This window comes from Tachysurus vachellii, chromosome 21 (genome assembly GCF_030014155.1).
Source record: "Tachysurus vachellii isolate PV-2020 chromosome 21, HZAU_Pvac_v1, whole genome shotgun sequence".
Classification (NCBI taxonomy): Eukaryota; Metazoa; Chordata; class Actinopteri; order Siluriformes; family Bagridae; genus Tachysurus; species Tachysurus vachellii.
Genome location: NC_083480.1, coordinates 10,588,055 through 10,833,220, shown reverse-complemented (window position 1 = coordinate 10,833,220; position 245,166 = coordinate 10,588,055). Strand labels below are relative to the sequence as shown.

General features: G+C 36.9%; 6 protein-coding genes and 1 long non-coding RNA gene across 8 annotated transcripts; 3 read left to right on the top strand and 4 right to left on the bottom strand.

Moving 5' to 3' along the window:
• Nucleotides 1-20,040: 20,040 nt before the first annotated feature.
• vps50 (VPS50 EARP/GARPII complex subunit) lies at nucleotides 20,041-147,385 on the bottom strand. Its single transcript, XM_060897438.1, has 28 exons — nucleotides 147,252-147,385; nucleotides 146,483-146,551; nucleotides 135,091-135,213; nucleotides 134,362-134,433; nucleotides 127,020-127,073; nucleotides 118,665-118,735; nucleotides 118,430-118,547; nucleotides 118,312-118,347; nucleotides 117,919-118,001; nucleotides 111,587-111,629; nucleotides 108,922-109,020; nucleotides 104,715-104,855; nucleotides 93,353-93,488; nucleotides 79,797-79,888; nucleotides 79,613-79,707; nucleotides 79,106-79,204; nucleotides 74,922-75,012; nucleotides 73,010-73,186; nucleotides 70,029-70,147; nucleotides 63,731-63,837; nucleotides 62,579-62,700; nucleotides 59,558-59,638; nucleotides 38,153-38,301; nucleotides 31,275-31,371; nucleotides 29,629-29,787; nucleotides 26,079-26,200; nucleotides 22,402-22,591; nucleotides 20,041-20,967 (listed from the first exon to the last, which is right to left on the bottom strand). The coding sequence occupies exons 1-28, from the start codon at nucleotides 147,282-147,284 to the stop codon at nucleotides 20,848-20,850; spliced, it is 2,898 nt and encodes a 965-aa protein (XP_060753421.1). The 5' UTR covers nucleotides 147,285-147,385; the 3' UTR covers nucleotides 20,041-20,847.
• A 6,186-nt stretch (nucleotides 147,386-153,571) lies between these two features.
• On the bottom strand, nucleotides 153,572-161,989 carry hepacam2 (HEPACAM family member 2). The gene is made up of 9 exons (XM_060897057.1): nucleotides 161,835-161,989; nucleotides 158,865-159,215; nucleotides 158,337-158,621; nucleotides 156,673-156,972; nucleotides 156,014-156,139; nucleotides 155,713-155,734; nucleotides 155,581-155,615; nucleotides 154,822-154,895; nucleotides 153,572-154,377 (listed from the first exon to the last, which is right to left on the bottom strand). Exons 1-9 carry the CDS (start codon nucleotides 161,959-161,961, stop codon nucleotides 154,267-154,269), a joined length of 1,431 nt encoding a protein of 476 aa, XP_060753040.1. The 5' UTR covers nucleotides 161,962-161,989; the 3' UTR covers nucleotides 153,572-154,266.
• A 501-nt stretch (nucleotides 161,990-162,490) lies between these two features.
• fam133b (family with sequence similarity 133 member B) lies at nucleotides 162,491-172,441 on the bottom strand. Its single transcript, XM_060897058.1, has 11 exons — nucleotides 172,309-172,441; nucleotides 168,487-168,584; nucleotides 168,007-168,085; nucleotides 167,780-167,908; nucleotides 167,645-167,677; nucleotides 167,406-167,480; nucleotides 167,196-167,285; nucleotides 166,315-166,368; nucleotides 166,197-166,238; nucleotides 166,034-166,084; nucleotides 162,491-164,940 (listed from the first exon to the last, which is right to left on the bottom strand). The coding sequence occupies exons 1-11, from the start codon at nucleotides 172,330-172,332 to the stop codon at nucleotides 164,860-164,862; spliced, it is 756 nt and encodes a 251-aa protein (XP_060753041.1). The 5' UTR covers nucleotides 172,333-172,441; the 3' UTR covers nucleotides 162,491-164,859.
• Nucleotides 172,442-174,489: 2,048 nt separating this feature from the next.
• On the bottom strand, nucleotides 174,490-214,982 carry cdk6 (cyclin dependent kinase 6). Of its 2 annotated transcripts, none has more exons than XM_060896918.1 (8): nucleotides 214,909-214,982; nucleotides 204,381-204,749; nucleotides 202,520-202,655; nucleotides 198,053-198,220; nucleotides 186,061-186,170; nucleotides 181,024-181,074; nucleotides 180,606-180,741; nucleotides 174,490-180,264 (listed from the first exon to the last, which is right to left on the bottom strand). In XM_060896918.1, exons 2-8 carry the CDS (start codon nucleotides 204,599-204,601, stop codon nucleotides 180,115-180,117), a joined length of 972 nt encoding a protein of 323 aa, XP_060752901.1. In that variant the 5' UTR covers nucleotides 204,602-204,749; nucleotides 214,909-214,982; the 3' UTR covers nucleotides 174,490-180,114. The 2 variants fall into 2 exon arrangements, with proteins under 2 accessions (XP_060752901.1, XP_060752900.1); XM_060896917.1 differs by lacking the exon at nucleotides 214,909-214,982 and adding an exon at nucleotides 205,517-206,138.
• Nucleotides 214,983-226,239: 11,257 nt separating this feature from the next.
• LOC132837506 (progranulin-like) lies at nucleotides 226,240-230,927 on the top strand. The gene is made up of 8 exons (XM_060857211.1): nucleotides 226,240-226,379; nucleotides 226,586-226,720; nucleotides 227,008-227,163; nucleotides 227,238-227,375; nucleotides 228,856-229,011; nucleotides 229,088-229,225; nucleotides 230,223-230,450; nucleotides 230,570-230,927. The coding sequence occupies exons 2-8, from the start codon at nucleotides 226,586-226,588 to the stop codon at nucleotides 230,696-230,698; spliced, it is 1,080 nt and encodes a 359-aa protein (XP_060713194.1). The 5' UTR covers nucleotides 226,240-226,379; the 3' UTR covers nucleotides 230,699-230,927.
• Nucleotides 230,928-236,125: 5,198 nt separating this feature from the next.
• Nucleotides 236,126-239,287, top strand: LOC132837493 (progranulin-like). Its single transcript, XM_060857185.1, has 5 exons — nucleotides 236,126-236,249; nucleotides 236,616-236,750; nucleotides 236,949-237,227; nucleotides 237,302-237,439; nucleotides 238,445-239,287. The coding sequence occupies exons 2-5, from the start codon at nucleotides 236,616-236,618 to the stop codon at nucleotides 238,457-238,459; spliced, it is 567 nt and encodes a 188-aa protein (XP_060713168.1). The 5' UTR covers nucleotides 236,126-236,249; the 3' UTR covers nucleotides 238,460-239,287.
• A 2,892-nt stretch (nucleotides 239,288-242,179) lies between these two features.
• On the top strand, nucleotides 242,180-243,475 carry LOC132837494 (uncharacterized). The gene is made up of 3 exons (XR_009647540.1): nucleotides 242,180-242,308; nucleotides 242,383-242,520; nucleotides 243,157-243,475. It is a non-coding gene; the product is annotated as an uncharacterized LOC132837494 (long non-coding RNA).
• Nucleotides 243,476-245,166: the final 1,691 nt, after the last annotated feature.

Below are 245,166 nucleotides of genomic sequence, written 5' to 3'. Positions count from 1 at the left end.
CTTAGCAGCAAGAACTGCAATCAAGCGATAGCGATAACTTGCAATGAGTCTGTTACAGCGCTGTGGAGGAATATTTTGGTCCATTCATCTTTGCAGAATTGTTGTAATTCAGCCACATTGGAGGGTTTTCGAGCATAAACCGCCTTTTTAAGGTCATCCCACAGCATCTCAATAGGATTCAGGTCAGGACTTTGACTAGGCCACTCCAAAGTCTATGTTTTGTTTTTCTTCAGCCATTCAGAGGCAGATTTGCTGGTGTGTTTTGGATTATTGTCCTGCTGCAGAACCCAAGTTCACTTCAGCTTGAGGTCACGAACAAATGGCAGCACATTGTCCTTCAGGATTTTTTGGTAGACATCAGAATTCATGGTTCCATTTATCACAGCAAGTCTTCCAGTTCCTGAAGCAGCAAAACAGCCCCAGACCTTCACACCACCACCACCATATTTTACTGTTGGTATGATGTTCTTTTTCTGAAATGCAGTGTTACTTTTACATCAGATGTATTGGCAAACACACCTTCCAAAAAGTTCAACTTTTGTCTCGTCAGTCCACAGAGTATTTTCCTAAAAGTCTTGGGGATCATCAAGATTTTTCTGGCAAAACTGAGGCAAGCCTTTATGTTCTTTTTGCTCAGCAATGGTTGTTGTCTTGGAACCATGCAGGCCATTTTTGCCCAGTCTCTTTCTTATGGTGGAGTCATGAGCACTGACCTTACCTGAGGCAAGTGAGGCCTGCAGTTCTTTGGATGTAGTTGTGGGGTCTTTTGAGTTATCGCTGTGCTCTTGGGGTAATTTTGGTCGGCCAGCCACTACTGGGAAGGTTCACCCCTGTTCCATGTTTTCGCCATTTATGGATAATGGCTCTCACTGTGGTTCGCTGGAGTCCCAAAGCTTTAGAAATGGCTTCATAACCTTTTCCAGACTGATAGATCTCAATTATTTTCTTTCTTTTTCATATGTTCCTGAATTTTGAGGATCGTTTGGTCCACTTCACTTTGTCAGTCAGGTCTTATTTAAGTGATTTCTTGATTGCGAGCAGGTGTGGCAGTAATCAGGCCTGGATGTGGCTAGAGAAATTGAACTCAGATGTGATAAACCAGAGTTAAGTTATGCTTTATTTTATGTATTAACAGGGGGAGCTTTGTCAGCTGCTGATAATAAGACTGCTAAGAATACTGATGATAATGATATAATTATAAACTTTAATAACTGTAATAACTTTATTATAGTAAAAGTATAATACTGTTATCATAATTATTATTAGTTGTATATAATTAGCATAATATTACTAACAATCCTGCTCTTCTAATGCAAGCAATAACATTAATAACCTAATTTATCACTCCTCTGCTAATTTTGTTAGTAGCTAAAGATTCGGTCACTTTCTTGTGTTTTTTTGTGTTTGCTGATCCTCTTTACTTATAAAATCTAAAAACCCTGATCATGACAATAGTGCAGTACAGTATTTCTAATAATATTTCTAATAAAATTTTGACAAATATTCAAATATTATCATTTTAATATAACACTAATTCAAATAAGTTAGTCAACATAAACAATTTTGTATATTTTTGTACATTTAAAAAAAAAATTAATTAACATCTCATAATTAGGGTTGGGTATCAAAAGAAATTTTCCGGTTCCAATACCGGTTCCATTTCTGCCTTACGATTCCCGGTTCTGATTCCGATTCCATAATAAAAGAAATGTGAAAAATAATGCACAATACTTAAACAATTCCATTTGTGTTTATTAATCACTCTTTAAATATTTTAAACAAAGCGTTTCAATTCATATCAATTTAAATGTAAGTAAATCCAACATCAAATTTAACATCCAGAATTACAACTTAGCAAAACAGTTATCAATTTTTCTGAAGAAAAATCAACATGTCTGCTTTCTCTGGGAGAAGACGAGACCTTTCCTGGCTTATTGTATCTCCAACTGTGAAGAAAACCCTCTCGGAGGGGGCAGATTTGCTTCATTGTTATAGCTTTGGAAATGAATCCAAACTTTAGACTTTTTTTTTAGACATGTTTAACCAGGGGCAGTTCTAGACCTTTTTTAGGGTGGCTCCAGCCCCCTTGTCTGTGATCTCAGCCACCCAAAAACTATAAGTATAATTTTTTTCTTTCAAAAATAAAAAATAGAAATTACGTTAAAATGCAGGACATGTTTTCGATTGGAAAGAAAATTATTTATCAGTTTGATCCAAGAGCGATTTTTTTTTCTTTGCTTTTACGCGCGTGCGTTGTAGTCATTCAAAAGTGCGTCATCAGCTGTCTGCTTTATTTGAACGGAGAAGCTCAGGCACGCGCAGCGTGCACGCGCAGTCAGAGCTGGAGGCGTTTATCTATAACGTTAATCAGCGGTTAAACCGCAAAGACGGCAACCAAAAGCAGTGAAATGTCACTATTCTCATTACCAGAGTTGTAGCACAAACAAAATATTAATGCAAACAATCCATTCAATACTAAATAAAAATAACATTTATTGATTTGGTCTTTGTGAATATTAGTTTATTAATGACTGCATTCATTAGACACACTGTTTGTAGACACACACATGAACTGATTTGATTAAAATCTGGCATCATTACATTATGCATAAAATTTTGGTGTCCACTTTTGCCATTAAATAATACCATAACTTTTGGCTTACTATGTAGTCATATAATATATAATATAAAACTCTTCCTGTTTCAAATTCTCACTGAGGGCTAAAACTACGGTGGCCGGGAAGTGCAAAACAAATTAACAAAACCCAAACCAAATTAACAAAACCCAAACCAAATTAACAAAACCGAAAACACATTAACAAAACCCAAACCAAATTAACAAAACCCAAACCAAATTAACAAAATCCAAACCAAATTAACAAAACCCAAACCAAATTAACAAAATCCAAACCAAATTAACAAAACCAAAAACACATTAACAAGTCAGACAACCCGGAAGCGGTTGGTATAATTTGTTAATGGAAACTTACCATCATCAGACGAGACACCTTTCATTCACCTGTATATCTTTAATGACAGTCGTCTTGTCCAATGATCGGTAAGTTTCCATTCACAAACTATACCTACCGCTTCCGGGTTGTCTGAATCGGTGCATGAAACACATTAACAAATCAGAAAACACATTAACAAATCAGAAAACACATTAACAAATCTGAAAACACATTAACAAATCAAAAAACACATTAACAAATCAGAAAACACATTAACAAATCTGAAAACACATTAACAAATCAGAAAGCAAATGAACAAATCAGAAAACACAACGACATTTCAGACAACCCGGAAGCGGTTGGTATAGTTTGTGATTGGACAAGACACCTGTCACTCAAAGTATACATGAAGTTCAACAGTCTGCCACAGGGAAAAGTTGGAATGGATTGATGGAATGGATTACTGTGGATTAATTCTGTTATTTTCTTGAACGGAGAACTTTATTTAAACGGAGAACTTTACACATTACACATAAGATTCCATACCTGTATATCTTGAGTGACAGGTGTCTTGTCCAATGATCGGTAAGTTTCCATTCAAAAACGATACACTACCGTTTCTGGGTTGTCTGACTTGTCGTTGTGTTTTCGAATTTGTTAATGTGTTTTCTGATTTGTTAATTTGGTTTGGGTTTTGTTAGTGTTTTCGGTTTTGTTAATTTGGTTTGGGTTTTGTTAATTTGGTTTGGGTTTTGTTAATTTGGTTTGGGTTTTGTTAATGTGTTTTCGGTTTTGTTAATTTGGTTTGGGTTTTGTTAATGTGTTTTCGGTTTTGTTAATTTGGTTTGGGTTTTGTTAATGTGTTTTCGGTTTTGTTAATTTGGTTTGGGTTTTGTTAATTTGGTTTGGGTTTTGTTAATGTGTTTTCGGTTTTGTTAATTTGGTTTGGGTTTTGTTAATGTGTTTTCGGTTTTGTTAATTTGGTTTGGGTTTTGTTAATTTGGTTTGGGTTTTGTTAATGTGTTTTCGGTTTTGTTAATTTGGTTTGGGTTTTGTTAATGTGTTTTCGGTTTTGTTAATTTGGTTTGGGTTTTGTTAATGTGATTTCGGTTTTGTTAATGTGTTTTCGGTTTTGTTAATTTGGTTTGGGTTTTGTTAATGTGATTTCGGTTTTGTTAATTTGGTTTGGGTTTTGTTAATGTGTTTTCGGTTTTGTTAATGTGTTTTTGGTTTTGTTAATTTGTTTTGCACTTCCCGGCCACCGTATAAAACCCCTAAAGATGAGACCCTAGAACAGCCCCTGTGTTTAACACACAGCGTACCTCAGCAGCGCGAGTGACTGATTTCTGTGGTAAGCTGCGTTAATTTGGTTGCGTGACTGTAAACAGTGTAAACAATTAATATTCATGAGGTAAGACATGGCTATTTAAAGTGACCGCTCCCAGCGCTTTGCCCGTCATCGCATCGGAACCGCGTTTGGAACCGAAACTTAAATATTCCGCGCGGTTCCGGTTCCTGTTAAAAAACAGAACCGGTTCTGAATTAGAACCGGTTCTCGGTTCCCAACCCTATAATACATTCAAATGACCAAACTAAAAAGCAGGTAAGTAAGAAAAGGTAAGCGTGGCACTGGTGCCAGTTTACAGTACAAACACACTTACAGCACAAACACAGACTCACAGATTAGCTTGGTTTACTGTCTGTGTGTTGTGTCTAATGCTCTAACCATTTTTCATGATCGAACCTGGCACCCAGGACCAACTTCTATTTTTCGAAACGTAGCACTGCTTACACACATATCCACTTATACTCCTTTTCATCTGTGTTATTATGAAATTTACAAGGCAAATCAATTTTCAGAAATTCAGTAAGTAAGTGGACTCTTAGAAACCCCTCTTGTATGCCTGATGCAATAGTAGCAATGCTTCTCTTACATCATTACGTCTCCTCTCCATCCTTTCGCATGCGCACTTAATGTGGGTGCTTTTACCTGTTTATGCATAATTTAGCATAAAATAATGTAATTAGTTATACAGACAGCAGGAAGGAGGGATAGGGAAGGATCTGCTCATGGGTCACGGCTGTTAAACCGTTTAGTCACACTGAGTCTTGGAGACAGATGTGAAGCAGTGATAACTGAATACCATTTATATCCAGAGGGTGCAGAATAACCCCTGGTTATAATAACAGGAAGCATTCAGCTGATTGACAAAGCAGATTATCTGGGCTAATTCTGACACCAGATTAATCTAATCCTGATGTGGTAGGTGTTACATAGAATACTGTAGCTGGGCAAATACAGATCACACTAAAACTACAGGATGTTGTGTAGTTATGCAATTTTTTTCAACATTACATCAATACAACATTGAAAAAATAAATCTTTTCAATATTTTCCCGTGACTAAAGAAATGCCTATATTGAACAAATAAACTATACAAACCCAATTGTAACTAATTACCAATCTGTAATGCTAGGATAAACAGTAATGTAGCTTTACACTGTAAAATTTCCCCCCTGATCTTCCTGTTGCAGACAAACATCACACTTCATAAAAGAATTCTTTGGTTATAGGGATTGGTGGTCATAGAATGCATAATATGATGTACTCACCGATGTTCGATCGATTGCAACCAAAGACAATCGGAAACAAAGCCATGGCATTGTCATAAATGATTTATTAAGGTCTCAGAGTGTGACTGCTCCAATGACACTCATCTATAATCCACCAATAAGCAAAGCATGATGCAAAACTCAGGGTAGTTTAGCTAGTCCTTTCTCTAAAGTTTCTTTGTTGTCTCCTGAGACAATATCTATTGTTAACTGAGTTTAACTATGGCAGTGGAATTGGTGAAACAAAAAATAAGTCTTAAAAGTAGAGTGGACACTACATGAAAATAATTAGAGGATGAATTACAGATCCAAGCTAGATAATAAGCACATAAACACTGGAAAGTTACTTCCCATATAACATACCTTCATTTTGTCATGCTGCATTGCTCTGCTTGACCAGTTTTATCCTCTATAAATTCAGATAATAAATTCAGAAAATCTTGTGAACTATAATATTGGACTAGTATAAGGACTAATATAAGGACTAGTTGGAAATGCTTGATGACTTTACATGGTTTTATTGTTCACTTGAAAAGTTTCTACAGTCTTCTGGAACTCTATGTACTTTTTCTGGCAAGTGCCAGCAGTTCTTTCGTGTGTTGGTGCTTACATAACAATTGGTGCAACAGACTTTGACAATTATAAATGACTGTACTGACAGACATTCTCTTTCAAAATGTAAGAAATTTTTGGTAAGACGAGGAACGTAGGTCAAGCAATTTACCACATGCTTAGCGTTATTCTCTCAGGATTGAATTATCAGAAGCAAACAGAAAGTGAGTGTGGGCTTTTTTTGTTAGATGAATAAATTATGCTAAATTAAGCTGAGGCAGAGCTATAAATAAGAATATAACATGCCCTCAGAACAGCAGTGAGTTGTTTAATGTTTTTGCTAACGCTATTGAGGTGAAATTCTACTCTTCTAGTCTACTTCTCCATGAGGCACAAAAATGTTGAAACAGTTAATTAGTTAAATTGTTATTATATGGAGTCATACTTCATTTTGTCCCAGTCTCCTAGTGTGATTTCCTTTGGAACTAGTTGAGTATCCTACTGGTTTGATTAGGGATTTGATTCTGTTGACTGTGTCTTTAGAACAGGCATTTGACTTATTGTTTATAGCATCATGTAGCTGCAAATTTCACAGTTTTATAAATTCTTAAATTAATAATTCCTTGTTGCAAATTGTTGAACATTCCAAACCTCCTGTATTTTATGGCAGGATTTTCAACTGCTTAGTAAAGATGGATAAGAGACAAAAATTAAAAATCAGTAGCGATGTCTGAGGCTTGCAGGCTAAATAAATACTGCTGAGTATTAACTATCCATCCTCTGATGCCCCATGATCACAGTAGGGAGTAACATGGAATAGAACTTGACTTGACTGAGGAGCCCTTAAGTGAGGAAAAGGGAAGTAATCCTTTGCTGCAGTGTTGCATCAGGAACAGATATAGGGGAAAAATATTGGTTGCTCTTTCACCTGGAATGGGAAAAGTTAAAGATAAAGAAGAGAATGCAGCAGGTATCAGAAGAAATGCTTATTAACAGCAATGCAGCAGCACAATGAAGTGTAGATTTTAAATAGGAGATTAGCATAGCTGCCTCGTGTACACAGACATAACAGGACATACTACATGTCACACTTAAGCCCAAGAAAAGGAGTTTGTTTTTAAGACTGCCTTAGTGAAACTCAATCTGAATGTTACACTCAACACTGGTGATCAGATATCTGATCCATTCCAGAGTATAGTGGCCCAAGTGAGTAACTGAGTCACCCTACAACATATCAATTGATTAAAGAGTCCTTATACTCATGCAAAGGCAGAACAAGTTGTGAGATCAGTGCCTCTAATATAGACACGATGATCTCACTAGTGGTACAGGATAATACAACTTTTGATGTGGGTTGAATATTCTGCTCATGCAAATATATTCTTCTGTGGCTAATCCAGCATCCTGCTAAAGGTATTATTTCCATAGTATAGAAACCTATTAAGTTTCTCACCTTATACAGACAATACTTGTACTCTACCACCAGGGCTTTTTAGTCACTCAGGTTGACAGAAAGGACAGAGGATCCAATATGAAAAAGTGGGGTCACGGACACTCTCACAAAGTGGTGACTTTGCTGTTAATACTTGTCAAGGAAAAGAGTAAATGGGAATGCCCCATGATTTCCAAGGGAAACCACACAGTCCTCTGGTCAGTTGTACAGTGCATGTAAATTTCCGTTTTCAACACCGATATCATGAAAATATGATATCTAAATATTATCTAATTCTTTTCTGGCTAAAGTTTGCAAAATGTAGCTAAATTAATACAATGACCATTGTACATAAATATGAAAAATAAAATGAAAAATAAACAAATAATACATAAACAATTACTATTATTAACACTAGGCATGCTGTGATTTAGATTTGCATCACATTATGATTTAGCTTGGCTTGATTATAAACCCAAGGTAAAGCAGCTACGCGTTCTTGATTTGGCATAATGACATATTGCTACAGTGATGAATTAACTGTGAGCTGGAAAGTGAAATTTAATATCTGAGTTTGAGACACTACTAGGTCTAAGTACATAGAAAGGTTCTGATCTTACTATTTTAAATTTAGCAGATGAATTTAAACCAGGTTTAAAAGAATATAATGTGAAATAGAACAGAATATTTACTGTATATTAAAAAATATATAATAATGTTTATCAAATTAAGCAGAATTTAAGAACTGTTACTAAATCATGTCATTTTTTATTAGAATGTTTCAGTTGTTTATTTGTGGAATGTTTTTTGGGGAATGTTTTAGGCACAATTCAAAATGTGTTATTATAAAACAATACAGTTTTTTAGGATTTCGTTCATCAGAGTTAATTTATTTTTAGTATTTGTTGATAGAATAAAAATGCAGCTTTGAAAATAACTTAAATGCTTCCTGCAGTGTGAGATGGTTCGGTGAAATCTACAGAAGCTTTACAAAAGAAAGCTCTCTGTCCTTAACTACTGTACAACAATAAAGTCTCACACTTACATATATTTTGGTTGGTTGGGAAATTCATTAATATTTGAAAACATTCTTGATTTTTGTGGTTATGATGACCAAGTATTATCTGTTAGTATAATATCACATATATAATATAACATTTGTTTCTTTTACTACATCTATTTCTGTAGTATTTAATCTATTGAATATAGAAAACTCAATCTATAGAAAAATCTTTTCTTTTATTTATTTGCTTATTTATTTTAAACAAAACAATCTTAGGTTCTTTGGGTGATTATAGATAACATAGAATACTTTTTGTTTGTTTGTTTATTGTTTTGTCGACACATTTTCTTAAAAAGATCAATGTCCTATCATAGTCCATATTTATGAAACTCCATCTAAAATTTGTTTTGTTGTAGACATAAAACAACTTAGTGCTTTTTTTTTGAGACAATAAATTAAATCTTCCTGAATATGTTGCATAATACAGTAAAATACAGTTCTGAAAAATGTAACACAGGGACTCAGAATACATCAGCTATTAGATTTTAGCTTTGGGCTTAAGTGAGTGTTTAAAGAACAGAGTCAGCTCTGTTGAGAACTCCTGGCTTGGTAACTAGACCATCTGCCTTCAGGTTTGTGCAAAAAACCTAATAATAATTATAATAAAAACAATTATGAAACAATTTACAGTTAATAAAAAATGCATATAAGAGACTGACAGGAGAACTTAGCTTTACAGCCATAAACACATTGACATTCATATTTATACATGAATTTCATCATATATACATTATGTGTACATAATGTATTATATAATGTAATATTCATTCATTCATCTTCTACCGCTTATCCGAACTACCTCGGGTCACGGGGAGCCTGTGCCTATCTCAGGCGTCATCGGGCATCAAGGCAGGATACACCCTGGACGGAGTGCCAACCCATTGCAGGGCACACACACACACTCTCATTCACTCACACACTCACATACTAGGGACAATTATCCAGAGATGCCAATCAACCTACCATGCATGTCTTTGGACCGGGGGAGGAAACCGGAGTACCCGGAGGAAACCCCCGAGGCACGGGGAGAACATGCAAACTCCACACACACAAGGTGGAGGCGGGAATCGAACCCCGACCTTGGAGGTGTGAGGCGAACGTGCTAACCACTAAGCCACCGTGCCCCCTATAATGTAATATAATTAATATAATTATATATAGTAATATAATTATATATTATGTATTATATAATGTATTATACTTTGAGACTTTTGAAAGAACTTCATAAAGTGACAAAAATGTTAGAAATAAAAACTTAATTGTTTTTATTTTATTTATAATGGTATGTATATAATAATATTCAGATGCCAAAATAGTTCATTGATGTCCTTTGCCTCTTAAATGATTTTCTATGGATCTAAAGATTTTCTCTTAAAGGATGTCTACGATTTGCTTCTTCTGTAAATTACTATTCAAATGTCATGGTGCTACAATAATATTTTATCTGTAATGTAATTCATGGTAATGAACAAATCAAGGGGCTCAAAAAGCCATTGAAATGCAGTTCGAAAAATTGAGTCAGCTTATGAGGATTTATATTAATCACATCCAGTGACTGGATATTAGTATGGTGGAAAATCTCTTACTGCCCTGAGGAAACCATGGCCCCTCACCAACAGCAGTCAGTGCAGATAAAGTCAGAAAGAGAAGCAAACTGATAGAGAAACATACAGAAGGATAGAAGGTTGCAGCAATAAAAATCCTGACTATATGTTGGATTGCAGTGGGAAGAGCTTGAGTAGTGTGTTGCACCATCTTGGACAGAAGCCTTCAAACATAATGGACTGCAGTATTAGTTTTTTCTCTGACATTTCTTTAAACTACTCAGATTTTTATGAATACTTACAAAACACTCTGACCATAGAAATTGAATAAGCATATGCAGATATAAACTGGGGGAAAATGTGCAGGGCCAATAATGTCAAATCAGCATTCTCTATACAGGAAGGAAGGAAATAAGAGAGAAACAAACATTTAAGAGCGCCGTAGTACAGGACAAACATATGATAACAATGTTTAGATTTTGGTTCTGCTGTTATGATTGTAGCACATTTTTTTCATGTACAACAATTTCAGAAAAACAGTCATTTAGAGAAGAATTAACATCTAATCAGGCTCTATGTGTCATTAAAAAAAAACGCACAGTATCAAATGGTCTAAAAGTGATCTCATGATCTAAGTGATTTTGAAAAAAATTACTGAGTCACAGATGAATGACTGCTTGTCTCTTTGTGTTCCAGAAGGAGCAATCACAAAAGTAACATCTGTATTTAGATCTATGAGATATTCTTTAGTACATAAGCTAGAAAATTGTGGTCAAAAGCACACAAGTCAAAGACACTGATGCATGAGTGAAGGAGACTGATATTATAATAGGATTGCAATGTATCACACATCACAACAAAAATGAATAGCCTCTCTAGATTCCAGTAATGAAAAGCAAATCAGCATGGCATAAAAAGATGTTAGTGAGAAAAGTGATACGGTGAGAGGAGTTACCATTCATTCTATTCTGATCAAGGGCATGAGTGTTTGTGTGGTGTACACAGACAGAACAGTACACATGCTCCTTTAAAGTCAAGAGTCACTGCAAATCAATAAAAAGTTCTTCTTATTGATCACTTTTATCCTGTGATGGAACATTTTTCTTCTGATGCAAGTGGTCTCTTCAAGGTTGTCTCAGGATAAAGACAGGCCCTCTACATGCACAAGTCCTGGTTACACTCAATGAATGGCCTGATGAGGATGAGATTGGTGTAAATTACTGTATATGCTTTGGCTTACACCATCACTAGATCTCAACCCAAATGAACAGCTATGAGATATTTTAGAGAGATGTGTTAGACACTCTTGACCACCGTCAATAAAACACTAATTGAAGAATTCATCCATTCATTTGGTCTTAAACTTGGCTTGGATTTGTTCCCTTCAAAACTCACACTTGTATTGATCTTGACTAGTTCTGCTATTCATCTGTATAACAGTGATCTTGACTACAACCCTAGTACATACTATGTTTAATAAACAGTGTGTTAAAATAAAGAAAAAATGAAAGAAAAATGTGACAAGGTATTTATCAGTACTTAAGGTGTTTCGTTTGTATCATCTTTTATAATATCTCAACATTCTAAATACACTTTTTTTGTTATTTTGAAAGAATCAAAATGCATGTGCAGCATTTTAAGCTTGTTTTTCTGAAGAGAAGAATTTTAGGCTGAAAAGGTCAGATGGAGATTTGTTTTGGTGAAGTGTCATCACTTTTATTATGGGTTTCTCTCTATGAGAGAGTTTGGGCTCTACAGTTATTCCTAGGGTCTCTCATCGTCATTCAGCAAAGTAACAGGTTGAATAGAAACTTTATCAATGTACAGATGAGGTCAGATTTTTTGAAATTCTTTTTAAGAAAACTTGGCAGAGAAAGTCACAGCTCCTTTCAGCTTTAATATCAGGTTATTACTGTAACTTAAACACACAGAATGCCAAATAGTATATAACCCTATCTTTCCATTTGAGAGGTGCTCTAACAGCAAAACCTTCATTTTCTCTCTACTTCACCTTTTTGTCCTCCCTGGAGTAACAGACAGGGTCATGGCTATTCTATACAACATGCAGAAAACATGGAAAAGTTGTGTAACTAACAGAAACAAAAAGGCAAACAGATCTCTAAAAAGAGCTCCTATTTGCCAAATTGTTCAGCTGTGACCCTAGAACAATGCCAAGTCAGTTCTTCCGAAGACCATTTGTGCTGGAACATCACTCACTCCTGCATCTCATGGGTCCAAATCATTAACACGTGCTACATTTCCTTGTGTCAACACACATCCCAGACAAGGTTGACATGAGGTAATTATGTGACAGTTCACAATACACTTTTAATTTATCTCAGATATAGAAATGCAAATCTATTAAAAAGGGATTATTCTTAAAATGTATCTAATTTTTATCAAAAGTAAGAAGTAAAAATAACTGTAAGTCTATTTGAATACGAAAACAATGTTTTTGGTATTTGTAGGGATAAATATTTTCCCCTTTTGACCTTGTTGATACTATCCAAAGGGCATTATTGATTTATAAACCAGGCAAAGTAGCAGGTTGAATAGAAACTTTATCAATGTACAGATGAGGTCAGATTTTTTGAAATTTTTTTTAAGAAAACTTGGCAGAGAAAGTCACAGGACACAGGACATGTAGCTGAGACTAGAGATGTGCATCGAGATTGAGATCTCATAGGACACATCAACACTGTATTAGCTGAGTATGGAATATCAGTCAGATATGAGGCTTGTGGAACAAATAAAGTCCATTAGCATTGACGAGATACATTTATAACTTTATCATTTATAACTAACTACATTTATAACTAAATCAAATTCCTTAGAATATATTGCAAATGAGAAAAAAAACACGTCTTGTGCAACCAATTATGAACTCGAGATGCGTTCAATTTAGATTAAGAACTTTAGATGAGTTTGACAGAGACAGATTTTATAGCCCATCCTGAACATTTCTACATCATCTCTACATTCTACATCTGGAATTTCTATATCTGTCCCCACAGAGTTTACAGAGGCATAATGTTCAAGGGGAAAAACCTCACATTAGACCATGTCCACTTCAGATTTAAATCTGGAAACAGACGCAGTACCACTAAACAGATACAGATGTAATATCTTTAATATAAAATAATGCTAGTTTTGTTTGTCATACAGTTTTTTTTCTGCAAACAATTTACTTTAGGTCTATAATGCTACTTCACACCAACATACGCCCTACTGTAAATAAACATTAAACTGCATACGCATTTATACATCATAATGAACGAGTTTTATATATTTGTCTATGACATTAATTAAATTGTATTATTTATAAGATAACTTTCTAAGAACATGAAAAGAACATGGGGATAAAAAAGGGATTATTCTTAAAATGTATCTAAAATGATTATTCTTGTTAAGATTTTTTTTCTAAAATCTTTTCATGTGTGATTAATAATTACTTTTCACCTCGAAAGACAAAATATGTTTTGCTCCTCCAAATGAACACAGCATAAATCCAAAATTACTTTATATATATTCTCAATATATGTTCTTGCCAATAAAATCAGGAAAAGCATTTTAAAAGAAAAATCGATTGCAAAAAAGATCTAGTCCATGGTGTAATGTTAAGGGTAATAAAAATGCAGTGAGGCCAAGAACATGAGCGTGTCAGAACTACCCTGAAGGAACAAAATGTGTTTTCCCTTTCAAAATCTGATTATTATTTGTAAACCTTATAAAACTGTGTAAGGTCAGACTGTAAACTTTACTGTTCTTCATAAATTGTGTTATCCAACACACACTTTCAGAATACCACACTGTCCAAGTCAGTTCTGCAAGTGTTGCAATACCATCTGGGTCAATAAAATTTGCTATAATAGTGAGTTTGACACACCAGTAAATACGACTTCATAACTTCACAATTTCTGATGCCATTGCAACATGAATATCATTATTACCAAAATGGAGAGAGGTGGGTTTCCAGATCACTTGGCTTCCATGTTTGACAGTTAAAATGGCTTAGTAATGCAACAAGTAGGTATTTAATCTGCATATAATTATAACCATGACAGATTTTACAGGTCTCCGTTTTGCAGACTTACCAGTCCTGGTTACTGAGATCTCTCAGCTAAGGCTGTTCAAGAGGAAAAAGGCCATTATTAGCTCTTGTGCCTGCCAAGTCCTAGTCACAGGAGGCCATGAATCACACCAAAACAAAACCAAACACCAGTTATATCTAAATGGTTTTGAGATCAAGAATAAACATGTAGGTTCCCAGCTGAAAGACAGATTACATTTTCCATTCTGCTTTTAGCATAGCAGCAGATAAATCCAGGAATACCTGAAACTCATAAAGTTTAATCACTCGGCCAGTCCACCTATTGTAGATGCACAGGGGTATGCTCAGGAAACGCTGATAAAATATTTATAATTAGATCCTACACTAACACAGCAACTTCTGATTTTTGTATAAAAGGGGGATATTTTTCTATTACACAAATCATGTTCTGTAAATTCTGCTTGCTGTTTAGAAATTGACATAAAGATGAATGTATTTTGTACATAAATATGTATAACAAAGTGGTTTTGAACTGAGGTGAATTGTAGCTGTGTGCTGAGTATAACTGCAATGTACTTTTAATACACCAAAGATTTTGTGCCCATTGATTTGTCATTAAAAAAAGATTAATAGGAACTAAAAGAAAAATGATAATGATTTCCTAAATGCATTTATACTTTACTTAAACTGTAGGAATTCTAAGGTAAAAAATAATAATTTGTCCTGTTTTCCTTATTATTGAACATGCTCTTGTGAACTAAATTGAAAGTGCAATTAATAGCAACATCACATCAATAAAAAAGACCAAAAACCCTTTGCACTAGGCTGTTTCAATCACCCGTGTTTTTTTTTTTTTTTTTTTTTTTAGAATTTACTATAATTTTTTGATATAACATTAAAAAAAAAAAAAACATCCAAGTTTCCCAAGTGATTCTGCATGTTTTGCCTTTAGAAGATAAGGAGAGTGATTGGTTGACTGATCAAGTGATTGACAGGTTCATGTGTCAGAGTGTCAGCTCATCCCAGTAATGATTTATCACACAGATGACGAATGAAGGAAATGTTGTCAGACTCCTCAAGCCATCAAGTCTTTCTGCCTGATGGATTTACACAAGTGCCGTTCCTCAGCCCAAGAGACCAAATGTTCAGGTAAAAAGCCAAGAGCATGCACTGGCAAACCAATCTCTAACCATGAGAATGTCTTGTGTCCTTGATTCACACACGTGATGTTGAAAACTAGACCTAGAAAATAACACAAGCACATTTTGTATTACAATTATTTAATATACAAACTATAATACTAATATAAATCTAATGAAATTGTCAATCTCAGTTATGTCATTACATTGTTAGTTGACTAAACACGCATTCCGTTAAGATCTAATTTCCTTTAATGGCACATTATAAAGTCCATCTCATAATTTTCAAAGAAATTTTACAAAATCTACAAATTTATAAATGCCTACATATGTTAAACCACAAAACCAGTAATTTCATACATTAATATATCAGCAACAAAAATTTTAATCTCCTATCTTCTAGCTTCTTCTTATACGCAGAATTGTACAGTATAACAGTCACAGAGCAGACAAGAGAAAAAGGGGATATATATACGTACACACATGTAGGAAATTTAATGTGCCATGAGATGTAATGAGTCTACAACACTGAGGATCTGTACTGTAGAGATTACAGTTCATCCACACCATAACCCCTCAGTTGGTGTTTTGATATTTTTGTCACATGAAATGTCTCTTACTTTATAGTTTATATATTACAAATGTACCAAATGTGTACTACACCAATTGCAAATTTATATTCTGTGTTATTTTATATCCGATCTTAAATAAACTATTCTGGCTCCAGCAAGACTAAAAACCTTCTCCCAAAACTACTGACTGGACCTCAGTGCCCTTATAGCCAGTTATACAGTAGCCTTGCTAACACATCAGTTTAAAGACTCTTTGGAATCAAAGAATCATACAGTTTGGAATCTGGCACCGTGAAGGTGGTGCATCCTGTCAGTACAATTCCAGAGACTTTCCTTTGCCTCTTCTCTGTGTAATAAATATATTACAGACATTACAGAAAAAAAATAACGTGTGAATTTGATACATTTTCATTGCCTCACATGAAAATCATTATTATGCAGTGAACACTGTGATCTGAATTAGCTGCTTGGCAGACAGAGACAAAATGTTCCAAAAGCATGTGGTTCTCAATCATTGTTGAGATAAATTAAATGATCTTTTTCAGCCTACACAGAAACAGATGGTGCAAAAACAATGTGAGAAGTAAACAAAGTGTAGCTGTCCAAAACTCACAGGGATAAAACATTGTCTCTTTGATCATGCGTGCAAGACTGAGTGAGAGTAAGAGATAAGGCTCTGGCAGTCAATGCCTTTATACTGGCCATGGCAGGAATCAAAACACTGCATAGACACTGCAGCCAGCAGCATGCTTTATCTGTGTACATACGTTCATATACGACAAGGTTATACTCCTCCTCCTCATCATAACTACAACAATAACAAGTTAGTAGTAGTTGTTGTTATTATTTATTTTTTCAAAGTAGTTTTGAAAGCCTCAGGTTGGCCGGACACTCAGTCATGTCTTTAGACACTCTCCTGCAGGACCATTAAAAAGCCATAAAAATGCCTCCTGCTCTGTGACTCATTATCAAATCAATACAACCTCTCCATTTTCCACATAGCACTTAAAACTCACTGCAGGAACGCTATACCAGCTCAACAAGAAAAAGAAAAGCTAATTAACTAAGATTCATGTAACTTAAGGATTTGGAGAAATCTCTATTGTAAGCAACACCCAGAAGACGGTTTTGAAACTTCCCCATGGGGATTAATCTAATAGCTGCAAGTCAATACACACTCGTCGAAGATTCAAGTATGAAAGACTTTGTGAACAAAAATGTCTCAGGATGATTTAATTATCTGCTGTTTTGTTGTCTTCTAAGAAAATAATAAGGTAGTTTGAGAGATTTTCCTAGTGATAGTCATGAGCAGAGACTTGAGATAGAATTGCTGTCCACCGACATCTAAAGCAGTTACATAAGAAAAAAAGGTTGAATAACAAAAACTAAAGCTAACTGTTTTTGCAACGAATAACAAACAATATTTTTCATGTTTGCTGTGGCTTTATGGCAGGCACGCTGTAGTACCTTAGAGGTTCATGGCAAATGTCGGATCTCCTTATCTTATCTCTAAGGTCCAGAAACCTTGTGAAGGAAGCCCATTTCTCCACTTATATCCATGACCTCATTCTTTCGGGTCACTACTCAAAGCTCATGACCAAAGGTGAGGGCAAGGACATAGATTGATAGCTTCACCGTTAGGCTCAACTCTCTCTTCATCATGACAGACCACTACAATGTCCACATAGCTGCTCATGCTGTACAGATCCATCTTTCAATCTCTTTCTCTACTTTACCATCACTAGTAAACAAGATCCCAAGATACTTAAACTCTTCTGCTTGAGGTTGTATATCATTCCCAACCTGGAGGGAACAACCACTCTTTTCATGCTGAGAGCCTTGGCTTCAGATGAGGTGCTGACCCTCATCATGTCCAAACTGAATGATTTCCAAGATTGTTTCCTCCTCAGTTGCCTTTATTTAGCCATTTTTTAATGCAGTGTATTCTTTAATATGCTAAATGTGCATTAGGTGATCTTGGCAAGAACTGTGGTAGAAAATATAGAAGAGAGAGACAAGTGTGTTGACAAACAGTAAAACTTTTTTGTTTTTTTGTTGACTTAAATCTACTCTTTCTATCTAGCATCTTATCTATTCTGCTATTTTTTTAATGTTATTCCGGCTTGCATTTGTTCATCTTTGACTTAGGAACAGTTAATGCATATACATCTCTTGGTAATATAGTAAAATTTGCTGCCTTCAAGGCCTGTCTCAAACCATCTGAATAAATGTACCTTCAGGGAGAACTGATAAAAAAAGGGCTACGAGGACAAGGTTGATCTAAAGAGAAAAAGGAGTCAGGTTGAGGTTTTATCTCTATTGTACCCATCAAATTATTCTGCATTTTTTCCACACATTTTTTTCACATTTTCTCCCTAATTCTGTCACTGCCAATTCCCACAAACCAGTTAGCCCCTATCACAAACCCCCTATCACATAGCAATTATCAGCTTGTGACATTGAAACCTAGAACATTCTTCTTTCAAGACATACAAAGCCAGCCATCCGCATCTATCTTAAACTGCTGCTTGTGCTGCATCACAGAACAGCAAAACACTCTTTGAGGAAAACGCTATCTGCCCCATATACATTAGCTCACAAAGTACCCATGACTGGCTTCTGTTGCTGTGATTGACAGGAGAGAGAGAATGGACAATTTTGCTGTCTTGCTCTCTTAGCTAAGGATGGCTGTGACATACAAATGTTTTAACGCAGATTATTTTAGACTTTTATAGAAATAAACAATTTAACATTTAACTAATTTAACTAATTCACACTAGAGGTATAAAGAAGTGGGGCTGGGGCTGATTTTTTTTCTAGCCTAAAGGGTAGATTCATGCAGCCCATCAGTGACCGTCATGGCAGATGAATACAATCATTGGTGTAATGGATATGAGTCAGGTGGATTTTTTTTCCTACAGAAAGAATACAGAGAAAATAAATTTTGACAAATTAAGTAAGAATTACACAAAAATACAGATGACAGAACCTTATGTTATGCGTATAGATTATGCTATAGATTAAAGGCTTACAGATTTCTGTTTGCCTTGTTTGGGATTCAGAGAACATTAATAACTTGAAACACTTAAAAATCTAAATGAAAGAAATTGATCATGACCAGCTGGTGCCTTGTATGCTAATAAATCTGTAAACATTGCAAAACTTGAGACATCTTCAGGAAAGCTGCCTTTTCCTTGGACATACTCAATCTGTGCTAAAGACTATCCAACATAGTTAAAAAGTGTGACATAGTAAACCTTTCTAATACCTTCTACTGCTAAAATCCTGATGGATTTACTGACACCTATTTGCATTAAACAGCAGGGGATTTTATCTAAATTATGCAAATTACACACAGGTAACATGATCAAGAAGTAAACCTGTACATCGCACTTGTATCCGGAATTGTTGCTACTAAAGCACAAATCTTAGTGGGATTTTTTTTTTAAATATGTTAATTATAGGTTGACGTCCACACAGGTTAATGGAGGTTGTCCATTCATCCATTCATTAAGCTTTTGGATAATTGCAAGCTTTGGTTGTGGCCTTTGGTTTCTTAGGTTTACCATGATGAGGTACATTATTTGAGAGACTCAATAATGCTGCTTCTTCCACTTCATTCTGCTCAATGCTCACAGGATTAAATATTTTAATTTATCCAAACCGGAGAAAGTGCTAGAGGCTGACTGCACTACATATACTGGTGTTTAATTATTATTTTTTTAAAAACATTTCATTTAAAAGCCAGTTGACCTGCTCTGCAGATAGAGCTCTTTCAAGTAAAGCTGATGTTCCTGAGGGAGATGTTAGTGCTGCGCTGAGCAGCTAGTAGTGTGTTAGTGGAACTTTATCAGCATGTTAGTAAAGCCTTTGAAGTCCAGCAGGGTTTCCTGACTGGATTTGGTACACAATGACACACAGGCCTAATTGATTATTTCCTATGTCCCCTCTCAGCAACCTCCAAATGTGATTATGTGAAAGATTAGGAAAAATGAGCAAGTTAAAAACAGGTCACTAGACACACCGGTGAAAAGCAGAAAAAAAACATTCAGTCACAGGCTCCACACTAGACACAAAAAAATTAACATAATTTAACAAAATTACAGACTTGCACAAGCACTCATTCAGAATGTTAGTGTATTTATTTTAGGGCCTTGGGTTTCATATTGTTACAGTAAAGTAATAATGTACATAAAGTAATATTCTGGTTCAGACAATTACACACTAACTCGTTTTAGATTTTATGCTTTGACGTTGTTTTTATGAACGCTGTAACACCCAGTAGCTGGAATAAATATGATGGTGCTTTGACATTCACATGTACAATATAAACTATATGTCACAAATCGTACGCTAAGTCATTCAACCAAATGTTTTTTTTTTCCCCAAAATACATATTTAATGAAAAAAAATTCTAAATGTCAATCTACCAATCATGTTCAATTGGTATAAATAATAAAATCAATATTTTTTAAAATGAACAAGCAAAGAACATACAACTTGGTGTAACAGGATTAAACAGACATGAGTCATGACACCACATGATGAAAACCTCAATTTTGTCCCATTTAGCAGATGAAATGCTTCATTACCTGTTCTAAAATGTCCATGTAGCGTATTTGAAAGATTAGACCAACATCTATAGATGGAGTGTTTCAGTTTTCAGAAATTTTTCATATTAAAGCATATTACTGTTGGAAAAGATTTGTGAACTGTCCAGGAGTTCCCTACATGTCATGTCTCACTCTTTAACACACTCAACAAACCGATGAACAAGTGATGTACATTGATGTACCGTAACATTAAAGAACATACACACAGAAATGTACAGAGGCAGCAAACGTATGTCAGAAGTGAAATACTGCATACTCTGTAGTTGTAGCAGATTTCCATTGTGATCATGCTTTCAACCTGGGTGGCCTGCTTTCATTTATCTTTTTGGACGGTCAATGTCATCAATAGCTGCCAGGAGTTTCTGCCTGGCCTTTTTGTTGATGTGGGAGCCGAGGCAGACGTTGACCAGGTTGGCCAGCTGCTTCATGGAGTATTCCTGCTCAAACACAAACACAGCATGAAAGAACAAATACACTTCACAGTGGTGAAGACCTTTACTCACAAGACAGAGAAAACTTTACATAAATTCTGCAATTATATGCTGTTTTTAACTCAAACTCAATGCTTTTCAGGTTTTGACAACCACAATTAGTGATTCATAAGCTGGATATAATTATGAATAGTTAGTTATGGTAGTTCCCAGAATATCTAAGTCCACTAAAGGTAGTAGAGCGTTTTCTTATTTAGCTCCCAAACTCTGGAATAGTCTTCCTGATAGTGTTCGGGGCTCAGACACACTTTCCCAGTTCAAAAGCAGATTAAAATCTCATCTCTTTAGTTAGGCATACATATAACACATCCCATAATCTTGTGCACTATTAATTAGACTTGCACATTTTTATGAACAGCAGATACGTTAATCCCTCTCCACTGTTTCTCTCTTTTCACCCATCCCGAGGCATCCAGAAATTGTACCAGCTCCGATCGTCTTCCGTGCGATGAAGATCTCGGACCTCCACTGAGATGATCCCGACTCTGAGAATCCTGAGACATCTACAGATCTAACAGCTCCAGTTGGACTCTGTGATACTAAGAGGAGATCTGAACTCCATGTGATCCTTACACCAATACAGCATTTGTTTGACTGTATATTTGTAATCACACCCTCTAGTGTCACCCATATGAGGATGGGCTCCCCTTTGAGTCTGGTTCCTCTCAAGGTTTCTTCCTTCCATTCTAGAGAGTTTTCCCTTGCCTCTGCTGCCTGCGTCACCTCAGACTTGCTCATTGGGGATAAATACATATACTTACATACATACACACTGAACTATATATATCTTGAATTTTTATTACTGTATATTAATTCTTTATACTTCTCCTTATGTTTACCTTCTGTTCTATGTTTATGTTCTGTAAAGCTGCTTTGAGACAATGTCCATTGTAAAAAGCGCTATACAAATAAACTTGAATTGAATGAATATGATTATGAATTATCATATGTAAATATGAAATTACTTCTGTAGTTTGTGTAAGAGTTTTCTTTCTAATGCTAAGTGCCAACATTTCCAGGTACTACAGTTTGCTATATTGATGCATGAAAATGATCTGCACCCAACCCTGGAATTCACTACACGTTTCATGTTACAATTTTAGCATTATTTAAAAATATTCACTACACTTTTTCTGTGCATGACATGAAATATCTCACATAGAAGAATTAAAGTCTGGTTATTAGTGTGGGATTCTACTGTCAGACCACAAACCAACGATCCTGAATGAATGCTGACGAAGAATCCACACTGGCCATTTATAAAAACACACATACATAATATTCCTGCTAATCTAATTATAAAAAAATCTTCAGTCCAAAACATCTCTCTCACACACACACACACACACAGTTGGAATTAAAAAAAGAAACTGTGCTTACCCTGTGGTTCTTAATAAACTGCTCCATGTCATTCTCAGTCAAGTAATAGGCTTTAATGTAGGTCTCGACAAACTCCTTATCTGGGATAGGTCTGAGGTCGGTGAGCTTCTCCAGCTTCATGAGGAACTGCTGGAAGTCTAGCTGCATCAGTGCTCGGCCCTCGTTACTGCATTTTTTCACATTAGCATAGCTGCCAGATATCAGAAGAGAGAATTGTGAGCTTCACACACACATACTGGACAACTCAATTCATTTATTAACCTGTTAACATTTTCATAGTGACAAGTAATGCACATTTTACTAAAATCCCCAGAGAGAGAGAAAATGTTGATAGTAAACTTGACGCTTTAACATTCTCACTTCAAAATGTGAATATCTGGAACAAAAAAACCTGTGTGTAAAAAAATATCTAACACAAAAACAAACTAGGGATTTTATACCGAAATTCATTAGATTACTTTACATATTGACAGGGGTGGAAAATATCAATAGTTTTATACTTATATAATAACAAATTAGACTAACACTGAGTCCAGCAAATACGAATTTGCTTGGCAGAATTTACTAATGGTAAATTTTATTTTTTTACAAATGCTGTAGTGAATGAGCAATGTTTTTAGGCAAAATGGTCTATCTGCTTTAAAAACTAAAAACATTTAAACAGCTTTAGATAAGTAATAAAAGTTACAGCACTTTTTACAGGAAAATAGGACAAACAATGTCATCAGTTAAAAACATCTTAACTAGAAAAGTCCACACAAAAGCTAAAAAATGCTTGAAATTCTCTTTGTGAACATACTTAGAGCTGCAAAATTTCTACGATTCATACAAACATGAAGATCTTTGGCAAAACAGTAAACAAAAAGTATCATATTCTCAGTGGGTTGTGATGGAATGTTTGTATCTGAGAATAGGTTTCATGTCATCTGAACTGTATTTAAAGTGCAACACTTGCAGGAGAGCCACAAAGCAACGTTTGACTACTGCTTGTGGACATTTAATCATACCATGTTTGTAAATGTGAGCTTCTCTGGTCTGTAAATATTAAGATTCAAGATCACAATGAGATTGAGTAACAGACACCAGAAGGGTTCAAACAAAACAAAGTATTTCTGTAGTCCATATGTTACTAAAAATGTGTAGTGCTTCCTCACAAAGCATGCACACGCACACAAACACACACACACACACACGCACGCACACGCACGCACACGCACACGCACGCACGCACACACGCACACACAGAGCCTGGTAGGTTAAAACCATCTGATAGCTAGTGTAATTTCCAAGGTGCACTATACCTGTGGACTGTCACACAATGCTAGAATGAAACATACCAAGTACAAGTTCTTTACTTCTCATATCTCTACATCCTGTCAGTGGGCAGCTGTGTGGATTTGCTGAGAAAGTAAATAAGCACGAGTCCTCTCAGATACAGAAAGACACACAGACTCAGTGGACAGTGAACAGTGGTTAAAGCTGTCAATGGAGCAGAACAGCTGCCTGGGAATTATTGCAGAGATACACACCAAGACAGCAGGTCTGTTGTAGACAGATGGATAAAAACACTCAAAAAACAAAGTACTAAAATAAAATATACAAAGCTATGTGGGTCTCCTGCACTTTCCTCAGTTAACCCCCTCCCTCCTAGCCCCCCCAAAAATAATACTTGTGCACTTTTTGGAATGTGCTGTGTACAAAATGGTGGATAAAACACAATTAATTCAGAACCGGAGCCAATTCAATTATGCTTGGGTGAAGCAAATTTGAGCGCAAGAAGCTTGAAGCAAACTTTGGCCCAAACATTCCAACATAACAGACCACAGGAAGACACACCGAGCTTCCAATTATTCATTTTTATGCTTTTCATTTCCTCAGGAAACTATGCAGTTCTTCCCCTCTCCATGCTCTCATTGGGCCTTATTCATCAATCTTTGAGATAAGAATAGTGTAAATGACTCTGTAAGTCAAACAGAGCTAAAAATGTTCTTTACATGCTAATGTTCTTTAACAAAAGCTGATTTTCTTTGGATTTTCTTGTTAATGTTGATAAATGACAATCATCTGTAAAATATTTGGATCTTAAACAATACAGCTGCTTTAAGACAAAAGTACTTTATTTAAAAATATCATTTAGAAGTTTATCCACTTCTTAAAGCTGCTCTCGATAAGGAAATCCACCAAATGACAAAAATGTCAATTCCATCTGAAAAAATATGGAGAGAAATTAGGTGAGATGTGCATTTGGTGTAATCCATCCTCTCTACTGGGGAAGACCAAACCATAAGTAAAGCAAATGGAACCAAATAAGATTTCTTCCTCTAGAGGAAATGAAATAGTCATACCGGTCTCTAAATATTGGTGCCAAAGGGCATCATGAATGCGTATACATGTATATACATGATATAAACATAAACCTAGTTTTTATCCAGCTTGACATATGGATTCAAAGACCAATTGTCAATACACATCAATAATGTAGTGGGAACGTTTTACTGTGGTAAATGCTTTATTTTGATTCTTACCTCTCTACAACCTACAATTTTAAGTAATTTAGATATAAAAAAAGTGTAAAGTGTTGAGGAGTGTGTAGCTTGTTATTGCCCCAGTTGCCGAACCACTCATTGGGCATAAAAACAGGGTGTGTCTTTGACAAGTAGATGCTTAAAATATATATATATATATATATATATATATATATATATATATATATATATATATATATATATATATATATATATATTTATATATATTTATATATATTTATATATAAATAAATTTCATTATTTATATATAAATAGCAATTACAAAAGAAGCTGTCTGAGAGATAGGAGAGGGGGAATATAGTAGATGTTTTACATTCATCACTGCTCCAGAGGCAGGCAAAGTCTGAAATAGCATTTACAAAAAAAACACCCAAAGGGCAAGCGCCTCATACTAAGACACAAACATCACCTGAAAAGAAAATGCTGAATCAAAATCTAGATGAATGCAGCAGCTCAAACCTTTCCACCACTTAAAGACAGTGTATCTATACAGTAAATAAAAGGTTCCACAGGTGAAACGGTATACGCTTTACTTTACAAACAAGAGATAATTAAATTCAGCAACAGGCCTTTTCCCCTCTCAGTATTTTCTAGTATATAGATGGTATAACAAAGACAGCAATCATTCTCTCACTGGCCTTTCTTTCTCTTTTGTGAGGAAGATAAGACTAAAAATATTGCTTGTTGTGTTACTCTGACATGAAAATCTTCCCTGAAAGTCGGGTGTTGGAGGGATAGCAGGCCCACTTTGCCTTGTCAATAACAGAAACAATAGTCAATAATGGGTGTTTGTGAGCTCATGTATGTAGAAGATGTACAAAATAATTTCTGACAAGAGTTTGTCTTGGAGGAAGCCTTTTAAAATAAATACTTTTAGAGAGTTACATTACATGTGAGCATCCACCATACAAGTCTGTACTGGTGAATCACCAATATATCTCTAGCATAGTCTTATAGAAACATGTTAGAATCAGACCAATTACATAAACCTTTGACTAACTGCATTTAGCACTACTGACTTGGTAGTCAAACTGATTTGACCAGAAAAAAAATTAACATTACAGTGATAAAACAGCTTAGTGCTGTAGATGCCTCCATATTCCTGTTGTCAGGGTAGATGTGACTACTCACCCCTCCACTAGTGTTCGGTTAGCCAGACGGATACAGTGCTCCCAGAGGACGTTTGAAACAGGTAGGGGGATCTGCACTTGTTTGGAAACATCACCAAGCCTTTTATTGAACTCCTCAAATTCCTATAACACAGAAACAGAGTACTCAGACAAATTTCCATCACTGCAACCTTTATCTGCTGTTTAACAACTTCCATCTGTCCTGTGGATTCAAACTTGATTCATTTCTGGATTTCAATGATATGCACTGTTATACTGAATCAGCAGAAGAAATCAATGACTTTGCTATTCTGCCCACAATATTAAATCATTTTTCTAGCATGAGAGATCATGTCCTCTTTATTTCTGTTGTAATGTACAGTCAGGTTCTGTCATATAAACCATGCAGCGTCCTCTGTAATGCAGTAAAGCTTTATGCTTTACTATTACTCAGAGAGATATTGTTTCAGCTTCAGTCTCTCTCTCTGTCTTGGCATTTGAAGTGACAACAAAATCCTATACACCTGTTTCTTTCTGTGAGACATTCTGTATATCTTAAAATGTTGTGGTGTAAAAGTGGTTTATAGTGGTGTAAAAACATCACACTATTACCATATTTATCACATTACAGTTAATATATTGAACAAGACATTATTTTGAGTATTAAGGTTTAATCATTATTAGCCATTAAAAAAATCTAAGAGGTTTATTCATGGAACACAGACTATAATCTAATACTTGCTGATATTAGATTTGTAAACTCATGCACACATCACCTGAACACAACTGGTCCCTTAACTAAAGACACTTCTAGATAACTAGAGATGTTAAAGTTATTTTCAATATTGAGTTCATACAGCCATTATCCTATTGTATTGATCAGTTAAATGAAAATAAGTAGTGCTTATTAAATAGGTGTATAAATACTATATATAAAACTAATTATGTGTGTAAGCTGAGATGCTTTTCTGCTCAACACGGCTGGTATGAGTGCTTTTATGAGTTACAAGCTACTATATCCTTCCTGGCAGCTCAAACCAATCTGGCCGTTTTCCTCTGTCCTCTCGTATTAACAAGACTGGAACCATCTGGCACCAGTAACCATGCCAAGGTTAAAGTCAAAGATCACTTTTTTTGAGGTTTGATCATTAACTGAAGCTCTTGATCTGTATCTCTATTTTATGCATCGTGCTACTGCTGCTACCATTGGCTAAGTAGGCAACTGCACGAATGTGTAAGTGTACAGATTTTCCTATTAAAGTGGACAGTGACTGAATTTCTGCACTATGGGTGTAAATGGAATTAATTTAAAAGTTAAAGGAATCTGCAGCAGAACCCCCGGTGTATGTTTGAGGACATATGCAAATTTACTAAAGGGTACATAAATATAAATATTTGCAAATAAGCTTTGTTTATAATTTCAGTTGTCAAACTCCATCTGTTGTATGTAGATCTCCATCCTGATATATGCTACAGCCATGCAAATGACCTACTACCTGCTGATCCAAAAATCCATCCAGGTTAATGAATTAAATAAATATTGCATGCTTTTACAAATTTACCTTTCTGAAACTCTGAAAGTTCTGATCTGTCAAATAATTGATCTCTGTGACCTTTAAATCTAGATCCATTTCAAAGGCACTGAAATCATGGCCGGAAAAAAAAAACAGTAAAAACTAAAGACAGAGACTTCATCTAAATTACAATTTCACTTTCAGTTTTTTGTTTTTTAAACATTGTTTTAATTAATTTAACTAATATTAAAATGTCTAAAAAGAGTAACAAGTAAGTAAGAACATTTTAACAATAACGATAATAACATAATAGAAATAATAATAATAATAATAATAATAATAATAATAATAATAAGACTTGTATATCTTCTTGCTGTAATCATTTTTAACCCTCTGCTGAGTGCCAGTTATACGCAAATATCAGTTCATATGGAGCAACTCTATTCCTGGTGGGTAGATGGGGTTGGGGTTTAATGTGAAATCAAATGATACAGTTAATACTTAAATGTTTGGGCAATATGTTGCTCTTCATTCAACAATCTGGTCCATAAATCTTATGTATGTTACTTTACATTACTGCAGTTTAGCAAGTAGTATATGTTAAATCTTGCCATTAATACTTGATGTACTGAATGGATCATTATGTGCCATTTTAAAATAGCAAGTAACGAACGGTAAAGAAGGACAATCACCAGGATTCTCCAGATGCTGCATTTTAAGGGTATTTTAATCATGCAAAATGTACTTATGCGTAAAATGCTCCAATTTTAACATATCTTGAAATAGAATAATAATGTTGTAGAGTAATCAAGAAAAAAACCCTGAATTGACTGAAGTAAAAAAAGGCTGTAGAATAGCTGACATGTGCTTCCAAGTCGATTCTATCCATGATAAAATGTAATTTGGATTAATAAGTATTTGACCTTTACCTTTGTGTGCAGTAAAAACAAGTACTTGAGAATGTTCAGTAATCCTATAATCAGTGCTCCAGTATCTTATATTTTAGCACAGCAGGAAAACAAGGGGGGAAAAATAATATAATACTGAACGCGCGTACATTGACCAGATCCCCAGTTTCTTTCTCTGTGTGAATAACACATACATAACAAAAACATTTTCTACTCCTGATGGTTCTGAAGTTTTACTTCCTGATCCGAAATATTTCCCTTTTCTTCCTGTGGTAAAGGTCATTCATGACATTTGACAAACTGGAGTCTTTTTGTTGTCTTTGTACTGTATTCCACTGATCTCCGTTTATCTCAACACTGCTGGGCATATAATCCCGATTAATTCAATCAGTTCTGTTTTTACTATATTTCTTCTTAGTATTTTATCTTATTAGCTCAAAAACATTTAAAATCTCTGTCAGCTATACAGCATGTGTAAGGGCTCTACTCTGTTTTGATGACATGACCGAACAGGATCATCACAGACGTTTACACAGCAGGTATTATATTACGAGCTGAAATGATTTCCAAAAGTGGTCACTGTAGGAAGAAAGCCATGGAAAGGTTAAGACCCAGCCTAAATAAAAACATTTCTGTATGTTTTCTTAAAGCAGAGACTTCAACGTACATTGTTTACTGAATTCAGCCAAAGCAACATCCGATGGGTTTTTCAGAAAAAACAAAAACAAAGAGAGAAAAAAAAAAAAAGAATCGACATCTTGTGTATAAGCACCAGTAAATCTAAACATGCTTCTATTGATGTCAGCTGCTCTATAAGTGGTGACATTTGGTTTTGTGGTTTATTAAAAACAAACCAATTAGTTTATGCAAATCCTTCTCATACCTTTCTGCTTTCAATCACGACACAATTGTGATGATTCACAGTAAGCTACTGTGTAAATTAATCTTGTCATGAATAATTACAGGAAACAGACAAGATTTTGTTTCGTTTTTACTCGGTTACACATAACCTTTAACAAAGCGGCTTTAACCTGTCCATGACCCTTGTGATTATGTCTGAAAATGAAGAAATGGGTTCTGGCTGTGAGAAAGTAAGACAATGTACTCATCAAGTCACATAAAACCCATTCAGCACCACACAACACATTACCTTTAAAAGCACATCCACATAGACGTTGTGCTGTGACATTATCTCTTTAATGTCCCATTTCACTCCTGCCATCAGCAGCAGCATCTGCTCATAATCAATGGCTTTAGCTGCCACTATCCAGTAAGTGGGCTTGCGAAGCTCGCTGGCTGTGGACACCGTCTGCAGGAGAGCACAGTATTCAATACAACCACACATACACACCAGCGATATAAATGACTTTCCACAGAAAAATCACCAGTGACTATGAAATTAGACGTGTGCTAAGGAGACAGTTACATAAAGTGTAAACTGAATTGTTCATTTCATAGGCGAGAGCATGAAGTAATTATGAAATAGCTGGCGATCAATCAGGTTCTGACACAATCTTGGACACTTTATAAGTTTGCATACAGATTCACTACATCTGGATAACAGAGAGCTGAGGTTAATGAGTTACACATGAGGTAAACAACACGAAAGCACGGAGGCTAATATCTGGTGTGAGCAGCACTAAATAATAAGCAGCTTATACAAATTATGAATAAATAAAACAGCCCACTCATACTATTTATAGGCTCACTTTACCGGTCAAAGTTTACTGCAATAAAACCAGTGATAAGTGAAAGTAACTGAAAAGGTATCTTCTAAATCACACATCCTTTTCTTTTCGGAGAACTGGCTTTCCTGGTGGGTGAATTTTATTTGTATTAATTCTGAGCACTATTTTAGCTGAAAAAGCGTAAAAACATGTTTTCCTTATCTTCGTCCCAAAAAGTCAAAAACAGTAAATACTTTGGCTAAACCACAGTGTGTCAACTCTGTAACTAATCTATAATATTTATTCACATTTGTTCTTATTTAAATAAGAACTAAGAAATATGTAAGAAATAAGAAATAAGGAACGAGTACATCAGAGGGACAGCCCATGTTGGACGTTTGGGGGACAAAGTTAGGGAGGCGAGATTAAGATGGTTTGGACATGTTCAGAGGAGGGAGAGTGAGTATATTGGTAGAAGAATGTTGGACATGGAGCTGCCAGGCAGGAGGCAAAGAGGAAGGCCAAAGAGGAGGTATATGGATGTAATTAATGAGGATTTGAAGCTAGTGGGTGCAAGTGTTGAGGATGCAGAAGATAGGGTTAGATGGAGAGAGATGATTCGCTGTGGCGACCCCTGAAGGGAAAAGCCGAAAGAAGAAGAAGTTCTTATTTAAATATATTTTTAAATGTTATTGTTTATAAATAAAACTGTAATATGCAGTCTTTTGTACTATATGTGAAGACATTGGAATACAAAGAGCAGAAGCACATACACAAGCACACAAGCAATAAAAATCGTGAATTTCAGCAATAGGTTGGTGAAATGATGCTACATAGTGAGGTTATGAAGATCATTTTGTTAAGGGCTAAACTAAAACTGCTTCCAGAAAATCATTGCTATATTTATCATCAAAGTGGAAAGGAAGAATAAGAGCAAGACTTAGCGGTAGCAACTCAAAGCTCTGATAACATGCCTCGTCACCACGCACTGAGGCACCACCACTGGCCCCACATCACCCAGCCAGGTACACCTTTGAAAGGTTGAAAGGCAACCTTGAGACAATTGAAAGGTTTTTGATGAGGGGGACAGAAAAGGGCAAGCCCATAAATAGAGCTGAGGGTGGCTGACCTGGGAGTAGAACTGCTGCAGGAAAGGTTTCTTGGCTGGAGGCATCATGGTGTCCAGATGAGGCTGGAGGAGCTCAAACTGCTCTGCCAGGAACACACTGCAGGGGGACAGAGGGTCATATCACTAGCTTTTCTTATGTGTCATTTAGAGGCTGCACACAGGGCTTACAGCTGGGTTCAGCTACGTTCAGGTCTAATTCACCAGCTGAAGTATGACTCCACATTCCACAAACAGATTTTTACTAGATATGTAATTTTTTTTTTCTGTGACTCATTTTCAGGTTCATACTAAGGTGAAGAATAGAAGAGTTTGAAATTGTGTAGTAATATGCTTGCAAATGTATGTCTACTGAAAATACATATCTTACACTAGGTCAGTAATATCAGCAAACGAAACATAGAGAAGCATCATGGTCCTTTCAGTGATGCTTTATGAATAAAACAAATGAATATATTAGGGAATTAAATAAATGAATGCAGGAATGAAAACGATTACGGAATGAAGAAATAAATGATAGTATGGATTAAAATCTTTATTTTACGAGTGTTTAAATTATAAATGAAAACATTGTGCACTTACTGGAACATTTCAAGTGTTTATAATGTATTCCTTACAAACTATAATAGTATTCTAAGAAAAATGCTGCTTGGCTTTAGAGACTCATTTGTTTGTTGTTTTGTAGTTCATTTGTTTATATTTGTTAATTGTATTTCCTTAATCAAAATGAATTATGCAATTTAGAAAATACTTTGAACAAACAGACAAGTCATTAGACTAAATAATGCACTAATCACTAATTCAGTGATTTCTGTCTTGGCATGGCTGGAAACTACACAAACAATTATAGATGCTGAAAGAAACACTACTTTTATAATTCATATATGCTGGTTAATATATATGTATATAACATAAGTGTCTACACATACAGTCCTACTTAACCTCACATTCAGCTCAGCAAACATTTCAAATTGTTGGTCAAGGGAAACGTTAACAGTTTAAAAGGAGCATAGTTGTAATACAAGGTCAAGTGCAAAGGCATGCAATGCTTAAAATAACACTAGAAGAAATCGAATTCTTACACTTCAAACAGCCTTTGGTACAGCAACTGGCTGTGAAGATTAACATTTTTGTACAGTGATTTGCATACAGCTGCGGCTCTACCAGTCACTTGCTCTTAAAAATGAAATAAAATTAATAAAAAAGACTGACATAAGGTCACTTTGTTTCTCTATTTTCAGAGCTTGAAGTGCATTCCCTGCAGCCTGGTATAAGGTCGGTAAATGCTGATGTGTTTGACTCAGAGCCAGCAACAATACAGAGCATATCCTGAACTTGTCAGCGGGAATGCATATAAATAAACTGCTGTCAAGCTAAAAGGATATACACAAAGACAAAGAAAAGGACACAAGCGCAAAAACCCACACATTAAAACCATCATCACCCTGTTACTCTAATACAAAGTTGAAAAAAAAAAGTCACTGTCATCAAAATCAGCCACTCTAATACAGTCATTATAGTATACAGACAATCATTCATTCATTCATCTTCTACCGCTTATCCGAACTACCTCGGGTCACGGGGAGCCTGTGCCTATCTCAGGCATCATTGGGCATCAAGGCAGGATACACCCTGGACGGAGTGCCAACCCATCGCAGGGCACACACACACACTCTCATTCACTCACGCAATCACACACTACGGACAATTTTTCCAGAGACGCCAATCAACCTACCATGCATGTCTTTGGACCGGAGGAGGAAACCGGTGTACCCCAGAGGAAACCCCCGAGGCACGGGGAGAACATGCAAACTCCACACACACAAGGCAGAGGCGGAAATTGAACCCCGACCCTGGAGGTGTGAGGTGCCCCCTATACAGACAATCAAAACAGTCAAATTTCTATTAAAGACATTTTCGACAGCTGATATACTGACGGCACCTCAGGAGTCCACCAGTGTAAAATGCTGTGCCTGGAACTGTCTACACTAGTCTGCAAATGAGCCTTTCCTTTGCTCACACATGCACTGTGCATGACCATGTCCCTGTCGGGTACAAACAAGTTTCCAGAGAAACAGAGCTGCATGAAACAACATGATGTAGAAATGTTATATTTGTGTCTGTCTTGGAAAACCTGTCAGATGTCATTCTGTCTGAATACAGGCAAAAGAGATGGTGGGGGGAAAGGGTTATGACCAGAATTAGCTTTTTCTGCCAATAACATTGATGACACAGATGTATATTTTTAATGCTTTCTGCCTGCAAGTAAGGAAAAAACAGCTATAAAAACAGTCAGCCTGAAAATAAAAAAGTGAAAGTGAAATGTGAAAAAAGCTTATAGATTCAATATGACTCTGACTCTACTGGTCTAAATAACAGCAGTTAAATAATCTACCCTGCGTAGATAAACAAAGTTACCTATTTTAAAATGATATTAAAAAAAGAGAAATTTAGCCCACAGGACAAATTTTGCTGAATTAATCAGTGATTATTTTAGCACAAAACTACTATTCAAGTCAAGAGTGATGCTGAGGGTCGAGTTTGTAAATGTAACATGTACCAAAAGAATTAGAGGATCAAAGTGATTACTTATTTTCCATAATTTTGTAGTAGTAATATAGGATTTTCTATTTCTATTTTATTAAGCACATATTTAATTAAATAGAAATTAAAATCAATACATTGTGGGGATAAGTCTCTTTCAGTAGAATTGGAACTCAATCATTACAAAAGTAATAATTTCCCTTTTTGCACGAATAAAAACACAATCTTTAAAAGCAATGATTTTCTTTTGCTTGAATTTAATGCTTCCTTGTATTTAAGATATTGTATCTGAAAAAACAGAGACTTAGTTCAGTTCAGACAAGCCTTTTATACTTTTCATTAGCTTAATAGCTTTTCCATGAACATCTCATGAAGCATTTTCAAAAAGTGAACACACAAACTAAACAAAACAAAAAAAAAACATGCAATGAAAATAAGTGAAAAAACACACATTATGATTCTAGAATTTTCTTCATTGAGCAGCTTAATCGCTTAAAATTAGTCAAAATCAGTCTAAGTCTTATGAAATGGCATGAAAACCTTAAACACGCTTAAACTCTTAAAGTATTTTTTGTGAGCAGTGCTCTTTTGAAAAGTCTATTGTATTCTGGAAAGCAGTAATCACAAGAAAATATTGTTGTGCTACTACTACTAGTAGTAGCTACTGATACTACTGTGCTAAGGACATCATTACCTAAAAAACATCATTGAAGAAAATCAGACTAATGGGCAGAAGAAATATAGCTTATAGCAGAAAAATTCACAAATTTCACATTATGAGATTGATGTTAGTAACTCACTTTAAATTTGTTACTGGCTTCAAATATTATGAACTAATTTTATTTGTTATATTAATTTGTTGCCTGTAAGCAATCATTTATTTATATTTCATAAATAGAAAAAGAGTTGTGCAATGACGCAAAACAAAATCCATTACAAGCTACAGTAAACACAGAAAATAATTTCAGATGCAAACAGGGAATGTAAACACATTCTCACATGGATGTTAAAAGAAACGTGGAGCATTTTATATAAAAAAAAATTGGTATATCCAAAAACAGAATTAAAGCTGGAAATCAATTAAGCTGAGATGAGGTGAAATTGGAAACTGTAATTTTAAGTTATTTAGGGCATCCTGGTATAAATATGGTGTTTAGACATTAATGACTAGCCCATTTCCTGCCCTCATCTTTGTCACCTCTTATCTTGATCCCTGCGCAGCCTTTCTGGCCTTCATTGATTATTCCATTAAGCATGAGAGAGTGTAGTACTGGAGCTCACCTCTTCTGAAATGGACCCTGTGGTAATGGAACTATTAAACGCTGCACATTCTGGGCATGTGCATGCTTCACATAGAGGGCTATGAGGAATATCAACTACCACCTCTGTTGTGTGCCACTACCAAGCAAATGGGAACAGGGTTGCGACCATTGTAAGGAAAGCCACAAAGAATTTCCTTCACAGCTTTCCCATAAACTGCTGGATGTCTGATTGAAAGCTTTAAGCCTGGCATGCACTGAACGCCATCTGGCATCCTAGATGTCCAGATCTCTGAGCTCTGGATTAAGGATGCAGCTCCAGCAGCTCTTCAGTCATGCAGCTCCATGAATTTTTTTGAGTGTATGTATGACAGAGGAAGTGGGGGGGAAGAGAGAGTGAGACAAAGATAAGGGATGAGAAAAGAAAAATGCAGGAAGAAAAAACTGCAGCTGAAAGTCGGGTAAGGGATTTCAAAGTAAACGGTGATTTAACAGTTCAGAAGTCATCCAGAGTTTGGTCCTCATTTAGATTAGTGGAGATGCAGACATCAGAATACAAAACATTTGACCACTTAATGGATAAAACTGAGGAAGAAGGAAAAAAAAAAAACATACTTAACAATTTGGCGAGTAATCTGGGATTTTACTCAAGGAATATATGACCACAGTTACCTACATGAGGGGGAGGTTTGTCTCAGAGGACTTGCCCCAATTCCTTTCTGTAACCACTAGAAGAAAAATGACAGATCTGACTGGCTCTGTGAAGAACATTTCATTCATATATAACTTACTTGTCTAAAAATCTTTAATGCTCATTGAGCTCTTTTTAATCCTCATGCTGGATTCAGGAGGATGTTAGAACAAACTGAAACTATTTCTAAATATACCATCTGATGTGTGCACAACTCCCCAACAAACAGTAAAGGAGAGAATTAAGATCTGATTAGTGAATACATTTAGACATTTAGAGTGTATATTTTTATGTGCTTATGTGGTGTCACTCATCATGCATTTTTAAATGTTAACACTTGATGAATAGAAACCTATCTTGAAAAAAAAAAGAATGAAAGATTTTATAGCATTTTAGCAAGCTGGAATAAAAGAAGTTTAAACATTGTTCCAAAAACAATAAAAGAACTATTGTAGTCATTTTTGAAGTACTATAAGAAATGAAAGTCTTATCTTCTACTCTGTGTTAGTGTTTAGTTCAGGATTTAGGATCAGGATGGGTTTAGACCAGGACTCTCAAATTAAATTTTTTTGTTCCATGGAAAACATAATACTCAACATTCGAACTATGGAAAGTCTAAAGCCAGAGTGCGTAAAAAGTCAATGAAAGGAGGAGATGGAAGTTTCATGGTTTGGGATGACAATTTTTTAAAATATATATTTTACAGGCAAGTGTGTCTGTAACTTGTCAGGACTCACTCACTCACTCACTCACACACATCTACTACCGCTTATCAGAACTACCTCGGGTCACGGGGAGCCTGTGCCTATCTCAGGCGTCATCGGGCATCAAGGTAGGATACACTTGATGTGCCAACCCATCACAGGGCACACACACTCTCATTCACTCACACACTACGGACAATTTTCCAGAGATGCCAATCAACCTACCATGCATGTCTTTGGACCGGGGGAGGAAACCGGAGTACCCGGAGGAAACCCCCGAGGCACGGGGAGAACATGCAAACTCCACACACACAAGGCGGAGGCGGGAATCGAACCCCGACCCTGGAGGTGAGAGGCGAACGTGCTAATCACTAAAGACTCAGATATGGTAATTCAGGAGATTAACTAACAGACATTAAAAAATGAAATCACTTTTTTTAAAGATGTGCACTGGTCCTGAATAACAACAGGAGGCGCTTACTATAAGGAAAGGGGCTAGCTACAAAAAGGTGTGCTTAAAAAAGGTACAAAATACAAACAGCATGAACCTTTCAAAAAACACAGGCACTCTGTGAATAGAAGATTTTTCCTCCAATGTAAAGCAGAAAGTAGCATGCAAATCACGAGCATTTGATTTTTATCCTACAGCATGTGATAAGAGCACTTACAGACATAAACATGACTGCTGTTCATGTTTTATACTCCACATAATATATATGTGGGCAAAACATTTTCTGTAATAAAATCACAAATCCTCACAACAATTCAGGAGTCCAGGGACATCACTCCTTCAAATTAGAATTATTACATTTAAGAGAATTGTCAGGCATTCAGCAGAAAGAACTTAAATCTTAATTACTGATTACTGGTGCTTATCAAATAGACTTCTTATTTATTTATTTGAATTAATATATAGAATCTGCAGCCTCTGACTACATGTTTTCCCTTCATCTGTCACCCAACAAGAAAAGTGTAGACACCCCTGGACTACATGACAGGTGAGAAGAGGAGGAAAGTCTTTTACAAAATCACTGCTGCAGCTGAGTACGTTTCAAAATGGCTATGAATGAAGAGTAAAATGTTCTTTTCAGTAGCATATTTCCACTTGAACACAATTCATGGTCTGATTAGTCAGCCTGCTCTAGCCAAGACCCCAAATATATAGAGAGCACAGGAAACATCACTGAGGTGTATAAGAGCATCACAACACGTTTTCACAATGTACTGATTCAGTGCCCCAAATTTTATAGTTTTTAATCTCTTACAAGTTAAATGTTACACTGTTTGGCCTCTTAGGGACAAGCCAGAGGAATTTTTTCAAAGTAAATCAGTTTAGCTTTGCACATCAGTTTAGCATCAGGTTAATGCGCCTGGAAACCTGACGAAAACAAACAAGGAAACAAAAAAATCAACAATACAAAAGTCAAAATCTCAGATTATTGAGATTATAATAAACTATCAGATTATTATTTTTATTGATGTGTGAATGTTAAATTGCTTGGATTTGAGAACTAGGTCATCATAGAGACAAACGTGTGATGTGGAACGTGGAACCTTATATCTCTTTTACAATCAAGTAAAAAATGAATAGCATAGAAAATTTCAAAATAAAAGGAGACTATACCCCTTGTCTAGAAGGTAAATGTTTGGATGAATATAATGCAAAACAAGAGATGTTCTTACAGTGACTCTGTGGCGACTACACGCTCTGCCAGTCCATACAGCGTGCTACTGGCTGTCAGAACCACCAGCTGGCTCAGGTGAGGGCTCGGCACCTTCTCCTTTCGGTCCTCAGAGGATCCATGGGTGGCTGCGTTCTCTCCTCCTGCCTCCTACACACACACACACACGCACACACACCAAAAATCATGCTTTCCTCACAGCTAAATTTTCTGTCAAAACTAAATAAAAAATTAAGTAGAAAATCAACAGAAGCAAAATACATAAATACATAAAACAGAAACTTTACAGCAAAACAGAAGGCCACACATCATCTCTTAAAATTTTCTTGGAGCTAACAAAAAAGTTCTGTGCCAAAAATGAATTTAATACACTGTCAGGCTGCAACAACGTAAGCTACACTTAACCACGTCATTACAGCCATGTGCAAAACTAGAAGTAAATTGAACATGATTGAACATAATTCCCAGGATTATCACTACTACTGGGCTTAAATCCAAATCACACATTAAAACACATTACTGAAGGAAAATAGATAGTTTATTTAAATCAGCGCGTTTTTCTCGCTGATCTAAACGGCAGCAGAAATGGACTAAATTCTGCTGACATTATGGAGCACTGCATTGACGTCACAAAATTTAATGACATAATTTAAAAGCCGTAAATTAGAGCTTGCTTTTCCTCCTTCTCTCCCGTGGAAAGCTGCAAAATTGCAAGAAGCTTCAGAAGTATGGTTACGAAGCAGGAACCTGCACTGATGACTCAGATAGTGCTCAGTACATGAACATACATGGGCTCAAGGGCAACTCGATGCATTCATTTATAATTACTCATTAATGCAAATAAACCGGAAATTTTATTTCACTTTTCTGAGGGTGCTGAAGAATTACACAAAGGTGCCAATACTGCTAAGACGAAAATTCTAGTAGGGAGATAAAAAACATTATTTTACCACAAAAACCCTCTTTGATAACAGTAAAAATGTGGCCAGAGTTCACAGCCCTCCCACGTCGTTTAGCGAAACTGAGATGCACAAATTAAAGACCTTCCAGATAAAGCAGGACTGAAGGGAAAATAACTGCTATCTGAAACATACGTGTTCTTTCATAACCCTTGTCCTTTTCCCTTGAGTTATCTGGCTTTGCTGCCATGTGAATTCATGTTTGGTCTGACTTCTAAAAAACACCAGAAAAGCATAGTTTTCCATGTAGTTCCCACAGTATCTAAGCATTTCCTGGTCTTGCTCTTAGCTGATAGGAGTTAAACCAATGTGGTCTTTTGCTGTTGAAGCCCATCTTCCTCAGTTTATGTAATTTGAGGTGCTTTTCTACTCACCATGGTTGTAAAAAGTGATCTTTTATACGCTATATAATTTATATCCTTCCTGTTGTCTTGCACCTGTATGGTCATTCTCTTTTGACCTCACCCATTAACAAGTGGTTTCCATCAGCAGAACTGCTGCTCACTAGATGTTTTATGCACCACTCTGTGTAAAATTCTATATGCTGCAGTCTCTGAAAAATGCAAATCAACCTGCCTGTAGACCGTCCTGTACATGCTGACCGACCCAGAAAGATATTTTTCACTACTGCCAGAAGAATTCTTCAGGACGCGAATAAAAACTTTCGAGAGAAATACAGGCTGCTCTGAAAAAAGTGCTGGTGTTGTTTCAAGGAGCACATTAAGGAGGTACTTAAATACAAATGACCTGCATGGTCGAGCCGTTACTGCACCCATGCCATAAAAAGGCCCGCCTTGAGTACACCAGACAGCACCTAGACAAGACTCTCAGCTTCTGGAACAGTGCCATTTGAATTTTATAGTCACAACCATAAACTCTATGTTTGGAGATGAGTCAAAAAGGCCTATGGTGAAAAGTAAACCATCCCCACTGTAAAGCATGGTGGTGGATCTCTTATGTTTTGGGGCTGTGTGAGCTCCAGTGGCACAGGGAAGTTAGAGAAAATTGATGGCAAGATGAATTCAGAATGTTAATAGAAAATACTGCCATAAAATTTGCATTCTACAGCACGAAAGCCGCACATGGGATGCTGACATATGACAATAATTCAAAGCACAAGGCAAGGTTGACCCTCCAATGGCTACAGCAGAAAAGGGTGAAGGTTGTGAAGCAGTCATCACAGTCTTCTGCCCTCAAAATATCATTGAGTCACTTTGGGGAGATCTCAAACGTGTATATTGTACAAGACAACCAAAAAAACAGTCTTGGCAAGAAGAATAAGTAGCTATACCACATGAGAGATTTAAGGACCTCATGCACAATTATTACAAAAGACTGCATGCCCTCATTGATGCTAAAGGGGCCAATACACGATACTAAGAACTAAAAGGTATGCAAACTTTTGAACAGAGATTATTTAATTTTCTTTTTTATGATGTTTTGTTTAATGATTATTCTATTCTGTTATTCCTTACATATTAACTTGAGACCTAGACATCTTGCAAAATATCCCAAAAATTCAAATTTATATACAGTACATTATGTGTGTGTGTGTATACACACACACACACACACACACACACACACACACAATGTGATTACGTGATAATGTTTGGAAGGAAGAAGACTAGAGAACTGTCAATAACAAAGTGAGAATTTATGTTACATACAGATGCATGACCAATTGAAGGAAAAATGGAAGTAAATAATTGCAGGTTATTTCATGCAGGTGCACCATGCAGCCTAGAGAAAATGGTGAAGAAGCTCAACTAAACTCAATTTTGGATCAAAGTGACAAGAGGAAAAGAACTACGTGATTATGAAAGACAGTTCATTATTGGGGCAGCGACATCAGTCACAAAGAACATATTGGGAAGGACCTCAGCAAACAGGGCTGGAAGTTACAGACAAAAACACATTTTCAATGATGTGTAGGAAAAACAGAAGACTTGTACTTCAGATTACTGACAACATGAGGGTGTGATCCTACTGTTAAGCAAGAACTTAGGACATTAAAGCCCCATAGTGTGTGCAGTGAAAAAACACCTTAATGTTAAATGATCGCATATTTCAAGTTCAGTGTTGGAAAAAGAGGTGCTGGTGTATAAAGATGTGGACAAATGGATCAAGTGATGGTATTTTAGATGGTAGTAAAAGTGAAACCCTAAAGTGAAACTTTACCCTAAAAAAACCCTAAAGTGAAAAAATCTTATTTATCTTTGCAAGTTTTGTGTCTACATGACCCCTCAGAAGAGTCATAAAAAATCAATACAAAGTTCCTCTGACTTTTAGCCCATGATGGAACATAATGCTGATTGGATCACTCTGTCCCAAACCATAGGTCATAAGGATCCATGGTATGGCCTTCACAGTGGGTTGAACTCAACACAGTTGAAAACTTGTGAGAGATTTTGAACCGAGTGCATTTCAAAACACAATCCACCATTATCAAAACCCACATCATCATCAAACCACAAAACATCATAAAAAATCTTTTGGAAAATTGTTGTTCATCACTTGAGATCTAAATTACCGTACTAAGACACTTTATTTCCGATTTTCCTTTGTCTGTATATTTTGTACTTAAATGTATAATTTGTGCCTCAAAAAATGGAATTACTAGAAATTAATAGAAAAAAAGAAAATATAACAAAAAACCGTCAAATCTATGATGTCTATGATCCAATATTAATACAGACGATATACTCATGTGAATCATTATTATTCTATTAACACTCATAACTCTTAACAAAAAGACCATCCATATTTTATTTTAATAGAAAACTCTGTGTATGTATGTTGATTCATTTCTGAAATCCTAAAGTGTCTTAAATCTCAAAACGATGGGAACATTTTAGTGTGTCCATAATTTCAAGTGTACTGGTTATAAACGCATTCCACCACAAACCGTACTTGTCCTCACACACAATTTATGCACTACCACTCACACTTGGACAACTTCTTATCCGTCATAAGAAGGATAAGAAGTTGACAGATGCCATTGTAACCCAAAAGCAGGAAGTAATGAAGAATGACAGAAGTGAAACTAAGCAAAATGCTGGGTATATGATAAAAAATAAAAATAAATAAATAAATAAATAACAGAAGGAAAATACCACTGACCCAACAGGATAAATAAGGTACAACACTCAACATAACACAACAAAACTTAATATATATTTTAAAGGCTGGAAGGGATAAGGGTCTGAAAGGAAGACCTCAAGGATCTCTGATTGATTGCTGCTGCTTCGCTTGTATTGCTAATTTCAAAGCTGTTAAATGTCAAATAGAAGCACTTTAGGAATCAATGAAGTGATGCAAGCGGTGGTATGCTTTCTCTTTCGTTCCACTGAGTGACCTGGCAGCAGCAGGACAATAAGCACTGATTAAACTTGATGTATAGTGAAGTGCACAAGTCACGGTAGGAAGGAATGAATGCATGAATGATTTTCTTTAGGTCACAAAAAAGAGTATTTTGAAATGGCAATGGTTCTTAGACAGAGAAAGCTGCCTCTGAACAGAAAGGCCAAAGATTTTTGTATGCTTTTAACATATGGATATAGCTGACAATAACCATTAAAAAAAGACTATTAGTATGATGTGGGATTTTGTTGTTTAATTAAAGAGAACTGACAGCCAAGACAACTGAATAGCAAAAAATGCAGCAAATATTAGCTTTCAGGAAAGGAGAGCTGTGTGTCAGCCTTCTAACTGTTTAAGTCAACACAAAGCACTGGACAATGTGCTCTGATGGAAGCAAACTAAAGTCAATTAAAGTTACATTTAATTTGAATAAAGATGTACTAGATTTAAAATATCATTTCCAGTAAAAATTTTGGATTAGATCCACTAGGTCTTATGTAGGTTTAGGGTTTCCTTTAAAATGTACACTAAGCTTTACAGAACCACGTAACTGCTGCTTGAGCAATTTTCCAATTATCGACAGTGCAGGTATATTAACATTGACATCACATAGGTGACACAGATCATTTTATAGGTAGGGGAGATAGACATATATATATATATATATATATATATATATATATATATATATATATATATATATATATATATAGATAGGATACATGCTCATATCAGCACAGATTTACACTCATGCATGACTCTTTATCTATCGCAGCAGATGACAAGGTTCGTAGTGTAGCGTCTAGGTTTCTACGTCTTTGGGGAAAAAGCTGAATTGTAGAGACCAAAATGGGTTCTGTCCTGCAGGATGAATATGAAAAGTGAAATAAGACAAAAACATAAATATAGACCTCGGGATATGGCTTATTTAAACATGTATGCTACATTTTGTTCAATCCAGATTACCACCAGCACCAGTGGTAGGCATCTGATGATAAACCTTTTACATGTATCTTCTTTTCTTCTTGATCCATGAAAGACAATGCATATGTTAAAGGACATAAAGAGGATGACTTAAATGACTCCTATTATATTAAACCAAAACAGATGGATTCAGATCTAATCTAACAAATCTGTACAAAGCCTTTCATGCTCTATGGAGAATTACGTAAACGTAATGTGAACAGAAGACAGTTTAGTGTTAATGGAAGTCATCCAGAGAACCCATTAGCTTTCTTCCTGAACCTTTAAACATAACCAAAATCTAAAGATTTTGTAGAATAAATCTCATTAACTTTCCACTTTAATAAATAAACTGGACGTTAAATATTTGTAACATTCATTTATCATCTTGTCTATATCACTATTAGAAAATAATGATAGACAATCCATAGAATCCTTACAAGATATTAAGCTAAACATTTTCTCTAGTAAGAATTTACTTCGGTTCCATGTGGTTGAATTGAACATTAACATTATCATGATTAGTTTCAGTATATGCAACATGATCTGAGTGATTTTATTCAGAGCTTTGAATATACACAAACACCACGCTCTGGCCTGAGTTACAGTTCCCATCTGTGGCAACATCCTCATGAGATTTCACAGTGGTTTATTTAATACTATGTGAATTGATCACGCTTAGTCTACATCATTCAGTTTACTGCTTAGAAACTTGTTTAAATGAAGTTTAGGATAATCAACTAAATCACTTTTTGTTAAGAAACCATGTTTTTATGTAAACTATATAAGTATTTTTTTTTTAAATCTGACTCATTCCTTTTTTCAGTGAATATCTTATTGCTTAATGAGTATTATTAAGATTAAGATTAATCAGAATCAGAATCAGATTTATTGGTCAGGTGTGTTGACACACACAAGGAATTTGGTTCCAGCAGTTTGTGACTCTCAAAGGTACAGACATAAATAACACTATACTATACAAGATGAATGTACTAGGTTTAATGAACAACGGCATGAGAAACAACTGGGTTTAAACATTAATGGACATTCATAATAAATGATCTAAACTACTTTCATTTCAAGTGAAAGCAGTGCATCGGCATGGAGCTTGTAGACAAAAAATATTTCAAAAAATAGAAAAAAAATCTAATCGGGTAAAAAGTTAGACACTTTCATTTGACAGCCTTGAAATAGCAAACACCAAAACCAAAACCAATGTCAACGTATTAAGCCTGAAAATTATACTCAAAATTGCTTAACCTGGTGCAACGTTGTTTTATGTTATCCTGGACATGAAAACCAGAGAAAATAGAAATGTTAACCAGATAATCAGCTGTAAGCAGGGATTATAAGTGTGAGTAAAAGTTATCCTGATACAAAGACTAAAATCACAGAATAAATATTTCTCCCTCTTTTTTTTATCCTTCACTAAGCTTTTCCTTACAGTGTTTCTTTAAAAGTTTTTTGATCTAGAATATGAATGCAGAATAATAAATTATAGATTATGTACAATATTCGCAGTAGTGGTAAGAAAGAGCAAATTTCAGCAAATCAATAAAAACTTACATCTGTGAATGTGTTATTAGATAATAAATGATTTGGAGGAAAACGCTGATTCTGTAACTCTGACAATTCTTGCGTTCCAGAAATGCCATTTGCTGTCAGAAGTTTTCTCTAAAATAATCTGGATTAAGTAAAACACATAATATTATTTATTTATTTATTTATTTTTATCAGCAGCTTTTCTTTTTTTTAAATCTGAATCCAATATCAGAATCATTCTAAAAAGAAATCCTGATTTTGTATTTTTAAATGTATTTAGTATTATTTAATTCTTCTTCTTCTTATTATTATTACTAAAAATACATTAATATAAGGTAAACTGGGAAATTATTTCATAAAATGACACACTGAAATATAAAAAAAACAACAAGAAAACAAAATCCCATTTCTCCTATAGTATATGTAAGCGACAACCAGGAGAATCCATCCATTAAATAACCACATAAACAACTAATTCTGTGATTAACTCTAATCTCTTTTAAAAGATAAGCACAGTTTCAGGGCATGTAATTATTGCATGGGGAACTCAAAGCGAAAAGGAGGAGCAAAATATGTTATAGTGTGTTTGCACTATTCATATGTCCCTGGCCCCTTTCTTTTAGTAGTACAATAAAACGGTGCTTAAACTCAAGCTCTTATGAATTATTGTGTTATTTGTAACACATCAGCATTTAATTTGGATAAAAAGGGCTTAACTATTGACAAAAAGCTACATGGGTTTATAATTTTATCTCAACATCTGATAACAGGATTCTAGATGATAATTTCCTGTATCGGTTAAATAACAAAAGAATTTTAAACAGATTTTCATCCTTTACTAGAGACTTCAAAATGCCTCAATGTAAAAGAAATGGCAACACACAATCAGCCCTGATGGAAATGCCCTTTTAAATTTATGCAAAACTACTGTGAATAAAAACAGAAAGACTGTCAAGAGTAGACATGTTTGAATCCAGCTTTTCACGTGTATGCTGTTCTGCAGATAACAAATAAATAGCATATATAAAAACAGTAAAAAAATGAAAGGAATAGAAATACTAAGCCTAAACAACTGAGTTTGTTAAAGTGCGTGCACACTTTTAATGTTGAGTAACAGCATGTTTAAACACAACAGTAAATACAAATGTATACTGTTATGGCAGTTAAATCAGTCAAGTGGAAAAATGATGTATGTCTCAATCTATGAGAAAACCAGGGGATGGGATGAATTTTCTGAATCTGAAAATAAATCTCCAATTTATCAGCTAAGGTCAATATATTCAGCACATCCTTCATAATCATCATTCAAATAGACTCGAATTCCAGGTTAAGATGCCATGCAGTTTTCATTCATCATTAAATTATGCACTGAGAAAAGACAAGAAGAGTAACAGCAAAGGCCAGCATAACCTAATCCTCCGTCTTTCATTTAGCAAGTGTGTACCTGCCCTTCCTTTACCATATTACCACAGAAAGGTCAAACAGGAAAACAATCATTCTGTTCAGAAAAAAGTCTATGAATGGCGCAACATGAACAAATGTCGTTCTTTTGGCAACTAGAGCAAATGTTATAAAGCACAATGAAGTTAATAAAAAAGGCTATAAATGGCTCCGACTTGGAATTAATTGAATCAGAACTGAATCAGAGTTCATGAATAGGTTCATTTTCAGAAAAGAAAAGAAAAGAAAAAAGAAAAGTTCTATGGATGGATGGATGGACACATAAAAGTGTTAAGTTTCATATAGTTCACAATCTGTGTGCTATATGCCCTAATATACAAAACATATCACAAAACGTACAAAAATAATATTGAAATATCACTACATAACAAATTGTCTACAAATATAAATAATCTAATAACCAACAATCTGATTTGTGTGAAATTCCATGTTGGTTCTGCTTTCTATTTCTGTGTGATGAACATAGTGTTTAGGTTTCATGATGGTAGTGTAATGCTAGAAAATAGCTGCTGAAGGCGAAAGCCATGTATTTAAAGCGAATGAGTAATCAGTGTAAAACTAGATTTGTAAAGTTCGTCGCGACAAACTTTGATGTTGGCTTTGACGGTGCAAGTATTCGCAAAGGCCGGTGCTTTTTGGAGGCGAGTGGACATAAGGGTCAGTGTTACTTTTGGAGGCAAGTGGACAGAAAGATTGTGAAAGCTACTGGACCGCTAGGGTGCCAATACTTCTGGAGGCGAGCAGACATGAGCATGTGACGTGATCCGAATACCCGTGAGGCAGTTCCCCTCATTGTGCTGAGTGTTTTGATATGTCACATGTCCATGTTATAAAAGGTTTTTTGATTTTGCGGCTGATTTTTTTGATCATGGAGGAGTTACTCTTGATAAATTTTTATCTAAGCTTAAATAGAAAAACAGAATGTTGGCTTCTACAAAGCCAACATAATAAATTACAATGATGCTCTACACAGCATGATCAGATTTACTGTTTGTGGATGGGCCCCTAAAACTGTAATTAATAAAAACTGTTATTATTCCACTAACTTTTGGATTCTGGTTTGAGTGAGTGAGTGAGTGAGTGAGTGAGTGAGTGAGTGAGTGAGTGTGTGAGTGAGTGAGTGTGTGAGTGAGTGAGTGTGTGAGTGAGTGAGTGCGTGAGTGAGTGAGTGCGTGAGTGAGTGAGTGCGTGAGTGAGTGAGTGCATGAGTGAGTGAGCGCGTGAGTGAGTGAGCGCGTGAGTGAGTGAGTGCGTGAGTGAGTGCGTGAGTGAGTGAGTGCGTGAGTGAGTGAGTGCGTGAGTGAGTGAGTGCGTGCGTGAGTGAGTGAGTGCGTGAGTGAGTGAGTGCGTGAGTGAGTGAGTGCGTGAGTGAGTGAGTGCGTGAGTGCATGAGTGAGTGAGTGCATGAGTGAGTGAGTGCATGAGTGAGTGAGTGCATGAGTGAGTGCGTGCATGAGTGCGTGAGTGAGTGAGTGCGTGAGTGAGTGCGTGAGTGCGTGCGTGAGTGAGTGCGTGCGTGAGTGAGTGAGTGCGTGAGTGAGTGCGTGAGTGAGTGCGTGAGTGAGTGCGTGAGTGAGTGCGTGAGTGAGTGCATGAGTGAGTGCGTGCATGAGTGAGTGCGTGCGTGAGTGAGTGAGTGCGTGAGTGAGTGAGTGCGTGAGTGAGTGCGTGAGTGAGTGCATGAGTGAGTGAGTGCGTGAGTGAGTGCGTGAGTGAGTGCGTGAGTGAGTGCGTGAGTGAGTGCGTGAGTGAGTGAGTGCATGAGTGAGTGAGTGCATGAGTGAGTGCGTGCATGAGTGAGTGAGTGCGTGAGTGAGTGAGTGCGTGTGTGAGTGAATGAGTGCGTGAGTGAGTGAGTGCGTGCGCGAGTACATGAGTGTGTGCGTGAGTGCGTGTGTGAGTGCGTGTGTGCGTGAGTGAGTGCGTGAGTGAGTGAGTGTGCGTGAGTGAGTGAGTGTGCGTGAGTGAGTGAGTGTGCGTGAGTGAGTTGCTTGAGTGAGTGGGTGCGTGAGTGAGTACGAGTGAGTGAGTACGAGTGAGTGAGTACGAGTGAGTGAGTACGAGTGAGTGTGCGTGAGTGTGCGAGTGAGTGTGCGTGAGTGAGTGCGTGAGTGTGTGCGTGCGTGAGTGAGTACATGAGTGAGTGAGAGTGTGCGTGAGTGAGTGCGTGAGTGAGTGCATGCGTGAGTGAGTGCGTGCGTGTGTGAATGTGTGAGTGAGTGCTTGTGTGAGTGAGTGAGTGCGTGCGTGAGTGAGCGAGTGCGTGAGTGAGCGAGTGTGTGAGTGAGTGCGTGAGTAAGTGCTTGCGTGAGTGAGTGAGTGCGTGCGTGAGTGTGTGCATGCGTGAGTGAATGCATGCATGAGTGAGTGCATGCATGAGTGAGTGAGCGAGTGCGTGAGTGAGAGCGTGCGTGCGTCAGTGAGTGCATGCGGGAGTGAGTGAGTGAGTGCGTGTGTGAATGTGTGAGTGAGTGCATGTGTGAGTGAGTGAGTGCGTGCGTGAGTGTGTGCATGCGTGAGTGAATGCATGCATGAGTGAGTGCATGCATGAGTGAGTGAGCGAGTGCGTGAGTGAGTGAGTGCATGCGTGAGTGAGTGCATGCGTGAGTGAGTGCATGCGTGAGTGAGTGCATGCGTGAGTGCGTGCATGCGTGAGTGCGTGCATGCGTGAGTGAGCGAGTGAGTGAGTGAGCGAGTGCGTGAGTGCATGCGTGAGTGAGTGCGCGAATGAGTGCATGTGTGAGTGAGTGAGTGAGTGAGTGCGTGAGTGCATGAGTGAGTGAGTGCGTGAGTGAGTGAATGTGTGAGTGTGTGCATGAGTGAGTGAGTGCATGCGTGAGTGAGTGCATGCGTGAGTGAGCGAGTGCGTGAGTGAGTGAGCGAGTGCGTGAGTGCATGCGTGAGTGAGTGCGCGAATGAGTGCATGTGTGAGTGAGTGAGTGAGTGAGTGAGTGCGTGAGTGCATGAGTGAGTGAGTGTGTGAGTGTGTGCATGAGTGAGTGAGTACGTGAGTGCATGAGTGAGTGAGTGAGTGTGTGAGTGCATGAGTGAGTGAGTACGTGAGTGCATGAGTGAGTGAGTGTGTGAGTGCATGAGTGAGTGAGTACGTGAGTGCATGAGTGAGTGAGTGCATGAGTGAGTGAGTACGTGAGTGCATGAGTGAGTGAGTGAGTGAGTGTGTGAGTGCATGAGTGAGCATTTTAGAAACAGACAAAGAGCCATCAAGGAGGATAATTACAGCCTTAGAGCACAAACACAAGAGAACGTTAAAAAATAAAAAAAAAACCATCATTGTGACCTTTTATAAAACAAATGCGGATAGTTTGGCATATAAGAAAATCTACTCTTAGGACTTATAGTTAATCAGCAGAGTGCAGATTAACATTAATTTATACATGAAATCTATCAAGATCTTAAATAACTGGTTCTTAGAATTCACATAATGAATGAGGGTGATTAGTTTTCTACAAAGCAGATCAGTCAGTAGATTTGGCTGTAACTGAATAACTCATTTTAATATGCTATTATTAATAGTAACTGTTCAGGGATGTGTGTGGTGGACATTCCAGGTAAGACTAAAGCTAACAAAAAATGCTGCTGTGCTATTTTACAAAAAAAAGCATTGTAAATATTGTGACAATTTTGCTGAAGAGTTAGTTATTTAACATACATGGAAGGGGTCTCCAGTGACAGCACTTTATTATAGAGAACAAGCTTTCTACAGTTTTCAGGACAAAAGATTTTGGACTTTATGATTGAGGTTTTTAATTTTACAAACTTTAATAGATAAAAAATAAAAAAATAAATAAAAAGAGGCTGCTGAAGGGGCAGCTTTTTGTTAGCTGCAGTAACAAGTGATAACAGGAACAAAAATGTCGTGAGGTTCATGTCATGTTCCATAAAAACACACCATGTTGTTCAATAAAAAAATTAGAAATTGGAATCTTTAACCCACTGCTGTAGTTTAAAAGAGAAAAAAGTCTTGCTGCTATAGGAGATTAATCCACTTCGCATGATGGTAACCATGGTCCACATTACACCAACCAACCAATGATTATATTCCTATAACAGTGCACCCCATTGTCTTTTATTCCATAAACAGTAACAATTAAGAAAATTATTTAACAATAACTGTTAAAATGGACCTCAATGCAAAACAGCATTTTAATGTCACTAGTTTATGGAATAAAGTATTAGTAAAGTATGGCAAGGATTTCAGAAAGCAACGGTTTCCAATATGTGAGTCTAACTGCCTCCATAATCCAGTTTCACTGTCTGTTCTCTTTCCCATTGCTCTGAATCCAGATTTTCCTGCAGCCTTCCATTTTAATCCCCTAGGTAAATGTCTTAGTCCTTGTTCCACCCTCGCTTACAAAGCTACTTACTTCAACCACTAAAGTTCCTCCTGCTGTGGGTGGAACCAGAAACATCAGCAAAACCTCTTTGCAGTGTGATAATCAAGGGATTTTTACATACTTTATGAACGTAATGATGTCTTACAGTTATAGTTAAAATTCTTTGTTGTGCACAGAAAAAATAAACAGGTTTGAGGAAAGTAAGAATGTGAGTTAGTTTCCACCAAATAGGAAGAACGTGCTCCAATTTCCTAAAGTAGTGTAAGAGAGATTCTAGTGCTTAGTTTCAAGGCATGTGCATCAAAGGCTTCGGGATCATCTGCTTTAATGACTGCAAATGCAGCAAGTGCTTTAAAACCAGCAGGAACATTATGGCTGAAAGAAGCTCGAGGCAAACCTCACAGAAAGTCTGGGACACTACAATCTTCAGACTAAACACGTCCCAAAAATTACTCTTTTCAGTTCTTACAAAGCTAAACAATGAGTCAAATTTCAAGCGTTTGTTACCAGTGGACAATGTAGAGGTTATTACTGTTGTTGTAGTTATATGTACAGTAGTTATTGTACTTGGAAAGCAAATGGAAAAGCTAAATTCGTACATTGGTGTCATTCTCCTTTTCTCAAACTGATAGAAATATTAAATTCCATTTTCTTCTTTCCTATCTAGTTCTCCAAAAGTTAACTCTACTGAAGCCAAACCTTAGTGTTCCAATACAATCCTTTTTAGCAGCTTTACTAAAACGTATAGGAATATATGATGACCTACTGTAAGTAACTATAACTCTTTCAGTTTCTCTCTTTCAGTATTATTTAATTCTTCTCAAACTGTTACCACTAAGTCGGAAGCGCACAGTTTCCTAGAACTTATATGCATATGTATCTTATATGCATCATTAAAATTTTCCCCTCACTGGGACTAGAGGTTCCAGGTTAGAGGTTGTGAATCATAAAGATATGGCTTAACCTGGGTTAAATAATTAATAACTAATGGTTATATTGAATGTAAGGGCCAAAAATTATTTAACAAAATACATATGCTAGTTGTGTGCTGAAGGGTGTAAGCTCCCATTTTAAATAGTGCACTCAGTGGCAAAGTTAAGTAGAACCCAAAAAAATGAGAACACAAATTAACCTGAAGTTGAAGTTTTCTCATGGTAACGCTACGTTAACCCTGTGAAACGCCTTCTGGAGCCTGATGATAGCCATGCTTTTTGTATGATCGATAGATATCAGAAGTGCTAATAAACATTATTTAATTAATTTGTCAGAATTTAAGCTGGCTAACAAAACTATTTTAGTCTTTTTTTTTTTTTGGTCGTTGTGATTATTATTATAACTAATAATAATTAATGTAAAACTGAAAAAAGGCAAGTTAAAGTTTGGGTCAGTGTCATTTTCTCTACCTGAAATAACAGATGCTTCGAGACTTTGTTTTAATGTTTCTGAAGCCGAATATCTGCTTTCCAAAACAATGCAATAGAATAGCCTTGCTAATAAAATATAAAGGTATATATGGTATCTCTCTCATAAATCTCTATAACGCTATACATTTAGTTTACTTCAAATCTTTACAACAGACCGTAAATAAAGGGGGCCTTGAATTTTTACCATGAGGGTATCAAAGAAATTCTGCCCGCAAAACTAACATTGTGATTCTCCTGGCTTAGAGAGCTGAACCCCATCATAGTGTCATCTGTATAAATTCATCTGCTACACAGAATTTATTTGGCAGACTGCGTTGGTCTGTACTGCTGAAATATGATTGTTGCTCTTGGCTTTTATCTCGGTAGTAGCAGCTGATTTGTTGTGAGCTGGGGGTTCTGCTAAATTCCTTCACTGAGCCCTCAGACAATCCAGTGTAGAACTGGAGAGCAGTACATGCCTGTACACCTACACATGCAGACAAGCTCCCCCAGGCATGGCTGAATTCATGATGACAGAAAACCGTGACAAGGTCAGTGGCTGCCGAGTTGAAATAAATAAAATCACGTCCATTAATTTTAAATTTTTAATCTTTTCTTGCTGCAATCTTAGCGTGATTATTATTTTTTCCACTCCAGAGGTTTATCCAGTGCTGACAAATAACAAGGTAGGCAATTTACCACCACATGAAATTCTCCACTGGCTTCATCATCCTTCGGATATAGTTAAAATGTGTTTCTCATTAGGTGGGTGTCAAATCGAATTAGAAACTCCATTCGCTTCCTGGATGTCATGTTAGTCTTTAAATTGGCTTAGCCAGATGTCAGAGGACCCCAAACCCAACAGCATTGCTCACGTTTAGCTTCCTAGAGGGAGAAGTGCTCTGAAACTTTAGAGAGAAGGGAGGAAATTAAATCAGTGGTTCTGGAGCCAATAATGAAAGATTCTTTATTCAGACTGTGAAAAGAAAAGCAGCATGAGATCAGAATCAGTGAATTCCAATTGGACAGAGCCATACCCTGTGCTTTTCCATCAGCAGCAAGTAACTCTAAGAGATTGCATGAATTCCACATATGAACTGAGCTTAGCATGCCATTCAGGAGCTGTGCATACAGAGGGATTTCTATAAAACTGAAAGCTTCAATTTTTTCAACTTATCTTCTGTAAAAGCTGCAGTGGCTACACTACAGTTCATATTCTTATTCAGTCCATATTCTCTTCCGATATATTAAAAGTTCTTTCAAATGTCAATCAAAAAGTCTTCTTAAAATGTATTTACAAAACTGTCTGAGAGAAACTACTGCTGTTGCTTAACAATAAGGGAAATTCAGTTAGTAATGCTTATTATTATTTGCATGGCTAATTATCAGCACAAACGTCAGCTTATGACTGTCGCGTATTATAAATTAATTAAAAGACAGTTATTTATAGATCATTTCTTCCAATTTAGTCATACCAGATTCCCTTTCACAAGCTAGTTACTCCTGCTAGCGTAAAAAGGCAAAATTGATACCACAGAGATTTGCACCTCTGACCACTGAATTGCTGATCATGCAATATCACAGGACACTCTGCCTGCCCTCCTGCATATACTGTACAGAGCTCAGGGATGTGGATTATTGGTTAGTGTAGTGCTAATCAATAGGAGATCCCCCTCATTCACCTAAGCCAGGGCTGATCTTGCTCTCTTGGACTCCTGACTGTGCATAACGGTGGCATTACAGGGACTCAAACTCGCAGTCATGGTCTTTTGGGGTGTATACTTTATTGCTGCACCATTCTGAAGTCACCATGGTAACCATGGCTTTGTAGTAAGGATGTAACCAAATATGAATGACTCAGATTACACATATTATATGTATAAATCACAATACAGATAGCAGAAGGAGGCAAACTCTTCATGCACACACAAAACAAATGCGCTGGGTTTTATTTTAACCCTCTACAAACACAATACCACCAACGGGAAGGCCTGCATCACCCTTCTTGTAGTCGACTGGTCTGATTTTATTACGACACGTTTTGCGTTTCAATTTTATTGTAAAGCTCTGAGCATATGCCTTGGCCTGTTTTTATTTAATAAATTGTGATTCAGTAGATTGAGTATTGACAAGTTTGCTAGCACAAAAGTGTTGTGAGAATTACTATTATCCTGTTGAAGTCATAAATAAGTGTCCTAAGAGTGGTGATCTGTGATGACATTTAAAAACAAAATAAGGGTGGATTAAAAAAAGGACATCCTGCATAACTCTCATTTTTACTCACTGCAGGGTGATGAATATACATCCTGAGTTTCAGATAATACATTAGATATACAGAGCAACAGAGCACTATCATTCTAAACAACAAACACACATTGTTTGCACAGTGATTTACAGCACAGCAGGTTGAGATGTTACACTGCATCACAACAAAGTTAATCAATAGACAGCAGTCGGCCCAGAGGAGCTCCCTAAACCACCCACAGACTGGAACCACTAGCTGCTTGATGTTGGATGGAATGTGGCAGGTAGAATATGCTAATAATCCTGGTGTGTTTTTGTCTTAGTTTTTGCATGAGACAAGCGGCAGAAAAGAAAAGTCAGACATTCTCTATGAAATACTCAGACTGAGTACCGGCAAGTAAATATGCAAGCCTAAAAATATAAAAGATCAAGTATTCTGAAAAGAACCCTCTCTAACTTTTCACGAAGACACTAAGTAATGGTATTCTCAAAAATAGATTCTCACCACATAATTATAGGAGTGCCAAAAAATTTGACTGGATGTTAGAACACTGCAGAGCTAAATCTAATTGAGTAAAATAGAAATCGCCGCACATTAGGTTATAAAATCGTTTTCACAAAGGGTGCCAATAATTCTGTAGATTTGCTATGTCATTGAAATGCAACGATCCTCTCAAGGTAAAAAGAATAGACATGGCAAACAGGATGATTAAGAGATGGGGAAAAGTTTCCAGAGGCTGAGGCTTTATCTTAGGTGATGAATGATTTAAGGAGCTGAGCAGAAATAGCTGTGTGTGGGAGGACGAACTAAACGCTTTGTCTCAAACATTTTTTCCTTCTATTTCAAAAAAAAAAAAAAAAAAAAAAGGAAGCCCTGGCTTTTCTAGGAAAAGCATGAAGAGCTCCACTAGCAAGATTCGCCATAATGGCAATAATGCTTTAAAAAGAATTTAATTCTGCAGAACATTAATACAGACCCTCATCTGTATGATCTCCACTACAAAGCTCCATCATTAAGCCTGTGTTAGTGGCCAGGTCGCTCTGGCTGAGTGTTCACACGGGAAAAGCTCTCCAGCTCTTATCTTTATGTTGCTACCAGTGGTAATTACGTGTGATATAATGGCTGGGAGTATATACTGATGTAGGTGTGCAGACAGGGCCGTTGTAGTAGGAATACACTGCTTTGAAAGAGGGATGTGCTCTTACTGAGCTGCAAAAGCTGCTCTTTACAGCTGAGCTTATTCGTGTGAAATCATAATTCAACAAGAACTTTCAAAGAGTTTCTAATATATTTTTTACAATTAAATGTAACAGTGGACTTGATACAATAGGCTCAAGTGGTATAACTTTATCCCTCAGTGCCTTCTCGATTGTCCTTTCGGTAGTTATGCAGTTGACTTGACCTTTCTTTAGATATGATGACTGAAAACATTTTACACAGACGTCTGGATAGCAGATCTTTCTTTGTTGTGCAGATCTTTCAAAACAAAAAATTGTTTTGTATTTTGAGGATTGAGTAGGAAACCGACCACAAAAGAATCTATTCTCATTAAAATGTTTACTGATAATCAAGTGCACGTCACTATATACTACTTCTTCAACAAGCAGCAGTATAGCAGATGCTTCCTGTTGTGCTGCTTTGTAGCTACCTCAGTTGCGGGACAACTCAAAGGGGATCAAGAATTGCGAAAGAAATGTTCATTAATAGTTACTAATAAATTCATTAACAGTTAAAAGAGCTTAAGTTACTAATAAATTCATTAATAGTTAAAAGAGCTTACCCTCCCTATAACGACAGCTTATTTGTTTCCTAATGATGAAACACGAGATCTTTTTCACCCAAGCTCACATGAAGAGCAATCAGAAATTTGGGGGAAAGTAAATAAAATAAAAGCAATCTGCTATGATGAAGATTGACTGATATACAACAATCAATTCTTTGTGAAATTACTGCAAAGTTTCTCATAAATAATTCCTTTTAACAGTCTACAAAAACGAGGATCAAGTGAATTATAGCAGCACTACTTGCGTAGGATGTGATCATTTTCCACAACAAGAATAGTAGCTGTTGTACTGCTGTTATATCCATTAAAGTCAAAATCGCCGGATAACTCACTGAATGTTTTTACAGTTCTCACCGTAGTATGACGGCCCTGAAGTCACACTTACACAAAGCAAAACTCAATGTAGCTAATGAAGCTCTGACTCACAAAAGTGTTTTTTTTGATGAATTTAGACAGACTTTCCAGAGCAGATATCGAACTCTGCTGTTCATAAAATGAATGAGGTCACGTCACTGTGTTGCCTCTGTGTCGAAAACAAACAAGCTACAGCTATTCATATTCAGAAGATGATGTATTCTGATCAAGCTTAAAGATCCAGATTCAGACATAGAATACTAATAGAGACAATACTAATACAAACAGACATAATGCAATGTTACTATTAAAATGGACCAAAGCAAAGCAACACCATAGACATGAATGAGGAAGGAATAATTCCTTCAGTTAGAGAGAGGGATGCAAAATCTTTCAACAGATGTCATTTAGTTTCCAACAATGAATTTCTTCAAATATCCATTTGTATCTTTCATGTTCTTGGGGTACTAAAGAAACATCTCCAAGAGTCATTTGCATGTAATGATACTGCTTGAGGTTTTGCTGAAACAAAAATAATTCTGAACTCAAGCAGTATGAGTAAACAGTACTTGTCAAAATGTACTGAACATTTCCTAAAATCCAATTGAATATTAATCTATTATTAGATGCAATGATTAAAGCCTTATACTGTATTATTATTTTAATAAATAAATAAAGGTTTAAATAATTAAAAAAAAAAAAAAAGATATACCAATTGAACAAGAGCTTGCAATAAGCAAACATGTCTGGAAATTATATTTGGTTTACCATAATCTTATAATAGGAAACATTAGAAAGATTTGATTATATTCAAGATATTTTTTTTAAGATGTGCATGAAGCTAAAAGAAAAAATAATCTTCCAGACTCCAAATATTCATCCATATAAATGTATCCCAAATCTTCAGGAACAGAGAAAAAAAAAAACAGCATCTAACATCCCAACACACCCTAAAAGCTTTACACATAAGGAAAAAAGTCAGAGAGTGAGAGAGTCCAGTTGAGATATGGTTGATGAAGTAACTCATTCTGACTGGATTTAACCACAGACACTCCCATACTGCTTGCCGGTGAGGAGAGTTCTCTGCAAGAACCAACTGCTTGGTATGTTTACTTGCTGTAGCGGTATGTTTAATAAGGTGGAAACCTAAAGCTGAAAGTGTTCCATCACTCAATGTTCTTGCTCAATCTATCAAGATGGCTGCCTTAAACTTCTGGCTTAGTCATGGATCCTTGTTTATTTCTTAGTCGGAATGTTTTGTCTAACTTTTCACTTCGTGTTTTGCTTTCTTTAGTGAAGCTTAACCTCATAGCCACTTCACAAATAAATCTCTTTATTCATATCAGGAATTAAACTCACAGAGCAAGATCTCATTAACTGGAAAAATAATCTACAAAAAATATACATTCAAAAAAGCAGAAATAATCTGTAGTAATAAAAGCACATGGATTTTACACAAGAATTAAAAAGACTAATAAAATAACATATAAAATAAAATCTCTTTTTTAAATGGATTCAGTGGGAAAAGACAAAAAGTCAGTGCAAATGAAAGAGGCACTGCAGAGACACTGACAATATGGTGAAAATATGATATAACGAACACATATTTCTTCCATTCTGTAACGCATTTAAAGCAAGTGAAGAAAGATATTCAGACCAAAAAAAACACAGCTGGTTTTATCCATTGAGATTTGTCTGGATTGTAAAGCTAACATATCAGACAGAGCCACATGCTAAGAAGAGAGAGAAATGGGGGGAAAAAAACAGGTAGCTGGGAAAGAAAAGCTTTTTCAGGAGAGACGTTTCCACACTATTGGATTAATCTCAGTAAAATGTAAGTGCCTGTTAAAGTTGTGTCATCGAGTGCCTGTTAAAGTTAAAGTCCTCTTTTATGGCTATTAACATCATATGTATGTAAGTTTTATGCACTGTAATGAATCTGTAATGAATTACTATTAGTATTATGAATAACAATTAGCATCATCATCATTTTCTATTTATTTATTTATTAATTAAATACTTTGCCTATTAGTAATAGTGTTATGTGGTGTCAATTTGTGCAGTTGTGTAGCAGGCATGTAACATTAAAATAAAAATAATAATTATTTTTATTTATAGCTGTTTATATCTTCTCCTTTAACTGCTCTACTCTGCTCTTATTAAGCGTCATCTGTTATGTGCTATGATGCATGTGTGTAGTGTTGTCATTATTATGATGATTACTTTTATTAAACCAGGGGCATGAACTGACAAGGTAGATATATATTTTTTATTTCAGGATCTTTTTTAAAGTGTTAATTGCCCCTAACTTATATCGAAACTCATATTGATTGATGCCAGAAACCCATTCAATAGCACCATATGACCCAATCGAACGATACAAAATGAAAGAAATGAAATGAAAGCTGTGAAACCCAACCTCGATCAGTCTTAGGACTGGACAGTGTGTGAGGTAGAAGATGGCTGATTCTATACATTTAATGAGTGTGTATCAGTACTGAAGGTTTCTGTTCAGTGTGTGTGCTGTATTAAAGGTGGCAGGTCATCGCACCCAGACAGCCTAATGGGGGCCACATTGGAAAGCATAGGACATGGATTTAAAAAAAAAAAGAGCGAGGCTATTTAAGTGTGCATGGGGCGATTAACTCACCTGGGGTTGCTGGCTGACGGCTAGGGGTCATGAGATGATAGAGAATCATGATGGATTATGGAGGACTGGGCTTAATGCACACTACCATTTCCACTCAGTTTCACAGTCAGAGTTTTATATATTTATATATGAAGTGGAAAGCAGGGCAAAGAGAGTGAGAGAAAGAGTAAGGAAAGAGAAAGAATCAAACAAAGAAATGACTGTGAGAAAAACAGAAGATGGATCACAACAGATTTGTTACTGGCACAAATGAGTAGAAAGCCAGTGAAGAATGAGAAATAAATAGACGGAGAGAAAAACAGGGGCATATTTTAAGAATTTTTTTTACCATGTCTATGAGACTCTCCTGGATGCGGTTGAGTGTCGTCCTCAGTCTACTGCTAATCAGCCCCAGTCCGGATGATTCATACTGCAGCAAAGAGACAAGAACAACACACAGTCAGGATCCTGCTTTACTTTTCTACAACACACACACCATGGAAAGTCATTCACACTCCTGGTCAAATGCAGTCACTTTTTACAATTAGAGAACCAAGCCCACACACATGCAGAAAAGGATACAGAGATATTAGGAACTCTTTCTCACGATTAATCATCCTAAGGAACTACAGCACAGTTTTACTCAGATCATGGTGTGTGTGCATGAATTAATGCAGTGATCTGTGATCTGCCAAACCAAAACTGACCGCAGCCTGATTGTATGGAAACATGTCAGGGAAAACTTTGGGGTAATTTGGAAATTTCGGGGGAACCACACAAATCATGTTCAAGAAAAACCATCTACATACTGTAACACAGAGAACCAAACACAGACAGGATCAAAAGGCGATTTATTTTTCGCCTGCCAAATGGAAATGTTTTCACCACAAGATTTGTTTTATTACGGACTACCCATTCTTTTCACTGCTCAAACTGAAGACAGTAGCACTCTTTAAAGAGGACAGACAAAACATATCGAGACATAAATCTCACTACTCGTATGTTTATCCTATCATACAGATCATCTGCACAACACTTGAGCAAAGGCTAAGATTAAACAGCTTTAATGCTTATACTGTAATATCAGTAATTTAAGTAGTTTCACATTTAACATAACAAATCCAAGTGGGTAAATATAAACCCATGAAAATATTAAACTAGATTCGGGGATCTGGGAGAGAGAGACAAAGACAGAGAAAGAGAGAGAGAGAGAAAAAGAGGGAGAGAAAGAGAGAGAGAGAGAGAGAGAGAGAGCGATCTTTATACTAAAAGTTCTAAACCAATAAGTGCAGAAATATAAGCTAAAGTAAACCATTAGTAATAGAACAAACCATCAAACAAACAAATGAATGAATAAATGAATGTTGCTGAATACATGGACAGGAGAGTCACACTACAGTACACTCTTACCCAGCAGCCCAGTCTCGGAGCGGCCGAACGGCTGCCTGAGGTGGGTGTGGATGGAGAAGGAGCATGCTTGAAAAAAAATGATGTAGGACAAAATAAATCATCCAAAAGCAATTCAATTGCACTATTAAGCCGCACACAAAGGTCAGTTCTTTGGAATCACACATAAAAGACGTCCTTGGTTTTTAATATAACTACTGATATAGACAGCCACTACAGCCATACAAACAAAAGCAGTCTTTTTATTTCAATGCAGAGTCCTGAATGTGAGGTGGTCAATTATATCACAGCCTTCACTTAATGCTTAAATTAACAATCTGAAAAAGAGCCATTTGTTACTGAATCAGCTGCTCTATCAGTAGAGGTGGAATGACTCTGCTCAGCCTGGCATTTTGCCTGTCTGCGAGGCCTTTCATCACCCCAGAGGTGACTCATTTTCCCCAGTGTCTCAGTGCCTCTCCATATCTTTCTCTTCCCCATTCTTTCCACTCAGTGCCTTGGGGCAAGTTATTAACTTTAAACAGGCAATCTTCAGTGGCGAGGTTGATGCGATGGCGTGCGCTACAGCCCGCATTGTGGTGGTGCACAAATATTACTGTAACTCATTTCTCACGGAAATCACCCTCTGAAGTTTGTACGTGTATAGAGTCAGTTGGCTTACATACAAATGCGCAGATTAGTTCAGATGTGTGGTAAATATAAAGATTTAGCTCTGTTGCTTCAATGGGGAAAGATGTTACATTTACACTTTACATTTAAGGCATTTTGGCTTAAATTTATCCAGAGCATGGTATGGTGGACCTGGGATTCGAACTCACAACCTTCCAATCAGCCTTAACACCTTAACCACTAAGCTACGTACCACATTACCCATGTGGTATCCAAGATTTACTTTATAACAGAATCTGAAGTTCTTCAATCTACAGGCTGGTCTGCTTTTATTTTGGTCCAGAATTCTTAATTAACTCACACACATCTTCAGGTTCGAAATACCTGCTCTCAGTGGGAAATATTTAATACTGTTGTCTATCCATTGCGCTGAACTCCTTGGCCCTCCACTTGGAAACTCCTTTGTTGTAAAGCTGCCATGCATTCTGGATCTGGGGCTCTAGATCATTTGTATCAATGTTTCCATTAATTCTAAACTGGATTTCAACAACATTGCTTGGAAATGTTCTTTTGTTTTTGTCCTTTTCTTCCGATTAAACAATGGAGCTAGAAATGTCCTTCAAATCAGCAGACAAAAAAAAACACAACACCAACTAACAGACTAGCAAACAAAATACCCCACAAATATTTCAGTATAAACATGTCATTGTTGCCATTTTCCATTAAAGCTCCACATACAGATAGACACAAACTATTCTCTTAAATTCATGTCCTAAAAAAAAATGTAAAAAAATAATTATATAATTTACATTTCCAGCAGTGGCTGCCTGGTGGACTTGGGTTTCGAACTCAAAACCTTCCAATTTTTAGTCCAACACCTTAACTAGTCTACAACATCCCCATATATCAGACTAATTATTGTATTTTTAAGCAGGACATCATGAAACTAATCTCTTTGGACAGTAACGTCTCTCAGATGACAAAAAAAAAGTATAAATACTCCAGGAGGTACTATAACGGATTTTAAAATGAAAAGATTTTCCCTTTAAAAAAGTAAAGCAGACTTCGAGACCCTCATCCGTATCCCACTTCAATATTCCTACCAGGTCACATAAAGCTCAGTTTGCTCTGATAATAATAGCAGTAATTATGATCTGTAGGACACCCACGAGAAAACGCACTGCTCCGACAGATTCATAAACATGCTGTTATATTCTCTTATGCATCAAGGAAAAGGGAAAACAGAAAAACAACCTAAAAAAACAGTTTTCTGGATATAACTACTGAAAAAAACATGAACGCTCAGAGCACAGCTTAACGTTGCTTAACCTAGAGATGGGTTAACTGATCATACCATGTCGTTCCGGCCGAAGAAGGTGTACACGGCGTACAGGTAATAATCGAACAGCTGTGACACGCAGTGGATGACGTCAAATGCAATGGGTTTTAAAATGTTCATCATCTGCATGTATTTACCTGCCAAAGACAACAAGAACAATAGTCAGATCAAGAGTCTATTAAAGCTAACTGGAAACTGTAAGATTCATTGATCAATTATTTAAAAAGGACCAAGAAATATCAAGTAGTTATCAGATACTTCAATGTTTGATAAGCTGGTATATTATATAGCTAGGGATCTAAGTTATGCTAGTAATATAAAAATACAGAATATACTGTGACTATACTGTGAGGTTATAAATACACTCTTACAGCAAGCTCACATTTTAATAATTTCAGAAATGCACACAAGTCAATCATAATGAGATCTAAAGTTGCAGGTGGATTAGTCGTTATTGGTTGGACATTGACTTTCCGTGCATTCTGAGGCAGAGCAATTGAATTTACGTACAAAATAATCAAGTATACGTAAAATGGTAATATAGTTAGGACTGAATAAGAACGAATTTATATTAAAAAAACTCGCTGTGTTTATGCTGAGGAGGGCTTTTAATTTGTTTGTTCGGTTTTTTTTTGTTCTCAAGAGAGGCTTCATTCTAAAAAAAACAGGGGAACACACAATCTGCTTATAATTTAGAATGTAATTGTCAAGAATTAGTGAGAAAAATTCCCGTTTTCCTAAAAAACAACTGCAGATTACAGAACCTTTTTTTTCTTTAAAATAAAAAAAGGTTTTTCCAGTTTATTTTTGGGTTACAAAAACACCAAACATTGACATTTACAGAGAAAAGCAACTAAAACAGTAAAAAAAAAGACACCTTCGATATTAATTTAAACCATTTGTTTCTACTAAAGAGCTGGAAACTAATGGAGTCAAAACTGCCACGTTGGCTGATGCATTAGACAAATTATGATTGCTATAAATAGTCTGAAAGAGACGAGGAGGCAAATGCAAAACGGATCTAATGGCAAGGAGCAGAGGCGATGCACACACCTCTGCCATTAGCTTATTAATTGATCTGCAAATCGAGGTCACTTGCATTTGGTCACTGTTCTTTTCTGTTCTGTTTCCTTTAAGTGAACAAAATGTTAAAGGTCAACTACTTACCGACCAGACGGATCACGTTAAGAGTGGTGTTGGTCAGGATGGGGGCGTTGACTTTGTTCAGACTGTAGTCAGATCTTTTTCTGCTGCGGAGAGTCTCTCTGGACACGCTGATCACACACACAATATGGTTTTATTAAAAAATTAATAAATAACTGCATGAAACACATTATTATAAGGTTTCGTATAATGAAGAAAGACGCCTTTCTAAAACCACAACGGCTGATATAGTATATAAATACACACTCGGACCAGTTTTCCAGCCATAACATTAATTCCACTGAGAGGTAAAGTGAATAATATTGATTATCTGGTATTACAATGTAATGTATTAGGCAGCAGCAAGAAATAAAACATTCAGTTCTCAAGTCTTCTCTCATGGCAGTGGCCACATCACTTTTATATAATATTAATAATAATAAGTAATAAATAATATTATGTCCTGCAAGATGTTCAGAAACTGTTTGAGGAACATGACAGGAGTTAGGTGTTGAATTTGCCTCCAAATTCCCCACATCTCATTCCGATTGAGCTTCTGTGGGAGGTGCTAGACACAAATGTACGATCCGTGAAGACTCCACCTCAAACCTTACACAACAAAAGATCTGCTGCTAATGTCATGTCGAGTAAGGATAAGAACTTCCTGGTCAAGGCTGCAGTGGATCCAGAAACTCATCCACACACTCATTTACACCTAGTGCCAATTTACTGTATTCAATCCACCTAATGACAATAAAGCAAAATGTAAAAGACAGACGAAACCCACATTGACACAGAGAAGATGCATAGAACCTCCATTCAGACAGTAATCTGAGCTCAGGACAGATTAGAGAAGGCTGGAGCTGCGAAGCGTAACGATACTCACTGCACCATCATGTCCCCTGCTTCATTAGTGGCTATAAAATAAATGGGGCATTTTGCACTGCTTGTATTGTATGTATGCTGTGAACATAAAAAATGATTCCCCTATCATGCAGTAAAGGATTCAAAGCATTTTAAATGCGTATTGATCGGATTACAATGGACTGCTCTAATATGGGAATTTTGTCCTACTTCAAAACAAGCTTCTTCATTACACACACTGTTCATAGTAATAAGTTTACAGATACTTACCTGTTATTATGTGGATGGAGCTTAAATAAGATGCGATTAAATCTAACAATCTTCCCAGCAGTAGCATTTATAGTAGTACAGTGCATCCAGAAAGTATTCACAACACTTCACTTTCTCTATATTTTATGTTATAGCCTTAGTGTTAAATCTTTGCAAGTTTATTTATTTAAAAAAAATTAATAAAAAATCACGTACATAAGTATTCAAAGCCTTCGTTCAATACTTTGTTGAAGCACCTTTGGCATCGAATACAGCCTAAAAAATCTTTTTCAGTATGATGCTACAAGCTTGGCTCACCTACTTATGGGCAGTTTCTTTTTTTGTGATTGTTGCAGACAAAAAATCCAGCTTTTTTCAAAGATTGTAATTTTTTTGGTGCTTTTTGTGGAAAACTAATCAGCAAAACTGTAATCAAAGTATCCTTCTTTTTAATTCCTACCAGTGTAGATACGTATAGAATTACTTTCTATGACTGCTGTACTCGCGTTGGATCGCTGTACACACGTGGATCGAAGATGGATTTGGCTCAATGCACGTTTGCGATGACGTGACATGACGCATCTTGGAGAAAATCTGCAGTCATTTCTAAAGATTTTCTTCATTTCTGCGAATACAAAATCCTGGAGGGACTAAGATTCTTGTCTGTAACACATCACAACATGGATTTGATTACTAACTACTTTGGAGGAAAGTGCAGATGGTTTAAGCCAAGAGAGACAGCATGTTCAATGTTGCACTGCTGAGCGCTGCTTATTTAAAGATTTCCGTAAAAATGGTAAATATAAGGATTATACTTTTAGAAATGTTCAGAAGAAAAAGCTGTTTACTGTGGTGAGATACATTTTGGATATATTGCATTGGTCAATAAGTTGCATTTCCTCCTAGCATCGATTTACCTCTTGGCTTTAACAGACTTTGAAATAAAGTAAAGCTTTACAAAAGATTGCCACTAGACTCGTACTGTATATTTACTGTGGATCATTTTCAACTTATATCCTCTCTTTCACTTCAGGGTTTATTTAATGATTCATCTTGGTGCGACTTAAGGTTTGAAGATCTGGCACATTCTCTTTGAGCTACCATCATGAAGAGCTGAGAAAGCTGAGCTAGAAGGTCAAATGTAACTGCTTGAGCCTCTTGACTACATAAAGAGCAAAATTTTAACAACACTATCTACATCACTAGCCTCTGGATGACTGGATGAACCTCGTGAAGAAATCACCTCCGCTGTATAGAGGTGCCAAATAAATTTTATTGGTATAGCTCTTTTAACAACGGACATTGTGCCAGCCACCTCACAAAAAATATAAAAATATTAAATAAAAATGAGAAATTTTAAAGCTAATTTTTGTACTTATCCCTAATGAGCAATCCTTAAATGATACTAAGTGGTGTGCTAGTCTGCAAAAACCAGACATATCAAAATCTTTTATACAAACTCAGAGTTTATAGTATACAGAAGCTATAATCATACAAGGTACATGACTTATGTTTTATGATTACAGCAACAGCATGATGCTGTCACTTTGAAAGCTGAAATGCTGCCATAACAAAGTTAGCTAGCTAGTTAGCTAAATGGAGACAACTCCTCTGTAAAAATATGACCAAGATATCCAGCATTAGCTAGCTAGTTTGTTGATTTATGTCTTAGCCGAGCTGCGTAGGTTTGTTAAAGCTAGTTAAACAACAAGCTAGAAATTCTCACTCACTCATCTTCTACCGCTTATCCGAACTACCTTGGGTCACGGGGAGCCTGTGCCCATCTCAGGCGTCATCGGGCATCAAGGCAGGATACACCCTGGACGGAGTGCCAACCCATCGCAGGGCACACACACACTCTCATTCACTCACACAATCACACACTACAGACAATTTTCCAGAGATGCCAATCAACCTACCATGCATGTCTTTGGACCGGGGGAGGAAACCGGAGTACCCGGAGGAAACCCCCGAGGCACGGGGAGAACATGCAAACTCCACACACACAAGGTGGAGGCGGGAATCGAACCCCCAACCCTGGAGGTGTGAGGCGAACGTGCTAACCACTAAGCCACCGTGCCCCCGCTAGAAATTCTGTGAAATAGAATAGAATAATCCTTCCTAACATCCTGTACCTACAACTGTGTTCTGTTAGCTTGGACCAATCCTTGAGTCTTTTCTAAAATACGCTACAGTAGTTACAAAACATTACTTGTGTTTAAGAATAAAATAAGAGTTTAATTCACCAAGAGATCCTGTTTTATTACATAATGCATAAATCTTAAATATTCTTTAAAATACAGAGAATTCATCAGGCTGTTGGAGAGGTTTTAGTAATTAACATGTTACTCTATCCTGCATTGTCACTGATTGAATACATGTCATACAGGAAACAATTGAGCTGCAAGCATACTAAGCATTACATTTATAATCCCTCTGCAGCTGTCTGTCTCATATAATAACCCCTAAGTGTGCCAAGTCAAGTGTGATTGTGCTGGAGGAAGATGTGGCAGTCAGAGCAGTGGAGGAAACACAGATAGAAAATTCATCAGTGTTCACAACATAATGACTACTTTAATTATTCACAGTGATTGGAGATGTAGATCACTGTCATCTTAGAAGAGTGCTTTTAAAGGAATCGCATGGAGAGCAAGTAGAAAATAGCACTACACTCAGCCAAGGGTTTTACAGAAGGACCTGTGGTGCCATGTAATAAAAATGGTATATATTAATAAAGCTTCAAAATACTGAATAAAGGGCTGAATATTTACCTAAATGAGCAATTGTTAAAACTTTGTAAAAAAGTTCTTGCTTTGTAATTATGGTTTATTGTATATATTCAATTTATATTCACTTAAATGATATTATATAGAGTAATTAAATTAAATTCTATATTTATATTTTACACAAATACTTTGTTTATAACATGTCCACATATCCACCCGCCAAGAAATCTACAACGACCCATACATCTATCCATCCAACCAGCCCATACATCCAACCAAGCAGCCCATCCATCCACACATACCCCACACACATCCAACCAACCAATAATCCATCTGTTTATGTCAACACACAATCAGCCAAACATACACCCTCCTGCTTGCCCACACACCCAACCATACATCCATGTCCACACACAATCAGCCTAACACACGCCATCCTGCTCTCCCATACATCCAACCAACCGACCAACCATCCATCCATCTAACCACCCACACATCCAACCAACCAACCATCTTCATCCATCTATCTATCCATACATCCATGCCCACCCATCTATTCATCCATCTATCTAAAACTAAAACTGAACGTAAGGGAGGAAAACCTACACGAATTTGCAAAACTATTGCATTTTTTAAAATGTGATTGCATAAGTATTGAACCTGGTTGTTATGAAGCCACTTAGCTCTATTGCACATAATTAGATGAACATACAGTAGTCGATCTGTGTGGAATTAAAGTGGCACATTATCTCAATATAAAGACACCTTTTCAAATCACTTGTTGCTGAAAGGCAAAAGAGACTTGATAGAGAACATAGCTCTTTGTTTCCATGATACTTTTAGTCTAGCCATCAAAACAAACCTGGAATAAAGTTCTGGAAATGTTATATTCGGTTGAAAAAAAAAAATCTAATTTTTGAAGCTTTAGGAGGAACTCGTGCTAAAGTACAATTTGTTTTAATTTATTTCCACATTTTTCCATTTCTGATATTCAGCTTGATTTGACATTTTCTTCCCTCTATATGGTTTCTTTAGGAATTGAAATTGAATACCACATGGTTACCTAACTTGCTAATTATATTGAGTGACAGCTTCGTAGTGCTTATCTAGTGCACTGTATTCAAAATAAAACACTATTTGTGATTTAATCAAAGGAAATGAGTGAATGTGTTTTTCTGTATATATGTATTAACATCCTCTGGTAAGATGCACTCAAAAACAACTCGAGAACGAAAGTACAGACACTTCTGTGTTGTTTCTTTTTTCTGTTCACTCATTGAAGCATATGGCACTGCCACACACACGTTTTACCCTGCAATTAAATTAAACCACTTTACTATATTTCTACTATATTATGTAATAAATATAGATGTAAATGCAATACTAATCATAATAGTTCTTTTTTTGGAAATTTTAAAATAAGCAGCACTCAGCAGTGCGATGTATTAAATGTACTAAAAGGTTAAAACAAACAGTTTAAATAAATTAAACCACTTAGTTTCTTGAATTAAGTTATAATAAGTAATAAGTTAATAAATTAATTAAGAATTTTTATAGTCTATTGCCATTTATAGCATATCATTTTCCAACTGTTTAATGAAGATAACATCCCAAATTGACTTTAAGATGAAGCTGACTGGGTTTAAAAAGTCTCCTTTTTCAGTTGCTTCCCAGGCTTTCAGAATTAAATAAGGAAATGAGAAGGCATTAGCACGATCGCTAATTCTTCTCCTTCTTTCTTCTTCTACTAATTGTGGGGTCTAAAAAGTCCATAATAATCATTTAATTATTCACAAAACAGACATTTAGCTCTAACAGATTATTTAATATTCTACAGACCATTTTCTCTGAAAGTTAATGCACACACTAACGTCCTCAGGATACTTAACATTGCTTGTGGGATGTGTGGAGAGATGAATCAACCAACTGTGTTTTTGCAGTGGCCGTCATTTAGCACTGCAGGTGACGCTATTATAATTTCATTAATACTTCAGAAAGAAGATTGGCCATTGCAGTAAGCTGACAGCATCCACATGCAGTGAAATTAAGGCAGAGGACACAGATCAGGTAGCTGGTATGCATGCGTTACATTTTCACAGTGCGACTCATTCATTTCCGATTCCAGGTTTATGGAATAGAAATGGGACCCAATTCCAGCAATATGCAAAATGCATGAACAAGTGCTCAAACCTTTATTCTCAAAAGCTTGTTAAAATTTACAGATGTTCAGAAGGTCATGGGTTCATGCCCCATCACTGTCTAGATGCCAATGCTGGGTCCTTGAGCAAGGCCCTTAACCCATTCTGCCTTCTGTCTGAAACCACAAAGTACCTTGCTTGTTTTGGCCAATCACAGTGTTGGTGGAGTAACTTAATGAACCAGTCCCATTAGTTTAAACTCAAGAGATGTGTCACTCCGCAGTGTGTGTCTGTGGAGATGGGGCTGGATTTGGCTGGAAGGTGCCACTTACAGTATATACTGACCTCTTGTTGGGTATGTCTCCAGTCTGCTCATCTACAAAGTCCTGCTTCAGTTCGTCTGCCACATCACTGTCACTGTCATAGTCCTGATATACATTCTTCTCCAGCTCTTCAGACTCGTACTGACGTGGAGGAGAGAGGAAAGAAAGAAGAAAGAGCAGTGTGAGGTCAGAAAGAGCAACAGGAAGTCAAGAGTTTAGCGAGAGCTTGGTTAACTCTAGAAAGCATCACACAAAATCTACACAAGGGAGGTCAAAATGACCTGGACTGATATCAATGGTTCCATTCAAATAAAAGACGAAAAGATCTACAATGTAATGAAATGTCACAATCACATATATTTGTTCACTTCTATGATTGGAGATACTATGATTGAAGAGTTTACAGAGAACACTGTGAAAACCCCAAAACATGCAGTAAGCAGCACTTCTTCGGTTCTTCAGCTCAAAGTGTATTATGATGAGAGAGATCAGAGGAGAATATCTGGTTCAAGCCAGAGTAACTCAACCACTTTTTACAACCATGGAGAGCATGACAGCATCTCAGAATGCACAACATGCCAATCCTTTAGACGGATGAGCTTCAACAACAAAAGATCACCTCAGATTCCTTTATTGTCAGCCAAGATCCGAAATCATTGTCTACAGTGGCTATTAGTTATAGCCTTTATTACTAAGGAGAGGTAAAAGGATGTTTGAACCTATGACTAAAAAAATATAATGAGGCTTACTGAGGCTTAATGAGGAATATTTTTGAAGAATGCTTGGAATTTCAGGGACTTGCTAGCCACTAAGCCACCGTACCCCCATATTTATATATATATATAAATATATATATATATATATATATATATATATATATATATATATATATATATATATATATATATAATTAAAAAAATATTCTTATATGTTATTCAAAGCCTCTTACAGACACCTGGATTAAATGTAAGAACTTTAAAATGACTCAATATGTCACTTGTGGAATTATGGCATATTTACATCAAATATGATGCAACCGTGTCACCAAAATGGAAAAGAAAAAAAAGACAGTTATTCTGGGTGACACTGACTCTTAAAATAAGGCAATAACACCTACTCACAAAGCAGCAAGAACAGGCTCTAGTCATTCTCTGTCAGAATGACTACCGGTGAAATTGCACGACTACAAAAAGTGCTGCTTTATTCCAGAACAAACGTCAAACTTCTAAACTGATTATTTATTATTGCACTTCCCACTTCAGCACTGATTTAGTCCACTTCAGCACAATGTTCACTGACTAGGTGTGCACATGAGATTTTCCAATCACAATAATCTCCCTGACCTTTTAAGCTTTATCACAACATCAATATTATCACAATATTATATTCAAAAACTGCTACCTTGCCAGAAATGTCTCCATTTCAGCGAAGGGCAGATGTGACTAAGACGTTCTTAGTAGCAACACCATCTCACTATCTTTGTCTCTCTGTCTATTTGCCTATCTATCTATAGAAAATGAGTAATAATATTTTCTGATGTTCAACAGACAGACAGACAGGCAGACCGACAGACAGACCGACAGACAGACCGACAGACAGACAGACAGACAGACAGAGTGAGAGAGAGAGAGAGAGAGAGAGAGAGAGAGAGAGAACATTGTTTACAGATTTTTAACAATGTACAATTTTAAGATTAGTAAATAAATTCAAATCAGTTGCATCCAGTCAGTCTGTAATAATAAAATATATTGAAAGACATTACAAAAAGCTTGACATTAAAAAAGGACATCATGGAGGCTGATCCAAGTGCTTTCATTGATTTAATTTGGTTTATGATCTCATTTTGATCTGTTATATCATCATTTATGAAAAGTGTAAGATTTTAGTGTACACATTAAAAAGAAAATTCACTTGAATTTCAGGATAAATTTTTCTTCTGATTTGAATATTTAATTTCTAGATTTTGTATAGCAAAGAAAGTATAAACTATTAACAAGTGTTTCATTCTTATTAATACTTCAAATCCTGATTACTGCATGAAGCTGTAGAAAATATGAACACTTCCTGCTGGATCAACAGCAAGCTCTTATATAACATGAATCTAAACTCGTGAACTTCAGGTGTTCACAGACTACAGTAATCAAAACTGTCTGGTTTTTGTCATTTTATATTACTCTATGCTGTCTCAAAATAAAATCAAGGTAAAAAACATTTTTTCCATGGCATACGCTAGCAACAGAATAAAATGTTCTTGTGTGATTTGTTTTAAAATGTCAAGTGCATTTGAGTGACGATAAACTCCATGCAGACACGACACCTCCATAAAGCTGATCCAACATGACGGGTAGAGAGACTATAAAACACTTAACACCATTAATTATGGCCATTTATTTCTACAGCTTACTGTGGTTCGGATGAAGTTATTGAAGAATAAATAAGCTTGATAGAAAGTGGCATCACAAACATTTGCTGCACACAACAATAGAAAAATGTAATAAAAAAAAAAATGAATCACAGAAACACAAGATAAAGATTTTTCCTTTTTTTTTTTTTTTTTTTTTAACATTTATAAATCAACATTCTGCAAAAGGTCAGTTTTTTCCCTCACTAATTGATTTTTAAGGCAGATGTTAAGTGTACTATAAACAGGAGGCTTACAAAAACTTTCAACCAATCGTATGTTTTGTTTTCTAGTCCCTAGACCAATCATTCAGCAACAGGTTTGTGAGCATCATCAAACAATCTGTGTTTAAAAAAAAAAAAAAAAATCTATTTAAAATCGAGCCATTTTCTTAACTAGACAAGAAAACCTGAGCAATAAAACAGACCTGTGTGGCTTATTTACACCCCTATTATTAATTTTACAAAAGCTATTAAACAAATCAATAAAAATGACTGAATAATATATTTTAGTATTAAATAGTAACTACAATGAGTAATGTAGCATATAATGCATGTGTAAAAAGGTGTAACAAGCACGTAATAAGTGAATAATAAACCTACCCCATTGGAAGCCAGGACATCTTCACTCTCCTCTTCCTTATTGTCGATCTGCATCTCAAAAGGGTTTCCACCCTGAACATACTGGGCAAAGAGAGACAGCTCCTCAGAGTAACTGGAGGCTGGCTGCCTGCTCGGAGACACTGACGGCGAACGACACTGACCCATGAACTTAAACTCCTGCAACACATGAGCGTTTATATGTTTACGACAGATTTAATCAGCATTATTAACATTCGCTGCTCAACAATAAAGGTTCATATTGCAGGCTCTTTCTGTAAGCTCTATCACAGCTGACTCTACGCTCTGACCCGGGCTTCCTAACAAGAGGAAGATATGAATTTCAATGCACTGTGCTGTATATGTGACAAACATATGCAAGAAAACATTAAATATGCAAGCAGTACCTGAGAAAGGCTTTAATTCGATTAACAACGACTTTAAACCTTAACTTTTAAACAAGGGTGCATATACTAGGTGAAATTTATTGTTTGTTTCTTTTTCGACCAAAAAAGTGCCTTGTGTTTTTGAGTGACGTGACCTGTAGGCTAGTCTAATGTTAGACAGGTCAAAGGTATAATAACAGATATTGTTTCACATTAACACGCTCAAAACATTCTCCTTTATTTGTGACAGAAAGCAAAGGTGTTGCGTCAGTTATAACTATAGTGAACACAGAGTAGTAAAGTGACACGAGGGAAGAGGGCAGGGATTACAGGGAGTCAGTAAATATCAGAGATTCCCAGTCTTTGTGAATATTAACACAGTTTTATGTCAAATGCCTTATCTGTTATATTTTTATTAGAGTGAAAAAAAGACCACCGCTTCTTATTTTTCATATTTTTAAGCTTGTAGTTAAAATGGAGTTAAAAAAACCTTTAGTTTATAACGTTGTATTTATACAGACAGCAAAACCATGTTGCAAATTTATTGAAAAGGAAGATTATTTGTGATTATTAGTGAGAGAAGATTATTATATTCTACTTTCGGGGCATTTAGTATGCATCAAGCCATTAGGAGAAAAATAGCAGAATAAAGCAGAGCATTTGTAAATACTAGAGGATTGCAGACCCTGGTTTCATCTGGTCATTATCATTCACGTAAGCCAATATCCATTTCATTCATTTTCATGGTTATCTGAATAATAAAATTGTAGTATAAAAAGGCTGACGAAAAGTTTTGCAAAAATTAAAAGAAATGTGAAATTAATGCTGTATAACAAGGCAGGCCATAAAAAAGATTTTGATTTCAAACCAAAGCTTATATTGTTTTGGATTATAAATAAAAAAAAAAATCCCCACAATGATCCTTGAACAACAAATTCACATCTCTTTACTACTCCGAGTACATACGAGTTGACCAGTCAAGATTATACGTCTCACCGTTGACTAAACGCTACATCCAGTGACTGCCCCAATTCTGTGAATGTCTTCTGAATAGGCTTAAAGATTTAATCATAAGATCCTCAGGGAAGAATTTGCTTTCACTGCAGGGTGTCTGGGCATGTACAGCAAAGTGGAAATCATTTTCTCAGAGACTGACATCACTGCAACCTTGGAAGTCTCAAAAGGCTCATGTTAAAAAAAAAACTTGACACGCACATCTTCAACAGCTGAGAGAAGGAAATCATCCAAGCTGGCGTGTCTGGATACAATCCCAACAAACTCAGAAAAGAAGCCGAGCCAGTTTTCTGGAGGGAATGATAACTTAAAGTGTTGAGCTTATGTTTGTCAATAAGTAAGGTTGCCAGAGCTGTCAGTTTAATGCAATACCCCCAGAAGGTCATCAGATAGTTCATTAACATCCAAACACATACACTAAACGGTCAGTTTCACATGTAAAACACCACCTTACTGTGACCTTTGAGGTATTATCTAAGCTGAACGTCTCCCTTCACTGCTGTGCTGACACTTACATGAAGCTGAGTGATACTGAAGTTGGACTTCACAGGACACAACTCCCATGTTTCATTCTCCAGAAACATGCGTAACTCCTCCAGGCGTGTTCTAAAAGAGACAGACAGAATTAAGAGACAGATGCATTTAAACAAATTCACATCAAGATGCATGTGTTCAGTATAAAATGATGGATACAGTGCCAAAGCAGGCAAGTGCTGAAATAATGTGAACATCTTTTCTGAGAAAGAAACCAAGCACCTTTGTTAGGTTTACATATTGTGTTTCTATTAATAATGCCCAAGACAACCACCACTGTGTTTCTCATAAACATTTATATACCATTAATAAACTGGTCAAGTTTTTGGATCAAAGGCAACAGGAAATTCATCAAGTAGTCAAAATTTTGGTTAAAAAAATAAAAGTTAATCAAAATGGAGGTTGAACGCTGTACTACACAGCTGCAGAAGCATAACACAAAGTAAGAAAAGTCACAACACTGAGCAGAGGGCAGATCCATGGCACCAAACTCCATGATGTTGGTGTCAATAACCTGACAAAATCCACCACTCCAGTTTGGGTCTGGAGCGCCACCATATCCAAAAACCAGCACACAATGCTGACGCAAAAAAAAAAACAACAAACATATACAAAAAACAAATAAAGATAACAGAGGCAAAAACCCCAGACGTGACTGTTCTCATGTGCATATTGTACTCTGAACTGGAAAAAGAAAATGTCATTATAAAGATGATCACGAAATATGAAGCCTTTATAAAACGATGACCCAACATTGTAGGCTGTGGTAGGTATTACCGGAGGAATTTAATTATAAGTGTGAATACTGACATTATTTGTATGCACTGTATTAGCGGACAACTGTGAATCAGTGTGTTATGTATGACAGGAGGAAATCTGCCTGTCTATCTTCAGCTGACACAAAAGTACTGTCATAATCACCAGCTTTTCATTTTTGAATCTTTCACTGTCACTCACATTTCTGTTCTCGTAATACATGAGAATAAGTGCTGTATTAAAATAATATATTTTGTAATGCAGGGTCACATTTTTGCAGAAAAGCTTTAAATCAGCTGTAATCACAGTTTCCAGATGACTTAGCAGGTTTGGATACACCTGAAGACACCGGTGTAGAAAATGATGCAAATTATTGAACAGATTGCCAAGAAGCAAATGAATCATAAAAGTAAACAAACATGAATGAACGAACGAACGAACGGATGAATGAATGAATGAATGAATTTTTGCACCTCTGGTAGATGCCAAACTGCATTTTGTTGCTGTGTACCTGTACTATGCAATGACAATAAAGTTTGTTCTTTCTTTCTTTCTTTCTTTCTTTCTTTCTATCTATTGTATCTATCTATCTATTGTATCTATCTATCTATTGTATCTATCTATCTATCTATCTATCTATCTATCCATCTAGTGTTGATCTAAATGCTGGATTTTTAAATGGATGCAAAGTTCACAGTAGTTCTTAATTCTCTTTCTAATCGAACAATCTATTATTGGACGCTAGTCTATTTTTGTAGGAACATTGACTTTACATTTTCACGTCGCTAAACAAAACAAACTGTCATTGCTAAGTGAGGCTCGTTTATAATTACAGCGTGTTACTGCATCTCTGCAGTGTTGCTTGGAAACCATTCTGCGAAATGCTGCTGAAGAACCATATTGCTTGGCAGAATAATGATTATTTGTTAGCAAAAAATTATAATGTTGTCGGTTGTTGTGTGTTTATTTTTATGAAGCCTTGCCAGGGATAGGTACAGATTTATTAAAGCAATAAACCCCAAAAAGCCATGGTTTAGTGTGATATTGTGAGAACAGCTAAAAGGGATTCATGTGCTCTGCTCCACATCATGCTTAACAATGCCTCATAGCTGTTATAAAATCACTGTAAACAATGGCTTCTTGTGGCTTCTTGCATTATTAACCTCACAGGCTTGGTACTAAATAGATTAACCAGCACAATCTGTATACATTCTATCACGTCACATTCACACTTACTGTAACACTCTTTTAATGAAAAGAGTCTTTTGTCGTCTAGTGCCAGAAGGGAAAAGCATGGATGAAGTCCACACCGCTTGTGCCCTTAGTCAAGGCTGTATATTTGTATAAATTCACCAGTTACAAAAAAATACAAAAAAAAAAAAAAAAACTGTACTGTAAAATGGACACACCAATTAAATCGGTGCCAAGCCCTTTAGAATAAAACAACTCTTATAGATCAGTCTTAAATAATCAGCCCCTGATGAGCTGTGGAAAGAGTACAAGCTGCAAATGTTACAAGCTACATTTTTATCTAGTGCATTAGTTTATGTGTAATGAAGTGGAGGATAACTGCACAGTTGGGAGAGCGCTCATGTTTACATGATTGAGAATGACTTGCTCTGTATGTTAATTAGGTCAGTGCCCAGTCAGAATTTGTCACAAGTGAACATTAGGCCTTGCAACAGAAGCACAGAATCTTTGACATAACATTTATGAAACGCAAATGTGAGATCTCGATAAAGGACAAATCAAAACAAATGTATTAGAGGAGAGCACAAAGCACAGAAAAACAGAAGGAATCCATGTGGAGTGATTTAAGTGGTTAAGCTTTAAGAAGTGTGTTAAAGGAACACATGGATGAATATTTGCTAAGAAACATGAGGTTAGTTTCTAAGCAAAAATTGACATAGTATTAAAGTCAACTTTGCCAGATTATTGTTTGCATCCCTGATGTTTAATTATTTGAGCAGTTGCCAACTTATAAATAAAAAAAAGAATGGAAACATGTTTTACACCTGAAGGACTCCTTGCATGTAAAGGTCAATTCCTGAAGGGCACTTGGCATAAAACAGGCAGTGAGAGATTTATATTAGTCTAGATTGATAACTCTTCTGCTAGTGTCACACCTCCTGGGTTGGGGATTCGAGTCCCACCTCGACCGTGTGTGTGGAGTTTGCATATTCTCCTCTGTATCTCAGGGGTTTCCTCCAGGTACTCTGGTTTCTTCCCCAGTCCAAAGACATGCATTGTAAGCTGACTGGCATTTCTAAATTGCCCCTAGTGTGTGATTTTGCCCTGTGATAGACAGGAATTCTGTCTAGAGTGTACCCTGTCTTGAGCCCCAAATCTCCTGAGATTGTCTCCTGCGAAACAGTAGGATAAGTGATGTAGAGAATGGATGGATGGAGCGATAAATAAATGAATAAATAAAAGGGTCCTCTCAATACTTTGAAACAGGTTCCTAATCTTTACCGACAATGTCACTCATGATAGTGATTCATGCTGAAATCTACAGAAACATTCTGTCTGCTGATTAAGCAAATAAAAGAAATGCATCCAATCTTAAGCAGGAAGAATCCAGCAAAAAAAAAAAAGGACTTTAACAGGGGGAAAAGGGGATGGTTTTAAACTGGCCAAATCAATCACCAGACTTTAATCCAATTGAGCAGCATTTCACGAGCTGAAGAAGAGACAGTAAATGTCATGACTTGATCAAGCTGTTGAACTGCTGTGCTCTGTAATGAAGTGGACTTTAGCCTAATTCTTTCATTTAATTTGCAATCATAGTGTTAAACTGTCAGCAAAGCTCTACACTCACAATGAAAACCAGACTTAATTTTTGTTAGATTTCAGAACTATATATAGAAGAAAACACAAAAATGTTAGTGTGTGACGGCCATCACACATTTAAACCTTAAAGACATAACACGATTAGAATGAGATCTAACGCCAAGCTACATTGCCTGATCAAAAGAAAATATGATTCATCTGTTTTATAGTAGCGGCTCAAGTTGTTTTTTTTTTTTTTTGCACTACATGGGGCTGAGAAACTGAAAGGAGAAACCTCCCAAAACAAACAACAGCATAAAGAAACTGAGGTCTCGAACAAAGTATCATAAAAAAGAGACTGTAACGGTGCAAGTTTGGTGATGGTAGTGAGTTATGAACTTGATGCAGTTACAGCAAGAAAAAGGGGATGCAGATATTAAGTGTTCTTTACTGTAAGGCTGTCTGGTGGCAGAACTCCCAATTTTAGTGTGAGCAGAAGTATTTGAACAAAGGTGCGATTTATGGACCATCCACATACAGTAATTCAAGATAACTCCTGTGTGCACTTGCTTACTCCAGATATTCAGAAGACCTAAATGCTCGACTTAGAGAAGCAGAGACCACAGGACAGCTAGCTCACCTGTGATAGTTCTTAAAGTAGTTCACGCTCTGTCTCTTTATTGACTCCTGTAGCAGCTCAGACTTGCTGCCACAGAACTCCTCTCCCACCTGCATCAGCCTAGAGACACCGGGAATAAGAAATGTTAAAAAGTGGACTGAGTTTAGACATGAGAAACCACACAAACATGAATGGAAACAGCTCACAGCAGGCTTCAGTGCTACAAGTCCATAATAGCCTCCATAGATTTGTTTGGCTGTACATGTGACTCATGTGCTTCCTATTGCTACTAACCCATGAGCAATGTTACACAGGTCAGAAAAACAGAGCCATGGCTCCACACACTCAGTGGCCTTTTAATTAGATGCCTTGTAATGAGGCTGTCTGAAAGTCCTCCGTCGCTGTGAAACAAGCGGCTTCATTGATGCCTTATGCACCCTGCCTCTTTACTGGGTTAACACTGGCCCCAAGCAGCCAAGCAGGCCTCGTGCCAGTGCAATTAGCACTAATGAGGACGTAGCTTCCTACCTGCTAATAACATCCAGCACCACAATAAAGTCATCATACTTGAAGTTGGACATGTCTGTCCCCAATAAATAGGCTTTCACTTTCAGCTGGACGTCCTGACAAAAGAAAAATAGGTTGGTGTGAACGAAGGGTTGATGGACAAGACAGAAAAAGTGCCAAATAGGAAAATAAGTGTGTCACTGACCTGCCAAATCCGACTTAGGCCATGTTCAAGCTTTTTCTTCACATAGCTGTGGCCCACTGTAGCTTCCTCTGAGCCTTCATCACTGGTACCATCTGCAGGAACAGCACCAAAATATCTTACTGACAGATGACAAGTAAATTACAGATATATAGTATCTTACCAAGAGAAAAAGAACAATTCTACCATTTCTAAAAGGAAAGGAAGAAAGGAAGGAAGGAAGGAAGTAGTAAGTAAGTAAGGCAGGAAGGAACTAAGGAAGGAAGGAAGGAAGGAAGGAAGGAAAGAAGGAAGGAAGGAAGAAAGAGTGAAAGAGAGAGTGAGAGTGAAAGAGAGAGGGGGGGGAGGGACAAGCGAGGGAGAAGCAAAATTAAGGATGAAAGGAAGGGAGGAAGCAATGGCGGAAAGTGAAAAAATTATAGAGGAAATGGAGAAAAAGAAGGAAAGAAATATAGTAAGAATAGAAACTAAATAGAAATTCTGAAAGCAATCTATCAATTTAATCCTCCACAACTCTTACTTTTACAAACTCTTACTACTGTTTACATTAAAGAAAATAAAATGCATTAACTTGCATTAGCCCTCAAACATCAGAACTAGCATCTCACAAACAAACATGACCGTAATAATCTGTAATAACGCTGCCACTAAAAATCACAGCTCGGGCTATTAGCTAATAGCACAGAGCCCAAACAAGCCATTCTCTGACTCGCACCAGGCTGATTACAAGCACAGGATCCCAGATACCACTCAGCTATAGGAAAAGTGCCATTCCTGACAAGCTCCTGGATATGAGACAGGTGCAAGGCCATTATAGAAATTTTGTGATGGAGCTCTATATTGATGAGTGTCGCACAGAAACATGGCATTTAATCAGAACAATCAGATCTTCACTGTTTGGCAATAAGAGGAACAGCTTCATGTAACACATGAATGATGGGAAAGAAAATGTGATTTAGCACACTGCTGAGAAGAACTTCCTTTCCTTCAGCAACCAAGAACAACCCATTATGAAATGAAACGGCACCAAATAGGAATGAAATATTACGACCAAATAATGGTGGCAGTAAAAGTAAACATTTTTTCTATGTGCTGACTAGCAAAACAAAATGTCCCAACACAGGCCATAACAATATAACAACAACTTCAAGTCAATTGTTTACTTTTATAATCCAGTAGTTATTATAGTGAACTGCTTACTACAATGTCTTAAGTAAGGAATAAAACTGTAAAAGGAGAAAGTGAAAGATTTTATTTCAATTCCACTAAAAAGTCAATAAGTTAATAAAAATGAGTTTACAATGGAAAATGACCTAATACAATAAAATAACCTAAATTAACACATTTTCATGGCAGCTTGGTAAAAATATGTCTATGCTTTCCAGAAGTAAAAAAGTTATACTATTATCAGAAATAAAAAAAATGATCATAACCAGATTTCTCATCCTTTTTCCAAACCATCTGAACTTATTTTTACGAGCCATCTCACAACTGTTGCCAAAATAAGGCCATTCCTGCACTATACAGAAGCCAGTGCTGTATCACGCATGAGCTTTGACTAGCATAAAATTCCCAAGATGCTCTAGAGCTGACGCCAGGTGGACAGAGCTCCAGGCCCTCCGTGACCTTTTACTTGGACACAGCAGGCATGATTTATAAACTCTCCATCACTTCATCAGTGAGTCACAGAGGTAGAAAACGTCCAAACCGCACATAGGAAAAGAAATTTGTTAGAATTTTGCAAAACACAATTCAAGGATTTCTCTTCTGCATTTAAACAACTGCTTGCATTGCATCGCTTCACTTTGTCCGCATCCAGTTGTCTGTGCTCTGAATATTAAAATGATGCACAAAAGCATATGATTAGTTTACACAGGAACTGGTTGACACCAAGAATAACTTTAAAAACATAGATTATGAGATAGGAAGTATGAGAAGAAGGAAAGCTTTTATAAATAAACTAAGTGACATTTTCTAATCTTGGCTAAGCTGGACCCATGCAAGCACATTGCAAACAGTGTAGAAGCAAAAGGGGTCAAGAATGGAGTATAAATATGATAAAAAAATTAAAAAAAAAAAAAAAGGCAGCTTAAGCGCTTATCTTAACTAGCTTGAGTAGTTTCCTGGGAGTAGCTACAGCTGCTGATGTAGAACATTAGATTATCTGTAAGGATGTACAACTCTGCTACTGAATCAACAAACATGTAAAATTGTTTGAGGCAAGACTTCCTTAAAAACATTTATTTCACATGGTGAGGCTTCTCGGTTTCATATTCATGCTTACAGATGAGCCTTGAGATGATGCTGAAGGTGCTTCATGGTGCTGTCTACATCATTAATAATAACAGCAGCAGCTGACTGCAGCTTAATCACTGAGCTCTGCATCTCTGTTATGTAAAGCTTCAGGGGATCAAACTAAAAGCAAGGAGAATATCACTAACCTGGTCGCACTCACACACACACACACACACACACACACACACACACACACACACACACACACACACACTCTCAGACACACACGTTAAGAGAGACACACAGTCACAAACACACAAATAAGCACATGCATGCACACACTCCGACACACACACAGTCAAAAACACACAGTCCCAAGCGCACACAATCACAAACATACACACATGCATGAACACACTCTCACATACACGTTAATAGATAAAAATACAGTCATAAACACACAGGTTCGCACACGCATGCACACACACTCACAAAAACACACAAACAGTCAAACACACACACACACACACACACACACACACACACACACACACACTGTCTCTACCAAACAGCTGGATATTTCTGCTCAGAGGACAGGTCAGGTCAGGTCAGGACACCTGGACACAGCGTTCAGAGATAAACACGTGTTGAACAACAGATTAAGTAACAAACTGTACAAAAGGTGAAACTCATCCTCTTTATTCAGTTATCTAACCGTTATCGTTTAAGACAAAACGGTGTGAAATTAACGTTGTAAACTTCAGTTGAACTGAATACGGTTTTCAGTCTACACATCATGATTTATGTTACAGTGACACACTGAGCAGATATCCAGCACCACATTGCTGTTGGCTCTTATACGAGTTCAGCTTTCAGCTTAGTATAGTTAGTGTGTCAGCCCTCAGAAGCAAATATTCTTAGAGAACTCACAGCAAGGACGAAGACTGAAGGCATGGACTAAGAATATTTACCTTCGAATTAAGTCAGGAGTTCAGGTTAAAAAAGGGAGAGAATTTGCTTCTATTTATAGTCCAAATGTATTAAAGTAATATAATATCAATTTGGATTTTTGATCACCATATTCTGCACGTCACTAAAGCTGCTTTGACAGCTCATAGTCTGCTTGCCAAATCTGAATCAGAGTAAAATCTGATGTTTTTGTTTCATTTGCTATTTGATTTATGTTGATTCCTCATTTAATTTAATCAAGTAGACGTTCCCACTACTTGGGTGCCATAGTAATAACGTTTACCAGTGAGAATATTGACAATAAATCAGTTTCAGTGCTTCTAAAATGAAACATTTCAATACCTCATGACTGCTGCTACCATATTAAGTGTTCATTCAAGTATTTCTGCACGTGTACTATAGAACATACGCGATCACTGGTCTTTGCTGCTTTTGTTTATTGTCTTTTTGCAACAGGTTGCACTGACGTCCTTAGCTCTGTCTTTGTTCTATGTAGCACCATGGTGCTAAAGAAACGTTGTCTCATTTCACCGAGTATTGCGTCAGCTATATATGGTTGAAATGACAATAAAAGCTTCTTGACTCGACTTGAATTTATGCATCTTAAACGAGATGGAGGAGAAGCAGTGTGCGCTCTTTACCCTCACGTGCATGCTACTGTCTTTACTTCCATTGGTATTCGATGCCGCCAAGTCACTTTGTCTCACTGTAAGACACGCCCACTTCTAGTAACCAACATATGCTTTCATTCATGTCGTCACCAGATGCCAACAGATATCGTTGAAAATAAACAATCAGAAAGCCCTTAAATGGGTACAAAGGACTAAAAATATTTACTTTATAAATCAGTCAGTCAAAAGTATAGAGATGACTAAAGTAAACAAGCCCTTAGCGCAAAAAAAAACAAAAAAAACAAAACAAAACAGAAACAGCACCCGACGATGGTGAACACAGCCAGTGCTGATAATAATGAAGAACTAGTTTAGTTTAATAGAACTAATTTACTAATTTTCTGTGTTAAAATATCCAGCACGTACGGCGTTTCCGCTGCACTTCAGCTCGTCCTTTGGCTGAGAGTTTGCGTTTTGCTGCTCACATGCTGTTTGTTTCATGCAGTTTCTTACTGTAATGGAGCCACGCTAGAGAGAATCACGTCTCTGCGCTCTTGGATCGGTTGTTTTGGATCCACACCAGAGTGTGTTTGCTGTGTGAACATACTGCCCCAAGGTGAAAAACACTCAGTTCAATTCAGAGACATGGAAACATCCTAACAGCTTTAAGTAACTGACTTATGCTTTCTAGAGGATTTAAATAGTAACTAAATCTAAATCTAAATCCGTATCCTTGCAAAAACGTTATTTCCAAAATGTGACTCTTTTCTGTAGGGATGAGAGAGAGAGAGAGAGAGAAATAGAAATAGAGAAGGTGTGTGTCTGTGTCTCACACTGTTAGATCTGGATGATAAACACTGTTTATCTAGGGTTAGAGTCAAATTTGACCATAACCATACACAAAGTAAAGACAACAAGGCCTTGATTTACTAAAGGGCTGTGTGTGTGTGTGTGTGTGTGTGTGTGTGTGTGTGAGAGAGAGAGAGAAAGAGAAAGAGCGTAAAAAGACTCAACTTTCCGTATTTGTGACTCACTTTCTCTTCTGTGTGTTTAAAGCACTATTAAAAAAAAACTGAGCTGAATCTAAATTAAAAAAATGTGAACATTTGAAACAACCCAGAAAAAAGATGCAAGCTGATATCTCTTCACAGTTTCTGTGGGGAATTGTGTTCCTTGCATCAGCTATAAAAACCAATCTTGTCTGTTTTGCATGGTTGCCTTAATGAATATGCAGTTCAAGGCCTTTCTACCTAAAAGCTCTAAAAGCTCAAAATATAGGGGTGAGTGTATGCAAATAGATCTATTTCTCATCTGCGCTGTGGAAAAAATAGACAATTGTTCATGTAAATTAGTATGACTGAAGGGAAGCTATTAAATTTACACAAGCAAGTTTTCACTAGGTGAAGAAAAATAAAAGAACAAACAAACTGTTTTTCTTAGAGTAAAAAAAAAAACCAATGTGATCTGTTACAAGAAATCAACAATACAACAATATGGTCTTTAGATTATGAACAAAATTGTTTTAACTCTTTATTTTTGGTTGTGTGCGGCAAATTAAAAACACCATCAGCATCTACTCATGTTTATGTGTACAGTATGTGTGAATTCTTGGACCTCTGACCCTTTTTAATAAAACTCTGGCCTTCTACTCCTTTTTTTACAGAATCAACAAATGGCGTATTTTTATCACTGCGAGTCTGATATAAAATGAATCAAGACCATGGGATAACCTCATGCAGAACTTTAGTGGTTCACCTTAGAACACCTTCAAATTTCCCATTCTTACAAATAAGCACTTGGAGCATCTCCGAGGGCAGAAATGGGTTTGATATCACCGTTTACTTAGAAAAAAAAAAGGACATTTTCTCTGAATATATTGCCCCTAGTAGGTTAAGTAAAAACAAAAATACTTACAAATCACTGAGTGTCTACTTTCATATGAGACATTAAATCACCACTATGTACAGTAGTGTGACATGTAAAAGAAATTCGATGCTGAACATCGAACCCCAAAACAGACGGATTTTTCTGGCCTTTGACAAAAAGAGTTACATTTCTGAACGTCTATAAGATCCAAACTCATTGCAGGTATTAAAAACACCTAGAAGCACTTAGCACATGCAGAAACCTAACTCAATACAAATTAGCCTTATTCATTACGGTGTAGAAAACAGAGTTTATTACACTTTGTTACTGCTACGACTAGTTAAAAGTTATGATAAGCTTCATTTTTTTCTTTCACTTTTTTTAGTTAGGAAATCAGACTCATCATTCTGATTGTAAACTCCTGAGAGTAGAGAGCTCCAGAGAGCATGTCTGAGGTCGGTGCTATGATTGAGGTGCTGAGGTTAACTACTTAAAAGAAAGGAAAAAGGAAAAAGAAAAAGGTCTGATCCCTTGTGAATGAATAAGACAGTTCTCTATAAAGAGTCACCATCAGTTCAGTGTTTATAATTCAAATTTTCATTAGAAACCTGAGACCATTAAAAAAAAGAAAAGAAAAAAAAAAAAAGTATGAGGATGACGACTTCAAAAAAGGACACAAAAATGGGAATAAAGGTATACTGGACAGAAAGGAATTCCAGCCTTTCTCTTCATTTTAATGAATACAAAGAAAGCCTTCAATCTTCATCAGCAAGAGTGTAACAGTGCAAGATCTGAGAGAATTAAATAAATACATCGAAGCAAAACACTGATTAGTCCAAAATGGATAAATCTGTTTGGGGAAAAGTTCAAAAATGAACTTGTCAAACTGAACGACAGAAACATAAAAAGTCGTCAAGCAGGAAAATCTATGCACGCATCGTAACCGTGTCACTTGAAGGAGAATTTACCTTCAAGCTATGGCGAGACCCTCAAACATATCTTCACTTGATCTCTCTTTCTCCATTTCCTCTGACGACAACCTGCTGAGCGTTCCATAAAAACATCACTGAGCAATCCTAAAAACACCATCAATCTTAACTTCCAGTGGGTAATCCTGCAGAAAACAGCTCTGACAGCTAATCCACAGGATTTTATTGGATATCACATTTAACCAGTCAGGGATTTTTTTCTGAACATGGCATTGTTGCACATTATGCACCGTGCTAAATTAGACAGCAAAGTCAGTCACAGGCCAGCAAAGGCAATTTACCTGTTGACAGCACTGCCAAATGAAAGAAGGCAAGGAAAGTAGACTTAACAAGGGCAAAGATAAATGCAGCAGGCACTGGCAGGCAACGAGAAGTGTAATTGTCAATTTGACATGGGATTGATGCATTATTCAATGTTTCACAGATACAGGCAGAGGCAGATACTAACATTAAAATCTGTTATGATATTATAGGCAGCACACCAAAATTCCTGTGACAGACAGTACAGCAAAGGTTTTCTGGAAAATACTACAATCTCAAGTGTACATTGATTATATTGACGTTTATAACCATTAGGATTCATTTATTTATACTGAAAGTTGTTAAACCAAGTTTGTTCAACAGCATCATTGAGAAAGTGTGAAAAACACGAAACAGCACTGGCACAAACTTATGGCTCCAGTTACTTCAATTCAGATACGATCAGTCGGAAATGACTATGGACACAGGGCTCTCGAGTGTCACGCATTGAGAGTGACATTCACGCATTTCTGTCTTTTGTCACGCTCTCCTGCTACACACTGTATTTGTCACGCAAAAAATCTTTTTGACTATCATGTATTTAATAAGCCGCAGCGCCCAAAATGTATCAGTCCGCACCGCTGTTTCTATGGAACCGGGCAGGAATCAAGCGCGTCTCCCCTGGAGCTCTTAGTCGAACCTGACACTTATCAGCCAGTCAAAGAAAGAGGCTACACAATAGCCAATCAGATAATAGCACTATTGTATCTGCGTAAGATTTAACGCAACAACCAATGGAAAAAAAAAAGCATATCCTGGAATTGTTCAGCATCATTATCATTCACCCACAGAGAAAACCACTGGAGCTGCGAGCAACTGGAGCTCTTTGTTTCATGAGTGTCTGTAACTTAGCCAACAGTTTTACAGCCTGTTCACTGACAACACCTGCTCAGAACACGTAGTCTAGGCCAATGGTTCTCAAACTGGGGGCCCTGAGATGGTGCCATGGGGCCCCGGTTCACTGACAACACCTGCTCAGAACACGTAGTCTAGGCCAATGGTTCTCAAACTGGGGGGCCCTGAGATGGTGCCATGGGGCCCCGGTTCACTGACAACACCTGCTCAGAACACGTAGTCTAGGCCAATGGTTCTCAAACTGGGGCCCTGAGATGGTGCCGGTGATGAATATGTTAAAATGTGCTATACAAATAAAACTGATTTATTTTATTAAAATCAATGTTGCTGTTCTAAATTGACAAAGTCTAATAATGTTGAGCCTCAGAATAAAACATGAACACAGGAGGCCCGTACAAGCAGCAACACAAAATTTCTCAACATCTTTTTTTTAGAGCATGTTTATAGATGAGCTAAAAATTTCATACACAGGAGAGTACATAAATAGTACAATTTGAAGCAACTGTGGCACATGAGGCCTTTTTTACTGAATAAGGTTAGATGTGGGACACCTCCAGCAAGCAAAACTTTTAATTACAAGATGCCTGAGTTGGGGTGCTTTTATACTAGACATTTTTTCTTGAACTTCAGTGAACATCACATGTGACCCTGCAGCACATGAAGCGGCTGCACAGGAGGAATGCGAGCACTTAAAATAAAGCTCTTCTGTCACAACGAAGGGCTTTTAAAGCAGAAAAAAGTCACTTCTCAGTAAAAAGTGCAGCGCACTGCAAAAGTGCTGCAATGTTCCCTGAAGCTGGGGGAGCAAATAAAACAAACACACAGGACAAAGTGTCAGAGATAAAAGTTGTCTTGTTACATCATGTTATATATGATTTTCAACGATATAGTGAAAATTTTACTGTAATTTTATTCTTAGTCAATTTATATCTTCATTTTTTTTATTCTATTTTTATGATGGTCAAAAACAGCATTTCACTGCATGTTATGCATGTGACAAATAAAATTTGAATTTCTTCCAAAGCCAAAGCAGAGACAACCCACCTCCTCATTTCCATAAATAATATTTATTTAGCTTTTTACTGACAGTAATAAACTGAACCTACATAACAAGGTTCATTTTTTTTCCTTTTTTTTATTTTTTTTATTTTTTTTGCAATGAAAAACATGCTAAATCACACAAGTCTCCAACAAACTGTTATAGTAAAAGTCACAGCAGTCAGTTTGCTTTCAATAGGATAAGACAGGTTGGGTAATTTATTACAAATAAATAAATAATTGATTTATTTTCATATGAGAAATGGATAGAAAATGTTTTAGGCACGAGTGATTTCATTTAATTGATCATTATCACAATATGAAAGATGTGATATCTGGTTACATTTACAAAGGTTTTTTTCCCCCATATATCTACAGTAAATCCACAAACATGCTCTTCTATAAAAATAAGAAAAACTGCCATTATTCCATCTGATTGTTTTTAAAAAGCACTTTAATGAACTAAATCCTCGTTTAATAATGATTAAAACAAGCGCCTGACAATTCAAATGTGTTCAAATGTTAAATATGCATTTATTTCTCCAGTAAGACTGTAAACAAAAGACTTCATCATTCTACATTTGCATATTTTAATCAAGATTCTTCACACAGTGCACCCGAGGCCATGAAGCATCAAGAAAACTATAGAGTCAGGAATGTAATATTTTTATGAGGGGAAAAAAAGAACAATAAAGCTTGCTGCAATTTCCTTGCTGGGGAAACTTTTCAGAAGGCAGAATTTGATAAAAGCAGAGTCTTCAAACTACTTTAGAACTTTATTGCTGCTCTGCTCATCTTTCTGTGCCAGGTGATCTAAATCATGACACAAGCAAGAATCCTGAGCTTAGATCAGATAAGCCATGGCCTGACAGCTCGGCACTGTACATCTACACCCTCCCACTTTACCGTCTGCAGATTACAATGAACTGGTACTGGAGAAACATCTGCTGCTGAATTTTCTTTGCCAATAAAAAAAGGTATAAAGAATGAGCACAAGACACATGTCCCAGTAATTATTTACCTTCCTGCTGGATTCTGAGTCATTAGTAAGAGATACCATTTTACATCATTTCCTGTCATCCTTAAATCAGTAGTCTGGCCATAACATGTACTGTACATAATGTACATAATTACATACTGTATGTATTCCCTTATTTCATATATAATCTGTCAAGTAAGTTGTGTTCAGCATCCAAAGTTAACTTATCTAACTTTTCACTGCTGCTAAATTGAAATACTGGCAAATTTTCCTGCTTTCAAATGTTTTCTTCTTTCAAATTTTTTTCTACTTGAAATCTTGTTTAACCTATTAACCCTTTGTTTGAAAAAGTTTTAAAACAAAGCATTATTGTTTAGAACGGAAGACATGTTGGACAAGCAGACGGTTTAACAAACGCAGAACAATGTCTGTCTACATGTCGTAAACCTTTCTAGCTTGCTAAGTGTGATTTCATTCCACAGTGACTGTCAGGTTTAGATCAAGTTGGAAAACTTGCCATCAACTTACCAGAAACTGAATCAGATACCAGCTGTCAAAAGGCCCGTGATGGACCTGCAGCACAAAATCTTTAAATGCAAAAAATTGTGAAGCTAGAACCCAGCTCATGAGTGGGCGACGATCAAATCAGATACATATTGGTTCTTCCCAGTTCAGCACACAATTATTTTACAATCTGCTCATAGTAAAAAAGCATCATAATGGAGCTTCATGCTTCAGTGAAGGAATGATGCGTATGAAACCCATGGACACTGTGAAATGAGAAACTCCACAATTATTTTTAGATACAAGAATATCTCATGGAACTTGCTTTGTCCTCACTCGCATGCTTTATTTGATCATTTCCAGTGTTTAACACATGTTCCTAATCATCTCACAGATGTCAGTAGAAAAAAAATTAAACAACAAAAAAAACCTCCACCTGCTGTCTACATGGACACGATCCAGCTCTGTAATCCAGCTGGTATAATAACCAAACACTGTGCTAAGGCAATAACTAATATATACAAATATATAACAACCTAACCAACATGTATTACACTTCTGTTGGTGCAAAAACAATGAAGCCTGAGATCAATTTTGGATGGTCCATTACATGTAATAAACATCTCTAAGAGCAAATGCCTGCCAAATGAATGCCAATGTATTATAATATAAAAAAAGATATGAAGATAGAAATACGGATGAATATTTACATATTGCACAATAGTGTGAAACAAATAACTAATCCTGGTGGAGGTTGTAAAAGGATGCAAAAATAATTTACACACTGTATGTGAAAGCACAGTGTTGCAGAGTTTCTGTGAGGTTGTGAGTAGTGATAGTATTGAGGTAAAAAAAAGGACAATTAGAGTCACGTATCATCAGTGCTTTGTGTGGGACACTGTGTTTCCCACTGAATGTTAGTTAATACTACATGAGATTAGGAGGAGTTTTACTCAACGCCAAAGTGGCAGCAAATGCAAAAAAATTCTAATAGAGCTTTAAAAAGGGTTTTAAGGAGGTTGTTACCCAATAGTTTGTTTGTAAAAATGTATACGTACATACAATATTAAAAAGGATGAATAATAAATACATTAGCCAGCTCTCTAGAGGCCTGAAGGGCACTAGGCTAAATTATGACAGCTAAATGAACACAATAATAATTACCAAGCAACTAGCTAGTTCCAGTAATAGTGACTATAAGAAAAAAAGCAGAGTGGATGATTGTGTAACAACTTTGTAAGTCGGTACACGATCCGAAACAATGGATATAGCAGAGAGACAGCAAGATTGCTAGCAAGCGTTTCGGTTGTGAGGTACAATGTTCAGTCATTGCTTTACACGTAAGAATAATATTTGATTCCAGCTTATTTTGCCTTGATATAGTTTACTGCAAATTGCCTGCATGCTGTGCTAGCATTATAATCCTCTCATGTTCGTCTGTTTCTGCATATTAACATGTTCCCAATACAACAACGATCATCTGCTCGCACCAGAGTTACAGCATTGTGAATTGCATTATGCTTAAACATCCATTCCAAATGAAAATGCTTGCTCAAGTCACTACAGATGAGGTGTAAGTTCTGTCTGTTAAACCTGTCTGCCTGGGCAACTACACAAAGTTGGATTTGTTCTTCAGAGACGTTAAGACAACGTCGAGAAAGCAACCGGACAGGAACAGGGCTTGAGATGTGCATTACAAAGAAACAGGTTTGCAGCTGCTATGTTCTCCAGCAAAACTGTCCTCTAATAAAGGTGCAAGTACGCAGATCAGTTCAATAAGTGATGAGCAAGTCTGAGTCAATAACATTCAAGTAAAACATGTTGCTTCTCTAATACACACTGCAGTTCATACACTAGAGTGGTTCAATGACCTCAAACATGAAAGTCACAGGAAGGTGCTGAAGCAAATGCTCTAAAACAAAATGCACTCAAATCTGCCCATGTGCATACCCTCAATTACCTACTGGGCTCCCTCACCCTGTCCACCATGGGCCAGTATGAAAAGACATTTCCTAAATAAGGAGCAATGCCTCTTGCAGTTAAAAGCTAATACAGTGCCTATTAATCCATCAGCTGAAAGGTTAGTGGGTGAAACTCTATCTCTTACTGATCGCATTGATTTAGGATCACCATTAAAGGAGCCGCTGGCTCAGGTACTGATTTCCCTGCAGCCTTTTAAAAACGAATGAAGGCAGCAGTGTCAGTAGAATTAAAGAGCCGGCATTTGAAAGCGACACACCAGATGTGAAACGGTTCACTTTGCCATTGGCATAGCTAGGACAAAATCACTTTTCATGTCCATTAAACTCTTGAGCTGTACCTTGACTGAAATATACACAATGCTAGAATTTGTATAAACAAGGTAATGTATTATACTGCTGGCAAAATCTACTAGGACAAGACAAGAAAAATAACAACTTTTTATACAGTAAATAGAAGGTGTTCAACATCTTGAAAAGAAGTCTACATGTTTATATTATAATCAAAATTCATGTCCATTTAAGAATCGAAATGCAACATGTACACTTTCTGTTAGCAACGCAAATTGGAAAAGCATTAAAAATCTTAAAGTAAAAAAAAAAATGCACAAAATTTAGAACAAAACCAATTTAGATTATTTTTGAGGGTCTCTTGCTTAAAACAACTGAATCATTTTTGTCAAATACCACATTTATCTGTATTACCTTCTGAGTTGTCATGAATAAAATCTGGTACAAAAATAACTTTCAGTAAAAGCCATAGATTTGAAAGAGTAAAGTGAGCTTGAATGAATTTAGGGAATATATCTTTGAGAATCCTCCTGTATCTCATGGGAATAATGCAAGGACTCTTTCTCTTGAATTGTGATCCATTTTGATCAGATTATTATTATTATTATTATTATTATTATTATTATTATTATTATTAGACTATTATATTGTTCTCTGTATATTTGTAGAACATTAAAATTATTATTATTATTACATTTATATATGTCGTATACTTTGTTCTTTTCTTTATTTAGTTAGTTATTTTATATGTAAAGTCTTTTTAAGTCTCTCTATAATATTTCTTATAATTTCCCATCACCTTGCCTTGATATTGCCTATATCTTTTTCTTAAGCTGCTACCTCTTTGCCACTGTAACTTTGCAAATTTCCTTACTGCGGGATGAATAAAGGATTATCTTATCTTATTTTATCGACCAGGATCTCATATTAAGGTATGTGTTACCTGTGTCAGCATCCTTCACCTCCTCTTTGTCATGCTCCTCATGCCACTGCATGGTTCGGTAGTAACTGAGCATCACTTCCCACAATGCCTTGCACAGGTCAGTCAGGCAGGGGATGTAGCTGTCCGGGGTGATGTGCTGGTGAAAGAGGGAAAAAAATAAAGCATAATGCAGATTCAATCAGCCGCCAGCCACTTCAAATCTCTGGGGAAATCTTCCTAAAGCACGCCTCATAGACGGGCACACGGACAGAATGTAAACCTGCTATGCGACACTGAAGCTTGCCAGTTTATTAAATACAACTATAAATACCTAGACAACTTTTATTTTGTTTACTTTTTATCCCATATATGCTCAGTTGCCAGTTCAGATGTATTCAATAAACTCCTAAGTCTGTGTAAAAAAGATGTGCTACTGAAAGTGGAGGCAATTAGTTTCCAGATGCATGGCTGGTGCATCGACAAATCCTTGCTTGTGGGTCAATGGGCTCATGCTCAGTTGGGAATTGTTTAGTTTTTGACTCTTCTGGAACAGGGAGGTCTCAAAGGAACGACCACACACACTGTTCTGGAGGCACATTTCACAGCTCCTTGCATTCTCTATTAAAAATATCATGTAGGCCATGACAGAGGAAGAGGCTCTAACATTGCTAACTAGAAAATGCTTGCAGGCAAAAACAGGAAGAAAAAAAAAAAAACACATTTTTACTGCAGTGGACATGATAGCTCCAACAGTTTAAAATGATTGATATTTAACTGCGATCTGCAAAAATGTTAAGCTCTTTAAGTAGATAATACAGCTGATCATGGAAACATCAGGACAGGGAAAAATGTTTCCTATGCGAAAATCTGCAATTTAATAATTGGCAGTTCCTTCACAGTCTTGCTTTCTACCAGTTCATGCCAAGACATTTGCAGATTGTTTGAATTCATCTAGATCAAAATTTTCTTTAAAAAGAAAATGTCTACAACCATATTTAAATTTATGCCTTTCATATCCTGTGTCCTTTCCCCTTCAGTGAACTGACTTTTACACCAAATTTGGTTCAGTGGTCTGCACAATGTTTTTGCTGAAATGTAGAAAAGCACAGTATTCATGTGTCTCCCTTGTCACAAGCGCAAAGGGGGTCAGAAACCGTGATCAAATGGTGATTCTGCAGTGGAACTTGAAATGAAAGACATTTTTATTTCTTCCCAGCCTGTTCCTATGGTCCAATTATAAGACCACTTGTGAATAAGAACCAGTAAATAAGCTGAGCACATGAGCTAATAATATAGCATGGCGCATGAGTAGGAATGTCTCAAAATAATAAGAAAAATGATAAAGGGTTGAATTTACAGATGTCCTAAGACACACATGGCTTTACATGCTTCCTCTAGGCCAGCTTGCTCATCAAAATACTGACTGAATAATAAGAGTGCAAATAATAGCTGGAAAGATGACAATCAGTTATATCTCTAGGTAGTAGGCTTTTCTGAAAAACTGCCACAGAAACTTCATTTTTATATCTATGCATGTTATGTGAACATTTGGAAATCTAAAAATAATCATAAATGCATTGTCATATTATAATAATATTGGGTAAGTGAAAAAGAGGCAGCAGATCTGGATGGGCACATGTTCTATCCATCAAAGCCTGACTTTCAACGCCCAACATTTTAGGAGCCCTATAATAAGCATTAACATCATGAGTACTGATACATCTAAATCATACAAGTTTTTCCAAGTCTATTTTTGTCTGCAGCAACATAAGAATTCTGAGAAAAGCTGCCATACTCCCACTTGGAAAGCCCAATCTCTGGTCTGGAAGGCTTGACATAGAGTTTGTTATGTCTCAAACCACAACATGGCCGACTCATCCTTACACACATTTGTCAGCACCACTGACAGCTACATACAGGGCTTTCATCCAGTTTTTTTTTTTTTTCTCCAAGTAAGGCAGTGTATATGGAAAAGCTTGGGTGAATTACAGTCTGGGGTTGGTTTTAGAGAACAGAAACGGCACAGCAATATGGCCTCCAGCTGTGGAAAAGCTAACAACTACAAAGCTAGGAACGATTTACAGAACAGGGCTCTCCCAATGCCTTACAGGTTCGACCTGCTCTGGCTGCTTATTTATGAGTTTGCACAGACTCTATAAATTACACCCAAGGACAAATACCGGAATCTTACTTCCAAATTATTTTACTGAGAAACTGAGAAAAAAGAGCACAAAATGTATCACAGAAAGATAGAAAAACACAATTAAAACACATCAAACAGATCTGGCATCTAAAACATACTGTTACTGCAAACAGCTATAAAAATTGTCCATGACATTAACTGAGCACCTCCAAATCTTATTCAGTGTAAAACAAAACAAAAAAACTAAAGAATGAATAAAACAATCATTCATTTTAAGATTAATGTGATCTTTGACTACACACCCGGAGCCTGAGTGGTTGAAATAAATCAGATTAAGTCTGATCTGTACACAGACTGATTTCAGTGGTAATTTATCATCTGGAAGAAATTCAAGCTGCATATAAACAAGCTCACATGAGTCCAGACAGCATCAGTTATTCCACTAGATACATACTGTCCAATGCAGACAGCTATAACTTAACATGTAAGGGACAGGAGTATAAAAAAATAAACATAAGCAAAACATTTACACCAGCTAAAAAAATGCTATTTTAAGGTGACTGGTATTTTGGGGTTAATATGATTTGTTTACATATAATCTCCTTGTATTGACTAGTGGCCAAAAAGTGTCTGGGAGGTTACACTGACATTGGAGGTTACAGTGATTCTAATATTCTGAGTCAGGAAGCAAAGTTTGGCAAAAGTAAGCAAGAAAGGGAAATGATCATTGCTATCCACACAATCGATCCCTCTGCTTTGCCAGTTAACTCATTGCTCCTAAAAAATTGTTAGGCATTCATTCATTCATTCATTCATTTTCTACCGCTTATCCGAACTACCTCGGGTCACGGGGAGCCTGTGCCTATCTCAGGCGTCATCGGGCATCAAGGCAGGATACACCCTGGACGGAGTGCCAACCCATCGCAGGGCACACACACACACTCTCATTCACTCACACACTCACACACTAGGGACAATTTTCCAGAGATGCCAATCAACCTACCATGCATGTCTTTGGACCGGGGGAGGAAACTGGAGTACCCGGAGGAAACCCCCGAGGCACAGGGAGAACATGCAAACTCCACACACACAAGGCGGAGGCGGGAATCGAACCCCGACCCTGGAGGTGTGAGGCGAACGTGCTAACCACTAAGCCACCGTGCCCCCTGTTAGGCATTCGTGTTAGGAAAATAACATTCAAGTAAATGGTAAAGGTCTTGGATCTGATCTCAGAAAGCTCATCCAGGTTCAAAGACATCATCAGCGTTATATTGCATCACCTTTTGAAAACAAAGTGGATTCAACAGAGTTCTCTAGAAAAACCCCTAAAGGTCAGGTTTGAACCAGGTGCAGTCAATCCTATATTAAGCTGATTCACACTCGTTAAAATGCTTTGAAGGACAAAAGGAAAAAATAGTTCTGCTGCCATCAGCATCAGTAGAATGCAGTGCCAGCATACCAATGCACAAGCCTCTTCCATCAAAGCCAACTCTCTATAGAGCAAACTTAATGCATTTCCAATGCAGCCCTTAGGTAACATTCAGCTGGGAGAAAATCTGCTCTAGGTTCCAATAATTCCCAGGTTGCTCAAGCATCAATGTCATAGAATCTTTGGCCCCATTCAGGTGATGCCACCATGAATGGACATCCAGGGCAAATAGCATTTCACCTTTTGTCTCACGAATGACCACTCAAGTGTCTCCAGTGACCACTTGTGGTTGTTCAACTGGGAGTTCTTTTTCCAAGCAAAAAATGGAAAGAGCAGAGCTGTAGAGTGGCTCCAAACCAGATAACAAAATACATAGGGATCAGGTTTCTTATTTTTCCTCCATACTTTCCTGATAAATCAGTGGCAGCTTAAATCATCAGGGTACTGATCGGAAAGTCCTAAGTTTAAATCCCGACATCAACAAACTGCCACTACTGGGTTATGAAACCAGACCCTTAATACCCATGTTGCGCAAGTCACATCCTTCTCAAATTAAATTGGACAAAATGAGCATCAGCCAGATGTAAAATGTAAAATGAAACACACATATTCCATGTGTGAATTCTATTTAACCACCAAACATGTACTGCGTATAATAAATACTAGTACAATGTGCTACATCTGATGATACAAGTACTAGCATAGCTTTAAAGGAACTTTCTACTATCTTGAGGATTAGTTTTTTAGAGACTACTGGATAAAGGCTTCTGTTTAATGTTTAAAATGGAAAATAGCCAAATCCATTGCAGTGCACTACATCGGCAAACTGTATCTTACTGCTAAATGATTATGTAATAAAAAAAGACAGAACTGTTCATCAGCTTAACTGTCAGATGAACCCCTCTAACCTTTCGGACGTGTCCTTTGCCAAGGTCCACTGAGGAACACTGAGCTAATCAACACATCACTATCATCTACACCACCTAATTCTTAGCAACGTGATCATGCAATTAATTCTTTTTTTAAAAGCCCTGATCTTTAAGTCTAATTCAAATCCCATGACCTCGGATTTAAACCCAAAGCAGAAATGTGTCGAAATCACACATCCACCAACACTTTCCTGTGTCCCTATAGTAACTCTTTAAGATAGAAAGGTCTAATCAGGTCTATACAGAAGGGCCACGGCCTTTAACTTGCCTTACATTTTCTGCTGATGAGTTGGGGAATTAAGACTCTTTTACATGCCAGCTCTCATTCAGACTAAATCGTAACGATGCTGCACAGGTTCTCACTTATCAGCAGACATCAATGCAGCCCCATTGCTGAGCTAATGCACAGAATTAATCAAATGTTCTCTTGCCTGGTGAAGCAAACATTCCCCTGCCATATCAGGGATCAGGCAGGAGCACACGAACTATCCGAACTACCTCGGGTCACGGGGAGCCTGTGCCTATCTCAGGCGTCATCAGGCATCAAGGCAGGATACACCTTGGACGGAGTGCCAACCCATCGCAGGGCACACACACACACACTCTCATTCACTCACGCACTCACACACTACGGATAATTTTCCAGAGATGCCAATCAACCTACCATGCATGTCTTTGGACCGGGGGAGGAAACCGGAGTACCCGGAGGAAACCCCCGAGGCACGGGGAGAACATGCAAACTCCACACACACAAGGCGGAGACGGGAATCAAACCCCCAACCCTGGAGGTGTGAGGCGAACGTGCTAAACACTAAGCCATCGTGCCCCCCTTTTTAGGGAAACTATCTAAACAATATTTCAAAAACTGATAAACAGATTCTTCCTCCATATTTGTTTCTTCCACATTTGATGCTATAAGAGGTCCTGTTTTACAGACCTCTTGTTGCTTGTCTCTTCTCATCGTTGCTAGGTCTATTCAAGCTGGTGGCGAAGAAATGTAACTATCTCTGGGATTTTATTCCCATTTGAATTTGTTATGTGAGCAATTTTTGTGGACCGTGCATGCACATGCCTGGAAAGGAAATAGTGTATTTGATCTTCTGTAAAATGATCAGTAGAAATAATGAGGTGATCTAGGCTGAAACACATCCTGTGGGAAAAGAGTTTCCCAACTTTTTCTTCAGTGCAAGAACTCAAGGAAGCAGTTTTAATGTATCTCCAACAAAATCATGTACTGGCTAAATGTAAAACAATAAAATATAGAGTTTTGAAATTTAAATTTCAGTCTGAAATTTAAAAATACTTTCAGAGAAACAATGCTTCTGGGTATATTAGGTAAAGTGTGTGTGTGTTTGTGTGTGTGGATATGGATATTTGTCTGTCTGTCTACATCACACACAGCCTTATGACCAGAGATCAAAGGCTGATAAGTAAAGTCAGAGGAATATGTTTTTTTTTCTTTCTTCCTGAGATTATCTGAGCTACTAGGAGGAATATGGTAACTCACTCTTCATGATTATATTCCAGAACACACTTACAGGCGTCTTGTGTAGAATACATGCCGCTGTACACACACACACAAACAGACACACACACAGACGAAGTGTGTTTAGCATACATGTCATGTAAACATGGTTGTCATGTGAAACATCATGAAAATGCTCACATCTCTCTTACTGCACACTTATAATATATAATCATTACAGCGATCTGGCATCTTAACAGACACTGGATAGAAATCTTATTCTGTTCTTTTCAATCGGCAAATTGTTTCTTTCTTTTCTAAATGATTTTTACAGAGCACCTTATAGCCTTGAGCAGAAAATAAGAAGATCTAAGGCTCACCATGACCACGACAATTAAACTCATGGCTAAATCATTATATCGACCAAGTCTAATTGCCAGCAAATGTTCTTGCATTGACTCGATGCGATTACGCTATCAGTCCATACTGTATGTCTGTCTGACTGTCTGACATGTTGTTTTCATGGTGGCAGGAATAAAATAGAACAGAAAATAATTAAAAGTCTAAAATAACCTCACATTTGTTTGCTACTTTTATGTAAAATATATACATTTTGTTTAATTGTAGCTCTGCAAAAAATGCTCTTTTCTGTTGCATTGATATAATTAAAGGAGAAATGAAAGACTAGTCAACATCAAGAACAAAAAAATTCATCTTTTTGGTTTATCTGGTTTATTATTGGTTGAGTGTAATGTGTCTTGGCTCATTTGTCCTGATAGGAAATAGCCTAAAAGCAATTTAAATTAATTTTAGTTACTGAGTTGAGGTTTAGATGGTTTATGGTCTGTTAAATCAGTAATGAAATTGAATAAAAGGATTTATGAACGTCACATAAAATGAGTCGGAAATTTCTTTTATTACTAATTAAATTCTTCCATCCGTTCTTCAATTACACATAGCCCAAACTTGCTGTAGCTCAAGTGTGTCACTTAGTCTTACAAGTGAATTTAATAGCTGATCAGCTTTATAGTTCATTACTGTGTGATTAAATCATCACCAAGAAAACAAAATCAATATCAAAACAGCCTACTGAGAGTGAGCCTTCAATTAGAACACCAGAAATGAGTAAAGAGCATTTTATCTAAAGAAGGTAAACATGGCCCATCTTTTAAACCATAACACACACACACACACACACACACACACACACACGTGATTCTGCTATTAATCCTTGCTGTATGGATGTACTACATAATTGGCAATAAAATACTGTAATTTCATCACACCTCGTGTAATGGTGTTGCATTATGGGAAGTGAAGTCAAGAAGTTTTTATTGTTAATTCAACCATATATTGCTGAAGCAGTGCATAATAAAACTAGATTTGTAAAGTTCGTCGCTACAAACTTTCACTTACAAGCTTTGACAAAGCAAGCATTCGCAAAGGCCAGTGCTTTTTGGAGGCGACTGGATAAGGGTATGTATGACTTTTTGAAGCAAGTGGACAGAAAGCTTGTGAAAGCTAGTGGACCGCTAGGGTGCCAATACATTTGGAGGCGAGCGGATATGAGCGTGTGACTTCATCCGAATACCTGTGACGCAATTACCCTTATTGTCCTGAGTGTTTTATATATGTCACATGTCAATGTTGTGGAAATGTTTTGATTTTGCTAATTTTGGGGGCGGGTACACGTGCACGTGACATCACATGACATGAGAGACATACATGTGAGACAGTTCCCCTCATTAGGAGTGTTTTGATATGTCACATATCCGTGTTGTGCTAATTTTTTATTTTCACGTGACATCATCTGACGTCACGTGACATGAGTAGAATACACGTGATGTGAGTAGAATACCCATGACGCAGTTCCCCTCACTGATCTGAGTGTTTTGATATATCACATGTCCACTTTGTGCTAATTTTTGATTTTCACGAGACATCTCGTGACGTCAAGTGATGTGAGCAGAATACACGTGAGGCAGTTCCCCGTATCGTGCTGAGTGTTTTGATATATGACATGTCCATGTTGTGCTAATTTTTGATTTTGTTCATATTGGGGGTGGGGCTGCACGTGACGTCACGTGGTGTCGAGTGCCATCAAGAGAATACTCGGTGGGGTGCCAATACTTTTGGAGAAAAATGGCTACTGAGGGTTTAGACATTTCATGTGAATACTGCAGTCATTATTGGATTCTACTTATAACAGCATAATTAATACAGCATAGAACAGTACATGCAATTCCTAATGTTGAATAGATAGATAGATAGATAGATAGATAGATAGATAGATAGATAGATAGATAGATAGATAGATAGATTAATCGAATTTTAAGAATTCCCCATTTAAGTCTATGGGAGTTTTTGGGATATTCGATCGTCTGCTACGGGAAAACCGAAAGTTCCGTCCATACTCCGAATTAAAAGTTCGTCCAGAGTAAGATCCTAAAGAACCTGGCCGAGTTTGGTGTAAAGTGCTTGAAAACTTGCCGAGTTTTAAACCTTCAAAGTTTATAATGGGAGTCTATGGGAAAAAGATCACTCTGAGCTTCCATACCGGGAATGTCGGAATTCCGATCGCTTAGAAAAGTAATACGTAGAAAAGCAAACTTCAGACCAGGGTCTACGACATATCCGAATTTGGTGCTTGTGGCTTTAAAGCTCTAGGAGGAGTAGCAATTAATAAAAAGTTGGCTAAGAAAAATAACTCCAATAGCATAACAATGTTGGCTTCTACAAAGCCAACATAATAAAGCAACGTTTCTCCAGGATCATGAAGCTACATAAAACAACACAGAGCTAAAGACTTAAAAGTAAGTAGGAAAGGAAAGGAAAGGAAAGGAAAGGAAAGGAAAGGAAAGGAAAGGAAAGGAAAGGAAAGGAAAGGAAAGGAAAGGAAAGGAAAGGAAAGGAAAGGAAAGGAAAGGAAAGGAAAGGAAAGGAAAGGAAAGGAAAGGAAAGGAAAGGAAAGGAAAGGAAAGGAAAGGAAAGGAAAGGAAAGGAAAGGGACATTTTACACAAGTCTGTTCCAGTCTGAATTTAGTTTTCTTTTTGCTTCTCATTGCCTTTGTGAAAATGTCTACTATTATTAACAATCCAATAATCTTAGTTTTAAAATAAAGGTTAAATAACTTCTGTAATGTAACTGTTTACGTGAAGAAAGCTCAGGTGGATGTAAACGTTGTGTCGTTGTCACTACATAACATTAGACACATGATCATACTTAATAATGCTCCGATGAAACACGCTGTTACTTATGCACTGTACTGTACATCTACACTGTGAGTTAAACAGCACATTCACATGAATGAGGTAAATTCAAATGCCACAATTACAACTGAAATGTTGATCATTTTAAACCAGTAAAGGTATGTGTGAGTCAGCATGCTCTCTAACACAGCCTGTGACCTTGTTCCACCTCTAACATCAGTCACAGGACAGAAGGATGTAGGTGATGTCTGTGGAGGAGGATGACTAAGCGTAGCGTGATGACGCCTCCATTCAAAATTCATCTGCTGCTCTGCATTAGGATGCGACCTTTGGAGGATAGCAGTAACATCAAATTTTTTTAATTCTCATGATGAGGTTTGAGGTCAGTGCTGCAGAGACTATCAGTATTCCAAGTATTGTAATGTTTATTTTATATCTCTCAGCTGCCTAACAACACTGAAGTGCCCCGAATGAAGATATAAGACCAAAGGCTCACCAAGAGTTCACTTGTTTTTTTTAATATGTTTTTCAATACAAAGCATTTTTGATAAAGGGTTCAAATATCCTCCTGGGATATCAATGCTGGAAGAACACAGCAGGGTTCTTTTGCTTAGTACCATACAGTGGCTTCACTGCCAATAAAATATTTTCCTCAGCCTCAAGCAGCACCACAAACAGCAGCATCATCTTACAATAAATGCAATGGTCCTAAAATCAGATCTCATTCACGAGAAGGATACTGTATAGACAATAGAGTGCTTGTAGTGTCTGCAGCTTTCTCTAAAACAGACAAATAAGAGATCCCCCCTAATAAAACAGATTTGGGGAAGGCGATCTGAAATGGCCTAACTGCCAATTTTATTCGCAGGATTCGTTTGGTGAATTTTCAGTGAAAAATCTCAGCATTGTAAACAATTGTCACAATGCAGCGCAACTCACAAGATCACAAGTTTGAATCCCAATAATGGAATCTTCATCTGTCAATCATAACCACCCAAGTCGATAGCAGTGTGATTGTGAGCTTGCGCATGTAAGACAAAGATCTGTTCTGATAGGATGTTCTGCTGCACAGCATGACAGCAGTCAGTGGGTGATTAAATGAGTCTAAGAGGTAGGATGTGCTGTACATCACCTTTCATGATGGGTAGCTGCTTTAGGCAGGGGGAACTAAATAGTGAATGAGAATCAGCAGTCAGGCAGGAAGGTGAGCGGATGGATGGATGGATGGATGGATGGATGGATGAGGTATGGGCAAGCGAATGGTTAGACAAATGGATGGACAAGAGGATGGTTGGACAATGGTGTGGGTGGATGGATGGATGGATGGATGGATGGCGTTAGAGCTTTACCTCTGGCTATTACTAAGTTTCAGCCATACATGTTCCTGTGTAAACTGTTACTAAAGAAATGCACTAGTATTAATTCTTCATTAATCAACACCTTCATCTTTATCAAAGTTCAATGCTTTAGTATAAAGACTTTATTCCCAATATTTCACATATTGATTCTTCTTATGCAGCACATCAGTGATGCTAACACACACATTCTCACAGCACTTAATGCAAGTATTAAAGCTGTTAGTGTTTCCTGGGAGTCCTGATCACAGAAGACTTGCTTAAAAAGTGTTTTGTTTTCCAGGCATGACAGACAGACACAGCTTAATATCACTGCTGTCATTTGCTTCACCTGCTGCCTGACATTAAGCACACGTCCTGCAAAGATAAAGTAATCAAATAGCCTCATGGAGACGATGGCTGCTTTGTTTGAGATGCAGAGTCTCGTTTCAGACGAATACAAATGAGGCTTTCAGAGGCAGGGTTAAAGAGCTGAGCTGTCTGCCTTCAGAGCAGAAAAAGCCACCGATGTCTTTTGAAATGACTCTATTCCTGCATATTAACTCAGATTAATTGCTTTGTGACATGCTCATGAATGAGACTGCCTTCCCCTTCCAGAGAGCAATGTGTCGTTGTTTCTTTGTTTCACTGTGCTCGAAATATAGACAAATGTGCCACCCCGTAAGAAGGAAAATAATTTCCTGCTTGACTGAAGTACAAAAGAGTGAGGAGGTATCCATGAAAAAGCTTAACGACAGTTGAAATCATTTAGGAGATTACTTTCAACGGAGTGAAGAAGCAAATAATCTGAGCCCTTTTTCAAACACGAGGGTAGAGAAGGAAGGAGGCTGCAAGGTGCAATGTGGGTCTTACCGTGCACAGATCCTTATACTGCATCTTCTGGAATTTGGTGTCTGCGTTGCCAGCACACAGCTCCACATATCCCAGTACCACCTGGAACACAGTGTTGTGAATGGCCTGGGTAAAGTGCATGTGAAGCTGGTCCATAGCCGTCTAAAGAGGGAGAAAGGACAGAGAAAAAGAGAATAGGTTTTGTTTTTTGCAACTTTCTGATACAAGTCATCTGCACAAGTATTGTGCAGATAGAAAAAAAAAAGAATTAATAAATGTTACAATATCTTGTCCAAGTCACACCTTCACACAGTAATTTAAAAAAGGTCCAAATGCAAACAGCTGCCTTGCTGACAGGTTTGTTATTTACATTCATTCTGTCCAACGTTAATCATGGAGTTAGATGACTAGCGAGTATAATCTTTAAATCATCAGACTTCTTTAGTGAAGGTGAACATTTGATAATCTTGAGTATTTTAATTAACTGGAAGTAATTTATATATAACAATTTTCTGCAAATGATAACATGGGTTGATATACAGTAAGAGTGGATGGAAAGTAGGGAGATGTGTGGATGGAAGAGTGGATGGAAGGATGGGTGAAAGAACAGAAAGTTATTTGGAAGGAAGTGCGGATGGAAGGAAGGGAAAATTTGTGAATAGGAGGAAGAATGGATAAAAGAGTTCAAGGAAAGATGGATGGATGGGGAAATGGGTTGATAATTGATTGTATAGAAGGAAGAGTGGATGAATGGGTGGATGGCTGTATGGGAGGAAGGATGGAGGTGTGGATGAATGGATGGATGGATGGATGGATAGGTGAATGTATACACTAAGAGGGAACGATAAATACATGGGTGTATGGAACGAAGGGTGGATGGATGGCTACAGTAGATAGATAGATAGATTGGATAAGTGGGTGCATCAGTTAATGGACCGATTGCAGATTAATAATTTTCTGAAGAACAAGCAGCTTATTAAACTTGTAAGACATTTCACCTGTGATCCAAATTTACATGAGATGATAAAGTGTAAAGGTTCTGCACCATGTTACTGCATAATCTTGATCTAAATCACTTCTGCTGCATTATTGTCTGTTTTCTTTATCTTATATAGTTTATTGTCTTGTCTCTGCTGCTGTAACAATGGAATTTCCCACATAGGATTAATAAAGTCTTATCTATTTTCACTCAGTACAAGCAGATGCTGCCTATATCAAACAATTACAGCTCTATCTGCAGTGAGCTGTTGATAAATACAATCTTGAACCACGGCACTGAGTGCATTTGGGTTGCATATTCCAGATCTACTGTGACCCTGACCAAGATAAAGCACCTACTGAGGATAACTGATGTAACGTATATATGTATTGTGTGATGTGATGGAAAATGAATCTACATCAGAAAGGAAAAAAAAAAAAAGATTAACAACTGACAATAAAGCTTATAGGCCAAACCTATGTGAAATTAGAAGATTTTTTACAGCTGCAGAGAACACCCTGTATAATAAAGTACCTCCAAATACGACAAAGCAGAGAACTCCCCCTCATTGTCTGTCTCTTTCTAAGTTTAATCCACGCACTCAGTTACCCTTATTCATCAAAGAGGGAATGAGCAATGATTTAATAGCCAAAAATGTAAATGACTCTGCATCCGATACGAGAAACCTAAAACGGGCAGTGAATCAGCCTCGTCTGCAGCGAAAACCCTACCACACATTAGTTCTTTATTAACATGCCATAAGCATACAACAAAATAACATGCCTTAATTTATGCAGGTCTTGTGACAGTGAGCCAATAAAATGAAGAAAGCAAACAGCAGGCTAGAATCATCCAAGAGGGAAGGGGGAAAAAAATGCTGTAAAGGAAAATTTTCTGGTGATTTTCCGGTGAAGCCGAGTTAGAGCTGCTTGCCTCAGAGGATGGTGAGAATTAGGATTTTATTTCTGGTAGCTTCAAAACGTGTGATCTCTTTAAAACAGATAAAAAAAAAATCTAATACTAATTCTGCTTAAAGCTCAAATCTTGTTTAAGCATTTTCTTATTTCACCTGCAGGGAATTATGTGAACTCAGCATGTGGTTGTAAATACAGAGTAGCAGAAGGAATAAAAATGTAGGAAATTATCTTAGAATTTCAAAAACCTAATAATATCTAAGTCTATTTGAATTGCCTTGATATGTGAATGAATAAGTACATAACGCACCTAAGGGAGAAACAGATAAAGCCTCAACATAATCCTACTCAGATTTTACTCAGATAAAAGGTGTGTTATTCAATTTCCCTCCCCCCCAAAAACTAATAAGCTGTGTTCCGGCTGTAATAAAAGATCTCAAATGAAAAACCGGCCAAATCTTCTATGATAGCCTTCGATAAAATATCTTAAATGATGTGGACCATCAGCATTCAAAGAATCAGCACAGATTCCTGTCAAATCCAAAAGCTCTCCATCTTATGCTAGCATCCTAACAGAACTAGTTAAAGTGGCTATACTATGTTTGAATACATTTGTTATTTACCCACACAGTGCCACTTGAAAGAAAAAGCTGGTCAATTATTACCTTTATTGGTCTATATGTTCATACTACATGAGGGACCATGTACCATGAGCTATTTGGCTAATATCTCTTGTGAGGAATCTTCACACAATACAGTGTAAAATGTCTATTTGTGAAGGTACTGAGCAACCCTTGTGCACCCCAGGGAGCTGTTCTATCACTTTTACCTCTTCATTCTCTACACCGTTCAGTAAAGTCACATGCAGAGGTTCGCTGATGACTCATCCATTGTGGAGTGCATTCACAATGAAAATGATGTAGAGTGCAGGGGTTTGGTGTTGAGCTTTGTTTTGCGGTGCAGCTTAACATCAGTAAGACATGAAGGAACTGGTGGTAGATTTCCAGAAATGCAACTGACCCACTGGAAATGGTTATGAAGAAGAGAATGGCAAGAAAACTGGTGATCATGAACAGTAATGCTTATCGTCTCCATGGCATGCTTTCCAGAAACGCATTTAGCGCTTGGCTCATTTCACTGCAGAGCTCTGGAAAGCACTAGTGAGGGTCATTTCTGCCAGCTGCCATCTCTGCAATGCCTCCTCCCAAAGGGACTGGCCTCCAGCTTTGCAGAATGAATGAATAAAACGACAGGATTCATTCAAATACTTAGAAAACCTGTTACAATATTTGGTGATGCTCACATTTAAACAGATAATGAATAAAATAATAAAAACATCGTGGGTATATCTTCTGTAATATCTTAAGGCACCAGAGATATTTTCTGCCATGAAACTCTCAGCGACACTTGCCTCTAACCTCGCAGAATGACTGAATGAATAACAGGATAGAATTTATTCATATAAATAGTATCACAGATTTGGAGATCTTGCTGCATTAAAAAAAGGAATCTTCTGAAATTGTTAAGTGCCTGACAGCTCAATAGCTCTGGACTACAATGAGGAAAATGCACTATGTGACAAATTCTACAGTATACAAGAAAGTGGTCAGGCAAGACGGGCATTTTAGCACAACCTGGAACTCATTTCAGTCAGTCATTTTCTATATCCGTAGTTCAAGTGATCAAATTTTTTTTGCCTGACAACCTTGACCTACCTTGATGCACTGTCCTGGGTCTGTCCTCCTGTCTGACCCTCTATATAAATAAACTGCAGTGGACTAGTACTTGGCAGCAGATACCACTAGTACAGCTAGTATGAAGCGGTTATATAGTCACAGTCACATGCATATAGACTTTTTACAAACATTTTTTACATGGTATGACTAATAAATCCCATTTCACAATATAAACCCTATAACCTACAGCTGTGTGCACAGAAGCTGTAAACTCATCAGAACACACTAAGGAGTCATTCTCTAAAACTCCCCAAACAGCTTTCTTTCCTACTCATGAGGTGGTAAGTCATAGATGACTTTCTGCAATGTGTGGAGCTTTAATCCTGAGGATCAATGGCAGGAAAGCTAAAGCGGAGAATTCTGCTACATACCCATGACTCCATGCTGCATCAGAGAAAGCAGCGATAAAAAGAAAAGCTTTCTCAGATTCTGACTTCAATCACAGCTTTGTATGCTCTGAGGTAAAGGGAAAAAGGCAGGTATTTCAATGGCAAATAATAGCCTTAATCCAAGACGGTTTTATCTTCCCCTGTGTGACGCAGTGTGGGAGTGAGTTAGGCATAACGCTAACCCTATACCAGCTCTCATGACTTGCTCACCTGTGTCTTGCCCAATAGCGAGTACGCAAGCTGAACTCTGGTGTAGTGAGCGACGTCAAAGTTCTTGCATGTTTTCGACAGCGCTACATCCAGCTGCTCCTGCAAAGACAAGGAGAGAGAAAGAAATGTTTCAGGGGCAGAAGGAACTGAAAATCTTCTCTCCTAATAACAGTAGTCTCTGGAGAGGAGGAAAAAGATTAGGCTTTATAACTTTCTATATGTCTTTCATATCTCTGGCCCAATTGACTATTTAGTGATGAAAGCTTAGCTCCAAAGGCCCTGAAGAAAGGAAAAAAAAAAACAGCACATTTAGAAAACCTTAATTTGAAATTCAACACCTGGCCGAAATATATTAGAAATATAATATAATATAATAAAATATATATATATATATATATATATATATATATATATATATATATATATATATATATATATATATATATATATATAAAAACATACTTATTCATAAGCCCTATCTGGACAAGATTTTTTTCAAGATTGTTTCCGGATTCAGTAATAAATTATTTGGCAGCTATTAGACACTTATAAATTAGCACATTACCGTATTCTCACACTTTGCACTGAGTGCTACCTGGACAAGTGCCGTATCTAGCATGACCCTGACCAGAATAAAGCACTTACTGAAGATGATCAAATGAACATAATCATGATATGTGAACATAAGGGCGTATATAGACATAGCTGTCATTATATAAGTCAATTTAATCAGATCAGGAGACCATTTTCATGTTTTTTCCCTTCCAGCAATGATGACATTTTGACAGATAATTTGACATGCCCCATAGCAACTGCATTTACAATTATATCCTCTCGTTTTTTTCTTTATCTGCAAGAGAAAATAACTACAAACATCTTGTGATGTTGGCCTGCATAATCCCTAAAAGACCCTATCCAGACAGGCCTAAAATTAGCAGACCACAAAGATTGATGAAAACAGCAGAGAAAATGTTGCTAGAAGATTCTTTAGGGAAAAGGGTGAAAAAAGCACCGAGTACCATCTGCAAAAGTCTGAAATTCCCCACCTCCAATTCCACATGTATTCATTAATGTTTGTTTTAATTTGAACTAAAGACACCTGCAATAACTAAAGCTGATTTTTTTCCATCCAGAACTAAAAACAAAGCCACATAAATTAGCATAATTAGATTTCAGATTGGTAATTATCATCAACTGAGCTTGTATGTAAATATTAGAAACAATTATTACTAATTTGACATTTTTACCCAAACAAACACATTAATTAGAGTATTGTTCCACAAACATTCCTTGTGGAGTGATTTTTGCTAATCGACAAACACTGGTTAACAAATTGACTTGACTTATTTATTATTAACATTACCATCATGCATAGGATAGAAATGTGGAAATACAACTGAAAGTGAAATAGAGAGAAAGATGCCATCAACAAGGCTGAGCTCCTTTCATCATTTAATTCATTTAATCTTTCCTGCTCTGTCTGAAACCAAATATGAAAATTAACCAGCAGGGGTTACTCTGTGTGTGTGTGTGTGTGTGTGTGTGTGTGTGTGTGTTCGTTCCCTCTCCTATTCTTGAGCTACCGAATCCACAGAGCAAACAGTTTATTCAAGAGAACACTGTACATCTTCTTCCAAGCTGCAGGGATGCAAAGTTCTCTCTCTCTCACACACAAACACACAAACGCTAAGCACCACTCAAGCTTATATGCATACTTATACACTGGCCAGCCATAACATTAAAACCACCTGCCTAAAATGTGTATTTACTCCTTGTTCCACTGAAACAGCTCTGACTTGTTGTGGCCTGGAGTCCACAAATCCTCTGAAGGTGTGTTGTGGTATCTGGCATAAAGATGTTAGCAGCAGATCCTCTAAGCCCTGCAAGGTATGATGTGTGGCCTCCAGGAAAGTGGACAAAATGTTTGTGCAGCACATCCCACAGATGTTCGACCAGAATGAGATCTGTGAAATTTGGAGGTCAAGTCAACACCTTGAACTTTTTGTCATGTTCTTCAAACCGTTTCTGAACGTTTTTTGCAGTGTTGCAGGGCGCAACACACAGTGAATCCTGGTTCCATCACTTCCCCAGACCCATCCAAATGATGTAAATGAAAACTTGGTTCACTAGACCAGGCCACCTTCTTCCATCGCTCTGTGGTCTGATGCTCACTAGCACTATGATGTATAATATGGATCAAGCTGTGATGCACTTAGTGTTCTGACACCTTGTTATCACAACCAACATAAGTGATCCTTGGGCACCATGACCCTGTTGTGGGTTCACTGGTTGTCTCTCCTTGGATCACTTTTGATAGGTACTAACCACTGCACACTGGGACCACCTGTCTAACCATCACAATTTGGTCCTTGTCCATCACGCTCCATTTTTCTGTATCCAACATGTCAACTCCAAATCATGTTTCAACACAACTATTCACATGCTGCTGAATATATTCAACCCCTTGACAGATGCCAGTGTAATGAGATAATCAATGTTATTCCTTTTACCTGTCAGTGGTTTTAATGTTCTGGCTGACTGGTGTATGTAGGCTCAGATCTCAGAGGGTGAATATGAAATTGGAGAGGACTTTCACAGCTGAGTCCGAGTCTGTTTCTGAAATGTAGCATGTTTATAAATCAAACCTATTTTTTTTGCGACGTACCTCAATTTGTTCCAGAGTGTCTTGCAGCTTTGAGTTCAACTCACTGTGGAGAGAAAAAAATTAAATTGGGTTTAGCAATCACAACCACAAAAGAAAACCTGGCAAAAAAAAAAAATAAATAAATACAATTTTGGACCAAAACAGGATTTCAGCTTCTATCATATAACACACACCTCAACTTTAAAAAAAATCATGAATATATCAAACCAAAATGACAAATGTTTTTATATTCTTTTTAGTCTTGCCTTGGCTAGTTTAACAAATGCTCTTGCAAAAACAGCCTGAAGATGCTATAAGGCCAAAATACATCTAAATCCTTCTAAGCAGAGTGTGATTTTTTTTTTCTGTGAGTGAGTTGCCATTTTTCCTGAGCACCATGTTAACACAAATGTACAAAACATACCAACAACTTTCCCTGTAATTTGCATTAAGAAAGAAAAATAAATAAATAAATAAATAACTCCACATTACACAGCCCTTCAAATCTACTTTTCTTGCACTACCATTTTTGATGAGTTGCTATTTTATAGTAGTAGGTAAAGTAAGAACATGTTGGGTGGTTAATAATATAAGTTAATTTGCAGACAATTAAAAAGATGTTCTGTTGAAAAAATAAGTCTTTAGTTTTAGGCCCAGCATTTAGGGCATGTGAGATAGAAGAGACAAAGAGCAGGGATGCTTAAAGCCAAGTTTCCTTCTCCCACTCTAACTCACGTTAGGGCAGATGCATCAAACATGCTGAGGCGCTGATGGAGAACAGTGGCTCTGTGAAATGTAGTAGATTAGTAAAGACTACCTTCAGAATTTTAGTGCTTTAGTAGAGAAAATCTGCTGTGCCTGCCCTTCTTCCAGATCAAGTCTCAGAGTAATTACAGCGGGTAAAATAAGTATTGAACATGTCACCATTTTTCTCAGTAAATTTATTTCTAAAGGTGCTATTGACATGAAATTTTCACTAGATGTACAAAAATACTTTGTATTTTACCCGCAGTAATTATTCTTTGCAGTTCAGAAATGCATAGATAACCCATGTGTCCAATACCACTAAAGATGAGGCCTGGAATTAAAATCTACTTGCTCAAAATATGAAAAAGGAAGCAATTACAAAAGGGCAAAAGCCTTTGGCATTCAGAAAAAATTTATCTGGGAGCACAGAAGCATTCAAATGATATGAGGATGCCTTCAGTCTGATACCAACACGAGAAGCAGGAATTATTCCACTCTCCTCCTTGCAGGGTGGAAAGCATGGCACGAATACAATGGATGGTACAAATCCAGTGTTAAATCTCACTGCATATTTGAAACTTGCAGCTGGGCTAAATATTACCCTGAAGCGCTTGCTATATTTAGAGGAAGCTTTGCTGTTCTGAAAGCTGTTCTGTATTTTTATGAGCAGATCTCAACTATGGGTATATTCCAGCAGTTGTTTCACAGCTACTCTTTTACTGTCGGTGCTCTGATGTGAGAGTAACAGATGTTAAAGTCTCCCCATGTACAGGCAGAGTCATGCTACACTGGCGTGCCAATTTTGTGAAGATGGCACATTTGTTTATTCCAGAGACACGCACACACTGACACACCAGCATCTTCTGTTCATTAATGCTTTAAAGTTTTACATCTGCAGCGCATATGTATTTGGCTAAAATAAATAAATAAATAAATATATTAAGACAGAATGCTCTAAAACATGGTTCCCCTGAGCTGCAAGCGAGTCACGGTCACAGCACAGAGCAATCACAGTATGACACATTGCCCTCATTATTTCAGATGTAAAATGAGAATTGAGCTTAAAAGACGCCAATGATTAACATGTATGCATACAGCAAGTGACATTATTGTGGTGCTCATGCAGCATGCAGCATTAATAACAAACCAAGCTTTAGCTAAATTTGAAGGTTTATTAAGCAGATTATATTATTATCCTTGGTAATCCAGCAGAAGAAGCATAGCGAGAACAGGAGTTCAAGCCTCTGAAGTGTTCATTTTCAAATTGTAAAAATATTCAAATTGAAGACATTTTGAATACCTAATCATTAGAATTAAATTTTGGATAGATAATGACTTTTAAAGGACATGGATAAAGGACACTAATGCTGTCATTAGTATGTAAGCCTACTTCTTACTGGGATACAGCCTGGAATGTAGATGGACTTGGCACTCATGAGCAACTACACAGGCTAGCTCTCAATATCATTTTGCATCCAGACTGTAACGTCTGGTACATTAGCCTTATCATTAATAATATCCATTTACTTTTAGAGAAGTAAAGAATTGTTCTAAATGTTATACATTTGTTATTGTTCTTCCCTGATTCTTTCCCTCAGATATGCACAAACTTTGTTCGTTCCTTCATCCACTGATGATAGAAATGCTCAAATTCTCAGGGAATTTACAAACCTTTATTGGTATCTCTTCACCCATATATTCATCATGCAAAGCAAACACTATATAACTCATATTAGAGTACGGTGGATGCTGCGTATTTATTGTAGTGTTGCAGCAGGTACACTTGTGAAAAATAGTTGATTTTATATGAAACTCTGCATAGTTTAACATCTACATTGCAAACTATGGTGCGGAATTGCCATGTAAATAAACAACAGTTACTATTGACCATAATGTGCAACAGAGGGATAAAGTTATAAATCTATAACTTTTACTTTTATCTCTTTCATACACCTGAGAAGTTGTGGGTTAAAAACATTAGGAGCAGATGATGCAACTTTGGGAAAAATTGTCTATTAACCATCTATTAATTTATTAACCAGTGTGGTTTAAAAATACCTTCTGAATTTAAACAATGTTATCAAGTATATATAAAGTTCATTCCTAATTGAATTAATGGTTAGCATTTATAGTATTGTATCTGCAGGACCTCAGAGGTGAAGCAGCAGAGAACCATCAAGATTCAGGACGAAGCATTAAAGCATGGTCTGCCAATATAATAATAATAATAATAATAATAATAATAATAATAATAATAATAATAATAATAATAATTATTATTATTATTATTATTATTATTATTATTATTGTTATTATTATTATTATTTCCTTAAAGACATACCATGGAAGTAGCAAGCAGCCATTTAGAGAACAGCCCAGTTGCCAGAACTGCCTCTGCAGCCATGCAGTCTTATAGTCACTTATATCCCCAAAAAGAGTAAACGACAATATAAAGTCTCAAGGCAACACCGTTATTTAAAACTGATGTAGAATAGATGAATGGATACTTTTTGTAGACCTCTGATCCCAAGAGGATGGGCTCTGAAATACACAGCAGGACTGGGAAGGAGATGCTCAGAACAGCAGCAGCAGGCAAATAAAAAACCAACAGTGGAACAGGATTCCCACTGGACCGAGGCTTGAACAAAAACTACATGCCACTCCATAAACATATTCATACAGCTCTCTCTATGCTTCAGAGCAGTTTAGCTTTAAGCAGATCATCCCTGTTTACCGTCACTTTCCAGCACAATTTCAAATTCAACATTAATATTGCATATGTGGAGGCAATGATTCTCTGAAGCATAAGCTGCTTTAGGTTCTACCAAAAGGCCTGGAGCAGTAAGAAAACACAGCATCCGACACACATGGTGTAACAAAACAAAAAAAAAAAAAAAAAAGATATAAAAGGTCATGCTGATTAACACGAAGTGTGCTGGAAAAGCGTTGGTGAACATGCTGCATGATTACCATGTCTGTTATAAAATGGGTTTATCGTATACATACTGGAAAACATCCAAGATTTTGTCCATGGTAACCAGCCCCTCATTACAGACACAGCATATAGAGGTTAGGCCTAAAACTGCTAGAGCTGTGCCTAACATTTAAAATATGTATTTATATTCAAATTCAAGGTAATGCAATACTTTTGTACTTACATTTGTGAAATGGAATTTGAGACAAATGAAGACTTCAGAACCAGAGGACAATCTTTCAGTACACTAATGCTGTTATGACTATTTAAGTCTATGACTTAGGGTTTGGAAAAACAGCCTTGCATGTAGACTGACCTGGCATTCATGAGCATTAGATTATTCTGAGAAAAGTGCAGCACAAGCAGGCTGCGATATTTTCCGTTATGTGTTACCAGACCTGCCTTTTAATACCCAAAAATGATCATTTCAACGGTTGCATTTTCATTATCGGTTTACTTTGAGTTGGGTGTGAAATATTTATTAGTATTTGGTTCGATATTTGAAGGACAGACAGCAGGCAAGAGAAAAACAGCAGAAAACCTGAACTTGACTCATACAAGATGTTACTGTGAAGCACATTCAGCTCTCAGCAATGTTCCTGAATATTTTATCTTTTGTTCACAAAACAGGTTAAAATGTCCTTGCTCTCTGTCACATCTTACGTTCGACTGCATAAAGACAGACAAAGTCCAACTGCAGAAATGTGCCAAAGGCAAACCATCAGCGCATGTGGTACGAGCATAGAAGAACCCAATACATCCTACTTGATGGACAGTAAATAAGAAGAGTCATTATAAATGTAATTGTGAAATAGCACCGATATTTAGCTTCACAATTGAAGGAGACTTGTTATCAATATAGTGGACTTGCAGCCAAAGACCTTGTTATTTCTATAGTAGGCACGACATTCAGGGAAGAATGAGAGAAAAAATGATTGTTCCTCAAATAGCACCATTAGCCTTGTAGATTTAAGTGCTTTAAGCCCTCTTAAAGACATGTGTACAGTATGTGTACAGTAGATTGCACAGTGTACAGTACAATCTTCATTTTTAACTTGGCTTTATAAGAGATGCAAAACAGGACCAGGTTTCCACTGTGCCAGTCCAGTTGTCTGGAGCTGTTGAGGGATTGAAAAAAGTAGGGATGCATCAACAAGAAGACAATGCAGAAAAAAACTGACAATGAATACTTTTTCATATGTGTATTTGAGGACGATGTCCTCTCAGCAGACTGCTCGCCACACATAAGGGCATGCATTACAGTTCATTTAATTGCCGTAGAGAAAATGAACTGCCTTCTAGTTGTTACTCTATGCTGGCAACAACATCTGAGACCTCCAGTTAAAGCCATCCAAGTACAAGCAGGAAAATATTTTAATGTGCTGCATAACTTTTGAAAATGCTTTTATTTCTGACCCTTCATTATCCTCTACAGGTAATGGACACTAACTGGACTAAGTGCTTTGAAGGACAACAGTTTCCCCTCTACATAGCAGGACTTGGCTGCTAACTATCTTTTGAAAAGTGCAGGTGCTGATAAGATATATAAAAAAGAAAAGTTTGTGTGATCAGTGAAACAGGGATTTTTTCTCGTCTCGTCAGATGTGTCTATGCACTCTCATTTAAAACAGCATTTCAAGTCACAACAGCAAGGAATGATAGATGCTTTGAAAGTATTTGACTGAGTGTAACTCAGTCTGCAACTGAGTGAGTGAGTGAGTGAGTGAGTGAGTGAGTGATTAAGTAAGTAAGTAAGTGAGTGAGTGAGTGAGTGAGTGAGTGAGTAAGTAAGTAAGTGAGTGACTGAGTGAGTGAGTGATTAAGTAAGTAAGTGAGTGAGTGAGTGAGTGAGTGAGTGAGTGAGTAAGTAAGTAAGTGAGTGACTGAGTGAGTGAGTGATTAAGTAAGTAAGTAAGTAAGTGAGTGAGTGAGTGAGTGAGTGAGTGAGTGAGTGAGTGAGTGAGTAAGTAAGTAAGTAAGTGAGTGAGTAAGTGAGTGAGAGTGATTAAGTAAGTAAGTAAGTAAGTGAGTGAGTGAGTGAGTGAGTGAGTGAGTGAGTGAGTGAGTAAGTAAGTAAGTAAGTGAGTGAGTAAGTGAGTGAGAGTGATTAAGTAAGTAAGTAAGTGAGTGAGTGAGTGAGTAAGTGAGCGAGCAAGCAAGCAAGCAATCGACCGAATGAGTGAGCGACTGACTGAGTAAATGAGTTACTGACTGAATGAATGAGTAAGTGAGTGAGGGAGTAAGTGAGTCATTGTGTAAATGGCTGCCTGAGTGAATGACTGAGCGAGCAAATTAATACATGAGTGAATGAGTGAGTGAGTCAGTGACTAGGCAAGTGGTTGAGTCTGATTAAGCTAACAGAGTCAGATTCTGTGACTGTAAGCCAGGTCTGTTGTGTTTTGCATCTCCAAAAATACATTATTATTAACTTGTCCCAAAATAAAACTAACTTCTTGAATCGTAAAAAAAACTTGTAACAAAAGACCACAGTGTATAAATATGAAAATGTGCACAAGAGGCAGTAACATTGGCATAGTTTGCCATTTCAGTGCATGGAGTGGTTCATTTAAATCCGAAGAGATTCCCTCAGCATCACCGCAATGGTCCTCAAGTTAAACAGTGCTCAACATACCTTATGCAGCTGTAGTGCTTGAAAGTGCTGGCAGCCTTTTGACATTCCAAGCACAACTGGATTGCACCTGGATAGTCCTCCTCCTGCCAAAAACAAACACATTCACTATCAGTAACACAACTATACATCAACCCTGTGTAAGATCTTTCAACCCGGGCTGCAAAGCATAAACTTTAATGTATGTATGGTTAGCACTCCTATTAGAACTGAGGTGATGCTCCATAGCACAGAATGGATGTGATAATGGACTGGTTATACCCATTTACAAAATTGGGTAAATTGAGAAAACCCGTCCATTAATGGCTTTTATTAAAAATTACCTAAAATGATCTAAAAGGATTTAAGACACATTTTTGTCAATGATGATATAAGGAAAGCCTGCGTCATCCTTACCTCCAGCATCTCACTCAGTCGAACATCAGTCCTTTGCTGAGTAAAAGAATAAAAGAGTTTATTTGTCATGGATAATGGCACACAGTTAACTAGGTTCAACAAAGAACATAGTAGTTACCAGTGTCTTAATGGTTCTTAAAGACTTTAACAATCCTGTCAGCAGCTGCCTGCGTCTCTGGTTGGCCAGGAGCCCAAGACTTGCTTCGGTGAAGCCTTCTTTAGCAAAAGCAAGCTGCCTATAAACAAACAACAAAAACAATTTGTGTGTAAATGTATTAGATGTTAGCTTAGTCATAATTCTAAAGGCATTTCTTTTCTAATAGTAAGTTGGTGATGTAGGAAGTGAACCAGACCTCCGAGCATTGGTGCAGATAACTGCAGCCAACTGCAGTGTGGTTTGCAGGGATGTTACTCGCTCCAATTCCTAAATCAAATGGGGGAAAAAAATTACATTAACCCTTTTTATCAGTACACTGGCGTTCCATTGTGCCAAAGGAATGAAAATCAAATTTACATTTTCAGTCAGGATAAAATTACTTTAATTATTTTATGGCTGTAATTCAGATAAAAACTAGTGAGGAGACTGTTGGCTTTCAGGGTTAAACCTCACTAGTGTTGGACCTCACTTTCAGTGTTTTTTTTTCCTCACACTGAATTTTAGTGGTTGAAGTTAACCCCTTCAAACTTTAGATGCTCGTGAACAAGCGTATCAGAGAGTAAAATGGGTTTAATATCACCATTCAAAACAGTTGTTCTTTCACCAGACTCTTGTTTTATCTCTCTTTTGAAGTTAAGAATATAAGAAATATTAAAAATTATATTTGTTTTACCAAGAAACTGCTAAGCATTCTTAAGATTGTCCCGTTACTGACTTTAAAGGAAAGGTTTTACTAAATTTAGCTATGACACTAAAGACGCCTTCTATAAACATCGCGATACCAACAATTAAGATCTTTTTTTTTTTTGACATACCGTCAGAATCAAAATTTGACTAATCAGAAAGAGAACTGAGCAGCTCTGTGGTATAAAATAGTATAATTTAACATTAATCAATGGCAGAGTGTAAAGTCATTTAAAAAAAAAATCTAACTGTTTTGTACAGCACAAATCCAAACCAATTAATGCAACTCACGCTGCCTTCAGGTGCTTTCAGAATTGTCATGATTATGAGTTTTCCACTGGGAAGTTATATAAGCCCTCAGGTTGTAATTACGATTGATCGTTTCCATACTCGAGTTTCTAAAATGGTAGGAGTCCTAAACTTTCAACACAGCGGATGATAATATTCTGTTAACTAGCTTACTAATGATAATGGAGTTTTGGTTAAAGAAAAACCTAGCATTCGGTACAGAAACATTAATGTCTGTTATGGTGTCAAAATAAATGTAAAAGAAACAATAAGAGGAGAAATGTATGATTGAACCTGCTGTCATCTTTATTACACCTTCCCTACAACAAAGGTGAATGCAACATACTAAGTTTTTCTAATAAAATACTTTCTAATAAAGCAAATGTAATATTTTAGCCACAAAAACAATTTTTGGGCGGTAAATCCACACATACATGCTATCAAGTGACAGAGCAATGACAAGGTGCCACAGGAACATACCCATGATACCCAATTAATTGTTGAGTAGAATTTACGACTTTCTCCTTCGTCTATCCACATCAAAGAGTTCGAAAAGCTGTCAGGGCCTGAGTTGAACACACACTAAAAACCCGGTCTCTCAGTCTTAAGACAACATGCGTCAGATACGACCTTTAGTACAGTTTTAGCCTTTGGCAAGAGAGAGAGAAAGCATCATCCCACTGTCATATTAAACATAATTATTTAACACCAGAATATGAGGTGGAAAAAATTGATTCCACAGAGGACATGTGTACAATGCTTCTTTATGCTCAACATCACAAAAAGCAACATTCTTTCTTAGGAGAGCTTATGGCTGGTTATTACTAGTATCTGTGAAAACCCTGGAAGGTTCCTGATAGAACAGTGTATTCAATAACAAAACGTGTCTAGGGCACCCTAGAGGACATCAAACAGGGTTCACACACATGATCAGATGAAAAACAGAGAAAAATAAAGGCTGTGTTTGTAGTGCGTTCTGCTTGAAGCCTACACTCGTACACACAGGAGAGTGAGAAGTTAATTAGAAGTCATCAGACCTTTAACTGGCATGGGAACAATGTCATATCTAGAAATCAGACCTGAAGTAAATTCTATCAAATTTCTACCAATGGTTACATAGAGCTCAGAGTTTATTAATTTTTGTAGAATGTTATATACGATAAACATGGGTGATTAAAAACAGTGTATGGAGGTCTTTCAAACCTCTTCAAAGTTCTTATTTAGTCAGTCTAATTTATTCATTATACAGAAAAGAGTTTCATCTATTTATAATCAAATTCAAATTTCTGTCACGAATACAGTACAACTACAGTACTGTGCAAAAGTTTTAGGCAGGTTTGAAAAAATGCTGTAAACAAAGAATGCTTTCAGAAATATAAATAATGAGTGTTTATTTCTGTCAATTTACAAAATGCAAAGTGAGCAAACAAAAGAAAAATCTACTACCTTTTTCTGTTACTACCTTTTGCATGCAAACCAGCATGAAGTGATGGCACGGCCCCCACAGAGCCCTGATCTCAACAACATCGAGTGTGTCTGGGATTACATGAAGAGACAGAAGGATGTGAGAAAGCCTGTGGTTAGTTCTCCAAGATGTTTGGAACACCTACCAGCCGAGTTCCTTCAAAAAACTGTGTGCAAGCGTACCTAGAAGAATTACTGCTGTTTTGAAGGCAAAGGGTGGTGACACCAAATATTGATTTGATTTAGATTTCTCTTTTGTTCATTCACCGCATTTTGTTCATTTATGAAAATAAATGTTTAACACTTCCATTTTTTTAAAGCATTCTTTGTTTACAGCATTTTTTTTCACACCTGCCTATAACTTTTGCACAGTACTGTATACATCGTATGACGTGCTGAAATGCTTTACGAATGCCAGTCATAAAAAGCAGAATAGAAAAATAGAACAAAATAGAATCGAAATGCTTGCAATAGAAGATCTATTAAAGCAAAATTGAAAAAAATATATAGAATAAATATATAAGAAATATTTTAAAATATATACACACACAACTGTTGAGTCTGAGTGTCTGATTCCTCTCAATGTTTTTACCTCATGATGTCTCTGGTTTTTCCTTGCTACCATTGTGTCTGGTTTGCTGATCACTTATAACTCTAAATCTATATCTATAACCAGATATCTGTAAAGCTTCACATCTGGTCCTTGTGATAAATTTGTCTGCTTTAACTACCAGACAGTTATACAGTTAAACAGGAGGAAAGCTAGTGAAGAAAAAGAGCTTCAGACATTTAACACTGCTCTTAACTTGAGGCTGTTTTGATCAGTTACAAAATCTAATCAGTTCATCTGCTGGTTTCAGTGATAATCCCTCATAAATCCTTTCAGTCAAGCACTCGTTGAGATATCATGTTAAAGAGAATCTCAGACAAACGCACAGATGGACAGACAGATGCACATTCCAGTTATCATCAGTTAGTTACACAAAACATTTAAATGTAAATAATGATGTGCTTATGATCATATTTATTATACGTTTTATAAAATATGCCACATTCCTGTTTGTTTTAAAAGGTGCAATAGTCTCTTTTTCATTTTTTTCTTGTAAAAGAAATAATACAAAAACCAGAAGAACAAAATGAACACTGGCAGCTTTTTCCCCATGATGTAGTAATTTATTACTGGTGAAGGAGATGACACTAGACACAGAATTAACTATGTTGACTAAGATAAGACTGCTTTTTAACACGACGATTCAAGCAGTTAAAAGCCCTATTGTGTGTGTCACAACGTTAACAATACTAGTTTAAAAGCTCAGTAGAAAATGTCTCATGCCGACATGTGTGTGTTTATGGTGTTATAACTCAGCTTTCAAGTTAAAGTTAAAAGTCGATATACCGTAGGTTCTGTGAGGAAGCTTGGCCCAGAAATTGGCATTGGCACTTATTTAACTTCAGCTCTATAACCATTAGAGATTTAAAGTTATAAAACTGATAGTTATTCTCATGATAATATGAAAATGTAAACACCCCTTTGATAAGCAATATTAACATGTTCACATGCCAATCCACTATTAACAATAAACTCACAGGAAGGTTGCAAATTATTTGGAACGGTTTAATAGTCCTGATTAATTTGCAGTTTGAGAGCAACTTATTTAAACCAGGCTTCTTTCTGTATGTATAAATTTTGATGAGCACTTTCCTGGAGTACCCCTGAAGGACAAAGGCCATTGTCATGAAGAGTCACCAGGTCACAAGTGTCAAAACAAGTGCCTGAAAGCATCATGTGTGTATAGCTCTCCAGCAGTACTTAAACTCTGCCCTGTTTCACCATCAGACAGAGAAAACATATTTCATCTGTGACTTGGATCCTCACCATTCCATATTCTGCTTCATCAGGGTCATGTGCTCAGAAGCAGCTGTAAAAGCCAGCGTTCAATCATCTCGGCTCATACACTGACCTCAGGGCTGAAACAGCCCAGTCTAAATAACCCAGGCCACCTGTTATGTTGGCCACAGTGCAGCTAGACAGTCTTACGGTGGGCTGCGATCCTCAAAACACATCCAGGACACATCCAAAACACCTCACTGACTCAGATGCCTCAAGCTAGTCGAAAAAAAATGGCTTGGTTATCTCCTGACAAGCGAGTTGAAGAAAGAACAGCATGGAGAAAAAAAAAATGCTCCGTTACAATTTCCGAAGCAATGACTGTTCTTAAATAAATAAAATAATAATTTAAATGCAGTAAAAAATGATGTAATTAAAGCTGAACTGGTACAGGATACGACCCGACATCCATCTATAGAAGAATCCTGTAGTCATGGCATAACATTCTGTGCATTCCGTATCAAATTTAGTTTAGTTAACAGGGTACACAGAAAAGGTACACCATGTTGATGCTTTCTATTTCTATTTGTTTCCTTATCCTCTAAGCGTTACTGACATTTGAGAAAGAAAGAGTCTGAACCTGAAGTAGCCCAAAGATGGCCTCTGCCACTTATTTTCAGCCTCTTATAGAAAATGACTGGAGATTTTTTTTTTATCTATAAAAGGCAAGAAAAATGTTTGGACACTGAAAATCACAGAAAAATATAATATTTGAAAATGGATTAAAAATTGCAAGGAACGCATTGGTTACTTTTCATTCCAGAAATGAATTTCAAAGATTCAAAAAGGTTCCAGAAAACTCACTTTACATGTTTCTCCCCTAGGACCATGAATTACAAAATTGAAACATGCTCATGATTTTAGGCATGTTCCAATTTTGTAATTCATGGATCTAGGGGAGAAAAGTGTAAATGTGGGTAGCAATAGAATATTTATAGAGGGTCTGGATGGTTTTTGTTTTTTTTCAATTTTACTCAATTTTACGTATTTTTACAGTAAAAATACTATATATATATATTAAACTTTATTTTTTTCTCTTTTTTTATTACATACAAATGTATGTGAAATGAAAATAATTATAAAAGTTTACATACAGTATTATAGAATCAATATTGTTGTGTACTTAATTAAAGTTCTTAGATCAAGTTTCCAACCCCACTTTAATTGAAACATTAGAAGTCTTATTTTGTGTTTCTTTCGTTTGTTTTCAGTTTTACAGTGAAGGTTAGACTGCAATGGTACAGTTTCAGTTTTACAGTGAAGGTTAGACTGCTTAGGAAATCAATTAAAGCTTTTAGATGTTTTCACAATTTAATATAGTAAAAAGCGAGCAGCTGTTTAACAAAGCACTCGTTTTGATGATCATATTTTGATCTGATTGCCAGGAACAAGGCAAAAGCATTACTTATTTCATTAGAAGGCAAATATAATTGCTTCCTGTGCCACTACACACGAATGCACCATGTTCTAGGAGATATAAAGGATTTACAAAATAGATCACGTGAATTTCTGTAAAATCCAAGAACAAATTGTTCAGCAAGCCAAGCTGCATTGCCAATAGCAACATTATTTCTCCTCTTTTTTGTTTTTTTGGGTAAATGGAGACTGGTTTGTCTTTTACTGGGTCAGATCTAGTTTGAGAAGCACTGTGTTCATACCCAGGACAGTGTGTGTGTGTTATGTTATCATGTGATTGCTTTATTTACAGGTAAGGCTGTTCTTAGACACAGCATTAAGTAGAATGCCTAAAACCCCAGCAGTGATAAAACTGAGACATGTAAAGCGTCCACAGATGTGCGTATACCGAGAATTTTACAATTTATTTAATTTTTATAATGTATTTTACAACACGAAAGCCAATCAGAGTACATTTTATACCATTTAAACATTTGTATTTGATGAACAGCTGAGGGAGCAGGAGGAACTGAAGAACTCTCAAATTTACAACTCTGCATAGACAGCACCTAAGCACTATATACTCAGCAGAAGATAATTCATAGAATTAAAATCTAACAGTACTTAATTATAGGACAATCAGACACAACAAATCTCAGTATGCTGGTTTTCCCAATGGGCTCTTTTTGTTAGACACAAGAAATGGACCAATTAATCTGCAGGCATGTGAACTACCCACTTGCAACTTAATTCACTTGGCACATTTTCACAATGCAGTAAAAACCATTTCAAACTACACAAGGATCGAAAGGAACTGCAGCTTTCATTTATGTGTAAATAAAGCTCAGATCTCTGCTAAGGGTTGGTTATGGAGAGGAATAATATTGAAAGCTTTGCCACTTGTATTTCCATATAACTTTAAAAAGATGAGCATCAGATAAACCACTCATCCTGACAGCCAATTTCAGCAATCCGCTAATCCGTCTGTAGGAGACACAAAAAGATTAATTCCTTCCTCTCCACACCAGAATCCAGAGTCTATGGAGGAGAGCAAAAACCCCACCGTTTCTTGATCAAAGCCTGGCCAGCATGGCCGTACTAAAGTCCAGGGGAAAAAACTCCCAGAGTAATCCAGTATGGGGTGTGGGAGAGAAACAGGCTAGGGAGAGCACATGCAGCTCCTCAACTCTTTCTTCTCACACTACTTTAATCCCAAAGCACACGGAAATCATTCCTAAGATCAAAACACCTCCTCATTAACAGGTTTGTCAGTGGCACCGTCTGTGAATCACAATGAGTGAGCTTACATTTCCACAAACATCATTTCATCAGTGCAGCCTGCAGCTGTGAGACAAAAGTTGGTGAACTTTTGGACATTTCTACATAATTGAGCCCCAGATCATAATAACGTTAGTCTAAAAAGAAAAAAAACATTCAAGCTATCAGGTGATTAAAAAAAATGTAACAGGGCAAAACAAAATCTCAACAGAACAGCGATCATGTTTTGGATGGCTGGTTTAAAGAAGCTTCTTCAGATCACACCAAATCATTTCAATGGAACTTAGGACGTTCTGAAATTTCTCTTATTGGTTTAAGTTTTGGAGTGCTGTCATGTTGTATTATTTCAATGCTTTTAGATTTTCGACCACAAAGTCCTCTGTGGGTGTAATGCAGTGCCACTACCGACATCTGCATCTGTTTAGAGCCCTAAATATCTGCAGCTGTACAGAGATTTGGAATAGAAATGGACACGATTTAAACAGAACATTTTATTCTGAAAAATGAATAACTTTCTTTTTGATTTTTGGGTTTTTATTTTTTGGTATTATTAAATGTGAACGCTTCTATTACACCCATGTCAACACTGACAAAAAACATACACAAAAAGTAACAACAAAACAATGAACACTGAAAAACTAATTTTTTTAAATAATATTTGACCAGATTCAAAATGAGGTCCTGTAGGTACTATAAAATACTTATTCCATAATATTATTTTAAAAACTATATATATATATAACTATAACTATATATACATAATATGTATATATTATAGCCTAATGTGTGTATCAAATTAAATAAATTTTTATATATATATATATATATATATATATATATATATATATATATATATATATTATACACACACACACACACACACACACACATTAGGCTATAATATATACATATTATGTCAGGCTACTGGAACAAAACAAAAGAATCGATATTGGTATCCATTTAAAACATATTTGTTCATAATATATTTCTTTTTATTACATCCCTGAAGTCTGAGAAGGCTGCAATCAGGGCTGTAAAACACTTGTATGCCATAACTATTTTGTATGTTTTATTAAGATTCAGAGACTTTCTTACTAATTTGTTTCATTAATTCACTTACCGTTCGTCCACAGAACAGTAAACTGTAGTGCAGAAGAAACACTTGGTCCTGTTTAATAAGTTTAGTTCAATAAAGTTTCCCACAGGCACAACATTTGCTTTGGATTTGTTTTAAACCAATGTTTCACCTTCAAGAGACTCACTCTGTCTTCGGTCTCAACCTGTATGTTGTGTTTTGCTAATATTATAATGGATTCCATCCTTATAAGCTTCAGCAACCTGTTTCTTCTACAATCACTTTGATTTGATTAGACATACTGTACCATAACTCCACATGTAGTAATTAAATCATACATTTTTTCATTTTGAATATCAAATATGACACCAAAAATCACTGGAACTTCAAACAATTTAAAAAAAACTGACAACAAAAACAAAAACTAGAATCAAAATGAGTTTTTTTTTTAATCATTAGATAAACAAAAGAAATCTTACCTTAACATACGATGGCTGTTTTTCTAGAATAAGGTCAGCAACCTTTTTTGAAACCTATATGAAAAGAAAGCAAAGCAAAGATAAACATGGCATCCTGAAGCATTTTAACTGAGATGAACACTGTTCTTTTCACCAGAATTGTAGCATAGTAGCTCATCATCTTCCACAGGATGGGGCAACATTGGCAAAAGTATTAGCCAGACCCCAGGCCTGAGAAGCTTGAGTCCTAAAAGGAGGGTCTGGATTTTTTTTTTTTTTTTTTTTATTTAGATAATTCATACTTATATACATAATGAGTAAATACTATGAAAATATAGTACATTTTATACCACAGCACTGTAAGAGTGATTTTATTTTCTATAAACAGCAGCTCTGACATTTATAGAGACTTGTATAATAATAGATCGAAGAAATTGTTCGAAGTTATTATTTGTGCTTTTGTTCATCACAGAACAACTTCCACCTGTTGACATTGTGAACAGTTTCTATAAGCAGACGTTTATTTAACAGTTTTGTTCTACAGGATCAGCAGGCCCCTTTTTCTTGATAACATGACAAGCTGCTGATTTAGTCTTCAGTAGAAAGATAAAAGAGAAAAGGCTGATGAAAAGATAAACTGATTACAGCTGCTATGGTATAAGTGACAACCTGAACTACAGTTAACAGTCTCTCAGATGTTCTATATCATTATGTGTATTAATAAATAAAACAACTGGTAAAACTCCAATAAATGTTGTTACAGGATTCACAACGTTCAGTGTGATAACTGTGACTCCGGTTTATGTTGGGCCACATCTCATCACCAATGTGTTGATTATTTTTCTGCAACAGCACATGCCTAAGTGTTTTATACTGTACACAGAGCATAGTACAACACCTGAGATAACAAGAACAAGAAAAACAGATTATAGTGTGTTTGATCGGAGTCTCTGAAGAACATCTGTGTAGTGTCTGGTTAAGAGAATAGCTAAAATGACTAAGATAGACACTTAGCGAACGTGCTGTCTACAGGAAGAAACACAAAACAAACCATTCTCTTCTCATACATTCACTAAATATTTCCAGTTAAATGTACGCTTTACAAAACATCTATGCAGGCATGTGGCTAGAGTTCCTCCAGTGATGGTGACACTTCATTCTGACGAAGCCAGTCGAGTGTTTTCTTCCAAATCCGTCTTATTAGGCAGCATGTGCTGGTAATAAAGTTTTGGATGGATGGTCTGAACATTGAGGTAAGATGTCCTGTGGAATTGGAGATCGATGACAGGTTCACACACAAAGACGAAGTAAGCAAGCTGCCAGTTGGGCTACGGAGAGCAGGAGTGTTGATGCTGTGCAGATGACAGACTGACACGAGATGAAACATGTCAGGACAGACACCACTGCACACCGCTCACACCGAGTGAAAGGAAAGTGAGTATTATGGTGTGTGTGTGTGTGTTATATATATAATAGGAAATAGAGAGAAATCATGGCAAAAAGAAAGAGTGAGAAAGGTAAAAGTACAAGTTAATGTTCTAAGAAGAGCTGGGCGATGTGAGCCAAAAATCTTGGTATTTTTAGACTAAATGGCGATACCTTTCTCAGGTTTAAGTGGGTAAATGTTTAGTTGTAAATGAAAGACATTTGTACTAAAAAATGTCACTATAATGTGCAAGATGTTTAAAGCTGGACAATATATCAGGATGTAAAAAGAAATGGCCTATATTAAACAGAGTCTTATTTCTGAAAATACTCCTACAGATGTTTCCAACAACAATAACAGACTGATTAAAATGGAGGACAATTACAGGTTTTTCTTTCCTGCTTAACAAATCTAACAGCTGAGCAAACAACAAAACTGTAAATAGAACAGAAATAACTACAGGCTTACTTGCTCTGACAAAGCAGTTAAGTGGTAGGCTACTGGTTTACTTATATAGCACAAGTTGTAAAGGTTTTGTTTTTTTTATACTACACAGTAAATGAAGCTTGAAGCATAATGTTTGGGGGCAGAAGACTCTTCACATCTGGGGTTGTAGCAGCAGCATGAGGCTAAACACATGCTTCGTACTGCAAGCTGTTGAAAATGGTGAAATAGTTTTTAAAGCGCGTTCATTTATGGCCTTCGAGACAGATGACATTGTTTTGCTGGTCATTTTATCTTTAAAAAATCCAAAGCATCTCCATCTGATGTAAACCATGCTACAGGAGACACTGTACAGGACTATATCAAGGTCTCAGATCTCATCTGAAAATACAGGGTGGGCCACGGAAAAGTAGCCTGCTTCCGGTTTGGTGCCATTGGAGACGAGCTTCTTTTCAGTGGCCCACCCTGTATAGCCTTATAACTTAAAAATAATAAAGATATATTTACTATAAACCTTAGATTTATAAAGGGAGTATATTTTTACAACATTTTGCTCACAACTGTCATTCCCTTTAAAGAAATATAGATAAATTCCCCATAAGAACAGTCCTCTGACAAAGCTCCTCGTCAGTCGTGTCTGAATATTAATTTGTCACAGTCAAACAGGCTGAAGAATTCATACGCCGATGTTCAGAGTGTAGTAAGGGATTAATCCTAAAACTATGCTCAGCGACTTGCAGTGGAAACGGGATTAATAGCAGACTCCAGTCCTGGAGAATCACAGCATTACCACATTAGTATTCTACCACATTCCACTTTGTATAGCAGCTTTAAACAGTGGGTTTTTTTACATGACCAGCCTCAAAGTTTTCTTTCTCATGAAGTTAACTAGACAAACTAATGCAGTTCGTCATGTTGCAGAGAAACTAACAAGTGTAACTTTATGTATACTTGCGCTCAGTGTTGTGGAACAAACACAAAACAAAACTGTCTGTCCTGAAGACTGTCCTATGAAGACTGAGGTAAATCTTGAAAAACTCCTTCCTGACAAAGCACAGACCCTGGAGACCCCGTCCATTAGCATTAAATTAAGATCTCCTCACAGTCAGACATACTTTGTAATAATTTGTGGACAGAACATGAACTTTTGGAGGAAGTGCCTCAAGAAGAAGAGTGATATGTGTTTTGTAATCCGTTTACGTGGCATAATAGGTGTTAGCATGGTAAGCCGTTACTATAGAAACAACACCGTATAAGTCTGAGCGTGTTAAGGCAAACATGGGATTTGAATTCTAACCTGCACCTCAGTCAGAGTTGCTGTTATAGAAAAGTGATCAACACCTTTTGATCAAACAGAATAGAGAATTTAACAGTGCTGTTGTACAGAGAGATCAGCAAGGGAACGGTGCTTTTTAATCTGCTCTGCATCTGACAATCAAGGATGTTAATTAGAAAGCATGAGTAATTAGAAACAAATTAGACATGGCATGCACCACCACCCAGCCTGGCCTCATGGCAACAGATCTCCTGTATTATACCTGCACAAAACCTCTGCCTTCTCTTACAAATACTTATTCTAGTTTGAAGACAAACAATATAAAACTTTTCCTTAAGCATGCACACGCAAGCACACACACACACACACACACACACACACACACACACACACACACACACACACACACACACACACACACACACACACACACACACACACACACACACACACGTCAGAAGAGCACATCCATAAGTACCTGGACAATAGAAGAAACAGTTTAGAGAGAACTATTAGGTCTGCCCTTCATCATTGACTGCTAAAGGCAGTTCGATTATCTTTCACTGCTGCCTGGATTTGTGTAGTGATGTGCAAGTGTGTGTGTGTGTGTGTGTGTGTGTGTGTGTGTGTGTGTGTGTGTGTGTGTGTGTGTCAGTGATTAAAGCAGGTAGTAAAATGGGCTGAGAGCTGAGACAGTTATGGCAGGAGGGCTGCTCGGAATCGAAAACACATAACTATTTTATTCACTGCCCTTTTTCAGCTCCCCCGGTCCATCAGCTTTAATCAGTTTGCTTCACCTGTGCTAATGGCTTATTTCTCCACACAAAAGGGCAACTGAAGGCTCTGTGCAGGTGAGGTTCAGCATGCTAAATACCTGTGGTACAGTGAATGCTCTCCTTCCAGACTGTGCTTAAAGCATGTAGTTTACACTTATACTTTTATTTTTAATTTGATAATTAATTATTTAATGATGTGGAGCATTTATTCCCCTTTTTACAAAGTTTTCAAAACAAATCATTTGAAACATTCAGGGACAAAAAAAATTCTCATTCTGCCTAAAATTAACGTGTGACAAACTGCTGCCAGGGAAGCATCAGTTTTTTTGGTCCTCACTGTAAGCTTTTGTCCTCACAGTAAGCTTAAACATATCAACAGTTACACACATTTTGCAATCTGGTTCCATGGAACATCTGCATTACACATGTCCCTGTGTAAGCTCTTACTACAGAAACTACAACCTATTAGAACGAAGACACTCGTCTAAACCTTGTAGCCTGCACTAGTCAGATCTTCTGTTATAAAAAAAATGAATCAAGACAAATTGGTCCCTTTGACATGTACATAATGTTACTTTATATAAACAAAATGTTAAAAAAAAATCTGAATCATGTCAATCATTAAATTGTTATAGATAAGAACAGTTTTTGGAGAAAAGTGCCTCAAGGAAGATAAACTAAAATGAAGCAATAAATAAACATCATAAAAAAAAAAAATCCTCATCACTAATCTATTTGTGCACTGCTGTTTCTCACAGGCATGTGTGAGCCCTGGACCATCCTGAATCAATAGCAAAGCCTTATTTGTTCCTTAAAGACACATGCAGCATGAGCACACACATTAACACACACACGCACACACAAACGCACACACACGCGCACACAGCCTAGAGAGTGACGTACTGTTCTGTTAAACATTCACATGGAGTATGGAGCTTTCACTGTCAGTAACCTGAGCAGCGTGTACAAGCTACGAGTTCGAGATCCAGATGTCAGAAGACCGATCACAATATTTTGACAAAAATGTAGACGATCGTGTAAAATAATGCTTCAAGTCTATGCTGCCCCCAAGTGGCAGAGACAGGAGGAAGAAAAACTCCTGGGCTCATGATCCAGACATGGGTGTGGAACCTAGAAAACAGCTATGGCTTATTTACTGAGCAATAAGATGAGAGAATTCTGGGGTATCATGAAATATATAATTGCATTTTATACATTGTACTTCTGTACTTTAAAATTGTAAAATATACATAAAAAATATTTTATTGTTAAATATGTTGGTGTTTTTTTTTAGAAACAAAAGTGATTGAAAAAATAATCTAAATATTAAAAAATGTAAATAAAAATATGAATTTTTTAAATAATTATTCAGATTTGTTACTGTGTTTGATACACTTAATAATAATGTTTTAAATATTTACAAATATTAAAACATAATGAAGCTAAAAACTTTATTTATTAATAAGAAAAGGTATTCTAATTTTTTATTGCAGTTTTTTTTATACAAGTGACTTTACAAACTGACTAGAAGCAACTGATGGTAAAATTCTAAAATAAAATACTTTTAAATGTTTTTTTTTATTTTTATATGGTAAATAAATTAATAATAAGTAATCTAAAATACATTAAAATCTATTTTTTTATATGATTGAATTTTATCATGAATAAGCAACTATATTATTCTATTAAAAGGTATTAAAATATTGTTAGTATGAATTTGTTTACTACTTAAAAGGTATTATTATTATTATTATTATTATTATTATTACTATTATTTCTAAACTATATAATCTTGCTGTGTGCAAACATACATCTCTTAATATATATTGTGTCTTTAATTTCCTCTGAGAATCATTTTCCTTTCTTTTGTCTCACATTCCTACAGTCATATTTTATATAACTACAGGGAGACGTTTGAAAATTTATTGAAAGATCACAAAGAAACAGTGAGCTGAGGATAAACAAGCACGATGTAAAGAAGAAGATTGAGATTATGTGTAAGATAAAAGACGAAAAGTAGAAGGAAGTGAATCTCTCATGAAAGAAGACATAAAGCTCCACAGACCAAAGCACCTTGCTAATGTACCTACATTTTCAACTTTTCCATAGAAAACAGAACTGGGTTATAAAATGTAAAGTAAAATCTGGCAAATTCAACAGAATTATTATTATACAGTATTTTTTATTTTTATTTATTTTATTTTTACAATTATTGCAATATACAAAAATTAAGAGGATCTCAGGCTTTTCAAAGGTTATGACACTTATAATGATAATAGCATTTGGTTCATTTCCTCCTATTATCAATCGTTAGCATGAAATCTTGGACCCTTTTTTCTTCCTGTGTATGTTTTACGCTGCTCAAGAATTTGTGTAACACTGAAATTTTTTGTGGAATTGATGCAAATATACATAAAAAGGAGATGAAGTCATTTTAAACCACAGATACCTAGCATTCAGCAGAACTGCACACTCAACTATTCTGCTGAAATGGCAGGAAAAGGTCAAAATATCAGATCGAATGAAATAATACAGTAGCATGATCTGTTTGCTTTCCAGTGAGAAACTTAAGCCCTGCATTATATCCTGATTTTATTTCTTGCTGTAAAAGCTGCTTGATGAGCATTTGTACATAAATTGAATTGAATAACCCTGTCAGAATAATTCTGTCTCTCAGTGGTGGCTAAAGTGATTAAGGCTCTGGCTGGTTGATCAGAGGACTGAGCACTGCTAAGCTGCCACTGTTGGGCCCTTGAGCAAGGCCCTTAACCCTCCCTGCTCCAGGGGTCTGTATCATAGCTGATCCTGTGCTCTGACCCCAACTTCCAAGTTCCCCTTTTCATGTTAGGATATGCAAAGAAAGAATTTCACTGTGTTATAATGTATATGTGGCAAAATAAAGTCTTCTATTCTATTCATTATAAGCTATAATGTGTTGTTACTCTCAAGTTAAAGGATCGTTAACTCTTATTTAACATGTACTTCTGGGTTTGAAATCAAAAAATGAACAGGTGCCAAAATATTTGTGGCAGAATTCCAGCTTTGAATTACTGATATTTATATCAAGATGTGTTAAAGAGATTTGATCTAATGATCAAAAATACAGGATCACGTGAAGGAGAGACAATTAATAACTCGGAATGTCTACTCTCCGTTTGAGCCCTGGATTTCACTTGTAAACACTGTATTTGTTGTTAAACCAACATAAAGACCAGAGAGCTTTCTATGGGAGAAAAGCGAACCATGCTGAAGCTCAGAAAAGAGGGAAAGTCAATCAGAGCTACTGTACAGTACAAGCATTTGCATTACAACAATGTGCCACTAGTGTAGTGATAATCAGACACTAAACTGGGACGGCTGAGGAAAACAACAACAGTTAATTGCAGGTGTACTGTGAGAGTTGTGAAGTAAGTGTACTTAAATATACAAATATACACTTACTGCTGCTTGCTGTTTCTTCAGTTTATCTCTGTACTCTTCTAGCTCCTGCAGGTTCAGATCCGGGGGAAGTTTCTGCAAGCACACGCACGCACGCGCACACACACACGCGCGCACACACACGCGCGCACACACACGCGCGCACACACACGCGCGCACACACACGCGCGCACACACACGCGCGCACACACACGCGCGCACACACACGCACAGGGAGAGAGAGAAGTGCAGCAAATTCAGAGCATTAAATTCACAAATGTTAAGAAGTTGTTAACAATCATCCAATATTTTTGCCCAATTTTAATTCACCTCTCAATCTCTGATGTATGCACAATTTTCTGCATGATACCCAACGATTCTGAAGGGATTTTTCTACATAAATAAAAATAAACTCCAAATAAAAAAATCAGCGCAAGAAAAGAGGAATTACTTTCCCTGTGCCTGGTCTCACTCATTTATAATGCAGTTTGTGATGCAACACTAAATCTAATGAGATTTCACACCCACAATAAATGGATAATCCATCAATCCTGGATTTGCTACAATCTTCACACGAGCCCACATGCACGACTGGCCTCTCAACTCTGTGTGCATGTGAGAAATGTAGTTTCATGCTTCCAATCAACTTCAAGAAAGTTATTGCTATTCTCCTAAATTGAGAATGTGTGGTAGATTTCAGTCTCGGCAGGCGGTTCAGGGAGTTAATACAGGTGTTAAACTGAACACACCCACCTCCAGCTCGTACTGCACCATGTCAATGGAGTCGTTGGAGAAGTACACCTCATCTATGCTGTCGATGATCTCCTGCTCAGCCTGAGGATCAATAGGCTGCTCCCTCAGCTCCCTCAGCTCCTCCTGAGAGACAGCGAGCGAGAGAGAGAGAGAGAGAGAGAGAGAGAATAGATGAACCAGCACTTATAAAAAGTCAGCATTATTTTCTGGCATATGATTTCCCATGAAACTGCGGTCCAATGCACCATTTCTTTTTATAAATTCATCTGCATTTAAGACCAATGCTAAGCACTTAATACTGCTACCCTGAGGGGAAACTCCTTATGGAGCTCTATAAGGATTAACACAGGAACATCAATATTGGTAGAAAAACACCAGCAGGGTTGAGGGCTTTGCAGACTTTGAAGAATGATGCTGGGAAGCAGACATACATGATGAAACGGTAGTTTAAAAATATAATAATAATTAAATGAATAAATAATAAAACACAAGGGGCAGATTGAGATACAAATTTGCCAGATCAAACCAAGCACCTAAGAAAAGAAATAAATATTGCTAAGGCAAATTGTGATTTTTTTTTTTCGTTTACCCTCTCCGATATGACGTGAGATCACCCATCATGGCTTAATGACATAAATATACAAAATCATTATGTCTGAAGACAATTTTTAAGAAACCTCAATTCTCTGCTTTATGTTAAAAACAAATCATCTGATTAGAGTGTGTGGAGCTAGTCAAGAGAGGTAAGATGAAGCATATGTAGTATAATCTAATCACTACTGGTTAAGCAGTAAAATTCAAGGCTTTGATGCTCACATTTAAGACTTTGTCTGGATCCCTACCTGAAATGTATGCTCTCTCCCTCAACTAATGATCAGTTAACAACCAACGCCTGGTACTGATTGAGGCATGAGCTCCCTTTCCAGAACCTTTAATCTGACTGTCCCTCGGGAAGGAATTAACTTTGATCCAACAGCACAATCTGCTGCAATCTATCTTCAAAAAATTAATAAAATCCCACCTTTTCTGTGAACACTTAAACCCCAAACTCCAAAAAAATCAAGACATGGACAAGACATAAATGTCAGACTCATTACATCTTTAATGTGATCTTCCAACAAACAAAAAACCCTACAGCACCCTAATTGTATAAATCTGCACACAGTTTCATAATGAGGCTCTAACTGTCCTCAGAGTTAACCAGTAACATTCAAAATAAGGCCTGTAAGTTCATGTAATACACCTGCCATCAATTAAAGTGATTCCAGGGTTCCTACAGGTTTCTTCAAGTTAAATTCAAGTCTTTTTAAGACCTTTTTAAGACCATTTATATAAAAAATTGTGTCATAGCGCGTGATCTTCCTTTACTGAAGGCATCGCGTGTTCGCAGTATTTTGTACGGTGACCCGGGGCTGCGTTGCGTTCTCAATTATTGGTTCCGCCACTCTTTTATACTACGTCATTGAATCAAAATAATCGTGGTTGACAAATGAAACTTTTGAGGAAAATTACAATATGGAGAAGTTACATACAGCACAATTTTTAAGACCCAGACATCAAAATTCAAGACTTTTTAAAGACTTTTTAAGGTATTATTTCCAAATTAATAAATTCAATGCTTTTAAGACTTTTTAAGACCCCACGGGAACCCTGGATTCTGATAAAAAACAGATAAAAGTCAGCTGTAATATTTGATTGAATGTTGGGGGATACTGATATTTGTTCTACTGAGAGTCTTGGGCCACAAAGAGCTGCCAGAGAAACTATAAAAAAAGAATATCGGATATTAAAGGATATAAAAGTATATTGAAGGTACTGAATGTACCATGGAAAAATTCTTATAGTCTGATGAGACAAAGGTGGAATTTTATGGTCTTAATTCTAAAAGGTATATTTAGTGCAATCTCAATCTCAAGACAGAGCATCATCCAAGGAACACCATAATGACAGAGAAGCATAGTGAGAAGATACTTTGGAACAAAACCTTCTCTCCTGAAAACGAAGAGGAATCTCCCATTCCAACATGACAATGACTCAAGACGAAAATCAAACGCACACATTAAACTCAATTAAGACATGGCTTCACAAAAAAAAGCAAAGTCCTGGAAAGGTCAAGTCACAACCCAGACCTTAATCCCATTCAAAATCCAATGACCTAAAAAGGTCTGTGCACAGGAGGTCCCCTCGAAATCTGAAGAGCTTGAACATTTGTGCAAAGAAGAGTAGGATAAAAATTTGACATTCACAAAGACTTGATGCTGTAATAAAGGCAAAAGGTGCTTTCAGTAAGTATTAGTTGGGAGGAGTGTTCATACTTATTTTTATTTATTTATTTTAAATTTCCATTAATTAAATATTTCTTTTTTCTCTGGATTTTAATTTGTTAAAATATTGCATTAAAGATGTAAGAAGTCTGACATTTACATTGTTGTTATTTCTGTCTTTATATTATAAAAACCTGCAACAGTGTGAACAGAAGAATCAGTGTATGAATGGAGGATGAGCTGTATGGATATGGATATTACTAAAAACGTTAGCACGTGAAGCCCTGAGGAGGTGGCTGAAAGCCGGCATAGTCGACTGTACACAAAAGCTCTCACAATTCAACTTCCATGTAGAGGGATGTACTGTTACTAGTAACTCAACAGTGAAAGACCTGGGTGTTAAATTAGACAGCAACTTGTCTTTTAAAAATCATATCGCCCATATTACAAAAACAGCCTTCTTCCACCTTAGAAATATTGCCAAGCTGAGAAACATCCTATCTGTATCTGATGCTGAGAAGCTAGTTCATGCACACATGACCTCTAGACTGGACTATTGTAATGCATTACTAGATGGTTGTCCTGCATATTCAATAAATAGGCTACAGTTAGTCCAAAATGCAGCTGTCAGAGTTCTTAGCAGGACAAGAAAGTATGACCATATAACCCCAATTTTATCATCTCTACACTGGCTACCTGTTCAGTTTAGAATTGATTGCAAACTGCTGCTACTTACGTACGAGACTCTTAATGGTTTAGCTCCCATGTATGTAAATAGTCTTCTAACACGTTACAATCCTTCACGCTCTCTGAGATAAAAAAAAAAAAAAAAAAACTCAAGAATTCTGGCAGTTCCCAGAATATCACTGTCTACTAAAGGCGGTAGAGCGTTTACGGATTTAGCTCCCAAACTTTGGAATAGTCTTCCTGATAGTGTTTGGGCCTCAGACACACTTTCCCAGATCAAATGTAGATTAAAAACTCATCTCTTTAGTCAGGCGTACACATAATACGTCCCAAAATATTGTGCACTATTACATCAGACTTGCAGAAATTTTGAACAGCAGCTACGTTAATCCCTCTCCACTGCTTCTCTCTTTCTACCCATCCCGAGGCATCCAGAAATTGTTCCAGCTCCGACTGTCTTCCGTGCGATGAAGATTTTGGACCTCCACTGAGATGAGGCCGACTCTGAGAATCCTGAGGCATCTAGAGATCTACCAGCTCCAGTTGGACTCTGCGATACTATAGAGGAGATGTGAACTCCATGTGGTCTTTTACATCAATACAACATTTGTCAGACTGTATATTTATAAATCACACCTTCCAGTGTCACCCAGATGAGGATAAGGTTCCCCTTTGAGTCTGGTTCCTCTCAAGGTTTCTTCCTTCCATTCTAGGGAGTTTTTCCTTGCCAATGCTGCCTGAGTCACCTCAGACTTCCTCATTGGGGATAAATAAAAACATATTTAAATATATCTAATCTTAAATTTTGTATTCTATTAATCTTCATATTAATCTTTATATTAACCTTTTGTTCTATGTTTATGTTCTGTAAAGCTGCTTTGAGACAATGTCAATTATAAAAAGCGCCATACAAATAAATTTAAATTGAACTGAATTGTGTACATCACAGCTTCAGATTAAAAAGCTGTCTCCTTCTCCTTGTCCTCTTTCAGTAGAACAGAGACTGTTGATTAGCAGAAACCACTTTAATTTCTCTGCTATATATGAGGTTTTTATGGATTTTTGTGGGCATCACCAAACACAAATCAGCTTTGGCATGCACGCACATGGTAAAACACAGGTGATAAGCTGGCATCCCATCCAGGGTGTATCCCCACTTTATGCCCAGTGTTCTTGCAGTGTGTTTCCAGATCCACAATGACCCTGACTAACCCTGGATTAAGCCCTGACTAAACAGAATAAATAAACAAGGAAACAAAAATAGTGGCTTTTCATTCAGTTTCCCCCTACAGACATTTTCAGGTTTCCTGCTGTTCCTTTTATTTGACTTTTATGTAATCAGAGATTATCGATCCTCTATTCATTCCTCTATTTCCAGTCTTGTCTTTGCATCTATGTATTTTTCCATTTCTAAATGAATGGTTTAATTCCTTGTAACGATTTTCCCAAAACAACTTTATAACCTTCTCCGTGTTTATCGTTTTAAAGATTTGTCAGCTTTCTACTTTTTGTCTTTGTTTCCTGGACACCACTGTTTCATAAATTGCTAGCCAGATGTTGACTGTTTTAAGTCATTAGACACCTTAATGAAGCACGTGTAAATAGAAATGACGTTTAATTAGAGAATGTCGATGTGGTGCAAAGTTTTGAGATCGTTGTAGACTCTGTATTATTTAAGCCGTGGTGTTATGGGTTTTAACAGTAAAACACTATTCAGTGAACAGAGATTTCTGCTGTGAAGATCATTTTTCAACACAGCAGCAAACTTTTGCATTCAATTGCCTACGTTTATAACAAATGAGGCAATTTTAGCTACATTATGCTACAATGCAGCATCTGGAGCGATTTGGAAACCCGAGAGGAACTGAAAGCCTCTTGCTTTCAGTTACAACAAACATGATAGTCTGGTGTTCTAGCTGTTCCCATACTATAAAAAGGTTTAAGTGATAAGCCTGTCTATAGATATTGACTGGTGTTTATTAAAGTTCACTGGCCCATTGTAGTCTTCCTGACAGTCAAGGAGCAGCTGAGGATACAAATTGTTGATAGGTAAAAGTACTGGAACAACTTAAAATGGGAAGCTGGTCAGACAGCAGAAAGTGAACAGACAACACAAGCAAATGGATTTTTTAAAGCAAAGATGGAAAGAAAGGAAGCCAGAGCTAGCAAACAGGAACAGGGAAATTCATTTTCAAAGAGTCCAAATTGTAATTTAAAATAAGCTTCACTGTTGAGAGAAGAGAGGCGCATGTCTTTGTCAATGGAGGCCAATTTTGGAGTAATTTATAAAAGTGTGCTGAAAAAAAATGAGGAAAAAAAAAAAGCATCTGTCTAACTGCTATCTCAGTAATCTGGTGTCGCTGCCCAAGAGGAACCAGAGCATCTTTCTTTTTTTTTTTTCTTCTCCAGTATGAATGTGAAGAATTGTGAGAACAAAAAGCCCCAGGATGGTTCCTGACTGGGAGAAACAGACTGGACACAGCAATTTAAGCTCAATGTGCGAGCTACTGCAGCATCAATACCCTTGAGATTACATGAAATTGTGTTTGCATGTTCAAATACATTTTCTGCCTAAGAAACTTGAGGATGTAGAAAAAAAATTTTTTCACACCAGGTGGGAATTTGCCATATCTGAAAAGAGAATATGAAATCAGTTCCAACACTGTTGGAGTGTTATCCAGGCTTTCCATGACCATACCACTGTCTGATAACTTATTCACTTTCTCATGATGATGCACTTATTCACCTGAAAAAAAAGAAGTACGGAATGTTGGACACTTTGTGCACTCAACGCTTACAGCTTTGCCTACATAGCCGAAGAGGGGAGGGACCACCAGGTGCTGACGATGGATAAGGCTAAAAAAAACTTCAGGATGGACGACGACACTCCGGTGTTCAAGACATCTTATTAAAGTATTTTAAAGTAGCTCATGTTTTGCAAGACATAAAGAGAGTTTATGTTTTCAAATGTAAAACTGAAAGCACAAGGAAACAAAAGAAGTGATTTGGTGCTTTAAAATGAATTACATGTTACTAATAAGGTTGGCAAGATTTCTGTCCCCTTTTCCACCCCTCCACTAGTTGACTCTAGGTCATGAAAACAAACACGATAAAACACATGGACAGCTGTAGACTTTTTTTTTTTAGCTTAAGAGTATTGTTGATAGTATCCATGCTGATTCGCGCCTCATAAATTGCAGTAGGTAATGTCAAGCATGTTCAATCCGGTTGAAAAATGTACTGACATTTAAAAATGAACATATTACATTAATGATCCAGAGAGTATGATTAGTCCCTATAATATGATTAGTACTGGTGGTCAAGTGGTAGGATTTTTTGCTCTCATTGCCACGGCCTGGGTTCGATTCCCTGGCAGGGAACTAACCCAGCCACCAAGGGGTTAAATCTCAGTACCGGTACTAAGCGTGGAAAAAAAAAGGGAAGGTTGTAAGAGGAAGTTCATCTGGCCAAAAAACCTGTGCCAAATCAAATATGCGGACCAGATGACGACCATGAACAAGGGTCTGAAACAACAACAACAACAACAACAACAACATCCAGAGAGTATTATTATTCAATGGGAATTTGGGGTAGGGAAAAAATACAAAATGGTGACACTGACGGCTTCAGACTCTTTTGATGACATCACCTGGTTACAGCTAGCAGGGCGAGTGTGGGAGTGTAATTGGGGGACGCATAGGAGAGGAGGGTTTTGGTTTAATGCATTTATGTGCAGGAGTTCGGGGAGTTTGAGGAGCATGAGTCATCAGTCAGAAAGACAAAGACACTAGGAGAAAGCAGAGATGTATAAAACCTTCTGATGATTGGCTTCTGCTTAGGACTTCGAAATGGCTTTCTCCTTCAGATGTGCTATGATCTTTATAAGACTAGTGTCTTATTCGAGTTGTTTGTTTTGAAGAAAAGATGCACAAGTTAAGTTTTCCCATCAAGACAGGTTCGCAGAGGCCTAGCTCAATTTTCTTCCCCAACATTGCTGCACAAATTATAGCGTTGATGCCTCGTATTGAAACAGGGCTGTCTTTCAACGTGAATACTTGTCGTCCCTCTCTTCGCACGCACAGAGGAATTTGCACATAAAAGGCGCCGTCACATCTGTGAAGCAATCAGAGCCTAAGCTGTTAAACTCAAGTGTTATTAAATGCAGCTGATCAAAAAAAATATGTTCTGTCTCGTTTAAAAGAACAATAAACAAGCGTGTTGAAATGAGAGGCGAGGGAAAGATGACATGCTGCTCCCCCTCGTATCGCTGCTGTCGTGCTGATGCTGATACAGGCGTCTCTCTGTCACTCATTCACAGCCTCATGAGACCAAGTCACGTGGACATCTGACTGTGAAGTGCTTTTATTTTTGCTGGGTTTGGCATCTCGAGTTGCTCTGCGGAGTTTTACAATTTCAACACAGCAAATAAAAGCCATATTAGAAAACGCAACCATACATCGACGATCGAAGATACATTTATTTGTTATTCATCTGTGGATGTATATAATCATTTTTTTATATTTAACGCAGCGTTAAAAGCTTTACACAATTAAACAATGTTTAGAAAGTGACGATGCCACATGACCACAGTGCCACCTACTGGACAAAGTATGGAAAACTGGGGGGTGCGGAAGGGGTGCGGAATATAATGATTAAAGTATTGATCTAAATGTCATCATAGAACACGTTAATATTATAGGTATCGATATTTTTATAACAATTCAAAAAGACAGATGATAATATTACATTTTAAAGGAAATGGAATTTCTTTTTATTTTATTAACACTAATTTCTTTATTATATTATTTCTAAATGATTTGTTAGAGATTTTGTTTTAATGTAGTTTTCCCACAGGCTTTTTGTGCACTGTATCATAATACATATTGTGTAATAGAGAACACTCTCTTTGTTTCATCATTACTCATGACTATGACTGTACAATGAAATGAAATTTGAAGCCCTCAGGGTCAGAAAGAAAGAGCGAGCAATGTTCATAGACAAGACACAACACAGTATGAACAACTCCACATCACACACTGACTAAACAGGAGACTGTATAGAGTGTGAACTCTACGCGCCTAAGCTGTAATTAGCATGAAATGTATAGTAATATTATGTCAGGCTACAATCTCTAAAGCACAAAGAAAGAGAACTGATAAGGCACAGTCCAACAGTCAGGATTAACCAACATTTGCCGGTAGTGACAAGGCAAAAAAGAATACATACTGTTCTGACGTGTCATTCAGCTGCATTTTCTCTCTCCTGCTTCCTGGGATCCAACACTTTAGAGTCAGTGAAAATTATTCAGTAAACCTTGTTTAATAACGTTCTGATTAAAGGTTAAAAAATAAATGTACAGTAAGCAGAAACTTCTCCAGTAGCATGTTACATGTTACACAATTTGTATTTAGAATGGGACGTACTGTTCCAGCAAAATACTCAACGCTGATCGTGTGATGCGGCCTAATAAGCCTGAATACGTCCTGAAGAGATTTATTTCTATCAGACAACAGCAAACTTACCGATACGTTTCTAATCAAAGTTAATAATCACAGAAAACTGGTGAGTTTTCCCTCGGCATCGTCTCTTATTGTCTCTTTCCTGAAATTAATAAGATGTCTTTTTAATGAGAAAACAGGAAGCGACACGTCCTCTGCCATGAAGACTTTCCCAAGGTGGAAATGTTACTGATATGATCAGGACATTAACATTTCCATAAACGTCTCCTTACAGAACGATTACACATTACCATTTTACAGTTTTCTCTGTTAATAAACAGCACTTTTTTAGCCATTTATTATTAGCTTCAGATTTTCTTTCAGATGCTTTTGCCAAACACGGTCACGTGAATATGTTTGTGTAGAAACAATAACATACAATTTGGTGGCAAGGAAAAACTCCCTGAGACAATATGAGGAAGAAACATAGGAACTCCTCCTCATCTGGGTGAGACTGGAGAGTGTGATTAAATATCATTATTTAGTATAATATCATTATACTATATTGCTCATATATTACTTCTATAGTACAATATAGAAGTATGAGCATCAGAGTGATGCCTTTCCTGCCGAAGCCATCACATGTTTAAAGTTAGAAAGAGGACATTAATATAATCATGTATTTTGAACAACTAATCTTATATATTCACACAGTATACGTAACCTTTACACTCTACCTGCTGCACCACCAGCTCGCTGTGTATAGCACTGCTCAGTGTAGGCTTTATATTATAGGTTTAATTTGCTTTGCTAATTTGCTTATGATATTTTTAAACCGAAATGTAATGCTGATAAATGGCTGTGTTTGCGCATTATTAAACTGCTACTGAGGTTGACCGAAAAGACAATTCAGTCATTAATCACAGATGTCTATGACAATTATTCAGCTGAATAAGTTTCATAACCTAGACAGGCCTATTTAAAATAAGGTTAAGATTGAGAAATTAAAAGCATTCTGCACTTACAGAAGGCTTTGAGACAAGGTCACACAATGTTAAGGTATAAGAAATCCTTGTAAACTGAAATTACTGAAACTACACCCGCCCTGGTCCACAGTTTATTTCAGTAAACTCACTGCGTCTCATATTCAGCATGGTTCAGACCAGCACAGGACGCCATAACACACAACAGAAATGTGCACTGTGAAACAATTACAGCTAAATGAAGATAATGCTCTTTATTACTAACCGGATCTCAGAAAGCTTCACCAGGGCTCTGTGTGACTTTATGAGGTGAAATTTTACTCTGCTTTCCAATTCCAGCTCATTGTAAAATTAAAGCATGCTCCACAGCACAATCTCTATGGCCTCCATCATTATCCATCTGACATATGACTTCTAAAGCGACTGGCTCGGTGCCACGAGTCAGTTATCTGACCTTTCAAATAGTACAAGTCACTAAATGAAACAAAGAGTACCTCAGAAACTCTACAAAGTTCAGTGACTGAACTACAGGACCTTAGTATTGATGAGCAGGCATGCTTTAAATACTTCTACAGACATGTCAGTATTAGGATGAGCGATACGGCAAAAAATATCAGATCACAATATTTTTATTTCACCTCCAAATTCCCCAGATCTCAGTGCGATCAAGCATCTGTGGGACACGCTGGACATATATTTCCAATCCATGAAGGCTCCACATGACAACTTACAAGACTTAAATAACTACTTAAATCTCTTCTGTTGAGGCATGTGTACAGATGACATCTGTACACACTTCTGAAGAGTAGTACTAAATAGAAAAAAAAGATCTTTAAACAAAATAATAACAATTTACCCTGATCACCCTGATGTGATCTCACCTGTAGGTCACAGCAGAGGTGAATCCAGCACTGCAGCTTAGAGTCAAGTTAGATATCGACCCTCAGCATTGGATCTGTGTGTCTTTACCATAGAGACCAGAAGATCCCATTATTGCTCTAGGAGACTCTACGACCTATACTGAATATTTCAGTGTTTCAGCTCATTACTAAGCCCTTCATAATTATACCAAGCAATATAGATAAGCTCCAACAGCATAATGGCTCTGGAGCCATAATAAAGCCAGAGGATAGTGATCATCAATCCTGTTAATACATTTATACAGAATTCAGTTCCAACACATCCAGCTAATCAAGTAGACCAGTTAACAGAGATGTCCTGAATTAAGGTTGCCTTTAAATCCTGCAGGAGGATTACAGATTGCCCCAAACCGCTGACTAATGCTTTAATATGAACTTTCACCAAGGTAAAAAGAAACAATTACAATACCCAACATCAACATTTAAAGGATTAAACTCCGACTAAATGAAGCTAGTAAGGTGCTATTCAGCTTTGTGTTATAAGACCTGGGGAATACAACACTGCCAGTAGGCCATTGTGCATCACATCAGACTATTCATCCTCAGTCACACCCAACCAAGCCCTTTACTGAAGTATGAGAATCTGATACCATCCATCATCATCCATCAGGCAGGAATCTTTAAACATACTGTAGTTTAGATATTAATTAAAAAGTAGCTAGAGATATGTTTTTGAGAGAAAACAGAGAAGCCATGCACGGTCCAACCACAAATCTTTCAAGGCAAAAAATAAGTGAAAGGAAGAAGGACTGAGAGAGAAAAGACGCACAGCCACTGATATTTATGCCCATGCGGATCCTTATAAGACGTTATCTTTTATATATTTTCTAATTCACACATTGATTAAACTATAATATCCCTTTCATATTCTATATGACAATGCATTTATAGGGGCATGAAAATTAGTCAGGAAAAGGTTTGCGCATAATAGACATCCAATGATTTATTTGAATTATGATTTACCATCTGTACATATAATTGTCCATATATAGCATGCAGTTTATCTTAAATAAAATTCAAAACTCTTTACTACACAAGAATTAAATATTATTCCACTCATATTGTTTAGTTCATTGACATTAAATTAAAGGCCAACTCACCTTGCTAGGGACCCTGAAGCTCTCCACAGGACTCATATCTGCCATACTCTCCTGAGGGCTTTTCAAACCCTGTTTGGGAAATAAAATAAAATCTTTTATCAAATACATACATGCCAAATGTAAAATCAGTGGAGCACAGAGGTGCAACACAACACAATTATTCAGCGTGTCAACACGACAATGAAAATATACAGACTATCTGAGTTTCACAGAAATAAAAAGGGGAGGATGTGGTAGCCTAGTGGTTAAGGTGTCGGACTACTGACCAGAAGGTCATGGTTCGAATCCCACGTCCACCAAGTTGACACTGCTTGGGCCCCTGAGCAAGGCCCTTAATCCTCAATTGCTCAGTTGTATAAATTGTAAGTCACTCTAGATGAAGCTTCACACGTAATAAATAATAAAACACCAAACCTATATAATAATCAAAACACCTTAAAAACTGAAGGATGTTATAGTTTCTGATTAATAAGATCACATGTTTACATTAAGGATGTTTATTTAAAAGGTAACATACGTCACCATTTTCAAGTCCTCATCAAAATCCTCGTCGTCTTGTTTATCTTTAACTTAAGTGAACAATTGAGTTATTTGTTTCGTTTTGCAATAACACACATAATAAAACCAGACAGAACAGAGGGACTGACATGTTAGTCATGGTTTACAGCTAGCACACAGCTTCATTTGCCACCTTGCTAACTGCACTTCCGGACTCACTGACATCAATAAAGACAGAGAAAGAGATAAAAATCAGCTTATTATGACTCACCTGCCGGGACATTAAAGATTTAATTTTCTGCATCTTAAAGCAATGGACCGTCAGGTGTAAAGACTACAAAAAAAAAAGCGTTAACGCAAGAAAATATTTTAAACAGCGAATCAGATGTTGTTATGCAGCTGCCATGTTTATTCTATATCACGTGACAGGTACAATCCCGCGGTGCCTTATGGGATATGGAGTTCAAGCTAATCATGCGATTGCCTACAATTGTTCTGATCTTCTTTACCTCTATGCTTAAAAACATGCATTACGTTACATTTTCTTTGCTGGGAAATTGCATATCGAACAATAAACGAACAGTTTACTGTATCTGTTAGTGCATAGACAAATGAATTGTGGATGATTGTTTTGGTTTTTTTTCTCTCTAGAAGATGAAATATTATTGTGAAAGCTGGAATTCTGATCCACTATGTTATAGCCATCAAAAAAAACAAAAAAGAATTGGCCGTGCTGTTTCAATACTTTCGAAGATGCACATAAACTTTGGATCGTCTCGATCATATCATCCTCAGGCCAAGTACACAAAGGATTAAACGAATGAGGGGTTTTTTAAGATGACAATGAAGCAACGCGATGATTTCTTTGGAGTTGGAAATGGAGCAAAATACAGACATTCTGGAAAACAAAATACTTATAAAAATATACCAGATACATAGAACAATAAAGAATCCATAGATGCTCAAATCAGCTCAAATCAGTTATTTGAAATGCCTGATGAAATCTGATTGGCTGAATGTGAAAACATTATTGAAGTGATTCTCTGATAAAATTCTGTGACGTCATCAGCACTTGTTTTTACAATAATAAAAAAAAAAACATGAAGATAAATGTAGATACAGACAATTTAGAGATGGAAATCAGCCTAGACTTGAGGCAGAAACCAGATAACACAGAGGAAACCCACAAAGCACAGGGAGAATACATGCAAACACTGTGAACACTGGGTAAAGGCAGGAATTGAACCCCAACCCTAAAGGGGTAGCCAAAATGCCCTCTAGGTTTGAATAAAGCAAAATAATAAAAGAAAAAGATAAATAAAACAGCACACTACATTTTAAAGAGATTTGATTGATTTTGTGTGCACAAATATGAATCATGCCCCCAGTTGTCTTATTTGTGAAAGAGTGTATTAGAGGATATTGGATCCTTATCTGAACAACCTTTCAAGTTTCATCATGTAGTTCTGTGCTAAAACCTGAATGGTCAACAGTCGCTTTGTTTTTACAGATTAGGACCTAGATGAATCATACTCGATTCAAAATGACTATGTATACCAAATATTCAGAATATCCATACAAACTTTTTGAGCAAATTAATTATTTTTTAATTCAATTCAAATTGATTTGTATAGCGCTTATTACAATTGACATTGTCTCAAAGCAGCTTTACAGAACATAAACATAGAACAGAAGGTTATTATAAAGTCTAATATAAAGAGGGCATGATTCATATACATATATATATCAAAGGGAAACCTCATCCTCATCTGAGTGACACTGGAGGGTGTGATTATAAATATACAGTCTGATAAATATTGTATTGATGCAAAAGACCACATGGAGTTCAGATCTCCTCTTTAGTATCTAACTGGAGGCTAACTGGAGCTGGTAGATCTCTAGGTGTCTCAGGATTCTCACAGAATTACACTCCACCTCATTAGGTGAGTTCACACTCTGCTCAGTTGTTTGAAACCACGTTCTAGAAAATAGGTCAAAAATCCTTGTTTTTAAATCTTTAAAATGACCAGGGATAAACTGATCTTGGGGCTCTTTGTTTAGGGGATCTGAAAGAGTCAGTGGGAAAAAATCATTTTGATTGTATTCACCTCCCTGAGTAATAGGACAGAGTACTACCCACTGACCTGGTTAAGCGTCTCTGAGACGTGATTTGATCTGCATGATTCATTTGAGGAAATAAATGAAGAAAAATATGAAGAAGCAAGCAAAATCCTAAGACTTCCAATAAGGTACATTTTGGTGCTTATAATAATAATTATAAGAAGAAGAAGAAGAAGAAGAAGAAGAAGAAGAAGAAGAAGAAGAAGAAGAAGATGTTGTTGCGCTAAACAACCTGCAGATAGCAGCAATACTCAAAAGTTAAAAAATGCATGTTGGCTTTCTTTAATACTATGAATTTTCCTGTATTATATTAGAATTTGGAGATAACAATATAAACAAAACTTTAAAATAAACCGTCGTTTGGTTTTACATATTATATATGTTTAAAAAAAACATTATGTGCATGTAGTATTTGGTTTGAAGACACCAGGCAATAACAAAGACAAGCTTAATTCAACAAAACATGGCTGTGTTCAAACAAGAGCCTCTCAAGGATTTCAGAACAAATCTAAATATTAGTATATGGGGGTTTCAAGATGTTATCTTCTTGAACACGGCAGCCAAAAATATAGATTCAAAATCACTGCATATGAAGCCAATAAATCTTTATAATGCTGATTTTGTAAGTTAACAATGATTACTTATGAACCTTTATATATTTATATATTAAGTCTATTAAGGCTGATAAAGCTTGATAATCCCACACGTTCAATTCTACACGTCAGAAAAAACACACAGAATGGAAGAGACACACAGAAAGGCTGTGGTTGTTTTGGTTTTAGGCCAGAATGAAAATTCATGCAGCCTATCAGTGACACCAGTGCAGGTGATTATACATTTAAGCTGATATTTTTTAGTCCATGTTGCTGACACACCCTTGTAACGACAGTAACAGTAATTAAGAGATGTGAAAAACAAAGAGTAATGAACATAAGCAAGGGTGAGTTTTAGAGACTTCAAAAACCCTAAAAAATTAAAAATAGAAATCACGCCTTCAGTTGCCTCCTGTCTAAGTGTGTGTGTGTGTGTGTGTGTGTGTGTGTGTGATAGTTTGCCCAACATCATTCTTATTACATTGAGACCTTGTGATATAATGCATTGTTCAGCTCTAATAGTTTCAGTGTTGCTCTTGCAAGCAGTTATCACATAGTATCATAACAGCTATCAATGATACTGAGCAAATCTTTGTGAAACTAAATATTGTGTTGGTGTCTTTGTCTTCTTCGGTTTGCCCTATGGGTATGCAAAATTTTGCAATTTACTGTTCTAACTACAGCTATTATATGAAACAACAGTGGCTGGCAGTGATGCTTGTTTTTGTTCTTATTTTCCCCTGTTAAAGGCAGTTTTTTCCCCCCCTGTTTTCTGAGCGAAACCTCCACTTTTCACACACTTTTCAGGAAATGTTTACGCTAAACACACTCTCGGAAACAGTGACATGCGGGTGTATTTGTGTAAAAATGAGTATTTTAAAAGGAAATATAGATGTAGATGACTATGATAAAAATGAAAAAGAAAACAGTAGTTGCTTAAATTTGAAAATTTAATGAGCAATTCAAAATTGCTCAAAACACAAGAATCAGTCTTTAAAAAATACTATTTTCTGTCAAACGTCAAGATTTATCGATACCTCTTCAGGTTATTTTAAAAACCTATGGCTATTTTAACCATATCTTAATAAATATTAAATAAACATTTTAATACAAAAGAGGCAGATTGTTATTGTCCTGAATGAATGAAATACATCTGAAAATTTAAAAATTAAAAAGTTTAAGTAAATTGGCCCCAACAAAATACTACTGGTGATCTTATCAGAATATCTTAGGTGATTCTGGGGTTGTTGTTAATAAAAAAAAAAAAAAAATATATATACATATATATATATATATATATATATATATATATATATATATATATATATATATATATATATTCCAATAGACAATAACCTCAAAAACACAAAAAAACTGTGCCTTTGAAATGAAAACATTTAGTCTGTGGATATGAGGGATGAAGGTTCATGATCATCTATAACTTATTATATATTTATGGTAGATTTCATCAAATACCAATATCAGGTAAAATCTGCTTTTTCATTTATTATATTCTATTTATCTTTATTTATTTTCCTGATTGATGCCAATAACTAATATGAGATCTAGTCAAAATAACAATCTTCCATGTTCAAAAACACATATTTATGCTAAAGTGTCAAAATATATTTGGACACCTTGGACACCATCACACCTTTATGTGCTGCTTAAACATCCAGTTCCAGATTTTGTCCCTATTTGCTGTAATTATAACCTCTACACTTCTGGGAAGGCTTTAACTAGATTTTGGACAGTGGCTGTAGGGATTCGTGTTAATTCAGCCATAAGACTTTAGTGACTTCAGGCACTAATGTTGGTTGAGGAGGTCTGGGGTTTAGTCGTGTTCTAGTTCATCTTACAGTGTTCAGTGGTGTAAAGGTCATGGTTCTTCTACTCCAACCTTGGTAAATCATGTCTTCATCAACTTTGCTTTGTGCAAAGGAGCATTGTCATGCTGGAACAGGTTTGGGCCTCTTAGTTCCACAAACTGTAAATTGTAATTCTACAGCATAAAAAGACATCATATACAAGTGTGTGCATTAAACTTTTTCACTTTGTGGCAGCACTTTGGAGATGGCCCACATATAGGTGTGATGGACGAGTGTCTGCAAACCTTCAGTCATTCTGCGTATTTATGTTGGAACTAAGAAATGAAATGAATAAGTATTAGAGTCTTGCTGTACTCCATCCAGGGTGTATCCTGCCTTGATGCCCAATGACGCCTGAGATAGGCACAGGCTCCCCGTGACCCGAGGTAGTTCGGATAAGCGGTAGAAGATGAATGAATGAATGAGTCTTGCTGTCATCCCAATCTACTGAAGATCTTACAGCTGCATTGTTGGCATGAGTGATTGTATAATAAAGTGTTAGTAAAAAGTCATATTGAAGATTATATGGCAATGAAAATCAGAAGAAAGACTGTAAATCTGTATGCAGCAAAAAGGAAAACAGCCAATATTCAGAAGTGAAGACTGACAAATCATTTTAGAAAGGCAGATGATAGTGCTTTAGTTCCTGGTTAATAAAGTTGGAGACAGAGCTGCTGATTTCCCAGTCAAATGAGGGAGTGGTTGGTGCTACAGACAGTTGTTGCTGTAATTCCTCTGCTCCTCCTGCAAAGCACACAGTGAACAGATGGTCTCCCACCATAAAGCCTGCTCACATACATAATATTCAGTTAGTAGCAGTATTATGACTCAGTTCCAATGAAACAGACATGTATACCAAAGTGCCTTTTAGTTGTCAGGTTTATCAGTGCACCATATGCACTGAAACGTATATGCATATACGTTTTATTAGATATCTTCTTTCTTATTTTATTGTATTTAAAATGCTACAGGATATATTATGTTCGAATATACGGCATAGATCATGGCAAAAGCTCAGCTGGAGTCGTGTCCTAAACCTTCTGTCGTTTCTTTTGTCTAGACTGCTGATATAGCCGACGTGACCCGAGAACAAACTGATACAGTATATAATCAATATATACAATAGATAAGGAATAAATCATGGTGTATAACAGCATGTTTTAAAATGTTTTATTCCTTTTATGCATGTACATAGATAGATAGATAGATAGATAGATAGATAGATAGATAGATAGATAGATAGATAGATAGATAGATACTGTATTGATCTCAGAGGATATTCAAGACTGGACAGGCTGCCACTCGTGTTGGCACTGGAAGTAATTTTTTCATTCATTCATTTTCATTCATTTTCTACCGCTTATCCGAACTACCTCGGGTCACGGGGAGCCTGTGCCTATCTCAGACGTCATCGGGCATCAAGGCAGGATACACCCTGGACAGAGTGCCAACCCATCGCAGGGCACACACACACTCTCATTCACTCATGCAATCACACACTACGGACAATTTACCAGAGATGCCAATCAACCTACCATGCATGTCTTTGGACCGGGGGAGGAAACCGGAGTACCCGGAGGAAACCCCAAGGCACGGGGAGAACATGCAAACTCCACACACACAAGGCGGAGGCGGGAATCGAAGCCCGACCCTGGAGGTGTGAGGCGAACGTGCTAACCACTAAGCCACCGTTGTAGTATTTGTAGTTATATTTAAAGTTATCAGATTTATATGAAACAAGTAAGCTGTTGTTACTTACATTATAGCAGCTTTACACAGTTGCTCTCTCTACGGCCTCCCATTTTTTTCTCTCACTTTTTAAATGAATAAAAAAAAAAACCCACTAAAAACACTAAATAAAAAATACTGCTTGTCACAATACCATGTTTAAGTCCAGAACAGCTGGTGTTTTTTTTCCACACCAATATTCCACACAAATATTATTCTACACTAATATGCTGACCAATCAGAATTAAGAATTCAACAGCATCATGGAATAAATCAACATGTGACTGGAATAAATCTTTATTTTCAAAATAAAGAGCATTTTATTCTTATACGCTGTGAATATTTGCAACAATTTGCATGTGAAATGTAATATACAGAGCATATCTGAATTCTATGACATATACCACAGATATAATGTCACTGCAGTGTGCAAAAATACAGTATTAGAATTAAAAAAAAAAAAAAAAAGCATATATTTACATGCAGGACAGATGAAGCAGTGGCTAGTCTGAATTTGATATTGCTGTATAAATATATAAATACTCTTAGGTATCAATTAAGCTGGTAACGTATAAACAGATATCGAAATCACATCTTAATTATTAAAGCTTTTCAGATATCCAGTAATACCACTAAAGCTGAATGTCAATGCAAAAAAAAAATAACGGTAACAAAAACCAAGAAAAGCTATATACAAAAACCCTGGTGAAGTACGTTTTCAATAAATAAAAAATATCACCTCAAAATATCACCTTTCTGTATCATTGGATTATAGGTATGATTCATTAAGGGCTTTATATCATAAAATATTAAAAGAGTCAAACCATATTCAAGTGATGATAGGAAGAAATAATGAAAGGATGGCATTGACCAGCATCGCCAGTGCATTTTTTTGTTTTGTTTTTTCTTTTTCTCTTTTTCGAGTCCTTGCAGAAACACTTTCCTGAATCCTACTTGTTTCTGTTGAACCTGTTTCTCACTTCATCAGACTCAGTGTTGGAGTTTCAGGAACATGCTTGATGACATCATAGATGGTGGTATGCAAATCTCTGGCTGAATCGAGCCGTGTCAGAGATCTGCACGATGCCTGAGGAACATAAAGGGAACATTACATGAAACCAAATCGCTACAGTCTAGGGCTGTATCTCGATCGGTGTCTATCTGCATCCGTATCTGTATTCAGCTTTTAACCTATAAAGGGCATTGTCTATACTGGAAGTTTTTTTGCCCCTTTCATTCTGGAAAAACATTGAAAAACCCCAGCTACATCACTCTAGTTAATAATTAGGGTGAATTAGACATGTGCATGGGACTGTTTTTTTAATGCATTAATCCGACTTCTGCTATTCTTTTTCATTCTGTTGGATCCCAGCACCAATACAAAATGTCCTGTTAATCATTCTGACAAGTTTTATTAAATAAAATCTGTACTCGTATCTACTTAGAACAGCTTATCTGTTCATACTGATTAATGTATTTGCATTTGATTCTATCCATAACTATATGAAAATAGATGGAACAGATGACTAACCTGCCTGGACTCCATTTTCCCAGGTATGGAAACAAACTCATAGATGCCAAAATCTTCAGTAGCATCCTCATGGCCTAGCAGAAGAGAATAATACAGGTAACAATTTATTGATCATGAAATACTGTATGAAAACAGTCACTAAACCTAGAAAAAACAATTAAGACAAGAATTTATTCATAGTACAAAGAGCAATTGTAGTTATTAAATAATACATGATTTGCAGTATTATTTACAGTAGCAATACGCTTTACACCTTCTTTAATACAATAGTGCCTTATTACATTTCAAAGAATCTGACAACATGTTCAGATGTCAATCAAAAAAATTGTTAGCACCTTACTAAATAATTATTTTCTTTTTAATAATATAGTCTTTCGTTAAAAATGACTTGTATTCATTTAAATAATAACTCTGCTTCTGTACTGCTTCTCAGACATCTTAGTATATAGAACATTTGCATTCACTCCCTATTTCCATTTCCATTTAGTGCTTTCACTTTGTGTGAAAAACAAGCTCAGTGTTTCCCCAGCACACCACATGCCCCAGTATTGATAGTCTGTAATTGTACAGACATCGAAACTGAGATCTTCATGCTTCCTCAAATATTTATGGCTTGCACTATACTCTGTAATTGTGCTTAACAGTTTTGTAGCAGATAAAATGGAAGTAATATGTCGTTGTGACCAGCAGCTATGTACACAACACTGCTTAACAACACACACTTGTTGCATTAGTGTGTAAATCGTGTAGGGTGCTTACCTGAGCGATGTAATCCTTTCTGTTCTGGGATAGGCCTAAAATGGGGAGGGAGCAAAACAAAATAAAAGTAAATATTAGTTAAAAGTAAATATGTCGCTCTGTAAATATTTAGTCAAGCCCCAGTTTTCTTACCTGGTGTAAATTTTCATGAATGCTATATTAGGGGAAAAAATAGATATAATTAGATATAATATCATAGCTATGTGAACAGAACTTCCCTTTCTCATGAACTAGAGCTGATTTGGATAAAACCTGTACACCCAAGGCTGCTCATAGCTGCAGTCAAATTACGGAATAATTTGTCATTTGCTTAAACTCAAATCCTAGAACAGCTCTCTGGGTGAGACTTTCTATAAACACTTATTGACAGACTTGTGTATGCGCACCCAGCGTATAAAAGCAGGCACACACAGACACACACACACACACACACCTTTTGATGGATGGCAGGACTTCCAGAAGATCACAATTAACATGCAGACAATAACGATCAATGAGAAGATGGCGATGACGGCCAAAGAAGACACTGCAGTTTCCTCCTGGACAAGATTTTCTCTTTCTGAAAACAGATTTCTTTCTTATTAGCTCATCAACTATCCAAATTGTTTACAACTATAACTTTACAATAATTGATAACGGTCAGTATGGCATGTGGCGTCTAGAAAAAAATCTAAATCTAAATTAAACAGACATTTGCATTAAAAAAATGGGCATTTATAAAACAATAAGTAATATACGAATACTAGCTCTTGACATGGATATTTGTAATAGAAATGAAATTGTATCTGCATTAGCTTCTTATTAAGACGAGATAAGTAGAGAGCTGGAAATTTAGATGCTGTTAAAAAACAACAGCAGGCTCTTGCAACAGCTGTCAGCCTCTATTTACTTTTCATGCGACACACATTTCTCATAAGGTATTGTGATATGTGCCTAGCAACTGGAAAAAAAACTGTGGTCTTTGTTAGGCATACACCATGCTTATCAAATCATTAGACATGCTGAGCCCAATGTTGGGAAAAAGTGTCTCTCCATACAAAGTCAAACATACCATCTTGTTAAATATCCAAATAAATAACATCTCATTATTACCTTTGCCAAGATTGGCCACCACGATCGTGAACTGAGTCTCATCCTGTTTATTGGTAACGTTGTTAAAAGCTCTGCATAAGAAGTTTGTGGCATGGCCCAGATTGTGAGAAGCCAGTTCAAAGCGAGGGCCAGTCATGAGCACTTCTGTACTGTTGTCGTTTCTTGAAATCCACACGCAGGTGTTAGGAGGGTTCGAGTCGGCCAGGCAGTCGAAAAACACCATCTCGCCTTTATTTACAGTGAACACCTCGCCAATTTTCAGACCCTGTTCACAGTTCACTTCCAAGTTGTAGGGGCCATCTGATGGGGGAAATCTCTTGTCAACTCTCATTAATTAGAAACAGTTCACATAAAACTTCCTTCATATTCATCATTATTTAGTGTATTAATTAACACTATACACTATAACACTATGATAAACTATAGCATTAATAAACCATAAGAAATATTAACACTTAATGATAATGATAAGTGCAATTAACAAGTAGATCATATCAATAATCATTTAGGCATTTATTAATACAGAAACAATAATGTATTAGAGCGAGTACATTTATATAAACCTTGGAGACAGAACTATACTCTGATTTTACAGAAAATGTATCAACACCTTCTGGCCAATCTGAAGTAAATAATGAAGTAAGTAAGCCAAACAGTGAAAACCTAGATTACCAAAAAATCTGAATTCTCCATTCTGACTGGTCAGAAGGTATAACTTGATTTCCTTAACAATAATCTGACAATAGCTGTGAGACTGCAAGGCCATCACAGGTTTTATTAATGTTCTTACTTTAATAGGATATCATTTCAATAGTAACTGCTCATTCACAGGGATTTAAATGATTAAACTGTATTTTAAAAATCATAAACTTTTTTTGAGGTTTATTTAGCATTCAAAATAATTATAATAAAATAAAATAATTCTTTCAGGTCAGTTCTTTTTGTAGTCTGAGGTAAAGCTGCTACTTTAACTTCTAATAGGGAGATTCTAAGGACTAGTAGTAGGTTGCGAGTTTGAATCCCAGGCACACCAAGCTCCACTGCTGGGCCTTTGCGCAAAGTCCTTGACTCTCAATAGCTCAGTTATATAAAATGAGGTTTTCCATATGGTTTGGGTTTAACTACCATCTATCAAATGCCATAAAAGTAAGAGAGAGCAAAAGCTAGAAGCTAATATGTCTGACTTATGGATGTTCCAAAACATTAAATGTGACTAAAAAATCAAAGAAAAAAATTCACACCACCCCAAAGACCAGATGAAAGCACAGTCTATCATTGTTTTATTCCTCACTTAGCATACTTTCTTTTTTATTTTCACATTCAACAACCTGCCTGAGGTTTTTCACCTGAAGTGTGCTTTTTTGAAAGAAACCCGACAATAACACAATATAATAATGTAATGCTAATCTATATTAATTAGTATTACTGTGCACATGTTCTCATATGCAATACTGCATAGAAGTAATATCACCATACAACCGGTCACTACAGTGTAAACATCATCTGGTTCTCATGCAACAAGAGGAACTTACTAGGCACAACCCATAATGATTTAGTAGAGACTTTGACTGAGCAGGCTAAATGAGAGAACAAAGGTAGTGAGACTGAATCTATATATAAGTACATGATGTAAAAGAGGGAAGAGAGAAAAGTGGACCACTCACAGCACACACTGAGGTCCATGTCTTCACTGCGGAAATGGCTGATGGGGTTTTTAACTGTACAGCTGTATGTGCCAATGTCTTGCTTCTTCACTGGACTAATGTGTAGAATGCTGTTGTCCTGCATGAAGACATGGCGCTTGCTTAGTTTGACCGGAAAGTTGTTTCTGAACCACTCAAACTTAGGTTTAGTTCCATTCTCCACAGTGCAGGTCAGAGTAACATTGTCATGGTCTTCCACTGGTGTGCCTTTGTGGCTTTTTTTAACCACAGGGATGGAAAGAGGCACTGAAAAATACAAATACAGTAAAACTCAGTCTAAACAGAACTACACTGGGAACAGGGCCTGCTTATATAATATGCTATCTATCTATCTATCTATCTATCTATCTATCTATCTATCTATCTATACACATATATAAAATAAAACAATATTATCTCTGCCACTTTGTTGTCCATTTTGATTTTTCACCTGAAACAGCCTATTATTCATAGGACTATATCAAATTTGGTGGTCGAGGAGATTCTTACCATTCACTGTAATCTTCACATGCTTGATAACAGTCTCTGATTCTTTCTGACCATTGAGGATGATGTTGATTTTTAGCTGGTAGTCTCCTTCATCTGCTTCATTCAAAGATGTGAAGTTCAGAGAGATGTTAGGTGGAATGATACGCTCCAATGTTTCCTTCAAGACCATGTCATGGATCACTTTGCTGTTATCAAAAGTTACCAGATGACTGGGATTAGGACTGATCTGAAACCAGGTGCCCTGGAACTGCGCTTCTTCTTCATTAAAATGTTTTTCCACCGTCACATAGAGAGGTTTGCCCTTGATCCCGTTCACGATGGATGGCACAGATATGAGCTCAGCGTTAGCACCTTTTACACAGAAACAAAAACATGTCATGTGAGAAACACAGCCAGATTATAATGCTGACAATGACCACACCTACAAGTGTAAATGAATACTTTTACCAAGAATAAACAATATTTATTCATTATATATCTCAAAGATAATGATACAAATATGTTTTTCTTTCTAAAAATCCAATCTGTAACTTATTGATATTTCAAACATGTCAATCACATCAATACTTAATACATGGGGATACTATAATTAACCATTTTATTGCATGAACTGCAAATTAGTCTCAGATTTAAATATAGTATGGCACAATGTAGCACAGTTTCATAGGAATAAAGTGGTATACAGAAATTTAAGAAGTACAAGCTTCTTGCAATCCATCCATTTTTCGAACCACTTATCCTTCAGAGAGGGCAAGAAACTGGAGCCTATCCTAGGGGTCTCAGGACACAAGGCAGGGGACATTTGGATGAGGTATCAGTCCATCACAGGATGGAATTTAGAGATGTCAGTTAGGCTTCCACATGTCTTTGGTGCAGGGGAGGAAACCTGAGTACCAGGAGGAAACTCCCAAAGCACATTGCACACATGGCAGAGGTGGGAATCAAACCCCTGACCCCAGAGGTGTGAGGCAAATCCAAGCTAACCACAAATTAACTTAAGACTCATAACTTTCCAAACAGGGATGTGTGTCTTGTTTATATAATGAATCAACTTCGAATTTTTGTCTTAAAATATTTAACATTTTCCGTTTAAACAATGTGTTTATGCTTTTTTTTTTTTTTTTTTACAATTGACATTGTCTCAAAGCAGCTTTACAGATCATGAACATAGAACAAAAGGTTAATATAAAGAGTAATATAAAGATTAATAGAATACAAAATTCAAGATTAATATTAGATATATTTAGTTCACAATGTGTATGTATTTTTTTGTAATTTATCCACCGTCACTCAGCATAAATAAGGTTTTGACACAGTTTTTTATGTTTTTTACATAAGGGTAATTTTTCCACCATGACCACACCCAAAATGGAAGCAAAATATTTCCCTTTGATGCAACAGAAATGCATTATTAATCAGTTTTGTTTGGCTGTGACAAACTACACCTAGTACACAACAAAACTCTCTCAACGCTTTATAAGTCGGTGATCTTTCAATTCAAACTTTGAATTTGCATGCTGGTCTTCTGGACACTGAAGTCTGTACAGGTTTCTAGGTTTGTCTATTTAGTTTGAGTTTTAGCATTATTTGTGGCACTATACCCATGGCTCACTCTAAAACATGAAAATCTATATTTCGGCGATTTCATTAACAAAAGTAAAATCCTAAAAGCAAAAACGTGTTTATGATGTTTGTGCCCATGCTGCAGTTTAATCACCTCTGAAGCCCAGATCACTTGATCTGTCCTGTAACTGGCAAGAGCAAATATTGACAGGCTACACTGGATTATTGTAGCCAAACACAAGATCCTTTTTAAATTGTCGAAACTGGTCTTTAAGCAAATACTAAAAGCTGTGTGAAGGAACTGCTGGCTATTAGATCATGTCACTCTTCTCCCATATTAAAGCAACAGACTTTAGCTTGCTCTCAGAGGAGAAAACACTAAAGATCTTCATAATAATTAATCTTAAAGAATTAAAGCTCAGATTATACAGTATGACAGGGAATATAGACGAGAAAGTCTAACACACATGAATGGTAAATGATAGAAAGGAATAGATCAGTGATCTCAGCTTAACTGACAGCTGCTGAACTGTATATGTTGCTAGGAAAGAACTATGAGATCGTGGAACACACGCACACACGAGCGCACACACTTTGCTGTACCATGTTGTGCATTATAATAGACTCCTGTGTGGCTCATGTTGTGTACTAAATAATAAATAAGAACACCCCTATAACACATGACCAGCTCCACAGAGCGATGGCTGTGGGAAGGAGGGGGTGTGGGGTGGACTGAAGGCTAGAAGTGTGCCACTGTTTACTGCATGCTGAGCTGAATAGCATAAAAAGTGCATGGCCCTTTCTGCTCCTGTTGTCTACAAACAAACCACAGATTGTTGTGGTGACTAAGAGATCTCCATGACAATAAGTATCCAGACACGTATCCCCCCCCCAATAATTAAAGAGTAAGTCATACGAGACTATTCACATGGTGACACTGGAAATAGTTGAGGTGGAAATAAATATCATTCTAAGCGAGAATCATGCATGTAGCAGATAGAATAACAGAAACAACCAAAAAATGGATCATCATCTGAGTCAAACCTTGTGCTTTAGCTGTGCTCAACATGTGATAGCTAATATGATAAAGGAAGTTGAGGTTCACTTGAGTTTGAGTGAGATTTTGTCCCGTATTAGAGACATAAACAAATAATATATACAATAAAAAAAAGAACGAAAAGCAGACGAGGTAAAATAATTCTGATAGTTTTATTTAACCGTGAGCCAATAAGTAATAAAACATAGTTACTTTAATCATATATGAACAACGTGTTTGAAAGCACATGAAAGCACCACTACAGAAGATTTCCCCTTTTTACAATAGCTCCCATCCACAAGGTATGACATAATAGAATACGCACTTGATCCTTCATTGCTGAAGGCCTACTGAAGACCTTATCATCTTACCTGAGATGAGTGGCATGGCACACAGGAGCAGATTCATGACGGCTGCCACAGATCCCATGTCTGCTAGCTGCTTGTGTTCCAGAGATCTGTGTGACTTGTGACTAGAAGGGGGAACTGGTGACAGCATTTGCCAGGGAAATGAGAGGAGCGCCAGGCCCCTCCTCCCCTGGGACAGCAGGAGGAGAGCGTACACCTGGCAGAAGCTTAGAAAAGCCACCACCTCCTCCAGGACAAGATATAACAAAACAGTCCCCTGCTGAAACACACAGCTCAGGCACGATGGATGGGATTACAGCAACATTTTTCTTAGAAATACACCTGTTTGTTGAAATGTGGAATATAATAATGTCACATAGCCATAGGGTAGATACCAGTGTTTATATCTGATCCTTACTGAGCCACACACACACACACACATAGAATTTGCACAAGGATATGCAAAATTTCACCTGCACCCATACTAGGTTCAAGGACGGAAATAATGCTCCTGCAGAGTTACCACATAAACATGTGCGACCTAAAATAGTTAACACGTGTCTGTTCCTGTGACTGATAATGGGATATGAAAAAAAGGAAGAATCATCTCTCAGTAAACAAGACGCCATTACAATAAAACAGTAATAACACATTTATAATTTGCATGAGTGCAAAAAAAATAAACTGCAAACTGGTTTTATTTAATGGTATCATGGAAGCAGATCAGATACTTATTCTTATTAAATAGACTCACTATTTATTAAATGGATGTTAAAATTTCAGAGTAGTACACAAACCTTTTTAAAGACAAAATAAGCCTGTGACCTTTTGATTTTTTGGAAAACTCTGAAACTTTTCAGAGTCAATTGCTATACCTGTTACTGCATCTTTACTACACCAAGCCTGATTCAGTTTACTCAGTAGATACTTCTTCAAGTGTCGACCAGTTGCTACATGCAGTTCTCCTTATGACCACAAGAGGTCACAAAATACTTGTTAAACTTTAGCTGCCTCCTTGGATAAAGGTTAATACAGGTTCCTAACCCTTGCCCTGTATTGCCCTCTGTTCTGCACATAGTGATACATAGATGGTATTTTCCCAGTTAATACACCAGTTCCATTTTAGGAAGACTGTGTAATTAGTTGTTCAGTTGAAACAGGTGCAGGACAGCAGGAAGCCAGGACAAGATGGGGAGGCCTTGAGGGAGGACGTTGCTGTTGATTAGATAAGCATTTGTGAGAAGTGAATACATAATTTGTCTTCCCTGTGTGTGACCAGTTTCCATACTTGATTAACCCTTAAATGTTTGTCCTCTCCTGGATATTCTGCTGTGAACATGTCTTGCCCCTGATAATCCTGTTAATTCTCTGTCTGTAAAGTTTTGTTAATTATATATTATGGGCTTCTGAACACAGAACAATCACACCAATACCATGGCCAAAATTTTACCAAATCAACATCAACTTAAAATATGAGAAGTAAAATTTTGTATATTAAAGACAGCAAAAAAAGCCCCAAATGTTTCTCAAATTAATATTTCTGTCCTTCAGCTGCATCCTGTTCTACATCACACAGCAGAACATAAAACTATACACGTTTGTACAAATGTAAGAAGGATAAGATAAATAATCACAAAAACATTTTATCATAAGACTTATTTTTACCAATAATTCTGGAGCTGACTATATATGAGATGACAAATTAATGAGATTAAAAGGAATTTAATCCATTTTATAGTAACCCAGTAAAATAACAAATAAAAGTGCAGGGGTATTTTCTGTTGTTTTTTTTTGTTTTTTTTGTGAGTAAATCAGAATAATCAGTAAATAAGTTCATTCATTTGAAGCATGACTCAAAGATAAAACTCACTGCTTAGAACATTAACAGTATCACAACTTCTTTTCTTAATATATACTGATACTGTAAGACAGATTCAAGTCTGTCTGTTCATAGCTGCTCCTTAAAGGCGCAGTCTTAAATTTTGATACCTGAGAATAATTCTAGACTTTCAGTGCTTCTTTAAAAAAAGTCACAATATTACCAGTCTTTTGTGATTTTTTTTGGTTCAGGCTGCTGTTTATATCTCAAGTTTCACTGCTTAGCATCATGTCACAAAGTGTAGTTTCATTGCAAGAGCAAGTCACCTTCCAAGTAGTAATGTACAAAGTAGGGCTGGGCGATAAAACGATAACGATATGTATCGCGATAGATACGTGTTCGATATCAATTAAAAATGTGGAATTTTTCGATAAATCGATAAAACGTTCGATATTTTTTATTCTTCGTCGGAAGAAAAGAGAGGTTGCGAAGCAAGTTTGGTTGCATTAACTTAGGCACTCTCTCTCTGGTAACCTAGCAACGTAGGGAGCCAATCATGTAACAGTATCATGTTTGGTTGCGCCATATCGTTGTCTCGTGCTGGTCTGCTGGATTCCTCTTCAGTAACCGGCGACTGATAAGCAGAAAATGAGCCACAGCAAGAGAGGAAATTGTAAATAAAAGAGGAAACGTCAGCTCGCCAGTATGGCAGTTTTTTGGATATTATAAGTTTAAAATAAAAATGTTTAAATGTAATATATTTTTCTCCTAGTCCTTATTTTAAATGGGTCATAGAAAAATATCAATACTTATCGATATCGACCGATATGAAACACTGATATCGTGATACAGTTTGCAGCCATATCACCCAGCCCTAGTACAAAGTGTTCCTTTAAAATCTTCACGAGCAACAAAACAGTTATCTAATGTTATAACAGCTCTTTATTGGGGACACAAACTTCTGCTTAAAAAAAACTCAAGCAAAAATTAAAAAAAAAAAAAAAGTGTATTCAAGCTCACAACCCCTCTTGGTCTCCTAACACAAAACAAATCCATCCATCCATCCATCCACACATACAATCAACACCCTGCTTAAGCAGGAAGACACACTGCTACAGTCGAGCAGCTTTCACAGTCCCACTGGCAGACATCAGTCAGGTTTTCCAGCGACAGGGGAAGGGCTCCAATCATGTTCAGTTCAGTCAGGATGCCACACTCCTGAACTCTTGTCTAGTCCGATCCTGAGCTCTTCTTCTTTTTCTTCTTGCTGTGTTTTTTATGCTTCCGCTTCTTCTTTTTCTTTGATTTGTCCTGCAAACGTAAAAATACACAGAATGAAGGAGCTTGCATTCATCCTTGCCAAGAAGCAAAATCACAATCAATCCTGCTGTTTCCCTGCAAACACATCTAGTGTCCTCAAGTCAACTGAGAATTTTCTTTATTTGTCTAAAATGCTTTATGTTAAGGTTAACAAACCAATTAATACAATTAATTAATTGTTTAATTAATACAAGCGTCTTCATAAAATATGAGCAAACAAATAATTAAAGCATTTTCCTAAATGCTGACAACTTACTGATGCAAACACTCAAACAACTCATTCATTCAATTCCATTTTATTTTTAAAGCACATTTAACAATGAATAGACACAAAGAAGCAGTAAAGAAACAGAATTCAGAATATACATTTTAAATTTATCCACTGATCCTTAATGAGCAAGCCAGAGGTGACAGTGGTAAGGGGAAAACTCCCTGAGACATCGTGAAGAAGAAATCTTTGTTTCATATTAGTCACTGTGTGTTTAAATTTACTAACTGATGGTACGAAAATTTGTTACTGTGGTGATTATTTGGTTTATTATTAAAATGGGCAATTAAAATAAATATTAGTCAGTTCGGGTGTATTACTTATGGTGTATTTCATGGTTTCTTCTTGCAAACTAACGTGTTTTAGCAATCTGTCAATTTTTGTAATTTTACCTTATAAAGGTAAAACATAATAAACATCTAAATGTTCATGAGTTTATTCTGTTAAGTAACAGGGTTTCATTTTCTGTTCATTTTTAACCTTGTGTATTCTGTAGTAGCCGTTACTACAGAAATGAGAACGTACAAGATGGACATTACTGTCAGAGCTGCTGTTATGGACAATTAACCAACATCATTATTGAGTTTAAGGTGTTTAAGAGCACAGATGCATGTCAGTTAAGGAAACCTCTTAATGTTAATAAGTTCATCTCAGTAATAGATTGTGGCTTGAAATGAAAATGAGGTGAACTAGACGTGTTTTCTGTGAGTTCATATATAGACACTGGGCAGTTAGTGTTTCCCTCAAGTGGTCAGTAACCCTCTCTTGGGTGTAGAAAAAAAATTCGATCTAGATAAAGAACAAAAAAAAACTTACTGTGCTTTTCTCCTTCTCTTCACTACTCCGCTTTTTCTTTCTGGACTCACCCTGTTCACACAGGAGACATTCAGTCAGTCAGTGTTTAAGATATAATCGGATCGTATACCACATCTAAGTACCAGACACGGCAAAACTGAGGTGATTTGTGGAAGGAACTCACATCATCGTCTAATTCAGACTCGTCCTTTTTGCCCTTTTCCTCCTGTGAAAAGAAACCACTGTCTTAGTATGCTGGAAATCGTACAGACTGAATAAACAGGAAAATATATTTTTATCACCTTATCTTTCTCTCCCTCCTCCCTGAGTTTTTTCTTTTTCTTCTTGGACGATTCCTGAAATGAATTAAATGCTAAATTAATGGCAGGTCAGAACCTAAGCAAATTTGCTATATTTATACAAGTCAGTGACTATATTTTCACCCTTATCAGAAAATCTCATTTCTTTTCCTCATAAGCCAGTGTGTTACCCTAAAGTTTATTATGCTATGATAGCAAGTGTTTGAGAGGGTATTTTTTGCCATTGTAAGATTTTTTTATCTTTTCTATTACTGCAAACAATTTTTTTTTTTTTAATTTAATACAAATTTATTTTATTTAGAATGCCCGGTTTTACATTTTGTCCATTTAAAGATGTGTTTAATTTGGTTTAACACTCCTTTGTCACTCTTTTATTTTTTTCCTTCTTGCAGTTTCTGTTTCTTCAACACAGTCTAATGTTATGTTGCATGAGTGGTTCAGATTGTAAATGAGGCTCTGTGACTTCCCATCATGTTCCAGAGAAGTCACAGAGCCCCATTTACCACTCATGCAACATAACATTAGACTGTGTTGAAAAAAAAGTTTTACCTCTAACTGTTACAAAGCACTGACACTGGAGCCTCCTTCTAAAGACATGATGAGACATGAGAGCCTTCATCATATCAAAACGCCTTGCAGCTGATCTGTTATCCAGGCCATGTTGTTTTATCACCTCCTGACCAATCAGATTATAGAATTCAACAGGGCATACTATAATAAGGTTTTTAATCACCAACTTTGATTTAAATGGCCTTACATATTATAATAAAACTTGACGAGTGTTGAGTAGTAACTCAGTCTTTAATGGGTTTCCTCCCCTCCCGAGAGACAGCAAATTCTCTTCTGCAATAAATCAATGTTACCTTGCTGTCTGTTTCTGACTCTGCATCAGATTCGTCCGTCGCTTTCCGTGCCGAGGATCGCTTTCTTTTCCGTTTCTTCCTCGTGCTTTTCTTTTCATGCAAACGTTAGTAATTAGAAAAAACAAAAACCAGGAGAAAAACAGAAGTAAGCCCCTTGCAACTTATGGCTGTGTAGATGACCTAAGAGCAAAGTGCTAAAACCTGCCGTACCTCATCTTCGGACTCGGATGACGAGCTGCTGGAGGAATCAGAACTCGATGAGGAGGAGGAAGAAGACGAAGAATGCTTGACCACACACAAAAGCAGAGCTCATTAGATATCAAGAATAACTGAAGGAAATGTGGAGGAATGTGTACCAAAAAAAAATCTCTTTCAGTGTCCTGAATTATATGCAAGTCAAACCTTGGGACACAATGGAGGAAATGTGAAAGTTAGAAAGCTTTTCTCACCCTACTGGATTTTTTCTTTTCCTTTTTCTTTTTCTGTAAAAGACAATTAGCATCATTATACAATATTAATACATCTATTGTTATACACTATTTATTCCTAGCACTAAGGCTTATTGGATCTTAATAAGAGCTTACCTCTTTCTTGTCTTTATCCTTTTCTTTCTCTTTCTTTTCCTTCTCCTTGTCTTTTTCTTTTTCTTTCTTCTCAGGATTTCTTTCTCCCAGGATTTTCTCTCTGTTTTTCTCCAGTTCCTTCCTCCATCTCTGGAAAGTCATTACAAGTTTTAAACCTGAGACGTTAAGTTAAGGAAGCAGTGTTAACCACCAGCAGAAGACAGAATGTAAGTGTTCATCTTCTGTACCTCGTTCATTTTATCCTCAAAGTCAGCCAAAGCTCTAGAGCCTTTCTTCTTCTTCTCCAGCTGCTCCTTTACCTCCTCCCTACAACAGGATGACAGAATATCAGCATCAAAGTAAAAAACATGTTTAATTAGTCCTTAAAAAGCCTTTTTTTCATCCAAAGCATCTATTAAGCTGATATAAATATCATATATGACAAAAATGACAAGTCAAGTGAAAAGGAAAGGGTTTAAGCTGATTTCAATTGTATATAACAAGTTAAGTTACAAGACAAAAAGCCGTATTTAAAGTATGATAGCAGTTCCAAATAATAATAATAATAATAATAATAATAATAATAATAATAATTTACACTTAAAAACAGTCAATTGTGATCCAGTATCCTCCATTCAGCTGGATTCAGACCAATCACACCAAGCTAATACTGGTCAGTAATTAAATAATTACTTATGACAGCTCTTTTACAATTTAATGCCTCATACCATGTTGGTCGAGGTCTGCTGAGATAATCCTGTATGGTGGGGCCGTTGAGAGGCGCAGGTCCTCTAGCTCTAGCAGCAGCTATGGGGTTCATGTACGGCTGTTAGGAAGCACAAACACATTAATGGCAGACAAAGGATTTTAAAACAATAATTATGTTATGCTTGCATCAGCAATCTGGGCTCGTGCAGAAAATGCTGTTGCAAAAACAAAGTGAGCTTTAGTTAATATGATTTTTTGGATGGATGGATGGATGGATGGATGGATGGATGGATGGATATTGCATAGTACAGCGACAAAATGCAGTATGGCATCTACCAGAAGTGCAAAGAGTAGCAATTGTGCAAATAGACAAGTGCAGATAAATATGTAGCACATGTTTACAGCATGTAATATATAAGTATATGTAAACATATGTACAGCATGTAATATATCTGTGAACATATTTACACTGAATATAAAGGCTATAGCAGTGCAGAGATGTGTGGACATTGTTGAAAAGTACAAGTAAATGGTTTTTAAGGCTTATGGCATTAACAAAATTTGTGCAAAAAATTTAAAAAATGTGCAGACACTGTTGTAGAGGAACAACAAGTAGAAGGTTATAAGGTCCTCCTGTTGGTGGCTTTTAGATAAGTTTCACAGCAGTAGTAACAATCTAAAATTCGAAACAGAAATGAAAAACTTGGTCACTGACACGAGTTTATCACCAGCTGTCTGTAACAGGCATTTGATTAGTCTCCCTGTGATTATGTCATATTATACAGTCATATGCAAAAGTTTAGGAACCCCTGACATTTTGATCTATCAAATAACTGAAGGACACAGTAATATTTCAGTAGTGAAATGAGGTTTATTGGATTAACAGAAAATGCGCAATATGCATCAAAATGAAATAGGACAGGTGCATAAATTTGGGCACCCCAACAGTAAAATCACATCAATATTTAGTAGAGCTTCCTTTAGCAGAAATAACAGCCTCTAGATGATTCCTATAGACTTTAATGAGTGTCTGAATTCTGGATGAATGTATTTTGGACCATTCCTCCTTACATAACATCTCCAGTTCAGATGGTTGCCAAACATGGACAGCCCACTTCAAATCACCCCACAGATGTTCAATGATATTCAGGTCTGGGGACTGGGATGGCTATTCCAGAACATTGTACTTGTTCCTCTGCATAAATGCCCGAGTAGATTTTGAGCAGCGTTTTGGGTCGTTGTCTTGTTAAAATATCCAGCCCCGGGGTAACTTCAACTTTGTGACTGATTCCTCAACATTATTCTCAAGAATCTGCTGATATTGAGTGGAATCCATGCGACCCTCAACTTTAACCAGATTCCCAGTACCGGCACCGGCCACACAGCCCCACAGCATGATGGAACCTCCACCAAATTTTACTGTGGGTAGCAAGTGTTTTTCTTGGAATGCTGTGTTCTTTTGCCGCCAAGCATAACGCCCCTTGTTATGACCAAATAACTCAATCTTTGATTCATCACTCCACAGCACCTTATTCCAAAATGAAGCTGGCTTGTCCAAATGTGTGTTTGCATACCTCAAGCGACTCCGTTTGTGGCGTGTGTGCAGAAAAGGCTTCTTTCACATCACTCTCCCGTACAGCTTCACCTTGTGCAAAGTGTGCTGAATTGTTGAACGATGCCCAGTGACACCATCTGCAGCAAGTGAATGTTGTAGGTCTTTGGAGGTGGTCTGGGGACTGTTTTTGACTGTTCTCACAATCCTTCCCCTTTGCCTCTCCAATATTTTACGTGGCCTGCCACTTCTGGCCTTAACAAGAACTGTGCCTGTGGTCTTCCATTTCCTCACTATGTTCATCACAGTGGACACAGACAGCTTATATCTCTGCGATAACTTTGTAGCCTTCCCCTAAACCACAATGCTGAACAATCTTTGAATTATATGTCATTCTGTTACACTGTGGAGCTTCTGTCACTATAACAAATTCCTTGCATGTGAAAACATGCCTGGCAATAAAGCTCTTTCTGATTCTGTTTTCAGGTCATTTGAGAGTTGTTTTGAGGCCTTGCATGTTCTCCCCGTGCCTCGGGGGTTTCCTCCGGGTACTCCGGTTTCCTCCCCCGGTCCAAAAACACATACATGGTAGGTTGATTGGCATCTCTGGAAAATTGTCCGTAGCGTGTGAGTGTGTGAGTGAATGAGAGTGTGTGTGTGCCCTGCGATGGGTTGGCACTCCATCCAGGGTGTATCCTGCCTTGATGCCCGATGACCCCGTGACCCGAGGTACTTCGGATAAGTGGTAGAAAATGAATGAATGGATGTTGCCACTCTTCAGAGGAGAGTCAAAGAGAAGAACAACTTGCAATTGGCCACTTTAAATACCTTTTCTCATGATTGGATGCTCCTGTCTATGAAGTTCAAGGCTTAATGAGCCACCAAACCAACTGTGTGTTCCAATTAATCAGTGCTAAGTAGTTACATGTATTCAAATCAACAATATGGCAAGGGTGCACAAATCTATGCACCTGTCTAATTTCGTTTTGATGCATATTGCACATTTTCTGTTAATCCAATAAACCTCATTTCACTACTGAAATATTACTTTATCCTTCAGTTATTTGATGGATCAAAATGAAATTGCTGATCCAAACACCCAAATATTTATAAATGAAAATCATGGAAATTGCCAGGGGTTCCTAAACTTTTGCATATGACTGTACATTGTAAAACAGCTGAGCTTGACTCAAACCAATTAAAAGAAGATTTCTGTCTTCAAAAGGCAAATTTGGGCAGTGTAATCCCATCCAATTTTCAAAAACTTTATAAAACTGCATATGCTTATCACACACAAATGTGGACCAGTGTGTCTGTGCAGCCTGGAGAAACACTGCTATTTTCCTGTTTATGGAACTCGCACTTAATAAAAAATGCATATCAATACAGATCCTGGGTTTCTGTCTGTCTGAGTTTAGATTATCTCTACACTAAACCGCCTTTGGAGATGAACGTGTGCTCTGGTGTCCCATCGAACCTGGATTTCTGCCTCCTACCCAGTGTTCCTGCTGAGGAGTTACAGCTTAGTCACTTTTTAGTTTTATTTACACATCATCATCATTTCAGCATCATCAACCACATCAAATATTAAGTGTATTATTGTACTGCACATGGAATACATACTGAATTGAACGCATTCTGGAAACAACTGAAGTGAATTGAAGTTGCTAAAGTTCGGAATTGTGTTTGAATGTTGAGGTGAAAGCAAAAAATAACTAGAACACTAACTAGATGCTGTCAGTTTCACAGCATGCAGGAGACTGGGACGTGAATTAGACACCAGCTAAACGTACAGCCATCTGTACTAATAAAGCCAGTCTAGCAAAATGCAAAGTATTTAAACATTTAGTAATAAATAAAACGAAAGCAAACTGGCATAAATAAATATACGAAAGCAAACTGGCACTTGTGCAGCTACAGGACAGAATGTAAACCGTTACTCTATTAGACCTACAGGCTAATTATTCCCCACATTAGCCAGCTAGCTAGCTCAGACTTAGTAGCTTAGTGGCTAATTCGTGCTATTAAACGCATGGGATTTACACAACAATCTTCAAAACGCTTCGAAATTCTCCCAGACTTTACAAATACTATAAAATATAACGCACTTAGAGTACAAATGGACTAAAATAATTAAAAAAGAACCCTAACAACAGCTAGGCTAAGCTAGTTAGGCTAAGCTAGCTAGGCCTCGCGCAAGCCTTAGCTCTGAACTGGACTGATTGTTGACATTTTAATAGTTTTAAAACACAATTTTACACAAAAATAACTATATTCTGATGCAACTTACCACCCTGTTGTCCCGCTTTCCCATGTTTTAACGCGAGATTTAACGCGCAAACAGAAAGCTACACTCTTTGTTTACATGCCTGCTGCAGCTGCATCGCGTTTGAGAAAATGAAAACCTCCGCCACCTAGCGGTCGCTTTAAGTATTACAGTATATTCCAATACATTATAATACAGCAGAGTATATTACAGACATGTATTATTACATTGCATTAGAGTGCATTATAATGCATTACATAGTAATTTACACTGTTTATGTACAGCTCTGAGTAGAGCTACATCCTCTTTCTGCAGGGGAATATGCTTTAAATGTGCAAACTAAAACCTAAATGTGTGTGTGTGTGTTTACGTCCAGTGTTCCTAGGATAGCTTCAAATCCAGACACTGATCAGGATTTAAAAAAATCCAGGACATGGGAAAAAAGATTTTTTTTTGTTTTGTTTTGTTGTTAATGGTCCTTTGTCTTGAGCAAATTTGCACAGAAATTTCACTCTCATTTTATGATATTATAGTACAGCATATTGCAGTACATTACACAGCAGTATTAAAATAGTAATTATATATACATATAAAATGTATAGAAAATATTACAGTGCTTTGCATAACAGGACATAACATTTTATTATACAACATAACTAATTACAGTTTATCATAGTAAGGTCTGGTATATTACAGTATATATCCACCAGGGGGCGTAGAGGAGCACACCGCTAAGAATGATTCAGAATCAGAATCAGAATAATTGAATGTGCAAATTCATTCATTCATTCATTTTCTACCGCTTATCCGAACTTCTCGGGTCACGGGGAGCCTGTGCTTATCTCAGGCGTCATCGGGCATCAAGGCAGGATACACCCTGGACGGAGTTGAATGTGCAAATTGAAATGTGCAAATTGAAATATAAAAAGTAATTATGTGTTTTAATTAAATAATTTAAGTTCCGTGTATGTCAAGTGTTCATCAGCTGGATTGCCTGAGGGAATAAACTGTTCCTATGTCTGGTCGTAGGGCTCTGTAGCATCAACCAGATGGCAACAGTTCAAAGAGTGAGTGTGCTGGATGTGAGGGGTCCAGAGTGATTGTCTTTGCCCTTTTGCTCACTCGGGAGAAGTACAGATCTTGGAGAGTGGGGAGAGTTGTGCCAACGGTTTGCTCAGCAGTCCGGACTACCCTCTGTAGTCTCCTGAGTTCAGATTTGTTAGCTGAGCTGAACCAAACAGTCACTGAAATGCAGAGGATGGATTCGATGATGGCAGTGTAGAACTGTTTCAGCAGATCCTGAGGCAGGTTGAACTTCCTCACCTGGCGAAGGAAGTACAACCTCTGCTGGGCCTTTTTCACAATGGAGTCTATGTCCCACGAATGTCCCACTTCAGGTACTGGGAGATTGTGGTTCCCAGGAATCTGAATGACTCCACTGCTGTCACAATGCTGTCCATGATGGTGAGTAGGGGGAGAGCAGGGGGATTCTCCTGAAGTCCACGATCATCTCTACTGTCTTGAGCGTGTTCAGCTCCAGGTTGTTAAAACTGCACCAGACATCCAGCCGTTCAACCTCCAGTATGTAAGCAGACTCGTCACCGTCCTGGATGAGGCCGATCAGTGTGGTGTCGTCTGCAAACTTCAGGAGCTTGACAGAGGGGTCATTAGAGGTGCAGTCATTCGTGTACAGGGAGAAGAGCAGTGGGGAGAGGACACAACCCTAGGGGGTGTCAGTGCTGATGGAGCGGGTGCTGGATTTGAGTTTTCCCAGTTGCACTAGCTGCTGCCTCTCTGTCAGAAAGCTGGTGATACACTGACAGACAGAGGAGGGCATGGAGAGCTGGGTTAATTTGGGCTGGAGGAGTGATGGGATGATGGTGTTAAAGGCAGAGTTGAAGTCCGCAAACTGAGATCCTCACATGAGTCCCTGGTCTGTCCAGATGCTGCAGAACATAATGCAGTCCCATTAAATCAGTGAATTTATTATGCGTATAGTTGTATAGCAGTTACTACAGCAATCACTATTGGAATCAATAGATTACTAAGACTTATATCACTTAATGAATTTATGGCTTTATGTTGCTCATGATCAATTATTTACTTGTTTCACACAGCACACAGCTATTTTGCTATTATACTATACAATACTATACTATACTATTATACTGCAGGACAAAAGTTCATGAACAAAATTACACAAAGTCATTTTAAAATATTTATTTAAAGGACAAAAATATCAAACAAAAAAATTGTCAGGCAGTTACACATGCAACACATGAGCACAAAGCAGCCTTATTTAACGATGGCATCAAATTTAGAAGGGTCATTTTTCTTTTATCATATATTTGAGCCAAGCTGTGAAAAATTAGCAGCAAACAAACAAACAATGAAACAAATACAAAATCTTGCCCATAAATAAATTATGCAAGAAAATAAGGGGAGAATAAAAAGTGAGATCAAATAAAAATGATGCGGTGCCATAACCAGTAATGGTATTTTCACCTTAATTTGGTTCAGGGAAATCTTGGGTATATTCAGTGGTAAAAGTAAACAAATGCTCAAATGATAAGGTGTAAATCCACTGACAGTAGCCTTTTTATGGTTTAAAAAATGGTTTATATTAGGAACTGTTAACAGAAAATGATATTTATCTGTCATATTAGGTCTCACGAAAAGCTGCCGAATATCTCAATTTCTCAAAAATGAAAGCTGATGATGAATATGTGACGTCTTCCATACAGTAAAACTGGGCAAATAAATAAAGTTGAAAAATAAAAAGAAATCTGTAATATTTCACTGCTTCTATGCATGCGTTATAAACCACATGTGTTATAAGTACCATTTTAGGAACTGTTAAAGAGTCAAACAAAGTTAGTGAAACAAACATTGTAGATCACAAATCCACACACCATCCTGACAGCTAATGACAAAAACACATCACTGAATAAAACCTACTTTTGGTTACTGTGTATTGTTTAAAAGCTGCTAGGCAGAAAAATTAAGCAACAAAACAAATCAGTAAATATCAAAATGAATGATCAATTAGGTAAAGATAACACAGAGACACAAAGTATAATAGTAATGCAAAAAAAAAATGGCCTATTTTTGTTATTAGGTTAAAGACATGGAAATTCTGGAAAGAAAAAAAAAATGCAAACTTGAAAAAGTTCTTAATTTTCCAGTGAAATACAACATACAACGGAGTCCATATGTGTGATGAAAAGACTAAAATGGAAAAAAAGAGCAATAATAGTTCATTATAGTACTGGATTCGGCTTTAAACAAGGTAGTTATTCGACTTTCAGAAAATTTGTGAAATTTAGTAGAGGTACAGATTTGACCTGCACAGGAAGTATGTTGGTTATGTGTGGAATTTAAGGCAAATTATGTATCAGCTGTATTACCTTTTATTATAAAGTATTTCAAATTTACTGCATTTGTTTTCTATGGGATATGTCTGTTGAAAAAATCAAGAAATACTGAAATCTTGAATGTTCACTCTTGCGTTTCGATAAACAAGATTTGCCCCATATTGATAGTGATTCCATTTCAAGTTTAAGAAATTGTTATATCATAGCACCGTCAATGCACCACCAGATAAATAGGCAGGTTTCGTTCTCACTCAACAATCTTAACGTATTTCTATTAAAATGCCAATAAATAAAAAAAATAAAGCAGAGGCAAAATATAAGGAAGATACGAAATAAAAACAAAAGCAAAGTACCAATATCCAGCAAACTCAATAAAAAAAAATTTATAATAAATCATTTATAAATGATTAAATAAAATCAACTGATTACATTTCATTTTCCAATTAAAGCAAACAATTACAAACAAAAGAGAAATAGTTCTATTTATTTTTTACTTCACCCTCATGTAATAATATTGGTAGCAAATGAGAATTATAAAGGAAGTTCCATTAGAAAGCCTTTTTAATGTTTCACATTTCACAAAATGGTGAGATGTGTGATTTTCAAGGTGCAATCTGTTGAAATGTCATGTCAACATTCAAATTTTGTTACTATTCTAAAAGTTTACATTCCAAAGCTTTATTCTTGAACGCAGCACTAATTCTGAGCCACTGGGACTTTATGTGTGAGAGAAAAGACTTAGTGCTCAATGAAATCTGTAATTAAACGATTGGCACTTTCTTGTCTGAATATGCGTACTTTGTGACATCTAATGCCCACTAAAAAAAAATCCTCATTTGCTCGTCATTTTTGGAAGAGGGAAAGTACATCCTGTGTTTGTACAAACAATCGTGTTGAGGAACTGCCCAAAAGAGAAGAGATTTTTAACACCACACACAAAGAAACAAACAAACAAACAAACAAACGAAAAAAATTGAAGGAATGTTAGCAGTAAAATGTCAGAAGAAACAGCAACCATCATCCCATGTTTTATTATAAATCCACATGTGTGGGGACTTGGGGAAACCCTTGTCATTACAAGTCCATGCAGTAAAGGAGCTTTATGGATATTTTGACAGTATATGATTAAATACTGTAAGAATTGTAACTTTAAATGCATTTCACTACAGCATTTCCTGTCAATGGAAATCACACTCAGTTAACAAGGTTTTTGGCAGACCTTTTTGTTAAACTGCCACTTTTTTGTTAAATATTGTTTCTGGGTGAAATACATGTATGATTTATTATCATAAGGTCCTTATGTATGTTAAAGTCTGAAGAACCCAATTTTGGTCAAAACCTTTTTTCGTTTGTTTTTGGCTGATTTTCAGGTTCAGCCGCTGCAATATCTGACAGAGTTTTTCCCAAACCGCCACACATATACATGTCCTGAATGTCTTGTAATCCTCTATGGACTTGCATTTTAATCACGAAGGCTTCGTCAGCTCTGCTGAATGCTTGGAAATTTCCCACTACCCTACACCTGGAGATAATGAGACTGGAGTAACTCTTAGATCTGCAAGTGTGAATTGATGTAAAACGTCTGGGGTAAATATGTCACGTCGGCAATGTAAATAGGCCATCAGTGGTGTTGCAGATTAACGATGTTGCCTGTCTTTCAGGTGTAGTTAGACAGCTGGGTCCTGGCCAGAGGAATTTGTTCTCCTGTTTATCTAAGTGGTTAATTTGTTTAATTAACATACAACTCTGTAAATTCCTCACTACACTGGTCAGTGTTTATGTTGCACAACAGACAAATGGTGAGATGTCTTCACGATTAAAACCCAAGTCCAGTTTCCTAGACTATAAGAAATTAATAATTGCAAACGTTCATAAATAAAGTTCAGACTGTAACAGTGTTAATTATTAAAACGTCTAATGATACCAGTAATCCGATGAACATGTAATGTAACATGTAACATATGTAAATATAGCCATAAATAGCTTGACAGCAACATTTATTTTACTCTGCTATTTTGGAATTAATACAGTGACTAATTTGCAGTTTGAATTTACTATACACTAATGTTAAAACAATGATTAAACTGAAACAGATATGAAACCTGTTGAATCTATGCATACAACCATAAATAGACCTGAGTGTGTGTGGTAGTGAGTTATATTTATCAGATATTATTCTTTACTATGAAAGGAATCCATCACAGATCAACTGTAAAGCTAGAGCTATCTGATAAGTATGAACCATTGAATCTACTGTGATCCTGAGTGTATGAAGGAAGCACCAGTGCTTATCTGGATGAACCTGTGAATAAAGGTTTACGGCATGGCATCTGGGTGTTGTTCTCTTCTGTTTAGCCTCATCTTGGACCAGGCTCATGGGCCACATCCTAAATTACTAAAGCAGCATTCTTCCTTCTTCTTTCCTTCCTCCCTTCTAAGTCATGCAAAGAGGCAGACCAAAAGCACGATGTCTCTGATCTACTTGGCTATCATCAATCCAGACTTGAGTGAATCAAATAATGGAAGGTCAAATGGAAATGTACAAGTCCTAAATTTCTGAAAAAACACAGTTATTACATAACCTTCCTCAACCTCTTCAAGCACTCTTAATCTCTCAAAAAGAACCTTTAAAACCTCATTCATTCTCTAAAGCTAGACATTTTCTACTTGCTCAAGCATTACTGCACTACAATTATTTCTTTAAGCACCTGCCAGTTACTCCTCTTTAGTTACTACCCTGTGAGGGTCAGCCCACTCACTAAACAAGGAGTTACTACTCCATTTACACAACTTCAGAGTATGTAAATACTGTATAATATACATGTCAGACATACCCTTACACATACAACTTCAAGTCAACTAAAATTAAGACTTAACCACAATAATTCATCAACAATCAACACTGATATTAAAAAAAATAAATGAACAGTGTAGAAAGAACAGTCTGTGTAGATGTAGCCTAAAATATGTTTCTATATTCTTGAGTAAGAGCCAGGTTTCCAGACACTAAACTATGCTGGTCAAGACTGGTTTATGCTTCTTTCCAGAGGTAATAAAAGCAATTTAGAGACGAGTGAGGGGTGCGACAAAATTCAGGAAAGTTAATCTTCAAAACCAAATGTCCAAATGGGCCACCCAGTTGTGCTTCTATTGGCTAGCAGGAGGAAAGCAGTGGGAATTGGTGGCAGCTTCGAGTCTGTGACAAGATTTTTGAAGAAATTCCAGTCTGAGGGTGGTCTAAAACACAATGTTGGGCTGTATTAGTTATTAGCTAACTACATTTCCCAGTATCAATTTGGGAACATGTCAGTGAGCTTGTCAAGAGTTCAACAGGAGTAAGAATAACAGCCAAACTGTTTTTTTTCTTAATGTTGCTTTTATAAAAAATATCAACTGAGTTATGGAAATTCGTTGATTCGTTCATTTTCAGTAACCACTTTGTCCTGGTCAGGGTTTTAAAGGATCCACTGGGAACACTGGAAGGTAAAAATGCATCAATATCTACAAAAATGCATTTACAACAATATAGGATGTCGCAGTTGATATGTCTGACAAAACCGTTAACAGCTGAGATGATGAATCATTATCTTACAGATATTGTGAAACTCCCATATTAAGAAATTCAGTCTATGACTAAGTCTGTCATCACTACTTACTGTCTACTAATCCTTTTTCAGAGGTACTATAAAATATTTATGATGAAGCATAAACCAGACTTAGACTGTGTCCAGAAAACCAGCCTGAAGTGTTGGGTGTCTCCTGGGTTAATAAAGCGTGAACCAGGCCTCAACAGTGGTGAGGGTTAAACCATAGCCGTATGATTTCTCCTTTTCTGTAAGGCACGATTTGAAATGTGTCTCCACTGCTGTCAAGGTCCACAAAGACCAGCCTTGGGGGATAAACTAACAGATAATTTATCTAAATGCTTTGACCCATAAATCTGAGCAGTCTCGGAGCAGGCACAAAAGAGTTCCATCTTCTAGAGTGTGGTTCTGTTCAACAGACCCACATTAGCAGTGATAACTATTTTTTAATAGGTTTTTTTAGAATCCAATTGGGGCAGTCACAGGCAGTGAACTTGCTGATTTAGAGAAGTATGATTTAGGCAGTTAAGAAGTCCTGGCAGTTATATTTTTCTGATGTTCGTCAAGACGTAGTGATCCCTGACAACATGGTGTAGCAGCCGCTGTATCAGATATCTGGCAGTGGAGTTTCATCTGAGCAGAGGGACTTCCTGCTAAGGAAGACAGGCAGGTAGGAAAGCAGCTTTTGATGTTGTTTTTTTTTTTTTTGTAAATTGTCCCAGGCAGTGATATTACCAGCTGCAGTGAAAATGCATCAACCAAAATTTGTGGTAATACTTCAACAAGGCCTAAAAGCAGCATGTAATGTGGCAATGGAAGACAAGATAAAAAAGGGGGCTTGTGCCAGTAAGTCTATAAAAAAGGAATGTCTTTCAAGCAGCTCTCTCCTCCAGGGAGGCCTTTTTGCTCGGGAAGGGTTGCACATAGAGACTCTTGCTGGTGCTGTCTAGGCTATGAAAGTATGGGTGAGACAGGGCATCATAAGCCGATATCCTTCGGCCCGGGTTGAACGACAGAAATTTCTGTGAAGAAAAAAAAAAATTCGATTTCTCATTAAATTCTGTTAACATGCTTTTAAAAGCAACATAAAATAAGAACATATCTGATTGGTGTAAGGACTGTAGACTTTATTCTACAGGAAACATTTGAGATGGGTTGCATCAACAAGGATATTAGAGCTTGGTCTGAATATTAGATATAGTTTGTTTTGTACTATATTAAATAATTACAGGTTAAAATGTCACACAAAGGTTGGTGCCACTGGATTAAAAGTACTTTACGATTTAAGATGAACCTTATTTGGTGCCACCCAGGTTTAAAGAATAATCAATAATCAATAATGAGCAATACTCCAGATACTAACAAGTAGAAGTGATTTTCCAAGCTCGTCCATATCAGGCACCAGGTCTTCTATAGGCTGAGCTGGACGAGGGGGAAAGGCACTCTGAGGCAAACCCACTTCCTGGGGCCAGTCTTCAGGAGGAGGGACACCAACCACACTGGAATAATCGATAGAACCATCATCATCATCACCATCATCATCATCATCATCAGTACAAGCATGTCACCATGCTCACTCACATGATTCCTCGTTATGTTTGTGCCCATGATGTTTAAAACACATTTGCATTGCAAGGTGTTTAAACAGAGGTGTTTATACAGTTTTCTTTGGAGATGAATTACTTTTGTATTTGGTAAAGCCATAGCTTTTCATAATTTCATACAGATCATCTCATCTATCATCTAAAGAGGACTTATTAATAAAATAAAATGATACTTACTCAAAAATCTTGCCCAGCTGGTCAACATCAGAATTCCCACGGAAAAGCGGTCTAAAAGAGAGCAAAATCAAATACAGAGGTTACTAAAACGACTCTTAAACTAAAAGATGTGTACGTTTTGTTAAATTGACTCATTTCATGATTTTTAGCTATTCTTATAGGTACAGTTCATTCATTAGTGAATGTAGATTGTATTGTAGATTTTATTGAATTATCTTACTATAAATGTGGGTCTAAAATATTGTTGTTATTATTATGATTCGTACCATAGAGTCATAACATGCAAACTTATAAACACAGGGTTACAAAGTTTATTCTGTTAGCACATGGTGTCTTCAGTATTCACATTTAATTGTTGTGAACACGATCTGTTAACACTGTAATGTGTTTTTGTGCAGACTTGGCTATATAGCAATAGAAGAGAAATAAAATCCAGTTGAAAAAGTCAGCAAGGTCATATAGCAGTACTGATGTAAGGAGCTGTGCTCCTTTGAATGCTGAAGTTTCCTGGCTTAAAGAGAGAGAGGGAGAGAGAGAGAGAGAGAGAGAGAGAGAGAGAGAGAGGCTTTTTCTACACATGATGAGATGAAACAACACTCGTTCTGGAGTCTTCCTGCCTGGACCGATGCTGCTTGCGGTGGCTTTGGCCCGTCAAGATGCCTGTAGGCGGGCATGCTTCCCCTGGCATGCGCACAGATTCCAGTCACTATTACTGAATCCAAACCACATTCACCATGGAGGGGGGGCGGAAAGCTATTTATCCCTGTAGTCTGCTTTGGCTGTCTGTATGTCTCTGTGTGGGGAACAAGCAATGAGCCATGCGAAATAGTGGCTCCTATTATCTAAGAAACATGAGAAAGAGATGGCAAACAGCTATAACAAGCCCTGCTCTCACACATGTCAACTCTATTCCCTCCCTGAATTAGCTGCATTATAATAGAATGCGTCAGTGGAACATGCTGTATTTTTCACCAGAGGTCGCTCTACTACGGAACATCTGAGATCAGCAAGAGGCTCTTTTTCAATCCACAACCGTGCGGAACTCAACTAACTGGAACAAGACAAAGAGGTGGCTCAGACCACATGTTAGCTCTCTGCTTCATCTAATCGCTGCCTTCCATCACCTCAGAAAGTTATTTCTGACTCAATCAAATGTGCATTTTACCCCACTGGAGTAATTACACTGTCAGAGTGTCTTACGGTTTGTCTGACAGTCATTATTTCAAGCACAGCCTACATGTCATCCTGTCAGACTTCAAATACTAAACATCACAAGTTAGAAGTGAAACCGACATGAATAAAAAAAATCTTCTTTTGTGCAAACTGTGTGATCAACTTACATGTCATACATTTCCCAAAAGTGAAAACCAAGAGTTCAAATGTGAAATGTTCAGACAGTCTAACCTGGAAAACCTTAGAAAAAAAAACAGTTCTATTTTCTAGCACCATGGTAAAAAAAAAAAAAACACCATAATCTAGCCTGCGTCATGCCAAAACAAGTATGCTTAAAAATCTCTGAAGCTGCATTCTCCCCTGCCCCAAGCCTACTTGTTATTCTGAATGAAGAAGGGAGCGTTTTTTGTGTTGTTGGTTTTTTTTTTTTTGCACAAGGCTGATATTATGCATCCTGAGTGAGTGGGCACAGCTGCAGCACCACAACAGTGCAGGACACACAGCCGAGTCACACTCCAGTCCAGCCAGTGCCAGTCCAGCAATCCACATTCCACACTGATAGCCAGTAGAATGCTCTAGTGTGTTTGTGTGACTGAGTAAGTGAGTTAAGAGAAAGCATTTGTGTTTGAAGAAATTTGTAGACACAGTGCACTTTATCTCATTTGTAAGGAAGTAAACAAGGATGTAAATGTCTTCTTCCATGCTCATTCTGGACTTTTGGATTGCTGGAATGTCAACAGCACATTCAACATCGTTCACAAACCTGGTGACTAATCACTCCACCATCTCAGGGATACAGATACGGACTTGCACAGAGTGTTTGAATTCTCACTAACTTTGTGACGTTATGTTCTGAAATCAAGTCAACTAGGCCACCCAGGTGAACTGCAATGCTAGATACAAAAAAAACAAACCTCTATTAGAGGAATGAAATGACAGGACCACACAATATAAAGTAAGTCAGGTGTGTTATGTTTAAAAGGACTTCCTCCTTTCTTTATACAACAATAAAACGATCCCCTTCAGGCTGTATGCCTTGCTCCCCAAAACCCATTTTCAACAGTAAATAAAACAATAAACCAGACAGACTGCTGCTAGCTCAGGTGTGCCGTGTCTTTATCATTCTCTGGTGACTTTTAAACCTCCATTACTCAGATCTGTGAATGCAGCAAACTTCCCTGACAACAGAATGGAAGTGTTGGAAAAGCTTCTCCCAGGTGCCTTTTAATCTGCAACAGGTGGCCTTTTTAAAAAGTCTTCTTAATCACCTCCAGGATAGAGAGAGAGAGAGAGAGAGAGAGAGAGAGAGAGAGAGAGAGAGAGAGAGAGAAAAGGAGGTGTAGTACTAGCATGGATCAAAGCGTCTCCCTTCTGCCCTCTGGCACTCTTGGAGGTAGGCCAGTCGCCGACGCGGTGGCTTTTTTTTTTAGGGTATTGTGTCAGTGAGGCAGCTTTACCTGTACAACACCTCAAATTACACAATGTGCTAAGGACCTGACTTGTCTCACACACACCTTTTTCAGTCAAGACACAGATTTTACTCAGCCAAGCCTAGCATTTACGTCCTACCTAAAGTTGTTACGATTCATTCATTTTTCTCATACTAGACAATTATGAATGCTACAGATAAAATGTAATTGAAGTTTATATAAAATATGTTTTCTGATGTTTAAACAAATGCTTGTACATAACAATTAGTGCAATATTCTGCGATATCATTCTTTAGTGCCAAAAACGGCATGTGAACAGCTTAAGCAGCCTTTACAATAAATGTATCTACTGGCAGGAGGAACAGAGAAATATATATTAAAAGAAATACTTTTTACACATTATAAGAAGCTTGAATAAGTGAATGGAATCAATATTTAGTTCACTGAATTGAATACCTTTTTTTCTGTTCATTTTAGAGTTGAAAGAAAAACCAATGAGTTGTGAATTGAATCGAGTTTGTGATTCATGAATTGAATGGAATCACTATGCCTGAGCTTAACTTCGCTTACCAGATCATTCAAAACATTTGTAGAAGGTAGTATGCAACATACTACTACTACTATTAATAATAATAATAATAATAATAATAATAATAATAATAATAATAATAATAATAATAATAACGTTGCGGTTTCAACTTCCTGACTAAAGTCTCCATCATTGCACATTACAGTTAGGATGTGAAACACAGGATGTGTATGAGTGGATCAGCAATCTGGACTCCCCATCATACACATCTCCCGCCTCACAAGTGTTGAGAGGAAGACATCAGCCCCCACATCCTCCCCAGCACAATGAGGGACACATAGCCAGCCATCAACAAGTAGGAACCACACGTGCTCTAACACAAATTTGGCATACGTTACTTTGTGTGCACACACACCCAATCCCTCCCACGCCGCATTATTATCGCCCGAAACCCACCTGGGATCTTTTTACCGTTACTCTGAGGGGATGTGTGTCTTATTGGTGGCGGTTAATGGGAGGAAATTCAGATTGCAGACTGAGCTCGCTTTATGAATGCACCCTTCCCTTCTCAGGAATAACTGCTTTTCTTAAACAGAGTGGTGCTTTTCATTCATTCTTTCCCTGTTAAGACTAAGGTCACAAATTATTGGTGGACAAAACAGCATGTCTCAGCAAGATTTCAGGTCACTAGAAGTGCATCAGTGTGCCATGACACAGATTCTACAATTCTCCTGCAAATCTCCACAAAAAGTGCAGTTTTCTAAAACATATTGTCTCAGTTGTTTGGATGGTGCTCAGTCTAAAATCTACCATTTGGTGTTTAATTGGGTTGAGATCTAATTGTGAAGTTCATACATATGATTTACATGACTGCCGTGCACATCAGATCGTCAAGCGAGCCCTCATGCCCTGTGAATAGGGGCAGAGTTATCTAGGAAGAAGCCACTCCGATCAGGATAGAATGGTAGGAAATCATAGGAAAAAGATGATCAGTGATGTATTGATGCCTCTCTCTATAGGTACACAACAAACCATGGCACCAAAATGTTTTCAATGTAACAGAGCCACCATTTTCCTTTAAAGAATTTTACTTTGTTATCCACCATTTATGTTATACACCATTTTACTTTGTTATCCTTCTCTACACGAATATAGTAATGGTGATATAAGTAAGTATACAAGTAAACACAGTACACGGTTTGAATTGCCTTGTTGGCTGTTAAGCAATAGGTCATCAGAGACAGTTGCTTCAACTGACACAAATGAACATGAAACTTGAAGTTCTCGCATGCCTTCTGCAACCACAGCACATGGTATTTCCCCAACAGTTTTAACAACTCAGACTACCGCAAAAAAAAAAAAAAGTGTTTCTTGACGAAGGACTGGAGCATTTAAAAAGCTTTTCTACATTCAATGTGAAACTCTTTGGAATAGTTACTAACAAAATGCCTGAAACAGCTTGTGTGGTGTTGCTTTGCTAGCAAAGTCTGTTGAAATCATTTGTATCGCTTCAAAATCATCTTGATAAGTTTCAAAGATCCGTGACTTCTATAGAAATTGTTTGTACTTGAAGGTGAACAATAAACACTGTAGTCTGTACTTCAGAGAACTGGTTTTAAGCTCTGGCCAAAGATCAGACTCTGAATATGTGCTGCTTCTGTTTTTTTTTTTTTTTTTTTGAGCAACCGTCAATGCTGGGGGCCAGACTGAGCAATCAGGTCACCCAGGCTCAACTTGTTCCTGTGTAAATGAACCATACATGCTCTAAAAATCCATACCTGTGTCACTTAATCTCAGTCCCACCTGTAAGACTGTAGGATGAGTTTAAGAGTGAAAAGGGTACGAGTGTGTGAGAAATGCAGTGGCTTTTTTTTTTTAAACTTGTATTAGATGTACTTGACTCACCTCCTTCGGAACATCTCAGCAAAGATGCAGCCCACGCTCCACAGATCCACCGGGGTTGCATAGCTCGACTGGAGGAGCACTTCTGGAGCTCGATACCAAAGAGTGACCACCTGCAACACAAATGCATACTGTCACATTCAGACAGTTCCCATATGGACCATCACAGATCCTGTGCATATGTCTTTATTAACAGGCAGCAATGATGCTTACAGTTACACAATGCACTTTTGTTTCTGTGCCCCTGTGTCTGAGTTATGTAAAGTATGAAGTCATATCTGGCAGTGCAAGCCTCCAAATGCTGATTTTGGTATGCCAAGATCGCATAAATTTCACAGCGAGTCACTACCCTGCTGAGAAAAAAGCTATAAACAGAATACACGCTCCAGTTTTGCTATCTATTTCAAATTTATTGACTAGTTAAACCATGGCAATAACTAGTAGAAATCAGCATCTTGTTTTGCCCGTTTTGTTTTTTCAGCAGGGTGCGGACATTCCTCCAGGCCTCTACACAACCTAAAGTCTTTAATGCCTTATCAATCTTTCAAATTTGACTTCTGCTTTTTCTCACTTAAACCCATGTTTAGTCCTTAAACTCAGTGACTCTTGGCCTTGCAGCTGCAGCAGACAGCATATACAGCTGAGCAGCTACAGTAGGGAGAGCTTCCAGACAAAACTCAGTGACCCTGCTCCAGTAAAGTGGACGGCTTCCAGGTGCTTTCCCTCTCCAACATGCCGTCCTCCCATGGGCTCGCAGCCCAGAAACGCTCAGGCTTATCGGCCAAATCAGCCGCCCCTGTGTTTGTAAGCAAAGCCTGGGGTGTATATTAGGGGGCGCATATCATAAAATGTGCCAAAGAATAGTGCTAAGAGAAGGTTGTGCTTAATGAGTGCTGGTGTGGGAAGGAAGCTGTGAACAGCGCGCCATCACTATTTCGCTGATTAGAGCTTAATTAGAGCTATACACAGAGTGAGAGGAACTGTTCAATTGAAGCTCAGTATAAGTACAGGTTGAAATATGATGGGGTTGTTAAATTGGGGATTGCTATTCCACTGAGGCTCTGATTAATGTTTATAATTGGTCTTATACCAAAGCAATTTGTTAAGAATTACAGTTTTTCACAATTTGGGCAAAACATCATTTTTTTATCCATTTACAGTCACATTTAAGGTTGCAGAACATAAAATAGCCGTAAATATTATTGACGCTCATTCCCTGATTTTCTCTTCACGCTTGTTACAAGAAAAGCCACAATGCAGAATATTCTACAGCCCTGGACTTTCCTATGATGATAAACTTATAGGAGCAGCTTTACCTCTAGCACTGAAGACCCCTTCTATATTTTTTTCCCATTCAAAGAGCTTCACTATATCAATGCTTATGTCATATAACTGAACTAATCGTACCTAGCTGTTAGAAACAATAAGACATTAGAGATTAGCACATTAATCTAAAACTGGACTGTTAAAATAATTAACACCTTTTGATCAGATTTAAGAATCCAGCAGCTCTGTGGAATAAGTATACATTTCTATATTCTGTATACTGTAGATGCTGTCAATGTACATTACATTTCTGAGTGTGGATTTGGTACAGCACTCGACATTGACAACAGATGAATACAGCTACGGATGACCAATTTAAGCCTTCACAAACCCTGTGGTTGGTCCGCTCATTTACAGACTTTGACTGTGCAAGCGTACAGGTATTTGTGCAAGACCAGTGTGAATGGAATCAAATTAAACCTGCACTTTTCATGTGTAAAATGAGTTATTTTTAATTGCTGACACTTTTTCAAGTTAGTCTTCCTGATTAAGAGGAACTGAAGAGGAAGCCAGTGATGAAACATGTTGGTCTCTTTGTTGCCATGTGACTGAAACACAGGCACATGATTCATTCCAAAATAGCCCCTCTCCATTATCATTCAAAATCAAAGTCCATTCAGATGGTTCCTTCTTACCACTATTGGAGCGTTTTTCATCATGTAGGTTGCTCAGATCAACACTAACTTAGCGAAGGCACTCATTATATGATTACGCTTGCTTTGGAGCCTACATGGGCATATCAAAGTAAACTATTTCAAAAATAAGTTTCATTAATTGCACCAGGAAATAATCCAACAATTCTTCTAAATACAACAATTTTGCGTTCAGTATATGCTTGTTCTATATTTATCTTTAGGATATTCTTTGCACTAAAGCTAGCTATATAAGCAGCACTACTGCAGGGGTGCTATTTAACTTCTAGGAAGAACCACAGTTGAAGTATATCCGCTTTTCTCAGCGCTGTGAGTTTGTGGTGTAGACTTCTATTAACACACATATACACACATGCTTGTCATATGCTACACATGCTATAGCTTTGCCACATCCACTGAGGTGCTATTGTTGTATTTAAAACAGAAAACTGCACTGATGGAAAGAAAGTTCATTTAGCGCTATAGATACCTTATGAGTAGTTAGGGTTTATGATCAATTTTGAAACATGATGCTAAAAAGACCCGTGGCCATAAACTACCATAGCGTCTACAGTAGTTTTGATTTTGTCACTTGCCAGTAAAAGTGGTTTAACTCTATCGTGTGGCATTTACACAAAGCAGGATCTTTGTGTTAAATGGCACTTGCCACAATTTGCATGTCTTCTGGTTGCTCACTCAGTAATTATGATGAAATAATATGAAGTGCAGTGGGTGTGAGGTGTGGGTAAATAATTGGCTTGTCTGCATTCCCCATAATACAAAGTCACTATGTGCTGAACTACTGAGCCTCAGTTAAAACTCCCAAAGTATTTCTCAAAAACTCATGCATGCCTAACATTTTTTCAAAAGTATACTGGCAACTTCTCTAATAGCCTTTCCCCTGTTGTCACGCTACTGTATTCAGACTCTATCACTAGTCACTGTGTGATCTGATGCAATCACGGGTGGGGTTGGAGGGCTATTGGGGGTATTAGGGGTCACCCACATGAAGACAGTGCTTGTTATTTATTTGCTGGCAGACAACTTATAAAGATATTTTAGGCATTTCACAATCTAAATACCGGGTTGATTAATTCAAAGGAGGTGAGGACAACTTTATAAAGTCTATTTTGTGGCAGAAAATCATGGACAGCTGTTCTGTACCACAGCCTATGCTGTCTCTCTCATGTCTCTACAGTATTTTCACTCTGCATGTGTTTAAATGTGAGCCAACGATTTTTTAAAAGAAATTAAAAGTTAAAGCTAAGCTCGTTGATGTGTTAACTGCTAAGCGGCGCCACTTTGATAAATGTTAATTCAAGTGACCCTGTACACACTAAGCTGATGTTGTTATGCTAATAAACTTAATTCGATTGTATCCAGTGGTGGTGCACGTTTATAATACTCAAAATAAACTATTTAAAAGATATGTTTTAAATAGAAAGGCAAAACTGATGCAGCTAGAAACACTGGGCTCCAATTAATGTATGCTTGGCTTTTTTCTACCTGTCTTTTGCCTTTCAGACAACAGCCCACTTTCAGTTTTGCACTGCAACAATATGTTTTGTTATTATTATTATTATTATTATTATTATTCGGGCCTTCAGCCTGGTGAACCACTAGAGCCCTGACCCCTTTCTGGACTGCTCAAATCTGCACAACAGCCACTACCATAGTCAGACATTTCTACATTGCACACTTGCACTACATGTACATCCTGCACTTTAACATATATATATGTCCATATACTGTTTCCTTTATATCTGTACTCATTCACGTCATTGCATCCCACTACCACTACTTATTTGATTACATCACCTCTGTTTCTAATTATATTTTTTCTGATTGTATTTTATTATATTTTTCTGGTAAGATTGATACTTTATTTGATATATACTTGACATATATATTTATTTCTTCTTATATTGTATTCACTTGTGCCTTATCTTTATTCCTTTATTTTGTTATTTTCACTGATATTGGCTATTTTTAGGAGAGTCGTACAAAGCATTTGACTACACGTCGTACTGCGTATGATTGTGAATGCTACAAATAAATTGGAAAAAAGCTTTAGTAGTGTTGTTTGTATTTCAACATATTATTTGTTACATAGCTAATTGCTAACCATTTGTAACACTAACTGCTAATTTGGTTGGGAAGGGAATCAGTTATTTGACAATTAAATATTGTTCACCCTATAGAATAATGCTTGCGATTTCGAATCCTAAATGCAGGAGATTCAAGCTCGCAGGCAGACAGTGTGCTGTCTGAGTGGGAAAAGAGAGCAGATAGCGCTTTCTTCCAAGTGTGTTACACTGCCCTATGCCCTGGTGTGAGATAGGGCAGAACTAGCTTATGGGTGGGAATTATCCAAATTGATGAAAATCCTTTTTGTTTGCTTAATTGTAAACCAACATTCTTGTTGCATTATATGCCTTGTGGACGTCTTATGAGAGGCAAGTTTTGCACTTACCACTTAAAAAAGTCAACTTCTCAAATATGTGTAAAGTGTTTTCATGAGAAGTTATAACATTGCCTTTTAAACTAGAGAGTTTCAGCCCTAAATTAGCTGTCTATACATTGGTAACTGCAACAACATGAGGTAATGGTTTCTCTCCCTCATGCTGGTCCTGTGTGCCGTTAGCAGCTAACTGAAGGGGCAGATAAAGTGATCCTGGCTGCCTTCAGATTAAAGGACAGCATTCTGTGCATTCCTATCTGGTGAGATGGCATTGGCTCACTCAGCACAAGGGGAAACAGTGGCTTTGCAGCACTGCTCAAGCACATCCACACCACACGAGGCTCACGTCTTTAAGCTGCACTGCCACCCTACACTTTAGTCAGATGATCTCTAACTGCTACACTCAGTCCCCAAACCTTCCCTTTTCATCTGCCTCATGGAATTAAAACAATAGAGACACAATGAGATTAAGAATAAGGCTGGCCTTTGGGCTTGGCCATGAGCCTGTGTTTACATTCTGTCTCTCAAAGGAAGTGAAGGATGAAAGGCCCCTTCAACACACGACCTTCGTCCACATTCTTTCAGGCTGCCCTTGGACACTTTTAAAGGGACAAGTCTACAAACTTGGCAGAGGACAAAGGCCTTTCCGAAAAAATGAGCCTACACAAATGACCTCTTATTTAGTTAATAGCAGATCTTGAAGGTGATATGATTAGGACATGCTTAGAAGCTTAATGCTCAGTCTATTAAACTGCTTCACAGTGTTATTTATGGAAATGCTACCATAAGCAACTTTTAATGATATTAAAATAATACAGTATGAAGAATTTGATCAAATAAAAGTGTTAAATATAAGGTTAATTCTTATTAATAATAATTTTATATATCCAGAGGAATATTGGGAATACACCATGAATAAAATGCCAGTGCTCCAGTCCAAACATGAGGATGAAATGACTTTCATATCCACTCTTATCATGTTGTGTCTTGTGACACTTCATTCCTTACCTCCTGTACAAATGAATTGAAAATGTCATTACTGTCGAGCATTAGAGTCACTATTTTTCTCTGCTGTTTTAAAATCCTATTTACTTTTGCATTAATGACATGTCTGTCAGGTCTGCTCAAGATGACAGAAAGAAATATGAAGTCACAAGTGAGCAAGGCGTGCATGCAGAACTGTATACAGTAAAAAAAAAAAACACCCCCCAATTGCTGCCAAAATATGCAGAGCTTACAGGAATGCTGTATGGGGCCCTCTCTGAGCAAACAAAGAGAGTACAGTCAGCCTCTCTTTCCCCTGTGCTACCACATCCGCACATCATTAGTTGGAAAATTCCTGATATATGCCGTAATTTTTTGCTGGTACAGGCAAAGCTTTAATATCCAGATGCTGTTGCACCCCCTCGGTCAGTCTTTTCTGCTGTGTCGGGGCCGCTGCCAAGACGTCATCAGCAATCAATCCAGACAGAGGTTAGAGTAAAATCGCTCTGCTCTCTGTGGATGACCACTGGTGAGGGTCACACAGGAAATACATAATAAGAAGCTCCTAAAACATCATGCTGTTCCTGTGTTTGTGTGTCTGTTGCAGTTCAGGATCCTGCCTTCTTTTTTTTTTTTTCATTTTTTGTTCCTTCCTTCCTTCTTCTTCCTTTTTGGAATACCAGAAGAGATATCTAAACATTCCCAGAGTCTGCTGCACGTGCTCTCCTGCGTGCCTTGTTTTCTTTTTTCCCTCAGCCATGCCGCTGCCTGAGTGTCTGTCCGGAGTAGAGGCTCAGTGTCTGGCAAAACCTGAATTGCTGTGCTTCCCCTCGGCACTAGAACCTCCTGGAACTAAAAAAAATCTCTCATTTCATCAATAATTTTGATTAAAAGTAAACCTGGATTCATGCAAATGCATTTCGTACAGCAAATATCTTCTGGAGTCATAACTCCACTCTCTTCTCCCCTCTCAGCAGCCTTCTAGTTTCTCAGAAGTGTAGGCATATGACAGTGTTATTTAAAGTAATTACTTGTTCCATTACATCTGAGGTGCTGGGGTGAAAACTGTTTGAGAAAAGGTTATTTGTTCAAGCCTCCCCTATTATTCTGGGTGTAACAGGGACCAAATTACCTCTCACCTGTTTCATATCAACATTTCTAAGCCTTTCACAGACAATACACACACTACACATTACTGTCAGAGGAGACTCAACTCGACTCGAGCAAAGAGACGCCCTGTGGAGATTTTGCATAAAGTCTAACAATATTTGAATATGAGTTGAAAAAACATGCAGGTTGTTAAACCATGATATATAACAGAACAATACTGAATGTTCACTCTTCCAAGTATCTCACTGGTTTACATTTGAGTGTCACCGTACCATCACTTTATTTATCAGCTTACATCCTGGTTCTGCCAAAGATCCCACCAGACGTGGAGATGACACTGCCTTTCTGTTCTCCCTGCCACACTTCTAAATCTCCGCTGCATTCTCATTTTACTCAGCTGATGTTACAGGGACTGGCTGCTCATACAGGGAATGTTCAAACTGGAATACGTCTACCCGTTATAGCTGAGACAAAGCAGCTACAGCAAAACCTAGGAGAGCAAACTTATTACCTGAAAGGAGTTCAAAGGTTCAAAAGTAGTTGAACAACGAAATTCTTACATCCACAAAATCGAGGGTTAAAACAACCAGCAAGCTAATTTCGGGGTTATTTAAATGATACTTTTATTTTCATTCATGTACTTTAAAGTCTAGGAACAATGTTGGAACAAATCTTAATTACTCTTCTGAAAGCTGGGAACAGTTCTAATCAGCCAGCATTTTGTGCTTCTTTGGAATAATAACACAGCATTGATCCTCCTGCTTTGTCGGGTAGAGGTTAACTACATCCATTCTCCCAGCCAATTGTCTAAAACCTCCTCAAATATGGGCATTTTTGTACAGTATAATTTGATATAATCTATAGCTACTCGGATGAGTTGCCAAGTCATCAATTTATTTTGCCTCAGTTGCATGCAAAAATAGTTGGCAAAAACTACTGAATGGGCAGGCGCCACAGTAAACTGGCACATTTTTGCACTCAACTGCTTCCAACTTCAACATGTCTGAGCAAATCTAGAAGTGATGTTTACATTGCAGCTGTATTAACATGTATTAAAAGATGGTGCATACATGTCACTTTGTCATTTCATGTTATCACAAAAATCAGATCCTAACAGACTTGATAGTCAAGATAGTTCAGTTTGCAGAAGTGAAGAGGCTGGTGAACGTTAGAGAAGAGAGAGAGAGAGAGAGAGAGAGAGAGAGAGAGAGAGAGAGAGAGAGAGAGAGAGAGAGAGAGAGAGAGAGAGAGAGAGAAGGCTGTAGTTAGGTTTTGCCAACATGAGGAATTCATTCCACTGGAAGAGAGGAAGGAAGCATCAGGGCCCAGAGGACCCACAGCAAAGGCTGCTGTGGAGTTTGTGGTATGCAGAAAAACAGTTGCTGGATCAAGTCTTTTTTTAACGTAGCACAAAACGAGCTGTATCAGGCCACTCAAGCTGTATGACACTAAAAAAACATCATGCAAACAATAGCAGTTTCAAGCTTTAACCGTATAATCCTTAAACACTGGGCTCTGATGGATCCCGACTCACATTCCTCACATTGTAACTATCTACTCGTTCCTAATAGTTTCACTGTAGTCACTATGAATTTCAATCATAAGCTTAAAGGTAGATAACTGAATAATAAGCTGGGAGGTTAGGGGAATAGCAGCCTCAAAAGGAGACTGAGCTCATTTCGATATTTCAAAGACACAAAAGTATTGTTGCTGTATCGCATTGCATCAGACTCAGCTGCTTATTTTACTTGAGTCACTATGAACTCTGTTGAGAGTTATATTGCACATTAAAAAGCACTTTTTTTCTATTAGTTGTTAGTAGAGCTATTACAGCTAGGTCCAAATTCTGCATCTCCAAAAACAAAACAGAAAAGAAGTGCATGGGTTTATCATTTGCTATTTATAAATATTAAAAGACATTTAATGGTTTTATAAACACATTGTACAAAGAAACAATTGTATTATCTTAACAAACAATTATATTATTATAATTGTTATTACTATTATTATTGTTGTTGTTATTTTTCTTGTTTAATGACGTCCATTATACAATTTATCCATTTTTAATATTTTTTCTGCTACTTCCCATATTGGACACAGTTAGAAAGGCATTTATATTTGTCCTACAGTGAGGATGAATGAATTGAATTTGTATCATTTTGCTTTTATTTAAACACTTTTTAAATCTTGTCATTAATGGTGACATATTACTTGAAACATCTCAGAAACTGGATTAGTTTTTGGCTTCTTTCTTTGTTCCTCATTTTGTCCTTGACTTTAGCTGAGGTAAAAATAACACAGACCACATATCAGAATACATGATTCTGGGAATATCCCTTCAATTAATCTTTAGTCAATCTAATTTTATGACCAACATGGTGCACAAAATTTTCTCTTGGGTGCTTTCCTAATGCATTCTTGAGACAGTTCTAAAACGGTCTCAAACAGATGCTCTATTTTTATACCAACTCCTGCTACAGATTCTTTCAGATTCTCAACATGCACCTTTTGCCATTACCTAATTCTGATCTCATAGACCAAAGCATGTGAAAAGAAAAGGCAGCAGAAGGTACATTATGGACATCATGATGCATGTGAATACTGTGCTGTAGCCTAGTAACCTGAGCGGCTTCCCGTCACTTCTGTCTTTACATGACCCAGGAAAAACACCACCTCATGTATCCAAAAAGGCAAGAGGACAAGAAAGAAACATTGCTATATATTGAGCCTTTGCCCTGAGGCTTTGCGCCGTCAATCAGAGGTGCACAATGGCCACCGGGAGAGTGGAGTCATTATAATAATCAACAATGCAGTGGTCCCGTGAGATTTGTAGGGTCAGGCTAATCTCCACATCGGCAGCACCCAATGGGTGGTCTGCCAGCTTACACGCCCTCACTCTCTTTCTGTCTCATCTACATGATGGAAGAACGAACCAGACTTATAAAATAAAGGCAAAACAGCTGTGCGCAACACTTTTTGGAAAAGTTCAGAACTTTTTTCCCTACAGAATATTAAATATATATTATCCGTTATAAACACGACTGTATAATTTATTAAACCCAACCTTTAAATATCATGGTTTTGTCATGTAGTAATCATTTGCTTGCTCTTTTTCTCAAGGTAACTTTGGAATTTACATTTTGGAGCAACTTACATTTTTCTCATTTATACAACTGAGCAGTTGTGGGTTGAGGTTCTTGTCTTCTTGTACTTTTTTCTAAAACTCTAACACAAGTGAAACAGTTTGGGTTCCCCAAGAACAACCTCAATGTGAAATAATTGTTGCTACCACATAGACTGATAGATAGACACATAGACACATAGTTTGAGTATTTCAGAAACTGCTGATATGTCCAGAATACACATTGTATTCTCTAGCATTTACAGAGAATAGTGCTAAAACACAAAAACATCCAGTGATTGGCAGAGAGAGATTGCAGAGAAGAACGATCAGCCAGTGACAAGATGGCTACGGTAACTATATCTATAAAACTATATATGTTTTTTTGCCATAAGTTAGATATCTTGTCAATACCCATACCTTAAAAAGATTCCAAATTTCTCATAACATGAGTATGAACACTCACTAAATATGTGAAGATTGACTAAATATGAACTATGCAAAATCCCCAAGGGACAAACCTTCGTATATTATGTAAATTAGACAGCTAAAAACAGGCCCAAATGACTGAATGAATCATCTTGACTGCCAGACCTAGTCGCTTTTTGAATCAAGCATGATCTTGACTTGAGTATCATTTACCAGGTTAGCAGGTCCTCACCAATTATTATATGTAAGGAGGACAAAAGCAAACAAGAAGTGACCTCTGAGTCTGTTTTGCATACCCAGGGTTATCATCTCTGTATCTGGGAAGAGGCAAGGGGAACCGTTTTAACTACATTGAAATCGGATGATGTGGGGGATTCCAACAAATCAGAAAATTCCACGTTCACTTTTCACCTCTCATTCTCTCTCACAAACATTTTATAGCTTCTCAAATATACTTCTTCTCTAATACCCTCCCTTTCTCGTCATCTCTTGCTACTGTCTGTTTCTCACTATGTGTCTGTTTCACAGTTGATTTATGGTGGAGGTGGGGTTTTCTAATATCTCTGGTGGATTACCAGTTCAGTTTACAAAAGCTCAACTGCCTAACCACCGAAACAAAAAAAAAAAAACCCTTTAGCAGTCATTCAAATTTTGCAAACTGAATTGGCAGTGAAACAGTGTGGTTTAATAAGTCTACTTTGGTTGTACTATTGAGTTGGGGATTCCTTTACATTTCTACAAATTTCCCTTCGATACCCAAGATAAAACTTCAGCAGATGATATGCAATAGTTACTTTCTAAAATGCTTAACAGACCAACACAATGCACATTTGAGAAGCATCTTCTATTTTCAGTGTGAAGTGGAAAAGATACAATGTCCATTCACAAGCTATATGCTATCTTTTGATATCAGAGCTCCCTTTAGGAGACTTTGACTTCAAAGAATGACAGGGGAGATTTACTGATTCAATCACATGATCTGATTCATCCCTGAACTACTTTGTGAGGTCCAATGGCATTAAACAGACAGTCTCGTTTTACACTTTTTATACACCTGCTTTTAAACCAGCAGCTGATGGGTGGTTTTTCTTTCAGTGTAGTTTTACCCCTGACTGGGAGCTGTCCATGTCCGGCTCAGGGGACCAGCTGATGCTTTCACTGTACTACAGGTCACTTTCCTGAACTTGCCAAAGGTGCATTAAAAAAATAAATCTTAACATGTCTGCACATAAAGTTATTAAATGTTTTTTTTTTCTCTGCTCAGTGAATTCCTAAAATAGCCTGTGGTGGACTCAGGAGACAGAGTAAAAACATATATTTAAATAGAAATAGAATTTTTTACATTTATCAACATATCAAATTTTCAAGTTTATTGAAATAGAAATGGTGACATTTCAATTCCTTTATTAAATTCAATTCCTTTAAAAAAGGGAAAAAAAATTTATGTTGGGATTGGTCATTAATGTAAAATGTTACATAAGTGCAGTGTCAGGAATCAGATACACTACTGATACACTAGTAACGCTACTAACTTAACAACATTTCCAGTAATGTAGCATCAGCAAAATGTTGTTTTTTTTAAAGGAATGAAGTTATTCAGTGTACTGCAAAAAAACTAGACAGCAATAAACAAGTAACTTGAAATGTTACAAGTGTAGTTCCCATAACATTACATATATGTAATACTTTATTTAAAACAGGAGAGTAACTTTAGTAGTAAAGTTACATCTTACTGATGTTTCTAAAAAGCTTTCATCAGAATCCACTTTAATCATTGGCAGATTTTGGGTGTGAACATACCCACTGTATGTTTGGCTGATGTTTATATATGTGAATTCATACATTTAATATGTTGTGCATATCCTGTTTTTTATGGTAAATGTCTACACAACAGCCATAAAAACAGGCCAAGAGTTTGTCAAGCTGACTCACCACTGAAGTAAGCGCCATCTGAAAGCTGTATATGCGTGCCAGGCCAAAGTCTGCCAGTTTGATCTGACCTCCACTGGTTACCAGTATATTCTGAGGTTTCAGGTCTCTGTGAACCACGCGGTGTGAATGGAGGAAGTCCAACCCCTGCAGCAACTGGTACATCATGTCCTGAAAAACACAGAAAAACCAGTGATTCTCTGTTATCTCTGCTTCAAATATCTTATGGACGAGTAGCAGGTTAATGAGAGGGTAAAGGAAATCAAAGAGAAAGGAAGGGAATTCTCAAAGACCTGGGCAGATTATCACAGGTCTCTGTTGATATCAGAATTTATGTTTGGAAAATTAGGGCTCTTGGGGCTTGAAGAAGGAAAAAGCTAGTGTGTAACTTTAAATCAGGAGCATGGCAGATGTTGTTAACTGACATTAATGCAGCACTGGAAAGACATGTTACTTTAAAGTCATGTTCTGCTGGGCCTCCACTTCCCTGCAGCTGTCTCTCAAGCACTTGTTCAGTCTGAGGGCCAGGAGAAAAACAAGCCTTAATGCCTGTGAAATGAGAGAAAACGGCTTAACTGCCATTTCCTCTTGTAACTTGCACAACAACAGCATGAAAAAACTACAGACATGAAGGTTCTTGGAGCTGCCCTGATGTCCGACAAGAAAACATGTCTGACAAATGGAAAAGGGTATAAAAAGAAAAGCAAGTGACCAGTTGTTGCATGAATTGCCCTAAACTACAGGCATGAAGCGATGGCAGGACTGAAAAAAACTGCCTCCAAGACCTCACAAGTGACATGGATCTGAGCCCACCACCCCATTCAATCCCCAACCAGCTGGTAAGTGATTAAAAGCACTGACACAATGGTGTGCACACTCAAGCAGAAAACATTTGCAAACGGCACAGATCTGGTCATGCCGGGGAAAAGGACAGAGCCTCTGATAATGCGGATAAAGGAAGCTAGAGCCAAATGAACGTGTGTATGAGGGTGAGGCCTGGGAGCATGGTGGCCAGCATAAACAAGGGCCTCTTTCTAAATACCCATCCAGCCATGACCTGCCGGACCCACCAAGCCGCTGTGGCACAGGCAGGCTGGCGCAACGGCATTATGCCTCATCAGTTACTCTGCTTTGGCTTCAAGCCATATTGCCACATTTCCTTAGGCATAATGACCCAAGGACAAAACAAACACTCACCCCACAGCCCTTTTTTCTCAGATGATTTACCTTAAGCAGCACTGCTTCTACTGAGATAATATAATTAAAGGGTTAATACCACTGACCTGTTTATTTAACGTCTATTGAATAGGATGAATATATATCTAATACCAGTATAACAAGCAGAACCTTATCCCATGTAACACCTGTTAAGTGGCTATAGAAAACCTCTTCTTGTCTTGCCCAGTGCAATTCAAGAGGTTGAATTTAAAAGCTATGAAAGTGCCATTTAGTGCATTTCATTGTCTAGCATTACCTCATACAGAGAAAACCTGATTACATCTTAAAACTGTCTGCTTATGAAAGCAATGGGATCAACCTAAAACACCCAGGACAAACACTACACCTGTCGTAAAAAGCATCTCGTTTGCAAAGAACATGGACAGAACACTAAGGAAAAAAAGAAGAGACAAAAAAACACAGTCTCCTTAAAAACAGCAGTCAAAATAGAGCCTCCAGAAGGCACTCTCCATTCTCATGCTAATTCCTAAGAGGCAGCCATATTGTTTATTGTAGCCTGGCACAATACAAGACATCTGCCAGTTAGCATTAGTTGTAATTCCCTCCCCATGCTTCATTAGGCTCTCCTTTATGGGGCGGAGACAAGCCTCAGAGAGACGCTGAGCCTGGAATGGCCGGCCGGACTTGCCAACACAACACCAGCTGCTTGATGTCCTTCCAGCCCGTTTGATTCCTGCGGCCTTTTTCATCAATTAGCATGTGGTGGGTCCAAAATGGGGCAGGAGTGGACAGAATGGGGGATTTGGAGTAAATGAGAAGGGGGGTGAGCTGGGAGCTCTGCAATCTGGTGTCTTTCTGGGAGGGCGAGAGTAAATGAAGTTGTTGGGGGTCTTTAGCAATACTGCACTAGAGCCCATCATCTGTCCCTGATGTCCATTATCTCATGTTCTGATAAGAAATCCAATCAACCCAAGAAAATGAAAACTGACTAATGGCTACATGATTTCATCAAACTTTTATATATATATAAAATAAATTGGCTGGAATTTAACTAAGCTCATGTTTGTGAGCTATTTTCATTTTAAAAATGGGCAACAAATTAAAGAACAAAAACATACTGTAAGTAATTTCATGAAGGCCATCATGGGCCACAAGAACAGATTTAGTGTGACTGGCCATACCTTTCACAAATCTTTCACAAAACTGTATTTGAAAGATTGTTTTTCCAAAAGATTGGTGTAAAAAAGAAATATGGATGTGTTGTTGATGATCTGGTGACCTTAAAAGCAATAGCATATGATTTATATCATTTTCATGTTTATCAAAACATCAGTTCAGTGAGCTGTCATACCCTGTGGATGGAGATGAGGTCATCCTGGCGGAGACCACTCTCATCATGATGTGGTGAAATGTTTCATCATAGAATAACAGTAATCAGTCAGAAGAACTTTGTGTTTTGAATAAATACAACCTTCTATTAATTTGCAGTCTGTATCACACTGCAGCTATCTTAGCAAAAATGATATGTGTCTGCTTGCTTTGCACTGTTCTCAACAAAGTCTTGCAAGATGAACAAAAATATGCACTTTAGAAATGTCTCAGTTTAAAGGAAAACTCAACCAAACTAAGAGAAATATCTATGAAATAAGAAAAATGGATTTGTAAGACTAGCGGTGGGAAGACTTGGTGGGAACAGGACTGATGAGATAGTAGTTGTTCAGGAATTAATATGTGCCATTTTCACTGGATATTCAGCATTTTAGAAAGTGGTAAGAGAACTCTGATGATGCTGGCCTTAAAGGTTTATCTGTGAACTAATGAACAGTATATCCATGCTACATAAGGATCGCTTACTTACTGCCCCTTACAGAAGCCTCCTACATTCAGATTCTCTATTCACAACAAAAAGCGAGCAACTGAGAGGGCCACTGCAGACAAAACCACACATACACACACTCTGAACAACATTCCTCTGGCTAGTCTTCAGTGAAAGCCAGAGCTGAATGAAAATAGAGGCACACACAAGGGCCTAGCTCTTTAATTAGAAGCCCATCTACCACATGCACTGCCCATCAAAAGGCCAGGCCTCACCCTAATCTTGGAGAGTTCCATCCTCCATCTGCTTCTTTAGAGCATGCCAAAAGTCTCCATTTATATTCTCATTCACGGGCCTCAAAGTGGAAATACAAAACACAAGGTTTACTCGTGTAATACACATAAGTCATATTGGTGAAAGTGTGTGAGGTGCACAGAATCAGCTAAAAAAAAATAAGGAGAGGTCAGTTTATATACAATCAAAGACAAAACCCTTAAAGATAAGCAAAGGATCTCCAGATATTTCATATTACCCTATATGTCTTTTGACAAGTCAGTCAGAGCATCTTTGTTCAGAGGTCATTTTAAAACAATCAATTATAGACAGATTTAACTGAATTTATACTAGACCTCCAGTGTGTACAAAATTTTGACTATCTCTTTCATCAGTCTAAATATTCCAGGAAGCAACGTAATGATTTTTAGATGCTTCCGATTGGTCAATTGTGCTAAGTAGGAGTTAATTAGGAGTATACCTTAGGAGTACAAACAGCTGAAGGTACTACAAGCTTCTGCAAGCAAACAATCCTGGGACCACACAGACTGCAGTGGTCAGGAAGTGGAACAAAATAACTCCAAACTAAAAGGTTCACCTGAACCCAATACAACAACAAAGGGACTGGTGAAGAAGTTGGACGCAACAGGTAACAATTTGTATATCAATGTTTTTGCTGGAAAAGAGGAATGGTGCAATTAGGGCAGAAATTCCTCATGAGGAAGAATTATCTAGAAATACTCAAGTAACACCTTAAGACAACTAGAAAGCTCAAACTTGCCCACAACTAGGTCCTAAACATATCTCCAAAGTTGTGATAAAACAGCTTAAACACAACAAAGTACTGAATGTAGTAGAGAGGACATTGTTAAAACCTGACATGAATCCTGCAGAAAATTTATGGAATGATAAATGTGTCATAACATAGAGGCCAAAAGACCCACCAGATCTGTCAGAAACAAGGTGTCAAATGTTTCTTTATTTTGAAGCTTTATTAAAGAAGCATTGTGAGTAGCTTTTGGAAGGTTATCCCATGGTTTGATTCAAGATCAAGTAATCAAAAACCATATTAAATACTAAATAAATCTATTTCTTAACTATTATTTTGAAATGAACTCTTGTGACAATAAATTAGACTTTTTTATGTCAAGAATCTTCTGCAGCTATTTAGCTTCATATTTGATTTATAAATGTTTGAATACCTTTATGGTTTCGGGTGGTACTCCTGGATCAGGTGCTTTTTCTAGGTATGTGGTCAAGTCTTGGTCCACATGCTCAAAGACCAGAGTCAGTTTGGTCTCTCGATCAGTTCTAGAAACTGTACAGACATCAAACAACCTAGAGGAATAACATAAGAAAACATACCATCATGAACATCATGAAGCATTTAAATATTATGCTTTTACTATTTTCACAAAACTGTAAAGAATGTCATTCATTGTCAGCATTCAACTTTCAAATGTGAAATGTGTTAAACGCGCCAACCAAGACGCAGAAAATCCCAAAGGGTGAGCTAACAGTCCAGACTAGTTTGCCTGACTGTCTGAAAGAATGCTTGTTATGCTTCAAATACCAGCATGCAAAGAAGTAATCAGTATTTACAGCTGTAGGCTAATGACAAGTCAGCTTCTTGACATTCTGATATAGTTTAAATATAATAATACTAAGATTTATTTCCCACGTATAACATAAAACAATGTTTAATTTGATGTCACGTCTGAATAAAAATAGAAATGTCAATCGGCTGGTCATTTCAAATAATAATCTCATCATAATTGCTCATTCTTTTCTGAGTTCCGTTTGCTTAATATCAGAATGACTACAATTACATTTTAGTGCCAACAAGCCTTTAAACATATAAATATGTATGAAAAAAATTGCTAGCTATTTGCACATTGCTCTGTACTATGAGGAAAAATACAGCACAAAAAAAACTTTGTAATTTCAAGAAAAAAACATCCCCATAAAGACTGGCAAGTCTGAAAACATTTATCTCCAGTGTGACAGATGTGTGGTATGCTGAGGTATTTCAAGCACAATGTTTCATCATAGTGATGGCTGAACGTGAGATTTTACATTTGTGCCTATAGCTGCATGAAATTAAGGGACTCTAGAAAGTACTGATTATATTTGTTAAATGTTCAGGGTAAAAAAAATATTGTACAACATTGCCAGATTTTAAGTGTAAGTAGCAGGCCAAGCCAAGCCTTTGGTTAAAAAATCCTGTGAAATAAAACATTGCTGTGACATCATTGATTAAGTTTCTGCAAGAAATTTGTCTCCCGGAATCCAAATTGTTCTTTTACAATGGAGCCTTTCTGGCATGAACCATATGGAAAAAATAAAATTCTCATTTTAAACATCTAAGAGTAGCCTGTAGCTACACGAGGCCGTGAATATACTGCAGACCAGGTTTCCGTTTACCACATGCTTCTTTACATCAGAGACAGAGTATTTATTGTGTAGTCTAAAAACTTCTTTGTTCACTGCCACTTTTTTACAGTATAACTGCAACATCCATTGCACAATATGGTAGAGGTTTGCATTAGCGTACCATGTAAAAGATACACGTTAAAGGAACATTGGATGTATTCTTCAGTGTGCTAGCCTAGACAAGGTACAAATTAATACCTCTTTTCTAATCTGTGGCTATTTAAAACATTTTGATTTAGTTGAAAATATGTAGATGTTTACTGCTGTGGCTGCTACACCTCATGACCTACCTGATGGAGCCTTGTGACTCACTCCCTGTGGCTGTGAACGGTCCCAAACACATATCCAAAGATTTGCACTTCACACAGCAGACGATCAACAGTTTATACCCGTGTCTCACTCTTTATTTAGTGTATAATCTCATGTGGATGCTGTAGGCTTGTACATACGTACAGCTGATGTAAGCATACATTCTATGATGCTTCATAATACTGTTTGAGTTTATAGTTTAGAGCTGTGGCATGACATACAGAAGAGGATGAACTCCATGAGTCTGGTGTCATCTCATTTAGACATCTGTGACATTCTTTTTGATAAGTGCAGAGTTTAAAACCCTCATCCGTACTTTACCTGACCACGTTGGGGTGCTCGAAAGACTCGAGCTGCCTCAGTACTGCCACCTCGCGGATAGTGGACAGAGGCATACCCTCTTCCTCGGTTTGCACGCGCACCCGTTTCAGCGCCACGAAGCGTCCGTTCTTCAGGTCGCGCGCCTTGTACACCTTCCCGTACGCACCCTCGCCGATCTCAGCCACGGGCTCATACTGCTGGTTTAGGACTTCTTTGTCCATGGTTTCTTCTGTCTACTTGTCTTTCTGGCACGGGCGTCTTTGTGCTTGGGTGCAGCCCTGCCCCGGGGAATCCCGAAAACGTGCCTGGTGAGGCTCTTTCACGAAGCCATGACCGGGAGAGACAGCGCTACTTCTGCACGTGCGTTGCCTGTAGAGAGAAAGCGCAAACCGGTGTAAGGTAAACATGAATGAGTGGAGCACAAGCTAACAGACCAAATGTCCAAACATTTATCCCTCTGAACGTTTGGCCAAAATCACCCCCCTTTTTACGCACCGCCAGCTGTAATACCATACAATGCTGTGTTCACCATACAAACGTTGGGGGATCTTTATATTTTTAATTTATTGATTATTATTAAAGCACTTTGATTTCTTCACATAGTCTCATGCATTATGCATACAAAACATACAAAGCATTCAAAATTAAGGAATTGAAGAAGGGGAAAAAAGCGTTGCATCAACCCGGTGACATAAACAGGCGTTTACAAAGAAACCATAATGAGCAATAATAAATACAGATAGAGCATAATAAGTATAAGTTAGGTGGAAGTTGTTTGTGTATAAGGTTCTGGCACGATGGGCAAAGATGCTCGTGCGTTTTGTCGCCCTGAAATCCCCGAGCACGTGGCTGCCTACTGATTTCATTGTTCAACGAATCAATAAAAAGCTCTGACCAAATGCTTGCAGGCTCCTCGTGTATACAAGAGTTTCAGTTTGCATGACTGGTCTAGCTGACAATACCAAAATATTGTCAGCTTTTATAACCTGCTAGTTTATTATATAGTCAATGAGTTTGAAGATGTGTTCAAAGCAGGCAAATACAATACAAAAGTCGTAGAACACATGCAAAACTGTAAAAAAAAAAAAGTATAGTGCAATAAAACCATAATGCAGATGATAGACTACGTTACTTACCCCTTTTAGTTTCTGACTGAAATGTAAATCACGCTACAAGCGTTTGCGTCTATTAAAACAAACAAAAAAAACTGCAAGGAAGAATAGCAGAAGCGTTTTTTTAATTCTCTCGCCCCCTTCTACATCCCGGAGTGTCCTAGCGAGGCCACACAGGTAGTCGGCGGCTGCAGCGCTTTAACCCCCATCCTGCCTGCGCCAGCGCCTGCGCCACTCCGGCACACTGAGCTTAACGCAGCGACTTGCTGTTTCTTTTCTCTCCCAAAGCCTTCAGTGAGCGCGCAACGAGATCTGCTTATATCCTCAGCTCGGCTAATCTACCGTGCGTCGTTTTCCCCCAGTACGCGTTTTTCCCATCTAAACGGAGAGAGTGTGGTGCGCTGAGCTGCTCGGTGAGCTCGCTCTGCCCGTCGCTTTCCCACGCTGGGCTGAATGTTGCCTCGACCCCCTCCGGAGGAGTTTGACACAGAGCAGGGACGTTTCCGCATTCCTCGGCCGACTACAAAGGCCAGCCGCTTTCTCTCTCGCCTTTTCTCTGCCTGCCCTCCCCTGCTACTTCACCATTCACAGCTCTCTCTCTCTCTCTCTCTCTCTCTCTCTCTCTCTCTCTCTCTGTCTGTATGTGTGTGTTTGACTGTCAAAAACTTGATCAACGTAGTAAGCTGGGCGTTACAGAACGAGTGAACTGATCTATCAGTACTGTAATAAAACACGTCACGCTGCTGTTTTTCGAGGTTCAAGGCCCAAAGTCAAACGGTTCAATGACAAGCAATCGGTTGAGTGCCAAAGATGGCATCCCTCGTGCTTTTACATTTAGATAACAACAGCAGCAATAATAATAATAATAATAATAATAATAATAATAATAATAATAATAATAACCATCATCATCATTCAAATACATTCTAAATTAAACTTGTTTACAGCAACAATACAACAAACCAAAATAAAACTAACAAGAAAGATTGAAACACTCCTTGGCTCCCATGACTCCTTCATAGTCTCCTGAAATTAGTAGAAGAAGAGACCGAGCTGGAACGGAAACGTTGGAATGAATTTATTATTTTGCTTGCTATTAAAAGCCTACCTTGACATGCACGGTAAGATAGTATTACATTACTTGTTATAATGACAGAAGAAAGGGTATGGTATGGTATGGTATGGTATGGTATGGTATGGTATGGGTGTGCAAACTTTTGCACTCAACTGTAGGACAAAATAGTACACCCGTGCTTCTCTGTTGACTGAATTCGGATTCATTTTCAAATATTGATTCTTACTTTATAATGATCACTTTATCGTCTGCAAAAGGAATATAGGAAGTATATTTTAAATAATTCACATATATTAAATGCCTAGAGACATTGAACAGTTCATTATTTCAGTGAGCACAGTGTAGAGTAAGACTCCTTACAAAGTAAAGTAAAGTAAGTTTCCTTACCCCATCAGTAACCTCTCTCTGGCCAATCCAAAATTATACATTCGCATCACAAAGCACACTTTTCACCTAATGCTTTCTAACCAATAACAGTAAATGGCTTGTTTTACATGTATGAATCACCTTTTTGTTCATTTTCAGTGAACTCTGAGAGCCATTGCCCATTGTTTGAATACATTAGCATGCCTGCTCTGGACATGGAAAAGCAAACTAATTAAATCTGTTGTCTGTGTAGACGAGACACATCTGTCATACATAAATCATTCATTCATTCATTCATTCATTCATCTTCTACCGCTTATCTGAACTACCTCAGGTCATGGGGAGCCTGTGCCTATCTCAGGCGTCATTGGGCATCAAGGCAGGATACACCCTGGACGGAGTGCCAACCCATCGCAGGGCACACACACACTCTCATTCACTCACGCAATCACACACTACGGACAATTTTCCAGAGATGCCAATCAACCTACCATGCATGTAGGACCGGGGGAGGAAACCGGAGTACCCGGAGGAAACCCCCGAGGCACGGGGAGAACATGCAAAGGCGGGAATCGAACCCCGACCCTGGAGGTGTGAGGCGAACGTGCTAACCACTAAGCCACCATGCCCCCCATACATAAATCAAAGGTAACAAAATTATAGTATAATATAATAAAAATAGTATACAGTATTCATTATACTCAGGGAATATATTATATTATACAGTATGTATCAGCAGGTCATACCAATAAGTACAGCAGACGGCAACCTGAAAAGTTAAACGTGCTTAATTATATATATATATATATATATATATATATATATATATATATATATATATATATATATATATATATATATATATATATTTATGACCAGTTATTTGGGGTGGCTTTAAAATACTACTATACTGATTGGCTTGTTTACAAGAGACACTTTGGCAGTTAATGATAACATGAAGACTAAACAGTCTGTTTAATGTGCCATCCTGATGGTCAAATGCTAGAGTGATAAAGCTTTGTCTGTCTTTGTGCTTGGTGTGACATCTAATAAGTAAAAGTTCAAGACTAGAATATATATTCTCTAATGCAACCCAGTAGTACCTTGGTTTATTAATAATTCAAAAAGGTAGACAGTGCCTTTATTTGAATCACAACTAATGTGTAAACAACACAGTATGTGGTTACACATACCAGGTAATCTGGTGAAAAGGGTTTCATCATAGATTATCAGAGGAGTTGAAATGACAATCACTAAAGTTACTTGAGAAGCAGGAGTCACAGATGGACCTCTACGGGTACATGTAAAAGAGACTCTCTACAGTCCTGTGTGAGTGCAAAGCAGGTGACATACGGTCAGATTCTCTTTCAACTTCAGACACATCAAGTCAGAGCTCCACTCTGCAGCACAACCACCTCTAGGATCATCTTTCCCAAATCAGACCCCCCCTCCACACAGAAAGGCAGCAGGTGTGAAAGGGATGCAATGGCCTCATGTTGCCCACCACATTTAGGCAGGGTGTGTCTCATTGACAACGTTCACAATGCATTTCAAATGTGTGAGAGAGAGCAATCAGGTTTTTAACGTTTGGGGGAGGAAGCAGACATCTGGCAATATCACTGTCACACCTAGCATATACGAGTGACAGACATTTTCTATCTGAGTAAGTAAACAACAGTAAAGTGGTTAATATCTTACTTTTTGACATAATTTTCATGCTGTCTTAAAATAGATTGTACATAGTTGTTTTTTGTAGAAAAAACACAAATTCTAACAATATTTCTTTTCTTGATATATTTTACAAGTTGAAACAACTGTTTAAAACCTATCATTTTGGAAATTTGAAGGAAATCATCAAGGCAGTCCTTATATCATAATATGTGTATAACAAAGATGCTATCTAACCTATAAACCATAAAATAAAGTTAATTATCTGGTTTTGTTTTCATGTCTAAATCTGTTGTTTCTGATAGATTAGTTTTATGATAGACAAAAAATTGGAGTTTGCTATCTTGTTAAAAAAAGGCCAAAATATATTTTTACACGTTATATTGTCCATGCTTTTAATTGCAAAGACAGAAGTTTTAAACATGTTCTTTATCTTGGTCAGGTTTGGTGGATACAGAGTTCGTCCAGGGAACACTGTGTATGAGGCATGGACACACCCTGCATGGAACCCCATTCCATCACACGGCACAATGCACAAAACATATTAACACACCCATTCAGACCTAGGGCAATTGAATGCAGGAAATCCCCCTACTGCCATGTTTTGAAGAGTCGGGTAGAAACTGGAGAACCCTGAGAAAACCCATGCAGACACTGGGAGAACGTGTGAAACTCCACATAGCTAGTAATCTTAGCTCAGGATTAATCCAGGTATCCTAGAACTGTGAGGTTGCACGTTACCTTCTGCACCACCATGTCACCCATTGAATAAACTTTAATAGCATTTGTCTTTTGTATTTTTCCAGCACTACATTTATGATGGCAGTATACAACAGTATTCAATAAAATCTATCAAGTACCATTTGAAATTTGAGACAGCCAGAGAAAGTATGATGTACAATACATGGCAGAGAGGTGGACATTACAGGCAAATTCATACTCACAATTCAGATCAAACAAGTCAGGAGCACAGAACTTTATTATCACACAAAATTAGCAGAGGAACAAGAACTACGATGAGGAATAAGGTAACCAGTGAACTAAGGAGACTAGGAAAACCAAAACTAACCACAGCAATAATGCATGCAATCTTTCAAGACAAACAACTTAAAAATGAGTACACTGTACACTTAAAGAGATCTATAGAGATCATTAATTTATGACATGTATGAACAAAGATAAAGAGAGTGGGGCAAAGTCTCTGACATCGGATGATCTTATGGAAAGTTTAAGCACATTGTGAGGTAAATAATTATAGGAGGATGGTGCATGGCACATGCAGAAATGTTCAGATATGATAAAGTTATTAGGTCTGAGGAACAATGCTACATGCACACCCTAATCTGTCTTATGCATTCTTTCTTCACAATACCTTGCTATGTAAATCCTGTTTATCCCATTAGTTACATTCATAGCTATAGATACTGTAAATTCTGCCACTCTCTCTACAAATATTTCTGTTGACTTTGCTGTCCTTGTGTTATGTGTTATGTGTTATGGTTTAGTGTTTTGTCTTGGTTTTATACCAGTATATCGTCTATCTATCCAAGGAGGCTAGGGGTGGTAGGCTTGCTTAAAAACCCCCTACTGTAGCTCACAGCTGTAGCTCAGAGCCTTAAGTAGTATAAGAGTCAAGGGTCAGTCATCATATGGTGAGAGTTGTACTCTATGAGTGTCTATGAATACCTGTATGATTATCGAAAAAGGTAGAATTATTTGCACATAATTACTTTAATAGGAAAGGAGTGAGGAAGAATATGGTGAGGAGAATATGGTTGCTCCATCAGTATATGAATTAACCAGCAGGGATATAACATGGCAGTCTAATTAGATTGAGAATAAACAAGGCCTTTGCAGTTTTTCAGCACATATTCAACCTGAGCTTGAGCATACTGACTGTACCTGTCCTATGGAAAACAACATGCCTGCTTCCTGTGCCCAAAAATCAACAACCAATGAAGCACAGTAACTACATGTTATGAAGTCACTGGAGAGGATAGTCCTAAAGAACCTAAGAACAACAGTTGAACCATTTCTTAACCCCTTGCAGTGTGTTTATCAGCCCTGTGCTGGAGTAGCTATCACCCTGTGCTATCATCTTCCTGCTGAACAGAGCTTACACCCACCTTGAGGAGACAGACAACACTGTAAGAACCATGTTTTTTTGACTTCTCCATTGCTTTCAACACAATATGACCTGCACTGCCGAGTGATAAGCTACAGGTCATGCACATGGATGCTCCTCTGGTGACAGGGATTCTCAAGTATCTCACAGGTCGACCACAAAAGGTGAGGCTGCAGAACACTGTCTCAGACATCATAGTGAGCAGCAAATGGCCCCTCAGGGGACAGTCCTGTCTCCCTTTTCTGTATACAGTCTGCATATCAGAGTTCAGACACTGCTCACAGTCCTGCCATCTGCAGAAGTTTTACAATGACTCTGCTGTCATAGGCTGTAGGAGGCTGAGTACAGGACAAAATCACCTGCAAATCAATGTCGCAAAGACAAAAGGGTGGTAGGTTCTAGGAAACAGAGACTCCCCAAACACAATCAGCATCATGGGCTCACAGGTTGACATTGTGCACAACTATAAGTTTAGGGGTGTTTATATGGACAACAAGCTGGAATGGACCACTGTACAAGAAAGGTCAGAGTCACCCGTGCTTCCTCAGGAGAATCAGGTATTTTAATGTCTGCAGAATCATTCAGCGGTAGCCAGCATAATCTTACAGCATATTGCATTTCTATTTCAGTTCTATTTATTTCTCTTGTGTAATCTAAAGCACTGTGTAATCTGTGTAATCTCTGGCAAAGAATTTGAGATATTGACATGAGTGATGGACTGATGAATAGTGTAAATGCAGAGATTAATGTGTCTGTGTTTTTTTTTAAACCTATACCGTGATTCCTTACCCAGTTTCATTTCTCCATAGTCAAGGTTCTGTTTACTTCCTGGTTTTCTCTCTTACAGTTTTGTCTATACTGATCAATTCGAAACAAGTTTTTTATTTTCTCATCTATGTCTTGTTCTGTGGTTATAACAGCATGTTTACAGTTTATGTCTGGACCAAAGAGCTTGCTCAGAGATTATTCAATTTAGTAGAATAGTAACAAATTACAAACATACATAGTGTTATTGACAGCAATCATTAAAGAAGGTTAATTGTTTTCTAAACTGACATGCTTAGTCAACAAGCCTCTTATAGGAACAGCTGGCCAAGGGTGTTGAAATTAGATGTTCCATTAATATGTCCACCACTTGAAAGGTAAATATTGTCAGAAGTAAAAAAAAGTTTTAAATCTTCATGCTGGCACACAATGAAGAACACAGTGCTAGCTCATTTGAAACATCTGCCCTGAGCATCTCGATTGAATCAGTGCATCATGCTAGGGACAATGTTAGGTTGTTTTCTCTGCTGGCTTGATTTTTCTCTCTTTTTTTTTTTAAACTCGAGTCCAGGTCAGGCAGCTAGTAAATCCGTCCCCACAACAGGCCCCTTAAGACAAGACTCTTTCTGTTGGCCATTTCTATGGAAACCAAGCAACTAACTTGAGGAGGGACATAAAAACCTGCTCTGTGGAGAAAGGAGGAACACCTGCCACCTCTACAAATGTACGCTCAGAGACACACTGTGCATTTACACATCACACAAAACACACTTTCACAGGCTCCCAGTAAAATCGACACATCTGTTCTAGCTTACATTAATGACCATTTATTAGTGATTTGTTATTCTGTTTATATTTGCACTGTGGTGATGCCATGATGCAAGTGCAGAGAGAACAGATGTCTTAGCACTGCTTTCCATAAGCATGGAACAAACAGATGAGGTTTCCACTGGCTATTTATATACACATTAATAATTAAGGTATAAGGTATCTTAGTATATATCTTTATTCAGAATTGGAATACTGCACAAAAAGAACTAATGAATTTATGGAAAATTGAAATTCAATAAAGATGATTCTCCTCACTCTCCCTCCATTTAACCTTGTCCATAAATGTTAAGCAAGTGTCGGAAAAGGGTCAGCACATGAATGATTGCAAGCAGAGGGTTCTGGAAAGTACCGGGTGCTCATGTGCTCTATTCATTAACAGTATTAATGATTAACTGAGGTGCCATTGTCTCACCCCAGCTGTCTACTGTTTATCCAGGTCTTAGGTGCCAGGTCTATGGCTTCTACAGGTCTCCTTTTTGTGTTTTGAAACTGACAGATGTGAAAAAGTACCACATGTTTTGTAATGTCACATTTATTGTAATATCGAATTTTGTTGCAGGAGACTTGATTTCTATAAAGTATGTATAATGATGTGATATTATTATTACAACTGTACTTACTAAGACTCGCTAGTCAGATTTAATTGTTGCATTGGGTTTTAGGTTTATATATTTAGGTAAATATATATAAATACATTTTATTTTTTTATTTTTTTCAGAGGCTGCTACTACTGTATGTATAAAGAAGTGGCTAAAAGGAACTGATGATGATAGCGATGTTGATGATGTTTTAATAACTTTCGCTATTAGAGACCTTGGTATAAGCAATCTATTTTGTTCTGGCTTATTTTGGTTCACACTTTCACTTACCATGTAATTTCACACTTTCATTGACCATACTGTGAAACTTCATGAGCTTAATGTCATTAAGTCACATTTCCTGTATATTGTAGCCACAATTCCGTATATCATTCTTGCTTTTCATTAACCCTAAAGAGAACAAAAGGAGCATTTTATGTATACAGGACAAGTATTTTAGTCTTTAAAGGTCCTGTCGCTTACACTTTGAATCAGTTTTTTTATTTGGCAGCCATAAAGAGGCTATTTCAAATACATCTGGAAATTATTAAATAATGAGAGGTCTCAGTCAAGCTTTCTCTTCCTCTTTACATAAAAGACACATATAGCAGGGTTTGAGTGCACTACCAAGAACTGCACTTGTTCTATAGATGGTATTCAGTGATACTTTAATAAAAATTCTGATGTCATGTATTAGATTCAAATTGCAATAACCCTTATCTGTTTTTCTTGATGACTAATTTATATTGACTCTATTAATATGTTCATTAAAAAAATCGGCTATATTAATAAAGCCTTGCTAAGTGATCTTTTTACTTATTCTTGCTGGTGGACATTTGGCCTGCACTGTTCACACAAATGATCCCAAGAGATTTACATGGACAGTATAGTGCTGGCATAAAAAAAATATCATGTTCAAAAATGTTTCTTCTATGGGCAGAAAACAGGAAAGCCAGTTATTATTACTTATTTAAGAATGTGTCTTGACAATAGGCTGTATAAAACAATACAAATTATTAGATAAACCCTTTACAGTAAATACATAAAATAAAGAAAATAAATACACATTCTGCTGTATGACAACAAATCATGCATACAACTATCCCAACAATCCTGGCATTTTTAGACTCAGGATCAAAGTAAATGCAAGTGCTATCACATAGATATTTGTCAAATCAGCCATGAATTTCTGGAAAATGCCCCATAAAAAACAGAATAAATGTTAGCATACTATATAATGCATTTTATGCCATTGTCTGTATTCCAAATAATCTTGAAAAGACCAGGCATATACTTTAAAGTAGTAAAGCAAATGCTTTACCACACAGACTCACAAACTCTCCATAAATACATAGAACTGCAGTGTCTTTTGTCCTTTTTTGTTGCATTATTTATGTCACTATATAAAGCAGATTAAAGACAGTAATAAGCATAAGTGCTGCATAATCAAATCAAGTAAATATAAATTTGAATGAAGAATGATTCAAATGTTTGATAAAAATGCATTCGGGGGAATATTGAAAACTGCATAAAATCATTCAAATTAAAAAACCTAATAGCTCAATAAAGATATATTTATATATATATATATATATTGTAGATTAATAAATATATAGTTAATGTTAAAGTATAATCAAAAATAAATCTAACTGTATCATATAAACTAGCTCACTCACTCTCTCACTCATTTTCTACTGCTTATCCGAATATATCATAGCTTTAAAAATATATCTAATAATAAAAAAATAGGTATTCTTCTATAAGTATACGTAGGCATGATCTTTCTCTCCATGTAAACATCAGTATAATTTTAGCATCTCAAACATTTTTGATAATCCAAGTCAATTCCCAGTCAGTTTTCCTTTATTATATTATATAGTATTTTTGCATTGATATTGAAATTTCATCTTTTTAGTATGTCTTTCACTACACTTCCTTTCTGTGTGTGTGTGTGTGTGTGTGTGTGTGTGTGTGTGTGTGTGTGTGTGTGTGTGTGATCAAATTCTACCTGATATTCTTGACTAATACTTGGTGATAGAGCAGAGTGTTTGTGCTTCATTTGCTGGCCCAAAATGTCTGCCGTCTTTTGCACGCTGTCTATGTCAGCTGCATATTCAGAAATTCTTTATTACATCATCTGGGTTTTAACATAGCCTCCCAGCAGACACGTGAGGGGACCCACATCACAGAGTGTGTGTAGGCGTGTGTCTGATTTGATTGCACCCAACTGAGCCAAATTGCATAGTTGAATCATTTATTACACCTCCAGCAAGGAAGCACAGTGCATCAACCCAACACATCCCTCCAAACATAATCTGTTCTACCCCAAACATCTAGGACATAATGCTGCTTTAAACACACTAGTGCTTCAGAATAATGTTAAATAGGTCTGCATCTAGTACAAACATTCATTGTAAAAACTGTTAATAACTATTATTAAGTGAAGAGTTACTGCATGTCTCTTGTTATTCACAACATGTAGAGACATATGCTACACCTACAAAGAGAGGATACAAGTGTTCTCTAATAAACCTTTGCTTTTGTTAACATGGTTTTCGATATTCTTTTAGCATTCATTTTAGTTTTGGTTTGAATACATGAAAGATTTTATTTTATTCAGTTCCTAATTTTAAATATGTATATGCCACACACACCATTTATCAAAACCAAAACTGATTAATCAGTATAAAATTAAAATACTCCCACTCTTTATATACCATTACAGTCAGTTTCACTTCCAGTGATCATTACTTTTCTTGCCTATTTTTATATATTTGTATCTGTTTTAATAGTTTCATGAATAGTTCTGGTTTATTTAAATATCCCTGCTATATTGTATATAATGTGGTGTATATTAGGGTCTGGGAAGGAAGGAGAGGGTGTCTCATGGAGGTTTGTCTCAACAGAAACAATACTGAGAACCATACAACAGTCACATCATACAAACTCCCAGCATGGTACAGTACTTTACTGCTGGTAACAAGAAAGCGTGCTGCAAAAACCCCCTTTCAGATCCCCACCAAAGATTGACAAGACGAATGAGTGAAGCTATATGTATATTTAGAAGCATTCAGAGTGAGTTGGAAGAAGCAGACACAAACATGTTGACTAGAACCCACATGTAGACATACACATATGTTATCGCTCAGTAAGTGAGACTCCAGGTTAAGACAGCTGTGTGGGAGAGAGAATGGAGCGAGACGCCTTAGCAGGATTTGACATCCTTGATTTCCTGTCATTGCTGGTAGTCACATGCCAAGTGCGTAGGCGAGCTAGCTGAGTGAAAATGAAAGGCGTTAAAGGGGCAAGGCTGCAGTGTAGTCATCTTAACAAACTTAAAGTCGCACACATGCACTCCTGCTTTGACTGTCCCAGTGGTGAGGAGATGAATAATGCTGATACATATTCACTTTGAATGTCTTTCTCATGAATGCACACTTACACCATGACTCTAACCACCTATTGTGAGATTTCCTCTAAAGCAATCGATCTCATAAATCTTCCTTAGAGGATTCAGAAACTGAATGGAACAAAACAAATTTCACATCATGTTTATAAGTCTTATAATAAGCATATGTCCATTAGGCTCTTGAACAGAGCTTTTTTCAAAGTGCTCTAGTGAATCGAAATTTTTATTGAATTTATCACCTCAATCGAAATCCACTATATCTGCATCTCTCCTGTTCCAGTTAGAGGTGGAGCTAATTTTCAGGATGAAAAAATGACAAAGAAACTGAAGATTAAGGAATTATTTAGATTTTAGATTGCACCCTTGATTATGACAAAGAGATCAGTGCTGTGCACCATGAGTAAATCTTAACCCGACTGTACATGAAGCTGAACAGAAAGGGGAATCTCGGGGGAATCTAAAAAAAAGTGCGGTACTGTACATGTCCATGATTTAAAGCATGGTTGAATGTTTTGGCCCATGATTTCATGATTTAATGATTTAATGATTTAACAACTTTTAATGAGAAGAACACCAGCAAAAAAAAAAACACCAGCATAATCAGAATGATCAGAGCCTTTGTGGCTCATGGTATGCAACCGGTATGCCAGTGGGTCACTATGCCAAAGGAAATACCTGACAGGAAATAAGACTTCTTGACAAGTTTTATCCTGCAAAAATTTCCCCTTCCCCAATTCTTCTTCAAAGTATCAACTGTCTTAAAAGCAACATGTCTGTGCTTTGCATATGGAATACCTACAAATCCAATTCAGTCCTTAGAGAATGATGTGCTTAAAGCTACTATGCAGTATTTATTGTGGATGCTCTGACACCTTTTTTTTAGACCAAGTATGAATACATGTTTTTGTTATTGTTGATGTTGTTGTTGATACTTGAAAATATTTGCAATGATGTACTTAGTATTAAGCAATCGTTAATTTTCTTTAGCTCTGGTAATGTTGGTTGCTTTTTTTGTGTTGCTAGCAATGAACACCACTTTTATCTTTAAACTGTTGTGGCATTTAATCAGCAGATTTAATATAGACAGCAAGGTGGCCAATCTGAGTGTGCAAGCAGTATCAGCAAGCATGGTCATTAATACTCTGGGAAAATAGAGCATGCATCCCTCAGTGGTTAGTGCTTGCAAAACTCTAGAGCAAGTGCTCTAACATATAACAGTTTCCCTGCATATCCATGCATTTTAAAGGATCGCTCAAGTCGGCCACACTGGAGCTCTATATTAACATTTAAATGCAAATAGGGTGTCTTATGCCATCAGGCTACTTGTATGCTGTATGGACAATGCTGTATTGCATCATCTGTATAGTTCTGTAAAGCAAAGTTTGCAGTCTGCTTTACATTCTTTGTGAAATATGTCTGGATCACTTTCACTTCTTGTCTGTACATTCATGTGGATTGTACACTAGGCTTATGTCACAGAGTATCACATGGTATCAGATTATGATATTGGAACCTGAGTTTAAATATGAGGGACATGATACGTGATATCACTATTGTTTTCTATACGTATAATATGCGCAACCCCTACTGTGGCTATGTTCGGCCTATGTGTGTGTATGTGTTTGTGTCTGTGTCTGTGTGGTCTAAGGGAAAGAGAAATCAAAGCTGTCTTGTATAGCCTTGAAACAAAAAACTTATTTGTTTATTTATTTTTCTGGTTGTTTGTTTTAAAAGAAGTTTATGAAAATAATATCAGAAACTCCTTTTATTGTCATTAATATATTAATTTATTACCTTTACTATACATTAATTAGATTTTTAGTACTCACAAGCAGTGTTCCTTCCTTACACCAGTGTTCCTATAAAAAAATGTTTTTATTATATATTCTGTATTATCATTTTTTTGCTTATTCATAGCAAATTTTTCAGCTCTTGTATTGTTCATTGAAATTAAATAAAATCTAACACCCTCAAATATTTTGCCCACATCTGATTTTTTGTCTTTTTATTTTATTCTTTTATTGCTCTACATATCTAGTAGATGTATGATCAACAGTCAGTGTGCAGGCAAGAGCTGCCACAAGCTACTCAACACAAGTGCATTTGAGAAACATATAAAGTGAAAATGATTGAAGAAGTGGGGAAACTAGTGCATGGTATCATAACCGTTAGATGTGTCTGTTGTAATACGTTTCTCCCTGCTGCCTTATTAAGAAAGCTGCAGCTGGTCCAGAATGCAAAGTAAATCATTTCCATAGTCTCATTATCAGCATCATCATTACAACAGCACAACAGGTGGAGTTGGTAGAATTTTTTACTTGCCATTTACTCATCTAAATTAAATTTAAAAATTGTAATTGTTACTTCAATGAGCCTTAGCACACCAAAATCACAAAATATACAAAAACATTGTAATTGAGAATCTTTCATCCTGCAATATTCCCAAATTACTGCCTATATTTAAATTTAATGTGATACCACAATTTGATATCATTTATCATCAATAAGAAAAAGAAAATGGAAAAAGAAGGTATTCCCCATATTATTGTTTTAATCAAAAATAGAACAATATGAATAGGTGAGGCAAACATGTTTGGCTGACGCCATCAAAAATGGAAAATTAATTGTAGAGCATCTGAGTAAGAAAGAAAGAAAGAAAGAAAGAAAGAAAGAAAGAAAGAAAGAAAGAAAATGTTAGCATTACAACAACATAAGAATAAAAAAACATAATGAATTTTTCAGAGCGGTTAAAAGGCTTGTTCTTCTCACATAATTTTAGACAACATACTTCCAGTGTATATATCAACTTTACAAATTTACACACAATATTATTTGAATTTGCAATTTTAATTATGTAAATAAATCATACATAATTTATATAAGTAAATGAGTGAGGGTTTAATAATGTTGTTCCTGTAAATTTTTAGAAGCTCATTTTTTAAAATATATTTTTGAAATATATTTTTAAAATATATACCAGTACTTGGTATGTGTCAGAATATTTATTTCCTCTGTCTTCTCTCTAATTTAGTTATGGACAGTTCCCACCCATCAGGCAGCTCTATCTCACAACAGCTATCACCGCAAATATTAAAACTGCAGCTTATGCGTTCTCTGGGGGCTGCCTTACACCCTCGGAGGAAAGTGCTATCCACCCACTTCTGCATGCATGAGCTCACAGACTCCCATGAATAGCTAGTGTTATTGTGGGGTCCCAGACACAGATGGCTGTGGCATCACGAATATTAAAATTTCTTAGTTCAATATGATAAAGGGAATGCTTTCTGTTTCACCACTTGTGAGCCCACTATCTGCAATCTTTTAACTTTTTCAGTAAGTGTTACTGGAGAGAGGAAGAGGAAGAGCTACTTTATGAAAAAAAATGAGCAGATGAGCAGATGAGTTAGAGATACTAAGTGAAGAGTTAGAGCTACAGGAGGAAGAATTAGAGGAAATCTACAGGAGTAAGAATTAAAGCTTGAGTGACAGGAGAAAATATTAGAGCTAGAGCTACAGGAGGAAGAGAGAGACCTAGAGTGACAGGAGCAAAGTATTACAGCTAGATCTACAGGAGGAAGGTCTAGAGCTAGAGTGACAGGAGGAAGATTTAGAGCTTCCTCTAAAGCTTTAGCTAGAGCTATGGGAGGAAGAGTTAGAGCTAGAGCTACAGGAGGATGAGTTAGATCTAGAGCAAAGGAAATATTTAGACTAGAGCAACAGAAGGAGGATTCAGAGCTAGAGCTAGAGGAGAAAGAGTTAATAGAGGAAGTGGTACTACTGCAGAAGAAACATCAGCCAGCCAGGTGATAGTGATTCTTTTTACAGCAGCAGAAAAAGTAAAGCATAAAGTAAAATAAAAAAAAGAAAATAGAATGATTTTGCTTGCCAGAAAATTTTAGGGCTCCCATTTGGACAAGAGTGAGCAAGCAGGTATGAAGCTCAAAAGATAAGTAATTACCAGGTTAATATGAACAAACAGTATTTATTCATTTATCCTTAGTATCTTCCCTGTCAGGGTCACAGTCATTTAAATTAGGCGAGAGAGAGGGAGAGAGAGAGAGGGAGAGAGAGGGAGAGAGAGAGAGATTTTATACTGTAGTAAATAATTGGTTAAAAATATCATAGGAAAGTAGAAACAAAATAATTGTAGAAATTGGATTTAAAAACTGTCCCACACATATTAAGTTCAAACTCTGAGCTTGTGGAACTGTCAGAATACTGGCATTTCTACCTTTAGGATTTTCCCCAAAGGATTTTCCAGTGTTTCTGAAGGACATAGTGGAATAGTTAATAAGAAAAGTAAAAGTTAAAAAAGAAAGAAGGAAAACAAAAACAAAGGGAGAAAGAAACCATGGTTTTGGCCATGTAAGTTTAGGATAGTCATAGATAAAGATTTTCTTATTTTTGCTGAACATATTTTGTGTGAATATAATAAAATGAATTTACAGTTTTGCTCGCAAATAGCACCAATGGCCTAACTGTGTGCAGAGTTTTGACAAATTTATGGAAGTGACTAATGGAACATAAACCAGAAAAATCTAAACATTTTAATGAAATGACATGAGGAAATTTTAATTTGTCCCTCAGACACTCAGAAATCCATGTCTACCATTTATATGAGTTTCCATGCCATCTTCATTTTTCACGTGTGTGTGTGTTTGTGTGTATGTGTGTGTGTGTGTGTGTGTGTCTGTGTGTGTCTGTGTGTGTGTGTCTGTGAGTGTATTTGTGTGTAGTCAGGCCTGAAGATCTGCCTCAGAGACTGACTGTTGCAGAGTCACAGTGGCCTCTTTCCAGCCTCTCCTGGCTCAGGCCACATCTTTCCATCCTGCACAGTGTCAGTGTGGAGGAGCTGAGCTCCACACAAATGGCACAGCGAGTGTCATGCAGTTCAAACCACTGAATAAAATACTCCTGAGTAAACCTACTGCATTTGGCCTGTCAAACTCAGCAACTCCACAACCTTAAATTAACCCTTCAAACTCCCAGTGGTTTGGGTTCAGTGGATTAAGATACAAGTAACAAGTAACAAGTACATGGAACAAGTTTCACTGACATTACAGAATAATATCAATCAAATAACTGAATAAGTAATTCTGACATTACTTATTCCGCCTAATGCATATTCAAGGCTTACACTGTTTGAGTATATGCTGAGTATGTGTCCATCTTGTGCCAAGCTTTTCTGTTTCTTCACTTTTTTAAATGCAAACAGAACCCCACTGCTTAAGGGCATTCACTGCTTATATGTTACAATGCGGCCATCTAGAGGGTGATGGTGTAAGTGCTTGTTGGATGACGACATTATAGCTGACAACCAAATGTTTAAACCAATTCTGTAAATCTGTTTAGCATAAATGGCATAATATATGTCAGTTTTAAATAAAGAATTTTAGCATTCATCATTTTAGTATTCAATAAAGCATTCACTTGTATAAACAGAAAATGTGAATGTAGTAGAGATTAGATATAGAATATCTTTAGGATCTTTATAATCACCATAGATAATAATTTCAACATTAGATGAGAACTGAAAAACTTGTTAATGCAAAACGCAATTTTTCTCAAATCTCAATCTAATAATAATAATAATAATAATAATAATAATAATAATAATAATAATAATAATAATAATAAAATGAAATGTATCCTTTCTTTCTTAAAACATTCACAGTTAATGTAAAAGATTATGTAGGATACAAATGATAATACTGTTGTGCATCATTTCATTTTAGCTACATGCAGCTTGTTGTCACTAGCAGGTGCAGACCTTTATTGTGAACAGTGTAAAAGTGTAAAAAAAAACTACATTTACATTTACTGCATTTGCCAAACGCACTTATCCAGAGCCACGTACAAAAGTGCTCTTAAGTCTCTACCATTGAATACATTAACACTGGTTCACTAGGTTACAGACTAAACAGGGTATGAACTAGACTATGGCAAACAGAGCTACATACAAACTCAGCATTAACAACATGACAACATTGCACACAGAAACTACAACAGGTTACGTATGCAACCTGGTTCCCTGAGAAGTGAACAAGACAATGTGTCATGGCTAAAGTTATGGAAACTCTCCCTGAGGAAGTCTGAAGCTATATGTGAAATCAGGTCACTAGCTCTGTAAGACACAGGAGCTAGACGTGGAGTCTAGGTCGCTCATATCAGACAACATAGAGGGGAGTGGCATCTGCTCCACGCAGACTCTCTGCTGGTCTCCCACAGGGCTCAGTACTTGGTCCTCTCCTTTTCTCGCTGTATACCCCCTCTCTTGGTAAAGTTATATCCTTACATGGTATAGCATAGTATAGCAAAGAAATATGCTATGGTATAGCATAGTATAGTATAGCATCTTACCACTGCTATACTAGTGATACTCAACTTATCTTCTCCTTCCCGCCCTCAGATACAACATCATTTGTTCGGATATCAGCATGTCTGGCAGACATATCATCGTGGATGATGACTCATCAGTTGAAGCTCAATCCTAGCAAAACTGAACTGCTGACCATCCCAGGTGATTCATCCCCAGGTCATGATCTTGCAATATCCCTGCATAACAATCTGATCTTCCCTTCAGTCACAGCTTGCAACCTTGGGGTAATCATGAACAATCAACAGTCCACGTTCCATGTTAATGTGACACGCTAATGCTGGATTCGGCCATTTTTGTCCACACAGACTGCTCAGGTACTTGTTCAGTCTCTTGTCATTTCAAGACTGGACTATTGCAACTCAATGCTGGCTTTATTTCAACCTGCCAAAGTTCTCACATACCACCCAGATGCTGCGCTTCCTACACTGGCTACACTGCATGCATTAGGTTCAAAACACTGATACTTGCCTGCAAAGCCAAAAACAGACCAGCTCCCTCTTACCTCAAAGCCCTCATCACTCCTCGCAGCACACCTCGCACCCTCAGAGCTACCAGCATTGCTCGACTGGTCCCACCATCTCTCAGGGTAAGAGGAAAGTATACAACAACACTCTTTTCTGTTATGGCACCAAGGTGGTGGAATGAACTTCCCCTAGGGGTCCAAAAAGCTGAGCCACTGGTTATTTTCAAACAATGGTTGAAGACCTACTTCTTCATGAAATACTTGAACTAGCACTTTCTCCCCTGTTTATTGTATGTGTGTATATTAAAAAAAAAAAAAAAAAAACTTTAAACAGTGTTTTAGGCTCATGGTATCTTAAGTCTGTAACCTAGTGAACCAGTGTTAATGTATTCAATGATAGAGACTTAAAAGCACTTTTGTACGTCGCTCTGGACAAGGGTGTCTGCCAAATGCTGTAAATGGAAAATGGAAATGGAAATGTTTCGTTTTATAGAACCTGATATAGATGTGCAGAGAGGACCTACCCACCCAACACAAATATCATGAACGGGAACACCCCTAGCCAGAGTGCTGGACTAAGGGATACCCTTAGTGGAGTGAGCCACATAGCGTGCCTCAAAGGCCTGGAAGATAGCCACCACTACCCAGCACAAGGCACTGTTTGTAGGCTGTTTGTAGATTGTGTATTTTTGCGGCTACCTAAGCAGACATAAGTGCTAAAAACCCAAACTGGGCACAGCAGATGCAGTCTCTCCTGGTCTTCTGACTCATGGGGCGGAGGGCAGAAGGCTTGCAGAAAGACTGGAAGACTGGCCATGACCACTATCCTTAAATAAGGAAAAATTATTTTAATGATCAGTCATTATTTACAAATAAATGGCAATGTTTAACAATTTCTTTCAGGGTATGCAAACTTTTGAGCACAACTTATCTTCTTCACAGCGAACCTATCTGTTTCCATCTGTTTCCACCTAACTCTAAGACAGTTGTTGATTGTTCTGGAATATCTCCTCTCTCCTCTATCCATTAGCTTGCCATTAGATTGCAGTAGGCCTTAGTGGCTGTGAAGGATGTGGCAACTCCTATAGGTACTAATGGTAGGGGTAGTCCATCAGGGGGAAAAAAGCTAAAACTAAAAATACATGAACAGTCTTTTCAAAATGTTAACAGACCTTATAGAATATGCAATTCCCCCATTTTCTGTCTCATCGCCTACTGAGGGGGATGCTAATCTAAGCCATGTATCAAAAGCATAAAATCTTACTATTCAGTGATGATAGGAACTTATGAAATTGGTGTTTTATCTATAAAAGACAACAGTCAATGTAAAAAAAAATACAAATTAAAAAAAATAATTACATACCACACATACCTCCTTTTTTAAATTTGGGTTTTCTAACAAGCAACATTAGCACAATGCTAGCCACGCATTTATCTCTTTTTTAATGGATATAAATCCACCTACTTAAGCATTAAAAACCTAATTTTGACAAACTTTGAATAGTCCTTCTTAATTCACCTTTAAACTGTAACAAAGTGATACTTGTGTGTGGCCTGAAAATGTTTATTAGTCTCATGGCCTCACTACATTAATTTGTCTCCACACCCTATTATAAAAAGTAACAACAGCGGCTCTGAATTTAGCTCTGCTGAAACATTTTCTCTCTAACCTAGTATTTGAGGAACCGAATTTTTTAACACTTTCAGTTTATTTTTGGAGATGCTGAGGTATCTTTTTTGCTTTCATGTACAGAGCAACAAAATTATTTCTATATGTTCATCAGAGCTGTTTATATTTCATTCTTTACATTTTCTTCATATAATTTTTGTATTATATGCTCATTATTAAGTAAATACATAGTTACATTTGCTTGACTTGAATTCTTCAAACAAAATAATTCATGAGAATTGTAATATGGACAGTGTAGTTGATCAATATTCTGAACATAACTCAGAACATAATTCAGAACATACCTCAATGTCAAAATCAGAAAGGAGGTTACTGAGTTCCCCTTTTTAAAACAAGCCAAATTTTAGAGTAATATAAAACATTTTTAATATTTTCAGATATGTGTATTATGGAGTGTTACTGCCCTTAAGTCTAAAGCCTTAAACGTTCAAAAGTATTCTCTAATGCACTGATCTTAAAAGCACAGGCACTTTTTGTTTTTGTTTTTAGTTGTTTTCTTCACAGTGTTAAATATACAATTTAACCACTAGGAGATGTTAATATTATTGACCAAAATAAAAAAGGGAAATGAGTCATAAGGTAGTGAGACTGTATTTAATATGTCACTAACAGTAAGAATAACATGGACAGACATGTTAAAATGGGTACCCTGTTTGATCACCTAAAAACTGAGTGAAATATTGTGATGTTTCTAACATTATCATCAGAGTGGTGCAGAGAATAATTTGAAATTATACTATGATATATACGGTGCTATAACAGTTCAGAAATTTATTTAATGAAAAACAGGGGTTTCCAGTCATAAATGCACTCAAAGGCCTGCTCCTTGTAAATGTACTTAAGAAATAAAATGGAATTAAAAACATCGTTTTTGAGTGATAAAATGTAGAACGTATATGCCACATTTCATTGTGCAACTATTTGCATTGAATTTGCCAGAAAACTTTCTGCCAAGCTACTAACAATACATTAGACTCTGGAATTGAAGCTAGACTGACATGGCATTATCAAATAAAATGTTTAACTATGAAAACTTACACACTGATGTAAAAAAAAGTGTACATATTGTCAAACTTGTAAATTCTTGCAAGGAAGAACAAACTGATCTTCAGATGTATCACACAGATCGCTGTAATGTAAATGATGGGTTTCATGTTCATCAAGTGATGTACAGTACACATATTCAATTTCAATAATACTCAAGGAAATTATAAATACCCTAAAAAAACAATACTTAGGTATATTATTGAAGAACAATTTCTCAACCATTTCCATACCAGAACGACTGTGGAAATCATTTAGTTTATGTTAAATGCGAATTGTTCTTTGAGTCTTATTTCAGAACTGTCATACATTAAAATGTTCCTCTGTATAACACTGAAAAGAGGGAAATGAAAGGGTCAGTTCCTCTTTCTTTTGCATGTGGAAGTTCACATCTGTTTGATGAGTGTGGTTTTGGATTAACGCATTCATTTGAGACGCTGGCACTGAAACGTACAGACGTGTATCGCTAACAACCAATCCACATCACATGCAAGGCAAGTGTTGCAATTGATTTTTTACACTTTTTCAAAGAAAACATTTATGTTGATGTGATTAGAATGGTAAATAACACAGATGCTTTCTACATGTGGATAAATGATTGTAGACTAATATACATTATTTAGAATTCTTTGGGGACTTTATCGTATATGCTTCAGGCAATGTTTAAATAAGTATGCATTGTTTTTTCCTCCTCATATAGATGATTGCAGTGTTAGTGTTGCTTATGGTAGGGTTGGTTTCTGCCAATATTGTCTGTCCAGACGGGACAGAATGTCAAGACAAAAATACCTGCTGCCCAAGTAAAACAGGATATGCATGCTGCCAATATCCAACTGTAAGCAGAAATCAATGCTATTTACTTCTTTAACATTTGACGTTTGTGGCAAATGATTATTTACGATGCTAATTTAATGCTGCATCCAGTTAAAGTATATATAAAATGTATAAAAACTTTCTGTGGAACTGTATAAGAATCCTATGAATTAAACTTTGTTTATTTCTAAGGCTGTGTGTTGTCCAGACAAGGCTCACTGCTGTCCACCAGGCTACCAGTGTAATGCAGATACTCAGCTCTGTGAGAAAATGGGACATCCATGGTATAAAATACCTTTTTCCTTGCAGATACCTGCAGTGGGGGAAGAGAACAAGGCTCCTGCTCCTCTGGTGAAATCTAACAATCCTTCTGTGGTTTACTGTGACAACTTCTCCTTCTGCACTGATGGTACTACGTGCTGCAGAACTCCTTATGGACAGTGGTCATGCTGCCCATACACTGTGGTTGGTATTTTTCAGCAAATCACGAATGTGATAGGTTTATGAGTATGATCATAATATTTTGCCTGCACCTTTAGGGTCAGTGCTGCTTTGATGGCATCCACTGCTGTCCCTTTGGTTATGACTGTGACAGCACATCCACCCACTGTTTAAGAGGAGCACTGAGATTTCCTGCTTCCCAACAGATTGCTGCCATGCAGAGCAACACCATTCAGGTACAAGACTGAGCAATAACCTTTGCTCTTTCGTCAATAAAGTAGTACACAAATAAAAAGTCATATGACTATGACTCTATGTAACAAATGCTAAACATTAGCAAAACAACAAGAAATGAAAATCGGTGGATTGGGGAAGTAAGATGTTTCATGAAACAAATATGCACACAAGGACAGTGTATGTTTGTTTTATTAAAGGAATAAAACACATAGGTACATAGTGATATAGGAAAATAACAAACCACTTACATTCAAAATCAAATTCAGATTCATTCATTCTTGATTTCTTAAAAAAATCCTGTGAAAATAACAGATTTCTACATGAACACAAGACAATTTTCTATATTAATGATTTTTTTGTTTGTCTTGTTGTTATTGCAAAGACCTTTTAAGGAATCTCCATATATTTTTGTCTGGTTCTTTAGCATATCTTAAAGTTTTTACTCAAGATAATATGACAAAAAATGCAACTTTCCTTTGGTGAAACAATAAAATAAACAATTCCTTTAGAAAAGCTTTACCATGTCAGTGATTATACATATGTATTTACTTGAATAACAGTACAATTTTAACTGTTAAACTATAGAGTCATTTCTCTATGCATGTCCATTTGACTTAGCATTTACTCAGGTATGAAAAAACCTGATTAAAAATTTGTGAAAGTACAGATAATATGACAAACTAATAAATAATAATAATAATAATAATAATAATAATAATAATAATAATAATAATAATAATAAAAAAAACACTAGGTATAGTGGGATATTAATGAGAAAGTTGAAGAGTCTTTTTAAGTTAATGTCTGCAAATTAGTGTATACCTTTGTGCCTTGAATTTTAGTATCAGTCTTAGTTGAATGCAAGCCCTGTTTGATGTAAGTGTATATGCTAGTAAAAACTTCATTTTAGTAAAGCACTGAGATTTCTTCTTTATTGTGAATTACTTTGTTGGGAGACTTGGTTGAATCAGTGTAAACTACTGGAGGGTAGTGGTTGTTCTGTGGTTAAGGTTTCTGAGCTATAGGTCAGAAGGTCACCATCAAACTGCCTTGGTTGTGCAAAAAAAAAAAACGTTTTATACTGTTTAATAAAGTTAAAGTAACATTTCCAGCAGAATTACAAATCACATTACAAAATAAGCCAAACCACAACTGTATGTCCATCATAAGTAATATGGACATGGGCAAGACTTTGCTCTCCACTATTTCTCAATGGTTTTCACAACACTGTTAAAAAAATAGTGGCATTGTAGTGATACAAGATATTTTCCCTTACCCACTTTTTCTTATTCTTTTTTTAAAACCATCTACATTTCAGCAAATTGTGTATTTACATTTTACCTATACTTATAATTACCAGTATGTATAACTGATTCTCCAACCAGCTAATGAATACTGGGACTTAATAAGTTAAAATGAAAAACGATATCTCTTTATATTAATTCATAAAATGATGGTAAATGTTGGCTTTCCCCACAGATACCTGCGGAGGATGAAGGGAATACAGTTCCTGCTTCTCTGGTGAAATCTAACAATCCTTCTGTGGTTTTCTGTGACAACATCTCTTATTGCCCTAGTGGTACAACATGCTGTAGGTTTTCTTTCAGGCAATGGACATGCTGCATATATATTTTGGTAGGTATTTTTTCAGCAAATTATTACTGAGGTAGGCTTACAAGTACAATCATAATATTTTTGTCTTCTGCTTTAGGGTCAGTGCTGCGCTGATGGCATTCACTGCTGTCCCTTTCTTTATCGCTGTGACTTCACATCCACCCGCTGCTTCGCGGGAGCACTGAGTCTTCCTGCATCTCCACAGATTGCTGCGATGCAGAGCACCACCATTCAGGTGCAAGACAATGCAATAACCATATCCCTTTATTATATTAATTTGGTATGTAATTAATGTTAAACATTTGCAAAGGGAAAGCTATAAAGTGAGTATAAGCATAAAAGAAGGAAGATGAATAAAATCTGTGATCTATGAAAGGGTTTGTTTTAAGAAAAAAAACAACTACATAAGATGCAGCTATAGAAAAATAATGTGATAGTTTCTGTTATCAACCCAAAGTTTATTATTTCCTTATTTTGAAAGTTTTGGATCGTTTTTTTGTTGCAGCATCGTGAAATTTAATTTTTTCTTTCAGGTAAATTGCAAAACCATCTGTATGCAACATTTTTATCCACAGCTATACTAGATGTTGTCATTGCAACGCTGATGACTGCCAAATGACAGTTGGACATGATTGCCTGGCCTTTTGAAATCAAATCTTATGAAACACTGGAATTTTTCTTGCTTTGCAATTTCTAGTACTTGTTCTAATACAAACTGTTTTAAGTATTGTCAGTCTAATAATATGATAACTGCTTAACAGTTTAATTTAATTATACAACAACCCATAATGCTACAATAAGTGACCATAAGCAGTGTTGATGTTGGCAAGACATTGCTCTACTCTATATTTCAATGGACTTCACAATCAATTATCAAATTCAGATGTATTTAGAGTTAAGCACATTTTCCCTGACTTTTTTATTCATTTAAAACCATCTTCATCAAATTGTGTTTTAGCTGTATGCTTACATACCATATTCCCTAATATGCTTAGACCTTGCAAAAGCATACACCTTCTAAGTCTTAGCTTATTATTTAGTTAGTAATCTTGAGCTCCAGTGCGACTAATGGAAAGGTACTTCTCACCCAGCTAATAGATACTTTCAGGAATATAAAATATTGCATAATTAATAGTTTATAAGTGCATCTATTATGGTTATTTGTGGTCAGTGTGTTGTTTCATATCCAAGCAGAGTCTGTATAAACGACTAAACATGGTTATTCTCTGCAGGATCAGTGCTGTCAAAGTGAGACAGGTTGCTGTGCCATCGGGTTTCACTGTGATGAGAAGAGTAAAACCTGTGTGAAAGACTTTGAACACTTGTCTCCTCTGAAGTCCATGTTAAATCTTCAGAATCAGGACAGCGTTATACACTGCAGTGACAAAGTGTATTGTCCAGCTGGACACAGCTGCTGCAAGTCACTAACCGGCCAGTGGGCATGCTGTCCATATCCTCTGGTATCTATAGCTCTATCTATATCTCTGGTGTATATATATATATATATAGAGAGAGAGAGACACACTATATTCCTAGAATTCTAACACATTCTTCTATTATGTTGTATGTTCTTTTAAAGGGTCAATGCTGTAAGGATGGAAAGCACTGCTGTGAATACGGCTATGACTGCGATTCTACATTTACTCAATGCAAAAAAGGCGTCTCAAGCATTCCGGCTCTTCTCACAAAGGAAGCCCTGCTTCGCTGAATTTTCGTTCCTTGAACCAATGGCTAGGTCCACAAAAAGCAAACATAATAAAGGGCATTTTATTTGGTCAAAAAATGGTCATTTTTTAAACTTTAAAGTTTTGCTTTTCTATAATATGCAGGTGCATTTACATGTTATTCTTGTCTTATTTTGAAGGAACAAAAATCAATTGCAAACATAAATGACTAATTGTATATGCCAATTAATAAAAAATGACTTTAATCACAAATTTGCATTATGTTCATTATTTCTAGTTTGATTCTTTATTGTACATCGTATTATTAATCTTCTTCTACTACTTTTGGCTTTTCCAGTTGGGGTTGCCACAGCAAATCATCTTTTTCCACCTAACTCTATCCTTGGCATTGTCTACTCTCACACCAGTTATCTTCATGTCCTATCTCCCTCCTCTGTACATGTCTAAACTATCTCAATCTAGCCTCTCTGACCCGAACTGTCCTTCTGATGTGCTTGTTCCTAATCCTGTCCATCCTCATCACGCCTAAAGAGAACTTCAACATCCTCATTTCTGCTACCTCCATCTCTGCCTCATGTCTTTTCCTCACTGCTACAGTCTCTAACCCATACAGCATAGCTGGTGTCACTACCGACTTGTTCAACTTTCCTTTAATTCTTGCTGACACTCTTCTGTCACAAAACACTCCTGACACTTTTCTCCACCCACTTTAAACTGATGCACCTTCTTGACCTCAGCCCCCTGTAACCTTACTACAACTGACTTTCATTCCTCTACTTTCCAAAGCAGACTTCCACCCTTCCTGGTGTTCCTCCACCTGCTCCCTACTCTCACTACAAATCACAATTTAATCCGCAAACATCATTGTTCACAGCGATTCCTGTCTGACTCTCAACCTGTCCATCACCATAGCAAACAAGAAAGGACTCAAAGCCTATCCTTGATGTAGCCCAACCTCTTACCTTGAACTCCTCTGTCTGACCTACAGCACATCTCACTGCTGTCATACTCCTCTCATACATATCCTGAACTACTCTTACATACTTCTCTGCCACTCCTGACATCCTCATAGAGTACCATAGCTCCTCTCTTGGCACCCTGCCATATGCACACCGTATTATTAAAATAATATTTAATTTCTCCTATTATATTAATTTCTCTATTTGTTAGTATTTCCTGATTTTCATATGTCACGAAAAAACTTCACTAATTTTACAAAGTTATAATTTTCAGTTACATTACAGATTTAGTCACCCCATTTTAGTTATAATATCCTCCACTCTTCTCATAAGGTTTTCCATTAGATTTGGGGTGAGGAGGCCTTAGTGCTTAGTGCACAGGAGCTAAGTGCACAGGAGCATTGTCATGCTGGAATAAATTTTGCACTGTCATGCTGGAATAGGTTTTGCACTGTCATGCTGGAACAAGCCCCTTGTTTGGGCTTCCAAGTTTATGGAAGTAGTTTAGAGAAGGCATGCATACAGAGATATAGAGGTAGTCTAAAATGTTATTTTGGCTCACTTACAAAAGTAGTATTTCAGCTTGTCAGTAGAGGGCATCATATGTTTAGATGTCTAACCTTTACAGTCACTGGTCCTTCCTAGGTTTGCGTCACGTGATATGTGACCCAAACACTAACAAAACAAACAATAATAAGCAAACACTGCAAACACAAAACAAATATCAGAAAGCAGTCAGCACAGAAGCTTAGCAAAGCAAAAAATTAAAGCAAGTTTCAAAAGAAACCTACAGTAATAAACTTTGTTGCTTATATAAAACTGTTATAAGCCACAACCCCAACTATGGAAAGCCAAATGGGTCAAATAAATATTGCTTGGCTGTTTGAGTTTGCATGTTCTCACCAATAGAGAGAGAGAGAGGGAGAGAGAGAGAGAGAGAGAGAGAGAGAGAGAGAGAGATTATGTCTTGTGTAATGGGACACAATCTGTGTGTGTGTGTGTGTGTGTGTTTGTGTGTGTGTGTGTGAGAGAGAGAGAGAGAGAGAGAGAGAGAGATTATGACTGGTGTTGTTTATTGTAGGTGTTTGTTGCCTTTTTTGACTTTATCATTTGTAATGTTGCTCCAATTTAAAACAGTCCGGCTCAAGCCCAGCCATTTTTAGGGTCATGATTGAGGACAATGTCCCGTCCAGAGACAAGCTGTTTCGTGTTGAGGTTTTTTCAAACCGACCATCGAATACACCCTCTCTAATGAATATGTTTTTTTCCATTGGTTGTTGCGTTAAATCTTACCCAGATACCCTATTTTCTGATTGGCTATTCTGTAGCCTCTTTTTTTTTTGATTGGCTGATAAGCAGTGTTGCAATGTAACGGAGTACAAATACTTCGTTACTGTACTTAAGTAGAAATTTCACATATCTGTACTTTACTTCGCTATTTAAATTTATGTCAACTTTCACTTTTACTCCACTACATTTCCTAGATAAAATGTATATTTTTATTCCGTTATATTTCCACTAAGCATCTTCGTTACTCGTTACTACAAAATAAAATCAGAAGAAAAGTGTGCAACTGCAGTAAGGGAGGTTTGGCGAATCACTGCTAGATTGCATTACGCAGCTCTGCACGCTCTATTTCAGCGTAATTTTGCTAAAGGAGGCGGAAGCACAACTGAAACTGCCATGGAAGCACCTACTGGAGGACCTCCTGTTATCGTAGACCAGGGGTGTCCAACCAGTCAGAGACCAAGAGCCACATTTTTTACTGTGTTACATTTACATTTACAATTACATTTACAGCATTTGGCAGACGCCCTTATCCAGAGCGACGTACATAAGTGCTTAAATCTCTAACATTGAATACATTAATGCTGGCTCACTAAGTTACATACTTAAGATACCATGAGTTTAAAACATTTGTTCAAAGTTACAATGAAAAAGTGTCAAAGGGTTTTTTTTTTTGTTTTGTTTTTTTTAAATGCGAAAGATAAGGAAAGAAGTGCTAGTTGAAGTGTTTCCTGAATAAGTAGGTCTTCAACCGCCGTTTGAAAATATCCAGTGACTCAGCTGTCCGGACCTCTAGGGGAAGTTCATTCCACCACCTTGGTGCCAGTACAGAGAAGAGTCTTGTAGTATACTTGCCTCTTACCCTGAGAGATGGTGGAACCAGTCGAGCAGTGCTGGTAGATCGGAGGGTGCGGGGTGCAGTGCGAGGAGTGATGAGGGCTTTGAGGTAAGAGGGAGCTGGTCCATTTTTGGCTTTGTAGGCCAGCATCAGTGTTTTGAATCTGATGCGTGCAGCTACCGGAAGCCAGTGGAGGGATCGCAGCAGTGGGGTAGTATGAGAGAACTTTGACAGGTTGAAAACAAGCCGGGCAGCTGCATTTTGGATCATTCATTGTTACCGCAAAGAGCCGCATTATACACATGGGAACATATGAACATCACCTTTTCCCCCCTGCCATTTTAAGATCAAACTTGACAGAGATTGTTTACTCAAATGATCTTGCTCCTACTGGGAAACTTTGAGATATTTTCATCCCACGCACATGCGCGTTTGATGAAAACATCGTATTGAACTCAAGCGAAGCGAACACGCAAATTAAAAAGACACAAATACAAACTTCGATATGAAGAGCCGCATGAAACCGGGCAAATAGCCGCATGCGGCTCGGGAGCCGCGGGTTGTCCACCCCTGTCGTAGACGACCACCCCGACAATAGTGGTGAACTCGGTGAACAGGGTGAAGAAGATAACGTTATACACTCCTGGCCGAATTTGCAAGAAATGTTTCTGTACATTGGAATGAAAAATTCTTCCTACCAGATGAAGTGCCTCTTATGCCTACCGAAAATCACTGAAATTTTACTTTTTACTTTTACTTCAAATACTTAAGTACATTAAATATCAGAAAATTACTTTTGATACTTAAGTACAGTAGTACAGTAAATATCAGATACATTAAGACTTTTACTTGAGTAATATTCTAAAAGGTAACTTTCACTTCTACCAAAGTCTTTTTCTAGTATAATACTTGTACTTTACTCAAGTATTGCTTTCTAGTACTTTATACAACACTGCTGATAAGTGTCAGGCACGACTAAGTGCTCCAGGGGAGACGCGCTTGATTCCTGCCCGGTTCCATAGAGACAGCGGTGCGGACTGATACATTTTGGGCGCTGCGGCTTATTAAATATGATAAATAGTCAAAACGTTTTTCTGCGTGAGAAATACGATGTGTGGCGGGAGAACGTGACAAAAGACCGACATGCGTGACTGTCACTCTCTATGCGTGACACTTGACAGCCCTGCACGGTCTATAAACTTTTTGTAATATTTCATAATTCATTCCACCCAGAAATAACCCGGATATTGATGAAAAATGAAAGGAACAAGTTGAAGAACAGGAACAGATATTCATTCATTCATTCATTCATCTTCTACCGCTTATCCGAACTACCTCGGGTCACGGTGAGCCTGTGCCTATCTCAGGTGTCATTGGGCATCAAGGCAGGGTACACCCTGGACGGAGTGCCAGGAACAGATTTGTGCATATATAAAACATTACTTAGTCGAGTCTGTAAGTATCTAGTAAAATTTTTACCTTGGTTGCCTTTACATTTGAGGATTATAATAGTTTTACCATGTGCACAAAAAACATTAAAAATTCTATTCTACATACTTTTATATAAACCACTTTTGAACACGTGTGACCCTTCGTTATCCATGGTCACAGTTCCACCTCACGTACACTTCTGGGTCTGATAATGACGCCAAGAAATCTGTTTGACGGTGAGACTGCAGTTACTTCTTTCTGTAAGTTTGCTTCATACGCATGGCTAATGTTGCATAGCTTGAATTAATCAGTTGATGTGTTGGAAGCAGAAAAAATGGGCAAGTGTAAGAATCTGAGCCATTTTGTAAGTTCTTATGGCTTGGCAGTATTGCACGTGACGGTCACGTTTGTCTCAAAGCACCGGAATGGGTCATGTGATGAACTAGCACGATAAAAGTATGAAGTGAGGTAAAAACTGTGCATTACTCAGTCCAGTAGATTATTCATCTTTAAATTAATATGGATAGCTATAGCATTAACTACATTGTGTAGCATGAGAAGATGTTACAAAATGTTGGATGTGTGGGAGTGTGTTTGATTGATTACATAGCCTGCAGTAAATGGCTGGATGAACGAATAAGAGATTTTAGTCATTTAAAATGAGTACTCCTAAAAAAAAGGTACTCCTAAAAATAATGTTTTTCTTTATTTACTGTAGTAAGAGTACAGTACAACTACTCAGTTTCAGTGGTACTCAAATAAAGTGTTAATACTCCAAATACTACAGTTACTGAAGTATTTTTTACATCTGATGATTATCAGAGCTGCCTTCAAAACCATTCAGTGTTACTTGAGTACAATACATGTATGAGAAGTTTCCTCCCATTTTTTTTTATTTCCCTACATTACACCATCCCTCCAAACAACACTGACAAGAGGGATATAAAAGGGTCAGTTCCTTTTTAACAAAGTTCACATCTGACTGATAAATGTGTGTGCAGGTCAATAAAGACATTTGAGAAGCTGGGACTGAACATACTAAAAAACTGCAAAATCAAGGCAAGTGTTGAAATGAAACTTATTCTTATAAATCTGTTCATAATCAATTGTATTTACATTGGTGTGATTAGACAATACCTAACAATCTTAGTCTAGTTTTGAATGTACAGTGTGATTGCAGAGGTTCTAGTGTTTTTTATGCTAATGTACATATTATTATTTTACAAAATATTATTTAAGATATAGCTGTTAATTTAAATGCTATTAGATAAATGCCATTATTCAGTATTATTTAGCTATAAGAATAATAAGAAGTAGAACTGTGCATTATTCATTCTGTTTTTTTTTTTTTTTTGGTGGACTTTATTGTATATGCTTCAGGCAGTTGGTAAATAAGTATGCTTTGTTTTCTCCTCCTCATTACAGATGATTGCTGTGTTAGTGTTGCTTATGGTAGGGCTGGTTTCTACCAATACTGTCTGTCCAGACGGGACAGAATGTCAAGACAAAAATACTTGCTGCCTAACTAAAACGGGATATGCATGCTGCCAATATCCATCTGTAAGCAGAATCCAGAGCTATTAACTTCTGTTCAAGCTTATTAATTTAATTAGTATTAATTAATTAAATGGTGATGAAAATAGAAGCTTATATAATCAAGATATAATAATGCTGCATCATGACTGAATCTTATATATCCATATATCTATCTATCTAAACCTTCTAAGTATTCACTAAAATAAACTCTGTTTTTTTAAGGCTATGTGTTGTCCAGACATGGCCCACTGCTGTCCACAAGGCTACCAATGTGACCAAGAGTCCCTGTTGTGTGTAAACAAGGCGCTTCCGTGGTATAAAATCCCTCATTCCCGTCAGATATCCACAGAGGGGGAAGAGAAAAAATCTCTTGTAACTCCAGTGAACTCTGACAATCCTTCTGTCGCAGTGGTTCACTGTGACAACGTCTATACCTGCCCTGATGGTACTACGTGCTGCAGAACTCCTTATGGACAGTGGTCATGCTGCCCATATGCTGTGGTTGGTATTTTTCAGCAAATCACGAATGTGATAGGTTTATAAGTGTGATCATAAAATTTTGTCTGCTCCTTTAGGGTCAGTGCTGCTTTGATGGGATCCACTGCTGTCCCTTTGGTTATCACTGTGACAGCACATCCACCCACTGTTTAAGAGGAGCACTGAGATTTCCTGCTTCCCAACAGATTGCTGCCATGCAGAGCAACACCATTCAGGTACAAGACTGAGCAATAACTTTGCTCTTTCATCAATAAAGTATTACACAAATAAAAAGTCATATTTTCACACTAGGTGATAATCATTAGCAAACTGCATGCTATAAAAAGAGTTTGTGAATAGGGGAATATAAATGACTTATGACCTTAGGTAGGGTAAGCTTGTTAGATTGTTTTCTTGTTGCAGGATACAATGCGATTTCATTTGTAATATTTTGGAATTATAGATTTTCTTGCAGAAAAAAATATGGGTACATTTCATTCTCTTTTTACAAGAACACCACAGAGGTGCAAAGTATTTCAACATAAAATAACCAAGTAATCCATGTAAATTTTCAGTTATACTAGCTTTTGGTCAGTCATCGGTTATTGCATCAAATCCTATGACTTCCATGTGACAATTGAATGTGATCAATATTGTGAAGTCCAATATTATAACACATTTTATAATTTAGTGTTTTGCAATTCCTAGCACTTGTTGCTGCATATCTTGATTTATTAAGAAAACATAAAGTTAAATTGGGGGGCACGGTGGCTTAGTGGTTAGCACGTTCGCCTCACACCTCCAGGGTCGGGGTTCGATTCCCGCCTCCACCTTGTGTGTGTGGAGTTTGCATGTTCTCCCCGTGCCCCGGGGGTTTCCTCCGGGTACTCCGGTTTCCTCCCCCGGTCCAAAGACATGCATGGTAGGTTGATTGGCATCTCTGGAAAATTGTCCCTAGTGTGTGATTGCGTGAGTGAATGAGAGTGTGTGTGTGCCCTGCGATGGGTTGGCACTCCGTCCAGGGTGTATCCTGCCTTGATGCCCAATGACGCCTGAGATAGGCACAGGCTCCCCGTGACCCGAGGTAGTTTGGATAAGCGGTAGAAGATGAATAAAGTTAAATTCTTATTATGTAGTTATGAGAATATGGAATATTGTGGGAAAAGTTCAAGGAAAACAAGCGGGGGGAATGTTGTAACAACCAAATAATGCATGTAGCATCTCATATTTAATCTATGCAGGATTCATGCTGTTAGAGCGAGACAGGCTGCTGTCCCATCGGCTTCCAGTGTGATGAAGAGAGCAAAACCTGCATGAGTGACAATGGTCTTTGAGCAGAAGGTTATTCAGAGGAAAAAGAAATAAAAAGTCCACAAATGTATTTGATCAACAAGGGAACATTTTCTTCAGGTCCATGATTAGATTTTTGTAAAGCAGTTACACAGCACATTAATAATTTTTGATTTTGAAGAACTAAGAAATGTTACAAATATAAACAGATCAATCTCCAACCCTATTAAAAAAAATCATTTAAATCCAAAAAATGTACGTGCATTATTTTTAGTTTGATTCTTTATTGTAGGTTGCGTTCCTACATATTACTTAACAATTTCTTTGTTTAGTTTTATTTTATTCCTGATATTTTATTTCTCTATTTATTCCTGCTGTTAAAATCGAGACATTTTTCATGATTTTCCTGGAGGTTCCTGTGTCTGGATAATGAAATATTTTGAAGTTGTGGAAGATCAATGTTTATTGTTGTAATTATCAATAATCAAAAAGAAAATAGACTTACTGTGGTTTTACAGAAACCTCCAATTTAATGAACTGCTGAATCTAAATTTCTTTATTGGTCACAAATGGTTTATGGAAATATAAATCAATAGTATTAATACTCAAAGAGCTCCTAGTTTAGCTTAAAAACAATTCTAAATAGAAATCTTTGCATAGGAGTGATTCAGGACCAATCTCAGAGCAACTTTTGTCTTAGAGAGTCGAGGTTGACCCTGTTACTAGGTATGAAATGCTCTTTTGAAGATTGCGATTAGTTGTCCAATAAAAAAAGAGTGCTTTGAAAACATGGACTACACAGCCTTCACTGTGTCTTTGTGTTAAGATATTTGAAGCTATATCTCTGATTCGGAGATGTTATCTCATATGATTAGTCACAAAATTAATCCCTACATGTTCTAATTTGTAGCATTTTATTAACTCTCAATTATTATTAAATATTCTATACAATACATTTCTACTCCCTCTTCACTTTTTTGGCCATTTTCTCATCTGGGTAAAAAATTCTTAAATGTCCTCTTAAATGTCCTCCTCACTACTCCTAAGTCTTTTGGACCTTATGAGCCCTTTTAAGGGTTAAGATCCTTTATAAATACTTTTTATCTTTACTAGGATCTTCTCTTTCATTTTAAGAGGGAACGCCCAACATTTCTCGGAATTTTCTTAGAATTTCGTCAATAGGAGAAACTCTTTGAAGTAAGATATTTCATGAATATGGACCCAGATTTATCATTAGTATTGTACTCACATGATGCAAGTTCTCTTTTCCTCCAACAAACCTCCAAGTCACAAGAATATATTGGTCTGTATGATTGAACTGACTAAGACATATAACTGTCCGTGTTGATTTCTTACTTCTGCAATTTTGGCAACAAATTTAATTTCCTAAATGATCTTTATAAATATTCTTCCTGTTTGTAAGGTTTTTAAAGAAATATTTCTCATTTTTGTTTATGAGATTTATGATAAATGTTATGCTGTAAATTAAAAAAAAACAACAACTAAGAAATGGTAAGAAAAGAACTAATCAAAATGGTATTTTTTCCCCCTTGATGTTATACATTATTCTAATTACCGTTTTAATTAAAATGTTCCTATATACAAATATTTATATCAGCGATCCACTATTGAAGGCAAATAGTGATTGGCTTATCTAGTTTTTATTGTTCTGTTTACCTGTAACATCTTGCCTTAAAATTAGTAAATAAACAAATAAAGAAACTGAATAGATGAATGCATAAATTATTAAATAAATACATAAATAATAGGACACTGTAGAATAACATTACATAAACCACCACCACTACTACTAATTATTATTATTGTATAATTACATGATCATAATAACAATAATAATAATTATTAGTAGTATATAATTAGAACTTGTGTTCTTGATCCTATACCAACTGTCCTTGTTAAGGCTACTGCTTCCTCTCTGTCCCCTTTTATCATGGGTATTATTTATTCTTCCCTTACCACTGGAGTTGTTCCTTCTCTTTTCAAAACAGCTGCTGTAACTTCAATTCTAAAGAAACCAGGATTGGATACCAACAACCTTAATAATTTTCGTCCTTTTATTTCTAAAAGTTTGGAAAAAGTTGTTGCTGCTCGACTTCATATCCATTTGTCTGGCAATAATCTATATGAACAATTTCAATCTGGTTTTCGTCCGTTTCATAGCACTGAAACGGCTCTATTGAAAATTACAAATGATTTGCTTATAGCAGCTGATTCTGGCTTACTATCCATCCTCCTACTCCTTGATCTGAGTGCAGCTTTTGATACAATTTCCCACAATATTCTTTTAGACAGGCTTTCCACTATTGGCATCACCAACACACCTCTGAAATGGTTTCATTCATATCTCTCTGATCGCACACAGTTCGTTCAACTAAAATCATTCACCTCCTCGACAGTTTCCGTTACCTCTGGTAGGGATTATATAAAAGGGGTTACCTTTTACCCCTTGGACATATTTTTCATAAGCATCAGGTCAAGTTTCATTGCTATGCCGATGACACCCAGCTCTACCTTTCCACAAAACCACATTCCAAACTCCCTCCATCTGCTCTTACTGATTGTCTCATTGACATAAAATCATGGTTTTCAGCAAATTTTCTTAAGCTAAATAGTAATAAAACAGAATTTCTCATTATAGGCACAAAATCTGTGCTTAACAAATTCTCAAATTTTCTTATTTCCATTGATGAATCTCTCATAGCTCCCTCATCTCAGGTTAAGAGTCTTGGTGTCATCTTTGATAGTACCCTTTCTTTCACCTCTCATGTAAATAATGTTACTCGGGCTGCATACTTTCACCTTCGAAATATCAATAGGCTTCGCTCCTTTCTCACGACCCAATCAACCACCACTCTTGTTCACAGTCTAATAACCTCCCGGCTTGACTACTGTAATTCCCTTCTTATTGGGCTTCCTCACAAAACCCTTCATAAGCTGCAACTTGTTCAAAATTCTTCTGCCCGCATTATCACTCGTACTTCCTCTATCCATCATATTACACCTGTTCTGGAACAGCTTCATTGGCTTCCCATTATTTTTCGTATTAAGTATAAAATTCTTCTTCTAACATTTAAAGCTATCCACAATCTTGCACCTTCATATCTTCTTGATCTTCTTCATACTCCAAAACAAACTCGTACTCTTAGATCTTCTTCTTCCACTCATTTCATTGTTCCCTCTGTCCGTCTTGTAACTATGGGGAATAGAGCTTTCAGTTACTCTGCACCTCAGCTCTGGAACTCACTTCCATCTGAACTCCGTAATATTGTTTCGCTTTCATTATTTAAATCTCAGCTTAAAACTCATCTGTTTAGTTTAGCTTATTCTACACCATAATTTGTACTGCTGGTCTAATTTGTGTCGCAATGTAGCTATTCGATTTTGATTGTCTTTGTTGTTTTTTGTACGGTGACGTTGAGTGTTCAGAAAGGCGCCTTTAAATAAAATGTATTATTATTATTAGATAATAATAATATGAATTATTATTATATAATAATATGATAATAATAATTATTATATCATGCGTATATTTGTTGTTCGTGTTATTAACTACACTACATCAGGATAAATAACTTGTGACTCAGTGTATATTCACAAACAGTATATACCCTGTGTTTCCAAATTATTAGGGCAAATACACCGAGGAGCAGGTCTGTTGGGGACTAATAAAATAGTTGGGAGTGTTTATCGCCCCCTAGTGGGCGGATTGATGTGTCCACGTCTATACCTGCCCTGATGGTACTACGTGCTGCAGAACTCCTTATGGACAGTGGTCATGCTGCCCATACGCTGTGGTTGGTATTTTTCAGCAAATCATGAATGTGATAGGTTTATAAGTGTGATCATAAAATTTTGTCTGCTCCTTTAGGGTCAGTGCTGCTTTGATGGCATCCACTGCTGTCCCTTTGGTTATCACTGTGACAGCACATCCACCTACTGTTTAAGAGGAGCACTGAGATTTCCTGCTTCCCAACAGATTGCTGCCATGCAGAGCAACACCATTCAGGTACAAGACTGAGCAATAACCTTTGCTCTTTCATCAATAAAGTATTACACAAATAAAAAGTCATATTTTCACACTAGGTGATAATCATTAGCAAACTGCATGCTATAAAAAGAGTTTGTGAATAGGGGAATATAGATGACTTATGACCTTAGGTAGGGTAAGCTTATTAGATTGTTTTCTTGTTGCAGGATACAATACGATTTCATTTGTAATATTTTGGAATTATAGATTTTCTTGCAGAAAAAAATATGGGTACATTTCATTCTCTTTTTACAAGAACACCACAGAGGTGCAAAGTATTTCAACATAAAATAACCAAGTAATCCATGTAAATTTCCAGTTATACTATCTTTTGGTCAGTCGTCGGTTATTGCATCAAATCCTATGACTTCCATGTGACAATTGAATGTGATCACCAATATTGTGAAGTCCAATATTACAACACATTTATATTTAGTGTTTTGCAATTCCTAGCTCTTGTTGCTGCATATCTTGATTTATTAAGAAAACATAAAGTTAAATTCTTATTATGTAGTTATGAGAATATGGAATATTGTGGGAAGTTCAAGGAAAACAAGGGGGGAATGTTGTAACAACCAAATAATGCATGTAGCATCTCATATTTAATCTATGCAGGATTCATGCTGTCAGAGCGAGACAGGCTGCTGTCCCATCGGCTTCCAGTGTGATGAAGAGAGCAAAACCTGCATGAGTGACAATGGTCTTTGAGCAGAAGGTTATTCAGAGGAAAAAGAAATAAAAAGTCCACAAATGTATTTGATCAACAAGGGAACATTTTCTTCAGGTCCATGATTAGATTTTTGTAAAGCCACAATCAACATGAGCAGTTACACAGCACATTAATAATTTTTGATTTTGAAGAACTACGAAATGTTACAAATATAAACAGATCAATCTCCAACCCTATTAAAAAAAATCATTTAAATCCAAAAAATGTACATGCATTATTTTTAGTTTGATTCTTTATTGTAGGTTGCGTTCCTACATATTACTTAACAATTTCTTTGTTTAGTTTTATTTTATTCCTGATATTTTATTTCTCTATTTATTCCTGCTGTTAAAATCGAGACATTTTTCATGATTATCCCGGAGGTTCCTGTGTCTGGATAATGAAATATTTTGAAGTTGTGGAAGATCAATATTTATTGTTGTAATTATCAATAATCAAAAAGAAAATAGACTTACTGTGGTTTTACAGAAACCTCCAATTTAATGACATGCTGAATCTAAATTTCTTTATTGGTCACAAATGGTTTATGGAAACATAAATCAATAGTATTAATACTCAAAGAGCGCCTAGTTTAGCTTAAAAACAATTCTAAATAGAAATCTTTGCATAGGAGTGATTCAGGACCAATCTCAGAGCAACTTTTGTCTTAGAGAGTCGAGGTTGACCCTGTTATTAGGTATGAAACGGTCTTTTGAAGATTGCGATTAGTTGTCCAATAAAAAAAGAGAGCTTTGAAAACATGGACTACACAGCCTTCACTGTGTCTTTGTGTTAAGATATTTGAAGCTATATCTCTGATTCGGAGATGTTATCTCATATGATTAGTCACAAAATTAATCCCTACATGTTCTAATTTTTAGCATTTTATTAACTCTCAATTATTATTAAATATTCTATACCAGTGGTTCTTAACCTGGGTTCGATCGAACTCCAGGGGTTCGGTGAGTCAGTCTTAGGGGTTCGGCGGAGGATAAGACACACCCGACTCATATGAACCTGAAGGCTTTTCAAAAAAAGCTACCGTTATGGAAACGACGAATAGAGAACGATAACTTCGCAAACTTTCCCCTGCTAGACGACTGTGTATGTAAGATCGAAGATGTATCTGGAATCGGAGACATTTCTTTACCCGCGGAACTGAAGCAAGCAATTGCCACGCACTTAGATGAGCTTGCAAAGTCTCTCGACGGATACTTCCCTACAAGAGAGTCTTATCCAGCATGGGTGCGACAGCCGTTCACGTTTAGTGTTGAGACAACAGATGTCAATGATGAATACCTCGATGAAATCACTGAAATTCAGCAGAGCCAGGTCCAACAGCAGAACAACAACGCTCTCAACGTTTTGGTGTCAACAAATGGTAACGTACCCTGTTATTGCTAAGAAAGCTCTGGAGATTTTCATACCGTTTGTTACAACATATCTTTGCGAGCAATCATTTTCGAGGATGCTGGACATAAAAACGAAGAAAAGGAACAGACTTTGTTGCGAAAATGGTGGTGTTCAGTATCTCCAACAAGGTTAAGAACCACTGTTCTATACAATACATTTCTACTCCCTCTTCACTTTTTGGCCATTTTCTCATCTGGGTAAAAAAATCTTAAATGTCCTCTTAAATGTCCTCTTAAATGTCCTCCTCACTACTCCTAATTCTTTTGGACCTTATGAGCCCTTTTAAGGGTTAAGATCCTTTATAAATACCTTTTATCTTTACTAGGATCTTCTCTTTCATTTTAAGAGGGAACGCCCAACATTTCTCAGAATTTTCTTAGAATTTCGTCAATAGGAGAAACTCTTTGAAGTAAGATATTTCATGAATATGGACCCAGATTTATTCTTAGCATTGTACTCACATGATGCAAGTTCTCTTTTCCTCCAACAAACCTCCAAGTCAC

Coding starts and splice junctions, on each gene's coding strand:
- vps50 (XM_060897438.1), bottom strand. CDS start 147,284: ATGCAGAAAATTAAATCTTTAATGTCCCGGCAG. Junction 109,021..111,586: donor ACACTCTGGAACAAATTGAG/GTACGTCGCAAA, acceptor TTGTCTTTGCAG/GAGCAGCTGGATGTAGCGCT. Junction 38,302..59,557: donor AGGAGAGTCTCATAGACATG/GTAAAAAAAATT, acceptor GTGTGTGTGTAG/GAGGCAGGAGGAGAGAACGC.
- LOC132837506 (XM_060857211.1), top strand. CDS start 226,586: ATGATTGCAGTGTTAGTGTTGCTTATGGTAGGGTTGGTTTCTGCCAAT. Junction 227,164..227,237: donor CATGCTGCCCATACACTGTG/GTTGGTATTTTT, acceptor CTGCACCTTTAG/GGTCAGTGCTGCTTTGATGG. Junction 229,012..229,087: donor CATGCTGCATATATATTTTG/GTAGGTATTTTT, acceptor CTTCTGCTTTAG/GGTCAGTGCTGCGCTGATGG.
- LOC132837493 (XM_060857185.1), top strand. CDS start 236,616: ATGATTGCTGTGTTAGTGTTGCTTATGGTAGGGCTGGTTTCTACCAAT. Junction 236,751..236,948: donor CATGCTGCCAATATCCATCT/GTAAGCAGAATC, acceptor TGTTTTTTTAAG/GCTATGTGTTGTCCAGACAT. Junction 237,228..237,301: donor CATGCTGCCCATATGCTGTG/GTTGGTATTTTT, acceptor CTGCTCCTTTAG/GGTCAGTGCTGCTTTGATGG.
- hepacam2 (XM_060897057.1), bottom strand. CDS start 161,961: ATGCTGTCACCAGTTCCCCCTTCTAGTCACAAGTCACACAGATCTCTG. Junction 156,140..156,672: donor GGTGGCCAATCTTGGCAAAG/GTAATAATGAGA, acceptor ATCTGTTTTCAG/AAAGAGAAAATCTTGTCCAG. Junction 155,735..156,013: donor GTCCTGCCATCCATCAAAAG/GTGTGTGTGTGT, acceptor CCCCTAATATAG/CATTCATGAAAATTTACACC.
- cdk6 (XM_060896918.1), bottom strand. CDS start 204,601: ATGGACAAAGAAGTCCTAAACCAGCAGTATGAGCCCGTGGCTGAGATC. Junction 198,221..202,519: donor TACCACCCGAAACCATAAAG/GTATTCAAACAT, acceptor TGTGTTTTTCAG/GACATGATGTACCAGTTGCT. Junction 180,265..180,605: donor TTGGAAAATCACTTCTACTT/GTTAGTATCTGG, acceptor TTTTCTTCACAG/AAATTTCTGTCGTTCAACCC.
- fam133b (XM_060897058.1), bottom strand. CDS start 172,332: ATGGGAAAGCGGGACAACAGGGTG. Junction 167,286..167,405: donor CATCCGAGTCCGAAGATGAG/GTACGGCAGGTT, acceptor TTGCATGAAAAG/AAAAGCACGAGGAAGAAACG. Junction 166,369..167,195: donor AGTCAGAAACAGACAGCAAG/GTAACATTGATT, acceptor AATTCATTTCAG/GAATCGTCCAAGAAGAAAAA.